The sequence below is a fragment of the Bos javanicus genome, chromosome 9 (genome assembly GCF_032452875.1).
Source record: "Bos javanicus breed banteng chromosome 9, ARS-OSU_banteng_1.0, whole genome shotgun sequence".
In the NCBI taxonomy this organism is placed as follows: domain Eukaryota; kingdom Metazoa; phylum Chordata; class Mammalia; order Artiodactyla; family Bovidae; genus Bos; species Bos javanicus.
In genome coordinates, this window is record NC_083876.1 from 23,464,744 (window position 1) to 23,753,101 (window position 288,358).

The 288,358-nt window shown below is 39.4% G+C and overlaps 3 protein-coding genes across 21 annotated transcripts; 1 reads left to right on the forward strand and 2 right to left on the reverse strand.

The window, feature by feature from the left end:
* The first annotated feature begins 9,606 nt into the window (after positions 1-9,606).
* PRSS35 (serine protease 35) lies at positions 9,607-28,508 on the forward strand. 4 transcript variants are annotated; one of them, XM_061427317.1, is made up of 4 exons: positions 9,607-9,800; positions 17,805-17,838; positions 18,692-18,775; positions 25,524-28,508. In XM_061427317.1, the coding sequence occupies exon 4, from the start codon at positions 25,543-25,545 to the stop codon at positions 26,779-26,781; it is 1,239 nt and encodes a 412-aa protein (XP_061283301.1). In that variant the 5' UTR covers positions 9,607-9,800; positions 17,805-17,838; positions 18,692-18,775; positions 25,524-25,542; the 3' UTR covers positions 26,782-28,508. The 4 variants fall into 4 exon arrangements, with proteins under 4 accessions (XP_061283301.1, XP_061283298.1, XP_061283297.1 ...); XM_061427314.1 differs by lacking the exon at positions 18,692-18,775 and having other exon boundaries at positions 9,608-9,800; XM_061427313.1 differs by lacking the exons at positions 17,805-17,838; positions 18,692-18,775 and having other exon boundaries at positions 9,608-9,800.
* A 15,224-nt stretch (positions 28,509-43,732) lies between these two features.
* SNAP91 (synaptosome associated protein 91) lies at positions 43,733-213,009 on the reverse strand. 16 transcript variants are annotated; one of them, XM_061427323.1, is made up of 28 exons: positions 212,656-212,807; positions 211,551-211,710; positions 153,029-153,171; positions 152,326-152,401; positions 151,479-151,581; positions 149,411-149,504; positions 146,757-146,868; positions 137,278-137,384; positions 133,151-133,192; positions 127,374-127,444; positions 121,809-121,836; positions 116,063-116,172; positions 113,587-113,702; positions 95,111-95,125; positions 94,797-94,964; positions 88,586-88,693; positions 87,394-87,654; positions 87,067-87,144; positions 86,836-86,907; positions 86,311-86,394; positions 84,993-85,076; positions 74,913-75,047; positions 73,217-73,366; positions 69,796-69,826; positions 68,831-68,942; positions 52,811-52,894; positions 51,672-51,776; positions 43,733-45,146 (listed from the first exon to the last, which is right to left on the reverse strand). In XM_061427323.1, exons 2-28 carry the CDS (start codon positions 211,678-211,680, stop codon positions 45,132-45,134), a joined length of 2,634 nt encoding a protein of 877 aa, XP_061283307.1. In that variant the 5' UTR covers positions 211,681-211,710; positions 212,656-212,807; the 3' UTR covers positions 43,733-45,131. The 16 variants fall into 16 exon arrangements, with proteins under 16 accessions (XP_061283307.1, XP_061283303.1, XP_061283306.1 ...); XM_061427319.1 differs by lacking the exons at positions 43,733-45,146; positions 212,656-212,807 and adding exons at positions 47,087-47,183; positions 212,909-213,009; XM_061427322.1 differs by lacking the exon at positions 43,733-45,146 and adding an exon at positions 47,087-47,183 and having other exon boundaries at positions 73,217-73,351.
* On the reverse strand, positions 82,536-84,924 carry LOC133253736 (tRNA (cytidine(32)/guanosine(34)-2'-O)-methyltransferase-like). Its single transcript, XM_061427335.1, has one exon. The coding sequence runs from the start codon at positions 83,980-83,982 to the stop codon at positions 83,068-83,070; it is 915 nt and encodes a 304-aa protein (XP_061283319.1). The 5' UTR covers positions 83,983-84,924; the 3' UTR covers positions 82,536-83,067.
* Positions 213,010-288,358: the final 75,349 nt, after the last annotated feature.

Genomic DNA, 288,358 nt, shown 5'->3' on the forward strand with positions numbered 1-288,358 from the left:
AATTAGCTGATCATAGGTGGCTTCTATCTGCCTAAATCTTCACCTGAGGGTAAATGTCACCTTATCTTTTAATTTTTCTTATCATCACATTTGCTTCATTTTCTCCATCTGTATTAGTGAAGAGGCTCTGGGGTTTTAAACACGAAGATCCATATGCATACTACCCAGTAAGTAAAAGGTTTTGGTCAAACCTTGGGTTTAAAAGTTAACAAGGAAGATTCCAGTCACATCCAAGTCATGCCCCTTCTACAAGGTTGAGTCATCACTTAGACTTAACCATAGACCATGAAATATCTCCTCTTCCTGTCTTTCCTTGGCTAAAACTTTCCAAGTACATTTTCATGACAAGAAAGATTTAGCCTTGGAAAGGGAGCTCTTCTATTTTGGTCTGAGTCCCTTGGGAAATAATGTTTCAGTTTAGTTCATTCACTCAGTCGTATCTGACTCTTTGCGACCCCATGAATCACAGCACGCCAGGCCTCCCTGTCCATCACCAACTCCTGAAGTTCACTCAGACTCATGTCCATCGAGTCAGTGATGCCATCCAGCCATCTCATCCTCTGTCATCCCCTTCTCCTCCTGCCCCCAATCCCTCCCAGCATCAGAGTCTTTTCCAAGGAGTCAACTCTTCACATGAGGTGGCCAAAGTACTGGAGTTTCAGCTTTAGCATCATTCCTTCCAGAGAAATCCCAGGGCTGATCTCCTTCAGAATGGACTGGTTGGATCTCCTTGCAGTCCAAGGGACTCTCAAGAGTCTATTCCAACACCACAGTTCAAAAGCATCAATTCTTCAGCGCTCAGCCTTCTTCACAGTCCAACTCTCACATCCATACATGACCACAGGAAAAACCATAGCCTTGACTAGATGAACCTTTGTTGGCAAAGTAATGTCTCTGCTTTTGAATATGCTATCTAGGTTGGTCATAACTTTCCTTCCAAGGAGTAAGCGTCTTTTAATTTCATGGCTGCAGTCACCATCTGTAGTGATTTTGGAGCCCAGAAAAATAAAGTCTGACACTGTTTCCACTGTTTCCCCAACTATTTCCCATGAAGTGATGGGACCGGATGCCGTGATCTTTATTTTCTGAATGTTGAGCTTTAAGCCAACTTTTTCACTCTCCACTTTCACTTTCATCAAGAGGCTTTTTAGTTCCTATTCACTTTCTGCCAGAAGAGTGGTGGCATCTGCATATCTGAGGTTATTGATAATTCTCCCGGCAATCTTGATTCCAGCTTGTGCTTCTTCCAGTCCCATGTTTCTCATGATGTACTCTGCATATAAGTTAAATAAGCAGGGTGACAATATACAGCCTTGACGTACTCCTTTTCCTATTTGGAACCAGTCTGTTATTCCATGTCCAGTTCTAACTGTTGCTTCCTGATCTGCATACAAATTTATCAAGAGGCAGATCAGGTGGTCTGGTATTCCCATCTCTTTCAGAATTTTCCACAGTTTCTTGTGATCCACACAGTCAAAGGCTTTGGTATAGTCAATAAAGCAGAAATAGACGTTTTTCTGGAACTCTCTTGCCTTTTCCATGACCAGCGGATGTTGGCAATTTGATCTCTGGTTCCTCTGTCTTTTCTAAAATCAGCTTGAACATCTGGAAGTTCACGGTTTACGTATTGCTGAAGCCTGGCTTGGAGAATTTTGAGCATTACTTTACTAGCGTGTGCTGCTGCTGCTGCTGCTGCTAAGTTGCTTCAGTCGTGTCTGACTCTGTGCGATCCCGTAGACGGCAGCCCACCAGGCTCCTCTGTCCATGGGATTCTCCAGGCAAGAACACTGGAGTGGGTTGCCATTTCCTCCTCCAATGCATTAAAGTGAAAAGTCAAAGTGAAGTCGCTTAGTCATGTCCGACTCTTAGCGACCCCATGGACTGCAGCCTACCAGGCTCCTCCATCCATGGGATTTTCCAGGCAAGAGTACTGGAGTGGGGTGCTGTGAGATGAGTGCAATTGTGCGGTAGTTTGAGCATTCTTTGGCATTGCCTTTATTTGGGATTGGAATGAAAACTGACCTTTTCCAGTCCTGTGGCCACTGCTGAGTTTTCCAAATTTGCTGGCATAGTGAGTGCAGCACTTTCACAGCATCATCTTTCAGGATTTGAAATAGCTCAACTGGAATTCTATCACCTCCACTAGCTTTGTTTGTAGTGATGCTTTCTAAGTCCCACTTAACTTCACATTCCAGGATGTCTGGCTCTAGGTGAGTGATCACACCATCATGATTATCTGGGTCATGAAGATCTTTTTTGTACAGTTCGTCTGTGTTTTCTTGCCATTTCTTCTTAATATCTTCTGCTTCTCTTAGGTCCATACCATTTCTGTCCTTTATCGAGCCCATCTTTGCATGAAATGTTCCCTTGGTATCTCTAATTTTCTTGAAGAGATCTCTAGTCTTTCCCATTCTGTTGTTCTCTATTTCTTTGCATTGATCACTGAAGAAGGCTTTCTTATCTCTTCTTGGTATTCTTTGGAACTCTGCATTCAGATGCTTTTATCTTTCCTTTTCTCTTTTGCTTTTTGCTTCTCTTCCTTTCACAGCTATTTGTAAGGCCTCCCCAGACAGCCATTTTGCTTTTTTGCATTTCTTTTCCATGGGGATGGTCTTGATCCCTGTCTCCTCTACAATGTCACGAACCTCATTCCATAGTGCATCAGGCACTCTGTCTATCAGATCTAGGCCCTGAAATCTATTTCTCACTTCTACTGTATAATCATAAGGGATTTGATTTAGGTCATACCTGAATGGTCTAGTGGTTTTCCCTACTTTCTTCAGTTTAAGTCTGACTTTGGGTTTAGTTTGCTCTTATATTTAAAAATAAGAGCAAACTACCCCCAAAGTTAGTAGAAGGAAGAAAATAACAAAGATCAGAGTAAAAATAAATGAAATAGAGAATAGAAAAAAAAAGAAAGAAAATTTTAATGAAACAGTTATTTTTTGAAAAGATAAACAAAATTGACAAATCTTTAGCTAGACTTATGAAGAGAAAAAGAGAGAAGATGCAAGTAAAATCAGAAATGAAAAAAGAAGACATTACAACTGATACTATAGAAATGCAAAGGATCATTAGAGAGTACTATGATAGTTATATGCCAACAAATTGGACAATCTAGAAGAAATGGATAAGTTCCTAGAAATATACAACCTTGTTGTAGTAAACATGTTGTTATATACTTTACAAATCATCATGTTGTACATCTTAAGTTTACGCAATGCTGCATGTCAGTTATATCTCAGCAAAGCTGGGGAAGAAATATGGTTTGGGGCAAAAGGCTCAGGAGGGGCCCTGAAAATGTAAGAACAATGAATTTAGCTTTATATAATATCAATGAGGGGTGCTGATAGAATTAAAGTCATGAAGAAGTAAAAACTGAATGGACCAATAACAAGTAAGGAGATTGAATCAGGAATCAAAACCCTCCCAACAATGAAAAGCTCACGACCAGATGGCTTCACAAGTGAATTTTGCCAAACATGTAAAGGCATTGGCAGGTGAATTCTTTACCAATGCAGCACCTGGGAAGCTCAGCATATAAAGAATTAATGTCAATTCTTCTCAAACTCTTAAAAAAAAAAAAAAACTGAAGAGGAGAGAATACTCTTAAACTCATTTTTACAAGTCTAGCATTACCTTGAAACCAAAGATAAAGATATAAGAAAACTAAAGGCCAATATCCTTAATGAATATAGATACAAAAATTCTCAATAAAATACTTGTAAACTGAGTTCAAGAGCACATCAAAAGGATCATACATCATGATCAAGTGAGATGTATCTCTGGAAGGCAAGGATGGTTCAACATATGCAAGTCAAGAAATATGATGCTCTACATTAACAGAAAGACAATAATCAGAGGATCATGTCCATAGATGTGGAAAAAGCATTTAACAAAATTAAACCTCCTTTCATGATTAAAAAAAAAAAAAAACTCTCAAGAAATTGGGTATAGAAGGAACATACTCAACATGATGAAGGCCATATATGACAAGCTCACAGCAAGCATCGTGCTCAGTGGTGAAAGGTTGAAAACTTCCCCTCTAAGATCAGAGAAAAATGAGAGTGACTATTGTCCTTCATAATAGTACTGAAGTCTTAGCTAGAGTAAGGGCTAGGCACCAGGGCGGGAAAAAAGACATCAGGAAGAAGAAATAAAATTGTCTTTGTTTGCTGATAACATTGTCTTGTATAGACTGGTACAGAGCAAATTCCAGACTCCAAAAAGACTCCTAGACCTAAGAAGCAAATTCAGTCAAGTTTCAGGATACAAAATCAATCTATATAAATCTGTTGTTTCTAAACACACTCAATTAACTATCTGAAAACAAATTTAAAAAAAAAAATCCTATTTACAGTAACATCAAAAATAATAGAATACTGATAAAATACTTAGGAATAAATCTAACCAATCTAATTAAATATCTATACATCAAAAAGACATGTAAATACCAGTGGAACAGAACTGAGTGCCCAGAAATAAACCCAAACATATATAGGCAACCTATATTTGAAAAGAGAGCCAAGAATGCTCAATGGGCTGAAAAGTGAAAGTTGCTCAGTGATGCCTGACTTTTTGTGACCCCAGGGACTGTAGCCCACCAAGCTCCTCTATCCATGGGATTCTCCAGGCAAGAATATTGGAGTGGGTTGACATTCCTTTCTCCAGGGGATCTTCCCAACCCAGGGAGCAAACCCTGGTCTTCTGCACTGTAGGCAGATTCTTTATCATCTGAGACACCAGGGAAGCAGGGGAAGGGTGGAGGAGTGGGTGGGAGGGTAGAAATGGGGAGAAGATGGTCAAAGGGTTCAGTTCAGTTCAGTTGCTCAGTCATGTCCGACTCTTTGCGACCCCATGAACTGCAGCAAGCCAGGCTTCCCTGTCCATCACCAACTCCCAGAGTTTATTCAAACTCATGTCCATTGAGTCGGTGATGCCATCCAACCATCTCATCCTCTGTTGTCCCCTTCTCCTCCTGCCCCCAATCCCTCCCAGCATCAGAGTCTTTTCCAATGAGCCAACTCTTCGCATGAGGTGGCCAAAGTATTGGAGTTTCAGCTTTAGCATCATTCCTTCCAAAGAACTCCAAGGACTGATCTCCTTTAGAATGGGCTGGTTGGATCTCCTTGCAGTCCAAGGGACTCTCAAGAGTCTTCTCCAACACCACAGTTCAAAAGCATCAATTCTTTGGCGCTCAGCTTTCTTCACAGTCCAACTCTCACATCCATACATGACCACTGGAAAAACCATAGCCTTGACTAGATGGACCTTTGTTGGCAAAGTAATATCTCTGCTTTTGAATATGCTATCTAGGTTGGTCATAACTTTCCTTCCAAGGAGTAAGCGTCTTTTAATTTCATGGCTGCAATCACCATCTGCAGTGATTTTGGAGCCCCCAAAATAAAGTCTGACACTGTTTCCACTGTCTTTGCCATGAAGTGATGGGACCAGATGCCATGATCTTCGTTTTCTGAATGTTGAGCTTTAAGCCAACTTTTTCACTCTCCTCTTTCACTTTCATCAACAGGCTTTTTAGTTCCTCTTCACTTTCTGCCATAAGCGTGGTGTCATCTGCATATCTGAGGTTATTGATATTTCTCCTGGCAATCTTGATTCCAGCTTGTGCTTCTTCCAGCCCAGCGTTTCTCATGATGTACTCTGCATGTAAGTTAAATAAGCAGGGTGACAATATACAACCTTGATGTACTCCTTTTCCTATTTGGAACCAGTCTGTTGTTCCATGTCCAGTTCTAACTGTTGCTTCCTGACCTGCATATTTCAAGAGGCAGGTCAGGTGGTCTGGTATTCCCATCTCTTTCAGAATTTTCCACAGTTTATTGTGATCCACACAGTCAAAGGCTTTGGTATAGTAGATAATATAGTAATAAAGCAGAAATTGATGGTTTTGTGGAACTCTCTTGCTTTTTCGATGATCCAGCGGATGTTGGCAATTTGATCTCTGGTTCCTCTGCCTTTTCTAAAACCAGCTTGAACATCTGGAAGTTCACGGTTCATGTATTGCTGAAGCCTGGCTTGGAGAATTTTGAGCATTACTTTACTAGCGTGTGAGATGAGCGCAATTGTGCGGTAGTTTGAGCATTCTTTGGCATTGCCTTTATTCGGGATTGGAATGAAAACTGACCTTTTCCAGTCCTGTGGCCACTGCTGAGTTTTCCATTTTGCTGGCATATTGAGTGCAGCACTTTCACAGCATCATCTTTCAGGATTTGAAATAGCTCAACTGGAATTTCATCACCTCCACTAGCTTTGTTCATAATGATGCTTTCTAAGGCCCACTTGACTTCACATTCCAGGATGTCTGGCTCTAGGTGAATGATCACACCATCACGATCATCTGGGTCATGAAGATCTTTTTTGTACAGTTCTTCTGTGTACTCTTGCCACCTCTTCTTAGTATCTTCTGCTTCTGTTAGGTCCATACCATTTCTCCTTTATTGAGCCCATCTTTACATGAAATGTTCTCTTGGTATCACTAATTTTCTTGAAGAGATCTCTAGTCTTTCCCATTCTGTTGTTTTCCTCTATTTCTTTGCATTGATTGCTGAGGAAGCCTTTCTTATCTTTTCTTGCTATTCTTTGGAACTCTGCATTCAGATGCTTATATCTTTCCTTTTCTCCTTTGCTTTTCTCTTCTCTTCCTTTCACAGCTATTTGTTGTGGCCTCCTCAGACAGCCAGTTTCCTTTTTTCATCTCTTTTTCTTGGGGATAGTCTTGCTCCCTGTCTCTTGTACAATGTCACGAACCTCCATCCATAGTTTTCATGCACTCTGTCTATCAGATCTAGTCCCTGAAATCTATTTCTCACTTCCCCTGTATAATAATAAGGGATTTGATTTAGGTCATGCCTGAATGGTCTAATGGTTTTCCCTACTTTCTTCAATTTAAGTCTAAATTTGGCAATAAGGAGTTCATGATCTGAGCCACAGTCAGCTCCTGGTCTTGTTTTTGCTGACTGTAGAGGGCTTCTCCATCTTTGGCTGCAAAGAATATAATCAATCTGATTTCGGTGTTGACCATCTGGTGATGTCCATGTGTAGAGTCTTCTCTTGTGTTGTTGGAAAAGGGTGTTTGCTATGACCAGTGTGTTCTCTTGGCAAAACTCTATTAGTCTTTGCCCTGCTTCATTTCGTACTCCAAGGCCAAATTTGCCTGTTACTCCAGGTGTTTCTTGACTTCCTACTTTTGCATTCCAGTCCCCTATAATGAAAAGGACATATTTTTTGGGTGTTAGTTCTAAAAAGCCTTGTATGTCTTCACAGAACTGTTCAAGTTTAGTTTCTTCAGTGTTACTGGTTGGGGCATAGACTTGGATTACTGTGATATTGAATGGTTTGCCTTGGAAACAAACAGAGATCATTCTGTCATTTTTGAGATTGCATCCAAGTACTGCATTTCAGACCGTTTGTTGACCATGATGGCTACTCCATTTCTTCTCAGGGATTCCTGCCCACAGTAGTAGATATAATGGTCATCTGAGTTAAATTCACCCATTCCAGTCCATTTTAGCTCACTGATTCCTAGAATGTTGATATTCACTCTTGCCATCTCCTGTTTGACCACTTCCAATTTGCCTTGATTCATGGATCTAACATTCCAGGTTCAAAGGGTATAATCTTTCAATTATAAGATGAATAAGTTCCCAGGATCTAATGCACAGGGTGGTGACTATAGTTAACAATACTATATTGTATCTTGAAAGTTACTCTGAGCACAAAGCTTTAATGTTTTCACCTTAACAATTTTAAAATGGTCATTATGTGAAGTAAAGGATGTGTTAACTAACCTTATTTTGGCAAACATATTGCTATATGTTTCAGAAATCATCATATTGTACATCTTAAGTTTACACAATGCTACATGTCTGTTATATCTCAGTAAAGCTGGGGAAGAAATATGGTTTGGGGCAAAAGGCTCAGGAAGGGGCCCCTGAAAATTTAAGCACGATGAGTTTAGCTTTATGTGATGTCAATGAGGGGTGCTGACAGAATTAAAGGAATCAGACCCACGCCCACACTACATGCAGTGTTAGAATCCCAAAAATATTTGAGAAGTACAGACTGCAGAAGTCCTCCAGTGCAACCTTCTTAATTTACTGATGAAGAGACTGAGGCCCAGGGCACATCTATTTAGTGTCATAGGAGACTCCCATTCTGAATGCTGGACTTTATATTTTTCCCCACACTCTATTTCAGGCTTCCTAGGTGGAGCAGTGGTAAAGAATTCGCCTGCCAATGCAGGAGATGCAGGAGACTTGAGGTGGATCCCTGGGTCGGGAATACCCCCTGGAGAAGGGAATGGCAATCCACTCCAGTACTCTTGAAAAATTCATGGACAGAGGAGCCTGGTGGGTTCCAGACCATGGGGTCCCAAATAGTTGGACATGACTGAGCATGCACACACACTCCATTTTACTAGGAAACATTTTTAAGCTCGACACTATCAGCACATTATAAGCCAACCCTTGTGGTAGAGGGTGGTGATTCAAGAATGCATTTGAAGATTATGATCTGACTGGTGAGACAGAGAGCTTCAGAACTAGTTATTTTATACCAGATAAAATTATTAATAGATATAAATTATATGACTAAGTGCATAAATGAAAACACTAAGTGGAAAACAGGAAATTAAATTGTATATATGTTCTGATTTCATTGCTAAAAAAATACATAGAAATTCGAGAAATGAAATTAACCACTAATGAGCTAAGCATTATGGGACATGCTAAGACCGTGTGTTATAAATACTGGTGCACTTACTTGATCTCCCTTCCTTGAGGGCCAGCAGCAAATTTCTGTACTTATTTTTCTACTAGTGCATTTTGCTCCAGACCTCCCACCCAGAAGATCAACAGATGTTGAATAATTAGAGTCCCCGACCTTGTGCAGCACCCACCCCAAAGGAGCACCTCTGCTAAGGAGGAGAATAAAAGATTAAGAAAGGATGCGGTTAGAATTTTGGTGGGACAGGGGCGGGCAAATATCTTAAAGGATGCTCTTCCCAAGTAGAAAAAGCCTTCCAGCCTGGAGACAGACGGAAACTGACGCGCGCCCCCTGGAGGCCTCAAGGGATGCTTGCAAGGTGACCCACGTCGCAGCCCACGAGGGTCGCGTGTTCTCAGGTCGCCTGTGGATGCCTGCAGGAGCCTGAGACTCAGGATTTGGCTGGTGGAGAGCCTGTCCCGGGTGGCGAGGTCCCAGATGGAGACGGGCTTAGGATGGGGTTGGGGAAATGGCCCTGGGTCTTCTAGACAGCTGGCGTCTAAACTCGAGCTGGGGGACTAGGACACAAAGACACAGTCCTGATCACACCCAGTTCCTCCAAGCACACACTCGGGAGTATCTTCTGGACACTATTTAAGGGAGGAAGACGATCAGAGCGACAGACAGTCCTTGTGAACTCAGTCGTGAATTTTTCCTAATGTTGGGGGGCAGAGATTCTGGAGTGAGAGGCCCAACTCTTAGTAAACCCTCCCCAGGCCTGCGTCTCTCCTGCTTCCTAGCCCTCCCGCCGCCTCCTCTCCCCTCACCTCTCCCAGCGTCCGCCCGCATCCACGCCCCCTTTCCCCTCCCATCTCGCGGCCGTGGCGCTCAGCTCGCCGCCCACCTCCCCACAGTCTCCAGGCGGTGCTGGCGGACGGTGGCCTGGAGCCCCGGCTCCGGCTCGCGCTGTCCCGGAGCCCCACCCCTCTCTCCTGCCTCGCCAGCGGTGGTGACCGCCTTAGGGATATTTTGACTCGAGCTGGGCAGCGCCCCTGAGGACTGAGGAAGCTTCGCAGGTAAGGATGGAGACACCCCCAACCCTTTTTCCCCCCAGGAAAGGGCAAGACCCCAGAACCTAGAAGTGTTCCTGAGAAACACAGGACCCACCCCAGGGAGAGCTCCTTTGAAGTGCGCTAAAGGTAGAGATCAAACTTAGCACTTTTAAGCCATCAAAGAAACGGCTCTTGCAAGTAAGCAATTCTTTGTGCTGGCCTCTGCACCGTTAATATTTAACAGTAAAAGTGTTTGCATTGGAATATAAATGGAATTCTTTTTACTTAAGCACTACCAGAGGGGACCCTCTTTATTTTTATGATTATTAACAGATGCCATCGAAAAAGGTGTAAAATGCATTCCTGGAAGGTCTACTCTGGTTGAAAGCCTCTTTGGCAGGATTACTATGAAAGCTAGGAATCTCTTGCTTTCTCATCAACTTGGCTGCATAGGTCAGCGAAAGGAGCAGTGAAAAACATTTTAAAGTGAGAAGATGAAATGAAATTGAAAAGTCCTGGATTTGCTCTAAAAAACTAGCAAAAAAAAAGGGGGGGGGGCAGGGGAGACCACTGGAACAAGATTGGCAAAATATTGGTAGTTGTTGCCTCAGGGTGATGGGCACGTAGGGGTTATAATTTTATGTTTCATTCTATTTCATAGTTTTCCCTCTACTTTTGATATTTTCTACCATAATTTTTTTTTTTTTGAAAAGTTGTAGAAACACTTCCTGCCTGATTCCTCTGACCTTTTCACACTATCATTGATTTGAAAGAAGCTGCATATCCTGGCGAGGTGGTTTTTCTCCCCTATTAACCTTTCTCACTTCTGAAATTAGTTCTCATTCTATCCCAAGTGCGTCTGTCCCCACAGAGAATTATAAAAGTCATGTGCTGTTGCCTGGAGAACTATGCTTAGAATCTGGTTTATAATTTAGAAGAGAGAAGGTTAAGATTCCAGCCAAATAAGACATCTCAGCCTGAAAGTAGTGCCCGAGCATCATATGGAATTTTATTTTTATTAGGAAATACTAGAAGAGCTCGTTTAATGTGAGAAGAAGTTGGTCATGGATACTCTTTCTTATTTTTTCTCCAGACAGCTCAGAAACTGTTGTGCTTTTAAGAATCTTCTCTGTATTTTCAAATGTGAGATTGTTTAATCTAGTGCTTGGCACATAGAATGTGCTCATCGTGTTAAAATAATCAATTGCTGCTGCTAAGTAGCTTCCGTCGTGTCCGACTCTGTGCGACCCCATAGACGGCAGCCCACCAGGCTCCCCCGTCCCTGGGATTCTCCAGGCAAGAACACTGGAGTGGGTTGCCATTTCCTTCTCCAATCAATTGCTAATGTGAGTTAATTATTTATCTTTGCCCAATGCTCAACTGTCCACGGCAAGCATATTGCATTTTAACAGTGGGATGAGATTCAGAATTTCGGAAACTGAAGCTACCTCACTGGGTTAACTTTGCACATGAGAAATCTGAGATGAGAGGTTGGAAATAGCAAAGTATGAAAGTTATTATTTTATGACTTTGCTTAACTAGAATATTTTCAAAAGCTTTAGAAACTTTAACAGATGTTTGCTTAGCTAAAAATACAGTGATCATAAGATGCTTTAAAGCCTGAAGAGTAGCAAACCTAATGCAGTCACAGATAGGCTTTGCTTTCAAAGGCCAACTTGCAAGATAGAAAACAAGTCAGGAGCCATATGCTGTGCGTTTCCTATGTCAGTGGGTGAGAGAGTCAGCAGAGGGTTCCCTTTGGGGCTTCCTAAGTGCCTTTCACCCCAAATTCAATTTACACATAGCGTATCCTTTGCACAAATTGAAGTGTACAGGTCCTGGAAAAATAACTTAAAAAACAAAGAGGTTTTTCTTTTTTTTTTATTGTGATGAGAAACAGAAGTTGTGAGTAACTGTAAAATAATCAACTGTGTAACTTTACCATCTTCCTTTCCCTCCACTACTGCCAAACATTTTAAGCACACATTAATTATTCTGTCTCATTCCTGAAACTAAACTTGACGATAGTGCTATCATATTTTGAATAGAAACTGGCACATTGTCAGTGAACTTCCTTGCCATTTATTTTTAGCATAGAATCAGTGGCAAGCTTACCCTTTAGAAATGGCTTATGAAGTCTTTGGTAGACATGTGAAATATTTGGCAGGCTGAAGATTTTTCATGCTGCAGTGAACTGCCGCACCTTTGGGGGATTGTTTAGCGGCCCTGGAGATCATACTGGAAATGTGCTGGCACCACAGAGGTTCTGGAAAACCACCTGCCAGAAGGTTGTCTGGCTGTGGACAACATCATCAGCCCACAGCTCGTCAGGATGGGCTCTGTGGCCTAGAGGTGGGTTTTCTAAATGTGATCAATTCCACATGTGACAACAATGTGGAATATTATTATTCCACATTGTATATTATTAACCAGTTAGACTTCTCCCCATCCCATGAATCCTACATGTTTTTTTTAAACTAAATTTGATTTTGTAGCTTAATGAATGTAAACCTTTTAAATGTGAGATCTACTTAGACAGCAGGCTAGCTTCGCCTCCTAGTGGTAGCAATAGGGATAGCAGTCAAGTTCCTACCCTAAGGAGTCAAGGAATTTAAACTGCTTGAGGCTCACTGATGAGTAAGTGACTCGTATGTTTTCCTTTGTGATTTAAGCTAGAACTTTAATGTTGAAAGATATCTTAGAAGGTTTTTAGTTCAACTTAAAGACTAAAGAGGATTTATCGCAGAGATTCTTAAGCAAGGAAAGAGGCTTTGAAACGATGCATAGGATTGTAAACACTGTATGCTTTTGTTGAAAAACAAATTTATCCACCCGGTTCCAGCTCTCCAGTCAGCCTAGAAATACTACTCCACATCACTATAGTGTTTTATCATAATATTCAAGGTTTAGTTCTAAAATTGCGTGTTGTATAATTTTTCTAAAAATGAAAATTTTCATTTATGTTTAGGTCTCTGACCCAGACAGTGTTCCCCCCTACTATTTCTTCCTTTCTAAACCTCCGAGGCAGGCAATCCAAACATTTTTTTACCTGAGTGTATTCATTTCCTACTGCTGCTGTAACAAAATACTACAAATTCAGTGACATAAAACAACACCTTATCTTATAGTTCTGGAGGCCAGAAGTCCAGAGAGGGTCTGCATGGTTGCAGTTTTTCCCTGGAAGTTCCAGGAGAGAATGTCTCCTTACCGTTTGTAAGATCTAGCCGCCACCCGTGTTTTGTAGCTTATGATTCGGCCTCACCCTGACCTCTGCCTCCAACTTCACAGCTCCTTCGAGTTCGTGACCCTCCTGCCCACCTCTTATAAAAGGAGCCCTGTGATTACATTGTGCTCACCTGGGTAACCCAAGCTAATCTCATCACACAATCCTTAACTAAATCACATTTGCAGAGTCTCCTTTACCAATTAAGAACATAGGCACAGGTTCTGGGGATTAAGATGTGGCTCTCCTTGGGAGCTGTGACAGGCACAACTTGGAGATACTGTGGCTTTAGTTCTAGATCACTGCAAAGAAGCAGATTTTGCAATAAAGCAAGGTGTCCCAGAACATGTAAGTTACTGTAGTCTACTGTGTGGTAGCATTATGTCTAAAAAACAGTGCATGTTACAGTTGAAGAATACTTTATTGCTAAAAATGCTAACCATCATCTGAGCTTAAGCAAGTCCATCTTTTTGAGGGTGGAGGCTCCTGCCTTGATGCTGATGGCTGCTGACTGAGCAGGGTGGTGGTTGCTGAAGGCTGGGGCAGCTGTAGCAGTTTCTTAAAATAAGACAACAATGAAGTTTGCTGCATTGATTGACTCTTCCTTTGGGAACAATTTCTCTGCAGTATGCAATGCTGTTTGATAGCATTTTACCTACTTACTACTACTACCACTATGTCACTTCAGTCGTGTCTGACTCTGTGCAACCCCATAGACTGCAGCCCAGCAGGCTCCCCCATCCCTGGGATTCTCCAGGCAAGAACACTGGAGTGGGTTGCCATTTCCTTCTCCAATGCATGAAAGTGAAAAGTGAAAGTGAAGTCGCTCAGTTGTGTCCGACCCTCAGGGACCCCATGGACTGCAGCCTTCCAGGCTCCTCCATCCATGGGATTTTCCAGGCAAGAGTACTGGAGTGGGATGCCATTGCCTTCTCCATTTACCCACCTAGAGAACTTTCAAAACTGGGGTCAGTCCTCTCAAAGGCTGCTGCTGCCTTATCAACTAAGTTCCTGTAATATTCTAAATCCATTATTGTCATTTCAACAGTCTTCAGAGCATCTTCACCATCTCAAGAAACTACGTTCTTTGCTCAGCCATAAGAAGCAACTCTTCCATCTATTAAAGTTGTTCACGAGATCGCAGTAATTCAGTCACATTTTCAGGCTCCACCTCTCCTTCTGTGCTGTTTCCAGCACACCCGCCACCGCTTCCTCTACTGAAGACCTGAACCCCTCAAATTTGGCTATGAGAACCAGTCTCTTTCAAACTGTGTTGTTAGTATGTTGACTTCTTTCCATGAATCATGAATGTTCTTAATGGTACCCACAATAGTGTCTCCTTTCCAGAAGTGTTCAACTGACTTTGCCCATATTCATCAGAGGAATTACTATCTGTGGCAGCTGTAGCTTTATGAAATATATTTCTTAAATAATAAGACTTGAAAGTCACAATGACTCCTTGATCTTTGGGCTGCAAGATGGATGTTGTGTTAGCAGGCATGAAAACAATATGCATTTTATGTTCATCTCTCTCAGAGCTCTTGGGTGATCAGGTACATCAATGAGCAGTAATTTTTTTTTTCTGGGTTAAGATTCCATTTTAATTAGATTCAGTTACTTAGAATCAGTTCATCTCCTATAAACATTTGTGAGTTATCAAGGAAAACATAACTTACGGTTCTCAAAATTCAAAATCAATGAGCAGTAATATTTTGAAAGGAATCTTTTTTCTGAGAGTATGTCTCAACAGTGGGCTTAAAATACTCAGCAAACCGTGTCGTAGAGAAATGAACCATCATCCAGGTTTTGCTGTTCCACTGATAGAGCCCAGGCAGAGTAAATTTAGCCTAATTTTTAAGGGCTATAAGATTTTCAGGGTGGTAAATGAGCATTGGCTTCAGCTGAAAGTCACCAGCTGGATTAGCACCTAACAAGAGGGTCAGCTTGTCCTTCGAAGTTTTGAAGCCAAGCATTGATTGCTGCATCGAATATCTGTCTCTCAGGGTAGCTGCCTTCATGAATTATCTTAGCTAGATCTTCTGTATAACTTGCTGCAGCTCCTGCATCGGTATTTGCTGTGTAAGTTTGCACTTTTAGGCTGTAGAGATCGCCTCTTTCTTTAAACCTCGTGAAACAGCCTGTGCTAGCTTCAGAGTTTTTTCTGCATCCTCTTCACTTCTCTCAACCTTCACAGAATTGAAGAGAGTTAGTACCCTGCTCCTGATTTAGGTTTTGGCCTAAAAGTATGTGGTAGCTGGCCTGCTTTTCTAGCCAGGCCGTTAAAACTTTCTTCCTATCAGTAGCAAGGCTGTTTTGCTTTCTTATCATTCGCGTGTGCACTGGAGTAGTTCTTTTAATTTCCTTCAAGAACTTTTCCCTTGCGTTCCCCACTTGGCTAACTGGCCCAGAAGCCTAGCTTTCAGCCGATGATATCAGCTCTCCACATGCCTTGCTCATGAAGCTTAATTATTTCTAGCTTTTGATTTAAAGTGCAACATGCAACTCTTCTTTCTTCACTTGAACGCTTCGAGGCCATGGTAGGGTTATGAATTGGCCTAATTTAAAATTGTGTCTCAGGGAACAGGGAGGCCTGAGGAGAGGGAGAGAGCTGGGGGAGAGGGCAGTAAGTGGAGCAGTCGGAACACACGCAGGACTTGCTAAGTTCACCGTCTTATGTGGATGTGGTCTGTGGTGCCCCCAACACAATGACAATAACAACCTCAAAAGATCACCAATCACAGATCACCATAACAAATAATAAAGACAAAGGATTATCGAAACGTGACACAGAGTGAGCAAATGCTGTTGGAAAAATGGCTCCTAGAGAGTTGGTCAATGTGGGGTTGCCATGTGGCAATTTGTAAAAAATCATAGCATCTGTGAATTGCAGTGAAGGACAATGAAACAAGGTCGGCTTGTACTTGGCGTACTGCGGTGAGGTCCACAGCAGTCAGAGATGCATGAAATCCTTTATAAATATTTACCAGTGTTTTGACTCTTAGTGTTTGATCCTAATAATAATAATTGCTGCCATTTGCTGAGGGCTTACTGTTCTCTGGGCATCGTGTTTATGTACAGGTTGGTACAAAAGTACTTGCAGTTTCAGACCGTGAATTTTAAATCATTATAGCTAGGCTCAAATGCATCTTTATTAATCACAATAGGAACCATTACAATCGACACATTTTTGCCAACAAGAAGTAAGTTTGCTAATCCCTGTAGCATAAAAATCTGTGCTTTGGGTTTTGATAAACTCCTAGAAAGTATTTTCTGCCTCCCGCTGGTTGTGGAAATGTTTTCCCTGCAAAAAGTTGTTGAGATGCTTGAAAAAGTGGTAGTTGGTTGGTGAGAGGTCAAGTGAATATGGCAGACATGACATTTTAGACATCATCTCTATAGTCTAAAATAAATATAAACAGCAAGTAATGTCACTAGCAAAAAACAAAACAAAACAAAGCAAGAAATGCACATTAAAAAGATACATAACATAACCACATTTAAGAATGCATTCCAATATCAACGGGCAAGTTCAATGATGCAAAACCGCAATTACTTTTGCACCAACTTAATGATATTCGTGTCTCACAAAAATACTCCAAAGTATTATTCCCTGTTGAACAAATGTAGAAAATAAGGCTTGGGGAAATTAAGTGATCTTCACAAATCATAGTGCTAAGAAGTCACAAGTGGACTTAAATTGGTTTGACTTCAAAACCCACTGCCTCCACCACCCTGGAAACACCCTAGTTCCTCCTGTCCCTCTTGGTCACACATCGAGCACTATTCCTTTTCTGGTCATCCTGATCGCACACTTTTTAGCTTAAATGTTGCATCCATTTCAGTGCTCTAGTTAGTGTCTAGTTAGAAGCCCCCCTTCTCTGGGGGCTTCACTGCACCGGGAGTTGAACTTAATAAAATACCTAGTCTCCTGTGCATACGCAAAAGTGACTTATGAAAGTTTTACAAGTATTCTCCAAAACCTAACACAGTTAATGCTCACTCTCCAGCTGTCTGCTATCACTAGTAAAGCCCCTCCTCTCCTGCCCCGGCCTTTTGCCTAAGCCAGCATTCTGTCTGCAGATCCAGACCATGATGTCTATCCCTCGTGTGTCAGTGTTGACTGAACAGGGGGAGAATGAAAGTGGAGGAGGAGAGATGGCTGGAGTGTGTTTTCACACTTATGCATGTGTGTGAGTGTAGGTAGTGATGCTGGGAGGGGCAGGTGGCTTGGATCACGAATGGCCAGATAAAAGACAGGGAAGTTGTCAAAAGTGGTTATGCAGTGATTGCTATGTCCAAATATGCATGAAGGTAAAAGCTGATGTTGGTCCTACAAGGCCATTGATCTGACTGAGCCCCCACAAAGTGTTTGACACATTAATGCAAAATTATGTCCCATGGCAGCAAACTATACACATGAACTTGGACAACTACCTCCCTGTCTGTTACAAGGGACCAGGTGAAAAGAAAGGACCAAGTTAGTGACTCTATGACCTGGTACAGATCTTTGATGGTAAATCAGCTCTTGTTCGTATACAGGAAAAAAAAACTCATTCAAAATATTTAATATGGTGAGCAAGCATCTAATCTTTCCTTCATCTGCCTGCCCTATTTAAGTTAAAATGTAAACTTTAAAGGGTAACAAACCAAAAAATAAAAGAGAAACTGAGCCTGAGAATATTATTATGTCATGCTATGCTATATACTTTAGAATAGATTCACTTAAAAAGTTGTTTTTTTTTTTTTTTCTCATTGTAAATTGCTCCCTCAGAGTAATTATTTTGACATTGACTGTTTCTTTTTAGGTTGAAGACCTGTTGCAGTTCCAGAATTCTTAGGGTAGGTCCAGGCTTAAAATAATACATTGGAAATGCAATTCAAATGTTCTGTGGCTGGGTAATGTTTAATTACACTTATTTAATAGCAATGAGAAAAATATATTACAAACCCACAGATCTTCATAGAAATGAGTAGTTAGGAAAGCATTCATTTGGGACGTCTCTAAAATGAAGCTGTCCTTGAACAAAAACCAAAACAAAGAAAAAGGGTGTTTTCAGAGTGTGTCAGAAACTACCCTGAAATAAAAATATTTGAGTATAAAATTGACTGTTTAGAAAACTAAAAGTGCTATAACTTTGCCTTATATAATTAACTGTTTTAAAGTGATATTAATTTACCTACTGCTGCTGCTGCTGCTGCTAAGTCGCTTCAGTTGTGTCCGACTCTGTGCAACCCCATAGACGGCAGCCCACCAGTCTCCCCCATCCCTGGGATTCTCCAGGCAAGAATACTGGAGTGGGTTGCCATTTCCTTCCCCAATGCATGAAAGTGAAAAAGTGAAAGTGAAGTCGTTCAGTCGTGTCCGACTCTTAGCGACCCCATGGACTGCAGCCTACCAGGCTCCTCCGTCCATGGGATTTTCCAGCCAATCGTACTGGAGTGGGGTGCCATTGCTTCTCCGAATTTACCTACTAAGGTAGAATAATAACTATCAGGTTGGCCAAAAAGTTTGTTTGCTTTCTCCATAACCATGTATGGAAATACCTGAAAGAACTTTTAGGCCAACCCAATATAAAAGAACTTATAATTGAATGTGTCCATGCTCTGGGCTCAATGGTAATTCTTTGCATATATCAATGTATTTAATTCTCAGAATTATGAAGTTGAAATTACTATTATCTTCACTTTGCAGATGAGGAAACAGAAACTTCATTGATGTGAATGAACTGCCCAAATTCAGATGCCTAATAAGTGGTGAAGATGAGACTTAGCCCAGGTCTTCTTACTCCTTGGTCTGCCCTGATAACTACCATGCTGGTAGAGAAATCCAAATATTCTAAATACTTGTCAGCATTCACATTTCTAAGAAAGCATAAGCAAGCAAACAAACAAAAGCAAGAGCAAGTAATCCCTTGTAGTTACAGGTGGTTATTTCTGTTAATAGTATGGACCAGGTACAAATGTGGAATACTATCTGCTCCATCAGTAAGAGTTTGTCTACAGATGCTGGTATTCCTTGCTTCCTCTCTAACTCCCTTCTGCTCCGTCCATCTCCATGGTCCAACCCATAATCAACTATGTGTACACTGACTCATGGTGAGAACCATAACTGCAACCTCACTTTCATTAACCAAAACTGGACTTTGAAGCCCCAAATCCAAGCCATCTGGAAAGTGACAGGGAAGGTCACAATTACAATGGAAGACAGGAAAAAGGAGGAGGTTGAGGGAAAACAAGAGACATTAAAGCTTTCAAAATACTATAGCTGCTCCACAGCCGGGGCCATGTCTCTTTAGTTAGTGCTTTGGGGATGACAGGCGTCTGTACATGTATCCACTGAACCGTGGCTTGCTCTATCAGTAAGAGCTATCATTTACACTACACTGACATTTTACCATGAGACAAACTTAGATTTTCCAAAAGAAAGTGTCCCAAGACATTTGTCCAATTTGAAATTACAGGCCAAATTAGACTAAACCCATGTCCTTTATTACTGTGATTCTGAGGTCATATGACAAGGTTCTGCCCTTCCCATGCCCAAGGATAGATGTGGGCATGGCTTTTATTCCTGTGCTACACTGCAGCTGAGTCCCTCAAAAGGCCCTGGCCAGGGCTGGCCAACTGGTGCTCTTGCATCATCCGTAGTATTGGATGCTGGAGGCATCACAGACAAGCCTACTGTATTTGAATCTTTTCAGATGTACTGTTAAATCACTTATATGAAAGTATGTTTTTTTTCTATCAAAGGCTGAGTCTTCCAATATTATTGTTGTTGTTTAGTTGCTAAGTCATGTCCAACTCTGAGACCCCATGGACTGTAGCCTGCCAGGCTCCTCTGACCATGGAATTTCCCTGACAAGAATAATGGAGTGGGATGCCATTTCCTACTCCACGGGATCTTTCTGTAATAGCTGTTGCTAACACAGGAAAAGCATGAAGTTCAGAATAAATTTACTTTGTACACAAAGAGGAAGCAGGGGTCATGTGAAACCTGGTTAAGCAGTCATCCCTGGAAAAACCTTCTGAGGAGGGTCTCAAGCTGCTGCACCAGGGCTTTGGCTGCTGTGGTTCTGAAACCGTACTGAGTATCAGAGTTGCCTGGAGGGCTGGTTAAAACATACACAGCTGGGAACCCATATCCCTCCTGGAGAATTTTGAACAGTAGGTCTGGGTTGGGTCCTGAGAATGAGTATTTTTAACAGGTTCCTAGGGGATGCTGACACTGCTTGTTTGAGGACTACAACCTGGGAATTCCTTGATGTGACAGTTTATTCTGCAACATGCAAGTATAGAATCCTACTAACAAACTAAAAATATTCTTTTGAGTGGTGTTTCATTTTGAAGCCAAAGGCAGGGGAAAAAAACAAAAAACAATGTCCCTGCTCAGAGCAGTCAGGAAGGAGGAGTTCCCGATTATTCACAGGAGGTTCTGCCTTTTTGTTCTATTTAGGCCTTCAACTGATTGGATGAGGCCCACCCACATTAGGGAGGGCAATCTGCTCACCTTAGTCTACTGATTCAAATGTTAATTTTATCCAGAGACACCCTCTCAAACATACCCAGGATAATATTAGACAAAACATCTGGGCACCTTCTGGCCCAGTCAAGTTGGCACATAAAATTAACCATTACGTGTGGCTCTTAAAAGTCTGCCTACAGAATTAATGCACAGGGCACATGTTTTATTTGGTAAAGAACAGGGAAACTTGATTCATATTCCAGTTCAGTGATTTGCACAGTAAAAAAAACCATCTTGTCAATTATAATTCAGTATTTGCATTATGCCTATCCAAGCCCTCAGAGAAGGAGATGGCACCCCACTCCAGTACTCTTGCCTGGAAAATCCCATGGACGGAGGAGCCTTGTGGGCTGCAGTCCATGGGGTCTCTAAAAGTCGGACACGACTGAGTGACTTCACTTTAACTTTTCACTTTCATGCACTGGAGAAGGAAATGGCAACCCACTCCAGTGTTCTTGCCTGGAGAATCCCAGGGATGGGGGAGCCTGCTGGGCTGCCGTCTATGGGGTCGCACAGAGTCAGACATGACTGAAGTGACTTAGCAGTAGCAGCAGTAGCAGTATCCAAGCCCTAAGTAGCTGAAAACTTGCAAGGCTAAATGACAGAGTACTGAAAACAAAAACAGAAACGTGTGAGCAATACCACAGTACCTAGATTTAGATGCTCTTTCTTTTGCTTGGGAATGCCTTTGACACATTTATTACTTCACAGATCACTATTATCAAATGTTAAAATGTACAATATGATTCTTTGTAGTTTTTAATGAAGATAATTGTCTGACTCAGTCTTTAATGTACTCATATATTAAGTACATAATGAATGGCTGTTATCATGCATGTAGGGCTAACTTAAAATAATTAAAAAAATATTTCCTATACCAAAAAATTTGTTTGACATTTTTCTAAGGATCAAATAGATTAAAAACAATATATGTATCTTTTAAAAAATCATCTACTTTGGTCTATTGATAAACTGCTGCTGCTGCTGCTAAGTCGCTTCAGTCGTGTCCGACTCTGTGCGACCCCAGGGACTGCAGCCTACCAGGCTTCTCCGTCCATGGGATTCTCCAGGCAAGAACACTGGAGTGGGTTGCCATTTCCTTCTCCAATACATGAAAGTGGAAAGTGAAAGTGAAGTCGCTCAGTCGTGTCTGACTCTTAGCGACCCCATGGACTGCAGCCTACCAGGCTCCTCCATCCATGGGATTTTTGAGGCAACAGTACTGGAGTGGGGTGCCATTGCCTTCTCCCGTTGATAAACTAAGAGGCAGCAAATAACTGATTTTAGCATTTCGTTTTAAGGGAAAGACAACTTTTCATCTTGGGAACTACCCAATAAAACATATAATTTCAAGATCTCAGTAGTTACTGAGCAGTTAGCCTTATTCATTCCAATCCAATTAAATAAAATGGATGAAATACTCATTATGAAAACTGCATGCTGCTGCTGCTAAGTCGCTTCAGTCATGTCCGACTCTGTGCGACCCCATAGACGGCAGCCTACCAGGCTCCCCGTCCCTGGGATTCTCAAGGCAAGAACACTGGAGTGGGTTGCCATTTCCTTCTCCAATGCATGAAAGTGAAGAGTGAAAGTGAAGTCACTCAGTCGTGTCCGACTCTTAGTGACCCCATGGACTGCAGCCTACCAGGCTCCTGCATCCATGGGATTTTCCAGGCAAGAGTACTTGAGTGGGGTGCCATTGCCATCTCCAGAAAACTGCATAGAAGGTACAAAATACTAAGTGGTTCAACAAAATCATTACCAATATAATTACTGTTTTGTGTAAAATCAAATTTGCCATGGTAATGATTAGAAAATATTGTACATGAGTGTGGATTTTTCCTGAAATGTATTTAATGATTTAGGGGACAATATCCATCAGTCTACAGAAGAATGGCCTGTCTCCAAAATAAAGTACAAGCTATTAGGCAAACAATACAGTTTAATATTCACCAAAATCACCATTACTTAGCATTCAAGTGTGAGCAAATAGAAAAAAATGGTAAAGATTATTCTAAAGTAGAAGTAAAGATTATTCTAAACTTGCTTAACATGTTTTAATATACAATGATTCAAAATAATTATATTTTAATGAACAGATCATGTTTAAACAACAAAGAGATTAATATAGTATATGATTTGTTTTATCAGAAGAATGTTATTAGTTTGTTAATAAAGTTCCATACTTGGATATGGCAAGATGAACTCTGTTGTGTCACGAGATGCCCATGTTTGGCTCTGCATCAGAGGCAACTTTTGCTTTTCCTGCCAGTGCTTAGGATCTTAGGGGTGTACCCTGGTTTGTGGGCCATTCCTGACATCCTGTATTAACTTTCTTTTCCATGCAAAGGCTTATCAGAAAGCCGTGAGAGTGAAGGTATTATAGGCATAAACTAACCTTGAACTGACTCTGCTTTATACAAAGTGCAAAGCATTTGGTAAGCCTGGATATGTTAACTATTAGTTAAAAACAACTTGGAACATAGCTCACAAATTTCCAAATTGCTGCTCCAAAGAATGTTACACTCCCCCTTACTCTCACAAAGCAATAACTGACAAACAGCAGTTCTAGGAAGAGATTTACATACCAGCAAACCCAGGGAAGCAGGAAAAGAAGGCAAGAAGATGTAAATAATAGATGAGATATTATATAATTCACCAAGTACTGGCAACTTTCAATGGCTCTCAGGTGATGAGACCCATGATGAAAGGGTCCCATTAAACCTATGATTTAATCATGATTGTGCTCCCCCAAGTGGTAAATCCATGACAATTGCTTGTGCTCCATAAATTCTTACAAGTTTAATATCCAGTAAAATGTCACTGTAACACATTTTTGTATATTGCTTTGCTTGGTTGGTAGTTCCAAGCACAACTTCGTTTTTAAAAAGAACAGGGTATATTTTTCTTATTTTTGAATAAAACAGCCCGTGCTGTGTATTCTTTATGATAAGGGGTTCTGCTTGTTAAAAAAATCAAAGCAGGTCAATAGTAGAGGAGCTCCTTTATTTCTAAAACTTCTACTGAATATTATATTTTAGAATATTATCTGATGATTAAAAAAATTTTTTTAATGTAGACCATTTTTGAAGTTTAATTTATGATGTTTGTTATATTAAACTTTTTAAAAATTTATTTTTAATTGGAGGATAATTGTTTTACAATGTTGTGTTGGCTTCTTCCATACAACGTGAATCAGCCATAATTATGTCCCCTCCCTCTTGAACATCCTCCCAACCCCATCCCACTTTTCCAGGCTATTAAAGCACTGTGTTGAGCTCCTTGTGTTATACAGCAACTTCCCATTTTTTCTTTTTCTTTTTTTCCACTCAGTCGTGTCCGACTCTTTGCCACCTCATGGACTATACAGTCCGTGGAAGTCTCTAGGCCAGAACACTGGAGTGGGTAGCCTTTCCCTTCTCCAGGGGATCTTCCCGACCCAGGGATCGAACCCAGGTCTCGCGCATCACAGGCAGACTCTTTACCAGCTGAGCCACAAGGGAAGCCCAAGAACACTGGAGTGGGTAGCCTTTCCCTTCTCCAGTGGCCCTTCCAGACCTAGGAAGTGAACGGGGGTCTCCTGCATTGCAGGCATATTCTATACCAACTGAGCTATATATGATAATGTATGTTTCAATGTTACTCGTAATTCGTCCCACCCTCTCGTTTGCTCGCTGTGTCCAAAGTCTGTTCTCTATGTCTGCGTCTCTATTTCTGTCCTGCAAATAGTTTCATCAGTACCCTTTTTCTATATTCCATATAGATGCATTAATATACGATAGTTCATCTCTGACTTACTTCACTCTGTATGACAGGCTCATTTCTGTTTTACATTTTGTTGTCTGTGAGGCATGTGGGATCTTAGCTCTTTGACCAATCTCCTGCATCCGGGGTTGGGGACGGGGCAGGGAGTGGGGTGGTGGTGAAGTCTTAACCACTGAGCCAGGGAAGGGTCTATTATTTAATGATTTTATTTATTTATTTTTAAATTTTATTTTTTAACTTTACAATATTGTATTGGTTTTGCCATATATCAAAATGAATCCGCCACAGGTATACATGTGTTCCCCATCCTGAACCCTCCTCCCTCCTCCCTCCTATTTAATGATTTTAATTGCACCATCAATCAGCTTGGTCTGCAAGCCGTGATTCAGGGAAGTAGTGCATTCTAGTGAAGGACTTTTTAAAAAAAATTTTTTTCCAGTGAATGCTTTTTTGAGCTCTGTGCTAGTCGTTTACATTCTAGAGATGAGGAATTTATGGTCCGTGCCTTTATTAAGACGCTAAGTTCAGGGATAGTGTCAGACATCTGTCGTTATCTTTATTTCTAAATCATCTGGAGATAAGGTTGCAGGAGACCTTGGAAGGTGTGGCTTAGACACCAGAGGACCCCACTTGCCCCTCTTCTTATTCTCCCATGCGTTGGGCTGTCTGGAGAGGAAGAGGGGAAGATGGTAGGTGGGGGTGGGATGTGTGGGGATTAGTGCAGGTGGAGGGAAGTTTGAGTGAAATCAAATTTACTGATTTTGGATATCTGTAGGAGCCTGCTTAGTATGGTGTTTATCTAATCTCAGTAAAATCTAAGTACAGTGAAAATAGGGACTCCTCTTAGTGGTGAAGCTACATTTAGGACTCAAGATCTAAATGAATGGTAATTAACGTTTAAACAGAAAGCAGTATAGGTTCATCTGTACCATTTTTCTAGATTCCACATCTCTGCATTAATATATGGTACTTATTTTTCTTTCTGACTAATGTATGTGCACTGCCAGGTGTAAAACAGATAGCTAGTGAGAACCTGCTGTACAGCACAGCAAGCTCAGCTCAGTGCTCTGGGGGGACCTAGGTGGCTGGGATTGGGGGGTGAGGGTCTAAGAGGGAGGAGATACATGTATACCTATAGCTGATTCACTTTGTTGTACAGCAGAAACTAACACAATATTGTAAAGCAACTATACCCCAATAAGACAAAAAGCATAAAGCTTCTTTTTTTCCTGTTTTAAAGGACAAGATAGAAGAACAAAATGGGAGCTATGTTCTTCGGGTTGATGCTTTTCACCCTTGGGTGGACCCTCATCGATGGATCTGAAAGCGAACAGGATTTTATGTGGCACGTGAGAAAAATACCCCGACTTGTCAGTGAAAGGACCTTCCATCTCACCAGCCCCGCCTTTGAGGCAGATGCTAAGATGGTGTTAAATCGAGTGTGTGGCATTGAATGCCAGAAAGATCTCCCAGCCCCCAGCCTTTCTGACCTGGAAGACTCTCTCTCCTACGAGACTGTCTTTGAGAATGGGAGCCGAACCTTGACCAGAGTGAAAGTTCAAGGTTGGGTCCCTGAGCCAACTCAAAACCTTACCTCTCAAGGAGCACCCGTGAGGAGAAAGAGACAGGTGTACGGCACCGACAGCAGGTTCAGCATCCTGGATAAGAAGTTCTTGACCAATTTCCCTTTCAATACGGCGGTGAAGCTCTCCACAGGCTGCAGCGGCATTCTCATCTCTCCCAACCACGTCCTAACCGCTGCCCACTGTGTCCACGATGGAAACGGCTACATCAAAGGCAGCAAAAAGCTAAGAGTAGGCTTGCTGAAGATGAGAAATAAAGGTGGTGGCAAGAGACATCGGGCGTCTAGGAGGAACAGGAGGGAAGTGAGTGGTGCTGGAAGAGAGGGGAGCCAAGACAGCCTGAAGGAGACAGCCAAGGCTGGAAGGAGGAGAAAGGGATCTGCTCGGCGTCAGAGAGCTGCTGACGGGAGGCCCTCCTTCCAGTGGACCCGGGTCAAGAACACCCACATCCCCAAGGGCTGGGCTAGAGGAGAGAGCGGAGACCCGGCCCTGGACTATGACTACGCCCTTCTGGAGCTGAAGCGCCCTCACAAGAAGAAATACATGGAGCTGGGAGTCAGCCCCACCATCAAGAAGCTGCCCGGTGGGATGATCCACTTCTCAGGCTTCGATCAGGACAGGGCAGATCAGTTAGTCTACCGGTTTTGCAGTGTGTCTGATGAGTCCAATGACCTCCTCTATCAATACTGCGATGCCGAATCAGGCTCCACTGGCTCCGGGGTCTATCTGCGTTTGAAAGAGCCAGACAAAAAGAGGTGGAAACGCAAAATCATCGCCATTTATTCTGGCCACCAGTGGGTGGACGTGCACGGTGTTCAGAAGGACTACAATGTGGCCGTGCGCATCACACCCCTCAAGTATGCCCAGATCTGCCTCTGGATGCACGGGGATGATGCCAATTGTACCCAAGGCTAACAGATACCTGAAACGAGGCTGTCGATGATCTGGACATGGCACAGAAAAGCAGTTTTGATTTATTGTAGCAAAGATCACTTCATAGGTTTTGCCCAGACTTGAACCCTACCAGTAGCATTTCAACATTTTTAATGTTTCCTTTTTTCAAAATTAGGAGCTATTCATACATTTAAAAAAATGTGTAGGTATACATCTTGAAACTAGATGGGTACTTTAATGCCAAGTGTATATTCTTCTTTACATGGTGATAAGTTTCATTTGTGGGAAAGGCTTTGCTTCTTTCTGCCTTTTTAAAGATTGGACACTTTAAAATTTCAAGCATAAATACTATGTGATTTCTCAATGGACTAACTCTCAGGGTCCTACTCTAAAAAGAGGCTTATAGGGTGTTGGTTGCGTATTAAATGTGAAACTGCATATCCAGAAGTGGACAGTCCCATGGCTACAATCAAATTTGAGGCAGTAATTTACAACACACTCTGTACTGCTCTGAGACAGACCCCTTCAGCCTATGCTATCCCTCTTTGTTAATATTGTGTTTTCCATTGGGTCTAAGAAGCTTTTAGGTTTGTTTTATTTTTAAGAATTACAAGGAACAGAAAACTTTATAAATAAAACAATTAACTATTTTGCTGCCTGAAAAATACCAACTGCAGTGTTCTTATTTATGGGAGAAATACTTTGTTCTATGAAATAAATTTAGTTTAAAAACAGGGAAGTTGAAACATTTTACGATTTCAAGTCTTTAACTCATATTCAAAATATGGACTTTTCAGGTATGCACAGGGAAGACTGTTGCAAAGTTATAAACCATCAGGTATTGAAAGCCTGCATCATTTTACGCCACGCAATCTCCTATGAATGAAGTGTTACAGTTTTAGACAAGGAAATCTATGTCTTTTTCAAGGAAAAGCCCTTTCATCCCCTTGACACAGTTATTTTCTTAATAGGGCCATAGATATATTATTGGTGATTTCTCTGATTAGGGGATTTTTATATATGTCCTTTTAACAAGATGAGTATAATTTATGAATATAATTTTTTAAAAACAATTCTGATTGTTTTTACTAGGGACCAAGGCTCTATCCTCACTTGGGCAGTCTCAGAAGACAAGAGTCCAGTGACCACCCTGGGGCAAAACTCAGAGTAGGCACTGAATACTATTTCTTCAATGAACAGATATTTGCTGAATGACTTGTAAGAAGGTTGTGGTGTGCTCAGTTGCTTGGTCATGTCCGACTCTTTGCAACCCCATGGATTGTAGCCCACCAGGCTCTTCTATCCATGGAATTTTCCCAGCATGAATACTGCAGTGGGTTGCTATTTCCTCCTCCAGGGGATCTTCCTGACACATAAGTGCGTTAGTATAGGCCACTGTGTTTAAAGGGTTTTAGTGATCTGTAAGTGAGTGCACTATAAAACTTAGGAGCTGTAGCTAGCCCTGATTTCTGGGCTGTTCTTCCTGGCAGTTTCAAGGATACATACTCTTCTTTTGGAATAAACCCAAGTCATTGATTCTGCCTGAGTTCAAAGTTATTTTACTTGTTATTATTTTCCATAGTAAGAAGTTATACCCTTGTCTAGTATGCAAAGGGAATACATGACTAGATTATTATAAAAAGTGATTTTGTAAATGGTGTTGAAAATAGCTGAAATTTCATACAAGTTATATTCCTTTATAATATGAATCTGTTAGAAATCATTCAATAAATCAACTGTAACTCTTACTATGTTTGTATATATGTTTTATATACAGGGTTTTAGCAAGTATTCAATTAAACTGCTTATTAAAAAAATTCTATTTAATTCTAAGCACTTTTTGCTGGGAAGTATTTAACTACCAGTAGTAGTGGAATAGGGCTGTTGTCTCAAAAGTTTTGATCAGATCCTTTCTAGGGAAACATCTATATGATCACTGTGACTCAAATATTTGCACACTTGCAAACACACACACACACACATTCCTCATCTTAGATTCTTAGAAAATAAGTCCTGGGTTTGAGTCAGTTTGGAGGAATTTAGAATGCTCAGCATCAGCAGTTTGGGTCTTAAGGTTAAGTTCTGAATGTACATGATTTCCTTAAAATCACTGTACAATATACTTTCCAAAAATATAAAAGTTTAGCTCAGTTTATTTGCAGAGATTTGATTCTCTCATTTTCTTCTCTTTCCCAAGAGAATCATGAATCTTACATGACTCATCTGGGACCACTAAAATGTACTATTTACATTACTCAATTTAACTTCACATACTTTTTCTGTTACACTTATCAGATTTAAAATAGAAAATTAATTTGAATTCTCTTAGCCAAACACACATACCCACATACACAGGCACTGTCTACTGTGTGCCAAGGATACTGACTTACTGCTTAGAGAGACTTATCAAGGGGTGAATTCAAGTAAGTATTTATAAAACAACTGAAACTTAGAATTGTGAGTTTTTTCTTTACTCAAATAAAATATTTCATTTCATTTATGTTTTTTTCTTGCTCATAAGTGTATGGGCAGAAGAGACTTAACAGTTTTTCCTTTTTTGAAATGCTTCTTAGTTAAATCCCAAATGTTCATTTTGAATAAGATTTAAATATATGTATAATCAAGATCAGAGTTTTGGACAAATCATTACCCTTTTTATTTGTAGGTCAAAGAATTCTTTGAAATTCTTATTTCTTAGAATCCCAGGATTAAAAGAGAACATAAAGATCATCTATTTTAATTCCACATTTTAGATTTTAATTTCCCTCCATAGCATTCCACTGAAGGGTCTGTCTAGTAATAACAAAAATCTTTCACCACTTAAAGATTGTTAGTTATTAAAACTAATTCAGGAATATAATTTATTGCTTTAAATCAGTTCATTTTGCTATGTATTGCAAAAATTGTACAGTGTTTATCTTGCATTTTTACCCAATCTTGACAATTTTAATTACTCATAATTCTTTGGCCTTATACTAGTAAATCAAATATTTACTCTCACCAAAAATGAACTGTGATTATTAACTAAGAATATTGGATTAATGCAATTGAACCACTGTACCACCAATAGAAAATCCACTTAAAATGAAGAAAGTAGGGAAAACCACTAGACCATTCAGGTATGACCTAAAGCATATCCCTTACGATTATACAGTGGAAGTGACAAATAGATTCAAAGGATTAGATCTGACAGACAGAGTGCTTGAAGAACTATGGATGGAATTCGTGACATTGTACAGGAGGTGGTGATCAAGACCATCCCCAAGAAAAAGAAATGCAAAAAGGCAAAATGGTTGTCTGAGGAGGCCTCACAAATAGCAGAGAAAAGAAGAAAGCTAAAGGAAAAGGATAAAAGAAAAGAATAACCATTTGAATGCAGAGTTCCAAAGAATAGCAAGGAGAGATTAGAAAGCCTTCCTCAGCAATCAATGCAAAGAAATAGAGGAAAATAACAGAATGGGAAAGACTAGAGATCTCTTCAAGAAAATTCGATACCAAGGGAACATTTCATGCAAAGATGGGCACAATAAAGGACAGAAATGGTATGGACCTAACAGAAGCAGAAGATACTAAGAGGTGGCAAGAATAAACAAAAGAACTATAAAAAAAAGATCTCCATGACCCAGATAATCAAAATAGTATGATCACTCATCTAGAGTCAGACATCCTAGAAATGTGAAGTCAAGTGGGCCTTGGGAAACATTGTTACGAACAAAGTTAATGGAGTTGATGGAATTCCAGTTGAGCTGTTTCAAATCCTAAAAGATGATGCTGTGAAAGTGCTGCACTCAATATGCCAGCAAATTGGGAAAACTCAGCAGTGGCCACAGGACTGGAAAAGGTCAGTTTTCATTCCAATCCCAAAGAAAGGCAATGCTAAAGAATGTTAAAACTACCACACAAATGTACTCATCTCACACACTAGCAAAGTAATTGTCAAAATTCTCCAAGCCAGGCTTCAATAGTATGTGAACCACGTACTTCCAGATATTCAAGTTGGATTTAGAAAAGGCAGAGGAACCACAGATCAAATTGCCAACATCCATTGGATCATAGAAAAATCGAGAGAGTTCAGAAAAACATCTACTGCTTTAATTGACTACGCCAAAGCCTTTGACTGTGTGGATCATAACAAATTGTGGGAAATTCTTCAAAAGACGGGAATATCATCAACTGATCTGCCTCCTGAGAAATCTACATGCAAGTCAAGAAGCAACAGTTAGAACCGGACAACTGCTTCCAAATTGGGAAAGGAGTACGTTAAGGCTGTTTGTTGTCACCCTGCTTATTTAACTTAGATGCAGAGTACATCTTGCAGAACGCTGGGCTGGATGAAGCACAAGTTGGAATCAAGATTGCCGGGAGAAATATCAATAACTTCAAATATGCAAATGACACCACCCTTATGGCAGAAAGCAAAGAAGAACTAAAGAGCCTCTTGATGAAAGTGAAAGAGGAGAATGAAAAAGTTGGCTTAAAACTCAACATTCAGAAAACAAAGATCATGGCATCTGATCCTATCACTTCATGGCAAGTAGATGGGGAAACAATGGAAACAGTGAGAGACTATTTTTTTTTTTTTGGCTCCAAAATCACTGTATATGGTGACTGCAGCTATGAAATTTCATAGACGCCTGCTCCTTGGAGGAAAAGCTATGACCAACCTAGACAGCGTATTAAAAAGCAGACATTACTTTGCCAACAAAGGTCCTTCTAGTCAAAGCTATGGTTTTATCCAGTAGTCACATATGGATATCAGAATTGGACTATAAAGAAAGCTGAGCACTGAAGAATTGATGCTTTTGAACTGTGGTGTTGGAGAAGACTCTTGAGAGTCTCTTGGACTGCAAGGAGATCCAACCAGTCAATCCTAAAGAAATCAGTCCAGAATATCACTGGAAGGACTGATGCTGAAGCTGAAACTCCGATACTTTGACCACCTGATGCAAAGAACTGACTCACTGGAAAAAACCCTGATGCTGGGAAAGACTGAAGAAGGGGATGACAGAGGATGAGATGGTTGGATGGTCTCACCAACTTGATGGACATGAGTCTGAACAAGCTCCAGGAGTAGGTGATGCACAGGGAAGCCTGGTATGCTGCAGTCCATGGGGTCACAAATAGCTGGACACAACTGAGCGACTGAACTGAACTGAACCAAGCACTGGGCATTATAAGGAAGTGGCTCTATAGGTATAAAGAGCCTGAAAATATCTTCATTATTCACTAATGTGGTTTTCCTATAATGTTTATTTTGGTTACTGATTTTTAAAAGTACCTGTCAAGGCTTAAAAATATTTTTATTGAAAATGAGTTTTATAAACATTGGAGATGTTACTTGTCCAGTTTTTTGAAGCTCCAATTGATTAACAGGAGAATCTTTTTAATAAAGTGATTTTTCTTTCTTCAATGGTCAAATCATAAAGTTCAGAGATATTTAGGATATTTGGTCTAATTGGTGGTGAAATCATGTTCTCATCATTTGGAGTCAGTGTATAGGCAGATACACAATTCTTTACTGATTCGCCATTCAACTAAGGGGGAAAATCACACTTTGATAGTTTTCTTTTCTAAATAAAGTCTAGTAGGGCATGCGTGAATGCTGTTGCTTCACTTGTGTCTAACTCTGTGTGACCCTATAGACTGCAGCCTGCCAGGCTCCTCTGTCCATGGGATTTTCCAGGCAAGAACGCTGGAGTGGGTTGCCATGCCCTCCTCCAGGGAATCTTCCCAACTTGGGGATGGAAGCTGCATCTCTCATGTCTAAACTGCACTGGCAGGTGGGTTCTTTACCACTAGTGCCACCTAGGAAGTGCAGTTTGATCCAGTTAGTGAACCTGTCTAGAGCAGGATGGCCGAAGTAACTTGTGATCCCAGTTTGGGCTAGTCTGCTTTACCCACAGGCAAGGTTAATTGTCTTAATCAACTAGGGCTGCCATAACAAAATAGCACAGACTGGGTGGTAAAAACAACAAAAAAATTATTTGTCAGTTCTGGAGGTTGGGAAGTCTGGCAAGGTAGGTTTCATTCTGAGGCCTCTTAACTTGGCTTGTGATTACATGACCTCTTCTTTGTGTATTCTCAGAGAGAGGAAGCGAACACACTCTTTGGTGTCTCTTCTTACAAGGGCACTATTCCCAGCATGAGGGCCCAACTTTCACGACCTCATCTAATGGATGTGAGAGCTGGACAATAAGAAAGGCTGAGTGCTGAAGAATTGATGCCTTTTAACTGTGGTGCTGGAGAAGACTCTTGAGAGTCCCTTAGACAGGAAGAAGATCAAACCAGTCAATCCTAAAAGAAATCAACCCTGAATATTCATTGGAAGGACTGATGCTGAACCTGAAACTCCAATAATTTGGCCACCTGATGCGAAGAGCTGACTCACTGGAAAAGACCCTGATGCTGGGAAAGACTGAAGGCGGGAGGAGAAGGGGACGACAGAGGATGAGATGGTTGGATGGCATCACCGACTCAATGGACACGAATTTGAGCAAACTCCGGGAGATGATGAAGATGGGAAGCCTGGGGTGCTGCAGTCCATGGGATCGTAAAGGGTCGGACACAAGTGAGCGACTGAACAACAACAACAAAGCCCCGTTGCCAAATACTATTGTATTGCGGGTAGGGCTTCAACCTATGGATTTTGGGGGGACACAAACATTCAGCCTATAACAAGTATCTATTTCAAACCCACAAGTTGAAACTTGTATCAGGCCAAGGGAACTCATAAACAAAGCAAACAACAGAGGAACTAGGCAATGGGGTAGAATGGCAGCCCAGGCTAACCAACCCCCTTTTCCTCACTTTCATGATCATTATCTCAAGTGTTTATACCTGGCACAGAGGATGTGCTAAATATATGCTTAAAAATATCAGCCAGTATACCTTGAAGCTTACTCTTTCAGGGCACCTACTCTGTACTATATGATAAGGCTCCAAATACTAAAGGTATTATCGTAACTGCATATTGTGTATGTTCAAGTAATGGAGATGTTTATTTGCAATGAGAATTTTAATATAAGAATATTGTAGTATGCTATAGGAGTCAGACACATGCCACATTCCTTTAGTGGCTATGGTATTTCTGATAAATGTATCTTCAAACCAAAGGGTGCCAGGCTCCTGTAGTCACACCTCATCCCCTGCTCTGCCCTGTAAACATTTCATCAGATAATCTCTGCTTCAAAACTTGCCTTCTAAGTCTTTCCTTTAAGCAACATTTTAAAATTTCCAATAACATGTTAAAATGCATCTCTTTTTCTCAAGCCTGGGGACAAGTAGTCTACATAGAATATCTACTTTAATCCACATTGCAGTGACTGTGACCATGTGATCCATTATTCCCTTCCAGTGTAGTTTTACCAAACTGAGACAATATGATATTTTTATCTGTATTTGTAAATGTTTTACTAGTACTAAAACTTGCATTTATGTTCTTGAAATCGCTGCATATGCATTTATACACTGAAATGTGTGTGATACATACTCTAATGCACATGGCATAGGTAAGAGCAGAACTCTGAAAACTGTTCACACAACTGAATACAGATGAGTTTGGTAAGTTCCTCTCACCTTTTGCTCAGCATAACTACCATTCAATTTCATCAGTGATTTGTAACATACCATACAGTGAATATCTCACTTATCCAGAATTTCCTTTGCTGGTAATTTCAAGTATCCAAAATATAACAAAAATATTAAGTTCTAAATGTTATTCTCTGCTGACCAAAATGGATGACATGAAGTTACTTTTACTCTGGAAATGATATTAATAAGTTCGGTCATCTCATTTCCCAAAACATAATTGATGACAGCTGTCAAGACAAGTCGAGAACAATGCCCCAAAATGACAGCCTGACAAAGACGGATGCAGACAAACTGCATCTAAACTACTGCACATGCAAACTAAACTACTAAAACAACAACAAGAACACGTATTAAAAGCCACAAAATTATAGGAGTTTGAAGCAATTGATTTTGGTGCTAGTAGCTAAGCAAATGATATTAGCTTATGAAAGTATACCAATGTATGTTATGTTCCAGTGTTGACTGAACAACTGATATAAAATTTAGTTCTGTTCAGTATGAGTTTTAGAAGATATCATAGAATGTTTTTCATAAAAGAGTTTAACATATATTTTTAAAGCTTTGTTTAAAAGAAGAGAAACACGTGTGATCTACAGAATTGACTTGCTTTTGTACCAAGTGAAATCCTAAGATCAAAAATTAAGAAAGAAAAAAAAAATCTTTCCTAAATATTTTATTATACCCTCCAAATCCTTAACCATTTAAATACTTGTGAATTTTGACTGTTAAAGCGGTATGAAAAGTTTAGAAGTAGCCATACAGCTGAGTCCAATTTATGCATACCCAGCACTAAGGCATACAAACAGTGACTCTTGTGTACTGGAAAAAATTCAGGATGTGAAATACAGTACTTTTAATTGTCTAACCCTAGTAGACTGCCCTGTATACAGTAAATGGCCACCAGATATAATATGCTGATAACTGTAATACTAAGTACAATATATAATTAGAATTATATAACTACTAATTAATTACAATTATAATACTAATTATAGAAATTATCCACTATGATGGAAAGGAGGAAACACTGGAATTTCCTAAGGGCAGAGATCATCCATCAGTCAACCCTTAAAGAACTGGTGTGAGTGTGAATGAGTGTGTATGCTGGCATGTTTTGGGAGCATTGGGGTAATGCAACCAGAAACTCTGGTTTCTGAAACTAGTCAACTTCCCCTCCCCATCAAGTCACTCCTAAGCTTCCAGCTTCCTGGGGTTTCGCCAACAACACAATATTTTGCTAAGAACTGCCTATTAAGGAACTACTCTTGTCTCAGCTAGATAAGGCCCTTAAGGGGCTTCCCAAGAGTAATCCTTAGACTACAGAGGTTTCTGGAAGATAAGAAGTCCCTTTCCATTCCAAGCATGCTCTGTTCTTCTCCTTTTAACTGACAGGAGTAAAAACTGCAACTTTTCCTTTACTTAGGATTGAAACTACAGTTACTGATCCCGACACCAGATCACAAAACAACATACACCTCAGGGTATAGGAGAAAAAAAATACTAGTGAACAGTAGAGAGATCTAAAAGAACACATTCATTTTCCCCCCCTCAAAATGCCTTTAAATGGATCAGTTGTTAGAAAACTTTGCAGCAAATAATCTTAGAAGATGCACCTTTTAAACTTTTCAGTAGTTTTTCTTTACAATATCTACAAAGTACCATTTAGTTTTTTGTGTTTTTTTTTTCTTTTAAAAAATCAGAATGGGCTTGGGGCCAAAATTCTACTGCCAAACAAAAGTACCACTTTATCAAGCAACTGCCTAAAAATAAAAGCGTATTATTTTTGAGACAGAACCAAATTTAGTATTCTGCCACTGTACTTGGAACATGTACTTTAAAAGGCTCTCTTTGTGGCCTGGGAAAATAAGCAACACCATTGTACCCACCCAATGGGCAGCAGCCTCACTTCACGTAGATGGTACGTGGCTGATGTGGCGCATGGAAGATCTGCTGGGCACTCATCGGTCAAGCATCTTTCCTGCACACAGCCACCAAATGAAAGCTTGGGTTTTGGTGCAAGCTAATGTATCATAATGTCTTAGGGACCATCTTTTTATGACCAGGAGCTACATGTCTCAATTTTAAAGCTAAAGGCAAAAAAACACACAAAACTTTCTGTGGATTTTTCTATTTTGGAATATCTAGAAATTCCCTCTTTTGTTGGAATCACCTATAACTTTCAAATAGAGCTAAACCCTGTGAGTCTACCCGATTTGTGACATTTTAGTGGTTTCCAAATTTGGTTGCAGTTCATGGGGTCGCAAAGACTCAGACACAACTGAGCGACTGAACAACGACGAGGACAAATTTGGTTGCTCATTGAAAGGACCCGGGGAATTATTTTAGAAAGCTTGTTCTCAGGGTCTCACTGAGATCTATCTCCAGAAATCTATATTTGATAAGGCTCTCCAAGTACTTATGATGAACATAATTCAGTTTGATTTGGGAACCACTGTCACAACCCATCTTTCCTAAATTAATTGTCCTTCCAGTTTTCCCTCTGTGCACAATGATGTTTGTCTTTTTCTCCCCAATCAAGTGTTTTCTCAGATTTATCTACTTTTCTATTTTTTCCCTGTAAACTGCCTTAAGTACTTTGGTAAGATAAGTGATGATAAAACTATCAAAATACATAGATGGTATTCTTTTTGATACTTCTGTAAGTGGAAACACATTTTAGCAATAACATTGTCAAGTTCTGTTTCATGATGGTAAAGTGTTAGTCATACAGTCGTGTTCAACTCTTTGTGACCCCATGGACTTGTAGTCCACCAGGTTCCTCTGTCTGTGGATTTCTCCAGGCAAGAATACTGGAGAGGGTTGCCATTCTCTTTTCCTGGGGATCTTCCTGACCCAGGGATCAAACCCAGGTCTCCTAGTTTGCAGGCAGATTCTTTATCATCTGAGCCACAGGGAAGTCCTTATGATGGTAAGAAAAGAATCAAAGTTATAAAACTCCTGAAATAGGCAATCATTTTACAGTCAGTGACAAAGTCCAATTTTTACTTATTTCCTGGAAATTACATACTATGTTCTTTTAATTCACAATCCATTTTACACTATCAATTAGATCAAATATTAATACAGCTCAACAAACTTTTATTGAGTCCAATCTTAGGCACATGGGATACAGAATTAAGTCCTAGATTCTACCGTTCTTCAAAGAATTCACGATAGGGTAAGAAAGACATTTTAAAAATAGTGGGAAAAAGGTGAAGCGAGTACAAGTTGTTGAAGGAACACATCTGAGAAGGATCAACTCTATCAGGGTGGACAGATGTTTTGAAAAGAAAGGTTTATCATCACCTAGAGGAAGTGATACTCCAACTGGGGATGCGTTGAAGTTTGCCAGCCTATCAGTGAGGGGCTTGAGGGCGTGGAGGGCATCTAAAGGGAGATGAAACCGCCCATGGAACGTATGAACGTGAGACAGTTTCCCCTGCGTTTAGGGCGCAGTGTCTGGGGATTGCTGCTATGGGAGGTTAACGCCTCCTAGTGGCAAGGAATGAGGCTCCAAACTAGATTTCTACCCTCGAGTAGACTTTTTAAGACTTGAATGCCCCAGTAGAGAGCTTGGACTTCAACTTTAGATGAAGGCTTTGAAGTCAAGGAAAAGTCATGTGATCACATGGGAATTTTGAGAGAGAAAACCTGGCCGACCGTGTAGGCTGGAATGGGGTGGGTTTGGGTGGGGATTAGACTAGAGACAAAGAAACCAGTAGAAGGCTGCTGTTCCAAGGAAGTGGTATCAGGAATGGCAGGAGGGGGCAACTTACAAGACATTCTAAGAGCAGAATGTTCAGTACACTTAGTGGCCCACTGAATGTGGGAGAGAAGAACTAAGGGTGTCATTTCAGCCCAGGTTTCTGGTTTGGGAGTCTAGGGAGACAGAGACCACCAACCTAGACAGGAAAATCAGACTTGAGAGAAATAGAGTTCACTCTTAGACATGTTAAATATTTTTTAGAATATTTGTTAATAAGTTTGGTAACACCCATATATAAAGTAACAAAAAAGTTAAATTATAAATATGATGTGGTTTACAGCAAACTAACCCATTAGTTAACACATCACCAACACGTCACTTATGTAACTATATATTGTTCTGAACCCAATCAAATAGGAATCACACCTTTGTCTCTGTTCTTAACGAAATGTTCCTTTTAATGTAGTTTGAAGCCATATATATATTTTCCTATGAGAAGAGTTAGGTTGTTTTAAAAATCTGGCCCCAAATTTACATATAAAATATTACACACATGGTCACAACTCCATGCCCTGTTTTCAACAGAGTACCCAAAGCCATGTGATCCCAAACAGCAGATTTTAAAAATAACTCCAAATTTTCTTGACAAAGATTTGTGAGTCACATCAGGTTATATGTTCTTAACTTCCTGTTTAGGTTTTACAAAGACAGTTATTAATAACAAAATTAGTTGACTTACCCCAAAGATGTTCCCTAGTCTGAAGCAGAGAGATGATCCACGGGCTGTTTGGGTATCTGGAGATGAATTTAGCATTGAAGAGTGGCTTAACAGCAGAGAACATGATTACTCAGAGAGGACTATTTCTCTCCCAGCTCCTTGTTGGAAGAGGACCCTTCGAGCTCCTACCCACCTGTGGGCGGTTGTCTACAGACGTGGGTTTTGTCCCAGGCTATAGTCTTTTGCTGCTATAGGCTTCTGTTCAAAATTATCTCCTTACTCCAGTCCTCAGTATCGCAACCTGCACATACTACATCCATTCTGGATATTTTTAACTTCCATCTCAGTCAAATAATCACTAAATATTTTTCTAGTTTTTAAAAAAATCACCATCAAACCAAGTATATTTGTTGAATATATCTGATCTCCAAGTGGAAACACTTTGGCCAATGGAAACAATTCTATTATCGGCCCAAAGCATCTATCATATCAGCATCTTTCATGGAGGCCCTTTAACAGCGTCGTTAGATACTGGAAAGTGTGCTCAGGAGGCAGCTCTAGGGAATCAAGAGTAATTCTGTGCTGGATGCTGGGTTGTACCATGTCCAGGTACCTCATCCTCCAGCTCTGAGTTGAATTTTGAGTTGTATTTATATGTGTAACAGGCACTTAATGTTGACCAAATTTTAAAACACATTTAGAACTTCTGGTGATTGTATTTTACTAAAGAATATTCCTAGGACTATTTTTTATACTACCATAGCCATCCTTTTGTGTTCTTAAAAGTTGTAGACAAATGACAAAATCTATAGCAAAAATAACAGTAATAATGCTTAAAAATAACAACAGTCATATTTATAGAGCACTGCCTTTGTGTCAAGCATTTTCCAGGTATTATTTCATGGAAGAGTAAGTACATAGATTAAATTTTCTCCCTTCCAGACAAGAAAACAAAACCTAGAGAACTTATGTAACTTGGCTAAGGTGAAAGCGGGTGCCTGAGCAGGGATTCTGTGGAGTTTGATGCAGAATTTTCATTCCTGTACATGCCTCAGCATCCCTTAAGAAGTAACGTAGGGGCAGTGGAGGAGGGCATTTGGAAAGACATTGAACAGAAGACAGTGGTGGTGGTGGGGTTATTCTGTTCACACATGTAGAAAACGATACAATTTGTCAACTAGCCAATTTTCTCTCTTTCAAAGAACATGAGGACAATATTCTTGTATGTGTGGCTATGCTGTGCATCATGTGGAATCTTAGTTCCCCAACCAGGGATGGAACCCACGCCCTCTAAAGTGGAAGCGTGGAGTCTTAACCACTAGACCACCAGGGAAGTCCCAGAAACAGTTCTTTGAGATCTGAAGAAGCGGTTTTCCAAGCATGGTCTGGGGACTCCTGCGGAACCCACGGATGCTTTTAGAGGGTCTGTGAGGTCAAAATAATTTTTATAGCCATATTGTATGGTAAAAACTGTTTTCATAATAATACTAAGATGCTCATTTTTTCCACAAGTGTGCTCACAGTAAAATATTCCATGACTACATGACATATTGCAACAGACTGAATGAAGAAGTACATATAAAAAGGTAGCTGTCTTCTGTTAAGTCTACCATTAAAGAGGTTAAAGATAGCAAAACAATGTCACTCTAATTTTTTAAATTGGGACTTTTCATAAAAATATTTCACTAATGTTACTATCGGAGAAGGCGATGGCACCCCACTCCAGTACTCTTGCCTGGAAAATCCCATGGATGGAGGAGCCTGGAAGGCTGCAGTCCATGGGGTCGCTGAGGGTTGGACACGACCGAGCGACTTTACGTTCACTTTTCACTTTCATGCATTGGAGAAGGAAATGGCAACCCACTCCTGTGTTCTTGCCTGGGGAATCCCAGGGACGGGGCATCCTGGTGGGCTGCCGTCTATGGGGTCGCACAGAGTCGGACATGCCTGAAGTGACTCAGCAGCAATGTTACTATAGAATAGTTTTAATATTTTTTAAAATGAATTAAAAATTTTAAAATATTCTCAGTTTTAATTTCTAACATAGTAAGTATTGACAGACATAAGCCATACAAACAAATACATTTCAGGGAATTCCCTGGCAGTTCAGTGGTTAGACTCCACGTGTCCATGGCAAGGGGCCTGGGTTTGATCCCTGGTTGGGGAACTAAGATCCCACAAGGCGGTGTGGCCAAAACAAAAAAAATTTTTTTTTTCAAATTTTAGTTCTGAAAATACAGAGTTTGAACACCTCTGTTCTGTGATCGGATATAGAATATTTAATTATAGAATCAATGATAGCATGGTTTCCTATTTCAGAATCACTTGAAGAGACATGTTGTAAATGGTGCATGATTTAGTGTTGTAGCTCTGAGAGTTTAGTGACCATTATCACTAAATCACACAATCTTGCTCCCTCACACATTTCACTCATACGGGAGACCTGAATAGTGTATACAGCAGTGAAAGGTGCTGTCAGCAAGGCTATGAGAAACAGAAGTTTTCTTACAGTCCAAGAGGATGAGTAACAAACTACCGCAAAGCCTGCTGCCTCAGAAGTATAGACCAACATGACTTTTAAACCAAGACAACACACATTTAATCAACCACTTCCACACATGAAAACACTGTCATTACTGCTCCAAGACCATGCTCTTTTTCCACTTCAAAATCTAGGGACCTATTGTTAAAGGTGTGTCTATTTAAGAGGCAGAAAGAGGACTTTACACATTTTATCTTTCTGTGATTCAAACTTTTCATGTATTTTTTCATGTCCACTCCTTTCTTCCTCTTCTGAACCCCATGATTCCTCCCTCAAAGTTTCTATTCCTTTTTTTTAAAAGCACAATAAATAACATGAAAGAGAACAGCGGAGACACTTTCGTACTAAGAGAACCACTAGTAATTACTTCACCATATATGAAGTAATTCAAACCTTCAACTCAAGATGGGTTTTCAATTGGTGTTAATTTTTCCATTGCAATGAGCTGAGAGAGAGCTATTCAAATTCTAGTAACATTTGACAATAAATGCACTACAAGAATTATTCTTCAGTCATCAGAAATATGGTAACAGCTGAGCAGTATCCAGCCAAGTGGTAAGGCCTCTAAGAACTAACATTATGTTTATCCTTCAGACACACGCCTACTGAAGTGCTAGTTGCTAAAGGTTTGAACAAGAGAAAACGTTTCCCGCCTTTCATGCTCCCAAATGGCCAGGGCAGAAGCCACCTTCTCAGACAATGATAACACAGTATGTCAAGTGCTGTCAAGGCTAATGAAAGTTGGGCCCTGAGAAGAGGATGGTAGGGAGCCATGATGGACTGAGGAGTGAGTCACACCGTGGGGTTGGAGAGGGGATTTAGGCAGAAGGCCATGTGTTGGCTGGCAAACTGATGCCTTGTGTGAGCAGTGGTGTGGTCACAACCCAAATAGGGTACTTGTGCTCAGGTGTGCATGCATGCAGAGCCCAGGTGAGGTAGCACAGACACCCTTACCACGTAGAAGAACACATGGGTAAAACGGACTTGTGTTGAAGGTTCTCCAGAAAGATGAGTTGTTTGAGCAGAGGCCCTTATCCAGCATCTCTTCTATGAGATAATTCTCCCAACAAGGACATGAAGAATCTTAGCACAGTAAGGTTTCAGCGTCCAATTTAAAAATAATGCTCTTATATCTTTGTCTATTAAGAATTTATACCACATGGGCCAATGAACAGACAAAGCATATTAAAAATGCAATACTAAAAGCTTAAAATTATTTATAATCTGAAATACATTTTATTACAATATGCTCACAAAGTAACATATGATCATACTATAATCTATAAAAATCATATATAATCAGATAGTAGTTTCTGAAAGCTAGTTCTCAAGACAGAAATCCTAGGTAACTCAGAGAAAAACAATTTAGAAATAGAAATATGCTTCTATTTGAGGAAAAATGGCTTCCCTGATAGCTCAGTTGGTGAAGAATCCACCTGCAATGCAGGAGACCCTGGTTTGATTCCTGGGTCAGAAAGATCTGCTGGATAAGGGACAGGCTACCCACTCCAGTTTTCTTGGGCTTCCCTTGTGGCTCAGCTGATAAAGAATCCACCTGCAATGAGGAAGACCTGGGTTTGATCCTTGGGTTGGGGAGATCCCCTGGAGAAGGGAAAGGCTACCCACTCCAGTATTCTGGCCTGGAGAATTCCATGGACGGTATAGTCCATGCGGTCACAAAGAGTCGGACTTGACTGAGAGACTTTCACTTTCACTTTCTATTTGAGGAACACTTCTATTTGAGATTAGACTACTTTTTGAGACATTGTAACAATCTAGTTATAAGCATCAAGTCATGCAATTTTACTAAAACTGGCTAATCTCGATTTTGTGTCTGAGTATCTGTGCATGCCAGTGTGTGAGTATGGAAGTGAAGTGAAAGTTGCTCAGTTGTGTCCAACTCTTTGTAGCCCCATGGATATACAGTCCATGGAATTCTCCAGGCCAGAATACTAGAGTGGGTAGCCTTTCCCTTCTCCAGGGGATCTTCCCAACCCAGGGATCAAACCCAGGTCTCCCGCATTGCAGGTGGATTCTTTATCAGCTGAGCCACAAGGGAAGCCCATGAGTAAGGAAACTATGACCCAAAATAATTAACTCTTCAACTTCCACAGAAAATTCAGGCAAATATAAGAATTTAATTGCATATTTTAAAAGAAAGTTCATCCTTTTCTTTTTTGAAATATGGGGTTTAAATTTATTTGGCAGCAGCCATGGAGTCCCAAGTTTAATGACAGCTGATTAAAATGGTTTTTTTTTCCCCTTACTTTGACTTTATTGAAAAAGAATCAAAACTATGTTGGCACAGACTGTATTTCTCATCCTAAATGGTTTAACATTTGCAATATTTTGTATATGATATGTGTGTCATCTGAAACAGGCTTTTTCCCATTAAAAATAATCAAAGAGAAAAAGATGATGTTTGCATTTTCTTTGTTTGAGGTGTTTATTGCATCTCAGAGGGCGTACATGCACTGGATTTTTGAACTGAAATACAAAGAAAAGCCATGTTGAAATTGGTTTTAGGTAATTTTCCCCATTACAGTGTATGTTATCCCCACAGTAAATTCAGATACAACCACTTTTAAATGGTACCATACATCTATTGAGTAATTTGAAAAAAAGGCAAACACCTTTCCAACCCAATATGCTTTAACAAAGAGCGGCCAAGCCACTAGCAACACTGATCAACAGTGACCTCATGTATGCATCAAAATCTTAAGCCAAGCCATCAGCACAGACAATGTGACGACAACTTAAAAATTAAAGAATACAGTATGTACAGTAAAGAATACAATTCTCTGATTTAGTTTAAATTCTAATCACAATGGTACAACAAAACCTACTTTGCGCTCAATTGAGGAATGGAAGAACACTAGTCTACAGAACACACAAAGAAATACTAAATTAACAGATGTACAGAAACCCCACAAGAAAATAAACAGATCTGCAGTAAACTTTAAATTACAGCTATACCTTGGGGTGCCTTCATAATCACTTGAATAGCACACTTCTAATTGCATTTTCACAGACAAGATGGAAACAGACCCTTTACTTTCAGTGCACTGAATCAAGAATGAACAAGTAGGTCAATTTAGATGCAAAACCTGTCAAACATAATTAAAATAGATAATTTAATACAGCAGTGATTAAATATGGAATTCTTCCCATATGGTTTTTCATTCTTGATTAAGGTAGCTTTGAGGGGAAATATTTGTTATGGACATTAACCTTTATATTTTCTTTAAAATAAAATTTCTTAACATATACAGTGCCACAAAAATAAACATTTCCCACCACAGCTGAAGTTCCTGTGATTGGAAAAGTGTACTCCACACCGAAAAAAGTTCTGTATATTTAAGAGTGTTTTCCTTACTATCCAATATTATCACACTATATTTGTAACGCAGATACAGAAGAAAAGAGAATTTATGGGGAGAGTTCAGGTGTGTCCAAAAGTTATATATACATTGAAACCTTCAAAAACACAGACACGTCTTTCCCAGTGGCTCACCACACAACAGCTGCGTCATCCGTCCATGGGCGAGGTCCAGAGAGCACTGAAGGCATCAGAAACATCCATTCATTGTTTACGTCACGCAACACACGAAGGACCCACATACACTACAGCTTTGAGAGTAGGGATAACAGCTAAGGTAGTACACATTCCTAATGTTCACTTTCACAGCTGTGCTACACATTTTGGAAGAGAAGTTATGAATAAGCATTGGGATTGGTACTGGTGGCTCCCTTTGAAACTCTGAGCATCAATTTTATTTGAAGTCTCCAAAGTCATTATTTTTTTTCCTATTCAGTCACAAAAATTGCAGCTGTAAAGATAAAAAAGCACTTGAATTAGAAAACGGAATTATGTAGTTCTCAAACATTTTACCTTCCTTGCAATTTTACTTTGCTGTTTTACACAGCAGGTCTTCATATTACCAACGTCACATTTAAACACTTTACACAATTCTTTAAGACAAGCTTAAAATTTCATCCAGGAAAATTAAAAACAATTTTTTTTCAATGTATAGCTTCATTTTAAGTAAGCAAATTCTATTGGCAAAATTTGGAAACTGGATACTTAGAAAGTATCCAATTTCCAATTTCTAAGTATACTTAGAAAAAATCTTAGCAAGACATTCAGTATCAATTAAATACAGTTAACCTTAAAAAAGGGCAGTGATAAAGAGGGGGGAGGGCAAGGACTCCGTTTAAGGTTTTCAAGGAGCCACTAAGTACTTGTACAAGTGACAGAACAGAGTGGGGAGACATCCCCAGGGATGCAAAGCCTTCATTTACACGCCCTCTCCCCTCGCTGCTATCTCCCATGCTGTGTCATCTCTGCAGGAAACCCTTCCTGGGGTCTTCAGGCTTAGGCATGGGCGTAACTCTCCTTTGTAACATAGTCTGTGTCTGTCCCTCTTTTGACTGAATCTGAGAGCAGAGGGTGTCTCAGGCACTTCTGTTTCAGGCACTTCTCAGAATTTCAGCACATGCCGACAGCAACATTTCTGAATAACAAGTGCTGCTTCCTGCTGCACTCCTGATCATTTCTGAAACTTCAGCTGCTAAGAAATAAGTGCTTGTTGTCTTATTTATGCATCTACATCTTCATGATGCCTACCTCAGCCCAATCCAGCCCAAAGTAGAACAGAAAAGTTGGGCTCAAGGAGAATTACTTGGCTGAGATGTCAAGGCCTTAAAATGATAAATCATTAATGTTGTATGAAGAAAAAAAATCACAAGGCAGAAATGCACGAAATTCATCATAGGCATCAGAAGAAGTTTAAAAAAATATATATAGTAGACGTATGATAAAAAGAACACCAGACAGGGGTTCAAAAACTTCAACACTCATCCTTCTTTTCCAGTGTGACCCTGGGCAAATCACTTACTGCCAAGGGACAGTTTCTTTAGCTGTGAAATGGAGGCCAGAGTATCTGGCTAGCTTATCCTGCAGGGTTTGATCTCCAACAGAGGTGATCAAAGAGTTAATTATTGGGAAGAATGAAAAATACTGTGTAAATGAAAAGCATCACTACTAGCGTTCACCCACATTCAGCAAGTATTGGGTTGGCCAAAAAGGTCGCTCTGGTTTTTCTGTAACATGAAAAATTTGAATGAACTTTTTGGCCAACTTAATATTTGTTGAGAAGCTATCCACTGTGTCAGGTTCTGGGGTTAACAGCAAATTGTCTTCATTAGTTTCCTTCTATAAGTCCACTATTAGCCATAACGTACTTTCACAAATTATATTAGAAATTTAAAACTAGAATGTTAGAAATGAAAATTTTGCCTCAATGCAGACATACAAAGGGTAATCTAAGTTTTACTTGATGAGGCCAAAAAGAATAAGCAAATTAAAATTACAATTGTCACCAAATATATTCTTAGTTTCTAAATGATGTATTATAAATGTTACCTTCCTATAAATTCTAGTCATCATAGAATGCAGTAGTAATTTTCTAATTTATGAAGTAGCTTGGGCAAACTTTTGCTTTATTAGTATAATCTATGTGCTTTCCAGGGTAAGGACAGTTTGGAGGTTTCTCTCCCTCTTAATTTTGCAAATTAAGTAAGATTAAAAAATCACTGACAAAGATAGCTTTCAATATGGATTTCAAAAGCATACACATTCAAACAATTATTATTATATATATGTATTAAAGACACAGAAGTACAAATATTATACCTAATAAAATAGCTAAGCATAGCATAGGTCACTATTACAAGCCCACAGGAAAAGCTCAATATTAGATACCTTAAATTGTTTACAAGAAATCCTTGATGTTAAGATCCGCTAATGGGTCCTTTGCTGGAGGTTTCTTGGGACTCTGAGAGGCAGGTGTAGGGCTTGGAGAAAGCTAACGAGGAAAAGCCAGCCCAAGACAGTGGAAACAGAAAGCAAACAGAGATAGATAAGCATTAGGCCAAGCACATACCATAGAAAACAAACATGCAGGAGATTAGATGGCTAAAAGTTTACACAATCTACTTTGTTCTACTTAAGTCATAGGGTTGTTTTGGATTTTAGATTTAAAAAACACACTTCAAAGGATATTGGCTTTCTTGAAATTATTTGACATCAAATTTAGCCAAAGTAAAATTTGAGGACTCTTGTAGAACAATATGGATATTAGTTAGGGAAGATGTGAAAAACTAGTCACATTAAAGCTATTATGAATACATAGTGAAAAAAACAACTTCTCTATTCAAAGCATTGTGACTTTGAGTTATTAGTACCTCTAAACTAATAAAGGAATATAAATGACTTTTCTCAGAGTGAGAGTGAGTTTGAAGGAAAAATGGAAAGAAAACAGCTTGCAGAAAGTCACTTAAGAAATTACTTAAAAATATTAGCTAAATAGACTAGAATTTCATATAAAGTATTTTAAGTGAACACCTGTCAAATCTGGGGGCACTGTTTGCTTTCAGATGAGCAAATAATCTAGTTGTGAATGTCACCAAATTCTAATTTTGCCTATCCAGCTTGTAGAGAAGATTAATTACTAGATACTACAGAGAAGAATTATACTAAACCTGAAGCAAAAGCAACCAAAAATTTACTTACCTTGTTTCTGTTTAATGAATACCTGAATTATTTCATTGTGTGACAAACATAAGATTTGGGAACAGGCTTTTGCAGGAATGTTAGGGTTCAAGGCCTTGAAAAAGGTCACGGAGTCTACATAGAACAATAACTAACATATATCCTTTGAGCTAATTAATCTTCTATGGCTGTAACAAGATGGAAACTCAGGAACCTGGGACTGAAGGGCAGGGATGTATGTTTTCTTTTTTGGTTCTGTAAACAAAGCTCCAGAAATAAGGAGTTTTAGATTTGTTCCTTTGTCCAGAAACTATTAACTGTAGTATGTTTCAGTCAAATTTCCATTTTTAAAACTGGGATCCTATCTCATGGAAGGGCCAGGAAAAAATAAACATAAAGGGTCAAAGTTGTTTGGAAGGTAAGAAACTCAAGGACTGGTCCATAATTAATAATTAGGTGATATAACATTGAGACACCAACCAACTGACCTACAGAGCAAGAGTCCACACACCAGTAATGAAAAATTTCTATGTCTTCCAAAGCTACTAACTCATGTTTGCTTTCTTATCTAGTATCTAATCAGCTATGATTCTTCTCTGATGTAGGAATACAGCTTAAAGATTGTATAACTATGGCATACCGTTTCCCAAATTACCATAAATTCAATTAAATGATTAAAACACTGTTTTCATTGTATCATCTATTTTTCATTTTCATCCTTTGAATTAAGTAAACAAATTGATGCTATGCAACACTGGTAACAAGCAGGAAAACTACCTTATATAATAAAACTGTGTTATTTCTAAAGCATTCAGCACACCAAATACAATAAGACTTTAAAAAAATCTCAGTAACATCCTTTCAATTTTTATTTTTCAAAAAGGCAGCAGATGGTCATGGATATATTTAACCATCAAGGAAATATTCATAAGTGAGAGTTTGTCTTGGAATTTAAATATATCTAGATTGATTGTAATCCCAACTATGAAACCCAAAACCTCCCTTCATATCCACTCCCCGCCCACCACCCTCCCCAACCCCAAACAACATTCATTATCTCAGAGCAGAGGAGAAAATTTCTCAGGAAACCAGTGCTTTGGTGATGGCCTTGAAGGCTGGAGTCTCTTACCTTTTAAATTTATCTTTTTGGACACCCACTACCACTCTCCTGGTCATTATGGCTTTTGAAGGGTTAAAGTAAAGAAACTGAAGCCAATTTTGGGAACAGGCAGAGAAAGAATTTAGAGATGATTCAAGGAAGAAAAGGGGATTAAAGTACATTCAGAAGGTTCACAACAGGATTCCTATTGTGAGGCTGAGACAATATAAACACACGTGATAAATTAAAAATTATACACTAGAAGTGAAACCATTTACTGATATCCTTAAAATATCTTAGAGCCACGTGTTTTGAGTGCTCAGCACGGTGCTAGCAGTTATAATGTTCTTCCTCCATCCTAAATCAATTTCTCATGGTGAAAACTTCTTTGGTTCTACATATCCCTTCCCTTGGGCCAGGCATTTATGAGAGGAATAAACAAAGGGTGATTTATCAGCATGAACATCATTATTAGCAGCAAAACAGTTCAACAAGGTGCATATATTTTAGCATCTTTGCAAATAAAGGTAGCACGCTGTATAGTAAGAAACTTGGCCTCATCTAAAGAGAGGTTTGCCCTTTGTCCTGGACCCTGGTCGATGACTTCTAAACCTTTGGAATTTACCTAGCATCTGGAATGTCTTTGTTATTCAGAGTGGATTTGTGGCACCACACCTGATAATTTATGCTAATTAGGTAACTCAGGGTTGGGGGCTGGCCATGCCAGAAAATCAACCATATGATTACAGTTCAGTCTTTGGGCCCACAGGATATGAACCTGACCTTCAGGGAGGGAGGGAGGGAGGCTGGAGATGGAGTTCAACCACGTGAGACATAATTCAGTTAGTCATTCCTGTATCAGATCAGATCAGTCGCTCAGTTGTGTCCGACTCTTTGAGACCCCATGAATCGCAGCACGCCAGGCCTCCCTGTCCATCACCAACTCCCGGAGTTCACTCAGACTCACGTCCATTGAGTCAGTGATGCCATCCAGCCATCTCATCCTCTGTCGTCCCCTTCTCCTCCTGCCCCCAATCCCTCCCAGCATCAGAGTCTTTTCCAGAGTCAACTCTTCGTATGATGTGGCCAAAGTACCAGAGTTTCAGCTTTAGCATCATTCCTTCCAAAGAAATCCCAGGGCTGATCTCCTTCAGAATGGACTGGTTGGATCTCCTTGCAGTCCAAGGGACTCTCAAGAGTCTCCTCCAACACCACAGTTCAAAAGCATCAAATTTTCGGCGCATATAATGAGAGCTTAATAAAAACTCTGTGTACTGAAGCTCAGGAAAGCTTCCTGGGTTAGCAGTACTACATGTGTATCCTCACACAGTGAAGCCGGGTGGGTAACGCATCCCTGAGGACAAAGAAGCCGCATGTGGGATCCTCTCAGACTCTGCCCAGTGCATCTCTTCTTTTGGCTGTATCTGTTTGTATCTTTTCACTATAATAAAACTGTCATTGTAAATAAAGTTAGTGCTTCCCTGAGTTCTATGAGTCCTTCTAGAAAACTGCCTAATCTGAGGGTGGTCCTGGGAAACCTTAAATCTGCAGGCAGCTGGTCTGAAGTTGAGGGTGGCCTTTGGGACCTGAAGCGTCTGATGAGGGTAGTCTTGTGGGAACTGCTCCCTCAGGCTTTGTTGTTGTTGAGCCACTCAGTTGGGTCTGACTCTTTGTGACCCCATGGACTGCAGCACACTAGACTTCCCTGTCCTTCACCATCTCCTGCAGTTTGCTCAAACTCAATGTCCACTGAGTCGGTGATGCCATCCAACCATCTCATGCTCTGTTGCCCGCTTATCCTCCTGCCCTCAATCTTTCCCAGCAACAGGGTCTTTTCCAATGAGTTAGCTCTTTGCATCAGGTGACCAAATGATCATTCAGCATCAGCCCTTCCAATGAATATTCAGGGTTGATTTCCTTCAGGATGGACCAGTTTGATCTCTTTGCTGTTCAAGGGACTCTGAAGAGTCCTCCAGCACCACAGATAGAAAACATCAGTTCTTCAGCACTCAGCCTTCTTTATGGTTCAGCTCTCACATCCGTTCATGACTACTGGAAAAACCATAGCTTTGACTAGACAGACGTTTGTCAGTAAAGTGATGTCTCTGTTTTTTAATATGCTGTCTAGGTTGGTCATAGCTTTTCTTCCAAGGAGCAAGTGTCTTTTAATTTCATGGTTGCAGTCACCATCTGCAGTGAATTTGGAGCCCAAGGAAATACACTGTTTCCATTTTTCCCCCATACATTTGCCATGAAGTGATGGGACCAGATGCCAAAGATCTAGGCTTCACAGTTTGGCAGACTCACTGCAGTTAGTGTCACTAGTCTTGGGCAAACTTAGCAGCAAGGAGTATGGTGTCCCTAACCTTAATTTTGGCTAACTCTAGGAACTCGTAGTAAGACGATGGATTAGAGCTACTCATTTTTTCCTGGAATAAATGCCTAGATATTTTAAATACCTGGTAGTTCTCAGGAAACATTCCAAATTAAGGGAAGGAATGGAGGGACCTTAGGACAGTTAGTTTTTCTATCATTTTCCTTTAAATGTCACCACTGTTCATCTGTCTTCCTTGTTCCCTTTACCTCTTCCCAAGCAGCAACCATGAAGATGGCATCAGGTAAAAACATTTTTAAATTGTTGGTCACATGACAGCTTACACTTATAAATTAACGTCATTCTTTTGTGGACGTTTAAAAACTGACCTGTGTGCCAGGTACAGCTGCAACTCCAAAGGGTGGCCTCATCATGGGCTGTGCAAACATGACAGGCTGCTGCGGCATCATGGGCATGCCTGTCCCCGCCGGAGGCTGAAAAAAGCAGAGGGGTTCCCAGTGTGAGTGGAGTCCACTCTGGCAATGCCCTGACGTTTATGTCTTTAATATGTTAAAGAAAATTGCTGAGGAATCCAGGTTTGTGAAAAAGTATCACTTGTAATTTTTTACAAAGATGCTTACTTACATTTATTTTTATTTATGTTTTTGGCTGTGCTGTGTGGCATGTGGGGATCTTAGTTCCCCGACAAGGGACTGAACCTGTGCACCCTTACAATGAAAGCATGGATTCTTAACCACTGGACCACTGGGGTGCACACTCAACTGTGTCTGACTCTTTGCGACTCCATGGACTGTAGCCCGCCAGGCTCCTCTATCCATGGGATTTCTGAGGAAAGAATACTGGAGTGGGTTGCCATTTCTTCCTCTAGGGGATCTTCCCAACCCAAGGATTGAACCTGTGTCTCCTTCATAGGCAGGCAGATTCTCTGCCACTGAGCCCACCTTGGAAACTCCAGACCACCAGAAAAGTTCCTACAACTGGTAACTTAGAATGATGGGTGTTGTGAGGCTGGCAGATGGCAGGGAACCCTGAGGTGCCTGACGAGCCTGGCTGGCCAGACAGCATCCTTACCCCAACAAGGCTTTGCTGTTGTTTATCTATCTTCTGTATGTATAGTTCTTAAAGAGGTAAAGACTTATTTCTTTATGGGAAATGGCCCTAAAATTTGCTAGTGATAAAGTGGTAAGTGAAAAGTCAGTATACTGATGAAAAGTTGATTTCTGATGATTGAGCTAAGAGCCCAGGTCACTGGTTTGGCAAACAGAACTCCAAAAATGACATTATCAGTGCACTACAAAAATTATTTTGATGATGGAAAATTATTTTAAGTGTCTTATAACTGACTTGATCATGTCCTGTGTAGACTACTTAATGTCTAAAGCAGATGACTTAATTTTTAAATTTTACTCTTCTGGGTTATGGGGAGAATTATACTCTATAGTTAATCTGGGATTGGCAAAGTCCTTAGAAGTATTAATTACAATTTTTAAAACAGGTCATCACTCACCATTCCAAACCCTGCTCCAGGTTGTCCGACAGATGGGGCCCCGGCAACAGGAGGAACTGAACTGGTTGGAGGTACAGCTCCTTGCTATCAAAAAAACCCACAAAACACACAGAGACACGTACATACACACACACACAAACAACAAACAAAAAGAACCAATACAATATGGCTTTAAAAGGACAGAATATAACTTTTAAATGCATGCTCCTAAGTATGTGTCAAGATATAAAGAAACCTCAAATTTCAGTTTTCACTTTTAAAAATAGGCACTAGTACCACGCCTGTGATACAAAGGTGACTAACGTGACGTTCACCATTGTGGGGCTATTAGGGCTCAGCTTATGCCCTCTACCTACTTATGCCCCCTTCAATGTAAGGAAGTCAAATTTTTCTAAACTGTTTTTTGTCTAATCATTATATTCTCCAATAGGCATTGAATTAGAAATTTGAGGAATGCTTTCATTTACATGTTTAAAACTTGGTTTCCATTTCCCCTCACTTAAAAAAATTTATTTATTTTTTAATTGAAGGATAATTGCTTCATAGAATATTGTTGCTTTCTGCCAAATATCAACATGAATTAGCTATAGGTATACATATGTCCCCTTCCTCTTGAACCTCCCCTCATCTCCCTCCCCATCCCACTCCTCTAGGTTGTTACAGAGCCCCTATTTGAGTTCCCTGAGGCATACAGCAAATTCCCATTGGCTATCTATTTTACATATGGTAATATAAGTTTCCACGTTACTCTCTCCATACATCTCATCCTCTCTTTCCTCCCCTTGAGTCCATAAGTCTGTTTTTTATGTCTGTTTCTCCATTGCTTCCCTGCAAATAAATTCATTGGTACCATCTTTCTAGATTCCATATATGCATTAGTATACAATATTTACAGTCCATGGGGTCGCATAGAGTCGGACACGACTGAACGACTAAACCACCACCAACCAACCATACAATGGTTCCCTGGTGGCTCAGTGATAAAGAATCTGCCTGCCAATGCAAGAGACACAGGTTCGATCCCTGGATTGGGAAGATCCCCTGGAGAAGGAAACGGCACCCCACTCCAGTATCCTTGCCTGGGAAATCCCATGGACAGAGAAGCCAGGTGGGCTACAGTCCATGGGGTGGCATAGAGTTGGACACGACTGAGCGACTAAACCACCACCAACCAACCATACAATATTTATCTTTCTCTTTCTGACTTCACTCTGTCTAACAGGCTCTAGGTTCATCCGCCTCATTAGAACTTACTCAAAGGCATTATATTATATGGCTGAGTAATATTCCATTATATATATGTACCACAGCTTCTTCATCCATTCATCTGTCCATGGACATCTAGATTGCTTCTATGTTCTAGCTATTTTAAGTAGAGATGCAATGAACATTAGAGTACGTGTATCTTTTTCAGTTTTGATTTTCTCAGGATATATGCCTAGTAGTGGGACTGCTGGGTCATATGGTGATTTTATTCCCAGTTTTTTATTATTCTTTTTTGTGTTATATTTGCTTCTCTCTGACTGTTGTACGTTTGTACAAAGACCAAAATTAATTCCAAGTTTTAGGAAGCATTTAGAAGACTACACATGATACTGTTCACATATCCCATTTCAGGCTCACGTTTGAGAGTTTTCAGTCATATACCAAAACCCCTAATACTTCCCTTAAGCATAAAATTAACCCTACTGCAATCCCTTGAAATTTACACTGTCCTCCAGTTCAGCTGTAGCCTTGAAAATAACAGCACACATTCCCAGGAATAGTATCACAAGGAGCAGAAAATATTTTAATTATTTGCTTTGTCGTGTCTCTTGTCTAGGTAGCTTCCTAGAAACACTGGCTCAAAAGGCTTGTTGTTATCTTGCCAAACCAGGAACACATCTAATGCTAAAGCTGTTATCTGAAGACATTTATGGAAAATACTTAAAGGCAAATTTTTCAGTTGTTGCTGTATCAGGTAATGGATATCAGTCACGGCAAATAGCAGCCTAAACAAGAAGCTCAGAGGAAAGGCTGGAGAATGAGATGCTTTGAGGATTAAGGGTTTGAAAAATCCAGACATCCTCCTGGGAAATTAGAGAGCCCTGCACATGCCCAGGGCTATGTACATACTCCGGAAAGACTTGAGATGCCTCTGGGCTGACTTGGAGGCTGTAAGCAAGCAGTAGTAATTGCTAAGGTAGAGTTACAACCTGCCTGTTTGAGTCTCAAGTCATGCCTAACACACACGCAGAGCCCCTCTGCAAATACCAGGAGATATTTTTGGTTCCAGGAGTTTAAGTAGTATCTGTCTAATTCTCAGCTGACGTACCTAAAGGACAAAACAAACAAGCAAATAACTCAATCTACCAAAGTAGCAAAACAACAATAACAAAAAAAGTAGCAACAACAAACCTTGGGGAAGGGTAGAACATGATTTTCAGTGCTGCCTTATTACAATATTCAACGTATCCAGGTTCCAATAAAAAAATTATGAGATATAAAAAGAAACAAGAACATATAGCTTATATGCAGGAGAAAGATCTCAACTCAATAATCTAAACTTCTACCATAAGAAACTACAAAAAAGAAGAACTAATTCTAAAGTGAGCAGAGAAAGCAAATAAAAACAATTAGAGCAGAGAAAAATGAAAAAAAAAAAAGATCAGAAAAACAAAAGAGGAAAGAAAAGATCTTTGAAAAGATCAATAAAATGAATAAAATTTTAAGTAGACAAGAAAAAAAGAGAAACCTAAATGACCAAAATCAGGAAAGGAAGTGAAGATATTACTACCAATCTTACAGAAATAAAAAGAATTAAAAGGATATATTATAAGAAATTATATGCTAAAACATTAGATAATCTAGATGTAACAGTCAAACTCCAAGAAAGACACAAACTACCAAACCTGACTCAAGAAGAAATAAAAAAATCTAAATAGATGTATAGCAAGTAAAGAGACTGAGTTAGTAATCAAAAACTTTTGATCACAGAGAAGCCCGGAAACAGATGGCTTCACTGGTCCATTCTATTAAAGGTATAAAGAAGAATTAATATAAACCCTTCTCAAGCTCTCAAAAAAACAGAAAAGGAACACTTTCCAATCATTCTTTGATGCTGGTATTACTGTGATGCCAAATACAGACAAGGACATCATAAGAAAACTACAGCCAAATTCTTTATACATATAAATATAAAAATTCTCAACAAAATACTAGCATACCACATCTAGCAGCATATTAAAAGAATTACACACCATGACCAAGTGAGATTTATTCCAGAAATGTAAGGCTGGATCAATTAATGTAATATAATAATATAAGAAATAAAAGAAAAACTTATCTCAGTACATGCAGAAAAAGCATTTGACAAAATCCACAATCTATTCATGACACAACAACACTAAATAAACTAGAAATAGAACGGGAATTCCTACACCTGATAAAGGGCATTTACAAATGAGGTCAGGGGCGGTGGCCAGGAGGAGCTACCCCATGTCCAAGGTAAGGAGCAGTGGCTGTGCTTTGCTGGAGCAGCCATGAAGAGATAACTCCATGTCCAAGGTAAGAGAAACCCAAGTAAGACGGTAGGCACTAAGAGAGGACATCAGTGGGCAGACAGACGGAAACCACAATCACAGACAACTGGCCAATCTGATCACATGGACCACGACCTTGTCTAACTCAATGAAACTAAGCCATGCCATGTGGGGCCACCCAAGACGGACAGGTCACGGTGGAGAGGTCTGACAGAATGTGGTCCACTGGAGAAGGGAATGTCAAACCACTTCAGTATTCTTGCCTTGAGAACCCCATGAACAGTATGAAAAGGCAAAATGATAGGACACTGAAAAATGAACTCCCCAGGTTGGTAGGTGCCCAATATGTTACTGGAGATCAGTGGAGAAATAACTCCAGAAAGAATAAAGGGATGGAGCCAAAGCAAAAACACCACCCAGTTGTGGATGTGACTGGTGATAGAAGCAAGGTTTGATGCTGTAAAAAGCAATATTGCAGAGGAACCTGGAATGTTAGGTCCATGAATCAAGGCAAATTGGAAGTGGTCAAACAGGAGATGGCAAGAGTGAACGTTGACATTCTAGGAATCAGCGAACTACAATGGACTGGAATGGGTGAATTTAACTCAGATGACCATTATATCTACTACTGTGGGTAGGAATCCCTTAGAAGAAATGGAGTAGCCATCATAGTCAACAAGAGAGTCGGAAATGCAGTACTTGGATGCAATCTCAAAACGACAGAATGATCTCTGTTCGTTTCCAAGGCAAACCATTCAATATCACAGTAATCCAAGTCTATGCCCTGACCAGTAACGCTGAAGAAGCTGAAGTTGAACAGTTCCATGAAGACCTACAAGACCTTCTAGAACTAACACCAAAAAAGATGTCCTTTTCATTATATGGGACTGGAATGCAAAAGTAGGAAGTCAAGAAACACCTGGAGTAACAGGCAAATTTGGCCTTGGAGTACAAAATGAAGCAGGGCAAAGGCTAATCGAGTTCTGCCAAGAGAATGCACTGGTCATAGCAAACACCCTCTTGCAACAACACAAGAGAAGACTCTACACATGGACATCACCAGATGGTCAACACCGAAATCAGACTGATTATATTATATTATTATTATTATATTATTATTATATTATATATATATAATATGTAATAATTATAATATAATATAATATATAATAATATATATTATATTATTATTATTATTATTATATTATATTATATATTATACTGATTATATTCTTTGCAGCCAAAGATACAGTCAGCAAAAACAAGACCAGGAACTGACTATGGCTCAGATCATGAACTCCTTGTTGCCAAATTCAGACTGAAACTGACGAAAGTGGAGAAAACCACTAGAACATTCAAGTATGACCTAAATCAAATCCCTTATACAGTAGAAGTGAGAAATAGATTTAAGGGACTAGATCTGATAAGACAGAGTGCCTGATGAACTATGGATGGAGGTTCGTGACATTTTATAGGAGACAAGAATCAAGACCATCTCCAAGAAAAAGAAATGCAAAAAAGCAAAATGGCTATCTGAGGAAGCCTTACAAATAGCTGTGAAAAGAAGGGAAGCAAAAAGCAAAGGGGAAAAGGAAACATATGCCCATCTGAATGCAGACTTCCAAAGAATAGCAAGGAGAGATAACAAAGTCTTCCTCAGTGATCAATTCAAAGAAATAGAGGAAAACAAAAGAATGGGAAAGACTAGAGATTGCTTCAAGAAAATTACAGATACCAAGGGAACATTTTCTGCAAATATGGGCTCGACAAAGGACGGAAATGGTAGGGACCTAATAGAAGAGAAGATATTAAGAAGAGGTGGCAAGAATACACAGAAGAACTGTACAAAAAGATCTTCACAACCCAGATCATCATAATGGTGTGATCACTCATCTAGAGCCAGATATCCTGGAATGTGAAGCTAAGTGGGCTTTAGGAAGCATCACTACGAACAAAGCTAGTGGAGGGGATGAAATTCCAGTTGAGCTATTTCAAATCCTGAAAGATGATGCTGTGAAAGCGCTACACTCAATATGCCAGCAAATTTGGAAAACTCAGCAGTGGCCACAGGACTGGAAAAGGTCAGTTTTCATTCCAATCCCAAAGAAAGGCAATGCCAAAGAATGCTCAAACTACTGCACAATTGCACTCATCTCACACGCTAGTAAAGTAATGCTCCAAATTCTCCAAGCCAGGCTTTAGCAATATGTGAACCATGAACTTCCAGATGTTCAAGCTGGTTTTAGAAAAGGCAGAGGAACCAGAGATCAAATTGCCAACATCCGATGAATCATGGAAACAGCAAGAGAGTTTCAGAAAAACATCTACTTCTGCTTTATTGACTATGCCAAAGCTTTTGACTGTGTGGATCACAAGAAACTGTGGAAAATTCTGAAACAGATGAGAATACCAGACCACCTGACCTACCTCTTTTTTGTTGTTGTTGTTGTTCCTAGTAACTTTATTCATAATTGCCAAAATTGGGAAGAACTAAATGAATGGATAAATATACTGCAGTATACCCAAACAATAAAATATTCAGTTCAGTTCAGTTCAGTTGCTCATTCGTGTCCGACTCTTTGTGACCCCATGAATCACAGCACGTCAGGCCTCCCTGTCTATCACCAACTCCCGGAGTTCACTCAAACTCACTCCATCGAGTCAGTGATGCCATCCAGCCATCTCATCCTCTGTTGTCCCCTTCTCCTCCTGCCCCCAATCCCTCCCAGCATCAGAGTCTTTTCCAATGAGTCAACTCTTCGCATGAGGTGGCCAAAGTACTGGAGTTTCAGCTGTAGCATCATTCCTTCCAAAGAAATCCCAGGGCTGATCTCCTTCAGAATGGACTGACTGGATCTCCTTGCAGTCCAGGGGATTCTCAAGAGTCTTCTCCAACACCACAGTTCAAAAGCATCAATGCTTCGCGCTCAGCTTTCTTCACAGTCCAACTCTCACATCCATACATGACCACTGAAAAAACCGTAGCCTTGACTAGACAGACCTTTGTTGGTAAAGTAATGTCTCTGCTTTTGAATATGCTATCTAGGTTGGTCATAACTTTCCTTCCAAGGAGTATCTTTTAATTTCATGGCTGCATTCACCATCTGTAGTGATTTTGTTCAGCACTAAAAAGAAGTGAGCTATCAAAGCCATGGAATGATATTGAACAAACTTGAATACAAGTGAAATAATCTGAAAAAACTATATTCTCTGTGATTCCAACTATATGGCAGTAAGGTCACTGGCCCTATTCCATAAAGTTGATTTAAGAATCTGGACGACCCAGAGGGATGGCACGGGGAGGGAGGAGGGAGGAGGGCTCAGGATGGGGAACACGTGCACACCTGCGGCGGATTCATGTCGACACATGGCAAAACCAACACAATATTGTAAAGGTAAAAAAACAAAAAAAAGAATCTGTTACTATATCAAAGAAATAAAAAGTGCTTATTTTTGCCTACTCTGTGACCTTTATATGCAATCTCTCATTCTTACAATAATTCTTTAAAGCAGATGATACTGACTTCCATTTTACATATGAGTGATCCATTGCTCAGAGAAGTTAGGTTAATTGCTTGAGGAACACAACTGATATCTGCAAACTATATGATATTCTGCATAATGTAAAACTATGGGGACAATAAAAAGTTAAGTGGTTGCCAGTGTTGGGTTGCCAGAATATGAATTGATGAATTTGGTAATCACAGAGGATTTTTAGGATCGAAAAAAATCTCTGTGTGAAGGATTCATATCATCATATATGTGTTCGAACCTATTTAACATACAACATCAAGAGTGAAGACTCATGTAAATTATGGTTTTTGAGTATGTTGTGTCATTGTAGGTTCATTAATTGTAAAAAAATTAATTATGCTGTTCAGTGATTTGATGATGGATGAATCTATGGCCGCTGCTGCTGCTAAGTCGCTTCAGTAGTGTCCGACTCTGTGCGACCCCATAGACGGCAGCCCACCAGGCTCCCCCGTCCCTGTGATTCTCCAGGCAAGAACACTGGAGTGGGTTGCCATTTCCTTCTCCAATGCATGAAAGTGAAGAGTGAAAGTGAAGTCGCTCAGTCGTGTCCAACTCTTAGCGACCCCAAGGTCTGCAGCCTACCAGGCTCTTCCGTCCATGGGGTTTTCCAGGCAAGAGTACTGGAGTGGGGTGCCATTGCCTTCTCCGACGACCTACCTCTTGAGAAGCCTGCATGCAGGTCAGGAAGCAACAGTTAGAACTGGACATGGAACAACAGACTGGTTCCAAATAGGAAAAGGAGTACGTCAAGGTTATATATTGTCACCCGGCTTATTTAACTTATATGCAGAGTACATCATGAGAAACGCTGGGCTGGAAGAAACACAATTGGAATCAAGATTTCCGGGAGAAATATCAATAACCTCAGATATGCAGATGACACCACCCTTATGGCAGAAAGTGAAGAGGAACTAAAGAGCCTCTTGATGGAAGTGAAAGAGGAGAGTGAAAAAGTTGGCTTAAAGCTCAACATTCAGAAAACTAAGATCATGGCATCTGGTCCCATTGCTTCATGGCAAATAGATGGGGAAACAGTGGAAACAGTGTCAGACTTTATTTTTGGGGCTCCAAAGTCACTGCAGATGCTGATTTCAGCCATGAAATTAAAAGATGCTTACTCCTTGGAAGAAAAGGTATTACCAACCTAGAGAGCATATTGAAAAGCAGAGACATTACTTTTCTGACAAAGGTCCATCTAGTCAAGGCTATGGTTTTTCCAGTGGTCATGTATGGATGTGAGAGTTGGACTATAAAGAAAGCTGAGTGCAGAAGAACTGATGCTTCTGAACTGTGGTTTTGGAGAAGACGCTTGAGAGTCCTTTGGACTGCAAGGAGATACAACCAGTCCATCCTAAACGAGATCAGTCCTGGGTGTTCACTGGAAGGACTGATGTTGAAGCTGAAACTCCAGTATTTTGGCCACCTGATGCAAAGAGGTGACTCACTGGAAAAAACCCTGATGCTGGGAAAGATTGAGGGCAGGAGGAGAAGGGGACGACAGAGGATGAGATGGTCGGATGGCATCACCGACTCCATGGACATGGGTTTGGCTGGACTCCAGGAGTTTGTGATAGACAGGGAGGCCTGGCATGCTGCAATTCATGGGGTCACAAAGAGTCAGACACGACTGAGGGACTGAACTGAACTGAATATCATATTTAATATTGAATGACTGAAAGTTCTCTCCCTAAGAACAAGATAAAGAGGTACTGGGAGATCTTGTCAGTGCAGTTAGGTAAGAAAAAGAAACAGCATTCAAATAAAAAAGGAAGAAACAAATCTATCTCTACTTGCAGATGACATTATCTTATATAGAGAAAATCAAAGAATTTACACACAAAAAACCATCAGAGTTAATAAACAAGTTCAGCAAAGTTGCAAGATAAAAAATAAATATACAAAAATCAATGTGGTGTTCAGACTAGCAATGAACAATAAAAAATGCAATTACAAAAAATTTAATCTATAACAGCATTAAAAATAACACACTTAGAAATAAATTTAACAAGACAGTAGAACACTTATACACTAACAGCTATAAAACATTGTTGAAGAAATTAAAGACAACTTGCAAAATAGACATCGTCTAATCTATTAAGGACTGCTGCTGCTGCTGCTAAGTCGCTTCAGTCGTGTCCGACCCCGTGTGACCCCATAGACGGCAGCTCACCAGGCTCCCCCGTCCCTGGGATTCTCCAGGCAAGAACACTCGAGTGGGTTGCCATTTCCTTCTCCAACACATGAAAGTGAAAAGTCAAAGTGAAGTTGCTCAGTTGTGTCCGACTCTTTATCGACCCCACGGACTGCAGCCCACCAGGCTCCTCCATCCATGGGATTTTCCAGGCAAAAGTACTGGAGTGGGGTGCCATTGCCTTCTCCGACTAAAAGACTATTATTGTTAAGATGACAATACTTCCCAATTCACTTTATAGATTCAGTGTGATTCCTATCAAAATTTCAATCCCTATCAACTTTAACTACTTCTCTTAGAAAAACGGACAATCTGAACCTGAAATTTATATGGAAATCCAATGACCCAGAATAGACAAAACAATCTTGAAAAACAAGAACGAATTTGGTTCGTTCACACTTTCTGGTTTCAAAACTTACAACTAAGCTACATTGATGAAAACACTGTGGTACTGGCATGAGGACAGACACATAGATCCATACAGCAGAATAGAGAGTCTGGAAATAATTTACACATCTACGGTCAGCTGATATTTGAGAAGACTGTGAAGAATATTGTTGAAAAAACAGTATTTTCAACAAATGGTTCTCAGATTAACTGGGTTTGTGCATGCAACACAAACAATTTGGACCCCTACCTCATACCACATATGAAAATGAGCCTAAAAAATAGGTCAAAGACCTAATGTAACAGATAAAATTATAAACTCTTAGAAAGAAGTCTAGGTATAAATCTTTAAGACCTTGGACAAGGCAACAGTTTCTTGAACATGACACCAAAAGCACAAGCAACAGCAACAAAAATAGATAAAATTGGAGTTTATCAGAATTTAAAACTTGTGCATTAAAATATACTATCAAGAAAATGAAGGTGACTCACAGAATGGGAGAAAATATTTGCAAATCCTATGTCTCATAAGCATCTAGTATCCAGAATAATGCTGGGAGGGACTGGGGGCAAGAGGAGAAGGGGACGACAGAGGATGGGATGGCTGGATGGCATCACTGACTCGATGGACGTGAGTCTCAGTGAACTCTGGGAGCTGGTGATGGACAGGGAGGCCTGGCGTGCTGCGATTCATGGGGTCACAAAGAGTCGGACACGACTGAGCAACTGATCTGATCTGATCTGATCCAGAATAATAAAGATCCCTTAGAACTCACCACATTCCTCAAAAAAAAAAAAAGATATACAAATGACCATTAGGCACATAAAAAGATTCTCAAGATCTTTAGTCATTAAGGAAATTCATATGAAAGTCACAATTGAAACCCTATGCACTGATGGTATAAATATATAAGATAATGCAGCTGCTTGGTAAAGTGCATCAGTTCCTCAAAAAGCTCAACAGAGTCACACAAGTCCTGACAGTTACATTCCTAGGTATATTCCCAAGGAAACTGAGGATATATATCCTTACCAAAACTTGTATACAAATAATAGAAGTATCTTTCATAATAGCCAAAACGTGGAAACACAAATGTCCATTCATTAATGAATGAACAAACAAAATGTGGTATATCCAAACAACAGAACTGTCGGCCATAAAATAATGAAGTACTGTTACATGCTACAACACAGATCAACCTTGAAAACATTAGGCTAAGTGGAAGAAGTCATGCACATAAGACTCCCTAGGGTAGGATTCTGTTTATATTAAAAATCTAGAAGAGGCAAATCCACAGAAACAGTAAGTTTTTGGATGTCATGGAATAGGGAAGCAGAAAATTGGGAAAGACCATGTTCCTCTTTGGGGTGATGGAAATATTCTGGAATTATAGAGAATGTAAGTTTTACAACTTCAAAAAAATACTAAAAATCACCGAATTACACACTTTTAAAGTTGTAACTTAATGTTATACAAATTTATCTAAAACATTTTTTAAAAGAAAGAAAATACTGAAGGGTAGCAAAATATCCCCCCAATATGTTTTTTGGAACCAGGATTCTTATGAGCTGATTATTCTGAAGAACAGCAGATGCAGGAGGAGCCCTGACAACAGTAGACATTAAACTTTTGTAAGGTGTGTTTAGATTTACAAAGGAGATCCCACTTAAGGGTCTCCCCCTTTCTGTACCAGGAAGAGTAGGATGACTAAATCACAAGAGAATCTCTTATCAATAGAGAAGTCATTGACTTAAACGTAAAGAATGAATTTTAAAAATAATTCTATTTATTTACTTATTTCTGGTGGGTGCTGCACGGGCTTTTCTCTAGCTGCGGCAAGCGTGGGCTCCTTTCTAGTTGCAGTGCGCAGGCTTCTCATTGCAGTGGCTTCTCTTATTGCAGAGCACAGGTTTTAGGGCATGCGGGCTTCAGTATGCAATTCCCAGGCTCTAGAGCACAGACGCAGTGGTTGTGATGCTCAGTTGCTCTGCGGCACGTGAGACCTTCTTGGGTCAGGGATCAAACTTCTGTCTCCTGCACTGGCAGTCGGATTCTACACCGCTGAGCCATCAGGGAAGCCCTGTATAACAAATCTTACCTTTGTTGACCTGCTCTTCCTGGTAACCTCTCCATTAACTGCCCACCCTATATTTTTCTTTCTTTTGTTTTTTAGCTGAAGATGGTTATTTAAGCCAGTGGCTCAGACCACCTCAGGGAGTTACTCATTTTTTCCCTTTGGTATCTCCCGTGTATATATGAAGCATACATGTTAACAAGTTTCTGTTTTTCTCTTGTTAATATGTGTTACTACAGGAGTCTCCACTAAGAACTTAGAAGGATAGAGGGAAAGTTATTTTTCTTTCTCTATAAGACAAATATTATATTTCAGATTCACTCTACTCATTATTTCAACAGTCTAGGGGTAGGCTACTCATCAGACTAAGAATTGTATCACTGATTGGAATTGCTTTATCAGAATTGTACCTTACAATAACAATTGTATTTTTTACAAGAATTGTATCATTAGGATTTAGTGATGTGAAAGCAAAAAGGTTTTTAACTAGTTATCAAAACAAAGTGAATCTGCAGATATTCCTGATCAAATAAATGGGTCAAAAATTTAAAGAGAGTCTAAGTTTGTCATTTTGTTCAAATGGTAGATTAACTCAGTAATTTATCCCCTCAATATTATTTATCCTAAGGTTTAAAAAATTATTTTCTTTTTTAATCCTCGACAAAATGTTTCACCTACAGATGTATAAAGGTTAGCTGGTTTTAGGGGCAGAACTATGGCCTTCTACAAAATGCACATATTTCTGAGTTGCAAGTACCTTCCTAGTTTGTCTGATGGAAACTGAGCAGGTCTGTTGTGCTCAAAACTAGGAATGAATAACCCTATTGATGGCCATGATAGTATGCCAGTCCTGTTAAAAGTTTTTACATCTAATTTGGGTTGTACCTTTAAGCAGCATGTAAGGGGAATTTAAAACAAACTGAGAAAAGTAACCTAGCTCTTGTCTCTTAATAAAATCTATAAAAGGCAGCAGAAGGGTCTTCACCCTGACATCCAACCTTTCATTTCCTACTCAAAAACAAAGGCCTGCAGATTAATGGGAAAACCTGCAAACCCTCCCTCATTGCTTCTGAAGCACACATCTCAGCTCTCTCTTCTTTTTCTTGACTGTCCTTAGAAAAAGAGACTCAAACGTATTTAAGGAATAGAAAAATGCAAGAGACATTTTATGAGAGAACTGGGGTGGATGGAAGCCAGAGAAACTCAGAATGATTAAAGTGAAAGCAAACCAGAATTTTGATCGGGAAGTACAGTTCTGCTTTAAATGGAGCAAATGGTAGTAAAATTTTGTGACAAAGTGAGGGTTAACAATGAAAAAATAACTGCCTTCATATTGCTGCCTAGAACGTTAAGGAAAATAAACAAAAGAAACAGAACTACAACTCTGTTTAGGCAACTCTGCCCTCCTAAAAGATTACTTTTGTTGTTCTAATTTCTCTTTCCACAGCTGCTGTGGACATTTTATGCTAAAGTCTACTGTCTTTAACTTTCTTGAGTTTCATTATTAACAGTGTAAAGTTTTCTGCCCCATAAACAAAAATAAGGTGTTTGGGGGTTTAAAAGGAATGAGAATGTTAATCTCAGTCTCTAGGATGCTGCCTGCCAATCAGATAACTGGTGGCCTTGTGGCCTCAGAGAAGCAAAAGAGTTGTTTGTTAAGTATCTGATGAATTCTTGACTGTGTATGGTTAAAATCTTCATCTTAGGGGAGGTGATGGTCAAGGAAGGTCTCCAGCTCAACACTGTCTTTAAAATACTTTTCCCTTGTTCCCCTTTGGGGATAATGGCCTCATTACTCAGCAAACTGCCCCATATAGAAACCTGGCAGCCAGTGTCTTGCTGAGTTTGTTCACAATAATCCCCAGTTGAGTGGATTCTGCCTGAGACTTTTCTTTCTTATCTTACTCTCCACCTCTGGCTCCAAATCTTTTTTTTTTTTTTTTTTTTTAACCTATGGTTGATCTGCCAGATATCAGTATTCTCACCACCTTTCCCTCCACTCCCCTATCCTCTTCTTTGACTTTGCTATCACCATGACTGTTTTTTAACTAACCAGTTAAAAAAACACTGAATGGGGGTGGGTAGGTGGGAAAGAGGTCCAAGAAGGAGGGATATATACACACACACACACACACAAAGCTAATTCACTTTGTTGTACAGTAGAAACTAACACAACATTGTAAATCAACTATACCCTAACTGAAAAAAAAACCCAAACCAAAACACTGAACAGCTTTATCTTGCTGATAAGAGCAACGCTAGATCCTCAGCATCCCAGTCGTGTCTGACTCTTTGTGACCCCATGGACTGTAGCCTAACCAGGTTCCTCCGTCCATGGGATTTTCCAGGCAAGAATACTGGAGTGGGTTGCCATTTCCTTCTCCAGGAGATCTTCCCGACCCAGGGATTGAACCCAGGTCTCCCACATTGTAGGCAGACGCTTTACCATCTAAGCCACCAGGGAAGAGTATAAACTACTTAGGACTGCGTATAACATCTCTTTAATTTTGCATAGAAGAGAATAGAAAAATGAGTTCTTTTAATTTGGTGATAATATAAATTATGAGATTTCTTGACAATGTGCAGTATTAACAGATGTATAAGATGCGTTCTGAAGAAGCTTTTTCTTTCTTTAGGGATTTTATTCAGAGTTATCGAGTCTCTCTCCCTCTACCGCCAACACTGTTTTTGTATTTAAGAATGCAGTGCAGTTGAGGGATGGGGTGGGAGCTTGGGGTTAGCAGAAGCAAGCTCTTATACAGAGAATGGATAAACAACAAAGTCCTACTGTACAGTACAGGGGACTATACGCAACATCCTGTGATAAACCATAATGGAAAAGAGTATGAAAAAGAATATATACATATATATGTACAGCTGAATCACTTTGCTGCACAGCAGAAATTAACACAACATTGTAAATCAACTATATTTCAAAAAAATAGACTAAGAAAATAAAGAATGGAATGCAGCTGCCTAGGCCCAGAGTGCTACCTGCCTATGGTCTCAGCATCTATGTGGGCCACCAGACACATGCTTGGGGCCCCAGAGTAACAATTATGCTTCCTTTCGCCCTCAAAGAGCACTAGTTTGCACAATAAATTATATGGCTATCCTGGGCATGGTGGTGGTGGTTTAGTCACTAAGTTGGGTCCGACTCTTGCGACCCCATGGACTGCAGCCTGCCAGGCTCCTCTGTCCATGGGATTCTCCAGGCAAAAATACTGGAGTGGGTTGCCATTTCCTTCTCTAGGGGATCTTCCAGACCTATAGGTCAGTTTAAAAGAGATGGGTAGTTTTCTACTAAGTATCCTTTACAAAAATTAAAATGGAACTTTATTTATAGATAAATACAAAAATGGCCCTCTTAAGCATTGTTTTATGCAAAGAAAGATTTTAAAAGGTAAACATCCAGATATAATAGGCAATCTTCTCATTGTTATCTTTTAGAAATCACTTCTTAAAATGAAGTTCTTTCAGACTTTGAACTCACCAAAGGCAGAAAGCATTAGTCCTTGAGTTTCCTGCTCTCTTACAAACACCAGCAGGTGGAGTGGGGAGACCAAAGGAAGTGGGTTTTGGAAACCAAGTCTGAGAAGATATTTTCCTATAGAAACTACCACTTAAGTTGTAGTTCAATTAATAATAATAGTATTGAAAACAAAAGTGTTATTGAAAACAAAAACAATCGGGTCTAACTCCTTGTAACCCCATAGACTACAGCCTGCCAGGCTCCTTTGTCCATGGGATTCTCCAGAGAAGAATACTGGAATGGGTTGCTATTTTCTACTCCAGGGGATACAGAAACGAGACCTATCTAAATTTCATAGGAAAGGCGGTGATAGTAGTTTCAAATTTAAAAAACAGTGAGAAGACTTCATAGGGTTTTAAAATGAAAGTTCAGGTACACAACAGAAAACAGCTCACTCTTTCTGCCAAGAATAAAAGTATTCATTATTTATTACCATCAGGAAATGTGGGCAAGAGATGTGGTAAAAACACAGATAAATATCAATGGTATTACATGTTTCAAAATATCGAAATATCATTTCTATAATTGTAGAAATAAAAAACTAATGTCTGAAGTAGTATAAATACTATTTTGAAATACTTAAAAAGCTAGGTCATAATCTTTAGTAAATATAAAGTCAATGAAATGTGCCTTTTGGTAAATATTGCATCTTGCTCCATTTCTTCAACACGGATCAAGAAGTACAACATCAGTAGCAAAATTCAGCAACATGCTCCCTGCTCCATACACCTGGAAACTGGCACAGTGCCTGCACCACTCTGGCCTCTGGGAGCTACGTACCAAGGGTGCGCTGGGTGGAACGCCTGCTGACCAGGTGGCAGGGGCTACTTTCGGCTGCCAGTTGGCACCCCCAGTCAACTTCTTCTCTCCAGCATTCCACTGAAGATCTCCCCTAAAATCAACCATGCAAAACACACACACACAATCAGAAAAGAATAGTATGTGGCTCCTTAAATGTTTATTTGTATTTGGGGTCAAGAAGTAATAAAGAGAATGGATGAAACAGACAGAAGAGCCTTACCATATCGTATCTAAGAGAGCTTAAGGACATTTGACAAAAACATCAAGAGAGTTTTGACCTCAGTGACAACAGGAATTTCCTGTCACTGCTCATGGAAAAATGTGCCACAAAATTCAACTGAATTCATCACTGGTTACAAAAACTTCCAAGTAAGTCATAAATACTGTCTACCCTTCGCTGAACTGATAATGAATCCATGATGGCACTTTCTGGATCTTTGTGGCTTCAACAGAAGGTTTCACACAATTGAATCATGACTACCAACTGCCTTCCAGTGATTATAAGATTATATCTATTGCTAAATGCATCCCAATTTCAGAGATATTGAAATACGCATCTAAAAAACATATACATTGTCATTTTTACTATTCTTCCTTAGAACTGATTCCATGAGACACTTTTTAAAATCAATGTTAGCGAGGAATATTACAATGCATCTAGAATTTAAAGCTATTAAAGTATTCAAACCACAATTCCCAAGTATTTCTAGATATAATTTAGTGTGAATCTGGAGACTGAAACAGATTATTCCTTTTCATTGCCGAGTCAATAGTGGAATAGAGATTCCAGTAGAATAACAACAAAACAAAAACTGACAATGAAATAAAAACCAATTTACCTAGTCTGAGAATGAGTAATACTCCATTAAGTACAAGGTTTGATAGTCTCAAACAAGTACAAATACACTGTCATAAGAAAACCAGACAGTTTCAAAAATACTTACTTTTTGGATGTGGTACCAGAAATTCCAAGATCTATAAATGGATAAGAGAAAAAAGAATTTAAATCTCTATACTCAGTTTAAATGATATGACATTTAAAAGATCAAAGAATCAGAGGTCTAAAAAAAGTCCATATTGTGCATACAAATGACTGCATTTAGTTTTACAGAAGAGAAACCACTTTAGGAAACATATTCACAAGTCCAGCATTTTCTTTCACTTCACGTTATTCTTAAGGATCAAACTTTAAAGTCAATCTGTATTCAGAAATGTGTGAACTTAGGAGGCTTGAGATTGCTATCTTAGGCCTGTGTGGGTGGGAACTTGGCTAATATAAACTGTTCTCTGTGGCTCAGTGGCTAGGTCGTGTCCCACTCTTTGAGACTCCATGAGATTTCCCAGGCAACAATACTGGAGTGGCTTGCCATTTCCTTCTCCAGGGGATCTTCCTGACCCAGGGATGATTGGCCGGCAGGTTCTTTATCACTGAGCTACCTGGGAAGCCAAATTGTTCTCTACAGTTGTTCTCCTAATGATAAGCATGGCTCACTTGTCTGAACTGTACAAGCAACTAGGTTTATGCTGAAAATCTGCTTTCCTTTCAGGAGACTGGCTGGTATTTTGGTACATGTTAGGCAGAGTGCCTACAGGATGAGGATCCAATAAAAACCTTGGATGCTGAATCTTTATAAAGGGCTTTCCTGGGCAGAAACCTTTGTGTGTTGTTGCATGTTTGTGTGTTCTTCCCCTCTTAGGGAGGAGAGAGCATAAGGAAGTCCATGTGTGGATTCTTCTGGACTTTTCCCTTGATGATCCAGCTGTGTATCCTTACGATTCTGCTATAATCTCAGCTGTGAGTACAACCATGTGCTGACTCCCTTGGGTCCTTCTAGTGAATCTACGAATTATGTGAGTTGTCTTGGCAACTCCTGACCCAATGGGTTAAATCATTCTGCTCTAATCTCAAATCATTGACTACTACAGCAAATATTTATTGAGCCCCCATATGCCAGGCACTGTTCTAAGTATATGAGATAAGCCAGTGATGCAAATAAAGATCCCAGTCACAGAGGAATTTGCATTCTCTTGGGGTGAGATGGATGATAAAACAACAAAATAATAGAAGAGTATATAAGCTACTAGAGGCAATACAGCAAGCCTATGGAAAAGTGAATATGAAGAACAGGGTAAGAGAGAGCTGGTGGGTTAGGTTGAGAGTGGGAGCAGGCAGGATAAATAGGGTGCTCAAGGAAGCCTCATGGGATGAAGCTTGTGCAAAGCTGCACAGAGATCTAGGGAAGAGCTTTCTAGGCGAGTCACCTGGTACCCCCTCTGGTGAATGGTAACTGTATGTTTAACATTTCCAGAAACTGCCAAATCACTTTTCATGGCAGCTGCTCAATGTTATCAATACATTCTCCCCAGTAATGTTCAGTTCAGTTCAGTTCAGTCGCGTCCGATTCTTTGCAACCTCATGAATTGCAGCACGTCAGGCCTCCCTGTCCATCACAAACTCCCGGAGTTCACTTAGACTCACGTCCATCGAGTCAGTGATGCCATGCAGCCATCTCATCCTCTGTCGTCCCCTTCTCCTCCTGCCCCCAATCCCTCCCAGCATCAGAGTCTTTTTCAATGAGTCAACTCTTCACATGAGGTGGCCAAAGTACTGGAGTTTCAGCTTCAGCATCATTCCCTCCAAAGAAATCCCAGGGCTGAAATGGACTGGCTGGATCTCCTTGCAGTCCAAGGGACTCTCAAGAGTATTCTCCAACACCACAGTTCAAAAGCATCAATTCTTTAGCACTCAGCCTTCTTCACAGTCCAACTCTCACATCCATACATGACCACAGGAAAAACCATAGCCTTGACTAGACGGACCTTTGTTGGCAAAGTAATGTCTCTGCTTTTGAATATGCTATCTAGGTTGGTCATAACTTTCCTTCCAAGGAGTAAGCGTCCTTTAATTTCATGGCTGCAGTCACCATCTGCAGTGATTTTGGAGCCCCCCAAAATAAAGTCTGACACTATTTCCACTGTTCCCCATCTATTTCCCATGAAGTGAGGGTTTTAATTTTTCCACGTCTTCATCAAGACTAGTTATGATCTTTTTTATTACAGCCATCCTAATGCGCGTGAACTAGCTTCCTTGGTGGCTCAGTGGTAAAGAATCCGCCTGCAGTGCAGCAGACTTGGGTTCGATCCCTGGGTTGGGAAGACCCCTGGAGGAAATGGCAACCCAATCCAGTTTTCTGGCCTGGAGAATTTCACAGCAGGGAAGCCTGGCGGGTTACGGTACATGGGGTCGCAAAAGAGTTGGACATGATATAGCAACTAAATGGCAAAAAATGGTTGTGAAGTAATATTTCACTGTGGTTTGGATAGACATTTCACAGATGACTGATGTTGAGCCCCTTTTCATGTGGCCATATGTATATATTCTTTGGAGAAATGTATTCTTTAAATCATGGGAATGGGAAACAAAAATATGTCTGCAGGAATACTACATAGGAAAAAAGTTGTCTCAGGGATCTGATAAACTTTTGACATAGCCTTGAGTGAAACAAAATGTATTGGTGATGGTAAGCCCATTCACCTTAACAAAATAATTGAATTCAGAGTTAAAACAAGGCCAATCTTTGTAATAGCTCCCTCATCTCCTAGGATTCTCTCCTTCACTTACCCAGCTCCAGTCACTAATGTCCATGGAACTCCTTGAGTATACCAGGCAATCATCTGCCCCAGTGCCTTTGCACTGGCCATCTCCTTTGCCTGCAAATTTTTTCCTTCAGATATCCATATGATTCATTCCTTTACCTTCAAATCTTTGCACAAATTTTACCTTCTCAGTGAGGGCTATTCTGTAGTACTTACAGACCCTCTTTGGATGTCCTGGTTTTTCTCCATGGCATTTACAACCTAACATATTAGAGAATTTATTTATTTGAAAATATTTAATGTTGTCTCTGCCCTGCTAAGCACTGTAAGAACAGAAATTTCTATCTGCTTTGTTCACTGATTTATCTCTAGAGCTTGGAAGACTGCCTGGTGCTCAATAAATATTTGTTCAATGAATAACTGAAACTAATTTGGATACTCAATTGGTAAATATGTTATTTTCAAATGAAATAAAAAATTAAATACTTTATTTAAGATAATACACTTAGATTTTACTCTACATGCTCTCTAATTACACCTTTGGCAATTCAGATTAAAAGTGGCCTCCATGTTGCTTGTGAGACAATGGCACAGGGACTGTATATCTTCCAAGGAATTGTACTGGGTAAAACACTAAGAATTTCTGTCTACTCCTTGACATACTCACCTGTAAGTGAATTCAGAAACAATTCATACAAAAAAAAAAAAAAAAAAGAGAGAAAAAAATTCACATATGATTCTGCTAAAGAAAACTATTCTATTACTCACTGCCTACTAAGCTGGCAAGAGATGAGTCAAGGTCACTCCCAAGGGCTTTGCTTGCCGCCATTGCAGGACTTGGTGGTACCAGTGAGATGGGTGCAGGCTGCCCAGCTGGTGCCATGGTTGGCATCAGAAGATCACCTAGACCATCAAACACTGGAAATCAAATAGAACAGGTTCAGAATAATTGCAAAAGAAATATGCAAAATCAAAGGGAAACTCTTTTGAAAAAGAATGAAACAAATACATTTACAATTTTACCAAAGAAGGGACTTAATCCATACTTTCAATGACGATAACAACAAAAAAACATCTCTACATATGGCTACTCATAAAGTACGGAAATACTAATGAACATGAAAGTGGAAAAAAGAAATTGTGTAACGTTCAGGAAAGAACACAGACTTGGGAATCAGAATTGGGCTCATGTCAGCTGCCTCACTAGTGTGTGACTTTGAGAAAGTGACTATCTGAGTTTTTATTACCTGTAAGTGGGAAGAGTACAACTACAACATGGATTTGTTGTGGAGATTAAACTAGATGATATACGTCATGCCTTTACTATAATGCTCACTCAAAATAGGCATTCAATATGTGGTAGTTACAATGCCTACTTTTATAAAAATTCTTAAATGAGAAAGAAAGTCTGAATCTCCCAATTCCTATGAAATCAGTGGTGGGGTAAAATCTGATCTGATGATTAGTACCTATTAACAAATATCTGAAAAACATACTGTAGAAGCAAGAATTTTGATTTTTGTTTCTTTCATTGTAGTATGAAAGTTAGAACCACTTCTGGTTCTAACTTTAAGGGCATAGCTACAATATATGCTATTTTCAGTATTAAGAATCATGCTATTATTGATGGTTCCTGATCAGCATGTAACAAATGACCATTTGTTTAGTTCCCGGAATACAGAGAGACTATTCAAAAATGCTGTCTCATAGAATTTGTAGAAAAGCTTCTGGTGATACCTACATCAAAAGTTTTATGGTTGCTAATTTTTTTAATATATAAAAAACAATGCATATTTACCATACACACACCACTCTACAATAATTCTAAATTAAAAGAAGGACAGCATTCAACTCAGCACTGGCAATGGAAGCAACCAAATTGTCAGGCAGAGGATATAGTTGGGGTGTTTCTGAAACACAATTACCAAAAACTCACCAATTGAAAATTTGTAGTAGGGACCCAGCATGAGAAGAGTAGAATGGAAGAAAATACAAACAAAATGACAGCAGGATGAAAGGTTAAAGGCAGGCAAAGAATACTATTCGTGTCAACTTCATCAAACGGAGGGCCAGGCAAACTTCAGAGAGTGTAAGCAACAGCAGTGGGAGTGTCTACACATTGAGATACTGCACAAAGATTTAGCACAAAGTATTTGTTTTCCCTTAACTTTCTCCAAACCATGTGCACATAAGCTCATGCAAACAGATGGTGTGCATGTTAAGTTAAATTTCTGCTAAAAAATAAAAACAAAAACAGAAAGAGACTGCAGGTTATTCTTAAAGCCACCAAAAATGTATGGAAAATATTTACTTAGGTTACAGAAGGAGAGATTTATTGAACAGTTTTAAAACCAGGTCTTCATTCAATATTTGCTTATAAATTTCCTGATATCACACGAACCTGAGGCGGTGTATTTTAGAAACAGAACAAATAAAAAGAATATTTGAAAAATCACTGCCTCACCTGAAGGATCAAAGGAGCTGCTGCTAGAAGTTGAAGGCGTTGTTCCAAAAGCTGCCTCAAAGTTGGGCTGTAGCAGGTTATTCTGAGCTGGAGTCACTGGCGATGGAGAAGGAGCCATGAAAGAACCCCCAAATCCTGGGAAAAAGTAGTTCCAGAAAAATATAAGCAGAAACAACTAAAGACAGGTAAAGGCCAATAAAACAGAATCAGCAGAAGTAACAGAAGACCAAAAAGGTATTGAGTGCATATGGATGAGAAGGCAATGAAACCCAGGAAGTTATGCTTTTGGAATAGTTTTTCAAGTATCTTAAAATCTGACACATAATGAGAGATTTAATTTAACTGCAAATCAGAGAGCACATAAGACTTTATGTCCCTGTTAAGAGAACCTGCAGCAATCCAATCTACTGTTATGATGAAGTACATAAAGCTGAGGTGGTTTCACTATGGTTAAACTTCAGATAGTTATTTTTGTATTTAAATTTTATTTCTTCAAATCACAATACCAGGTACCTCGAAAATGCTTAGTTTACACATTGGCTCAGCATAATAATAAAATGCAAATCAGAAAAATATGCATGTATCCTGCCATCAACTCCTCCTTAATATATTTCTTATATGTTCCAGTCTAATTGCTGCCATTGAGAAATTTAGGCTCACCCAATACAACACAAAGCGACTTTCTGTCTCTAATCTGTAGCTCCTCCAACCTAGCCTTTACAGTGCAGCCAGAGTGATCTTTCTGAGTAGACAATGCTGACAAAGTTACTTCTCTAATATCCTTCATGGGCTCCCCAGAACTTTCAGATTCATATAATGTGGGTTCCTTTATATAGCAAACAAGCGCACCTGTCTCTGGACCTCCTTCTCCCCTCCCTGCAAACTCAGTTGCGGCCATAATACATCACAATGAGTCAAATACCAGCCCCAGGAGGGCTTCTTTGCCTCCTATTGCCACCCACAGCTACCAGCCACAAGGACCCTGCCCCTCCCACACCTGGTACACATGGGTGACGTGTCCTGCCTCTGTGCTCTCAGCACTGGTACATCTCCCACCCTACCCATACACCATCCTTTATTTCCACCCCAAGTCCCCACCCTGGGGGTGGCTTTTTGGTGTCAGGAACTGTCTTTTTTCATCTTTTCCACGAATACTCAGTCAAATATCTAAAACACTGAATTAACACTTATTGAAAGAAGGATACTTTTGAATTTAAAAGGTGAGGAGAAAGCAAAGACCTCAAATTAAGTGTTTCTCTTTTGAAGCCTGGAAGTAAATTATTGCTCTCAATCAACAGACAGAAGCAGAGCTCACTGTATTGCTTCTGTACAAAAAGATATAAGGATTCCCTGGTGGCTCAGATGGTAAAGCATCTGCCTGCAATGAGGGAGACCTGGGTTTTGTAAAGCATCTGCCTGCAATGAGGGAGACCCAGGTTTGATCCCTGGGTCGGGAAGATCCCCTGGAGAAGGAAATGGCAACCCACTCCAGTATTCTTGCCTAGAAAATCCCACGGATGGAGGAGCCTGGTGGGCTACAGTCCATGGGTTCACAAAGAGTTGGACACGACTGAGCGACTTCACTTTCACTTTCATGAAGAAAGTGACTCCTTAAGAAGACATTAGATGATGTCCTATTATCAAACACGTATCAAAATTAAAGAAGTCTTTTTTATACTCAAGTTTGGGTATATATATTATATATATAAATGTATTCTTTTCTCATCTAGCTATATTTTTTCTTCACAAAATGCTTGCCAAAAAACATAAAGAATGCTTACAAAAAACCTTCAGCTTACACTTTGTAACAGTCAATTTATAATTTTGGAAATGACTTCCACTGAAATTCTCCAGTTACTATTTCTAACCAGAAAATCATGCTGTCCCTGGAAATGGATAGTGACACTGGCTTAGGTTTCCTTGTTTATGTATGAAAAAATGAAACATGGAGAACTGTTACCTATTAGAAGATGCTCTCTAAAATTCATGGGGACTACCTGAAGTGATTTTAGCAGTATTCAAGTGACTTAAGGATCATGTAGCCTTCCTAAATGAAGACATCCTGTAGATATTTAAAAATTAACATCATAATGAAGCGAAGATGGGATCAGTTCAGTTCAGTCGCTCAGTCGTGTCCGACTTTTGCGACCCATGAACTGCAGCATGCCAGGCCTCCCTGTCCATCACCAACTCCCAGAGTTTACTCAAATTCATGTCCATTGTGTCAGTGATGCCATCCAACCATCTCATCCTCTGTCGTCCCCTTTTCCTCCTGCCTTCAATCTTTCCTATCATCAAGGTCTCTTCCAATGAGTCAGTTCTTCGCATCAGGTGGCCAAAGTATTGGAGTTTCAGCCTCAACATCAGTCCTTCCAGTGAACACCCAGGACTGATCTCGTTTAGAATGGACTGGTTGGATCTCCTTGCAGCCCAAGGGACTCTCAAGAGTCCTCTCCAACACCACAGCTCAAAAGCATCAATTCTTCGGCACTCAGCTTTCTTTACAGTCCAACTCTCACATCCATACTTGACTACTGGAAAAACCATAGCCTTGACTAGATGGACCTTTGTTGGCAAAGTAATGTCTCTGCTTTTGAATATGCTATCTAGATTGGTCATAACTTTCCTTCCAAGGAGCAAGCGTCTTTTAATTTCATGGCTGCAATCACAATCTGCAGCAATGTTGGAGCCCAGAAAAATAAAGTCAGCCACTGTTTCCCCATCTATTTGCCATGAAGTGATGGGACCAGATGCCATGATCTTAGTTTTCTGAATGTTGAGCTTTAAGCCAACTTTTTCACTCTCCTCTTTCACTTTCATCAAGAGGTTCTTTAGTTCCTGTTCACTTTCTGCCATAAGGGTGGTGTCATCTGCATATCTGAGGTTATTGATATTTCTCCCAGCAATCTTGATTCCAGCTTGAGCATCCTCCAGCCCAGCGTTTCTCATGATATACTCTGCATATAAGTTAAATAAGCAGGGTGACAATATACAGCCTTGACATACTCCTTTTCCTATTTGGAACCAGTCTGTTGTTCCATGTCCAGTTCTAACTGTTGCTTCCTGACCTGCATATAGGTTTCTCAAGAGGCAGGTCAGGTGGTCTGGTATTCCCATCTCTTTTAGAATTTTCCACAATTTATTGTGATCCACACAGTCAAAGGTTTTGACATAGTCAATAAAGCAGAAATAGATGTTTTTCTGGAGCTCTCTTGCTTTTTCGATGATCCAGTGGATGTTGGCAATTTGATCTCTGGTTCCTCTGCCTTTTCTAAAACCAGCTTGAGCATCTGGAAGTTCACGGTTCACATATTGCTGAAGCCTGGCTTGGAGAAATTTGAGCATTACTTTACTAGAAGATGGGATAAATGCAATTATTTTTGAGGATATGACCAGTTTGGTTTTAGGGAGGTTGGTTGCTGCGTTAAGGTTGACTTCTTGGAAACATCCCCCACAAGTTGGAATACGGCAGTCGGAAATCTAGGCAAAGGGTGTGTTTCTCTTTGTTACAGTTGAACATGGAAACAACTGTACCTGATGCTCAGTTTCTTAAAATTTGGTCAAGAAAGGACAATGTATTCTAAGGTCACAGCATATCAGTGTTCGAAAGGACATTAAAATCAGCTGATTCAATCCTATCTTTTCACAGCTAGAAAAGATGCAAAGGGAAGTTAATACACCACCCGTGACTCAGTAATAAAAAGAGAAAACCATGTGCATTTACCCAGGGCTCACCTGCTTAGTGCTGGTGAGTTTCATAAGGTAAGGGGCTCATTCCCATAGATGAATAAATAACACTATTTAATGAAAAAAAAAGATCACTGTTTTCTCTATGAAAGTGAAGGTTTAGCCAAAATTGGCATGAGGCTCACCAAAAGACAGGCACATTCTGAGCAATTTTTTTAGGTTGAACTATCTGAGCCACATACACTGCCAATATTCGACCATTTTGATCCTACAAAAATACCAATTTTACATCATTCAACCTAAGACATATATTAGCTTATTTAAGCCTCACAATCACTCCAGGAATTTTTATGAATGAGGAAACTGGGGCCAGAGAGGTTAAATAATTTGATTCAGGTGACCTGATGGCAAGTGCGGAGCCAGGATTTCAGAAAGGAATCTTCCAGAACCCTGGTTTTTCCCAATACTACTTGACCTCTTTCCTACAGCCAGGTGTGAGGCCAGAGTTATCTCCTTCTGATAGGTTTATAAAGTCAACAGAGATCTGGAAAGATGGCTTTTCCCCATTATACTCAGTTCTTATGAAGCAGGCACCTTCACAAACCTAGACTAATTACAAAGCTATAAAGTGATATAAAATAACCAACCGATTATTATGTTAAGGAAGAAAAATCTGTCGCTTTACTCTAAAGGAAGAGTTAAGCAGGAAAATGATAGGCATTAATAAGGAGTTTGGAGAACTCCTGTTAAGTGAAAAGTTTTAGAGACTTGGAATAGAGGTAAGGAGTAAGAGAATACTCCTTTCTCTTTGTTTTGGAATTTATATTAAGAAAGTCTGTGCAATTGAAAATAAAGTAATAACTGCTCAGCTTCCTGCCTATATATATATATATGTCTCAGATGTCCTACAGACATGTTTGAGCTGTCCTACATGAATCACCAGCTGCAGACATACTGCCTTTTATCACAGATGATCAGTCTTATGAATGTATCTCTCTACAGGGGAATGGCCTACACACTTAATGAAGTTCTATTAATAGAGACATATCAAAACTGCCAGTCATTGTCTACACACATCACTTGGGTTGAGGGAGTACCATGTTAAAATTACTGGTAGATAAATACATTCCCACACACATTTTCCCACACTCACATGAGCTCTATTATGTTAAAGATGCTGTAATTTCCTTTATTCTCACTGGTACAGTTATTAAGTCCATTTACTAAAATCAATTTGAGAGAGTCAATATTTCTAATAACAACAGCCTGAGAACCTTCTGTCTGTTCTGTTTCTGACCCCTAGAGATGAAATGATTGGTCCTCTATAGACCATACCAGTTAGTGGGAACTGTTATTAATTGCACACTGAAAGTTTTTATATTTTAAATCATTTCAAGGACTTCCATGGCCCTGCTAAAGCTACCTGTGCCATGTGGTTAACAGAAAATGAGAAACTATGAACGGTCTCCCTCCTACTGCAGGACGTAGGTCTCCCTCCCACTACAGGCACAGACCTATGCTAGTACAGATTATGGTGCCGTCATCCCAGAATTGTCTCTTATGGAAGAAAATGGTTTCTCTGTTTGATATCAACCTCACAAATTAAGCATATCCCTCAACATACCTAACCTCCCTTAATAGTCCATTTTTACAGGGCCATCCAGGAAACTGTCTCCATCTTTCAAACATCTATATCTTCAGTTGATATCTCATGAGAGGAATTTGACGGTTTTACTCTTCACTGGGTGAAATAATTTCATTTGTTATAATAACTCTCAAGTTTCCAGCCAGACTCTGTCTGAGATGTGGGTGATGCCTATATCCCACCAGCAACCTCAATGACTTGGAGAGATTTTTTCTGTTAGCCTGTCCTCCTTGGACACAGAAGTTGCCTCTTCTAGAATGTTCTCTAGTTTCACCACACTAGGTACACCAAATAGAACCTGAAATTTCTACTCAAGGAGAAGACTAAGGTGATATTTTATTCACAGTTCAATTCTGGAATTGCAATTATGTCATAGCTCTAACAGTAAATTAAATGAAGAATAACTAGTTTTTCTGGGATATGTGTCCTTTCAAGAGATTATGCATTTAGTCTTTGAGTTTTAATTACACACTTAAATTTTTTTTGGGGGGGTGCTACAATATATGAACTTTTTTTTTTAGTACATCAAGTTAGTACTTTAGTTATGTTATTCACTAAAAACAATGTGAAAAGACAACCCTCAGAATGGGACAAGAAAAGCTATGACCAACCTAGACAGCATATTAAAAGCAGAGACATTACTTTGCCGACAAAGGCCCGTCTAGTCAAAGCTATGATCTTTCCAGTAGTCATGTATGGATGTGAGGGTTGGGCTACAAAGAAAGCTGAGTGCTGAAGAATTGATGCTTTGGTGTTGGAGAAGATGCTTGAGAATCCTTTGGACTGTAAGGAGATCAAACCAGTCAGTCCTAAAGGAAATCAGTACTAAATATTCATTGGAAGGACTAATGCTGAAGCTGAAACTCCAATACTTTGGCCACCTGATGCAAAGAGCTGACTCATTTGAAAAGACCCTGATGGTGGGAAAGATTGGGGGCAGGAGGAGAAGGGGACAACAGAGGATAAGATGGTTGGATGGCATCACCAAGTGGATGGACATGAGTTTGAGCAAGCTCCAGGAGTTGGTGATGGGCAGGGAAGCCTGGCATGCTTCCATGGGGTCTCAAAGAGTTGGACACAATTGAGCAACTTAACTGAACAGGATGGGAGAAAACAATAGTAAATGAAACAACTGACAAAGAATTAATTTTCAAAATATACAAGCAGTTCATACAACTCAAAACCAGAAAAACAAACAGCTCAATCAAAGAGTGGGAAAAAGAACTAAAAATGCATTTCTCCAAAGAAGACACACAGATGACAAAGAAACACATGAAAAGATGCTCAACATCACTCACCATTAGAGAAATGCAAATGAAAACTACAATGAGATACCACCTCACACCAGTCAGAATGGCGATCATCAAAAAGTCTACAAACAATGCATGCCAGAGAGCATGTGGAGCAAAGGGAACCGTCTTGCACTGCTGGTAGGAATGGAAACTGATACAGCCACTACGGAAGATGGTATGGAGATCCCTTAAAAAGCTAGGAATAAAACCACCATATGACTCAGCAATCCCACTCCTTAGCATATACCCTGGGGAAACTAAAACTGAAAAAGACACGTGTACCCCAATGTTCACTGCAGCACTATTTACAATAGCTAGAACATGGAAGCACCCTAGATGTCCATTCACAGATGAACCGAAAAAGAGGCTGTGGTACATATATACAATGGAATACCATCAGCCATAAAAAGAAATGCATTTGAGTCAGTTCCAATGAGCTGGACGAACCTAGAGCCCAAAGCAGAGAGTAAAGTAAGCCAGAAACAGAAATACAAACATCATATGGATACAAACATATATGGAATCCAAAAAGATGGTACTGATGAATTCACTTTCAGGGAAGCAATGGAGAAACAGACACAAAGAACAGACCCATGGACATGGGGGAGGGGGAAGGGACAGGGTGAGACGTATGCAGAGAGCAATATGGAAACCTACAATACCACATGTGAAATAGACAGCCAATGGGAACCTGCTGTACGACCCAGGGAACTCAAACAGGGGCCCTGTGACAATTCCTGTGACAAGGGTGCGATGTGGAGGGAGCTGGGAGGGAGGTCTGGAGGGAGGGGACCTGAGCACACCTATGGCTGATCCCACCTATGGCTGACCCCTGTTGATATGTCAGAAAATCACAAAATTCTGCAAAGCAATTATCTTTTAATCAAAAAGACAAATTTAAAAAAAAGATCTTATTCAAAGTAGTGACCAATGTGAACAGTATTTCAAGATGTCCAAAACAACTATAACATAACATTAAATAAGTGACTGTGACCTCTATTGGTGGAAAGTTGCAGACACTGCTTTTACTATTGTAAAAGTAATTTTACAATTCTGATTTGCTGCCAGCATTCAGATTCTGGAGTAAAGCTAAAATTTCAGTTAGTGAAAATAAAAATGTAATGTTTCCCTCCATCAAGTTCATAGATACCCCTGACTTCTACCCAGGGTTAAGAACCCTGCTTTCAGGGTGAGTTCTGGACATATTCGGGACCCATGGCTGCAAAGATTTATAGAAGAAGCAAGACCCCACTCAAGACTCCCCTCTGTAGTGAAGATGGACATTCTGGGATGTTTCTTTCCTTCTATTTGTGGTAGTTGCTGGAGGTTCCCACTTGGAGTTTGTATGTTTAGACTGGTTGAGGAGATATTTGAAAACAAGATCAACTCAAATTCTGGTTTTCCTAACAGCAAACAGCTTCCCAGTCCTTATCAGATTGTTGGCTAACTTAACATGTTAAGACGAATAATTCACTCCACTGTCTTCGACCTCAGAGGGCTGCAGGGTGTGGCGCTGTGGAACAGTCAGGGACTAGGGCATCCTGTCCACTGTGCTCCTGGGGCAGTCCTGAGGGCGGATCTCCTTGTCCTTGGCCAGCTGCCCTTTCTCCTTCAATGTGCTCGCCTCCTGGTAGGGTGGTGAGATGGGGGCCTGCCTGGGTGGAGTGCACTTGTATTCTGAGCCGTCCTCTAGGTCCAGTGGGTAACTGCAGTCTGAATCATAGGCGCTCAGGTCCCCAGAGATCACAAATGGCACAATGATGCGGCTGAGGCCATCCAATTGGTTGAAATCGTAAGAGTGATCCAGCAAGGGTTTGGTCAAGTCGGGCAGGAAGCCCTCAGGAGGGTTGTAACCCTTACAGACAGCAAAGGCCTCGATGCTGGAATTTCGGCTGCTCCTGGGCTTGGCACATAGCACCCTGGAGAGGAAGACACGCAGCTGGCTGTAGATCAGTGTCACATCCCGGCCTCGGAAGATCTTGCCCACAAAGCAGCCCCCTGGCTTCAAGACGTGCATGGCAAGGTTCAGAGCAGCTAGGAGGAGCTGGGCCTGCATATACTCATCAACATCACGGAGGCCGGTTACATCAGGAGCCCCGTCACACACCACTAGGTCCGCGGGGCAGTCTTCAAAGTGCTGGATGATCTCCTTGGCAGTGGACAGCTGGGTGATATCCCCCTGGATCTGTAACACACCTGGTAGTGGAGCCATTGCCTGAAGGTCCACAGCCACCACATGGCCAGAACCCTGGCCCCCTATCTTCTGGCTCAGCACTTGGCTCCAGCTGCCTGGGGCCGCACACAGGTCAATCGCCCACGTCACGCCTTGGAAGAGCTGGAATTCTTCGTCAAGTTGTAACAGCTTGAAGGCACTACAGGCGCGCCAGCCTTTCTCCTTGGCTAGACGGTAGTAGACATCTCGCTTGTCCTTTGATGACCGTCCCATCTCACACACCGTTTGCCCAGGGGCCTGCCAACAGTAAGCTCAAACTTTCGGAGCGGGGAGAAGAGGAACGAAGACAGCCGGTCCGTGAGGAGCACGAGCTTCAGCGAGACCGCAAGCCCATAAGAAGTCGTAGGTTTTTGGCTTGTTTCCTTAGTTGCTCTGAAAGCCTGTCGCGCATACCTAACGGTGACCACAGCGTGCCACGCCTGTCATCGTGAAACGCAGTGGCTCGTGCGAAGCCAGACTGGACCTGAACTTACCACGAGTGCCGGCATCTCACAGCGACATAGCCAGTCTGACGAACTGCCGTTCCCAACATGCAATGGACGCGAAGAAAGCCACCGGTCTTAAACGGCGAGGCAGAAACATCGCGAGGAACGAGAACTCACATACTAATTTTTGATAGCGCTTTCTCCCCAATTTTGAGATGCTCCTTAATTTTTGGTTTAAAATCTCTAAAAATCATTTTTAACATTTAGTTATGCTATATCTTTATTGCATTTCCTTTTGTATTTACATATAATGTTATTCACTCAAAAAGCACTGTAAAGCAATTATATTCCAATAAAAAAAAGAGGGGAAAAAAAATCTAACCAATGGTGGAAATGTAGAAAAGCTTCTCTTAGAGTATTCACTTATTATAGAACTAACTGTCAAATATCGTGGTACATTTCCCCACAAATTCCTTTAAAAAGGAGGGGGGCAAGATAAAAATTGCTGAATTAAGCATATTATTTCTTTAATAAAAAACATGCTAACTGAAAGTAAGGCATATTAAGAGCATCTAATGAGCTGCAGGGGTGGCTTGCATACAACTGATTTTAAGACCAATTTCATCAACTCCTGGGAAATAATCAACTTTCTATTACACAATGTCTTATTTTTCAATTTCATGTCTAAAAGGAAAAGAAGACATGCACCTTGAAATTTATATATTATCTGTTACTTATAAAAATATATCCAAACTTAACTTTCATAAAATACTATTTTATTTTAATGCAATTAATTACCAGCTAGTAGGTCTGCCGATGCTGACGAGCTAGAAGCAGCCTGAGGTGCAGGTTGGGGTTCAGAAGCACTACTTCCGAATGCATCTACCCATTATCCATTATGCAGCAAAAAAGTAAAAGAGTGTAAACAGTAAGTAAGGGAAGTGATTTGCTGAGAAATGCACAGACATGACACTCTGTGGTAAGCTTGTCTCCTGTGGATATGTGAAATGACTGAATGGATTGAATTACGCTCTGACCAGTTCACTCTCTCAAAAGAAGAGTTCTAGGATACTTAAAAATTAACACCTCTTTGTAAGAGTAAGAAAATTATTTTTCTTCTTTTTTTTAAGGGCTGAATCCTATAATCTATCAAAACAGGATCAAAGTTTTAAAGCTTTTTGCTCAAAGCAAAGAATCCCCTCCCATTAGAACTCTATTAAACAAAATTTAACAAACAATTCAAGCAGCAGCTGCCCTACCTGTATCAAAGTTTAATGATTTTGCCACAGGTTTTGAGCCTCTGAATGTCACAAACTGCGACACCTTTGTACCTCTCATATTCCTTTCATGGCACTCGCCATAATGCATCAATATATCCTAACTACTCAATGTGGGTTTCACTTGCTAAGGATGGTATTTTAGCCCACAGCATACGCACTTATGGAAATTCATAAAGAAATCACTCCAAACTTGGACTTTCCCCAATAAATTTACTGCTAACAGAAGACACTGAATGTATCATCCAAATGAGTAGTTCTAGAGTTAATTCAGTACATGTGCCTTTCTTCCAATAGCATACAGGAAAAGAAAAATGCATTTAAGTCAGTGAAACATCTTCTAGTTCTCTGGGAGGATTTAGGAACATTAAACTCAACATAAATAAACCCTATGAAATAATGCATGACATCTAGAGCTTATGCTTTCAATTCTAACTGGCTTATCTTTTTTCATTTCCAAATAATCTATGTTTATATTGCTTTAAAGAACTTGGAAACGTTGATTTAGCTGACAGATCAGGATCACCAAGGAAGAGCAGTAGCAGGAAATTCCAATCAGTTGATTCTACATGAGGATGAATGAAAAGTTAAAAACACAAGACTGCAAATGAAAAATCATCTGGTTTTGTTAGGGCATGCACTAAAAAATAGGATGAGCCAATGAGGATGAAGATGATGATGACAAAGAAATGGAAAGATCTTAAAAATGTAAGTTCACATTTAAAAGATGAAAATAATTTCACATAGTCAAAAGAAAAAAAATAATGAACTACAAGATCTCAAAACTATTCTGGGGGGGGGGAGGATTTTGTGAGTGTTGAAGGTGGAGAGATACGCACCCCCAAAAAGGTCTATCACCCCTGAAGAATCCACTTTTGCTGGCGAGGCAGTGGTTGCAGGAGATGGTGCTACAAACGTATCCACTGGAGCAAAGCACAGAACAGGACAAAGGGCACGTCACCCAAAGGAAAACGAAACCCTGAGCCTTGACAAATAGCTCCCAGAGATTTCATGTTGAATAGCAGGAAGAGCTAACCTCTTAAGTTAGACAGGCTTAAAAGTTGAGTAAAAGCCAACAGTTTTAAAAATACATATTTCACAGAAGAAAATAAAACTTTACTCCCTGAGGTCACAGGATGTAGTATGAAAAAGAGTTTTTCTCTTTCCAGTTGGTAGCAGATTTGAAATATAGGGGGTCAGCAATTGTGGATGGACCAAAAATGAGATTTTTTTTTTTAAAGTGAATTTTGAGCGTAAAAGAACTCAAGACAACCCTCATATTTTTGCATCTGTCTCTCCACACATACCCTCCACCCCCACCACTAAAACATCTAGGAAGGCTTGACCTTGGCAGAAACACTCACCGGATAGGAGGTCAGCAGTGAGAGAGCTCTCAGGCACAGGAGAGGCCCCTTGTGGTGGAGAGGAGAAAGCATCTTCCCAAAGTGAAACAAACCAAAACCAAGCATAAGTGAGTAGAGAGCTGAAATCAAAGTCAGAAACCTAACAAGTGCATTATCACAGGGGTAGACAAAGGGCTTTTTCATGAAAACATCGAGGCAAACTCACGTAAAGAAAGGGAGCTTTGGCTTTACCTGTCCCAAACAGGTCTATGCTAGGAGCAGCCTCTGGCTTAGGCGCGGGAGCAACTTCAGGAGCAGACTCAAACAAATCTAAGACCAAGAACACACATGCCTTTACTCAACGGGATGGACCCGCCAGAAACCGCCTCACTTTCCAGTTGCGGGTGAGCATTTTTGGAAGAGTTCTGAAACGAGCTGCAAATGGTTGCTGGAGAACCATTTCATGACACAGACATCATGCAGTCTAGAGTTGCGTATGCAGGACACCGCAAGGACCGGAATACAATCCACCGGGTGGCAAGAGTTCAATGACATCGACAATGACAACAAAAAAATTACCACCAAAGATATCTAGAGCAGGAGGAGCGGAGGTGGTGGTGGCGGAGGTGGTGGCAGTGGCGGCGGCGGCGGTGGTGGCAGCGGTAGTGGCAGCAGTGGCAGCTGCGACGGCGGGAGCAGGAGAAGGAGCAGTGGCGGGAACCGGAGGGGCTGTGCTAGCTGTAGGGGTAACTACAGGAACACTGGTCTCAGGTGGCTTCATTGCAAAGAGGTCCAGCTCGGGTGCAGCCTCTGCACTACCTTCAGACGGGGCAAAGGGGTCTTGGGGAAAGGAAAGTGGAGACACACACACAGCATCAGTAAGGAAACAGGCAAGAGAGCAGCGTTATAACTATGGGGACCAAGACACCTGGCACGGATATTCACACGCTAGCTAGGCTTTAGGCTGCTGGCTAGGCTTTAGGCTGCTGGCTACACATTAGCGGCTGGCTAGGCATTAGGCTGCTTGCTTTGAGCTAGGACCCTACTAGTGGGGGATCAGTGATTAGCATGTTCTTCTAAAGAGAAAAGAAAATCTAGCAGGTACCACAAATTCAGAAATTGAAACACTTAACAAGTATTTGTCAGATTAGACTACGGTCTAGGATTGGAGACTGTTATTTTTTAAATGCTCACTTAATCTGGTCAACCTGGTAGCTTGGAAGATTCATGAAAACATGCCTATATATTGGAATTCAGTGTTACAAAAAGAGTATGATACACTGATAGCATTTATGGTTGTTGTTGAGTTGCTAAGTCGTGTCGGACTCTTTTACAACTCCATGGATTATAGCCCATCAGGCTCCTCTTTCCATGGGGTTTCCCAGGCAAGAATACTAGAGTGGGTTGCCATTTCCTTCTCCAAGGGATCTTCTCAACCCAGGAATCGAACCCACGTCTCCTGCATTTCAGGCAGATTCTTTACCACTAAGCCAACAGGGAAGTCCATCAGTAGCATTAGAGGGGAACAAAAACATTAAGGCAGCATACTTGCAGTGACAAAAATTGTCAATCTTGAGAAATTGTCAATTTTGATAAGTATGCCCTTCGTTTTCTTAATGTTTTAAGTGTCAGCATTCTTCATTCTGTTAGAAGGAGTGATATTTTATGCTCAGAAGAAAGTAAAATTAGAAACACAGAGGGCCATGTCTAGCTACGGGGGTTTCACATCAGGACAAAACGACAACAGACGGGCTCAGGATTGGAAACCCACCGTTTCCTGAACAAGCATCAAGTGCCGCTGCTACGGGGGTTGGGGGGGCCGGCGCGGTGGCCCCTTCGGATGCTGTAGGGGCCTCCCCGGGAGAAGCTGCAAAGGCATCTTGGGTGCAGGTTTTAAAACAAAAGAAATGAAAGGGATAAAAAGAGAAGAAAAATATAGTAAAAGAACCAAGTTAAATTGCAAAGAAGGCTCCCTTATACAACATGAATTCTTAAAATGCATTTTTACAGCCCATGCACTATTGGCAGTCACAGAACAGTGACTCCTGGCGCCCCTTCATGTTGGCTACATGCAAAGTGGTGCAGTGTGGGGCCTGCTGAGACCTGTGAGGATCCAAAGGGTGACAGGATTCTCATTGTATAAGGGCTCTAAGAAGCATGTTTTATGCATCACTAGAAAGTAATGAATGTGAAAATTAAAACACAAAAATTACTTTCTTAGGCAGTTTGAGACATTGAGCTTTCATTATTTATATACTATGTTACTATGATGTCTCTGACTCATGGTTTCTAGCAAGCATGGATGTCCTCTTTAATGCCAATAAAATTAAATATACAATGACATAAACCATCTAAATTCAATTTTCTTTTATAGTCTAGGCAAAATTGCACTGTTAACATGACATATATAAATATTCATAAGTTAAACTTTCATTATCCCTGAGAAACATTTCAGACACAACCAAGGATTTGCTTTAAAGAACTAGAGAAAAAAAATTAGGAGATGATGCCATAATGCCTTTATTTTGACTTAAATTTATGGCTATTTTCAAATAATGCATTGCTCTAGTTATGTTGAAAATTACCTGTTTTCAATGAACTAAAGATATAGTTTCATGTTTTGAAACTACAAGTATGTAACTGTATATAGTAAATTATAATAATATACAGTAGATCCCTTAACATACAAGCAGCCTCCATTTATAAATGCCCAATTTATAAATGGCTGATGTGTGCAAAGGATCCCAAATGTGTTTCTGTCAACACACCATGTTAATTATGGTAAAATTAGTTTTACCTGGAGTTTTCAAAGAAACCCTTTCATTCCAAAGTACAAAAGGAATGAAATTATCATAAATACGACCTGCCTAGAAGAAATTCCTGGAAAGTGGGGACCAAAAAGTACCTGCCACTTACCTGCTAGACTTATATCCTAAACTGCTGCCTTCTGCAATACTTACCAGCATTCCCTGGAATACTGCTCCTCCAGCCATTAAAAAGAATTTGTCAAACAAAATGCTACCCAGTATTTCCCCTTTCTCAGAGATTTACCTGGTCTAAGTGGTAGGAAATCCTACAGTCAGGACACTTGTTTCTCAGTTTAACCCAGAGTGTTTCAAATGGATCTGAGTATGAGACACACTATGGTAACATCCTGAAACCCAGCATTAACAAACATTAAACATTAGAGACCCACGTGGGTTAAAAGGTTCTTTACAAAAACACCGATATCGCTGGAATAGACAATAGGACAATCATATGTTACAGCTTGATTTGATTTGATTGCTTCTCACAGCTACACTGAGGGAACACGTTCAGGTAAAGGTCAGTCAAGGGAGATGGTGAATAATAGTAATGGCATAGGCAAAAAAACAGTCGGGGATAGGACAGACAGCCTCCCCAGATGCCATGTTATCACAGAAGACAGGGCAACGTGAAAGCACTAAGAACTGGGGCCAACAGTCTAAGAGGTTTGTTATTGTTCAGTCACTAAGTCATGCCGACTCTGCAATCCCATGGACTGTTGGAAATATTTTGCCATGAGTCAGGTCTGTTTTCTTTCTAGTCTTATAAAATCTGGAACTGAGGGTAGTGTGATTAGAAGCAATAGAAACAGTAATAGCAGTCACTATTTGTGTGCCAGTCACTAGGTAAATATTTCACTGGCATTATTACATTTAATTTCTACAACTCTCTTGGGATGTAAGTTCTATCATCTCTACTTTGTAGATAAGAGAATGGAAACTTGTAAACTCTGAGGACTTGCCCAAGGTTTGGCAAATGGTGGAGTCAGGATTTGGCTGTAAGCTGTCTGACTGAAGTTTGTGTGGTTAACCACTCTACTGTGATGAACTGTGCCACTTTCTACTATATTGTTCCCTCCTTGTAGGACTGAATTAAGTACCAGTTACATCAGTGCTATTGGATTCCCTCGTGGCTCAGACGGTAAAGTGTCTGCCTACAATGCAGGAGAGACCCGGGTTCGATCCCTGGGTCAGGAAGATCCCCTGGAGAAGGAAACGGCAACCCACTCCAGTATTCTTGCCTGGAAAATCCCATGGACAGAGGAGCCTGGTAGGCTACAGCCCACAGGATCACAAAGAGTCGGACATGACTGAGCGACTTCACTTTCCTTCTTTCTACATCAGTGCTGAGTTCAAACAAGTATTCACGGGTGTGCCTCTTTAATGATCACTTCTGTGTAAGCAGATGAAACCCATATTTGTAGCTATATTTTCAGGAAAGGTGGTTTTTTATTTTTCCCCTGTCAGCAAGACATCTCCTTTTAATGCTTCTCTGAAACTAAACATAAACTTAACTCATCTACTACTGTCAAAACTGCTCTTAAACAAAGGACCCCCAGCTGCTCCAGCTTTTAAGTCCTCTCAGCATAGGAGACGGAGATGTGAATGAATGAGTCTGGATGATCCCAACCCCACAGCCACTGTATGAATATAGCCATGCAAGGAACCCTGAGAGAGAACTGTCCAGCTGAGCTCAGCAGACCCCCAAGACTGTAAGACTGTGAGAGACAATAAAGCAATTATGATGTTGTTTTCTAAAAAACAATAAAACTTCTTAGCTATCCAGCTTTCTATCATAATCAATGGCAGCATTATCCTTCCAGCATTGAAAGCTAAAACCACCTCCAATCTAGTTCTCTTTCCGTTGTTACCCACTCACAGTTCATGTCTACATTCTGCCAATTACCAACCCCTGCTATTTCTAGGAAATGTGTGTTCCTGCTTTTCTACAGTTATGGACTTGCTCCAGTCTTACCCAGAAAACCAGTGTCTCAGACATTGTGCAGACTAGCCTTCTCTTCCTTCTGGCAACATAGGAAGAATTTTCCCCCTAAATTTTTATCATGTGTCTGACTTCCTATGTGAAAATTTCTTACTGCTCTTGTCCTCCCCAGGGTGAACTATCCCTCCTTGTCTTCTCCAGCCACATAAGCCATCTTTAAATCACCTACATGGCTCTAAGGTCTCAATCATTCTGAACATCTTGAGCCCAAACGTCACCAGCATTTCATTTTCTTTCCCAGGTCTCAGATTATAACGTTCTTCCATTAAGTCTAGTTGTAAGGGCTTATACTTAAGTACTGATTTTAAGGAAGGTTAATTAGTTTGTTAAGCAGCCTGTACAAATGAAGTCAGGCTTGGGAAGCAAGTCCTTTGGTTTTCCAGCCACTTGGTTCTGTGCTCGCAGCCTACCATCTTCATGCAGGATGCTCACAAATTAACACAGCTGACTGAAAGGGTATCCTGGCAAATGCAAGAGGAATTAGCATAAATTTAGCATTGCACTGCTTAGAAAAACACTATGTTGTTTTTAAAAAAAAAACACTAATATGCTATTGTTACATCAATGAAAAACAGAATGTTTTAAAAAATTTTGTGTTTTCTCTTATTATCTATTTTATTTTTTAAAGCACAACACTGCCTTGCAGTCCTATTCTGCCTGACCAGAGATTTTATTTTTCTTAAAGTTCCTTTTAAAAAATAAAGCATTTAGCAAATATAATGTTTCTTTAAAAATGCTTTTAATGAATTACACTGAAATAACTAAAACATTATGTAGGTATCAATCTGAGTATTTTAAAATAACAGTCCCTATTTTTTAAATCTGTAATGAAAATATAAGACTAAAATGCACAGAAAATTTTAATGTTTAATATTTCATATTCCTGAAAATTTAAAAATTAGCCATTTAAAAATGCATTAATCCTATTTCTAAAGTCTATTTAATCCTGCTAGCCATGTTACATAAAACCTCATAGGGGCATATTTTACAGTCATATATGTGAAATAACTGATGCTCTTATTAATCAAAAGTTCTACCACTTGCCCATTTTAAAGATACATTTATTTTAAATGGCCACACAACATGACCAGAGAGATTTTAGTTTGAATTTTAATTTAAAGTCCTACCTCTAGATGATTTCTTATAAATCCATAAAGAACATGAAAGAAACCAGGGAATATCACTGAAAAGTACTAACATAAAACATACGGTGAAACACATACATTTATGAACATAAAGGTTAGAGATTTTACAGCTACCAGTGGCCAGGAGACAGTTTACAGAATTAGAAAGATTAGTAAAAATAATTGTAATGAGATTTGCAGATATACTCATCTCCTCAGCCTCCAGCCAGATGACTAGAAAGGATATTGGTGAAATTAGAGAAGAGCTTCCATTCTTTGGCATTAAGTAATATGATTTGCTACAGTACTGACCTTTTAAACTTACATTGCAGGGAGAAAGAATGACATCATAAAAATATTTCCAAACATACAGATTCTTCTGCTTGATGGATGTCATCAAAGCAGTAATGATCAACACGAACAGCATAATGGCACAAAGAATATTTCCAAGAAATATCTTAGGCTTTAGAGGACCATGAGAGAAGCAAGATGGAGTTGATTGATTTCTTACAGGCAATTAAGCTCCTTCAAATGGACTGAAAACCAAAAATCTAAATAGCTAAAGGAACAGAAATGTTTACATACAAAATTGTTACCATCCTGCTCATATTTTTTTCTTGAATTTTCCTGTTAACATAAGCCTATGAGAAACCATCCATACTCAAGACCAATCATGGGGGAAGAAGGAGGGGATGAAGAAGTTGATTTTATAAATGTAAACTAAAACTCTAATTTCTGGTCTCAAAAGTTATAGAGGCATAATGAAAAACTAACTTTCTCTGGCAAATAATTCTTTATAATAAATTATTTAAGAGTCTGAAAATCCCTTCTACTTTAATAAAAGCAGATTTTTTTCTGTAATAGCATGGCAGTGCAGCAAGGCAGCAGCAAATTGCCTCACATGAAACAGAGGCAACAATGCAGTGTCAAGCTGAAGACTCTTTGTCTTAGACACTGTTGGTGAGCTTCAGAGAATGTGGCACGTAGCAGTGTTACGTGATGGTGTGTAAGTATATGTTCCCAGGGGAATTTATGAACTCTACTAGAACTTGCAGAAACTCTCTTGCCCCCACCACATTGTTTGCATCCTCTGACTTCTTTTTTTTTTGCATCCTCTGATTTCTTTACCATGTTCTTAAAATGCCCTGGGCAAGATGTTATGTTGAAATGAAGAAACAAAACTATGATGATTATAACACTATTCAATGTACACATCTAAAATGAGCACTTCTCCAGGTTTGGACATAAGCACCACTCAAGATGGGAAGATGTAAATAAAGTGGCTTCAGATGGTTCATTGCGTCCAGGCATGTTATACTGGCAGAGCCTAGGATATTTGATTCAGGCTTACAGCTGTAAATCAACTCTGTCAGAACTTACATTTACATGGAAAAAAATATTTTCAGACTATCATTTCAAAGTCTGATATAAACCTGTTTTCAATCAGTGTTGCAAGTACTGACTCCAGTGATTTCTCAAAGTTCTGAAGCCAAAGACAATCCAAATCTTTGCTTGCAAAGAACAAGCCTAAGGTTGCAAAAATGGATGTCCTTAAACTCTTTTCAGAGACCTCTAGATCTGAACTTCTAGAGGACTTTTTGTCTTAAAACTTAAAAAATAACTTAGACCAGAATTTCTCCTCTCATATTCCCCAAATATTTTTTTCCTTCTAGCTAGTTCAAATCTAAAAAGAAATTCCAAAAACCCAATCCTAAATATGGGAGGATAGAAGGATCTGAGACCACCCTTATAGATACTGCAGGGCTGGATCCCATATATGGGACAAGAGTCCTAGTAGTGACTTAAATCCTAACTTTGCAAAAAAACAGAAAATAAAACAGGTCCAAAGCATTGCAACCTGTCTTCTAAAACCACTAAAACTAAATGAAGTTGACAAACTGAGCAAAGATATATATGAATAAACATTTAAAAAGTACTTAAAAAGTTGTGTCATACTGTTCTATCGTGTACAATATTTTAAACATCTTCATACTATGGTAATTTTAGTAATCCTGGAAGGAAAATGAAAGAAGAGGGATGTGACTGACTAACCTCCAAAGAGATCGACGTCAGCAGTGACAGCAGTGACAGTTGTGGTAGTTGAGGCAGAGGCTGCAGCAGCTGAAGTTTCAGCAGATGTAGCAGGAGGAGTAGGTTCTGGTGCAAACGGATCTGAGATCTGCGCTTCAGAGGGAACAGAGGAAAGTGCAGCCAGAGAATCTACGTCGCACCAGACACAGAACAAATGGAAGAGAAGAAAAGGAAAGCACAAAAGATATACCAGGCTCCAAATGATCAAAGTGAGGACAATTATTAAGATATGGAAGTCTCTCAAAACAGAGGTTTACAGATAAAGCTTTACTCACCCTCTCCCAAAAGGTCTATTGATGTCCATGGGGGTGAGCATATGAAGAAATAAGAGATAAAGCTGAAACTTTCAACCACACCAATGTCCAAGCAGGGTGAGGCACTAACTGAAGACATTTTAGCTTTATGTACCTTTCTGGACCATTTGTAATTAAAAAATAAATGTTACCTATTATTATCATGGAACTTTAGAGCCGGAAGTGACGTTAGGGATCCTCTAGATCAAATTTCCAATTTCATAATGGGAAAACTGAGAGCAAGGGAGGTCGTGAGACTTACCTTAAGTTAGGTCTAAATGGTTTTGATGAACTCAATTGATTTCTTATCAGAGTTACCATTTCATTTGCTTTGGTTGATTTCATTATACTATAATTGTCAATTCTGAAGAAACCATAGTTAATTGAACTTTGTTGATCCTCTTTATTTGATGTGTCACTTCAGTGTAGAATACCAGAGCATGAATAGAAGCTTTAAAATGGCTATAGTTTGACTGTGCAACATATTAACTTGAATGAAAGTTTAAGGGTTAGAGAAAAGAAACTCAAACCTATTTTCTTCTTCATAAGTTTCACATTACCAGATGTTTTTCAGTTTAATATATGACTTTTACAATTATAAACATTATGTGACAACATTGAAAATTATTTTCAAGATGAATGTGAGAGATTCTGTAGTATCAAAACTTTTCAGCCCTTCTGAGGTCAGCATTCCATTGAGAGGTTCATACTTTCTTAGTGATCAACAGTGGGATTACAGATGGCATCCTAAATAATAAGCCTAAGAGGGATTGTTTTTAACTATACTATGACTTTAAGTTAAACATTTAGAGTGTCCAATGCATTCCTCTAGTATCAGTCACGTGATACATCTCAGGCATCACATTTGAATTCATGAATGTTACTGGAAATCTATTTTAAACATGAAACTTTATCAAAACTCATTTGGAAGCTATTTTTTTCAGAGCTTTAAAAACGATATGAGAACTCAGTAAACCAAAAGTCCCAGAAGACATTTAAAAGGCTGAGAAACATAAATTTGACATTAATAATAATTACTTTAGACATAAAGATACACAGACTGAAAGTGAGGGGATGGAAAAATGTATTCTATGTAAATAGAAATGATAAGCCAGGGTAGCAATGCTTCTGTGAGACAAAACACACTTGAAAATAAACACTGTTATAAGAGACAAAGAAAAATATTACATACTAATCAAGGGATTGATTAATGAAGAAAATATGACAATTGTAAACATATATGTATCCAACATGTATGTGTATGTGTGTGTGTGCTCAGTCATTCAGTCATGTCCAACTCTTTGCGAGCCCATGGATTATAGCCCTCTAGGCTTTCTTGTCCATGGCATTTTTCAGGTAAGAATATTGGAGTAGGTTGCCATTTCCTACTCCAGAGCATCTTCCTGACACAGGGATCAAATCCGAGTCTCCTGCGTCTCCTACATTGGCAGGCAGATTCTTTACCAATGCACCACCTGGGCAGCCCCATGCAACCAATGTAGGAGCACCTAAATAAAGTAAATCTAAACAGACATAAGAGGAGTAACTGACAGTAACACAAAAGGCATAGGGGACTTACATCAATGGATAGATGATCAAAACAGAAAATCAATATAGAGATACTGGCCTTAAACTCGGAGAAGGCAATGGCACCCCACTCCAGTACTCTTGCCTGGAAAATCCCATGGATGCATGAGCCTGTTAGGCTGCAGTCCATGGGGTCGCTAAGAGTCGGACACGACTGAGCGACTTCACTTTCACTTTTCACTTTCATGCACTGGAGAAGGAAATGGCAACCCACTCCAGTGTTCTTGCCTGGAGAATCCTAGGGACGGGGGAGCCTGGTGGGCTGCCATCTATGGGGTCGCACAGAGTTGGACACGACTGAAGCGACTTAGCAGCAGCAGCAGCAGGCCTTAAACTACATTATTAGATCAGATAGACTTTATATGTATTTTTTTATTTTATATAAATTTAAATGTTTATGCACACACATATATAAACATTACATCCAAAAGTAGTAGAAAACACATTCTTTTCAAGAGCACATGGAACAATCTCTAGGATAGATCATATGCTAGGCAACAAAAGAAGTCTCAGTAAATTTAAGAAGACTAAAATCATATCAAGGACCTTTTCCAAACACAATGTTGAGACTAGAAATCAACTACATGAAAAAACTTCAAAAAACACAAATCCATGGAGGCTGAACAACACATTACTAAATAAAGGATCACTGAAGAAATAAAAAAGGAAATAAAAAATACCCAGAGATAAGTGAAAATTAAATACAGTGACTCAAAATCTATGGCAAGCAGAAAAAACAATTCTAAGAGGAAGCTTTATAGCAACACAAGCCTATCTCAGGAAATGAGAAAAATCTAAAATACAACATAACCTTACACATAAAAGAACTATAAAAAGGAGATCAAACAAAAGTTAGAATAAGGAAAGAAATCATAAAGATCAGAGCAGAAATAAATGAAATAGAGATTCAAAAACAATACAAAAGAGCAATGAAACTGAGAGCTGTCTCTTTGAAAAAATAAATAAACCTTTAGCCAGATTCATCACGGAAAAAAAAGAGAGGCTCCAAATCAATAAAATCAGAAATGAAAAAGGAGAAGTTATAACCAACACCACAAAGGACCATAAGAGATTCCTACACACAATTAAACAACAAAAAATGAACAATCTAGAATAAATGGATAATTTCCCAATACTGAATCAAGAAAAAATAAAAAATACAAAACAGATCAGTTACCAGTAGTGAAACTGAATCAGTAATTAGAAAAACTCCCAACAAACAGAAGTCCAGGACCAGATATATGGGTTCACAGGTGAATTCTACCAAATATTTATCAAAGAGTTAACACCTATCCTTCTGAAACTATTTCAAAAACCTACAGAAGAAGGGACACTTCCCAACTCATTCTACAAGGCCAGCATCACCCTGATCCAAAATCAGACAAAGATACCACAAAAAAGAAAACTGCAGGCCAATATCACTGATGAACGCAGATGCAAAAATCCTCAAGAAGATATTAGCAAACAAAATCCAGCAATACATTAGTGATCATGATCAGGTGGGATTTACCCCAGGAATAGTTACAAATAGTTACAAATAGTTACAATTTGAAGAATAAAAATCATATGATCATCTCAATGGATGTGAAAAAAACTTGTGACAGATTTCAACATTATTTACGATAAAAACTCTCAACAAAAGGGACATAGAGGGAATATACCTTAATGTAATAAAGGCTACATATGACAAACCCACAGCTAACACAATACTCAACAGTGAAAATCTGAAAGCTTTTCCTCTAAGATCAGGAATAGGAAAAGATTACCATTCTTGCCACATTTCTTCAGTTTAATATTGGAACTCCTAGCCACAACAATCATACAAAAACAATCAGGAAAGAAAGGAAAGGAATCCAAATTGGAAAGGAAGTACTAAAACTGTCACTCTTTGCAGAAGACATGATACCATACACAGAAAATCCTAAAGATGCCACCAAAATAAAACTACTAAACTACTAAAATCGTATCAGTTCAGTCAAGTTGCAGGATACAGAATTAATATACAGAAATCTGTTGAGTTTCTATACACTAAGAGTGAACTACCAAAGAGTGAATCCACACTTATATGGCCATTAATTTACAACGAAGGAGGTAACAGTAAAGGGTGAAAAAGACGGCCTCTTCAAACAATGGGGTTAGGAAAACTGAACTGCTACATGTAAAAGAATCAAACTAGACTTTCCCACATTATGTATAATAATAAATTCAAAATGGATTAAAGACTTAAATGTAAGACCTGAAACCATAAAACTTCTTGAAGAAAATACAGGCAGTATACTCTTTGACATTGGCCTTAATAATATTTGGGGGAGTATGTTTCCTCAGACAAGGGAAACAAAAACAAATGGGACTATGTCAAACCAGAAAGCTTTTGCACAGTAAAGGAAATTATCAACAAAATGAAAAGGCTACCTACTGAACAGGAGAAGACATTGGAAAATGAGAAATCCAATTAGGGGTTAATAACCAAAATACATGAATAACTCATACAGTTCAACCACAAAAAAAGCAAACACCTTGATTATAAAAGAGAGGACTTGAGTAGACATTTTTTTTCAAAGAAGACATACAGACAGCTATCAGACACATGAAAAGATGCTCCACATCACTAACTGTCAGGGAAATTAAAATCAAAACCACAATGAGATATTGCCTCACACCTGCAAGACTGTCTATTATCAAAAAGACAACAAATAACAAGTGTTGGTGAGAATGTGATGAAAAGGGAATCCTCATGCACTGTTAGGGAAGGTAAACTGGTGCAGCCACTACGGAGAACAGTATAGAGATTCTTCAGAAAATTAAAAACAGGTTACCATGTGACCCAGCAATTCCACTCCTCCAGGTTATTTATCCAAAGAAAATGAAAACACTAATTAGAAAAGATGCATGCATCCCTGTGTTCATTGCAGCAGAGCTAAGATATGGAAGCAACGTAACTGCCAATCACTAGATGAATAAAGATGTGTGTGTGTGTGTGTGTGTGTGTGTTTGTGTCTAGCTATCTGCCTATAATGGAATATTAGTCATAAGAAAGAGTGAATTTTTGTCATCGGTGACAATGTGAATAGTCCTAGGGGTTTGTTATGTAAGTGAAAAAAGTCAGAGAAAGACCAATACTATACGATTATATAGAATAGTATAATTCTATTCTATTCTATTTAGTAGAATCTAAAAAACAAGCCAAATGAACAAACGTAACAAAATAGAAACAGAGCACAGATATGGAGAATAAACAGGTGGTTGCCAGAGAGGAAGGGTTCTAGGGTAGGAGAGAAATAGGTGAGAGGGATTGAGAGGAACAAACTTTCAGTTGCAAAATAAATGAGTCGGGATGAAATGTATTGTGCGGAATATAGTTATTAACACATAAAATCTTTGTATGGGGATGGATTATAACAAGACTTAAGGTGCTGACTTCTTTGAAATGTATAGAAATACTGAATCACTATATTGTATAATGGGAACTAACAGTGTTTTAGGTCAAATATGCTTCAAAACAAATGAACACAGAGAAACAGAGATCAGATTTGTGGTTACCAGAGGCAGGGGAAGAGTGAAGGGGAGTTTGATGAACGCAGTCAAAATATACCAACTTCCAGTTATAAGATAAATAAGTACTATGGATATAATATACAACAAGATAAACATAATCAGTGCCACTGTATGTTACATATGAAAGTTGTGAAGACAGTATATGCTAATAGTTCTCATTACAAGCAAAAAAACCTTTATTCTACTTCTTTAATTATGTATCTATATGAAAAGATGGATGTTCACTAAATTTATTGTGGTAATCATTTCTTGATGTATGCAAGTCAAATCATTACACAATACACCTTAAAGTGATGTATATCAATTATACCTAAAACTGGAAGAAAAACATAATCACATTCATTTAACTATGCAATTTGCAAACCCAATAAATGTCAGGTAAAGCACTCTACAGGTCCACTAAGATAATCAAGGCTCTTCCTAAACAAATCTTACATATTTCATAGCAACATTAGAATATTATACCACATGGAGTTCTTGACTTTAGAAATAGTTTTTAAATTTCAGAATGCACATCTAATAAAGAGCTGGAAAAAAGGACCTATGCTGACTTGAGTCTAGGGTATTTTTTGCTGTTAGGTGTCCAGGTCCCAAATCCTGAGAAGGAGAACATCTTTCAAATAATTGCTCAAACCAAATGGACCTGGCCCAACGCAATTGTTACTCTACAGTCACACATCCTAAAAATGTAAATTAGAAACCAACATGGTTCATCAGAAGGCAGAGGGACTTGGTTTCTCTCTTTTCCTGGCATTGGTGGGGCTTTCCCTACCCCTGCCCTTATCAATGGCTATCTTAAGCTGTGATGTGATTTAGCAGAAGAGCTAAGAACCATGTGATTTAAGTTTTCAGACCTCCCACTGCCTATGACAGGGGATGGTAATTTATTTCATACATTTGGTAACTGAGAAAGGAGAAGACTGTTTATGTATAATAGAAGGAACAAAAATGAAAGGATTTAAAACAAAAAGTATGAAAAATTAAAACATTAATTCCTTGCTCCTAACCAATGTTTTGTTAGGATAGAGGGCGACAAAAATGATATAAAAAGATGGAAAGTAAAATTTCCTAGGAAAATGTACAGTGATTAAGCTTGTTGGTGGATAACTGATGCTGAAAACCTTTTTCTACTCTTGGAAACCACAGGGTTTACTCTCCAAAATCTTAATTTTCCACATGAAGCATAATTTATCTTAGGTATTTCTTGGTTTGTGCAAAATTTTCTCTACTATAAAAGCAAGTTTCTATTATAGGACGATGGGAACAGTTATCAAATATTCTCAAAACTGCTACTTTTTATAGAGGATTAAACTTAAAAAAAAAAAACCCGCTACAGCATAAGCGTTCCAATTCATTTGCAAGCAGTACTTAATCAGAGCAATTTTTTTGTATTACAGAAATTGCTAGAAAACATTCCCTGTAACCAAGGAAACAGAACTACAACTAAATTAACAAGGAGATCTATATGGTGCAGTGAGATGGAGTCACATTTTAGATTAAGTGTGTTAATATATTTAAGTGCTCACCCATATCCAGAACGTATCAAATGCTTGATAATGAAAGTTAATAATAGCAATGACTTAGATGGTAGCTAGCCTTATTGTGCTGATCATTTCAGAATGTATAGAAATGCTGAATGTAGTATACTTGAAACTAATATAATTGGTGTATGCCAATTACACTTCAATAAAAAAGAGCAACAGCTAACATTTAAGTTGACATAGGACTATGAATTTCAAAGTTTCTATAAATCTTTCACAGACAGAAAGTATGTGTGTGTGTATTCATGAATGTGCGTGAAAACAACCTACAGACGTGCCCCACCTAGATTAACTAACAAGCAAAAGGTAATATGGGTCACAAATACTGCTTATAGTATGCTGCTGCTGCTACTAAGTTGCTTCAGTCGTGTCCGACTCTATGCGACCCCATAGACGGCAGCCCACCAGGCTCCCCCGTCCCTGCGATTCTCCAGGCAAGAACACTGGAGTGGGTTGCCATTTCCTTCTCCAATGCATGAAAGTGAAAAGTGAAAGTGAAGTCGCTCAGCCGTGTCCGACTCTCAACGACCCCATGGACTGCAGCCCACCAGGCTCCTCCATCCATGGGATTTTCCAGGCAAGAGTACTGGAGTGGGGTGCTATCACCTTCTCCAGCTGATAGTATAGCTATTAATAATATTCACATGGAAACAAAGTCATGTGGTCACATAATATTGATGAGCCTTCAAGAGTGTGTTAATAAATTTCTATTAAGTCTATTAATTCTAAGAAAACCCTAGGAGTAATTCTGTATTTCTCAAAAAGTAGGAATTTTACTTCAAGCATTTACAATAAGAAATTAGCCATTTCCCACTTCTAGGATGCACAGAAATACAACACACACACTCAGTTGTTTGTACAGAGGGATGCATTTATTATGAAGAAAAAAACACTCTCCCTATTATGAGGAGAAAGATAGGGATTTTAAAAACACTCTGTATTCTTTCAGTCAAAGACGATCATTATTGGCCAGCAGAATGCCACATGTAATATGCACTATTTAAATTAAATTTATAAAATATGAATGTGCTAAATTTGGTTCACACCAACAAAAGTACTATCCTTTACAATATGTCCCATAAATTGGCAATATTTATCAGTACTCAGAACCCTTAACGAGAAATTTGTAAACACTTCGTGTGGACACATCATTAGAAAATGAAATTCTCTTACTATCATTATGGCCAAATAAGAACATACAGATTTCTCAAGAGGCAGGTCAGGTGGTCTAGTATTCCCATTTCTTTAAGAATTTTCCAGACTTTGTTGTGGTCCACACAGTCAAAGGCTTTGGCATAGTCAATAAAGCAGAACAAAACATATTTGTTATAATTTAGAATCCTCTTCAAATATCACTGTGTATCTATGGAACAAATGCAAATTCAAGGTAACTATGGGGCCTTTCAGGTAAGCTCAGTGGTAATGAATCTGCCTACTAAGCAGGAGATGCAGGTTCAATCCCTGGGTTGGGAAGATCCCCTGGAGAAGGAAATGGCAACCCACATCAGTATTCTTGCCTGGGAAATCCCATGGACAGAGGAACCTAGTGGGCCACAGTGCACAGGATCACAGAAGAGTTGGACACAACTTGGCAACTAAACAGTAGCAGCAAAGGTGACTATTATCTCTCAATTTCATATTATACTAGTTTACTTGAATTTATTAAGACTTAGGAATTTTACTATTTGCTTAAGAACTAGAGAATTTACTTATTAGTATTTTCCTCACCAGCTGACTTTTCTATTGCTATGAAAATAGCTATAGATATTTTGTTGAGACAAAAGACTAATGCTGTCTAACTATCAGGTCCCAAGCCAACACTATGATATACTATAATGTGCTTTGTATTAATTATGAAAAACTGTTTCTGCTGAGCCAGCAAGTTGGAAAAGGTTTTCCTTATTCCTCAAGGATGAAAAAAGCCCACAGCCTGGCCAACAGAAACAGGCTGAATTTCAGACCTCTTGCCCTGCCTTTGAGAAAGACAGACTGCAGATCCACACTGCACAGCCCTAGCTAAACCATACTCATCTGCTTTCTTCTATATCCACTGATACCTCAACGTTTCAATCATCAATAGCTATTCATTCCTAACAAGCAAGAAATGAAGTGTGTTATAATAAAATTGGCTATTATAACTTATTTCTCATAGTATTGTGGGTCTTAGCAAAAAGTACTGAGAGATGAATATGAATAAAAATGTTGGGAATTCCCTGGTGGTCCAGTATTTAGGACTCTGTGCTTCCACTGCAGAGGACAGGGGTTCAGTCCTTGGTTGGGGAATAAAGGTCCCACATGCAGTGTGGTGTGGCCAAATGTTTTTAAAATGTTACAGTACAATTTAAAAATATCTCACCTAGAGTTATTCTTTTTATTATTCCTTTGGTGTAAAACAAACAAACCAAACAAAAAGGACACAATTTCTCTTCAGTTTGACACTGGAGAATATGGTGAAAGGAGACAGTTAACAATATCACTATTTACTTACTAAAGTTTCTAAATCACTAAACCACTATGCTTAATAAGCTCTAAAAATTACAAAGTCTCAAATATCTACTGATTTAATTAGTTGAGAAAATTAGAGTTAATACATTCATATAATACTGAAAAAAATTTTGTATAACCCCACGAATTTATAATTAACACTAAATTTTAAATTATAAAAGTTCTATAAAAGCCATTCATATGAATTTTATGACAGAGAAAGTCTGATTTAAGGATACAGATTTGAAGCATTCTTTAATACATAAGAAAACATAATATGTTGTATAAGATACTGGGGCAACGAAAATAAGATATAAGTTGAAATAAACATTTCAAAAAGATGAAGGTCAGAATGAGAAAGCGTAAGGACCAGAAGGCCCTTATAGTACTTATCGCTGATTCATGTTGTGTAGCAGCAACTAACAGCAATGTAAAGCAATTATACTACAATTAAAAAAAAAATACCATGAACACTTGAATACGGTTCTTAAAAAAGAAGGCCCTTTATAAAACTAATTCAACAATATTTTCCTTTACAAACAGAGATTTAATAAAGTTAAGTGATGTTGAGACTTTTTATTTTAAAAAATGACAGCTGTCGGCTTAGGAGTTGAACATTTTAACAAGGGAGAAGTTTGAAGCATTTAAATGGAAAAGCACCAATATTTTAAATGCTCATCTACATAGTCAGCAACTTTATTTCACAACTAGTTACTTTCATCTTGTTACCAAAAAACTTGGAAATAAAATATAATATTAAATAAATATATAATTTAATAATATATAATATTTAATTTAATTATTAAATTATTATAATTTAATAATATATTATATTATATAAATATAATATTTAATAAATAATTTATTAAATAAAATAAAATATAGCAGGTACTTCTGATATCACTCTGCCAATGTTTACCAAGCTCACCCAAGGATTATTTAATTACCTATGGAATGAAGCTTCATTTCATGTTGCAATTTAACATTAATTAAGGACTCTGATTCTGAAATGATGTATCGAATTATAGTTCTTGTCTGCTAGTGATATAATACTATGTTTGGGAGAAAAGATAACCTCAAGACATGATTTTTATTGCCTTATTTTTGAACCCAACCTAGCCATCTTATTTTAACATTCCTTTTCTATAAATCCCAATTCCTCAAAATGCTCTTTTAACTAGCTTTATCATCTTACTGGTTTCCTCATCAGCCACTTAATGTCTTTTACCAGTGTTGTTTCTCAACCCCCACAGCTTTACTGAGGTATAACTGATGTACAAAAATTGTACATATTTAAGATGCACAGTGTAATAATTTGTTATACATATACATTATGAGAAGATGACCACAATCAAACTAACACATCCATCATCTCACATAGTTCCTGTGTTTTTGTAGTTGGAATACTTAAGGTTACTCTTTTAGCAAGTTTCAAATATACAACACAGTATTATTAACTATAGTAACCGTACTGTACACTAGATCTCCAGAACTTCTTTAGCTTACAACTGACCTTTTGTACCCTTTGACCAACATCTTCCCATTCCATGCCCTGCCCTCCATTGCTCAACAACAACTCTACTTTCTGCATCTATGAGTTTGACTTTTTTAAGATTCCACATATAAGTGAGATTATACATATTTGCCTTTCTGTGTCTGGCATATTTATTCACTTGGCACAATGTCCTTTATGTCATCCATATTGTCACACATAGGAGGATTTCCTTCTTTTTAAAAGGCTGAATAATATTCCACTGAATGTATACAACATGTTTTCCTTACCCTTTCATCTGCTGACAAACACAAGTTATTTTTTTATCTTGGCTATTGTGGCTAATGCTGCAATGAACATGGGAGTGCAGATATCCATCCATCTAGAAGTGAGATTGGTGAATAATGTAATAGTTCTATTTACATTGTTTTGAGGAACTTCTACTCCACTGTTTTCCACAATGGGTGTACCAATTTACATTCCCACCAATAGTGTATAATGATTCCCTTTCTCCACACCCTCAACAAACACTTCTCTCTTCTCTTACTAATAATAGTCATGCTAACAAGTGTGGGGTGTTATTTCTGGTTCTGATTTCCATTTTCCTGATGATTAATGACATTTAACACCTTCTCATATACCTGTTAACTATCTGCACATCTTCTATGGAAATGTCCATTTATGTCCTTTGCCCATTTTAAAATCAAGGTATTTGGGTTCTTTTTTTATTTCTAGCAAATATTTTCTCCCATTCCATAGGTTGCACTTTCATTCTGTTGATTGTTTCCTTTGCTGTGTAGAGGCTTTCTAGCTTGAATGTAGTCTCACTTGCTTATTTTTGCTTTTGTTGCCTGTGTTTTTGGTGGCAAACTAAAAAATTCATTGCTAAGATCAATGTCGAGGAGGTTTTTCCCTATGTTTTCTCCTAGGATTTATGGTTTCAGGTTTTATATTTGTTTTAATCCATTTGAGTTAATTTTTGTGTATGATGTAAGATAAGCTTCCAATTTTATTATTTTGCACATGGATATCTAGCCTTGTCAATGCCATGTATTACAGAGACTATCTGTTTCCTGCTGTGTGTTCTTGGCAACCCGGTGAAAGGTGAGCTAACTGACTACGCATGAGTTTATTTCTGGGCTAGGCTCTCTACTCTCTTGTTCCTGTTTTGTTCTGGTCGAGATGTCTGCTTTCATTCCAGTACCATTCTGTTTTGGTTACTATAGCTTTGTAATTTAGGTTGATTTCAGGAAGTTTGATGTAGCCAGCCTTGTTTTTCCTTCTCAAGAGTTCCTGGCTATGTGGGGTCTTTTTTGGTCTATATGAATGACAGATTTTTTTTTTTTCTATTTACAGGAAAATGCCATTACAGTTTTTCTACAGACTGCAGTGATTCTGTAGATCACTTTGGGTAGTATGGACATTTTAACAGTATTAATTCTTCTAGTCCATGAACAAAGGATATATCTCCATTTATTTGGAGATATTTATTATATCTCCATTTATTATATCTTCAATTTCTTTCATCAATGGTTTATAGTTTTCAGTGTAGAGGCTTTTCATCTCCTTGGTTAAGTCTATTGCTAAGTATTGGGTTGGCCAAAAAGTTCATTTGGGTTGTTAGAGAAAAATCCAATCAAACTTTTTGGCCAATTCAATATTTTATTCTTCTTGATGCTACTATAAATGGAATTATTTTCTTCATTTCTTTTTCAGATAGTTTATTGTTAGTGTATAGAAATGCAGTTGATTTTTATACATAAATTTTGATTCCCAAACTTTACTGAATTCATTTATTAGTTCTAACAGTTTTTTGGTGGCATCTTTTGGGTTTCTACATGTAAGATCATGTCATCTGCAGAGACAATTTTATTTCTTCCTTTCCTATTTGGATGCAGAGACAATTTTATTTCTTCCTTTCCGATTTGGATGCTTTTTATTTCTTTTTCTTCACTAATTGCTCTGGCTTAGATTTACAGTACTATGTTGGATAGAACTCAAGAGAGTAGGCATCCTTGTCTTAATCTTAGAGGAAAATGTTACAGCTTTTCATCATTTAGAATCATGTTAGCTGTGGACATGTCATGCTATGCTATGCTAAGTCACTTCAGTCGTGTCCGACTCTGTGTGACCTCAGAGATGGCAGCACACCAGGCTCCCCCGTCCCTGGGATTCTCCAGGCAAGAACACTGGAGTGGGTTGCCATTTCCTTCTCCAATGCATGAAAGTGAAAAGAGAAAGTGAAGTCGCTCAGTCGTGTCCGACTCCTAGCGACCCCATGGACTGCAGCCCACTAGGCTCCTCCATCCATGGGATTTTCCAGGCAAGTGTACTGGAGTGGGGTGCCATTGCCTTCTCTGGACATGTCATATATACCCTTTATTATGTTGAGATACATTCCTTCTCTACCTAATTTGTTGACAGTTTTATCATGAAAGGTTGTTGAACTCTGTTAAAGTACTTTTTCTGCAACTATTGAGATCATCATATGATTTTCATCTTTTATTCTACCACGTGGTGTGTATCACTAGCAACTGTCAAACCATCCTTGCATTCCAAGGAGAAACTCACTTGATCATAGTGTATGATCCTTTTAATGGCTGTTGAATTCAGTTTGTAATATTTTGTGAAGGATTTTTGTAGTTTTATGTTCATCAGGAATGATGGCCTGTTATTTTCTTTTCTTATAGTGTGTGTATCTGGCTTTGGTATGAGTGTAAAACTAGCTTCAAAAAAGTAAAGGTTGGAAGTATTCCCTCTTTTCAATTTTTTGGGAAGAATTTGAGTAGGACTGGCATTAATTTCTGTTTAAATGTTTGGTAGAATTCACTCATGAAGCTATATGATCAAGGGTTTTTCTTTGTTGGGAGGTTTTTGATTTCTGCTTCAATTTCCTTATTCAGGTAAGTCTGTTCAGATTTTCTATTTCTTCTTGACTGTCAGTTGTATGTTTGTTGGTCAGTTGTATCTTGGTCAGCTGTATGTTTCTAGGAATTTATCCATTTCTTTTATGTTATCCAATCATGGCATATAATTGCTCACAACAATCTCTTATGACTCTTTGCATTTTTATGGTATCAGCTATGATGTTTCCTCTTTCATTTATAATTTTAGTTTGGGTCACTGCCCTTTTTTCTTATTTAGTCTAGCCCAAGGTAATTTTGGGCTGCCCAGGTGACTCAGTGGTAAAGAATCCACCTGGTAGTGAAGGAGAAACAGGAGATGTTGGTTTGATCTCTGGGTCAAGATTCCCTGGAGTAGGAAATGGCAACCCATTCCAGTATTCTCACCTGGAAAATTCCACTGACAGAGAAGCCTGGTGGGCTACAGTCCTTGGGGTTGCAAAGAGTCAAATACAACTGAGCGTGCACACGCGCAAAAGTAATTTTATCTTTTCAAAAAACCAACTCAGTTTTGTTGATCTTTTCTAACGTCTTTCTGGTCTCTATTTCATTTATTTCTGCTCTAATCTTTATTATTTCCTTCCTTCTGCCATCTTTGGGCTAAGTTTGTTCTTTACCTAATTCCATGAGATGTAAAGCTAGATTGTTTGAGATCTTTTTTTTCTTAGTGGAGGCATTTAGCACTATAAACTTCCCTCTTAGTATTGCTTTTGCAGCATCAGGTAAGTTTTGATATACTGTGTTTCCATTTTCTTTTGTTTCAAGGTTCTTTAAAATTTCTTTTTAATTTCTTCTTTGACCCATTGGTTGGCCATATGTTATAAAATCTCCATGTATTTGTGAATTTTCAAAGTTTTGTTATGTTACTGATTTCTAGTTTTATACCACTGAAGATCAGGAATAATACTTGATATGACTTCAATTTTCTTCATCAAAATTTTTTTCTTGTCCCAACATTCTCCACCCTGAAGAATTTTCTATGTGCAATTGAGGAGAAAGTATATTTGGCTCCGTTGAAAGAAATTTTCTGTATATGTCTGTAGGTTCATTTGGGGTAAGCTGTTATTCAAATTTTCTATTTCATAACTGACTTTCCATCTGGATGACCTATCTATTGCTGTTGAAAGTGGCATACTGAAGCCCCCTACTATTATTGTATGGCTGTCTATTTCCTCCTTCAGTTCTGTTAATATTTGCTTCACATATTTAGGTATTTTGATGTTTATATCCTCTTAGCTGCAATTCACGGGGTCGCAAAGAATCGGACGCGACTGAACTGAACTGAATGAATTATTGTTGTTAAGTTGCTCAGTTGTATTCGACTCTTTGTGACCCCATGGACTGCAGCACGCCAGGCCTCCCTGTCCATCACCAACTCTCGGAGCCTACCCAAACTCATGTCCATTGAGTCAGTGATGCCATCCAACCATCTCATCCTCTGTCGTCCCCTTCTCCTCCCGCCTTCAATCTTTCCCAGCATCAGGGTCTTTTCTAATGAGTCAGGTCTTCCCATCCGGTGGCCAAAGTACTGGAGCTTCAGCTTCAGCATCAGTCCTTTCAATGAATATTTAGGAATGATTTCCTTTACAATTGACCAGTTTGGTCTCCTTGCAATCCAAGGGACTCTCAAGAGTTTCTCCAACACCACAGTTCAAGAGCATCAATTCTTTGGCACTCAGCTTTCTTTATGGTCTAACTCTCTCATCCATACATGACTATGGGAAAAACCATAGCTTGACTATATGGACCATTGTAGGCAAAGGTCTCTGCTTTTTAATATGCTGTCTAGGTTTGTCAGAGCTTTTCTTCCAAGGAGCAAGTGTCTTAATGAATTGATTTTATCATTATATGCTGATAGCCTTACCAGGATTCCCTTGTATAGGAGAAACTGCTTTTCTTTTGTTGTTTTCAAATTTTTCTCTTTGTCTTTGACTTATGACAATTGGATTATATACTGTGTCTTAGGTAATATTCTTTGGGTTGATGTTGCTTGGAGACTTTGGAATTTCATGAATTTAAATGTCCATATCTCTCTCATGATTTAGGAAGTTTTCAGCCACTATTTTGGGCTTCCCTGGTAGCTCAGTTGGTAAAGAATCTGCGTGCAATGCAGAAGACCTTGATTCGATTCCTGGGTTGGGAAAATACCCTGGAGATGGGAATGGCAACCCACTCTTGCCTGAAGAATTCCATGGAGAGAAGAGCCTGGCAGGCTACTGTCCATGGGGTTGCAAGAGTCCGACACAACTTAGCAATTAAACCATCACCACCACCAGCCACTATTTCTTTAAATAAGCGTTCCTTCTGAAATGGCAACCCACTCCAATACTCTTGCCTGGAAAATACCATGAACAGAAGAGCCTGGTAGGCTACAGTCCATGGGGTCACAAAGAGTCAGACATGACTGAGTGACTTCACTTTCTTTCTCTCTTCCTTTCTGAGACTTCTACAATGCATATCTTCATTCATTTTACAATGTCCCATAGGTCCTGTATGCATCCTCTTTTTTCTCTTTTTATTCCTTTAATTGGCTATTTTCTAATGACCTATCTTTGAGTTTGTGGATTTTTACTCTGTCTGATTCAGTCTTCTGTTGAAGCTCTCTACAGAGTTTTTCTTTTCAGTTCAGTCACTGTATTCTATTTCATTCAGAATTTGCTTTGTTCTCTTTTATAGTTTCTATTTTCTTATTTCATGTATCGTTTTCCTGATTTTGTTTTCTTGCCTGCTGTGTTTCCTTGAATCTCACTGAGCTACTTTAGGATGATTATTTTGAATTCATTAGCAGACAATCTAGATTTCTTTAGGGTAAGTTACTGAGCTTTATTAGTTTCCTTTGGCAGTGTCATGGAGTTTTTCTTTGCCTGATACTTTGTATTTCATGTAGCCTTGTGATGGTGCCTGTGCATTTGAAGGAAAAACACCTCTTCCTGTTTTTAAACACTAGTTTTGGCAGGTGAAGATCTTCTCCTGTGAGGTCCCTGGGGTGATGATATTGCCTCTGGGACTGCAGTTGAATGGGGTTGGGGCAAGTTCATGTGGCTACTCCTGGGTCTGCTGTAGTGCCCATGTTGCTGGGCCTGTTACCAGGGTCTTAGGTGGGTGCGGATCCTGCCTCCTGGTCCCTGAGTGGACAGGACTGCCTTCACAACCTTGGTTAGTAGGGCTGGAACTAGAACAAGGGTCCACTTTAGGGTCTTCAGTAGAGTTCAGGGGTGGTGGGCTTGTTACCAAGTGCATGTTTGGGTGTAGCTCCTACTAGGTCTCTGGGCTGGGAAGGACTAGCCCTGGACTGTAGCTAAGTGGGGCTGAATCAAGTCTGATATTTGCTTGAAGGTCCAAAGTTGGGACCAGGGTCTGTAGGCCTGCCCTTATGGGTATGGATAAGTCTGTCTCCCACAGAGTCCCCAGGTGGGCAGGACAGCTTCCTGACTGCAGCTGGAAGGGGCTGAGCCTAGTCACAAGGCTTCTTTAGGGTCTGAGGTTGGACTAAGGTCACTGGGCCTGTCTCTAAGTGCACAGACAGGTATGTCTCCTGGTAGATCTCTGGGCAGGCGAGACTGCTCCTGGACCAAGACTGAGAGAGGCTGGAGCTCGGTCACAGGCAGTTTCAGGGTCCACAGCTGAGACCAAGGTCAGCAGGCCTGTTACCTAATGCATGGGTGTGTATGGTTCCGGTCTCTTAGCAGATGTTGCTTGTGGCAGGATCATGGCCAAAGAGGACTGTAACAAGTCCACAGGGACATGGCAGTGTTTCTAGGTCTGTTGCCAGGACCAAGGTTGATGAGCCTCCTACATGGACCTGCCTTCTCAAATCAAGCCTTCTTGATCTTGGGCTTTGCAACCTCTTTCCTGGATCCCAAAGCACCCACAAAGGCATTTTTGTCTGTGGATGGCTGTCAAATGATTACTTCTGTGGGGAGGTATGATGGGACACCTACTATTTGACCATCTTGCTTACGTCATTCCCTCAGTGTTATTTCTATAGTTGTATGAGCCATTTTCAAACTTAAAAAAAATTTTTACTTTGATAGTTTGATGTGGTAGAGTAAGGTATTTAATACCAACTCTGTGAAACTTTAAGAATGAAGCAATAACCAACTTAATTTTATATTAGCATGAAGTATCCTTTTAAATCAAATATGTATAGAAGTGTAATTTTTTCCGAGATCCATGCCATACTTACATGTGATTGCTCTTAACAAGTTTAGTATAGATCTTTTCTGGCACAAATAAGAATCTATCCCAGATTTCCAATTGCATGAAATCAAATTCAATATGAATAAAACCAATTCAGATCTAAAGAAATCAACTAGGGAGACTGCACTTGAACCAAATTTAAAAAGCTACCTTTCAATTACTAAAAATAATCAGGATTTGAAAATAGCTAAGAAAAAATACTCCCACTGTTTCAACTTGAATAATAAAACTATGTGATTACTTGAATATTTTAATTGTATTATGGGTACTTTGGGGGCTTCCTAGGTGGCTCAGTGGTAAAGACTTCGCCTTTCAATGAAGGAGACACAGGAGACATGGGTTCCATTCCTGGGTTGAGAAGATCCTCTGGAGGAGGAAATGGCAACCCACTCCAGTATTCTTGCCTGGAGAATCCCATGGACAGAGGAGCCTGGAGGGCTATACTCCATGAGGCTGGGAAGAGTCGGACATGACTGAGCAACAGAGCACATGCACATAACACATACGGGTACCCTTTGTCTCTCAATTTTTTTGGTCTCTCTTCCAACGTATATTTTAATCAATCAATGCCATTTTCAGCATTTTCTCCCCCAGTTTCTAGCACCATTTTGGATAATCAGAAGGAAAGAAGAACAACTATAACCTGAATGGCAACAGCTAAATAGAAAAATGGCACAGCTGTCTGATTCCACTCACCTCCCCACGCAGTGGCGCCTCCTGAAGGTGGTGCTGGTGCTGGTGCTGCTGCTGCTGCCCCTGCAGGGGAGAAGTCTGGCTGGAGGTCCAGGAGATCGCTAGACGGTTTTGAAGTGCTGAAAGGCAAATATCATTTTACAATCAGATTTTTGAATTTTAAATATAAAGATGTTTTTTAAATAAAGACTTAGGCAGAAAACATCACAGATTTTGGATATTTTAAATCCAGCAAGAGAATAATATTTGTGAAAGTACAGCAGTAAAACATATGTTCCTCTATACCAAGAGTTGGCCAACTACCTCTGTCAAGGGCCAGATGCTAAGCATCTTAGTTTTGTGGGCTAGACAGCCTCTGTCACTACTTGACTCTGCCAGTGCAGCATGAAAAAGACACAGTGTGTAAACAAACAAACATGCCCTGTTGCAATAAAAATTATTTACAAAGACAGTGGGCTAGATCTGATCTATGGGTCATTGTCTGCCAACTCCTGCTCCACAAATAACAAAGTTAAATCATACCTCAAGCAATGGCTTACTCAGCGAATCACAGAGCAGAAAGAAAAAGGGAAAATCTAAATGCCTCAAAGTAAGGGAGAATTTTAAACATGTTATGTCTACTGAGTAGTATCTGAAATGCTGATTATGAGGACTCTGACAAAAGGAAACATGCTCTAAATATTAAAGAGAATTATTGGTAATTTTTTCCTTTTCTCTATTTCCTAAAATTTTTTGTATTTTTTTTTGTGTCATGGTAAATAATTCTCATCTTGAAAAGAAGAATTTATTTATAAACCAAAGAACACTAAAATGAATAATCACTGCTGCTGCTGCTGCTGCTAAATCACTTCAGTCATGTCCGACTCTGTGCGACCCCATAGATGGCAGCCCACCAGGCTCCCCCGTCCCTGCGATTCTCCAGGCAAGAACACTGGAGTGGGTTGCCACTTCCTTCTCCAACGCATGAAAGTGAAAAGTGAAAGTGAAGTCACTCAGTCGTGTCCTACTCTTAGCGACCCCATGGACAGCAGCCCACCAGGCTCCTCCGTCCCTGAGATTTTCCAGGCAAGAGTACTGGAGTGGGGTGCCATTGCCTTCTCCAGAATAATCACTATTGTATCTTTTTTCTACATTAAACTGCAACATATTAAGTTGGTCTGTAAGAGGCCTCATCCATAAATAATTCCATATTTTTTCACTCTTACTCAGATGGGGCTGTGCTTTCCAAAGCTCTTTCATCTACAGAAGTTCCAAGGAAGAGCCTAGAGCTTTGCTATTCAAAGTACACTCTCCAAGCTAACAGCATCTTGGGACCTTGTTAGAAATGCAAAGTCCCAGGCTTACCCCATATCTACTATATCAGAGTCTTCATTGTACTGTGACCCCAGGTGTTCACTGTCCATTCAGGTTTAAGGAGCACTGGCTTAAAGGCTGCAAGATCAGGTACTAAGCCATCAGGGTCCAGGTTCCCCAACCCTCTTTATAAATAGCAGTTCAATCCCTATCTTTTTTACATATTAGATTTGCAAGTAATATTCTTTGAAACTTGCCTAGTTTTGATATCTATTTTATAAGTACAACTGGTTTAAGAGCCAGAATAGGGAAACATTTATTATTAAGACCTGAATCAAAGCTTTTATAAGAAGCAATTTATCTTGGTATAGAGGCAGAAAGGACTTGGCCTTTCCAAGCCTGTGATTATAAAACTAGAATTAAGTGAGTGGAGACCAACAGGCATAGTTTACATGGATACGTTATGTGGATTTATTGCTCAGTTCAAAATTCAAGTCTCCACAAGTACAGAGCATTCATAATCAGAGTCACAGATACTATAAGATGGGACCAGAATCTTCTCAAGGCAAAAGAACCAAAACAAAGAGTTGACCTAAAATTAATACCTGAGGAAGCCTCTCTTAGTTGGGGCTTCCTTTTAGGCACCTCAGAGATTTCATACAACACACAGTCATCCCCATCTTTCTCACCAGTATTCTGACTTTTAGGTGCTATATAAGCAATTAGGAGCATCCTGACAGTTTCTTCCTACAAGTGGAGTTTGAGTTCCTATATGTACCACCTACTCGACCTACAACTGCATTTCACTTCACTTCATTTCATTTTATAGCACTTCAAGACAGCCTTTAAATTTCACAAAAGAAGAAATGAATTTCAGAAAACACTGTCCATATCATCCACTTCAGAAGAACCTGAAATGTGTGCATCTTTCTTCCACTTTCTTTCCCAAATATCTGAACAAGGCAATTCCCAGAGCTTTGGTCTTACTTACACCTTGAGAGGTACAAACTTATATAACTGTATAAGGTTAGAACTAACTCTATGTACCTGAAAACAACCCAAAATAGCATACATTCACTAGAATAACATTTCATTTTGTGAAGTCATTTGGGTTCAATACATAAAAATAAAATGAAAACCTAGCCAAAATATTAATAAACAGTTTGCTGCATTCTCATGAACTAACCTGACTGGTACAGCTGCCGATGCAGTTGCAAACAAATCAACCGGAGGCGATGTGTCAATAGTTTTAGCTGGTGTAGAATTAGGCGATGTAACAGTTGTGGCTGGAGAAGACTGAAAGGGAAGAGGCACAGCACGCTCTGGTCAAATCTGAATCTACATGACACAAGGCGACAGGCCCCCCACTCTGCAGACCTATGCCATTTGGTAGGTCCTCACGGGAGGAAAAAACTCAAGAAAATTTCAAATTGAGAATTATAATAAATAATCAATAGTGGACAAAACATGTTTCAAATATTACAAGTTATATGTAATTTATATAGAATTATGACAAAGTATTTGTCCTTACCCAGCAATGACTTCTACGCATATATTTCTAATCGAAGCCAAATTATAAATTAGGAGCTTGGGATTAACAAATATACACTACTATATGTAAAACAGACAAACAAGGTCCTACTGAATATGTATAGCACAGTGAACTACATTTAACATCTGGTAATAACCTATAATGGAAAAGGAAACTGAAAAAGAATTAACACACATATATAAAACTGAATCACTTTGCTGACAATCATAAACTACTACCACATTGTAAATCAACTATACTTCAATTTAAAAAAATAAAATGAAGGCCAAACATATTTCCTAAACAAAAAATTGGTGGGAAAGATCTTGCTACCTGCAAAAATGGAAAAAAAAAAAATCAATTGCAATGATTGCTTTAAAACCCAGGTCATTCTTTTCTGCATCTTAAACAGACTTCATGCAAAGTCTTCTCAGATGCCTGTAACATCTAGAAATCTAACTTAAAAAATAGTTCAAAAACAGCAGAGAACTATCCCCAAACAAGATTCAAGTCACTGACAACTTGAGAACAGACCTTCACTAATATGAAAAGATAAAATTTAAAAAGTGAAATAAAACCCAACATTTATTGTCCTATGCTGGTTTAAGAAGAGGACCTAATAATCAGCTAATTATTAAAAAAAATAAGATTCTTGTATAGTGTGGATCACAATAAACTGTGGAAAATTCTGAAAGAGATGGGAATACCAGACCACCTGACCTGCCTCTTGAGAAACCTATATGCAGGTCAGGAAGCAACAGTTAGAACTGGACATGAAACAACAGACTGGTTCCAAATAGGAAAAGGAGTACGTCAAGGCTGTATATTGTCACCCTGCTTATTTAACTTCTATGCAGAGTACATCATGAGAAACACTGGGCTGGAAGAAGCACAAGCTGGAATCAAGATTGCCGGGAGAAATATCAATAACCTCAGATATGCAGATGACACCACCCTTATGGCAGAAAGTGAAGAGGAACTAAAGAGCCTCTTGATGAAGGTTAAAGAGGAGAGTGAAAAAGTTGGCTTAAAGCTCAACATTCAGAAAACTAAGATCATGGCATTTGGTCCCATTGCTTCATGGGAAATAGATGGGGAAACAGTGGAACAGTGTCAGACTTTATTTTTCTGGGCTCCAAAATCGCTGCAGATGGTGACTGCAGCCATGAAATTAAAAGACGCTTACTCCTTGGAAGGAAAGTTATGACCAATCTAGATAGCATATTAAAAAGCAGAGACATTACTTTGCCAACAAAGGTCCATCTAGTCAAGGCTATGGTTTTTCCAGTGGTCATGTATGCATATGAGAGTTGGACTGTGAAGAAAGCTGAGCACCGAAGAATTGATGCTTTTGAACTGTGGTGTTGGAGAAGACTCTTGAGAGTCCCTTGGACTGCAAGGAGATCCAACCAGTCCATTCTGAAGGAGATTAGTCCTGGGTGTTCATTGGAAGGACTGATGCTGAAGCTGAAACTCCAATACTTTGGCCACCTCATGTGAAGAGTTGACTCATTGGAAAAGACCCTGATGCTGGGAGGGATTGGAGGCAAAAGGAGTACGGGATGACAGAGGATTAAGTGGCTGGATGGCATCACTGACTTGATGGACATGAGTCTGAGTGAACTCCAGGAGCTGGTGATGGACAGGAAGGCCTGGCGTGCTGTGATTCATGGGGTCGCAAAGAGCTGGACACGACTGAGCAACTGAACTGAGCTGAACTGTATAGTAACTATCCTAATTCTATTTTCTTTTACTTGGTATATTTAATTTGCCTGTATTCACGAGAGAAAGAAAAATGGATCATCTCAAAACAGTCCACTGATACTCAGTTCTGTAAGTGGAAATGAGACATAACAGCAAGCAAAATGCACAAAGACCAAGATCAAGCAAGGGCCATCAGCCACTGCTAAAACAGGACACCTAATTTCAAGCAGACCAAATGTAGGGGAAATTTGAAAAAGAGTAAATTAAGAAAAAGGACTGAGGAGATAAGCAATGTATAGGAGTTTCCAGACTTAAATAGTATCTGTTTAATAGGTCCATATAGTCAAAGCTATGGTTTTTCCAGGAATCATGTACAGATGTTAAGAGTTGGACCATAAAGAAGGCTGTGTGCCAAAGAATTGATGCTTTCAAACTGTGGTGTTGGAGAAGACTCTTGAGAGTCCCTTGGACAGCAAGGAGATCAAACCAGTCATTCATAAAGGAAATCAATCCTGTATATTCATAGGGAGGACTGATGCTGAAGCTGAAGTTTCAATACTTTGGCCACCTGATGCAAAGAACTGACTCATTGGGAAAGACCCAGATGAGGAGAAAGATTGAGGTCAGGAGGAAAAGGGGAGAACAGAGGATGAAATGGTTGGATGGCATCACCAACTCAATGGACATAAGTTTGAGCAAACTCTGGGAGATAGTGAAGGACAGGGAAGCCTGGCATGCTGCAGTCCATGGCGTCGCAAAGATTGGGACACCACTTAGCAACTGAACAACATATAGCTATTTGCCTAAGAATATGCTTCCCAGGTGACTCAGTGGTAAAGAACTGGCCTGCAAATGCAGGAGGCCACAGGAGACAGGTTTGATCCCTGGACCAGGAAGATCCCCTGGAGGACAAAATTGCAACCTGATCCAGTATTCTTACTTGGGCTTCCCAGGTGGCTCAGTAAAGAATCCACCTGCCAACGCAGGAGACATAAGAGATGCAGGTTCAATCCCTGGGTCAGGAAGATCCCCTGGAGGAGGACATGGCAACCCACTCCAGTATTCTTGCCAGGATAATCTGTGGACAGGGAAGCCTGGCACTGTCCATAGGGTTGCAAAGAGTCAGAAACAACTGAGTGACTGAGTATGGGCACAGGCACTAAGAATATAGCTAATAATTCAAAATCCAAAGATATACAAGTGCCAAGCACTCAGCACTTCCAAATAAGATAAAAGATAAACCCAAGAGCAGTATGAATACTATTGCTCAGAAAGGGTCAACTCAAGCTTTGTTCTTCACCAAAAATTCAAAGTTTCCAAATGGAATGTGAAAGAGTTACAAGGGAATAGAAACAACTGACAAAAATGAAGTTGCATGCTGTCCCCTGTGGATACTGACAACTCTGAAATAAATTTGTGGTTTTTGTTTTAACAGACACATGTAAATAAGCTTAGAAAGTGATGTTTAGGAAATACCAAGGAGAATGTACTGACAGCAATGAATCTACCAACAAAAATGCAGAAATGAAGGTCTCCAAAGGCTTATTAAAAACTGCCTTGTAATAATAAGCTCTGAAGGGATGAGGAAGGGAGGAAAACAGAACCAAAATAATCCTGTTATTACAAAAAGAAAACAGTCAAAATTTGATTTGGCCAAAATGCCAAAACAGACCATCCTAAAGGATTCCAGAATTTTACCTCACTCTACTCAGCAGTCCTGTGGCAGAATTCTTTCACAGACATGATTTTAAATCCAGCTGTGTAGCGGGATCACCAGGGAGCTTCAGTTGTTTGTTTGACTGATGGCACTCCCTGAGGAACTCTTAGGCAGATGGCCATGTATTGACAGAGTACAGGGTGTCTGGGGTACCCTGTGCCGTCATAATGCCATCTTTCTTGTCTGTAATAACATTAGTTACATGACAGAAATTCGGCAAAGAGGAAAGAGCACATTTATCACATTTTTGCCTGAAAAATACAATGGCAAATCTACACTACAGACCTATAGAACTAAATCACTCTTGTCACTGACAATCCTAATCTTGTCCTCACAAGACGCTAAAGGAGAAAGGGAGTTGAAGGAGCTATGACCGTTATTACAATACTGTCTAAAAGACATGTTTGGAAGGATACCCAATGACGATTGGTTTCTTTACCATCCCAGGTGGTGCTAGTGGTAAAGAACCCACGTATCAGTGCAGATAGACGTTAAGAGACTCAGGTTCAATTCCTGGGTCAGGAAAATCCCCTGAAGGAGGGCATGGTAACCCACTCCAGTAGTCTTGCCTGGAGAATCCCATGGACAGAGAAGCCTGGTGGGCTATCGTCCATAATATCGTAAAGAGTTGGACACAACTGAAGAGACTTAACATGCATGCACCATCAAGGCAGGCACAACATCACGTGCTTTATTTATCTCACCAGGCTATGATTCAGAGTTCTTGAAAGTCCTTTGAAACTAGTAAGATGTTACACTGATATATTTGTTCTCAGTTGTAATATAAATGTATGAACATTTCTCCTACTCAAAAAAAATTTTAGCCCAGATAGAGGGCTAAGTACACATTGCTATATGATACTGGACTGAGAAACTAATGTAAGAGGAAATACAAAAAAAAAAAATTACCTTACCTTTCCTCAAAAAATTCAAAATAAAATTACCACGAAAGTGAAGGTGTTAGTCACTCAGTCAGCCCAACTTTTTGCGACCCAATGGACTGTAGCCCACCAGGCTCCACCGTCCATGGGATTCTCCAGGCAAGAATACTGGAGTGGGTTGCCATGCCCTCCTCCAAAATTATCATATGATTCAGCAATTTCACTTCTGGGTGCAGACTCTAAAGAACTGCAAACAGGGACTTGAACAGATATACAAATACCACGTTCACGGCACCATTATTTACAATAACCAAAAGGTGGAAGTGACCTAAGCGATCACCTATGGAGGGATGGATGAACAATATGTGGTCTATACATAGAATGGAATAGTATTCAGACTTCAAAAGAAAGGAAATTTCTGACATATGCTAAGATCTGAAGGGAAAATCCAAACGAACTTTTTGGCCAACCCAATACAACATGGATGAACATGGAAGATACTGTGCTAAGTAAAATAAGCCAGTCACAAAAGAACAGGTACTGAGAGGTTCAACTTATTTGAGGCACCTAGAGTTGTCAAACGGAGAAGGCAATGGCACCCCACTCCGGTACTCTTGCCTGGAGAATCCCGTGGACGGAGGAGCCTGGTAGGCTGCAGTCCATGGGGTCCCTCAGAGTCGGACACGACTGAGCGACTTCACTTTCCATTTTCACTTTCATGCATTGGAGAAGGAAATGGCAACCCACTCCAGTGTTCTTGCCTGGAGAATCCCAGGGATGGCGGAGCCTGGTGGGCTGCCGTCTATGGGGTTGTACAGAGTCGGACACGACTGAAGCAACTTAGCAGCAGCAGCAGAGTTGTCAAAATCATAGCAACAAAAAGTAGAATGGTGCCTTGCCAGGAGCTGGGGGTGTCGGGGATGAGGGTGGGCAATGAGGAGGAAGTATTTAAAGGGTAATGGGTTTCAGCTTGGGAAGAAAATGTTCTCCAAGTGGATAATAGTGATCGCTGCCCAACAATGTGAATGTACTTACTGCCACTGAACTCTAGAATCGAAAGTTGTTAAAAAGGTCAAAACAAAACACAAGACAAACTTACCTTACTTAATGGAGAGGGAGCACCAGATCTAAAAGGAAACCAAAAAGAATAAACACTAAATAAACCTGAATACATTTGTAGAAGCATTTAAGTCTGATGCTTGGTCAAGCATTAACTTGTTTATACACAGACTTTTTTTTTAGTAATGCATAAACTATTTTCTAAAAACAATTTTTATCTGACATCTGCTTCTAATATTTTCCATCCACTTAATTTCTAGTGCTAAAAATTCTTAAATTCAAAATCTTTTTTTTGGTATCTCTAGCAACTCAGTTAACTACTGGAGTTGATCTGTATTGCCTATGTCCATCAAAAATAAACTGCTCAACTTGCAATTTTAAAAAATTTGCCCAAGAAGACCTGGGAAAAATAATGCTTTATAGATTTTTCTAAAAACTATCTGGTTTAATATTTTTAAAAGGCAGAAAACCCATGAAGGTTAAAGTACATTGTGATTCATTTAATCAAATTGTGATACATTAAAGGAACACTAGAATAAAAAGAAATCCCTACACACGCCTGATATGTGTCTCAACTTTCATGTCCCAGGGCTTGTCTTTTTTTTTTTTCATGGCTGTAATGAAAACTATCTATGAGAAATGTTCTTGTTATCCTGTGAAAACTTGAGAGCTTGAAAAGAATGGTAAGCTCAATGCTTGTTTCTAAAGGAATGAGGGAAAATCAGGATGAAATACATTTCTGTTTTCAGTTAGATTACTGGTGGCACTGATTATTGTATACCATTTCCAGCAAAATGCTTCAGAAACAACTGCCTAAACAGCTTAGATTTTACTACCCCGAATTGGCAGAAAATAAATTAGTAAGGAAACATCATGAAGGAAAAAAAAAGATTTCAGTAAGAAGACTATCATCAGGGTCTTAGAGGATAGTTTTCTATTTATTTACAGAGATAATAGCACACGTGGCAGGAGTAAAATAAAATTAGCAGAAATTTAGTAACTGGAGTTTGGTACAGTATCATGAATTTTTTGTGTTACTGGATATAGCAAAAGAAATGTTAACCATCTTAGATGCATTTTAATATCTCTTATGTTCAATTTCATCTGCAAACACATGCCTGCCATTTCCTGTTTAGTTTTTACTGAAAATGAACATGAAATAAAGAGATCTCTCACGGAGATCTCTGTGATATAATGAAGATAGAAGCCTACGGGTAATGCTTGATTAGGTTGTTTAGTTTGGCTGGTATCTTCAGTGTAACATACCCTATGGAGAAAAGGATATATGTTTATCTATGCTGCTCATTAAGGGTCTACTGAAATAAATGGAATAAATAAATAAATCACAGTGTTCTCTGTATCTCAGAAACTTAGGAACCTACAAATCTAGTACTAAGGTTGAAAATTCCCTAATGAGTTTTTGGTTAATAATTTCTCCAATCCCACCATTTCTTCTCTTTAAATATGTGGAAAAGCAAAGGAGTTAGGTCTAAATAAAAATTCAAGAAAGTAATAGTCTTAACCTTGCAAAGCCAAAACAGAAACATAGAAGCCACCTGATATGGTCACTTTCTAAGAATGAGTTAATTGAAATTAATTTGTTTCTCTCTCAAGAGCTTTTCATGAATCAATTCTTAGTGGTATGACACAATGAGAAATATTAATGCAGAAAAGAGAACTGAGAAGGAACAAGAACTTTTTGAACTATAGGCCCAAACTAATATATAAAAGTTTCTGACATATGCTATGCTCTAGCAAAATAAAGATATAGTAAAAATGACAGAATTTCTCTACCTACAGTTAAAGAATATCATGCTCAAACCTAAGTACAAAATAGCATCACTGGCACAAGAATCAGTTTGCCAAGTTCTTTCATGAATGCTATTACTAAATGATACTTGTAGTTACCCTGTGGATTAAGCAAAAATCTACTGTATGTCTCCTCCAATCATTCCACTTATTGCACTGTATCTTATTTGCCTGTCTTCGCCACTAGATGCCAAATTTTTGGAAGGAAGCGAATCTATCGCATTGTTTCATATCAGATAAATACATTGCAGAATAAATTAGTCAAACATCTTAACAGTTATTTTGTTATGAAACTAAACTGTCAGGATGTACGATCTCTGTTTCCATGGACCAGATTCAGGTTTCGTCATGATTTCCTCAAAAAGGGAGAACCAGAGGTGTTCCCACTGGGGCCACTGCTTTAAGAAGCATCATTTATCACTGATTAAAGTCTGAGGGCTCTGAGGCTCAAAGAGGTAAATAACTTGCCCAAGCCTCATCATTCTTTAATGGTGGATTTCAGGCTCCGGTCCAAGTCTGTCTGTGCGCGTTTCACATTCCAGCCTGTCCTGATGAAAAACACAGGGGAGCCTAGCACATTTGTTCCTCTCTTACGTAATACACGGACTGCTTCTTTTAACCTGTTCTTTGGCGGATGCCCTACCCTACCACTGGCTGTTAGCTCTTTATAAAAGAAAATGCTATTATCTTTAGATATAAAATATGACATTACTTAAAGCCTGGTACTTATTTCAGTACTTATTTCAATTACTTCCGCTAGAGAAATTTAGTACACAGTGAATCACGTGGGGGAAAAATAAGGCATGAATGTAATTTAAGACAAGAATGAATGACCTATAGTAATGTACCCTAAATCCTGTAAAACATTACAAACAAACCATGGGTTTTTATGACGAACACATAAAAATGCCAATGTTTGCTACCAATGTGTTAATGGTAAGCTATCAAAAGAAGAAATTTTATTTCTTATTCATAACACTAATCCCTACACAGTTTTGGTCATAAATGCTAGCCAGAAAGATAGACAAAATGCATATGAGAAAAACCTGTCTCTTCCAAATAATTTTAATTACACTAAACTTGAGGTTTCTTGCACCCTCAATAGCTAGTAAATCCACGTATAAAACAAGATCAAGTTCTCTCTTTTGTTCTGTGGAATTACAGAAACAGATAATGTACAAATGCGTATCACACAGTATTGCAGAAATTTTAAAAAATGAGTTATCAATGGATATAAGGCACTAAATAGAAAAGGCCTACATATTTTTTAGCAGACATTTGAAAATGCTTCTTTTAAGTATCTACTTAGAATAATTTTATACTGCTTCTAGAAGACAAAGAAAACCTCTTTAATTTTCTCTGTAACATTGTATTTTGGCAGTTCTGCCATGAGCCACAGGGAAATCTTTTGTTTACTAAACAAGTGAAGAAGTCTTTGATTTCTAAAATCTCAGAGGAATATCTGTACAGCTACCTAAGAGAGTTCATTAGTCTTGATTTAACACCAAAATAAAGTAAAACCATTTATGCCAGTCACCTTGAGAGACAAATTTCAAAAGTATAATGGAAAAAACACACATATGTAAAATGGGCAGAAATCAGTTTTAAATGTTCGAAATACCAAATGTGGAATCTTAAGAGTGTTTTTTGCATTTTTAGTAATAACTAAATGCAAAAAAGTCACTCAATACAGTACTCACCCTTCACTTAAGTTCCCAGGTAAGCACAAACACACAAAGAAATAAACAGTTAACTACTATAGTTCATTTATTTTAAAAATAGGGAATAAGCAAAGACAAGTTCAGAGGTGGTCTTAGCCAATTCAGAAAAGAAATCTGACAAGCATTTAACGATTTTAAAGGAGAGAGGAAAACTATGCTCAGTCAAAGGTAATTTAAAACAGAAGACCATTAAGTTTTTATTTCACTTCTCTAAATGTCCATAGCTAAATAGCCCAAAAGTAGTTTGTAGCAGCCACAAGGGGGCAGCTTCAGATCTGAAGTTAGGCTGATGAAATTCACTCTGGGAGATGGCTTTTCACATGAACGCTGCCCTGGCCGATTTAAGCAGGGAAAAGGGTAGACCTGTGCGAGGTGTAAGGACATGAAGGGGAAAGACGGCAGATAAGCCAGTTTATCCGCCTTGCGCCCATGCACATCCTGCACTGCCCAGGGAGAGGCTCTCACTCTGGGATGTGCATATTTCCTCATCTAAACGGATCCACTGGCCAGAGGAGCAGGGACACTGCCCAGGCTTCCTGTGTCCTTTGGTTTACATCCTAGGTAACTCATCTGGCTTCCTACACACCCTAATATGGTGTGGGGGAAGGGGCTGCAATTACTGGAAGTGGCCACCTTCTTTTGTGACTTTCTACTCTCGTGCCTTTTTAGTTGACGTCAATCTACCTGCAAAAGTGTGATCATCCTTGGCCAACAGTGAAGTGGGGACAGATCTGGGACAATAGTACAACCCTGACAGAGCCCTTGAGAGGTCCTGCCATTCGTCACTCCAAACAGCTCTGCCATCACTGCCTGAGACAGTCCCACGTCATTGTTTACTATTGAAAATTTAAGACACGCAATAATTTTTATACTAACTTGTAATAGATGACAAATAACCCTTAGCTAATGAAACAGCAAGCAAAAAAGTGACTTTGAGACACAACAATCTGGATTCTAGGAGAATGCCCAGAGAGAAACAAGCAGAAAGGAGATGCATTTTAATAGCTGTATCACAGGTAAAATCCATGGTCAGCCGACAGCCCTGTAATGAGCAGTTCATGGGTTGTCTCTGCCAATTTCTGCTGTCAGTCTAAACAGAATCAACATACAGCTGGGAACACCAACAAAAACAGATTTCAAACTGGCTCTGTAGAGAGAGCTACATTAAGTTTTTAGATGAAGATAATGAAGTACAAAATAGTCTCTGACCTTAGGAAACAGAAAATCCATTTAAACCACATATGAGGGTGGGGGGAAGAGGAGAAGGGAAGTCATAACACAGTGCAGTGCATGATTAAGGAAGGCTTCATGAGATGGCCCTCCTGGGATGTATAAGATGCCTGCACACAGAGACAAGGAGAGGCAGGCATCCAAGATGAACAGAATTACGGTCTAAGCAAGGCGCTAAAACTGAAAAGGATCAGGTCTTGTGAACAGACAAGTATGACCCTGGCTGGACAGAACAAAAATGGAACCTGGACATTTTGGGCATGTGATCGGGAAAAATGTATATAAATCTAAGTGTCCAAACACAAAGGTGGGAAATATACTAGAAGTGCACTTCTTGCTGCTCGATTGCTACTCTGTCTAGAGAAAGATCTCTGAGTCAAGTGTCAGCAGCATGCCACGCCCAAGGGTCCACGTGGGGAGAGTCTAGAGTGCAGAAAGTGATGCCAGAGGGCTTTGCTTTGTCCACAGTGGGGCTGGTAACATAACAGTGTTCAAAGGCTGCTTGGGAAATTGGAGTCATTCTTAGTTGTGCCTATTGACAGCCTCAACTTTTAGACAGGAGCAAACCTTTATCTGAGGACTGTGAATCCCTTCTGAGGGCAAATAAATAATTCAGCAAGTTCCGCCAACACAGGTAAAACCTACTAATCTGCTGCATTAGCCCACAGATCGGCTATATATGGGGTCACGCTATCATCAGTTAATGGGAAGGGTGGGGAGTTTTGACGGAACTGAGAATTACAATAAAGCATACCATGAAACTGCAGTACCATGATAAATCTCATTGCATAAAGAACAACTCTAGTATTTTTCTGTCTTATTCAGAATATACAACTAATGCGTACTTGTTTCCAGGTTTCTTTCCTTCTAATGTATTTAGATGCTGTTCAAGGGTCTCCATAAGACTGCTGGGAGCCTACAATAAGAAAGTACAAAATAAATGTCTGCACTGCTTTCTTTCAAAATAAACACACTGGAACATCACTGTAACTTTGTATGGTGGAGGTCTGTGTACCCCAATACATATGGGAGATAATTTCATTCCAGGTGCTTTTGGTACTTAAGTATTTAAATTTCACACAGTCTCAAACAGGCCCATCTTACATATACATAACTTCATTGCATAACAAATAGTGTTACAGTGTGGTTTCAGTGTATAAATTACATTGGATAGACTTTTTTAAAAGATATTATTTAAATGTAGTAAACAATTAAATTCACAATGTACTTCCGTAAGAACACAGTGAAAAAGTAAAGATATTTACATGCAAATCAAAAATATAAGTGCCCAAATACAAATGTACAGAAATATGAAAATACAGTAAAATCTCACTTATCCACACTTGACTGAAAGTCATTACTTTATTAAAAAAGGGAGAGTGAAAGTTGTGGGGGGGAAATATAATTTTAATAGTTGACCACAATTAAGATTTCTTATTGTTGAGCTATTTATATACATAATATAGGGACTTTAGAAATTATTAATGTTTTAATAAGACTATTGCATTTTGACAAATTTAATACATATTTTCAACTTTTAGTAAGAAGTACCTGAATGTTTGTTTTCATAATTTTTAGGCAATATAAAGTGATGGCATTTTACTGTATATTAAAAAGAGAAATAATAGGTTCATATAAATATTCTACCCCATCTATTCTTCAAGTATTAGAAATCTAATTTCACCTTTCTTGAAAAATCTTAACTCAAATTAGACCTTGACAGCAGCATAGGCATTCAAAGACTATCATAACATTTATAAATTAATTTTGATAACTGTTTTTTAATTAATATAAAATTAATTTTGAAGCATTTTAAAGTAACTATGCTAAATGCTGAAATAGCTCACAGAATTCAAGGCAATTGTACATTTTACATTGTACCTATAATGACAAATGAAAATAAAATTCTTACTGAAATATTTTAATTCTGAAAGTTCAGATATTTAATATTCATTTTCATTTTACTAACATGCTCATAAGCTGTTTTAACAATAATGACTATTATATATGTAATTACATGATTATTTTAAGTGTAAACTACTAAGTGAGCCAAACATAAATTTACAAATTAGTAAGTGAATAAAAATATTAAATTGACCAAAGTGCTGAAGGTAGGGTACAAAGAGATAGCTAGCTCTATGAGCATTATATAAAAAGTTAATGTCTATAGAATAAATGATTACCAGGGGATATAATAAATTTTGAAAACTATAAAATTAGAATTTTTATATACAGCTCAGGTAAAAGTGGACCTAGCAAATTACAGTAAACTAAAACTAAGGGTATACTTCTAAGCTTTAAAAATTGAATTTTCAAGAGATAAAGAAAATTTTGCTCTACAGCAAAACTATAAACTACTAAGATGTGATCACTTAATAAACAGAATGTGCACTGTAACCTTGAAAAGAAGACAGAAATGGCTTCACAATTTTTAGATGAATCCACACTTGATAACTTCGAAACTGCCATATTGTCATAATTGTAATCATTACAATTGTCAAAATAATGGAACCTAGGAGGCCTGGGCATAGAACTTTAAAAGATTTAGGTCCTCTGAATATTAAATGCAATATAAAAGAAATGTGATTCTGTGCTAAATCTGTTTAAAAAATACTATTTATAGTTACAAAATAGAGAACACTACATTAAATTGACATCAAATTGATAACAAAAGAAGTAGTTATTTTTTCCTATATAATTTCTTAATTATCTAAAACAAAATGTAAAAAACTAGGATGATAGTTTGCAGTTTCATTTTTTTCATTTAATAATTTAAGAAAAAAATTAAAAACAAAGTAGCAGTTAAAAAATCACAATAGTTGAGACAAACACAGACGGCAAAACTGACTCTGAGGTGTCACTCTGCAATGCACTGCACATAAAATTAAGTTTGCAGCACTCTACCTTAGAGGTTCAAAGATGTTTTATTATTTATATCTCTTATTAGCACATTTAAAATCTAACAGAAATAAACACAAATATTTTCAGAGGGAAAGGAACTACTGTGATAATAAAATTCGTGAGTGTAGGAATGCTGACCTTCTCAAGTGCATCTATGGCACTGAGCGCATCCTCCCATGCAGCAGACAAAAATGAAAACTGTCTCAAATTTCCAAAGGGGCAAAATTTTGACAATGCCTCTGCTGTTGTAAAAGGAACTTCAGAATAATTAGCAGTACCCTTAGTGGCTTATTTTAAATAATGCTGAAGTCAATAGACCAATCAGATGAAAACACCAACCCAAAGAATAACAGGCAGCTTGTGAAAGCGAATAAATAACAGTGATATATCACGGTTACTGATTCAATGGTACAGTCTTTAAAAGAAGACATTTCTTTACCAGTAGTTTTTAGATCAACCAGAATTCCTGACATTAAAACCTAAGATGTTTTTCATGAATGGAGATATATTAAATTTGGAACATGCATGCACACACACCAAACAGGAAATAATATTTTGAAAATCCTTTTCTTGGAAAAAAATTCATAGCTGATTTTGAAAGGAACCATCCATCTACAACTCAGATGCTCTAGATTCTAAAGCATCATTAAAACCAAATGAAAAAAAAAAGGCAACAAAAAGAGCATTCTAATTTTTGATCATTAGCTCTAAGAAACCACTGGAAAGAGCTGAGGAGGAAATATTTCAGTTCTGATATCACATTCACTTCTTATCTAGTACTGAACTTTTGAGTATTAAAAATATTTTTCTTCAATATTTATAAAGCATTTAAAATGCTATTATGATGATATTATATGCACAACTTAAGAAGGGCTACAGATGTACACCGTGGCAGATTCATGTTGATGTATGACAAAACCAATACAATATTGTAAAGTAATTAACCTCCAATTAAAATAAATAAATTTAAATTAAAAAAAAAGAAGGGCTACAGATGCCACACTGGTGTTTATTGTGCATTTTCTAAGTTAAAAGATATCCATTCAATTCTTCTGTGTCATCTTGCTGCAAAAGGAATTCTAATCCTTTCTCAGTTAGGAACAGCCTTTTCCTACTGCCAGTCGATAGGGAGCCCTTCTGCTCCCCCCTCTTTAATCCTCTTCCTTGGTGGGTATTTTTGTTCATTGCCATGGCTAGATTCAGTAGTCATGGCTGCCACAGAGAAGGCTGGCAGAGAGCAGAATCTAATCTCAGAGATCTTAGACTTTACACAGGTTGGCATTTCTGACCCATTTCCAGATTAGTCTTGGTTTACCCCTACCTGAAGGACTAACCCTAGAATAGCTCACCTTTCAGCTTGTATCAGACCATATTGTCACAACGGGTCTAAACCCCCATCCAATGATGAGCCTCCAATAAGACCGATGGAGACCTCTAAATAAAAATTAGGGAGTGTGTTTAGTTTTGCTGCTCATGATCCCAACAAAAACCACCATTAGGTTACTTGTTAAGGAATTTCAGAAGCACACAATACTTTTGAATTGAGATTTAAATATCTATTGGAGAAATGAAGTAGAGGATTTTTTTTAATAAGGAGGTAATTTTAAAATAAATGCTAATATTAAAGTTTATGTGACTCTTAAGGTCATAACAAAAGCAGAGGAGAGAGCGTTACCAGTGTCTAATGAATCTCTGCATCAGAACAGCTTTCTACTAATACCAGATCCAGAGCAAGATTTATCTTCTTTAAGGATGAGGGTGGGGCTCTGTTCCTCAAATTATGACAATACAGACATCATTAAATAAAATATTATGTCTCTAGACTTGAGAGATTATATAAATTATAATGAATATTACATATCATTAAAATTAAACCCAAGTTTATAAATCTTCTTTTAATAATTTTCTAATTTTACAAACAAAAAGGTATTTAAATATTCTTCTAAACCTTTCTTTGTCTCCCTTCAGACTCTGCCCAAACTAAGTGAGACAATTGAGGACCTATTTTCTTCTTACCTGCCAGCCTATTAAACAATATATCTAGTTTTACTTCTGTTCCATGGCAAGAACAGTCTATATAGTTGAAATAAAGATGATTCAACATTTCTAAAAGCTAATCTTTGAGTTAAATATCCATCTTTTTTGGGGGGTTAACATATAATTTATCTAGGTTAGTTTTAATGTTTATTGTATTTATATTGTATTGTATTATATTGTATTGTATAATGAAAATGTTTATTGTAATTAATTTTAAATGAAAGCACACTGATTTTTTTGCTTTTTATTATAGTGATACAAAATTCATAAATTTTTATCTAATAAAGATATTTTTAATAGTATTTTATGCACACTTAATCTTTAACCATAACCAAGATGATACCAATATCTTATTTAGGTATGTAACTGATTAAAGAACACTATCTTCTCATAGTAGCAGAACTACTTTATGCTATTGGAAGTAGAAAATAACTTCCATAATAGAGTATAACATACTCTAATAGAAGGTGTTATCTCCCAAATTTTATTGTTTTTAACTTTATGTTTTGGCTGTACCACACAATATATGGTATCTTAAATCCCCAAGCTGGGATCGAACCCACACCCCCTGCATTGGTAGTGTGAAGTCTTAACCACTGGACTGTCAGGGGAGTTTGCTATTGCCCAACTTTTAAATCAAAAAACATAATGCCCTCATGTTCTGAATTGGTTTTTGAGTTTTATTTATAAAGAATCCTTGGTATTTAATTGATATTTTAATACTGTAAATACAGAGATCATTACTTTGGGTTTCTCTGATTTTTAACAAAAATTTAAGGCTAACATTATTTAAATATAGAGACACTTAAAGGGATAATAACTTTTTTTTTTTTAATTTACAATGATAGGAAACTCAGATATTCATTACTGGTATATATGATGACAGTTCTATATTTTCTCCTATCATCTGTTCTGAGCTAAAGAACATGTTTGGGACCGAAATTTACTATAACAGGCCAACAAGCTGATTCAACAAAAACAGTTCCAGCCAATTAGGAGAAAGGTCCTACAATAACTCTGTGCATGTGTGAATGGGCTCAGTTCTCCATCAGAGGAGCTGTACACTGTACTCTCTTGACAGATAAAAGGATTCATAAGGAAGCACTACTACTGCTTTTGCTTTCTAGAAAGTCTCCAGAAAAAAATCACTATCTACCACTACTACTTTTTTTAAAAAAAGGTTCTTTTGTATATAGACATTCCTCCCATTCATAGGGGAGAAAAGAATTAGTGTAGTAGAACTATGACATCAGTGTTCTCCTCATTCGTGCCCCCTTCTCCATTCCTGGGACACAATGAAAACTAGAACAAGCAGAATAATAGTTCAAATGTTCTGATTACATGCCTACGAATAGTCATGTTTCATGAATAAAGTACCTTTTAAACATTATTTAAAGCTTCCTTTTGGTTCAAATTTAAGAATGAAAAAATGAGCTCAATAATTATATTCAGTTGTCTTTCAAAAAGAAATTTTTTAAGAGTAGGAAAATCTCCATATCTCTAGAAATATATTCAATAGCTAGAAAAAATAAGCAAGTTAGAATGATTTCCAAGAAAGGTGGTTGGCCTACATTCAAAATGCATCAAATGCTTACAAGACTCTGCCCGCAGTAAGACCATTTATGGTAAAATATGGATTAGTAATTTCATGCATACTAAGTTTTTCACTTAGACAATCACTCACCTGAGTGAGGTCAGGAATGTCACCTTTATCAATGCCAACTTGCTGTGGATTAAAAAAAAAAAGTTACTTAACAGGATTTAAAAAATTAATTTCTTAGATCACCTAGAGTATTAGTTAAAAGCACAGCTCAATCTTGCTAAAAAATAGTTGTTATTATGTACATTAATCTCAGTCTGAATATGTGCTTTTTGTGTAGTTTTCCCATCAACAAAAGAGCAATGATTTTGGCAACAGAGTTAGAAATAACAAATGAACAGAATTTTGCTGAACCTAAAAAAAAGAACTTAAGAAACTGAAATGTAAAAAATTTCCTCCATGGTTAATGGCAACTAGAAGGAAGCTGCTTCAAAAAATGAGGAAACTCTGTATATTAATATGGATATGGCTGTAAGATACATTGTCAAGTTAAAAGCATAATCCCAGTGTATATGGTATACTGTTATTGTATAGTAATGTGGGAAATAATTATGTATTTATTTTGAAGCAGCTTCCTCATCCTATAATTTATTTAACAAGTCACTTATTAATGAACATTTAAGTTGCTTCCCATCTCTTGTCATTGCAAGCAATGCTGCAGGCATCATTTTCCACTTGTGTGGATACATCTGTAGGGCACATTTGTGGAAGTAGAATTACTAGATAAAAGCACATGTGAATTTTTAATCTTGGTAGCTTGGGTAAGGAAGAGAAGGGAGTGAGGGATAGAAAAAGAAAGAGCTAGTAAGAATGCAAATATGGGAATAGATTCACTTTTTTAAGGTCAATCAATGAAGAGGGTATACAGGAGTTCACTATACAACTCTATCAACTCTTTTTATAGGTTTGAAAATTATTCAAAATAAAAAGTTGGGATTAAAATACAAATCGTAACTTTAATTCTCTCATGCTGTATAAATGAGGAAATTGAGGCTTACAGAAAAACGTATCTCTCTGAGAATCGAAGTGTTTTGTTAAGCTGCTGGAAATGTAGAAGCACATGCAGGAAGTGTAAGTGTCAGGCTTCTGCAAAGACAGTATGTCAAACTGGAGAGTGGAAAATCCACATGAGTGACACATATGAGCTAACTTCTCCCTTTTGCCTTCTCTGTATCTCCAAGAAGGTCTTTCAACTTGGCGGTATCGACATTTTGGGATGGTAATTCTTTGTTGGGAGCTATCTGTGTCATCCTTATACTCATATTCTTTCAAATTATGGAATTATAAATTAAGGCAACTTCACACTTCTGTATATCAATACCTCTTGAGATGATCTATTAAAATACTAATATGAATGAAGTCAGCATGTTTGAAATTAAAGCATTATGTGTGTGTATTAGATGCTCACTCGTGTCCGACTCTTTACCACTCCATGAACTGTAACCCACCAGGTTCCTCTGTCCATGGAGTTCTCCAGGCAAGAATACTAGAGTGGGAAGCTGTTCCCTTCTCCAGAGGATCTTCCCGACCCAGGGATTGAACTTGGGTCATCCACATTGCAGGCAGATTCTTTACCGTTTGTCCACCAGGGAAACCAAAAGCATTATAGATTCTTAATAATGGAATCACGTAGGTAAAAGGTGATGTGATTCTATTAAATGGGTAACTCTGTTAAAGACATAGTTTAGGAATTCTTTCTTTATTTGCTATTTTTACTGCCCTGAACACTTAACTAAGGGGACAGAGCTTAAGTGTGACTGTATTACAGAAATTTCATCACTTTCTGTCTGTAAGTATTCTGGGAGACATAACTCCTACGAGTTGGTATTTACCTTGGAATCACAAACTAAGAATAACTTAGTTCTATAAAAGGGAAGTGCGTTTAGCAGACATGCCTATTACCTGTTAAATAACCATTTTACAAAGTTTGAGCTGTCTGCTTTAGAAGCTTCAGCATAAGAATTCAAAACATGGCAAGTTTTCTGTACTTCAAGCAATTCCCCTGCAAAATGTGGATATGGCCATAGGAACTATGGATATTTCTTTTAATATGATAGACAAATCTAATGTTAACATTTGCCAAACAGCCTATAATAAAGTCATATTTCATAAACAACATTGTGGAAGTCTCCCACACATCCTTCAGACAAATGGTGTTAACTACAGGGCAGCTTACCAGGCAGAAGTCCGTACAAGGTACCCACACAATCACTTTTCGTAGAAAGAGAAGGGTTGTACATTTGTTGAAAATTCTCTGTATTTAACATTCATAACCAAACCACTAAATATTGGTATTCAGTTAGTGTTTAAATTATGGACAATGTAATTTAAATATGAAAGAGAACACAGCCCCTTGCGATTAATATTTATTCTACTAAAAACAACTTTGTCAATTAGTATCCATTCTGGGCTTTCTTGATGGCTCAGATGGTAAAGAATCTGCCTGTAATGCAGGAGCTGCAGGAGACATGGGCTCGATATGTGGGTCAGGAAGATAACTGGAGAAGGGCATGCAACCCATTCCAGTATTTTTGCCCGGGAAACCCCATAGAGGAGCTTGGTGGACTACAGTGCATGAGACTGCAGAGTTGGGCATGACTGAGCAACTCACTTTCACTTTTTTTTCATCCAATCTACAAAAAGTCTTAGTCATAAAGTTCGAATAAAACAAAAATACTTAAAACTCTCAAAATGACATCTAATTTCTGTATATCTCCTTCTCAGCAGCTTAAAATGGGTCTGAGATAACATGAGGTTATCGAGACACAAAATAAAATTTTACATGTAAGAATGGAATGAATTGATAATAAGTACTCCTTTTCTCATGAAGACCTTGATCCCAGCCTTTTCATGTTGATTAGAGAAATATATACCTCAAACTGTAACATGTCCAATGCTTTATTTTTCTGATATACACAATATCAGATGATAACACTGGAAAGAATGTGTACCAGGAATTAATTGAACCGTGAAATAATCTTCTGCCCTGGGTGCTTAGGTATCTTTTCACAGGAAAAAAGTAGGCAAATTTTACTAGATTATACTGATACTTATGGTTAAATCATGGGAAAATCATATCAAATACAAAAAACTTGTGTAGCAGCAAAAGTTTCAAGCAGTTCTATTTTTCTTAAAGGCCACCAACTTCAATAAACCCATGGAAGTACACATGAATGCTTTAAAGCATTAATTTATACAGCTAATCTTTACCTTTTGTTTTCCATATTATATAATTTTTTTTAAAAAATTCTGATTATAAACCGAACAGGTCTAAGCTCAAAAGATAGCATTCTGCAAGATTATTCTGAACTTGGAATTTGAATGTGACGATTACCATTCCCGTGAATAAATGAAATTTGAAAAATAACACAGGCTAGAGTACTTCTGAAATTACATGTATAAAACTCCTATTATTCCTGTGTTATAGCCTGAAAATGGTGAAAACAGCAAAAACACGGGATAAATGTCCCACGTCCACACCATTTTATTCTTTGCGGATGAGCTTCAGAACCCCTCTCACAAAGTTGAGGGGTTAGCAATCAGTTAGCTGACACGCCAGGGAACCCTTAATTCATCCTGACAAAGGACTGTAGTAAAATGTCATAATCTCCACTATCAGTATGAGTCGATCATTGGATTTCGTAGGAGAAAACACCAATTTATGGATAACTCCAGGAAGAGGACTGTATAGCTACACAGTTACTGTGATTACTTATAAAGAGACATCATTAAGAAACAATTTATAAACTTTATAAAATTAATTATACTTTGTTTCCTTTTTTTCTTGTGTTTAAATCATTTTGACAAAATAATAAAGTAAGAAAGTAAAGAAAAGTATTACATTATTAAAATAATGAAGTAAGAAAGAGTTTATGATTTGTCATTTACATACTGAGAACAATGGACAGACTTTTTATGGGCTTTTTTCTAGGATTCAATACAAAGGAATAACTTTCTTACAATCAAGAAGAGTCATAGGGTGGGATGGAGGAATGAACCACCTTGCAAAGCTGTGAGTGAGCTCAGCATCCACGAAACTTTTATTTGGACACAGAATGATCTGACTGAAATGCAGAAGTATGGAGCACAGATCTGGGTGAGAACCTGGATGAGATGACTTCTGCCCCTAATACGTTGTGACTCTGGCAGAATGTCTTTCCAGATTATGAATTCTACTGTTTATTTCAGATATATGAGTTAATATTACTTACCTCTGCAACTTTTAGAAATTCAGACACGCGTGTCATCCTAGTTAGAAATCGTTTGTAGATTTCCAGAGCATCTTTACATTGTCCTTTCTTCATTTCAAAAAACTTTTCTAGAAGAGGCAGATAAGCATTTCAAAAAGAGTATTATATTCAATCTTCTTCTAAGCTTACCCTGATACTATTACTTACAACTTTAATGTCTGAATTAAAACAACTGGCACTAAAATGTATGCCAAGTATGAAAACACCTGAACAAGGGAGGTTCCAGTAGTTCAAGAAAGGTATTATGTTCTACAGTGTCTCACACAAAACAATTTAAATAATGAAAATACAGTTAAAGTAGAAGAATATATCCATTGTAAGTTTACTTCACGATCTATATACCCTGGTACTCAGTTTCAGAAAACTACCCCAAATTCTTGCTGATAACAATCTCAGAAGTTATGACTGCATCTTACAGCATCTTTATTTTCTTACTAGTTCATTATAAAGCAATAATCTATTTATTATAATCATTTATAAACTTCCCTGAATTAAAGAATTCTTTAAATTGTCTACATTTCATATAAATAACACTTGCTTTTACCGCTCATCAACTAATTCTTTCAAACATTATTCTTTTAGTTATAAAACAGTGGAGTTTCATATTTTCTGGTCTATAATCATATTCTCTTTCTCAATCTTTAACTTTCTAGAGAGAATTACAGAATCCTTTTGCTGCCCTTTTCTGCCTCCCAAGACTAGAATTCAGCCATGAATAATAATTACAGTATGAGACTGTATTTTCTCCATACATGTTTTGAAGAAAACTAGTATGTTAGCAGTGGTTTCCCTAGCCAATCATTCCTCCATTCATTCAGGGAAAAATTATTGTCATTGCAGACAGAGACACAGTCAGCTGATGTCTACAATAGCTCCCGGGCAACCTTAGATTGTAACTGATGGCTCAGTATATTCATCATTTTATATTTGCAAAACGTATGCTATTTTTATGCTTTCTCACATCTGAAAGTTCTAGATTTCATTCAGCATGTTATTTTACTACCTCAAAAGTATTTTTAATTTTCTTAAGTTGAATAATATATAATTACACAAAGAACTAATTATCAAGGGTAGCTACTCATTACCTTCAGTTGTCAGTCTTTTGGTAATTTTACTTTTTAACATGGATCTCCCCTGTAGGGCATTCAAGAGAAGCAAAAAGACCAAGAAAACAAACGCATAGTGTTTTCTACTTGTTAAGATTTGAGAGGAAAGTGGATCTTTTAAAAAATGACCAAATTTTAGGATACCTTCTTTATCCACCCTACCCTGTGTTCTCAACTAGAGACAGAATTATGTATGGTGCTATACGGGAACAAATCTTTCCAGTTTAAACCTTTGAAAATTAGGACCTATTCTGTAAAACACTTTTTTTCTTTTAAAACAATCTTCCCCAAAACAATTTCTTCTAAGTGTCTTACTTTTTTCTTTAAACTATAATCTGAGTTTATGTCTTTGAATCAGATCTTCAGCGATAACACAAAAAGAGAAATCAAGCTGAATAATCCCAATTTCCTCTTAGAACCAATGCACCAAAATTTTAAGAAATTTTTGTCTCCTCTGTACGCTTTTTAAATTGTTTATATTGTATTATTGTATTTTATTTTTCTTGGTAATTTAGGATTAAGGAACAAAAGAGATTCAATGATGATGGTTTTAGGTTATAATCTCATAAATGTTTCTGTAATAGTGGTAATGACACAGAAAGGCAACAGGTACTGATCAGTGCAAAGCTGAAGTCCTCTTATCCCTTTAGAAACCAGAGAAATTGACACTTTTAACAGAGGGGATGGGCCTAGAAATGCATGTTTTTCTTTCATATTAAAGGTAACACGTTGATTTTCAGTATTTGAAATGATCAAATTCTGACATTTGTAACATGAATCTTTACAAAGTGCTAATAAAGTCCTTTGTCATATTAGTACTGACTTTCACAGAATAACTGTCCTAAGAAAAGGACCAGATGAAAAGGTATCTCATTCCAGTGAAACAAACTGAGACTTTGCATGTGGACTCTTACTAATGACCATTAGTCAGTAAGGGAAGGATCTGCTTATTCACAGGCCAGAGCGATAAAATGCTTACAAATATCCACACCGCTATAGATTCCAATTTAGATACAGAGAATTGGTCATGAAGTCCTGGACTGAAACTCACCTATAATATAAAGTTAATTGCCAACACCATTTAGTAAACAAATACAAACAGACGGGTCTCAAAACACTCAGGATACTGAGTGTAGTTTTTATCTTCTAGAGTGTTACTTTTACAAGACCAAGTTGACAACAATGATGAACGAAGACCATTCAATGCCAGAGTGTACAACTACCACTTTTGAGAACTCAGGTCTCTAATTTTAAAAGGTACAAATCTTCTTTTCTGCTCCTAATCACAGCCAAGAGACCTCCTTTTTCTAATTAAATAAAAATATTTATTGAAGTGTTATTATTTTAAGGAGAAAATGTATGTTTAGTATAATCTTTGAAAAAAGTCAACATAAAGCTAAGCGGCATTGAAGGAAGGAACTGTTCAAGACAAAAACAGAATAGAGTCATGTGACTTAATATCTTTAATCGCTAAATCAATCATAAAGGCAGAAACAGAAGCGGGGATGAAAGGGGGTACCCTGGGGAGAGAGGATGAGAATGAATCATTTCTGACTGGCATGGATTTTAGTAAATGGGCAACTCAAACAGAGTTTCAAACTGAGGTTTCAGGTTTAGAAGACTAATTATTATAACTAATTATAATTATTAGAAACAGAAACAGGGAGGTTAAGAAGGACAAATTTGAGAGCTGTTTCAGAGACTGCCAAGTTTTAGGTAAGAACATAGTATCTGGGACTTCCCTGATGGTCTAATGGTTAAGAATCTGCCTTGCAACGCAGAGGACGTGGGTTCAATCCCTGGTTGGGGAACTAAGATGCCATATGCCACAGCACAACTAAGCCCACGTGCCATAATTACTGAGTTCCTGCACCACAACTACTGAGCTCGTGCGCCACAACTAGAGAATCTGTGCGCCGCAATGACATCGTGTGTGCCACAACGAAGACCCAACAGAGCCAGATTTTTAAAAATTCCATAAAAAAGAACATGCTTCAGTTCAGTTCAGGCGCTCAGTCGTGTCCGACTCTTTGCGACCCCATGAACTGCAGCACGCCAGGCCTCCCTGTCCATCACCAACTCCCAGAGTTCACCCAGACTCACGTCCATCGAGTCGGTGATGCCATCCAGCCATCTCATCCTCTGTCGTCCCCTTTTCCTCCTGCCCCCAATCCCTCCCAGCATCAGAGTCTTTTCCAATGAGTCAACTCTTTGCATGAGGTGGCCAAACTAATGGAGTTTCAGCTTTAGTATCATTCCTTCCAAAGAAATCCCAGGGCTGATCTCCTTCAGAATGGACTGGTTGGATCTCCTTGTAGTCCAAAGGACTCTCAAGAGTCTTCTCCAACACCACAGTTCAAAAACATCAAATCTTCAGCGCTCAGCTTTCTTCACAGTCCAACTCTCACATCCATATATGACTACTGGAAAAACCATAGCCTTGACTAGATAGACATTTGTTGGCAAAGTAATGTCTCTCTACTTTTTAATATGCTATCTAGATTGGTCATAACTTTCCTTCCAAGGAGTAGTGAATAGTGAGTGAAGTCACTCAGTCGTGTCTGACCCTTTGCGACCCCATGGACAGTAGCCTACCAGGCTCTGCCGTCCATGGGATTTTCCAGGCAAGAATACTGGAGTGGGCTGCCATTTCCTTCTCCAGGGGATCTTCCCAACCAAGGGATCGAACCTGGGTCTCCTGCATTGCAGACAAACGCTTTACCATCTGAGCCACCAGGGACATATTACTCCAAGGAGTAAGGGTCTTTTAATTTCATGGCTGCAATCACCATCTGCAGTGATTTTGGAGCCCCCAAAAATAAAGTCTGACACTGTTTCCATTGTTTCCCCATCTATTTGCCATGAAGTGATGGGATTAGATGCCATGATCTTAGTTTTCTGAATGTTAAGCTTTAAGCCAATTTTTTCACTCTCCTCTTTCACTTTCATCAAGAGGCTTTTTAGTTCCTCTTCACTTTCTGCCATAAGGGTGGTATCATCTGCATATCTGAGATTATTGATATTTCTTCCTGCAATTTTGATTCTAGCTTGTACTTCTTCCAGCCCAGCATTTCTCATAATACTCTGCATGTAAGTTAAATAAGCAGGGTGACAATATACAGCCTTGACATACTCCTTTTCCTATTTGGAACCAGTCTGTTGTTCCATGTCCAGTTCTAACTGTTGCTTCCTGACCTGCATATAGGTTTCTCAAGAAGTAGGTCAGGTGGTCTGGTATTCCCATCTCTTTCAGAATTTTCCACAGTTTCTTGTGATCCGCACAGTCAAAGGCTTTGGCATAGTCAAGAAAGCAGAAATAGATGTTTTTCTGGAACTCTCTAGCTTTTTTGGTCATCCAGCAGATGATGGCAATTTGATTTCTGGTTCCTATGCCTTTTCTAAAACCAGCTTGAACATCTGGAAGTTCACGGTTCACATATTGCTGAAGCCTGGCTTGGAGAATTTTGAGCATTACTTTACTAGCGTATCTAAATTTAAATGTCAACATATCGGTAGACATGCAAAACTGAAGCTCAGGAGGAAGGGAAGAACTGAAAGAATAGATGTAAGACTCATCATAATGAAGATAAACATTTTTCCATGAAGAGCATACAGAAAAAGCCAAATAGTACATGGCTGAAAATGAACTTCAGCAAAAGCTCACATTTATGAGCCATAAAGAAGAGAATTAAGATCAGTCAGAAAAAGTGGCTGGCAAAAATCTTACTTGGCTTGCTGACAAACTCTCCCACCTGAAATAAAAGTGATGTGATTTTGAACGGCAAACCACAGGTAGGAATTTTTCCCCACAAAAGGCAAAGCCTCCCAGGGCCCTGTATTCGACAGTCACTGGTACGCCCGAGTCCATTCTTTTTCTATCCTCATGAGAAGCCAGGATGGCAAATTCAGCTCTACACATTAGACAGACTTTGGGGCAATCTGGAAGGGGAAACTGAGGCAGCAGCAGGCTTCCTGTACCCATCCAGTTTTCTCTTACAGCAAGTGATAAGCTCCTGGGAGGGTAGACATCTTCCTCAGCACTCCACTGCCATCCTCCAGCTTCCTGGGCTTTGAGGGTAATGATCGCAGTCACAGCCACTGGCTCTGACTCCCTAAATCCCTGGATTACAGCACCCAGGGTCACTTCTCCAGCTTTCCAGTTTGCAAGGCAGCCGAGGCAGTTTCAGCACACCTTAAAGGAGTGACCCAGAAGCAGCAGCTTCCCTAGGGCACAGGAACTTATTACTTCAGAAGCATCTCCCGAGGCTGAGCCCAGAACCAGTTCCTGCAGGCTTCCAGCAATTACATGAGGATCCAACCCCTTGTTTGGAATCCTCTTCTGTTTAGAATACATAGAGTGGTTTCTGTTTCTGGCATAGACACAATATTCCGCACTGAACTGGCTTTAGAACTCAGACCCTCAAAAACAAAGGGGGGAGTCTGGGATCAGATATGCAACCTGACTGAATTTGAAGGCAGAGATGACCACCTGCAACTAGAGGAGAAATGGATTAGTGGAATCCGTGCTGCAGAGGAGCAAAATAATTATTTAAATTATGGCCTGTGGTTTTATGAAATGAGCACCTTAGAATGAAGCTTATCAGAACAAGCAGCGGCTGGGAGAGAACCATGATGAGAATGAGGCAGATGGAACGGTGGGGAGGGCGCCTGCTTCTGACTCCACCCGAGAGCTTAAAAAGGAAAATGACAACACAGGATTTAAAATGATTGGCTCAAGGCTCCAGTCAGACTATGGTACTCCATGCTGCCCTGCAATAATCTTATCCTTGCAGTCACAGGGCTGTCATCGCTAAAGTCAGAGTCTAATCTTGTGAGTTGCTGAATTATAACATGTGTGGCTAAATTAAATTTCTAGCCTCAGTGTGGTCTCCTTTGTGAACGTTAGGGCTCTTATTGAGAAAGAAAAGCACTTGGTAGATTCAAACCAAAATGAGCTACCTTTGCTGGAAAAATCTTTTCCTTCTCATTCTGAAGATGTTGGTCCTGCCTTGCTTGGAGATTCTATAATCACCTTCCACATGCCTGCTAAGGCACTTTAGTCGTGTCCAACTCTTTGTGACCCTATGGACTGTAGCCCACCAGGTTCCTCTGTCCATGGGATTCTTCAGGCAATAATACTGGAGTGGGTTGCCATTTCCTCCTCCAGGGGATCTTCCTGACCCAGGGATCAAACCTGCATCTGTCTCCTGCATTGGCAGTCGAGTTCTTTACCACCAGTGCCACCTGGGAAGCCCACCTGCCACAGGGAAATAAAAATTCTCCTTATGCCCCATCCCTCTACTTCTTACTCTTTTCCCCTCGCCAACTGCTTCGATTCAGAGAATGAGGTGTAGAACCCAGCAATCCAGCCTGCCCTCGGGAGACAAGTACAAAGTCTGCCTCAAGAGGAAAAAACCATACATACTAAAAGCAGTGCAAGACTGTCCACGATCATGTTGGCAGTAGGGTTGCCAGATAAGATACATGACCCTGAGTTAAATTTAAATTGTAAAAAAATAATTTTTAACATAAGTAGCTCCCAGATATTCTAGGGGACTTACTTATAGATGCTGGATGCTTGGGGCTGGTGCACTGGGATGACCCAGAGGGATGGTACGGGCAGGGAGGAGGGAGGAGGGTTCAGGATGGGGAACACGTGTAAACCTGTGGCGGATTCATGTTGATATATGGCAAAACCAATACAATATTGTAAAGTTAAAAAAAAAAAAAAAAAGCTTACTCATGCTGATCTGAAAACAAACTGAACTAGATGTCTTGTATTCTTTTTCCTCCTGAATTGGACAATAATAATTGATATAAGTCTAGAAAAACCAAACAAATTCTCAAGTTCTGAGCAGGAAAGAAGGACCACTACATTTTCTTTTGTGTTGTCACTGATAACTCATCAATGTGAGTGAACAGGCCAAAAATCACCGATTCAAAATACTGGCCTGAGCATTCGTGAGTAGCTCTAACGCAGAGGTTCCCAAATGGAATTCCCAGAGATCAGTGGTAACGGTACCTTTCAAGCCCTTCCTAGACACGCAAATTCTCAGGCCCTACCCTACACCTACTGAATTAGATGTGTATACATGAGTGCTCTGCTGCTGCTGCTGCATGCATGCTCAGTCATGTCCAAAGCTGTGGCCTCATGGACTGTAGCCTGTCAGGTTTCTCTCTCCAACAGACTCTCCAGGCAAGAATACTGGAGTAGGGTTGCCATCTCCTTCTCCAGATCTACTGAATTACAAACTCTGGGTTAATGTCCAGCAATCTCAATTTTAATAAGCCCTCCAGATATTCTTGAGTCAAAGCCTTGAAAGACAGCCCCAGGTATCTATTCCTACCCTACGGCAAAGGGACATTTACCAGAGTGACTACACACATGGGAAAGGGACATACCCAGTTTTCAGGGACACAGACTCTAAGTCGATGCTATTCTCTAGGGATCCCAAAAATGTTGCTATTATTTTCTACCAATCTGAGTGAAGGCTTTCTGGGGATTAGGAGATAAAAAAAAATTATTATCAGTGGATGCACAAAACTAACATTGGTTATTTTCCCAGTTTTCTGAATATGTAGATGGAACAGAAATACACTGAATCTAGCAGAATCCTCACATCAGCTTCCTGATCTCTGCAAACATACAGGGTAGCAGTTCCATCATATTCCCAGTTGAACTTTCATATCTGGCTTGTGCAAAAGTTAAGTGGATTTTAGAGATGAACCACAGGTTACTGGAAACTTGATCAGGTGATGATTCTTACTTGCAGACATCCAGATGTGTTGTCCTTTCTAGCATAAAATCAGCACAGTTCCTGCCATGGGATAAGCATCTAACAAACTAGCAAGTTCTTTTGTACTTAGTCCAGCAAGCAGAGCCCATTAGAAGTAGTTTGCTTTCATCTGGCAAGGATGCCGGTACATGCTCACTGTCTTAAGTATATTAATTTCTCTGGCTGTGCTAACGTCAATGGATACTATTTGATGACATCAGGCTGGCTGTAGCTGGTGGGCAAGAATTTCGTATATGGTAGGTGCCTTAATAAGTCACATGCAGGTCAAAGGGAAGGACAGAGAGTCTATGAAAGCCTAGGGATCTGCTACTTCAATGCAGTTTCTGTGGGTCCAAAGGTCCCCTCCACAGGAAAAACACACTGCTTCACCTTGCACTTCCAAAATGCAGGTGTTTTGCTGAGTTTTTTTCAGTTTTGAGGTAACACACACAACACGTGTATGTGCCGCTCTAAACAGAGCATCCAGTGTGGTGTCACATGGAAGCAGGGCCCAGATCAAGGATGACTCTGCAACTGCTCCAACCTGGAGCACCATGGGGCTTTAGATTCTGCAGATGGAAAGGCACTCAGAGTGCCTGCAGCAGATCCAAATGCTGCAGGACGGCTCTGGCACACACCAGTAGGAAAATACAGTAGACACTTCTAGTGCTTTGAAGCAGGGCCATATCTTTCTTAGACAGTAACTAATTTCCTTTGGAAAAATTGCTCTTGGCTTGCTTCTAGAGACTGAGGGTTCTGACCTCAGAGAATGCCAAGTGATCGTAAGACCAAGCAATATCTAATACACCAAACCATAAAGCTGAACAAGTGCAAGAATATAATCCATCACCAAATGGAGGTGGTAATATAAGAGATCAGCCTGGAGTAGCTCCTGAACACCCAGGTAAGGTTGTATGAACAGGTGGCTCAACTCCCACTGCACCTATGTCTTCTGGATAACTATTTCTCCCCATCCAATGATGCCTATGGTCGCTGGGGAGTTTTCTACGACCAGTTGACAGAAAAGAGAATTCAAGCTTGACTTAGAGATGTTTTTTCCAACTGGCACCAGCTGGAAGAGGTTTGCTGAATCATTACATCCCAGGAAGGGGTGACTTGTCAGTAGAAAGAAATCTTTTATTGTAGGCCAATCGTCAAGCAGTATCTCCATCTCATTTTCACTTTATGTGGAAGGAAAGATGGTGAGACGTATGGAATTACTTCAAAATAGGAGCATGTCAGGGGTGGTTTCAGAGGTGGTTGTCAGCACAGTGGAAGTTATTAATCATTATGAGTCTTAATCCAAGAGGCAAAGCCCAGAATCTGTTCCTTCAGTCAATCCAAAATTTTCTAAGCACCAAAACTCCTGTATGGAATCCCTTTCTGCTGAAAATACCTAGAGTGCTTTCCATTCCCTGCACTTAACCTTGATGTAAGAAAACACAAAGAAGTGTGACCTGAGTCATGTCTTTAGATTTTTTATGAAGTCTGTGGTATCTAAATCTCTGCATTCTGATACAGTCTCTCTTCATAGACACCATTCAGTAATTCTACCTACCAAGTAAATTAATCACTCCATCGTTGTAACAAGCAAAAAGTTTGATAAGGTCTTTGAAAAGAAGCATAAATGCAGCATTTATGACACCATTTGTTAGTTCATTTGGATGCACCTAGAAAAAAGATGAAAATTTCATCTGTTAACTGCAAGTCATCAAATGACAATTTTTCTCAGAGTGTGTTAAAATGTCTCAAATTATTACCAAGAAATTGACTCATATTCAACAGATGCTATATAACTCTTTTCGTAATCCTTCTAATATATAAAAAAGGATTGCCAATTCTTCGCTTCAATTTAAGTCAATGAAGTTGGCCTATCAAGTGTAAGAAAAATACACATTTGATTAATGAGCCACAGATAAACCAAACCCAACTTCTGAACACCTGTCCTCTTGCTGCTTCCACTGTGTTATAGTACATTCTTTCCCTCCCCATATGAAGTGGTCTCTTTGGAAAAGTTCAGACACCAGGGGCCTGCAGTGACTCAGGGAGGAAGCCTAGCATAGGGAATAGACACCTTAGCCAACTACCCCTAAAGTAATTCTTGAGACTCATAGCATTTCCCCACCACCCACCAAACACTCTAATCACCAGCACAAAGAAGAATAATTTCTCCCCATTTCCCAATCCCTGCTCTGCTCTTTCTCATTCTACGACTTCTTTTCTCTTTTAATTAAGACAATACCATCATTAAAGGTAAGGAAAGCTAAGAAAAATCAGTGAATAAAGACAAAAAAAAAAGTTAAGGGAAGTAGTTCCACATATAGCTAAGGGAACTCCTTACTGTAAAATCTTTCATAAGACAGTAACATGGTTTGCTGCTTTTTCTGAAATTTCACAGGAGTTGGGTGCTGTGACTAGGACTTGGTGACAGACTAACCCAAATAATCTTAACAGAGATTTCCAATAATAGTATTTGAGGAAAATCTTTGTTTTAGTCAACCACCAAAATAGAGGAAAGCTAACAACGTGAGTTATAACTCTCCCTGCTGCTACTGCTGCTAAGTCGCTTGTCATGTCCGACTCTGTGCAACCCCATAGACGGCAGCCCACCAGGCTCCCCCGTCCCTGGGATTCTCCAGGCAAGAACACTGGAGTGGGTTGCCATTTCCTTCTCCAATGCATCAAAGTGAAAAGTGAAAGTGAAGTCACTCAGTTGTGTCTGACTCCTATCGACCCCATGGACTGCAGCCTACCAGGCTCCTCCGTCCATAGGATTTTCCAGGCAAGAGTACTGGAGTGGGGTGCCATTGCCTTCTCCATAACTCTCCCTATATGTCAGAATATTTTATTTTCATGCATCAGATATGTTTCTTTAATTGAACTTTTATTTTGAAATTACTGCAAGTCCACATTCAATTATAAAAACAAACAAACAAAAAAAAAAACCCAGAGATTCCACATACTATTTACAAAATTATAGTACAATCTCACAATCAGGATATGGATACTGATACAATATACCAATCTTATTCAGATTTCTCCAATTTTACTTGCTGCAAATGTGTTTAGTTCTATATAATCTTATCACATGTATAAACTAGTGTAGTTACACCAGAGTCATGACACAGGTATGGTTTTAACAAAGAAGTCATGTTGGTATCATCCAAAAGAAGGACCATGACAGAAGAAAAATAATTCTCTTCTGCGGATGGTGTCACACAAGCAGACTCTATAAAATGGCTTTTAATAGCAGGCTGGGGTATTTACCTGCCAGATGTCCCTTCTGCAGCCACTTGATCCTGTCAAACACAACAGGAGGCCACCATCCTGCTCTGAACATACAGATCCAAGAATGCACTGCTTGTGGTTTTCCAGGACTGAAGTTATTTAACACCTGTAAACTGCTCTGACAATCTGGGCAACCAAAATCATCTCCACCACACTGACAGCCTAAACTAATTGTTCATCCAGTTCACTGATATGAAAATGAAAGTGTTAGTCGCCCAGTCGTGTCCAACTCTTTGCAACCCCATGGATTGTACCTCTGTCCGTGAAATTCTCCAGGCAAGAACACTGGAGTGGGTTGCCATTGCCTTCTCCCGGGGGATCTTCCCAACCCAGGGATCGAACCCAGGTTTCCCACATGGCAGACAGATTCTTTACCAGCTGAGCCACCAGGGAAGCCCAAGAATACCGGAGTGGGTAGCCCATCTCTTCTCCAAGGGAATCTTCCCAACCCAGGAATTGAACCAGGGTCTCCTGCATTGCATGTGGATTCTTTACCAACTGAGCTACCCAGGAAGCCCCTCACTGATATGTTATTGTTGCTGCTGCTAAGTCACATCAGTCGTGTCTGACTCTGTGCGATCCCATAAACGGCAGCCCACAAGGCTCCCCCATCCCTGGGATTCTCCAAGCAAGAACACTGGAGTGGGTTGCCATTTCCTTCTCCAATGCATGCAAGTGAAAAGTGAAAGTGAAGTTGCTCAGTCGTGTCCGACTCTTAGCGACCCCATGGACTGTAGCCTACAAGGCTCCTCCATCCAAGGGATTTTCCAGGCAAGAGTACTGGAGTGGGTCGCCAGTGCCTTCTCCCTCACTGACATGAGGGGAATCTAAATCTACTTCCTAAGGGAATTCTTTATCTGCAGCCCACTTTCCAATAAAAGGCAACATAACTGTGTAAGATGCATTTTCTGGTGAGATACGCACATCAAATTCCAGCAGTGCATCAATTTGTCCCTGCAGTATGGGCATGCTCTTCAGCAGCTTCTCAGGAGCCATTGTCCTCATGACACCATCAGCCCTACAATTAAGAAAGGAAAAGGCAAAACTTACTTGTATGTGGAAAACTTGAGACCATGCACGTTGTTCTAAGCTATTTTCCTTCTGTGCTGTGCGTGCTCAGTCGCTCAGTCGTGTCCAACTCTTTGTGACCCCACGGACTATAGCCCTTCAGGCTCCTCTGTCCACGGGGATTCTCCAGGTAAGAATACTGGAGTGGGCTGCTGTTTCCTCTTCCAGGGGAACCCCACCCAGGGATCAAACCCAGGTCTCCCACACTGCAGGCGGATTCTTTACCATATGAGCCCTGCAGGTTGATTTTGAGATAGGAAGAGGCCGTGTTGGTTCTCCTCTCTGTACTCACAATCCTCAAATACACAGGCAATGCTTTCTATGCACCACCCTCAGTGTGGTCTGGATGAAACAGGCCACTTGAATTTATGAATGGACTTTTCTAAGTCTACAACAAAAATATTAATACTAGTATTAACACTCTAGGTTCCCTAAACCCCAGCTTGTTTGTTTTTGAGAGAGAGAGAAATAAAACATGTCTTGGAAGACTTCAAAACCTGTAGACTAGGATAACCATCAAGTGATGAAAAGGACATTCTGATTTGCAGGTTGGTCAAAGAGAGCTGAGTGCAAATAACCAGCTGAAGAGAATGAGACTGCACGGAGCACTGCAGGGAGCACTCACTGCAGGCCTCCCAAGGAGCCCCTGTATCCAAAGAGTCAAGGGGCAGCAGGACCAAAACAGTGCAGGAAAATGCCCAGGTGATGTGAACGGGTTGATAACGGCAGCTTTTGGGGTCTCTCCCACTTCTGGGGCAGGAAGAGCATCGCCAAGTGCCCTTATTTGCCTATTCAGGGTTCAGAAGTTTCTATGAAGGCTGTGGCTCTATTGTGGAGAGGTCATGATCGAGTTAGAACATCAGCTAAGGCTGCCCAGGGCCACATAAGAAGCCAGAGGAAGGCATATGAACCAGAATCATCTCTAATATAAGGGGATAAAGCCAAAATCTTAATTTTATAAAATGTTCACCCATAAGAAACAAATCTGTTTTGAACAGGCAAGATTATATTTTTCAGCTAAATTTAGGTCAGCTATCAGAAAATAGAGCTATATCTTTTGGGGGGTGATTCCTGAGACTAAAATATTAACTTTTCTATATGTTGCCATTATTTCAAATTATGAATGGATATAGGATTTGCAGAGGAAGAGATGGTTAGATAGCATCATCAACTCAATGGACATGAGTATTATCAGTTCAATTATGGTGTGTTTGTATGTGTGCTTATGTGTGTGCATGTATAATAGTACGGGCTTCCCTGGTTGCTCAGTAGTGAATAATCTGCCTGCCAATGCAGGAGACACAGGTTTGGTCCCTGGGTCAGGAAGATCCCCTGGAGGAGGAAAATGGCAACCCACTCCAGTAGTCCTGCTTGGGAAATCCCATGGACAGAGAAGACTGCTGGGCTACATCCATGGGGTTGCAAAAGAGTGGGACAAGACTTAGTAGGTCAACAGGAACAACAATGTATAATAGTAGAACAGTATTACCTGTCAAAAACAGATCTCCATGCATACACACAGTTCAGTTTCACCTCAAACAAAACATACTGAAATAATTATTGTCAGCTACAGCCACATTCTGTTAAATGAAACTTGTTTAAATTCTCTCCACTTAAAATTATTTAAAAGTATGTAAGTATTCAAGAATTTTGAGTTGATTTTAACAAAATAAACTGTTGTACCATGTCAACTTTGAGCAGCAAATCAAATTTTCTGCATGAAAATAAAAGCACAGTAATATTGCAACCTCAAGGCTAACTTTCGTAATATTACTAGTTGAGTTTCTTTTTTTTTTTTTAAGGTGATTGTAAACTGGGCCTCCATGACCAAAATTAGTTGGTATTTAACTTAGTGAAGATATATCACGTATGTCTCAAAGACTTACTCTGTGCAAACAAATATGAGAAAAAAAAAACAACATACCCTTTCTTCACTCTGGCAAAATCAAATGCCATCTGTCTGTAAGAGAAAGCCTTTTCATTCAAATATCTACTATAGCGCCTTATGAAGGTAGACATGTCATAACCTGGAGGAAGGGCAGAGGAAATAAAACTAATTAATAAAATATGTTCAACTGTGCTTTGCTTAGTTCCAATTTTTTTAAACTCCTCAAATGTAAATAATTCTAAGATGAGGTGAATAAGTGTACCAGAAAGGCCTCATTTAAAATCCTACTTCAGGCAAAAATACTTTTGGCATGAGACATTCCAAGACTATTCCATTTAGTTATGCTACCGTCTTTGTACAGAATGTCTTTTCTGATTTTTCCTCGCATTTTTGTTCATTATTTCAGACTTAATACATGTAGTTATCTGAGAACTATTCATGCTTAGTGTGCTTGCCTATACATAATACACAAGCAGAAAATATGGTGAATGAACACATGATTGTAGTACAAATCCTATTAATTTAGAAAAACATTTAAAACTGAGTACTTTTAAGTTGGGAATGTATTTTTAACTTCACTGCCTCCTATACCTTCATAAACAAACAACTGTGGGTCTAGCATACCCACTGTTATTTTTTAAGGTAAATACTGAAAGACAAAAAATAAAATTAATATATAATTCATATGCTGAGTTGCCTAACAATTAAATATTTTAAAGCTACTATAAAGTAACTATATATAGTTATATTTATATTTTATTCTTAGATATCCAGTGGAGCTATCGGTTATAATGATTTTCAATGAATTTTGAATAATTAAAAAAATCAAAAGATTCTGTACCAAAAGGATTAGCAAGAAAATTATAAAACATAATATTCTTACCATGGGATCCACTTTTGTCCAAAAAATTGCTGAGATTGAAGAGTGTATTTCTAGAAGCCAAATACTGAATAAATCTCTGAAAAACAAAAATCAGAATCAAATATCAATATTCTCAAAGCATTAATTTCAACAACTTCTGATATTAAAGGGAATTTTTAGGGAATTTCTAAAAATACGCATTCTCATTGTGATTTTTTTTTCCCACTCAGTATAGTTTCCTAGTCTCCTGGTTTTCTCTAATGGGGAATAAAAACTAAATCATATTCACTGAATCAGAATTAAGTTTTATGATCTTGCATTTCTGTGTATAACAGAAACATTTGAATTTAATAGGATTCAGTAGGCATCCCATATAAAATGGCTAATTTTTAGTTTGTGAGTATTTTCCAAAATGAAACACTGTTATGTAAGCAATTTTCACACAGAGGCACAAAGGAATACTTCCAATGGGAAAAACAATTTTGCTGTTTCTTTCTCCTAACATTTTTATCCATTAATATGTTTACATGGTATATACATATTTAACACATGTCTAACAGCATTTTTCTGAAAAACAGGTAAACAGAAGAGCAAGACTGTACTCCAGATGACTTTTCTATATACTTCCTCTTATTTTTCTAACTAGTAAAAGTGGAGAGGGCCTTAAGGCTTATCAGTCCCCCTCCCCTGCCAAAAAAAGAACACTTGGGTCTACGAGCTTTACCTCATTTCCGTGCACCATGAGATGATGTGTAGTGACTAAAGCTTTGAATACAACCACCCAGCTACTGTTCGTTGCCCGCTCAAAGAGCGTGTCTGCCATCTGAGGAATATTAACATTGGTCTCATTGGTAGCCTGGATCAAATCTATGAGAACAGAAGATTTTGGTCAATAACACAAATGATTGCGTAAAAAAAATTCATTTCAAATTTTAAACATTTAAACCTGTTTACAAAAGTATGAGCCAAAACTGCATTGACAACAGCTAAACAAATGTTCAAAAATTGTATGTAATATTTTCACACATGGACACATATTAATAAATACATTTACCCAATGTATTTACTTTTTCTTGGGCTTTTTTTTCCCTACTGAATTCTCTTCTGTATCCTCTTCTGAATTTACCCCATTTTCTGGGCCCAGTGTCATTTTTTAGAAATAACAAACTCCAGGAATGCTAAGCTTCATGTTAATCTTTTTTGTTATCACTTTTAGAACAATGTCTTAAACATGAAGATGTTTATTCTATACACCATCTGAAGGCAACAGAATATTTTTTGAAACATTATATCAAAAAGCCTACTTCATCTGGATTTTAATTTTGATGGGTGCTAATGAACATGGGGTCGCTAAGAGTCGGGCATGACTGAGCGACTTCAGTGTCACTTTTCACTTTCATACATTGGAGAAGGAAATGGCAACCCACTCCAGTATTCTTGCCTGGAGAATCCCAGGGACAGAGGAGCTTAGTGGGCTGCCGTCTATGGGGTTGCACAGAGTCGGACACGACTGAAGCGACTTAGCAGCAGCAGCAGCCATGAACACACTTGTCATGTAAGTGACAGAGGAGAGTAAACACTAAAAGAGGGAAGAATTCCTCTAAACCCATCTAAAGGTTTTACAGAACATCATACAGGCATTAAACTACTATGATTTGACCTGAGTTTATAAGAGAGCGAATCTTTGTAACACATTGACTGTCCACATCTACATATTAGCTGTGATTCTAGCTGTACCTCAGGGGAAAAAAAGGTCTATAGCCCCAAAAGAGGCTGCCCAGAATCCAGAAAATAGACCACTGCCAAAAAGTTAGCTGATGCAGCCAAAGATTATGTGCTAAGGAACAGAAGCGAAGCCACTCTGGGGCAGTGTGGTCTTAAGAAGACTACTGCAACAGCACAAGGTAACCTCTTTAGCAAAACAAAACTGCAGGAATTCTACCAGAGGTCATCCCCACCCTACAGAGGACTATATGTGATACCCAGGGCCTAGGATATTCCATGCAACAAACGCAATGACAAACCCATCCTGTTTCTCACTTAAAATCCACACTTAGTACTCATTAAGCTCCACATTTGTCTTATGCATCTATTTTACAAAAAAATAAATTTTTTAAAATTGATACTCCATCACTGAAATAGCTCTTATCTAAGATTAAAGGGTGTCAATCATTGATATGAATTATAAATGGACCAAACCAGATTTCTTTCTTACATTTATTTTAAACTTCTAGTCCCTGAACAGCCATCCCATAAAGTCTCCTTTTACTGGAATTCTACTCATTCTTCAGGAAATCTTTCCTGGTCCTATTTGAATGTAGTCACATGTTCCTCTGCTTAAAAACCTGAGGCATTTTATTCTTAGTGCCTAAAAGCTGGTGGTCTATTGTCCATGGTGTTGCAAAGAGTCGGACACAACTGAACGCACACACACACACACACACACCCACACACCCACATCAGATGTCTGTCTGTCATAAGTTCCTATAGTTCCCTGAGGACAGAAACAATCATACCAATGTCTGTTTCCTGGCAGGGCTTGGAAGAACACAGCATGCAGTAAACATGTGTTGAACAAAATGTATAATAACCAAAATACTTTCCCCTAAATCTAAATAAACAGTTCTTTGAAAAAGACAAATTGCTATGCTCTAACATGATTTTCCAAGATTATATCATAGGACTGCTTTATACCTGAAACTCATTATCAGCTACAAGCTCTTCTATTCCTTTACTTATTGAACTGGTAATGTGGAAATGTACTGCTGATCAGAGTAGATGAATACATGCTCAGACAATAAAGAAGTCCCTGGAAGAATACAGATATGCAGGACGACAGAGCAGGAAAGAACCCAGGTCCAGAGCCCAGCTCAGCAACCATTTAGATGTACAACTTCAGAGAAATCACTTAATATACCTGTGGTTTGGTACTTTAACTTTAAAATGGCAGTAATAATTACTACCTTTCAGAGTTATCACAAGGGTTCCCTGGGGGCTCAGCAGTAAAACTTCAGCCTGCACTGCAGGAGCTGCAGGAGACTTAGGTTTGATCTCTGAGTCAGGAAGATCCCCTGGAGGAGGGCATGGCAACTCACTCCAGTATTCCTAGCTGGAAAATCCCATGGACAGAGGAACCTGGGCGACTACAGTCCATAGGGTCGTAAAGAGTCGTACAGGACGTGACCGAAGCGACTGAGCACAGGGTTATTACAGAGATTACAAATGGTCTGAAGAAAGTAGGTACCCAAAGTAAATGCTTGTAAATGCTGTGATCCATACACAGCACTGAGAATATGGTGGGGCATTAGCAAAGATGCCATGGAATGGAGAGTTGAGTGGGACCCTAAAGTCAGCTGTGACGTGGGAGGGGAGTGAGGACACTTTTAGCAAATGTGCAAAGAGTAAAGCTGTAAAAAAAAAAAAAAATGACGACTGTGACAGAGCACTGGGTTTGAATCTAGAGGGGTGGGATGGGGTGGGAGGAAGGCTCAAGAGGGAGGGGATATACATATACCTATGGCTGATTCATGTTGATGTATGGCAGAAATGAATACAATATTGTAAAGCAATTATCCCCCAATTAAAAAATAAATCAAAGAGGTACCATCTCACACCAGTCAGAATGGCTGCTATCAGAAAGTCTGCAAACAATAAATGCTGGAGAGACTGTAGAGAAAAGGGAACCCTCTTACACTGTTGGTGGGAATGCAAACTAGTACAGCTACTATGGAGAACAGTGTGGAGATTCTTTAAAAAACTGGAAATAGAATTGCCATACAACCCAGAAATTCCACTGCTGGGCATATCCACCAAGGAAACCAGAACTGAAAGAGACACATGTACCCCAATGTTCATCACAGCACTGCTTACAATAGCTAGGACATGGAAGCAACCTAGATGTCCACTGGTAGATGAATGGATAAAAAGTTGTGGTACATATACATAATGGAATATTACTCAGTTATTAAAAAGAACGCACTTGAGTCAGTTCTAATGAGGTGGATGAAATTGGAGCCTATTATACAGAGTGAAGTCAGAAAGAAAAACACCAATACAGTATATTAACACATCTATATGGAATTTAGAAAGATGGTAATGACGACCCTATATTTGAGACAGAAGAAGAGACACAGATATAAAGAACATACTGTTGGACTCTGTGGGAGAAGGTGAGGGTGGGATGATTTGAGAGAGTAGCATTGAAACATGTATATTATCATATGTGAAACAGATGACCAGTCCAAGTTTGATGCATGAAACAGGGCACTCAAAACTGGTGCACTGGGACAAACCAGATGGATGGGATGCAGAGGGAGGTGGGAGGGGGTTTCGGGATGGGAGACACATGTACTCCCGTGGCTGATTCATGTCAACGTATGGCAAAAACCACCACAATATTGTAAAGTAATTAGCCTCCAATTTAAATAAATTTTAAAAATAAATAAAATTTAAAAAAATGAGTGCCTCCTAGGAGAACTGTGGTGGTCTGGGGCTGTGCATATGTGGGCAGATGGAGGGGAGAGTTTAATTAGAGAGCCAAGGAAAGGCCAGTGAGAAATCTCACACCTCACATTAAAGAGTTTCAACTTTAACCTATGGAGCAAGGGGAACCCCAGGGAGTATTTCAGCAGAAGAGTACCAGTAAAACTTTTCTTTTACAGGCAACCACTTGGCCGATTACTAAATAATATCTGCAAGATAAAAAGATACACAAGATAAGAAATAATTACCTTTGTCTGAAAAGATACAACAGAGATGAGGGCAAGTTAGAAAGCCCAGCTGAGAGCCAGAGGAGATGAACCTGAACTCATGAAAAGGCAGTGGAGACAGAGAGAAATGGTGAAAGTAGCAGAAAAATATTTAGGAGGTAAAGCTGATGGGCATTTGCAAGTGAGCACACAGATATTGTAAGTAAAAGGAATCTTAAATTTAATTACAGATTTCTAGTTTAAGGCCCAGTGAATGCTTTTTTACTGACACAGGAGGAAAGCTGGTTCCAAAGGAGATATAAACTATTTTTGACATGATATATATGAAGTAGCTGTTGGAAGTCAAGTTGAGATGCCTGACAGGGGACTGGAAAGAAATGAAAAGTTAGTCACTCAGTTGTGTGCAACTCTTGGCGACCCCCACGGGCTGGGTCTTACCAGGCTCTTCTTCCATGGGATTCTTCATGCAAGGATACTGGAGTGGGTTGCCATTTCTTTCTCCAGGAGATCTATCTGACCCAGCAAACCAGGTCTCCAGTATGGCAGGCAGACTGTTTACCAACTGAGCCACCAGGGAAGCTCAGGGGACTGGAAGCTGGTTCTAAAGCTTAGGAAAAATGCACGGCCTGGACACAACCTTGGGAGTCACCAGCAACAATAAACAACAGTTAGAACCAGACATGGAACAACAGACTGGTTCCAAATTGGGAAAGGAGCACATCAAGACTCTATATTGTCACTCTGCTTATTTAATTTATATACAAATTACATTATGTGAAATGTCGGGCTGGATGAAGCCCAAGCTGGAATCAAGACTGCAGGGAGAAATATCAATAACCTCAGACGTGCAGATGATTGACACCACCCTAATGGCAGAAAGCAAAGAGGAATTAAAGAGCTTCTTGATGAGACTGAAAGAGGAGAGAGAAAAATATGGTTTAAAACTCAATATTCAAAAAACTAAGATCATGGCATCTGGTCCCATCACTTCATGGCAAACAGATGGGGAAAAATGGAAACAGTGACAGAGTTTTTATTTTCTTGGGCTCCAAAATCACTGTGGGTGGTGACTGCAGCCACGAAATTATAAGACACTGGCTCCTTGGAAGAAAAGTTGTGACTAACCTAGATAGCATATTAAAAAGCAGAGACATTACTTTGCCAACAAAGGTCTGTATAGTCAAAGCTATGGTTTTTCCAGTAGTCATGTACAGATGTGAGAGTTGAACCGTAAAGAAGGCTGAGCACTGATGAACTGATGCTTTCAAACTGTGGTGCTAGAGAAGACTCTTGGAAGTCCCCTGGATAGCAAGGAGATCAAACCAGTCATTCTTAAAGGAAATCAACTCTGACTATTCATTGGAAGGACTGATGCTAAAGCTGAGGCTGCAATACTTAGGCTACCTGATACAAAGAGCCAACTCACTGGAAAATACCCTGATGCTGGGAAAAGTTGAGGGCAGGAGGAGAAGGGGGTGACAAAGGATGAGATGGTTGGATGGCATCATACACACAATGGATATGCATTTGAGCAAACTCCTAGAGATAATGAAGGACAGGGAAGCCTGGCGTGCTGCAGTCCATGGGCTCACAAAGAGTTGGACACAACTAAGCGACTGAACAACAGCAGCAACGATACAGGAGATGAGATCATGCGTGCAGAGGAGATAAGCCATGGATCATACACAGAACAATGAAAAGTATTCATTATAAATAAGGAAATAAGAAGCAAAATTAGGGAAGACCAATATTTAAGAGAGCTTCCCTGGTAGCTCAGATGATAAAGAATCCGCCTGCAAGGAAGGACACCCAGGTTTGACCCCTGGGTCAGGAAAATCCCATGGAGAAGGGAACAGCAACCTACTCCAGTATCCTTGCTTGGAGAATTCCATGGACAGACCACAGGATTGCAAAGAGTCAGACACAACTAAGTGACTAATGCTAATATTTAAGAGATGACTGGAAAAGAACTGAGTAAAACAGCAGACAGAATGGTGAAGAGAAGCCCAGGAAAATTAAATTTTGGAGCCAATTAATAAGAGAGCTTCAAATATTTCAAGTAGCTATTAGGGATAACTGGTATCAAACTCTACAGAAAGTCCGAGCAACTAGAACCCTAAGAATAGAAGGTGTGACACGGAGACTGCTGCCATGTAAAAGAAATAATTATAAAGCCTAAGCACAGCCTGGATGTGACATTTTTAAAGCTAGGAGGCACTTAAGCTTGTTTGAGACCAAGAAGGAAAAATCAAAAAGAGCTGAGTTTGAAAAGAGAGAAGAGGTAATTTATGGGATGTTCTCCAGGCAGGATAAGGTCTAGAACCCAGGGCTCAGATGTTGGGATTAGCCTCAGAGAGGTTTACACAATGAAGAGAGTAAAGACGGGTGCTCTTGAATGGAAATGGGAGAAGGATGACAGAAAGAAGGCCTCTGAGAAGCAAGTTCCTGGTGAAGCAGTAAGTTATTAATTTTATTAAATCATAATTTTAGTATACTCATCTTTGTAATACTCTATGTCAGGAATGGCAAACTACAGCTTGCTGGGCAAACCAGGTCTGCTTGATTTTTTTTTTTTTTTTGGTTTTCAAATCATCCTTTATTTATTGCTTTTTCATGCTGCTTTATTTTTTTATTACTGAAGGACAATTGCTTTACAGAATTTTGTTGTTTTCTGTCAAACCTCACCCTGAATCAGCCATAGGTGTACATATATCCCCACCATTTGGAACTTCCCTCCCATCTCCCTCCACATCCCACCCCTCTAGAATGGGAGAAAATAATAGCATCAATCAATCTAGGTTGATGCAGAGCCCCTGTTTGACTTTCTTGGCCATACAGCAAATTCCTGTTGGCTGTCTATCTTGCATATGGTGATTTAAGTTTCCATGTTACTCTTTCCATGCATCTCACCCTCTCCTCCCCTCTCCCCATGTCCATAAGTCTGTTCTCTATGTCTGTTTCTCCACTGCTGCCCTGTAAGTGAATTCTTCAGTATCATTTTTCTAGATTCCGTATATATGCATTAGAATACAATATTTATCTTTCTCTGACTTACTTCACTCTGTTTAATAGGTTCTAGGATCATCCACCTCATTAGGACAGATTCAAAGGCATTCCTTTTAATGCCTGAATAATATTCCATTGTGTATATGTACCACAACTTCTTTATCCATTCATCTGTTGATGGACATCTAGGTTGCTTCCATGTTCTACCTGTTGTAAATAGTGCTGCAGTGAACAATAGGATACATGTGTCTTTTTCAATTTTGGTTTCCTCAGGGTATATGCCTAGGAGTGGGATTGCTGGGTCATATGGTGGTTTTAGTCTTAGTTTTTAAAGGAATCTCCATACCATCTTCCATAGTGGCTGTATCATTTTACATTCCCACCAACAGTACAAGAGCGTTCCCTTTTCTCCACACCTTCTGCAGCATTTATTGTTGGTAGACTTTTTGATGATGGCCATTCTGACCAGTGTGAGGTGATTATCTCGTTGTAGCTTTGATTTGCATTTCTCTAACACTGAGCAAGGTTGAGCATTTTTTCATGTGTTTGTTAGCCAGCTGTATGTCTTCTTTGGAAAAATGTCTGTTTAGGTCTTTTCCCACTTTTTGATTGGGTTCTTTGTTTTTCTGGTCTTGAGCTGTATGAGCTGCTTGTATATTTTGGAAATGAATCCTTTGTCAGTTGTTCCATCTGCTATTATTTTCTCCTATTCTGAGGGTTGTCTTTTCACCCTGCTTATAGTTTCCTTTGCTGTGCAAAAGCTTTTACGTTTAATCAGGTCCCACTTGTTTACTTTTGTTTTTATTTTTGTTACTCTAGGAAGTAGGTCATAGAGGATCTGGCTTTGTCATCGAGGGTCCTGCCTATGTTTTCCTCTAAGAGTTTTATAGTTTCTGGTCTTAACATTTAGGTCTTTAATTGATTTTGAGTTTATCTTTGTGTATGGTGTTAGGAAGTATTCTAATTTCATTCATTTACATGTAGCTGTCCAGTCTTCCCAGCACCATTTATTGAAGAGGCTGTCTTTGCCCCATTGTATCTTCTTGCCTCCTATGTCATATACAAGGTACCCATAAGTGCATGGGTTTCTTTATGAGCTTTTTATATTATTCCATTGGTCTATATTTCTGTTTTTGTGCCAGTACCATACTGTCTTGATGATTGTAGCTTTGTAGTATAACCTGAAGTCAGGAAGATTGGTTCCTCCAGCTCCACTCTTCTTTCTCAAGACTGCTTTGGCTATTCAGGCTCTGTTGTGTTTCCATATGAATTGTGAACTTTTTTTTTCCTAGTTATGTGAAAAATGTCATTGGTAATTTGATACTGTTCATGTTGAATCTATAGATTGCATTTGGTAGTATAGTCATTTTCACAATATTGATTCTTCCTACCCAGGTACATGGAATAGCTCTCCATTTATGTCATCCTTGATTTCTTTCATTACTGTCTTGTAATTTTCTGTGTAGAGTTCTTTTGTTTCCTTCAGTTCGGTTCACTCACTCAGTTGTGTCCGACTCTTTGTGACCCCATGAATCACAGCACGCCAGGCCTCCCTGTCCATCACCAACTCCCAGAGTTCACTCAGACTCACATCCATTGAGTCAGTGATGCCATCCAGCCATCTCATCCTCTGTCGTCCCCTTCTCCTCCTGCCCCCAATCCCTCCCAGCATCAGAGTCTTTCCCAATGAGTCAACTCTTTGCATGAGGTGGCCAAAGTACTGCAGTTTCAGCTTTAGCATCATTCCTTCCAAAGAAATCCCAGGGCTGATCTCTTTCAGAATGGACTGGTTGGATCTCCTTGCAGTCCAAAGGACTCTCAAGAGTCTTCTCCAACACCACAGTTCAAAAGCATCCATTCTTTGGCGCTCAGCCTTCTTCACAGTCCAACTCTCACATCCATACATGACCACAGGAAAAACCATAGCCTTAACTAGATGGACCTTTGTTGGCAAAGTAATGTCTCTGCTTTTGAATATGCTGTCGAGGTTGGACATAACTTTCCTTCCAAGGAGTAAGCGTCTTTTAATTTCATGGCTGCAGTCACCATCTGCAGTGATTTTGGAGCCCAAAAAATAAAGTCTGACACTGTTTCCACTGTTTCCCTATCTATTTCCCATGAAGTGATGGGACCAGATGCCATGATCTTTGTTTTCTGAATGTTGAGCTTTAAGCCAACTTTTTCACTCTCTTCTTTCACTTTCATCAAGAGGCTTTTGAGTTTCTCTTCACTTTCTGCCATAAGGGTAGTGTCATCTGCATATCTGAGGTTATTGATATTTCTCCCAGCAATCTTGATTCCAGCTTGTGCTTCTTCCAGTCCAGCGTTTCCCATGATGTACTCTGCATATAAGTTAAATAAGCAGGGTGACAATATACAGCCTCGACGTACTCCTTTTCCTATTTGGAACCAGTCTGTTGTTCCATGTCCAGTTCTAACTGTTGCTTCCTGACCTGCATACAGATTTCTCAAGAGGCAGGTCAGGTGGTGTGGTATTCCCATCTCTTTCAGAATTTCCCACAGTTTATTGTGATCCACACAGTCAAAGGCTTTGGCATAGTCAATAAAGCAGAAATAGATGTTTTTCTGGAACTCTCTTGCTTTTTCCATGATCCAGAGGATGTTGGTAATTTAATCTCTGGTTCCTCTGTCTTTTCTAAAACCAGCTTGAACATCAGCTGTTTCCTTAGGTAAGTTTATTTCTAGATAGTTAATTCTTTTTGTTGCAATGGTGAATAGGATTGATTCCTTAATTTCTCTGATTTTTCACTGTTAGTACATAGAAATGCAAGTGATTTCTGTTTATTGATTTTGTATTCTGCAACTTTGCTAAATTCACTGATTAGCCAGAGTAATTTTCTGATACTATCTTTAGGGTTTACTATGTACGGTATCATGTCATCTGCAAACAGTGAGAGCTTTACTTCTTCATTTTTTTTAAAATATAAATTTATTTATTATTTTAATTGGAGGCTAATTACTTTACAATATTGTATTGGTTTTGCCATACATCAACATGAATCCACCATGGGTACACACATGTTCCCCATCCTGAACCCCCCTCCCACCTCCCTCCCTGTACCATCCCTCTGGGTCATCCCAGTGCACCAGCTCCAAGCATCCTGTATCCTGCATCGAACCTGGACTGGATATTCGTTTCACATATGATATTATACATGTTTCAATGCCATTCTCCCAAATCATCCCACCCTCTCCATCTCCCACAGAGTCCAAAAGACTGTTCTATACATCTGTGTCTCTTTTGCTGTCTCGCATACAGGGTTATCGTTACCATCTTCCTAAATTCCATATATATGCGTTAGTATACTGTATTGGGGTTTTTCTTTCTGGCTTACTTCACTCTGTATAATAGGCTCCAGTTTCATCCACCTCATTAGAACTGATTCAAATGTATTCTTTTTAATGGCTGAGTAATACTCCATTGTGTATATGTACCACAGCTTTCTTATCCATTCATCTGATGATGGGCATCTAGGTTGCTTCCATGTCCTGGCTATTATAAACAGTGCTGCGATGAACATTGGGGTACACGTGTCTCCTTCAATTCTGGTTTCCTCAGTGTGGATGCTCGGCAGTGAGATTGCTGGGTCACGTGGCAGTTCTATTTCCAGTTTTTTAAGGAATCTCCACACTGTTCTCCATAGTGGCTGTACTAGTTTGCATTCCCACCAACAGTGTAAGAGGGTTCCCTTTTCTCCACACCCTGTCCAGCATTTATTGTTTGTAGACTTTTGGTTAGCAGCCATTCTGACTGGTGTCAGATGGTATCTCATTGTGGTTTTGATTTGCATTTCTCTGATAATGAGTGATGTTGAACATCTTTTCATGTGTTTGTTAGCCATCTGTATGTCTTCTTTGGAGAAATGTCTGTTTAGTCCTTTGGCCCATTTTTTGATTGGGTCATTTATTTTTCTGGAATTGAGCTGCAGGAGTTGCTTGTATATTTTTGAGATTAGTTCTTTGTTAGTTGCCTCATTTGCTACTATTTTCTCCCATTCTGAAAGCTGTCTTTTCACCTTGCTTAGAGTTTCCTTTGTTGTTCAGAAGCTTTTAATTTTAATTAGGTCCCATTTGTTTATTTTTGCTTTTATTTCCAATATTCTGGGAGGTGGGTCATAGATTTATGTCGGAGAGTGTTTTGCCTGTGTTCTCCTCTAGGAGCTTTATAGTTTCTGGTCTTACGTTTAGATCTTTAATCCATTTTGAGTTTATTTTTGTGTATGGTGTTATACTTCTTCTTTTCTGATCTGGATTTCTTCTATTTCTTTTTCTTCTCTGACTGCTCTAGCTAGGACTTTCAGAACTATATTGAACAACAGTGGAGAAATTGGGCATCCTTGTCTTGTTCCTGATCTTAGGGGGAATGCTTTCAGTTTTTCACTATTGAGAGTAATGTTTGCTGTAGGCTTATCATATATGGCCTTTACTATGTTGAGGTAGTTTTCTTCTATGCCCATTTTTTGAAGAGTTTTAATCATAAATGGATGCTGAATTTTGTCAAAGGCTTTTTCTGTATCTATTGAGATGTTCATATGGTTTTTATCTTTCAATTTATTAACATGGTGTATCACATTGATTGATTTGCATATATTGAAGAATCCTTGCATCCCTGGAAGAAACCCAACTTGACCATGGTGTATGAGGTTTTTGATGTGCTGCTGAATCTGTTTGGTGAAATTTTGTTGAGGATTTTTGCATCTATGTTCATTAGTGATATTAGCCTGTAGTTTTCTTTTTTCGTGTTTTATTTGTCTGGTTTTGGTATCAGCGTGATGGTGGCCTTGTAGAATGAGTTTGGAAGTGTTCCTTCCTCTGCCATTTTTTGAAAGAGTTTTAGAAGGATAGGCATTAGCTCTTCTCTGAATGTTTGACAGAATTCTCCTGTGAAGCCATCTGGTCCTGGGCTTTTGTTTTTTGGGAGTGATTCCTGTTTTTGTAAATAAAGTTTTATTGGTACACAATCATACTCATTTGTTTACATATTGTCTAAGACTGCTTTCACACTGCAGTGATGTAGGTGAATCATTATAACACAACTCAAACTCAATTCTGTGGTTCACAAAGCCTAATATATTACTCATTAAATCTTTATAGAAAATGTTAGGTGACCCTGTTTTGTCTCTAAGGCACTTCTGATGTCTAACAAACAGCAATGTCTATTTCAAGAAAAAGCAATTGTGTGTTTGAATTATGAGCTGAACTAACCACTTTTGTCACAGACTACTGTTTTCACTTAAAAGTATGACTGACAGATTTCAAACCATCATGATTCAGACTTGGTATTCAACAGTTATTTCTCAAAAATAAAATGAACCTGTCACTTCAAAGAAATGAATGGCAGCACTAGTTGCCATTGATAAATTTCAGTCTTTCAGTAAAAATTAGAATTTCAGAAAAATCATCTCTGCCATGGCAAGCCTGGGAACTCTCTAGTACTTCGAGACTTTTCTGATAAAATTGTTGGTGATATTAATGAGCATCATTTGTTGATACTATTCAAATTAAATGTGTCAACATTTAGAAGATGTGAATAACTCACCTGAGCCAGTATTTTCCAAATGACTAGTGCAAATTACAAAATAATGCAATCAATTCATTCAAAGTACAGATCAACAAATGCCAAAGGATTTTAATACAACAGAGTATAAAAAGTTCACTGATGTGATTTCAGATTCAATACTGCCACTTAAATTTAAGAAATCACCGCTTAGAGAGCAGGCTGGCTGCTTGGTCTAGGGGGATAGTTCTTGCCTCAGGCGCGAGAGGTCCAGGGTTCAGGTCCCAGATGAGCCCTTGTATTTTTGGGTTTCCCTGGTGGCTCAGACGGTAAAGAATCCTACAGTGCAGAAGACTTGGGTTTGATCCCTGGTTTGGGAAGATCCCCTGGAGAAGAGCACGGCAACCCACTCCAGTGTTCTTGCCTGGAGAATCCCCATGGACAAAGGAGCCTGACGGCTACTGTCCATTGCGTCGCAAAGAGTCGGACACGACTGAGCAACTAAACAGCACAGCTCACATCAAAGAAGAATACCCACAATTATCTGAAAAGGTCCTCCCTTTTCCAACTGTTTATCTGTGTGAGGCCAGATTTTCCTCATACACTTCAACTAAGACAACATATTCTAACAGACTGAGTATAGAAACAGATACAAGTCTCCATCTTCTACTGAGCAAGATATTAAAGAGATTTATAGAAACATAAAACAATACCACCCTTATTTGTTTCTTGTTTTGGAAAATGATTATTCTCCCTAAAAGTATTGTGTTAACCTGCTAGTATGTTTACTATGATTATTTAAAAATGAAAAATATTCTTAACTTTTCTCAGCTTTGATTTCTAACACAAGTAAATATCTAAAGATATAACTCACATAAACAAAAGCTCTTTGAATTCCTCAAAAATTAAAGGGTACAAAAATGACCTGAAGACCAGTTTAAGAGCTGCTATTTTTTGATCCATACCTAGAAAGAGAACTGCTAGGTTGTAGAGGGCATGCATATTTTACACTAGGAATGTTTTAACACAGCGATTTCACCAATGTGAAGAAGGCTGAGCGCTGAAGAATTGATGCTTTTGAACTGTGGTGTTGGAGAAGACTCTTGAGAGTCCCTTGGACTGCAAGGAGATCCAACCAGTCCATTCTGAAGGAGATCAGCCCTGGGATTTCTTTGGAAGGAATGATACTAAAGCTGAAACTGCAGTACTTTGGCCACCTCATGCAAAGAGTTGACTCATTGGAAAAGACTCTGATGCTGGGAGGGATTGGGGGCAGGAGGAGAAGGGGATGACAGAGGATGAGATGGCTGGATGGCATTACCGACTCGATGGACGTGAGTCTGAGTGAACTCTGGGAGTTGGTGATGGACAGGGAGGCCTGGCGTGCTGCAATTCATTGGGTCGCAAAGAGTCGGACACAACTGAGCAACTGATCCGATCCGATATTCCCTGGTGGCTCAGTAGTAAAGGACATGCCTGCCAATGTAGGAGAGGTGAGTTGGATCCCTGGGTTGGGAAGATCCCCTGGAGGAGGAAATGGCAACCCACTCCAGCATTTTTGTCTGGGAAATCCCATGGACAGAGTAGACTGGCCTGGCAGGCCACAGTCCATAGGGTCGCAAAGAGTCGAACAGGACTTAGCGACTTAAGCATGAGCACATATTCTCACCAGCAGTTGGTATGCATTTATACTGCTCTACTTCTTCATGAAATGAAGAGTTTCCAGGCAAAGAAAGTAAAAAAAATTGAACAAAGACATAAAACATGCAGAAAAAAATTCTTGAAAATCATGAGAATCTAAATGCTAAATATCTATCACATTTGAATTCCTTAGAATTCAAAGTCTTAGGAGAACTTGGGGAAACAAATCTGGTGTCATTCTGGTAATTTAAAAAATAGTTTTATTGAAGTAAAACTGAGATACACAAAACTGCATGTATTTAAAGTACATTATTTGATGATGATGAGTGTATCCATCACCCTGAAGGTTTCCTCGATCGATCTCGTTTATAATCCTCTTTCCTACCCTTCCTCAATTGCCTCCCCTGCTGTCCCTTAGCCACCACCAATTCATTTTCAGTAAATATACATTAGCTTGTATTTTCTAAATTTTCTGTAAAGAAAATCATACTTTTTTCTTTGGGTGCGGATGGGGGCAGGAAAGGATTCTTTCATTCACATAATCATTTTGAGACTCATCATATTGTTGTATGTATCATTCCTTTTGATAACTGAGGTGTACTGCCTTATATGGACATGCCAAAACTGTCTATCCATTCATCTATGGATGGACATCTGAGGTGACTCCAGTTTTTGGTTATTACAAGTAAAGCTGCTACAAACATTAGTATACAAGTATTTGTAAGGACATATGCTTTAATTTCCCTTGGGTAACTGCCCAGGAGTGGAGTGTTCAAGTCATTTGGAAATAAATATTTAAGAAATCAGCAAATTACTTCCAAAATGATTGTATCATGTTATATTCCTACCAGAAGTACATGTGTATTTCAGTTTGTTTATTCTTTACCATTCTAACAGGTGTAGTATGGTATCTTATGGTGGTTTTTCTTTGCACTTCCCTGATGACTGAAGATGTTGAACATGTTTTTCATGGACTTTTCATTAGTTTACTTGCCATTGGTATATATTCTTTGCACATTTTTATTGACTAGTTTTTACTACTGAGTGATTCTAGATAAAAGTCCTTGATCAGACACATGATTTGCAAATACTTTCTCTAGTGTACAGATTTCTTTTTCCTTCTCTTAACAGTGTCTTTCAAAGAACAGAAATTATGATGAAATCCTACTGATCAAGTTTGCCTTTCATGGATTATGCTTTTTGGTGTCATATTTAAGAAATCTTTGTTTAAGTTACGGTCACAAATATTTTCTCCTATATATCTTCTAGAGGCTTTATAATTTTAGGGTTGCATGTTTAGGTCTATAATACATTGTCAGTTTTCACAAAGGGTGTGAGCTATGGTTATATGATCTTTTCTTTTTTTACAGATGGACATCAGATTGTTCTAGCACTATTTGCTGGAAAAAACTGTTCTTTCCCCACTTTACTGCCTTTGTTAAAAATAAATTTTAAGCACATATCTTTGGTTCTATTAAACAATTCTTTATTTTGTTCCGTTAATCTATCTGCCCAACTTTATACTAACATCACACTATCTTTACTGTAAATTTATATTAACTGAAATCAGATAAAGTTACTTTTCCAACTTTATTCTTTTCCAAAGTTGTTTTAACTTTTTAATCCTTTGTACTTCCTTTTGAGTTTTAGACAGAGCCGATCAACTTTGACAAAAAATGTCTGTTGGGATACTGATTTAGATTATATTGTCTATTGATCAGTTGGGAGTGAACTGACATCTTAACAATATAGAGTTTTCCAATCCATGTATATATAGCCTGTCTCTCAATTTATTTAGATCTGCTTTAACTTCTCTCAGCAATATTTTGTAGTTTTCAGTATGCAAGTCTCACACATATTTTATCAGATGCATTTCAAAGTATTTCACATTTTTGATATGGTAAATGATATTACTTTCCATTTCAATTCCTAATTGTTCAGTGCCAATATTGAGAAATAACAACTTATTTTGTATTATTGGCGATGTATCCTATAAGTTTGTTAAAGTCACTTAATAGTTCTTTTTGGTAAATTCCATCACATTTTATGCATAGGTGAACATTTGGTCTGTAATAAAAGTCAGTTTTTACTTCTTTGCAATCTCAATACCTTTCCTTCTCTTTCTAACTTGATGGCAATGGCTAGAATCTCCAGTGTAATCTGAATAGAAATGGTAAGAGAAGATATTCCTGTCTTTTTTTTCCTGGCTTCAGAGTGAAATCATTCAGTCTTTCACTAGTAAGCACAATGTTAGCTGTAGGTTTTTCATAAATGTCCTATGTCAGGTTGAGAAAGCTCCCTTCTATTCCTAGGTTGCTGAGATTTTTTTCTTATGAATGAATATTGAACTTTGTCAAATACTGATCATAATCAATTTTCTTTTTCAGACCATTATTATGGTGAATTATATTGACAAATTTTCAAATGTCAAACCAACTTTGCATTCCTGGGATAAACACCTTTCTTTGGTAATGATATTTTATCTAAATGTTGTTGGATTTGATTTGCTAAAATTTTGAAGAATTTTTACATCTATGTTCATGGGGAATATTGATCTATAGTTTTTCTTTCTTGTAATGTCTCTGGCAAGCTGTCTTCATAGAATAAGAAGTGTTCTCTTGTTTTCAATTTTCTGGAAGAGTCTGTGTATTCTTCTTGAAAGGGTTTGGGATTATTGCTTTTATAAATGTTTGACAGAATACAACAATTAAGTCATCTTCACCTGGAGTTTTCTTTGTTAGAAGGTTTTTAATCATGATCTCAATTTCTTTAATAGACACAAGGTTTTTCAGGTTTTAAACTTATTTTTGAATGAGCCTGGTAGTTTGTGCTTTTTAACAAATTTCTCATCTTCATATAAGTTGCTGAATTTATTGGCATCAGGTCACAGCAGCATTCCCTTATTTTCCTGTTAACACCTACAGAATCAGTAGTAATGTCACCCCCCTCTCTTAATTACCTGGTATTAATAATTTACATCTTTTCTGATCAGCCTGGGTAAAGGCATTTAAATTGTGTCCATGTTCTCAAAAAACTAGCTCCATCTCCACCATTCAGGATCCAGCTGGGTCACAGCATCCTGTGCTATGGCATGGAGACCTTCTCGTGGCTGTGAACTTGGACAATCCTACAGCTAACCGTGTTTATTCCCCATCTCTCAGGTATTACTGTCTTTTACTGCCAAATATGCAACATATTGAAAAGAGTTATTTCATATGCTTTGTCCAGTTTCTCAGCTGTTTCAGGCAGGATGGAAGATACCCTGCTACTCTACCTTGACACTAAGTATCAGTGTCTCTTTTTGGTAGTCTTAACTGCAACTAAAAATGTCTTAGAAAAATCTCTCTGAGGCAAGATTATATCACAAGAGAATAAAGAAAATAGATGGGATGGGGGGGGGCGGAAATCTTGAATTTTTAGAAATTGTAAATGATTGTTCACTAAAAGAAGAAAATAGGAACAAACCCAGATGGCTCTCAATTTTGGGATCACCTGCTTCTTGTTCCATGACTACCTGAGCCTCTCATCCACCTGAGCCACATGGAAAGTTAGCACATGACAGGGTCCTTGTTACCTCTTACTTGGACCTCTAGCTTGTTCTCTGGATCACCTCCAGCCCAGCTAGATATGTCTGTGGAAAAATAACTGCCTAAGTGCATCCTTCTGCTTACAGAAGTCACCTGCTCAAAAGCCCCTGGGTCCTCTTGCTATTCATTCAATTCAATATGTCAACTCAGAAGGTCTTTCATTAGAAGGCTCAGTTCCCTCCCTAATTTTTTCTCTGCTACAAATCATGCACCAACAATATAGCACTGAAGCCTTCCATGCTCTTCTGATGGGAAGAGTATCTCTGCCCTCACCCTTCTGATGTCTCAGCTCTCAGAGCCAATCAATACTGTGGCCTCCAGGAGGTTTTTTTTCTGACATCACCCTCAAATTAAAGAAAGGCTAGATTTTTCATGCCATGCAGAGCGGGACGAAGGACACGGGACTTGAAGCCAGTGATCCAGTTCACAACCTGACTCTGCTATTGATGGACAAGTTACTTTGACTACACTGTGGCTCTGTTTTTTGACCTAGAGATGAGGATAATATTAATTAGCTTCCAGGACAGACACTGTCCGTTGTGCTAATCCTTTCTTTACACATCTCTGTTGTAGTCCTTAGTTCCTAGAACTGTAATTGTGTGTTGACATAGGGATCTGCCCCACTGAAGCTCAAGAGATCCAATAGGTAGGAATGAGGCCATATCTATGTCTTTGTATCCCTGGTACCTAACACAGTCCCTAACATATAAAAGAAACTTAGTAAACAAAATGGCAGTGACTGGCTTGGCATTATCTGCCTTTAAAATACTTTCATGATAAAATTGATAGGTATTAGAAGCTATTTCTTTCCATAAACCCCTACTGGACATAACTGAATCATCCAATCAGACAAGAAGAATTACTTTCTATTCCATTGTTACACATACTTTTATCAGCAGCCTACATTTAGAAAAGCATATTTATTTCCATTTAAAAATCTCACACTAAAAGCTAGACAGCTACATATAAATCAATGGAGTTATAACACTCCCTCACATTATAAACCCCCCCCCAAAAAAAACCTCAAAATGGTTTAAAGACCTAAATATAACACATGATAACATAAAACTCTTAGAAAAGAACATAAGCAAAACATAGTCAAATACAAATCACAACAATATTTTCCTAGGTCAGGCTCCCAAGGCAAATGAAATAAAAGCAAAAAGAAACAAATGAGACCTAATCAAATGTAAAAGCTTTTGCAAAGCAAAGGAAACCATTGACAAAATGAAGGCAACCTGCAGAATGGGAGAAAATATTTGCAAATGAAAAAACTGAAAAAGGATTAATCTACAAAATATACAAGCAATTCATGCAGCTCAGTATTGGGAAAAAAAACAAAGAAAAACTGGCCAAGGACCTAAATAGACATTTTCCCAAAGAAGACATACAGATGACCAAAAGGCACAGGAAAAGATGCCCAAAATCTTTTATTATCAGAGAAATGCAAATCAAAACCACAATGAGGTATCACCTCACACTGGCCACCATCAAAAAGTCTACAATTAAATGTTGGAGAGGTAGTAAAGGAAAGGGAACCCTTGGACACAGTGGGAATGTAAGTTGGTACAACCACTATGGAAAACAGAATGCCGGTTCCTTAAAGAAACTAAAAATAGAGCTACCATATAATCTAGCAATCCCACTCCTGGGTATATAATATACCTAGAAAAAACAAAAACTCTAATTAAAAAAGATACATGAACGCCAATGTTCATAGCAGCATCCCAAGTTCCTGTCAACAGACGACTGGCTTAAGAATATGTGGGGGGTGTGTGTGTGTGTGTGTGTGTGTGTGTGTGTGTGTGTATATATATATATATATGAATATTATTCAAAAAAAAAAGAATGAAATATTTCCATTTTGCAGCAACATGGATGGGCCTAGAGAATATTTTACTGAGTGAAGACAGACAGAAAAAGACAAATATATATTACTTATATGGGAAGTCTAAAAACAATACTAAAGAATCTGTATACACAATAGAAATGGATTCACAGACACAGAAAACAAACTTATGGTTACCAAAGGGGAGAGGGAGGGAAAGCACAAGAAACAAATTAGAGAAGTATGGGATTAACAGATACAGACTACTATAGATATTCGGTTGGTGCAATCATATTGTGGTTTTTTGCAATGTTGAACTTCACTGTTTGATAATGGAATACATTCTTAATAAATGTGGTTATGTTGTACATCATTTTAATGCACATTTCTCATTTTATGTTTTTTGCTAATGACTTATTACTTGCAGTTTATTTTATATTTACAGAAATTATGTTAGACAAAAAGCAAATTCAAGTGATTTTCTTATTTCAGTGCAAAATGGGTAATAAAGCAGCAGACACACCTCATAACATCAACAATGCATCTGGCCCAGGAATTGCTAATGAATGTGCAGTGCAGTGGTGGTTCAAGAAGTTTTGCAAAGGAGATGAGCACCTTGAAGATGAAGAGTACAGTAGCCAGCCATCAGAAGCTGACAAAGACCAGTGAAGGGCATCTTCGAAGCTGATCCTCTTACAACGACACAAGAAGTTACTGAAGAACTCAACATTGACCATTCTACAGTCATTTGGCATTTGAGGCAAATTGGAAAGATGAAAAAGCTTGACAAGTGGGTGGCCTCAGGAGATGATTGCAAATAAAAAAAAAAATCACCATTTTGAAATGTCTTCTCTTATTCTAAGCAACAGCGAACCATTTCTTGATTGGATTGTGACATGGGACAAAAAGTAGATTTTATGTGACAAAGTTCATCTAGTCAAGGCTATGGTTTTTCCAGTGGTCATGTATGGATGTGAGAGTTGGACTGTGAAGAAGGCTGAGTGCCGAAGAATGGATGCTTTTGAACTGTGGTGTTGGAGAAGACTTTTGAGAGTCCCTTGGTCTGCAAGGAGATTCAACCAGTCCATTCTGAAGGAGATCAGCCCTGGGATTTCTTTGGAAGGAATGATGCTAAAGCTGAAACTGCAGTACTTTGGCCACCTCATGCGAAGAGTTGACTCAACGGAAAAGACTCTGATGCTGGGAGGGATTGGGGGCAGGAGGAGAAGGGGATGACAGAGGATGAGATGGCTGGATGGCATCACTGACTCGATGGACGTGAGTCTCAGTGAACTCCGGGAGTTAGTGATGGACAGGGAGGCCTGGCGTGCTGTGATTCATGGGGTCGCAAAGAGTTGGACACGACTGAGCGACTGATCTGATCTGAGTGACAACCTCAGTGATTGGACTGATATGAAGCTCCTAAGCACTTCCCAAAGCCAAATGTCCACCAAAAAAGTGTCATGGTCACTGTTGGGTGGTCTACTGCCCATCTGATCCACTACAGTTTTCTGAATCCTGGCAAAACCATTATTTTGGTATTGAGAAGTATGAGAAATATGCTCAGCATCTGAGAAGTATGCTCAGCAAACTGATGAGATGCCTGCAGCTGGCACTGTTCAACAAAAAGGGCCCATGTTCTCCATGACAACGCCAGACCATACATCCCACAATCAATGCTTCAGTGTGTTGATCATAATGGTTCCTATTTTGATCCATAAAGATGTGTTTGAGCCTAGTTACAATGATTTAAAATTCAAGATCTAAAACCTCAATTACTTTTGCACCAACCTAAGAAAATAGATAAGCAACAAGGATTTACTGTATAGCACAGCCTGAGATAACCTATAATGGAATATAATCTGAAAAAAATAATTGCACTGATTCCCTATACACCTGAAACTAATATATCAACAAGCTGAAGACAACGGGGGAACCATGGGAAGCACCTGGTTCAGTGTTGATGATGAGCTTCTAATCAAACGTAGGAACTGCCCCTTCTCCAGGCATCTTGTTAAGGAAGACAGTAGGTAATCTTGTTAATTCTTTATTTGCGGTATTCTGCTATTTGCAGCCAAAAGCATCCGAAGTGATACAACCTATGCAAAACACACCACCACAACAGGAACCAGGCCTGTGACCTCCACAGTGCTTTCCAGCTGTAACATCCTTTGAGGATCTCACTGGTCCCAAAATCACACTGCTTCTGGACTTTGACAGAGTGTTCAACATCCCCTTAATGCTTTCTCTTGAGATAAGCACCCACTGCACAGAAGTTCTGTTTCAGGTGAAGTAGTTCAAAGAATTATATTTGGGGAAGGAGAGTGTCTGTATCCTACAGAAAGACCCTAACAATGTGAAATAATTTTATAAAATATACATTTTGCATATAGAAGCTCTGAGGTAACATGGTGGAGACTAGACAATAATCAAAACAAAAATATAAAGGAGTTGTTCAGATATTGCATGGCCATCCCTGAAAGAAGTTGAGGGGGAAGTACCAGGAGAACCTTGGGAAGTCTGGGTAGGGCTAGCATGTTAAATGAAACAGAAACAGTGACAGACTTTATATTTGGGGCTCCAAAATCACTGTGGATGGTGACTGCAGCCATGAAATTAAAAGACACTTGCTTCATGTAAGAAAAGCTGTGACGAAACTAGACAGTGTGTTAAAAAGCAGAGACATCACCTTGCCAACTAAGGTCTGTATAGTCCAAGCTATGGTTTTTCCAGTAGTCATGTTTGGATGTCAGAGTTGGACCATAAAGAAGGCTGAGTGATGAAGAATTGATGGTTGTGAACTGTGGTGCTGAAGAAGACTCTTGAGAGTCCCTTGGACAGCAAGGAAATCAAACCAGTCAATCCTAAAGGAACCCTGAATATTCACTGGAAGGACTGATGCTAAAAACTCCAATACTCTGGCCACCTGATGCAAAGAGCCAACTCACTGGAAAAGACCCTGGTGTTGGGAAAGACTGAGGGCAGGAAGAGAAGGAGGTGACAAAGATGAGATGGTTGGCTGACTCAATGGACATGAGTTTGAGCAAACTTGGGGAGACAGTGAAGGACAGGGAATTCTGGTGTGCCTCAATTCATGGGGTCACAAGGAGTCGACATGACAGAACAACAACAGTAAGGGCTTAGAGGGGAAGTCCCTGTGCTCTGAGCTACATGAATGACAGCAAAGATAGAGACAGCAAGAGCAAGAAACGATGCCCTTCAAGTGTTAAGTGTAGATAACAAGGATGAATGGAGGAGGAAATAGGAGAATAAACATCTTCCAGTTTACAGAGATCAAGAGAAAGGTGACTGTCACCATTCAGCCACCAGTAATGTCCAACCCTGCGACCCCATGGACTGCAGCACACAAGGCCTCTCTGTCCCCCACCATCTCCCTAAGTTTGCCCAAGTTCATGTCCATTGCATCTGTGATAGCGTCCAGCCATCTCATCCTCTAACTCCCTCTTCTCCTTCCGTCCACAATCTTTCCCAGCATCAGGGACTTTTCCAAAGTGTCAGCTACTCACATCAGAGGACCAAAATACTGGAGCTTCAGCATCAGTCCTTCCAGTGAATATTCAGGATTGATCTCCCTTAAGATTGACTGATTTGATCTCCATGCAGTCCAAGGGACTCTCAGGAGTCTTCTCCAGCACCACAGTTTGAAGGCATCAATTCTTTGGTGCTCTGCTTTCTTTACGGTCCGGCTCCCACAACTGTACATGAACACTGGGAAGACCATAGCCTTGATTTTATGGATCTCTGTCAGCAGAGTAATGTCTCTGTTTTTCAACACACTGTCTATGTTTGTCATAGCTTTCCTGCTAAGAAACAATTATCCTCTGATTTCATGGCTGCAGTCACCATCTGCAGTGATTGTGGAGCCCAAGAAGAGAAAATTTGTCACTGTTTCTACCTATTCCCCTCCTATTTGCCATGAAGTAATGGGGCGAGACAGAGAAGGCAATGGCACCCCACTCCAGTACTCTTGCCTGGAGAATCCCAGGGACAGAGGAGCCTAGTGGGCTGCCGTCTATAGGGCTGCACAGAGTCGGACACGACTGAAATGACTTAGCAGTAGCAACAGTAGCAATGGGGCCAGATGCCATGATCTTAGTTTTTTTAATATTTAGTTTTAGCCAGCTCGTGAACTCCTCTTCTTCACCCTCATCAAGAGGCTTTTTAGTTCCTCTTCTTGTCTGCCCTTAACAGCTGGTATCATCCACATGTCTGAGGTTGTTGATATTTCCTCTCCCTATCTTGATTCCAGCTTGTAACTCATTTCTCATGATGTGCTCAGCATATAGGTTAAATAAATAGGATGACAGCAGACACTGCCTTTCTCAATCCTGAACCAATCAGTTGTTCCATGCTGCTGCTGCTGCTGCTAAGTCACTTCAGTCGTGTCTGACTGTGTGTGACCCCATAGACGGCAGCCCATCAGGCTCCCCTGTCCCTGGGATTCTCCAGGCAAGAACACTGGAGTAGGTTGCCATTTCCTTCTCCAACGCATGAAAGTGAAAATGAAAAGTGAAGTCACTCAGTCGTGTGCAACTCTTAGCGACCCAATGGACTGCAGCCTACCAGGCTCCTCTGTCCATGGGATTTTCCAGGCAAGAGTACTAGTGGGGTGCCACTGCCTTCTCTGCAGTTGTTCCATACAGGGCTCTAATTGTTGCTTCTTGACCCGCATATAAGTTTCTCAAGAGACAGGTAAGATGATCTGGTATTCCCATATCTTTAAGAGCTTTCCACAGTTTGTTATGATCCACACAAAGGCTTTATTTAGCATAGTTGATGAAACAGAGATAGATGTTTTTCTGGAATTCCCTTGCTTTCTCTATGATCCTGCTAAAGTTGGCAATTTGATTTCTGGTTCCTCTTTCTAAACTCAACTTGGACATCTGGAAGTTCTTGGTTCACACAGTGCTGAAGCCTAGCATGCAAGATTTTAAGCATGACCTGACTAGCATGAGAGATGAGTGCAATTATCCAAAGGTTAGAACATTCTTTAGTACTAACTTTCCTGGGAATTGGGATGAAGACTGACTTCTTCCAGTCCTGGGCCACTGCTGGATCTTCCAGATTCGCTGACATATTGAATGCAACACTTGATAGCATCACCCTTAGGATTGTGAACAGCTCTACTGGAGTTATATCACATCCACTAGCTTTATTAACAGCAGTGCTTCCTAAGGCCCACTGAGCTACATGCATGAAAGCAAAGGAGCAGACAGCAAAAATAAGAAGTGATGCCCTTCAAGTGTTAAGTGTAGATAACAAGGATGAACGCAGGAGGAAATAAAAGAACAAATACCTTCCAGTTTACAGAGAAGAAGGGGGAGAAGTTTGTAAATGTGCCCAATACGATGAACACATGATGCAGAATAACAGGTATCCCCCAAATTCTTCTTTATATAGGAAGGTATGAAATGTAATCTTTAAAATTTTGTCTCTTAATTTAGTCAACTAAGCTGAATAAAATCTTTACTGGGGCACTGGTGGCCCAGTGATAAAAGACTGTGCACTTTCAATGCTGGGGACATGGGTTCGATCCCTATTTGAGGAACTAAGATTCCACGTGCCATTGGTGTGGACAAGAAATAAAAACTTTCTTTGTATTTTCATATTACTACAGGTGAACTTTAATGTCATCTAATTTCTAAACTACTATAGGAACTTCTTTCATCTCAAAGAAAACTATGTATACCCTGCAACTTTTTGTAGTCCTTTGCCGAAACACATACTATAAAATTCTCCTTCTTATCCTATTTGTTCCCCTATAGGATTCTAGCAAATTCCAAATCAGGAGACACAGCATACAGAGAGTACAGTCAAGTCACTCACTCAAAGTTTTGGGGCCAGACCACATCCTGTTCACTACCATCTGTTATTTAAAACCTGTGTGACCTTGAGCCAAGGTGCCTCTCTTAAACACCATTTCTGCATTACTGTGATGAGGATAATAATTGCACCTATCTGAGAGCTGTTTCATTACAGCAGGTAATGCAAGCTAAATATCTTGCACAATGTGGAATCTAGAAAAATGGTATAGATGATCTTATTTGCAAAGCGGAAACAGAGACACAGATAGAACAAACTTCTGGGTACCCAGGGGGAAAGGGTAGAGTGGGATGAGTTGGGAGATTGGAATTGGCATACATACCTACTGATACTATGTATAAAATAGATGACTAATGAGAACCTACAGTACAGCTCAGGGAACTCTACTCAATGTTCTGTGGTGACCTAAATGAGAAAGAAATCCAAAAAAGAGAGGATATATGTGAACATATAGCTAATTCACTTTGCTGTACAACAGAAACACAACATCATAAAGCAACTATACTCCAATAAAAATTAATAAATAAAAACCAAAAATATCAGAAAAAAAATCTAACACAGAGCCTGATCATGCTATAAGGGATGGATACTTTGATAATATTTCAGGCTGTGTGCTAGATACTTTGCTTGAGATGTGTATATGTATATACACATGATTTTATATATATATATACACACACACATATATACACTATTTATATATACATATACACATGTATATGTTTACACACACACACACATATATATACACATACTTTACTGTATACGTATCACAGTATACACTAAAGGGATGAATATACACATACAATGATAATTAGATTCATCCTTCTGCTATCCTGATCAAAAAGGACTTTGCATACTTTAATTCATTCAACTGATTCATTCATTAACAAATATTTACTAAACGCTTATCATGTGCCAGGTAGAGCTAAATAATGTGATGAGAAATAAGGGGACAGAGTAACAGTGGGTACTGTTTCTGAAAGGATGGCCAGAAAAAGCTGCTCCACAGAAATCACATTAGCAACCTAGATGCAGTGAAGAAGCAATGTTCTGTGCAGAACAGAGCAGACGCAAAGGCCCTGAGGTGAAAGCATGCCTGATGGATTCAAGAAACAGCAAGAAAGCCAGGGTGCCTGGGGAACAACGAGCAAGTGGCAGAGCATCGATCAGGACCAGGCAACAAAGCATCACAGGTCACAGGAAGGACTTGGCATTTCATTGGGATGCAGTGTGAAGTTGCTGGAGGGTTCTCATCAGGAGAATGGCATTATCTAACATATTTTAAAGAATTACTTTGGTGGCAAGGTGGAGCCTATGTTGGGTAGAGGGAGTGGAGTTAGGGAGACACAGAAAGGAGGCTATTTTAGTAGTTCAGGTGAGAGGTGATAATGAGTGTGATAATGGGCTAGAAGCAGCAAAACAAAAGATAGCATTCTGGATAATTCAAAGGTAGAGCCACAAATATTAACAGGTGGATTTGATGGGAGGCAGGAGATACAGAGAAGAATCAAGAACGATAAGCTTATAGCGCCTAAAGAACTGGAAGAATTGCCTCTTGTACTCTCTGGGACAGAGAAGGTCAACCAGCATATTCTTGGATCTGTGTTTATGTTTCTCTTTCTATTCACTTTCACCCACTTTATCACTCTCCTATGGGACTTTACTCCCATCCGAATGGCACCCTATGCCCTGTGCACTGTTTGAGCTACATCCAACGGAAGGTCTGTTGTTTGTGGAATACATGAAAGGATGTCCCAAGTATTATGCTAATCATTTAAGCATCACGGAACCTATACCCAAAAGAGTTGTAAACATGGGCTGATTTGAGATGCAGGCACAGACGACTTTTAAAATGAACATTTAAATGACTGTGATTCCTCTGACCAACTGGAGTAGAGGAGGTATCAACCATGCTGCCTCCTGAATGCAGGATCGTGACTGACAGAGCTGCAAGGAGCAGGACAAGTGTTCAACTGCCAGACTGCATGACTGTGGATCCAGGGCCAAAGACCACTATTGCTTGGGACTGGGGGTGGGGAGCAGGTAAGCAGTCCATGTACCAAATACTGCACCCTCAGTTAACGCCTGTGTATGTTAGGCACTCAGTTGTGTCTGACTCTTAGCAACCCCATGGACTGTATGTAGCTCACCAGGCTCCTCTGTCCATGGGATTTTCCAGGCAAGGAGACTGGAATGGGTTGCCATTTCCTTCTCCCGAGGGATCAAACCCAGAGATCAAACCCAAGCCTCCTGTGGCTCCTGAACTGCAGGCAGATTCTTTACCATCTGAGCCACCAGGGAAGCCCTAGAGTAGTAGAAAATTATTAGGACAAAAATTGGAAGGTTATATTTTTTCCTTTTAAGAATCTGTACACAGCTAGTTCTGGCATTAACAATGTAACCTTGAGGTAGAAGTAATCACATATATCCACCAGCCAAAACACTACATTGTTTTTTTATATGTTATCCTCTTCCAATTTTTTTCTTATAAATTATCATGGGGTTCTCAAAAGAACTCTGTGCCTTAAGAATCAAATAACAATTTATATAAACAGAATTTTAAAAGCATACAAAAAAAGATGACAGTAATACAAAGGTAGGAGGTGACATTTGTAACAGAACCACTGAAACAGAAGATCATGGTGTTCTGGGCAATCCACAAAGAATCTCAAGCCAGTTCTCTAAGCTGGCAGTAAATTGCTGGAAGGACGGCCTTTGCTGACTTTGTTGCCAGGGAGATTTTGGAAGATATGTGCAGCTTGGGTTTCTGATTTCCTGTGACGGCCACACGACGAGCTACCTATGTCTAATCTTTAAGTGCGTCAGGTAAACTAACTCATGCCCTAGTTACATGGCAACCTTCAGTTTTGTTTTCCACAGAGCCTTGAACTAAAATTAAGCTTAAGGGGCTTATATTTTAAGTTATCCCCACACAACATTTTAAGGGTGTCTGGAGAAGAATTTGCCATGTTAGTAAATTACCGTGTTTCAAACACTGATCAGCTCTACATGTCTTTTTAAATGTCTAGCCTGAGTCCTTCATGCACTAACTACAGCCCGTCGCTTTTTAATCCATCCTCAGAAAAGAAGAGCTGTTCCAACCTCAGTTAACTCTTCATATTCAACACCTTCTTTTGGAGCCTTCTCAAGCTATAGAGAATAGCAGCCTTGCATAGTGAGGACTCGAGCAGAAATGAGGCATCAGTTTTCTGATTTCAATCAAGCTCCCCACCCACATATGTGAAGCTTATGTTTCCTAAAAATAAGTAGTATCCAGAAAAGACAGCTCCTGCTGTAGACATTTAGAACTTTCCTCCTTTGCTATGTCTACAGTCTCGTCTCAGGGTTTCTCCCAAACGCTTAGCCATTTTTCATTCCAAGGCTAGTACAGGACTGGATCTTATCTACCTACAACTCCTATGCCTCTTCTAGGCAAAGATCCTTGACAACACTTCTCAGCACTATTGCATCTCCTTGTTGTTGTTATTTAGTATGGCTGGATGGCATCACTGACTCGATGGACGTGAGTCTGAGTGAACTCCCGGAGTTGGTGATGGACAGGGAGGCCTGGCGTGCTGCGATTCATGGGGTTGCAAAGAGTCGGACATGACTGAGCAACTGAACTGAACTGAACTCGTGTCCGACTCTTAACAACCCTTTTGGCTGTAGCCTACCACGCTCCTCTGTCCATGGGATTTCCCAGGCAAGAATACCAGAGTGGGTAGCCATTTCCTTCTCCTTGGCCTTACCCAAAGTCTTAATGTTTTTTATTCTTCACAACCCTCTACAGAAATTCCTAGAAAGAAATGCCTCCAAAAGATTTGTCTATTTTCTTTCAAAAATACCAAGGAATAAAGTTGCAAATACATATTTAGTATTATTGAATACATAAATAGTATATATATTATTTAACACATAAATAATATATATTATACAAATATATATTGCTTTACCTTTACTGCAGTAAGAGAGAAGAAAAATATTTAAGTGAAATGAAGGGAATATTTAGATCTCTCCTTCATATATATATATATATATATATATATTTTTTTTTTTTTTTTTTAATCCCTAGGGGATAAAGGGAAGTGAAAGTGAAGTCACTCAGTCTTGTCTGACTCTTTGCAACCCCATGGACTGCAGCCTACCAGGCTTCTCCGTCCATGGGATTTTCCAGGCAAGAGTACTGGAGTGGGGTGCCATTGCCTTCTCCAGGAGATCTTCCCGACCCAGGGACTGAACCCAGGTCTCCCACATTGTAGGCAGACACTTTACCGTCTGAGCCACCAGGGAACTCCAAAGATAAGGGAAAAGCTAAAAAAAGGTTTTATTATTGCTCTAAAGACACAGAAGAGAAGCTGTTGAGACTACAGGTACAGATGAGTAACTATGGGAAGATGAAAGATGGTCAGAAACTCAGACATAACAGATGGCAGCAGCAGAAAGGTAAACCAGTTCGTCAACTCCTGATACTCCAGATCTACAAACTCCTACAAACTACAAACTCCTCTTTAGAGCTGTCCATGTGTAGCATTTTGAGTGCACTCTGCAGACAAGCAACCTCAGAAATCTAGGATATTGAAGCCCTTGGTTTCGCTCTGTTACATTTTCCAAACTTTATTCTTCCAAGTCTGCCCGTCTCCTTTCCCACTTTTCAGGCTCACCACTAAGAACTATGATTTGTGTGTTTTCTTAAGTTCCCTGATGTCTCAGTCTAGAAGAAGTGTCTTAGTCTTGGCACTCCTGGCATTTGGGGCCAGAACCATTCTTGGTTAGGAGCCATCGTGTGCACTGGAGAATGTTTAGCATTCTCCTCCCCACCCCACCCCCCCACCAAGCCAAGACAGTCAAACACATCTCCAGACATTATTAAGTATCCCCATGGGGCATTTCCCCCAAGTAAGAACTGCTTGTCTGGAGTAAGAATCTGGAGATCTTGAGAGCTGAAGTTAAGCTAGATGAGGTCCCCAGGGAAGCAGTCCCAGCCCGTGACCAGTATCTTCTGCAGCTATAGTCATGAACAAAGGACAACACAGCATAAACAACAGGTTGTAAGAACTGAACATACACCGAGAACATGTGCTTTTGTAACCAAAGATTTACACGACAGGAACTCTCACACATAATCGAAAGCAACTCCAAGCTTTCAAAAGTGTATGACTGTAATGATTTTAAAGTTTACAATTGTACTTAGAATCAGGAACATATGCAGTTGAGCTACTGAAATTACCATTTTCATCAATCAAAAAAATGGTTTAACAACATGTGCAATTTCACATCATTCAACCTAACCATTTCCTTCTGTAGGAACAGTGAGTCCCCACACAAACCTATATAATGATTCTACTCCTGCTACCCCTTCATCTCAAGGTCCTCAGGCACTACTGACTCGTATTTTCATTTTCACCAAGCACGGTCTCCACCTCTGATGAGGTTTTCCACCTTTCCAGACCCTGTGGAAAAATGCACTGCCTCTCAGCTCTTCTAAGACCCAGCAGTCCAGGGACTGAGAGATATGTCAGTTTCCTCTGTTTCTCTTCAGCTCTTTCCTCCCATTGATCTAGATCCCCAAGATAAACACAAATCATACACCTTGGTATTGACAGAAGTCCACTTCAGAATTGATCTACAGTTGACAAAATGACAAAGATGACTAGCCAGCTCAGAGGCAAAAGCAAAAGCTGGAAAATGTCAAAGAACAGATAAGGAAAGAGAGAGAACTGAACTTGTTGCAAGTTAAGAACACTAGAGAACACAGGTAACTGAAGCTGAGTACGGTGAGGAGCAATTCTGCCTCGTGGATGAGAGCAAGGGTTGACATGTAGGCCAGAGGGTTAGTCATTAAGCAGCAATCAACTCTGCACATGATAATTTGTACTGAAGATGACTCATCGTGCTCTGCCATTCCTACCGAGCGTTCTGAAATGGGGAGTGATGCCAGTAATCCTGACTCAAAACCAGTGTGCAGAAACGCAGGAGTCAACCTTCCAGCTCTCTGGGACAGAGCTTCCATGATCAAGTCACAGAAGTGGGGGAGCAACCCGCACTTGGGAATGTTCTTTGGACTCACAGGATAATGAAAGCTCCATCAAATTCTGCTGAACCCCTCTGAAGCTCCCTTCCACTGGTGGCCTGACAGTCTCTGCATTCTCTCCTCCACCTGTGAGAACTGATGAGTCCCTCCCTCCTTCCTACAGCCACGCCTCAGTCTGGGCTCTCATGCCCCCAGGCCTCTCTGCTCACTCCATCTCTCTACTCTTTCCATCAGATCCCCTCCTCTGTGTCTTCTAAATACAAGGTCAACATAACCCCTCTCGGAGGATAAACAAACAAGCAATCCCTCTCTTGACCCTGGGTTATACTCTAGATTTCCTGAACTCGCACCTTCTCTCTCACCATTTCTTCAGTCAAGCCTCTGGAATCCACTAGAACCCAATCACAGGAGCCTCTACATGACAATCGTCATGACAATCGTCCCCTATCATGCTACTCAATCTGCTCTGGGGTCAGCAGTGGCTCCTAATCTGCCAAAACCAATGCACATCCTCTGGTTCCCATTCTATTCCATTCCATGTGCCACTGAATAACTTTTTTCCAAAATTTTGTTTTTAAAGTCATTATGTGGGATTTAGGGAAACCACCCATTTTGGTCCTTTTCTTTTCCTTTTTTAAATTTTTCTTAAATTAGAGGATAATTATTATACAATATTGTAATGGGTTTTGTCATACATCAACATGAATCAGCATTAGATATGCATGTGTCCCCTCCCTCTTGAACCCTCCTCCAACTTCCCTCCCCATCGTCACCCCTCTAGGTTGTCACACAGCACCAGCTTTGGGTTCCCTGCATTGTACAGTAAATTCCCACTGGCTATCTATTTTTCATATGGTAATATATATGTTTCAAAGCTATTTTCTTATATCATCCCACTCTCTCCTTTCCCTAAGTCCAAAATGTCTGTGTCTCCTTTGCTGCCCTGCAAGTAGGGTCGTCAGTACTGTCCTTCCAGATTCCATATATATGCGTTAATATACGAAATTTGTCTTTCTCTTTCTGACTTACTCCACTCTGTATAACAGGCTCTAGGTTCATCCACATCACCAGAACTGACTCAAATGCATTCCTTTTTATAGCGGCTACTCAGCTGTTACTCAGCTATTTCTGGCCCTTTTCATTTTTTAAAAAACAAGTAATTAATTTATTTTAATTGGAGGCAAATTACTTCACAATATTGTGGTGGCTTTTGCTGTACATTGACATCAATCAGCTACGGGTGTACATGTGTCCCCCATCCCAAAACCCCCTCCCACCTCCCTCCCCACCACATCCCTCTTGGTTGTCCCAGTACACTGGCTTTGAGTGGCCTGTTTCATGAACCGAACTAGGACTGGCAATTTCACATTTGGTAATCTACATGCTTCAATGCTACTCTCTCAAATCATCCCACCCTCGTCTTCTCCCACAGAGTCCAACAGTCTGTTCTTTATATCTGTGTCTCTTCTGCTGTCTGGCATATAGGGTCATCATTACCATCTTTCTAAATTCCATACAAATGTGTTATTATACTGTATTGGTGTTTTCCTTTCTGACTTATTTCACTCTGTATGCTGCTGCTCAGTTTCTTCAGTCGTGTCCAACTCTGTGCGACCCCATAGACGGCAGCCCATCAGGCTCCCCCGTCCCTGGGATTCTCCAGGCAAGAACACTGGAGTGGGTTGCCATTTCCTTCTCCAATGCATGAAAGTGAAAAGTGAAAGTGAAGTCGCTCAGTCGTGTCTGACTCTTAGTGACCCCATGGACTGCAGCCTACCAGGCTCCTCCATCCATGGGATTTTCCAGGCAAGAGTACTGGAGTGGGGTGCCACTAGTAGGCTCCAATTTCAGCCACCTCATTACAACTGACTCAAATGCGTTCTTTTAAATAGCTGAGTAATACTCCATTGTGTATATGTACCACAGCTTTCTTATCCATTCATCTGCTGATGGACATCTAGGTTGCTTCCATGTCCTGGCTATTATAAACAGTGCCGCGATGAACATTGGGGTACACGTATCTCTTTCAATTCTGGTTTCCTCGGTGTGTATGCCCAGCAGTGGGATTGCTGGGTCATAAGGCAGTTCTATTTCCAGTTTTTTAAGGAATCTCCACACTGTTCTCCATAGTGGCTGTACTAGTTTGAAAGAGGGTTCCCTTTTCTCCACACCCTCTCCAGCATTTATCGTTTGTAGACTTTTGGATAGCAGCCACTCTGACCGGCATGAGATGGTACCTCAATGTGGTTCTGATTTGCATTTCTCTGATAATGAGTGATGGTGAGCATCTTTTCATGTGTTTGTTAGCCATCTGTATGTCTTCTTTGGAGAAATCTGGCCCTTTTCTTATCTCTACCTTTCCTTCTCAGTCTCCATTACTTCTTCCTCCAACCCCTTAAATACTAGATATTCCTAAGATTACCTTTCTTTTCACAGTCAAGACTCTCTTTTAAACTCTCTCTTCCATTCCTGGACTTCTACTAGACCTGGATAATCTAAAATGGACCAACATGACACAAATCATTACCTTTTCTTCAAACCTACTTTGCCTCACCCAGACCATTATGGGGCCACCAGCCACAAGGCACCTCACTTTCTAGCTCGGCATCCTCTTTGTCTTCTCTCTTGTCTTTTGTATTTAATTACCAAGTCATACAGATCCTCCCGCCTACATATCTCTGAAACTGTTTTTCTGCTCTGCTTAATCATCTTATTATCTTCTACTAAGATCACTCTCACAATTACCTCCTAACTTGTTCCCCTCTCCTTTTCTTGTTTGATTTTTAACCAGCTCTCAAAAGTGTATTTCTAAATACGAATGTGATCATGTTATCCTACTGATGAATATCTTCATATAATACTGTCCTTTTCAACCTGAGTTCCCCAATACCCTAGGGTAGCCAGTGTATGTAACAAATTAACAGCTCTTGCGGGGATCTGGAACACTGTGAGCTATAAACCACCACTGGGAGAACTGAGGAAAGAAGTCACTTAAATCATGTTCTCTGTTCTGTGGTTCAGATGAGTCACTCCAGTTGAGAAAGACTAACACAGACCTCCCCCTGCCTGACTTCCATCATGTCCTGCTACTTCTTCACACACACCTGCCTCCAAACAGGACCCCCACGATCCTGCACGCCCGTGTGCACTGCACATGTGGTTCCCTGGCCTAACATTCTCTTCTTGTACTTGAACACTCAAGGGCTCCAATGCATCCTGGGTGTTCACGTAATGCTTTCTCTATCAGCTTCCTTGGACTTTGCAAAATAGTCCTTTCAACTCTGGACACATATTTCGAGCTCATCTCACAATACTATGTAGGTAATTCATCTATCTGTAGGCTTTATGAGGATGTGAACTCTGTTTCACCAGCAAAATCCCTGAAACAGTAGATATGCCATAAAATTTTTTGGAGAAAATGATAGTAACTTTTCTTCTTCCATAATCCTGCAGTAGTAACTCCAATTCTTGGGGCTCTATCCACTCATTAACAAAATCAGAAACTATGTGACATCACATGGACATTAATCACAAGAAACCCTCAAGCCAAGATGTAAAGACTCCTCTTTCTTAAAGGACAAGAATGTGGGGGAAGCCATGATGACTAATGACACAACGAGCTACGCTAAGATCTATAACCCTACCCCTGAAGATAACCAACATGTGACCAAAAAAAAAAAAAAACCAGAAGGACAATTAGAAGTATCCATGAAGACCTTGTTAAAATTCTTTTTAAACACCATACTTGTTTGCTGCTCTAAGTTTCTGGTAGAAAAAGGAACCAAATTTGTGCCTCAATGTGTAAACAAGGCAAAAAATGATTGGGTGTCTCAGACCCAACATTTACGCATCAGAGAAAGATGTATTAATAATAAGGGCTGGAACACACCCCACATGGACACAGGTGCCTGGTTGTGCCCTTAGAACATGACTGGTGAAACCCTTCTGCGCCTTCCACAAGCACAGTGGGTGTACCAGCTTGGAAGTTCAGGTGTCCTTCCACGTAAGGAGACGTCTTTTTTCTGGCAAAGGGCAGGAGGGGGAAGAGCAATGCCTAATGTGTTGTTTGGCACAGACCAAGAAAGAATCGAGGAAATCATAATTACTTTGATTTTCCCTATCCAAAACATTCACCTCATTGTGATTCAAGAGAATTAAAGTGAGGTTCAACACCAAGAGGGATCATCCCTAACTTTGTTAACTGCTCAACTTCTTATTCAACCATTCTGGGACTAAACTAGAATTGGGAGCCCTGGCATCTCTCTTCCCTGATTACAGCATTAAGTGCTGCAAACGTCCTCAAACCTTTTATTCTATCCACTCTTCCCAATTTCCTTGTAAACACCGCCTACCAACCCTTCAGAACCTGGTCTTCTGAGACAATTCTACCAAAGAGATTCCCATTCCTCCCACCCTCTCTACATTCAACAAGACTGAGGTTCTCAAAATCATCTCTTTGAGCTGATTCTTCTCTTACAAGAAACCTCTGAGCCATGATATAATCATTCATCTTTCTTAAAGGAAGAAGAGATGGAGGGGGAAAACCATGATGATTATTGTTACAATAAACATCAATTTCAAGGGTCTATCACATAAAATCCAGTCATTTTTATCTCACATTCAAGGTCTCACCGAATGAATTTCTACATCTGTGCTTTCATCTCTTTTTTTTTCTATCCCACTTTTTTGCCTTCAACATCTAACTCAATTTAGTTATGCTTATTGCTTATTGACGGTCTTACCCACCTTTAAGGTAAACTCTACCAGGGAAGTATTTTCATCTATTTGGTTCACTGATGCACCCCCAAGTATCCAGAACAGGACCTGATGAACAGGAGACCTATTCACTGATATTTACTGTTAAAGTGGCATGCACCCTGCCTTTATCTCAACTGCCCAAGTCTAGCCTTCCTTCATATCATATAGTCAGCCCTGATTTTTTTCCTCAAAATTTTATCTAGGTTCTTCCTGTACCAGGCCTGCAAAACAGATAAAATTAGATGAAGTCTCTCAGGGGTAAGTTGGCCCCTTAGTTAAGCCCTATTTTTATTACATCGATTATTCTTCAGAATAGGTTGGTCATATTTACCTAATAAAATTCACCATTTTGTTTTTTTAAGAGTTACTGGCCACAGAGGTATTTAACAACAAGCAGGGAGTAGACTGTAATGAATTTTCTGAAATTTAAATATTAAAGAATCTCTCTTGACAAATTCAGCAGATTACTTAAATTGAGAGCTCAGTTTTGGCCCAGGCCACTATATGGGGGTAAAATCACTTTCATACTTTACTTTTTTATACTCCAGTTATTATCTAGGCAACCTAGAGGAATTTCAAGTATAATATATTAGAGCTTAAATATACTTGAGGCCAATGGCTACATCCACTTGGATTAATGGAATCATACAACAACTGGCACTAAATTTATCAATTCTAATTTCGATTAGTACAACTTAAATTTTTCTTCAATGCTGTTTCATACAAAGGTACAACTGAGTAAAGAAGGGATGAGAGTAAAGAAGTTGATGTCAACTCCTAACACGTTTGTTAAAAAAAAAAAAAAACACGGTTTGAGAGTCTATTGATAATTGCACAGTTTTGCTAACTAACAGTAATGATGGAGGACTTTCCCTAGTGGTCCTGGGCTAAGACTCTGAACTTCCCAAGCAGGGGGCCTGGGTCTGGTCCCTCGTTGGGACACTAGATCCCACATGCTGCAACTAAGAGTTTGCGTGCTGCAACTAAAGATCCCACGTGCTGCAGCTAACAGCTGGCACAGCAAATAAATAAATATTAAAAAAAAAAAAACAATAATAATGGGCTTCAAGTCCATTTAGACCCTTTTGGTCTTTGCTTTAAGAAAAAGTTATATCCACTAGGGTTTGGCTGTCTTAGAAAATAATTTTTATACAAAAATTAGTCCTTATGATAAAGGTCCAGTTTATCAAGTTTTTGTAGTTAGAAATGGACATGATACAAAATTTAACATGATTGGGTGAACTGCAGTTAGCCAGGAATTCTATGCCTCACTGAAGCTCTTCAAGCTCATGCTAGGGTTTGACAAACTCTAACAATGTAGGCAGAGTAAGGGGTGTGGGGGATTTGGGGTTAATCACTCATTTGCTATGTAAATGTTTACTTCATGGATTTAGTTGTTCTTACCTAGCACTGTGACAATGAAAACCCCTGTTTTAAGAACAAAAATAGCAAATTATTCCATGCCCTTCAGGAAACTAATCCTACATGGGTCCCATGTTTGTGATGAAGTTCACCTGAAGTTCAGCTAACATACAACTGTGGCTAGAACTTCCAAACTATCCCTGCATCACAATTCACCTGAGAACTTAAATAAAATTAATAATGTGATTAATAAATAAAATCTTCTTTCTACATACATTTCATTCTCTCCTACTATATTGTAGGAGATAGAGGCCATTTCACTTGCAGGAAAGGGCATTTGAGGCAGAAGAAACAGCTGGTACCAGGGTGGAGGCCAGCCCGACTCGCTCAGAAACAGTAAGAGGCCAAGGTGTCTGCAGCCAGGGGTGGCGGGGAGGAGATCCTACAGACCTTGGAGGTCATTATAAAGCCTTTCCATCTGAGGATGAGTGGAGTGGAGGTTTTGAGCAGAGCAGAGCCACAGACTAGAAGGATACTAAAAAGGATCACTCAAGCTGCAGAGTTATGCAGCTACTGCAGTGATCCTGGTAAGAGATGGTGGTGGCTGGGATTGGCAGAGGAGGTGGTGACAAGTGGCTGGATCACTACATGCTTGCAGATAAGCAGAGCCAACAGATTTTCCTGACTGACAGAATAAAGAAGACGACAGAAAGAAAGGAGAAAGAGGAAGACCTTGACGACAAGCTATGGGATGGATGAAGCTGCTATCTTTGACATTCAGATGACTGACATGAGATAAAATGGGTATGAGGGGAAAATAGATGGTTCAGTTTTGGATGTTCCAAGAGAGTAAGAGTTTAGATGTTTTCAAACTCATTAATTCTGCTTCCATAGTTGACCAAATTAAAAGCTTAGGTTTCTCTGGTCTCTAACCTTTCCCCCTTACCCTTCAAACACAGTCCCACCGCTTCTGTGGCAGAATATCCTTGCAAATCTAGCCTCTTCACTTGGTCTCCTTGGCAATTTTCTTGTTCAGACCCTCATTCTCACTTGACTCACTCCAGTATCCCTATTCAGTCTCCATTCTCCCTAAATGTAGACATCTACTATGTAACCAGATATATTAACATATTCCTAAAAATTAAATCTCATAATGGAACTCCCCTGCTTAAAACTCTGCATTGGCTTCTCACTGCCAATGTTATAAAATGAAACTTAGCAGTGGCCCTATCATCCTTTACTATGCAGTCCCACTCTACCTCTCCTTCCTTTTCACTACACACTAAGTATGTTGTGCCTAGTCACACCTCTTTACCTGGGAAACTCCTATTAGTCTCCCTATGTGCAGCCAAACATTGCCAGCTCAGTAAACCTTTCCTGACTCGCTTCTGGCAAAACTGACCATCCCTCCTCTGTGCTCTCCCAGTATATTGGTTATACCTGCTCCACATCACCTATAATGGCATATTATTATTGGTCTATTTACACATCCACCCTATGAGGACTCAATAGAAGCTGCTCTGTCTTACCTGCATTTTCACAGCATCTCACAAAGCAGTAGGTTCATGGAAAAGTCTCTGCTAAACTGAGTCCCCACCCCACCCTTCAGTGAAACTATGTGTCACTCAGAGGTAGTAAAGGTACCTGTGATTCAAAATCTTTCATCCTTCAGATGAGCCACCCATCAAGATTCAGAGTAGGTCTTAGAACAGCCTCCCCTATCCCATCTGCAACATTAGGGACAAGGACATTTAGAACCACCCAGAAAAAGGGAAGTGGGTGAGGGGCCAAGACAGTTTGATGACAGAACAGCCTTTAGGGTAACTGAACTGTCAGGCATCCTGTGTATTTGAATATACTGAAGTCTTTATAACATGCCTATGGAACAACATAGCACAGCTTTCAAACAAGCATCCAATTAATTTCTTGGAATTTAAAGCTCTATTTTGGCTCTCTTACCAAATTATAAAACCATAAGAGCAAGAAACCCAACACCTAGCAGAATATGGTCCTCAATAGACACATGTTGAACATATCAATGGCAAATGAACCCAAATACATTTTGATCATACAAGGAATGGTTAAAAAAAGGTAGATTATAAGTAAAATTATACAGAAAACAAGTGCTAAAAAATGGAAACTTTGGGATAAATATTTTTAAAATGGGAAACATTAACCCAATTTCACTATGATGGTACTCTATCATTTAAGTACTCATTTATCATCTAAAGATCAAGAAAGAGGACCAAAAAGAATGAGACTCCTGATTTTGAAAAAAACTTTTATTCATCTTAACTTCTTTCTACTCCACCCTATCTCTGAACAATTAATTAAAATTTCCTTTGCATTCATTTTAATATAAAAAAACACTCAGGTAAATTTTCTTGAACATAAGGATTAAAGGGAACATCATATATTGAAGGTTTTCCTAATGATAATGAACCTAGAGCAATAATTGAACTTGAGTATTTATATTTTTTCCAGGAATTACCTAATACTACTATGATAAACAAACCTCTCCTTGAGGAATATGCTATGATATGGAACACATTTCTGAAGTATCCCTCCTTCAGCATAGCTTTTGAAAAAACTGTGGTCTCATTAACCTTCTTTTGCTGAATAAATCATATTTTAAGATGTCAAAATTAGTTACAAAGCACTTGTTGGAAGAAGGTTTGTAGGTCTAGGAAAACACAATTCAGCTCAGTTACACATTAATAATAAAATACTCAATTCTCTGTTAAAGCAACAGATAAACTGAACAAGTTGTTTTGATTGGTTGGTTGTAACGAAACTGACATGGCCTGCAAGGAAAGAGAAGGCTGACAGTACAAAACCTTGTGCATTTTCATAGGAGTAAGTCTAGAAACAGGAATGGTGAATCTTTAGCTCAAGAGTAACAGGTTAAGTCTTACAACTATGGCAATTTCTGCTTTTCCATCTCATTCCCTAATACCCTTCAATTTTATCTCTTCTGCTATGCACTATAAGAAATGAGACGGGCAGGATTAGTTTGGCTCCTACATTAACTAAGAGTCCAAAAATAATTATTATATTAGAATGGGAAAGGTATTAATTTTTCTAAGAACCATGATATAATATAAAGAAAATTATTTAAACTACCATATAACTCGATTTTATAGAAAATATCCAAGATCTGATATACATGGTGCAAACATTGCTAATATACCATTTCTTATGCACTTCAACTCCAATGCTCTACTACCAATAATTAATTCCTGGGTTTTTTAATTAAAATTTTAACTCAAAAAATGGTACTCCCACATCAAGACAAATGCTTCCCTTTTTCACACTGTTAACAGAGGTCAGCCAAGTTTAGACATTTTTAGAAATACATAACAAAAAAACACACAATGTTTGAAAATGAAACAGTTCATAATTATGAGCTAATTATGATTTTGACAAGCCCTACATACTGTAACCTTCCTAATGTTATAGGGGCTTTCCAGGTGGCACCAGTGGTAAAGAACCCATCCCCCAATGCAAGAGATGTTAAGAGACTCGGGTTTGATCCCTGGGTCGGGAAGACTTTTTGGAGCAAGGCATGGCAACCCACTCCAGCATTCTTGCCTGGGATATCCCATGGACAGAGGAGCCTGGCAGGCTACAGTCCATAGGGTCGCAAAGAGTCAGTCAAGACTGAAGAAACTTAGCATGCTCGCAAAGTTATGTTGCATCTGGCCAACCAGTTTATTAAATGTTATGAACTCTTAACCACAACTACAAAACTTACTGTTAGCTCTAAGGACTAAATTTTCACATGTAAAATTTTTAAGGATTCAATTATTCTGTCAATAGTTTTTTTAAATGTTTTCAACACAAACAATGAACATCAGTATCCTTAACATTACTTATCGGCTGCATTTTGTTATGTAGTTCTACAAAGCCTTGTTTACCTTTCTATTAGCCCTAAAAATCATTAAATCCTTCAAATATATTTCACTGTTAGTATACAAAATATAAATTGAGATTCATCATGAAACTGACTTAACTTTAAAATCAATTTTACTCCACTTCAAAAATTTTTTGTAAATATTTTAAGAATCTTTCAATTCAATAATGCTTAATGCAAATCAGTATATTTAGTGTCTCTCCATTTCTATTCATGTGTTCAAATATAAACCGACAATAGTGCAAAATGCTAACCATGAAGTATCTAGATCCAACAATAAAGTCACTCCATATGTTTCAGTTTTATCACTGCCTACGTGTCTTGTCAAACATTTCAGTGAACTACCATTATTTTTCTTAAAGAAGCAACAATCTTCTTTTACTAAAAGCCTCTACGTTTGAAAAGCTTAATACTTAAAATGCAAAGCTTAAGCCTATACATCAAGTCTCAACAATTTTAGTAGCTGATTTTAATCAAACACAAGATACACTTGTATTTTGATAATTAGTACTAACATCTGTCAACAGAATAAAAACAAGATCATGAAAACCACAGAGTGAGGGTTTAATTGCCCAATTCTCTTATCTTCCAGGAATAAACTATCATCTCTCCAGCAGATGCCAAAGATAAGTGGAAAGCAGCTGAAGTTATGTATATTTTTTATGTATATTTAGTGCCACACAGCGTACCTGAAAGATTTCCTAGGATGATAACTGTTGGGGCTTGGAAGGCCTATTCTTCCAAGGCTTTTTTTCTCTATTAACAATCATTTGTAGAGTCATTTAGGGTTGGGGCTTCCCTCATAGCTCTCAGTCAGTAAAGAATCTGCCTGCAATGCAGGAGACCCAGGTTCGATTCCTAGGTCAGGACGGTCCCCTGGAGAAGGACATATAACCCACTCCAGTATTCTTGCCTGGAGAATCCCATGGGCAGTTGAGCCTGGCAAGCTATAGTCCATGGGGTCAAGAGTCGGACACAACTTAGCGACTAACTCACCCTTTAGGATTGAAATTTATTGTTTTTAACAAATCTATTCATTAAATGTTACATAACCCCATGATGCCTCGGAAAAAAAGGAGACTGACGTGCAAAGAAATGAAGTTCATCTGGCCGACATCACAGCCAGAGAGCAAAAGAGCCTGGAATTACCATAGGGCCACTTACCACAGGGCTTCCTGGGGGCTCAGTAGTAAAGAATCTGCCTGCCAATGCAGGAGACACCAGAGACGCAGGTTCGATCTCTGGGTCAGGGAGAGCCGCTGAATAAGGAAATGGCAACCCATTCTGGTATTATAACCTGGGAAATTTCTCATGGACAGAGGAGCCTGGGGAGCTATAGTTCATGGGGCCGCAAAGAGTCAGACACAACTAAGCATGCCCGTATGCCTCTGCTCACAAATCAGTTCTCCTGTTGCACCTCCCAGCACTGCCCAAACTCCTTAATTAACAAATATGTTCAAATCAAGGCTTCGGTAGCAAATCATCAAGAGACGTAACTGTTGAGAGGAGTGAGACTGGGTTAAGGATAGTCATTTGAAACTACCCCCATCCACCTTTTTTTCCCCTTAGCCAGAAGAGAACAGTCACAGGGGTTTTGCCCATCAAGCTAATTAGCTAGTGGACTGGCATTAGAGCTCACCCTACAACAATCACATGGCATTTTAATTGGCTTTGTTTCCTTTGGATTATTGCGACCTGTGATACTAGAGACTCAGACAACAAGCAAAAAACACAATACAAGGGGAAAAAAAAATCTTTTGTCTTGCAGTTAGAACCCCTGGCTCCTTCCTGCAATAGACGTTGGACTTTAGGTAAGTGTCCCCACCTCCCTAGGATAAGAGAATTTACTTCACAGGGGTTTGTGGAGATAACAGCAACTAATCCTATACACACGCCAAGTACAATGCTCACCCCCTTCAGCCCTGGGTGCGAGCGGAGGAGGTTCCTTTCTTTTTCTTCACTTAAATCTTACAGGGAAAAAGAGACTGCTAATATATTAGACATCGAATAAGTAAATCAAGAATCATCTCATATTAAAAAAAAATCATATCACTGTAGACACTTAAGTAGCAGCTCAAAGAAAATTCCTTGTTACAAAAATTCTACTATGCTTTGTAAAACTTAAAGGCAATTGATTAATACCAGACTCCATGCCTAGAGAAAGTCTAGATTTTGAAGTGTAAAAATTCAAAGCATCCTTTCCCTGTCTCACAATTGCTGTAACTGTCTCTGTTAACACAAAACAAAAAATCTTTTTGTTTTGCTATTAAATGTTATTAAATGGAGCAAGGAAGAACCTCCCTCTGCACCCCCAAGGCCTAACCATACAAATTACTCTATTATTAGCTTTTAAAGACAAGACCACTGGCATATGAACCTCAGGCTTGGAACCAATCAAGATCAATGTCAATTCTGGATAAATAAATAAATCCAGATAAATAAATCTAGTGGGCAGTATGCCTCAGTAGCCAGCATAGATAAATTGCCTAGACAAGTGACAGCAAATTTGTTTCATCTTAAATGTCAACTATGATTGACAGTAGAAATCTAAAACATTGTATATGGGTGCTCTCTGAGGCCAAATCAATGGCTCTAAAGAAAGAGTGCCAGAATCTATCTGCAATGTCTGCCAAGGAGGAGGAATATGCAGTGAGGCTACTGACCAGCCGTTTGTCATCCATTTCCAGAATTATCTGGCTTCACAGGAAAAAAAAAAAAAAAACCCAGCAACTAGCATGGCTTCCCAGGTGGCGCTAGTGGTAAAGAACCCGCCTGCTGATGCAGGAGACATGAGATGCAGGTTGAACCCCTGGGTTGGGAAGATCTCCTGGAGAAGGAAATGGTAACCCACTCCAGTATTCTTGCCTGGAGAATCCCATGGACAGAGGAACCTGACAGGCTATAGTCCATGGGGTTGCAAACACTCGGTCCTGACTGATGTGACTTAGCACACATGCAGCTTATTGCTAGATATTAATGACATTAGTATAGCAATGAAATCTCTGGAGATTTCAGTGGCATAAAATAAGTGTTTTTAAGATACAGGTGACAAGCTATAATCCAATTTCTTTTTCCATGGGCATGGTGGAACCAACAATTGTGTGTTTATATCCCATTTCCTTCTCCTCTTGGATTCATATCTAGACTTCATTTCCTACTTTCTCTTACACTTTGGTGAGGCCATTGAAATCTTGCCAATGGAAAACAGGTGGAAATGACGCCCAGGCATCATCACCTCAATATTTCCTGGAATACTTACTCCCCTTTCTGTCTTCCTTCCTCCATCAGACAGATGCATAGAATCCTGGAGGGCTCTGAAACACTAGGTGATGAATTTGCCAAGATGGGATGAACTATCTGTAGCAAACTGTGATGTGATCAAGAAACAAAACTTGTATCAAGCCACAAGCTCTTAGGGCTCCCCACTAAGTAGCTCTGGTTGGACTAGAAACTGTTAGCATCATGCCACATATTCACACAGGTCAACCAGGCCCTGGGCAAAGTAAATGAGTGTTTTTCCTTAAGCTTGTCTAAAACTTCAGCTCTAAGAAGACTGTCCCTTTCTTTTGGTGAAATTGTTTGCCAAAATAGTTTAATCTATATTCTTGTAACTCACATTCAAAACAGTCATGATTAATATGAGTATGAAGCAGAAAGTAAACATCCTTCCATCCACAGGTAACATTTTTGCATATATTCTACCAAAATAAATACTATGGGCATACACATACTTTCTTTAAAAATGAAAACTGAATTATATCTCATCACCTGCCTTTCCATGTCAGCTATAAGAAACTCATTTTTAAAGGTTGCTCAGTTGCTTATTGGCACACACCATCAAGTATTTAGGTGTATTATCTTGTATTCCTATAGACTGCTGCAACAAATACCCTTAAATGCAAACTTTTCTTTATTTTTCCAATTATTTATCTGAGACAAATTTATAACAAATTCCTGGGCCAAAGGATTTTCAAGAGTTTTGACTAGTACTGCCAATCTGTCCTCCCAAAGTCTGTATCAATTTACACCCCTGCCAACTGAGTACCCAACTTACACTCTTATTTTTCCACCTGAAAAAGTAATACTGAACTCAATTAAAGAAGCATCTTTTGATGAATTCACAGTGTAACTGCATGAAATGATTAGTATGACCCACAAGAAAAACCAAAGTCAAATCTTTGCTCTGCCACTCCATATATACACACACACATACATACACAGAACCAACTCTTGACATAGTAATGTTACTACAATGCACTTTTCTTCAAAAAAAAACAAAAGCAAAGTATAACTAAAAATTAAATGACTCCTTTGGAACCATGATGAGAATTCTTGGGCGGGGGAAGAACAGAGAAACACAAAGCAAAGAGGAGATGCAGGTGTTAAAAATGGTGCAGCCTGTCCATTAGCACAGGCTCAAATCACTCTTCCATGTACCTTAAATGACTACACTCATGCTCAGTCAAGGGTAGCCAAAACCAGAGTGCTAAGTGTTAAAATACTTAATGAAGAAACCAGAAAAACATGAACACACTGCAATTCTACTGGGATAGGAAGACCACAAAAAACAAAACTTCATTACGCCATGGTCTAACTGAAGTGTTTAGCTAGATGACAGATCTGTAAGCTGTACAATTTGATGCTAATTAAGTTGATAATGAGATTATATGAAATTTCAAAAATTTCTATTAGGGAAGAATCCATAGGATATTTTCTGATATCTTTTTAATATTTACCTCAGGAAAAATTACAAAGGACGGTGATATGAGAGCAACTGGCTTTGGAAAGAATAGGAGAAAGGAAATATTCTTCATGTGGATATTTTCTTAACCTAAATTTTAACAACCTTTGTATTTTTTCTTTGGTGTTAACAGGGTAACAGACCAACCCAATGAAGTATGGTGCAAACATACTTAGACATATTTAATATACATGGTGATTTGGGGTGGGCTTGGGGGGGTTTATATTTTGGGGTTTTTATTTTAGATTTTTAATAGTTGGGAACATGATTTTACAAAATTCTGTTATTTCAGTCATAATAGTTAAGGAATGTTATAAATTATGTCACCACAAGAAGAAGATCAAACTAAGAGACCTTAAAAGTTTAACACGTCATTTTTAGAAGACTTTCAACTAAATGACACATGTCTGTAATCTTTACAGTCTTGTCACCAATGGCACAGGGAGCATTCTCTGGTGTCAGCACCAGGACCCAAGAACCAAGCAAAAGACAAGAAGAGGCAAAAGGTAAGTAGGGGTCAGACTGGCAGGAACGGTCAGCAGGGGCAGCTGCACGGTAATCCCTGTGTCACAAGTGCCCAGGGTTATGTTTGCATTTATGCAAACTGAATTTGAATTCACACTCTTAAACACTTGTGCACGTATGTTACATTTCCCACATGACCCCACACAGAGATTATTACCTGGCAAAGGCACAGCAATCAGAATTAGGTGAACAAAGCAATGACCCATTAGGGCAACTGCTCAAGGCAGACAGATAAAGAAGTATTCAGTATTAACACACAAAGAATGTGTGATTTTCACCTCTTTGGGACTCATCCGTAAAAATGAAAAGCTTGGACAACTTCTAATATTCTCTGGATCCTAGAAGACCCTCCAGATCTGGCCCTACCCACAACTCAGGTCTTGTCTCATAGCCTTCTCAGTCTTCTTAACCTCAGTCTTCCAGCAGCCCTTATTTAACTTCTTTCAATTCCCAAAATGTGTCTCGCTTGCCCCACGCCTCTTCTAAGATAATAGTCTGCGAAAGCCCTGGTCCACCCCTCACCCAGGTCAGTCACGCTTAATCTTTAAAGCTGGACTTCAACATCACCTCCGCTGCATGCACCTCCATGGAGGACTTCACCTCCTTTGTTAAAACTTCTTTTAGAACAACATGCAATTCGCTTTTTTCATTTTCTGTCTACCCAAGTAACCTGCAAGCTCTCTGATGCCAAGAGTTGCGCATCTTGCTCACTCTAGCATCCCACGCCTTCTGGAACAATTATTGGTGGTGCTGTGTGTGTGCTCAGTAATGTCCGACTGTTTGCGAGCACATGGACTGTAGCCCACCAGGCTCCTCTGTCCACGGGATTTCCCAGGCTTGAATACTGGAGGGGGTTGCCGTTTCCTTCTCCAGGGATCTTCCTGAACCAGGGATTGAACCTGTGTCTCTATCATCTCCTGCACTGGCAGGTGGATTCTTTATACTGCGCCACCTGGGAAGCCCGGAACAATTCCTGGCATTTAGTAAATACTCAAATATTTGTTAAATGAATAAATGATGGGATTGTGTTTAATAAAGCTACTAAAAGACTCAATACTAAAAGTAACTTCTAGTTTCTCCAAACAGGTCATGAAAAGCCAAATCAAATACGCTGATATTCACTGTTCTCTTTACAAAGGTAAAAGAATCCAAAGCTTTCAGTTAAGCTGTCTCCTTTCCTCACTGTTTCCCTAAAACCCTCAAGTTGTTAATGGTAATATTATATCACTATACACATAGTGAATAATAATCATTTCAGTGAAAATTAACAGTATGTAGCTATTTTTGAAATACCATTTTTCTTTTATAACTATCCTTACCATTAATAATGTAGGTAGTTATAAATTATAAAATGGCTAGTGAAAAACAATGCTACCCAACTGTATCCAACTCAAAACAAACCAAGCAAATGGTACACACATCTACACCCACATGATGCTAAGTGAAGAGTTTTCTTGATATTAACATCCAGTCATCCACTACCTCATCAATAATGATATACACCAAGAGAAGCACACATATGCTTTAAATCCATAACCAAAACACTTTTCCTATCAAGGCTATAATTTTAACCAAATTTAAAATCTCACTTCTGAAACCTAGCTTCACTCATACCTTTTCAGTAGGTTTCAGAAATGAGATTTTAAAATATATAAAGACACAGAAGCAGCACGTACAAAGGCCCCCAAATAATGCAGAGTATAACGAACCTGATGAATGTCAGAGTTGCTCTGGAATGAACTATGGAGTTGTGTAAAGAGGATGGGTGGAGAAGGCAATGGCACCCCACTCCAGTACTCTTGCCTGGGATCCCATGGACAGAGGAGCCTGGTAGGGTGCAGTCCATGAGGTAGCTAAGAGTCAGACACAACTGAGCAACTTCATTTTGACTTTTCACTTTCATGCATTGGAGAAGGAAATGGCAACCCACTCCAGTGTTCTTGCCTGGAGAATCCCAGGAACGGGGGAGCCTGGTGGGCTGCCGTCTATTGGGTCACACAAAGTCGGACACGACTGAAGCAACTTAGCAGCAGCAGCAAAGAGGATGGGGGGCAGAGGATGGGAAAACAGGTGGATTGCATTTCTAGCATACAGGTAAACTAACAAGAAGGAAAACACCTGATAATTTAGATAAATATTACAGGCACCTTTCACTTATTTGGCTGTATTCATGAAGAGGTAAAAGCAATCCCTAAGGCCAGAAACGAAAGAAGATGCAGAAAACCACATGGTAGGTAAACTGATACTTGAGAGAAGGCTGAGCTGAGGCCGTGTGCTAGTCTGAGTGGCCAGAAGCTTAGATTTTAACAGCTCTTTGAAGAACAAAAGACCAGGCGGTGGGGACTAAGCAAGACGGCTAATTGGAACCAAGACCTCCTCACAGAGCTGGGACCCTCAAGTTACTTCCTTACTAAAATTAGGAGAAAACAAAACAAAACAAAACAAAGAACACCTTCAAGCAAAGGAAGATCATAGGAAAACAATTCACTCGACCTAGGTCTTTGGTAGTTATGGTAGGGGAAAAATCTTTGGGGCATTTGTAAACATAGCTTGTCACCTTGCTGGAGTTTGTGATTCAAATTTTTATTACAGATTCACACTCCTCTATCCAAGACCCTTGAGCCATATATGTTTCAGAATTTAGGATTTTCCACATTTTCCAAAAGTAGTATGAGGCACACACCCATAAACTAAGTAACCTAGTATAATCTGGGCAACATACATACAACGGTCTTTCTGTAGCTCAATATATGAACCTTCAAGGTAGGTAGTAAAATGGCTATGACTGATCACATTTTGTCAACAAATGATTTCCAAAAGAATTTTGTTCTTCTGAGCTTTTTGGATTTTCAAATTATGAATAAGAATTATGGACCTGGACCTGCATTAGATGGGAAGCTCCTAGAACAGAAATTAACTTAAGGTACTCCCAGGATGGTAGTGCATGTGGGACCTTATAGAAGCAAACACAAATCCTCTCGAAATACAGTTAGGCTTTCTAGGATTCCCACAGATGAAGTCCTAAACAACATGATCTCAGAGTCCAAAATTACAAAACATGTAAGGAAACAAATCATTATGGAAGGTCAGGCAAAAACAATAGCAGAGGCAGAGCTTCATGTAGTTGATCTGTGAGATACAGAATATAAAATGAGTTGTGTTGAAAATGTTAAAGAAATAAAAGAGAAACTCAAAATGTGAGCAAGAAATGTATATTATCTCAATGCAAGGTAATACTGAAAAACTTAAAAAATGAAAAGTATAAATGAATAAAATTAAAAACTAAAGATGAGTAAAAGCAGACAAGATATAGCTAAAAAGAGAATTAATGAACTGGAAGATATCTGAAAAAGAAAGCACAGTAAAGAAAGTATTAGAAACTATGAAAGGTATATTTAGAGATGGATATAATGAGAAGGTCCAGAACATACATAATCATGTTTGAAGGAGATAAGAAAGAGAATGGATGTAGGGAACAATCAAAGATAACAGAAAGGCAGGGAATTTTCCAGAACTGATGATAGACATAAATTCTCAAATTCAGGAAACCCATCAAGTTCCAAATAGGATAAAAAAAAGAAAACTACATCCACACAGACATACAGTACAGATGGAGGAGACAAGATTTATAAAGCAGCCAGAGAGAGAGATTACCTGAAGGTAGGCAGACTAATAGATGACTGCTTAAAAGCAACAGTGGAAGCCAAATGTTACCTTTATCAAGAAAATAACTCAATCTAAAACTGTATATCCAGATAAACTATCCTTCAAAAAATGTGGGTAGAATAAAGATGTTTTTTAGACAAAAACAGAGTTTACCACTGAAGAACCTTACTTGAAGGAGATTCAAAAGGATATAGTTCAAGAAAACCTAAGGAATAATGAAGGAATGGTTAGCAAAAAAGTAAAGGTGGATATAGCTACATAAACACTGCCTATATGAAATAATAATGTCTGGCTTTGGAGGTTAAAGACTTCCCTGGTGGCTAAGATGGTAAAGCGTCTGCCTACAATGCAGGAGACCTGGGTTCAATCCCTGGGTCGGGAAGATCTCCTGGGGAAGGAAATGGCAACCCACTCCAGTATTCTTGCCTGGAAAATCCCATGGATGGAGGAGCCTGGTAGACTACAGCCCATGGGGTCGCAAAGAGTTGGACACGACTGAGCGACTTCACTCACTTTGGAGGTTAAAACAACAGTGGACTAAAACCCTGGACAATAATAGGATGTAAGAAGTGGATGACTGGAATGGAAAGCTTCTAAATTTCTCTTTTGGGGGGAGGAATAAAAAGAGATAGTGGTCTAGGCAGCCTCTAAGTACACATATTAAATTTTTAAGGGCAACCACTAAAAGGACTGAAATAGTATATATATAGTTTCCAAACTATAGGGGAGGGAAGTGGAATTAAAGTAAAAACCAAAGCAATCGAAAGACGACAAAAAAAAGCCCAGTAAAGGGAAATCAGAAAGGATCACATATCAATTGTTATGTTGGCAGTAGCAGTAATGGCACTAGCAATGCTAACTACAGCAGTGGTAGTAATAACTGATGCTCATTGCATGTTTATGTGTCAAGTTCTGGGCTAGTATCTTAGATGCATTCTCTTATTTCTCACCAAAATTGAGGTAGATACTAATATTAATCATTTTATAGATTAAGACTAATTATTGATCAAACCAAGTAGAAGACAGCTAAAGAAGGAGAGGTCAGTTCTAAAAGAACTGATCACCCACTGTATTTGAGTGGAAGAGAACACTTGTGGGAGTGGTCTGGGCAATTTAGTGGACAATGTCTGACACCCTACAAGGATTCTAACGTTTCATGTGTGAATTAGGCCAAAGAGACAGAATATACAAAGAAGGCTTGAGTTGTGTTTTTTGTCTTTGGAATTATGAGTGTCTGTTTCAAGAAGCTTGGTTGTGAAAGAAAAGCAAGGGGATGACAGGTTGGTTGCTGGAAAAGGTCATAGAATTCAAGGAGAGTTGTGTGTAGGAGGTTCTGTTTGTTTGTTTTCAAGGGAGATACTTGAAAATTTCATGAGAGAGCCAGAGAGAGAAGTTTAAGATACAGATGACACAAAATAACTGATGCAGAAAGGAGAAGAGTTATACCTTAAAATAAAAGTGCTAATCCTAGGGAAAAAAACAAATGATCAGGCCCCAAGGCAAAACCACACAAAGCAAAGATCTAGCTTCTAGCTTCTCTCTGCTGGGAATGGCACATCACAAGATCTCTTAGAAGACATCGGAGCCTTCTTAAAGATGCATAATAGAGAAATCTTAAGGACATATGGGAGAACAGGGGAGGGGGACAGGAGGATCCTCACACACTTGGCACAAATGGAAGAGAAAGCAGGAAAAAGAGCTATGCTGCAGGCTTCAGGTTATAACTCTCTCTGGTTTGCACTTTCATCCAACTGCTCCAAGGAAGATTCCATCATTTTTCACTTATAGGTCATCACGTAATTGACACTGAGTACGCCATTCAACTCTTCTCCCCTTTACGAAAAGCACAAGATAGAGAAACTTCCACATTAGCACCAAAGAAAATCAGATAGCCAACATGTCCCTTACAAGCAAGCAAAGTATTCCTCGTAAAGAGAAATAAATTTACAAACAAAGTGAAACTTGAGAATAAACATTTTTTAATGGCAAGAAATGCGGCTTTTCAAATTATTTAACTGCATTCAGATTATATGCAAGGTTCTCTGGGGAGCTGCTGGCTCAGGAGTTGAATCATCTAAAATACAACTCTGTAAGGAAAGCATTCTCTGCCCTCAGGGAACATGGTTACCTGTCACATTTGACCTTCTTTACCAAGTTATTAAAACCAAGGTAAGCTCCAAAGAACACCCTCTCCCAACATCAACCAATTTGAAGAGAGGAGGTAAGATATTTAAAAGGATATTTACTTGTGAAGGGCTTCTCTCATAGCTCAGTTGGTAAAGAATCTGCCTGCAATGCAGGAGATCCTGGTTCAATTCCTGGGTTGGGAAGATCCCCCAGAGAAAGGAAAGGCGGCCCACTCCAGTATTCTGGCCTGGAGAATTCCATGGACTGTAGAAGGGATAGTATATCCATTCCAGTATTCATGGGCTTCCCCTGTGGCTCAGCTGGTAAAGTATCTGCCTGCAGTGTGGGAGACCTGGGTTGAATCCCTGGGTTGGGAAGATCCCCTGGAGAAGGGAAAGGGTACCCACTCCAGTATTCTGGCCTGGAGAATTCCAAGGACTGTGTAGTCCATGGGGTCCCAAAGAGTTGGACATGACTGAGTGACTTATTTCACTTCACCTCACTTACTTGTGAAAAGCTAAGGGAAAGACCCATGACAACTAAGTGCACAGATTAAATTTCAAATTAAGACTTCAACAACCATTTATTAAACATTGAAACTAATATGGCAATGAACCAAACATCTAGATTTTAATCTAAAATGCAGGAAGCTAATTTTGCAATTACAATATGACTGTACCTACTGCATACATAGTTTTACATATTTTTTCATATACACAATCTCTTAAATCACTAGAGTAACTTCTAAAAAAATGATTTATCAGTTTTATACTGGTTCTAAGAAAGTATCTGCTAACCACACTGATCTCAAAAGGGAAAGAAAAAACTAAAGTGACCCAAAGATATTGAACATTATACCATAAAAAATATTTCTCTGAAAATGTGGGAAGTAAAAAGATCCAGGAAAAGATCTTTATTGTTCCGATAACTGATATAAAGCCTACTTAATTATTGGGTTGGCCAAAAAGTTCATTTGGGTTTTCCCAGACCACCTTCCTGAGAGGTATGAATGAACTTTTTGGCCAACCCAATATTTTAAATCATTTCTAGGGCAAGCTCCCTGATATGACCTAAGACTCTTTGCCACTCTTCTTCTGCTCCTGCTAACCTCTCCACCTCGCAAGAGCTCTTCTCCCCTCCTGGGATGCTGATCATCGTCTGAGAATGTCACAGGGCCACACAATTGGACCCTTTCAGATTTAAGGTATGAATGATAATGGTGTCGAATGTCTTTAGAAGTCTATTTCCCTCATCTCTTCCTGCTGCTGCTGCTGCTGCTGCTGCTAAGTCGCTTCAGTCATGTCTGACTGTGTGACCCCACAGACAGCAGCCCACGAGGCTCCCCAGTCCCTGGGATTCTCCAGGCAAGAACACTGGAGTGGGTTGCCATTTCCATCTCTTCCTGACTATCTAACTAATAACATAGACTGTTCTAAACCACTTCCACGCGGGCTTGGGCTTCTGTTGAAATCAAGGAGGAGGAACAAAATATGCCTTGGTCTAAAAAATTAGAGGGTTTCTTTGGACAATAACAAATAGTTAAATGAGAACTGAAATCAAAATAAAATTCATTTACAGCAAGTTAGCACACTTCTCATATAGCAAGTTACCCTAGTATTCAGTAAGCTTTTATACACTGCTGCACATTAATTTTACTCAGTAAGCTTAGCTTACACTTTTGATATTAGCACTATAGAAATCTTTTAAGTTATCACAAATACAGATACGATGAGCAACTGAAAACTGAACTGATCAACTGAATCAGTATACAAATAGCACTTCTATAAATGAAAATATATTTTAGATGTTATATCCTAAAGAAGCCTATGTAAAGCAAATACATTTTTTATTTAATTGTTCATTCTGTTCACTCATAAAATTTCTTACGTATTAGCAAATATTTTATAAATGAAGTTAAAGTGGCAGGACTTCTGTGGTCATTTGCCAATATCTGCCTTGAATCAAAATATACTCTATATCTCTTATTACCTTTACCTGATATTCTTGTAAGAAATACAATCTTATTTTTTTCTTATTTTTGGAGGGAAAGAATCATTTATAAATGTCAATATCTCTCAAACATAAGCTTTAGAACTTGAATTACTTATTAGTAGAATAAGCTCATTATTAAAAACTCTCAAGAGGTTTAAAATGGAAAAAAAATAGGATTACTGATAAGCGATTTGGCTTTTCATACGGTTTGGCTTTATGTTGATAATAATCTCTAAGATTGAAATTTTCACAACCTTAAGCAGGGTATTTTAACAATATAGTAGTATATACATAGAAATTGTTCATAAGAGCAGTTAACCAAAAGTAATCTTATACCAGGGCTGTAAAACTTCCCAAATTCTCCCTGCGGGTGTTACTCTGGGTCAACCCTTATTTTGTTGTTGTTCTTTAACCCTGACACAGAATTTGGGTAAGTAAGCACTGGATGTTACACTGGATCATGTTGCTGTATTATTTGACCTGGGTTATCCCTTAGGCCATCAACTACAAAACAGAACCAGAAAAACAATGGAAATGTAAAATAGTTTACATTTTGTAATGTAATGTAACCAAGTAGGTGAATGCTTGCCAAGTCCTGGATATTCTATGTGCAATCAAATAGGTACACAATGTTACAGGGAAAGGATGTACAAAAAAACTAATGTCAAAGTAACACTGACTGCAGGTTCAGTCAGTTGTGTCCAACTCTTTGCGACCCCCCAGATTGTAGCCCATCCTCTGTCCATGGGATTCTCCAGGCAAGAATACTGGAGTGGGTTGCCATTTCCTTCTCCAAACGTTGATTAGGTGTTTAATTTTCATGTGCAAAGGGCAACATTATTCTAGTAGAGTGTGGAATAAAAGCTTTACATAATCTAAAAGAACCTGAAAACACAGAATCCTTATTTAGATTATTAAGGATTCTATCCTTAATCATATCCTTTAAATTTCATATATAACTTCTGATTATGGAGAAACTTTTCTGAACATATTTTTCCCCCAAGAAACATACTATTATTGAAAACAAGGGGAAAAAATTGAGAATATTTGTCCAGTTTCCTTATTTCTCTGCCTTCTTATTATATGAAATTCTGTCTCCAGATGTTAACAAATCATTCCTCCAAAAGCATAAATCATGTATCATTAAGCCTTATTTTATAGATTACCATAGTTAACAATAATTTTTGTGGCCTATCAACCCAAACAGAAAAAATTATCTTTTAAACCAGTATTTTAAATAATATTAAGTACACATTTCATAAAGATTCTGAGCCCAAATTAACCCAAGGTTTGTTTTTTTTTTAAATCACAGAACCATTAACTCTGTTCTTACAACCTTCTAATCTGAACTCCAAACTGCAAAATTACATACAAATCCAACTAGCAAAAACTTTTTTGGGTCATTGCCTCAACTCTGTATTTTGTGCTCTTTTCCTCCTAACTAGTATTTAATATTTTCATGACCAAATAATCTTAAGATTATTTCAGTGCCCACAGAAAAACTTAGCTATATGTTTGCATGTTTTAATAACTGCCGTGACTCACTTTTAAAACTCGTGTGTTACTGGAAACCTGTGAATAAATTACTAAGGTCATCTACTGTTACTGAAAGGAACATTACAAAGAATTCTGTACAAAGATGCCTTCCTACAATGCATATACATATAACATTATTCATTTATATGTTGAGATTTTCCATATCACGTTTAATTAAAATAGGTCATATCAGTAACTTGATACATATCTTTCCAAATTCCACCCTAAGGTTGACTTTAAATGAAGATAACCTATTTTATGCCTTATTGGAAAAGTAAAATGTTAAAGAGAAAGACCAATACTCCTCAGTTCTTGGCTTTTGCTCATTTTTTAAAATGAAAGAATAAAAATTTTTCATGCCTATCATAAAAATTACAATAAGTATGTGGAGTTGTGATGCTCAATTTCACACAAAGCCATGCAAACAGGATGGGTATTCTAAAGATTAGACCATTCCAGTTCATATGGTTCCTTTCCCCCCTCTCACTAGAGAATATTACTAAAAAAAAACCACACATGGTAGTTAAGTGCAGTGGTTAAAAGCTATGAATATTAGTTACCTTCTCTGAACCTATTATGCAAAGATAAATTAGAAATGTAAAGCTCAGTGCCTGGCACATAGTAACTGCTCAATAAATGTTTAGCTCTTATGATTCCTCATCTTAATAATCTGATACAAGTTCCTCCTTCAGCTGAGTTCTCTAAATATGGAAGCTTCCCCCTATATTCCACATCTTCAGAATCACCTCACTCACTAACATATGAGGGCGATACTGAAAAACCTGCCACCTGGAAAATTTATAAAAGGTTTTCCAAGATCAAAAGATTAAGGTGACTATGAAGAGTCAATCTTTCTCTGAAACATATTTAAGGAAAGTCTCAAACCTTGGAATGTTCTCTGAAAGGTATCAATATATGGATCTATCATTTTCAAACCATTTAGCAAATCCACAACCTATAGCTTTTTCTATTATGAGGATTGGCTACACTGACACCTACCTTTCAGACATGAGTCATCCTTTCAGAGTTGGGGAAACTGATGGAAACATGGCTAAATGATTCAGCACACTGCAGCAAAACGAGCTGGTCATGAATTTATAATTTCCACTTGTGTTAGGGGTCCTGGCCCAGCTGACCTCTTACCCCACACTGCATGGATAACATACAATACCATAATCACGTTTTGTAAAAGATTCTCTCTGGAAGAGAGTAATAGTGTGTCCCCCTCAGACAAGCTTCTAGAAGCAAAATTATTCATTTTTATGAGACAACAGGTTTGCAAGCCTGGAGAATCCTTACATCATCCAGCTACAAGCTTCATCAAGCTTTGCTTGTAGCAGGACCAGAGTCAATTCTTACAGTGCTTTCATTTTCTCAGTTGCACAAGGCAGACACTGGGGAAGGCCTAAAGCATAAGAAAATCTGAAAATGGGCAAAGGAAGCCAGATGGGAAGTGGGTACAGCTAGACCGTGCCTCTCATGCCAACACTGACCTTTACCAACAAACAACACAGGAGGATAGATTCTAAGCAGGTCCAAAAGACCGAACAGTAACTACAGAATATATTATTACTTGTAAGGAGCCTCACTACTCAAAGCAGGTGAAAGCCTTTTTCTAAGGGTCCCTATTAGCCCTTCAATAACAAAACATTTACTACGTTAATCCAATGAAATCTTTACTTTAGAAACAGATTCCAAACTAGATTAAAGCCTTTCCCATCAAATAACCAAGTTTTTTTAAAACAAAATATGAACTGAATGTTTTCATTTAAAATTGCACCATCTCAAATGCTGGCAAAGCACAACCATTTTGTGCCACAGCATGGCCATTCCGCCCAGCAGTTCCTGAGAATGGGACAAAGAAGTGTGCCAGGATGTGGAAAATGAAATCTCCATTATCTGTGAAGTGCAATTTCCTCATTCAGGACCTTAACTTTATTTCAGTTTGCTGTGGTGACATACAACACACACGCACTGAACCTCAGCAGCAGCACTGAAAGAGATGACACTATTTTTAAAACTACCCCAAATGTAAGAAACAACTACGGTGATAGATTTGACCTTCGAGTGTGCAACCCCTGGTTTCTTCTAATGTGGACTGGAGAAGGGGGGCGGGGTGAAAAGGGGGTTTAAAAAAAAAAGAGGTGAAAAGCGCCTTAACCATAATACACAATTTCTTGGTATCTTAAAGTGTGTTTGTAAATATATACACGTATTTCTTTCTTTTCTCCACTAAAACCTTGGAGATCAGTAGGAGAAAAAAAAAATGGCTCAAAGACAAGGTTTCAGGGCTGACCCACGGCGACACCTCGACAGTGGGAGATTCTGAGCTTAGTGAGGGACAGCCCGGCTCCGAGGTCGCATGGATGCAGCATAAGCCGCCAGCGAGCCCAGGCCGCGCCGCACGCGTCCAGAGCGCCTCGGCCGTGCGCATGTCCCACTTATATAAAGAGGCTTACAGTCCAGGTGCTTTTTCTTGGGGCCCATCACTTCATGAGTAGTGGCTTTGCAGACCGCTCTGGCTACAGCGGAGCCTGTCACGCTGTACTGAGCCGCGGCGATCCGATCCGTGAGCGTTTGGCCCGACATCTTCTCCGGCCGCGTCTACCGCCTCCTCTTCTGCGGGGAAAGAGGGGGGAGCGGGGGGAGGGGGAAGATGGTCCTGCTTTAAGCCGCAGACTTGACCCTTCGAGCACCCAGGCCTTGCCTCCTCCAGCCGCACGGAGGCTCTGTTCTCCGTCCCCGCCCTGGTACCACCTTGCCGGAGCCAGCAGCAAGCTAAGCCCCGCACCGGCGACGCGGTCTGGCGGGGGCTGGGGGAGGGGGAAGGCCTTGAGCGAGACAAGGTCCCCTCCAGGAACCTCAGCGCGGATCCGGCGCCAGCATCACGACAATGTCCCCGAACGACCCTCCACTTCCCTCCCCTACCCGACCCCCATGCTGCCCGCCTCACCCCTCCGCGCCCCTCTGTCCAACAGCACTTTCCCCGCAACCTGATCTCCGGTGCCAGACCAGCCACCGTGTGCGTGCGGGTTATTCCCTAGGCGCCGCGCCCGCCCTGCGCCCACCTCTCGCCTCCCCGCCGCAGCGTCCCTTCCGAGCAGCCCGCCGGCTTCGGAGAATGGACCGGATACCCTAGCTGTGGCCGCCTCCCTCCTCCTCCCCGCGCCGCTGCAGCAACCGGCTCGGCCCCGCTCGGTAGCAGCGGAGATTATCCTATCGTTGCGCCATGTTACGCGTCCGCCTCCCCTTCCCTCCTCGCCGCCGTCTCCGGGGCCCCGCCGAGGCCCTCAGCCCGGAGCCCCCTCCCCTCGTTCCCAAAGCCCCACCGCAAGGGCCGCCCCGGGGCTCTGCGGAGGCGCCCGAGTCTCGGAGCGCCTCGCCCCTCCTGACAGCGGAGTACAGAAGGGCTGACAGCCCCAGCCCAGCCCCCCGGCCGCCCTCGAGCGCGCCGCGGAGCTGTCACCCGGCCGCTGCCCTTCCTCGCGCCCTAGGATTATCCCCTCCCGCTCCCCGCGCGGCCCGAGCGCGCAGAGAGGCCCGAGCCGGCGCCCCGGTACTCACCCCGCCCCAGGAGCGGCGCTGCCCGCCGCAGGATGAGCGGAGCCCGGGTCGCCGAAGGAAGTCGCGCCGGGTGGGTGTGTGCGGCCGCGCGCGGACCCGGTGCCCCGGGGCGCGATGCCTCCAGCCCCGGCCCAGCCCCCGCCCTCGGCTCCGCGGTCCCTGCGCCCGCCGCCGTGGCCCCAGGAGCCAGCCGCACCCGCCCGCTGCCGCGTCTCCCCAGCCCTCCGCGCTGCGGCCCCATCCCCGCCCCCACCTCAGCTGTGGTTGCTCCGACGAGTCAGGTGACGGCGGCGGACAAACCGGGGCGAGCTCTCCACGCAGCGCCTCGCGGCCCCCTCCCAGCTACTCACACACGCCGCCCCCCCGGGGCCGCGAGCTTCCAGGCAAGGGGGCCGCGCGCGAGCATCCCCGGCAGGCGCGAGCAGAGAGGAGGGAGGCGGGGAGGCCGACACCCGCCCAGCCAACCACCCTCCGCGAGGCGCCCGGCAGCCCGTCTGCTCCCTGGACCCGCACCCGGCACGCAATGCGCGCGCGCGCACCGCGCACACCTGCCGGCCGTCTGCAGGATACGCCCGGGCGGCGGGGGCGTTGGCGCAGCCCGGCTAGTGAGGTCCGCGAGTTCTGCTCGGTGCACGCCGGGGCTGGGCGTCGTCGCGCACTGCCTGGAAGAACCCAGCCCTTCCTCCCCTACATCTGATTCTCCCGCCGGCCAAAGACAGCAGAGGCCTCGATGGGCAGGACGATTTGAAAATGTCAAATTCTGTTGGCCGACAGGGCCGTTACCTGTGTGTCCCCAACTCCTTGGAGCGCCTCCACTTGTCTGTTTTAGTTGGGAGCTCGCGTGGGTAGTTAATTCTCTCGCCACTTTGGTCTTAAACGCATACTGAAGTCTACTACAAGGACGCATAGTTAACAAGACTATCGATCCCGTTCCAGATCATATGCAGAGTAGTATTTTAGGTGCGTAAGGAAAACTCTTTTGCACTTTTAATTTTTCCCACTTGAATATAGTCTTTGACTATGTTAAGTGTATTTGAATTCTATACATGGATTTCTAAACAGGGATTTGGCTACGTTAATGGTTTCACGTGCTGACAGTTTCTGAGATTGTTGTTTACCTTAAACTAAAAAATCTTTTAAATTCTCGCGGTAGAATCGAGATCAGAACTTCACTTGTGAATTTTCTTGCCATTGTTCCTGGCTTTGTTTATGCTTTCTTTCATTTGGTAAAGGGTTGAGTACGCAAAGGCATGATTTTGTAACGGTTGGGACTGATTCTAGCATTAATTGTAAGCGTGAAGACTGAAGAAAGACAACTCAAGACTACCTTTGTCAGGTTCTAAATGCTGGTCTTCCCATACCTAGCAGTACCACACCTAGATATTTAAATAAGAAAAAAAAAAAAACTTCGATTCAAAACCTTGTCCTCAAATTTTGTAACAGCTTTATATGGCGGCACCAAACTGGAAGAATGTCATTCTAGTGGTAAGAGGATAAACAAAGTGTGTATATAACCACACGTGAAATATTATTAAGCAATAACAGGGAACAAAGAACATAAATGAGTCTCAGGTGTACTATGCTACATCAAAGAAGCCCAACCCCACACGCTGCTTATGTTGTGACTATATAACATTCTGAAAAAGGCAAAATTATAGAGACAGAGCATGTCAGATGCCAGGGGTAGGGGAAGAAATAGACTGCAAAGGGGCAGAAGTTAACATTTTTGAAGTGATGAAAATGCTCTATATCATGATTGAGATAATAGTTACACAACTGCATATATTACTCAAAGCTTACCAGTTTGTACTCCAACAATTGGTGAGTTTATTGTATGTAAATTATACCTCAATAAGTCTGATAAAAAGAACTAGAATGGCAATATCATCAGACAGCAGACTGCATAATAAGAAATATTAGTAATATTTAAAATGCACATTTCATGAAAAAGGAAAGGTTACAACAGACAATGCAGAAATACAAAAGATTCCAAGAGACTATTATGAACAACTATATGGCAATAAAATAGATAACCTGAAAGAAATGGACAAATTCTTAGAAAAGTTCAATCTTCCAAGACTGAAGCAAGAAGAAATAGAAATTATATACAACCCAATTACAAGCACTGAAATTGGAGCTGTGATAAAAAAAAAAAAATCTCCCAAAAACAAAAGCCCAGGACCAGATGTGGAGAAGGCAATGGCAACTCACTCCAGTACTCTTGCCTGGAAAATCCCATGGACAGAGGAGCCTGGTAGGCTGCAGTTCATGGGGATCACAAAGAGTTAGACACAACTGAGCGACTTCACTTTCACTTTTCACTTTGATGCATTGGAGAAGGAAATGGTAACACACTCCAGTGTTCTTGCCTGGAGAATCCCAGAAACGGTGGAGCCTGGTGGGTTGCCGTCTATGGGGTCGCACAGTCGGACTCGACTGAAGCGACTTAGCAGCAGCAGCAGCAGGACCAGGTGGCTTCACATGAGAATTCTATCAAACATTTAGAGAAGAGCTAATGCCAAGCCTTCTAAAACTCTTTCAAAAAATTACAGAGGAAGGAACACTTCCAAACTCATTCTACCAGGCCACCATCACCTTGATACCAAAACCAGACAAAGAAAACTACAGGCCAAAATCACTGATGAACATAGATGGAAAACTCCTAGACAAAATTTTAGCAAACAGAATTCAGCAACACATCAGAAAGCTCATATACCATGATCAACTTGGATTTCTTCCAGGGATGCAAGCATTCTTTAATATATGCAAATCAATGTGATACACCATGTTAACAAATTAAAAGATAAAAACTATATGATCATCTCAATAGATGCAGAAAAAGCCTTTGACAAATTTCAGCACCCATTTATGATTAAAACTCTTGAAAAAATGGGCATAGAAGGAACCTACCTCAACATAGTAAAGGCCATATATGATAAGCCTACAGAAAACATTATTCTCAATGGTGAAAAACCAAAGGCATTCCCCCTAAGATCAGGAACAAGACAAGAGTGTCCACTTTCCCCACTGTTGTTTAACAGAGTTCTGGAAGTCCTAGCTACAGCAATCAGAGAAGAAAAAGAAATACAAGAAATCCAGATCAGAAAAGAAGTAAAGCTCTTTTGTAGCTGTTTACAGATGACATGATAATCTACATAGAAAACCCTAAAGATAGTATCAGGAAATTACTAATCAGTGAATTTAGCAAAGTTGCAGGATACAAAATTAATACACAGAAATCACTTGCGTTTCTATACACTAACAATGAAAAATCAGAACAATTAAGGAATCAATTCCATTCACCATTGCAACAAAAAGAATTAAATATCTAGGAATAAACTTACCTAAGGAGACAAAAGAACTGTACACAGAAAATTATAAGACACTAATGAAAGAAATCAAAGATGACATAAACAGATGGAGAGATATTCCATGCTCCTGGGTAGGAAGAATCAATATTGTGAAAATGACTATACTACCAAATGCAATCTACAGGTTTAATGCAATCCATATCAAATTACTAATGACATTTTTCACAGAACTAGAACAAAAAATTTCACAATTCATATAGAAACACAAAAGACCCTGAATAGCCAAAGCAGTCTTGAGAAAGAAGAATGGAGCTGGAGGAGCCAACCTTCCTGATGTCAGGTTATACTACAAAGCTACAGTCACCAAGACAGTATGGTACTGGCACAAAAACAGAAACATAGACCAGTGGAACAAGATAAAAAGCCCAGAAATAAACTCATGCACCTATGGGTACTTTATATTTGACATAAGAGGCAAGAATATACAATGGGGCAAAGACAGCCTCTTCAATAAATGGTGCTGGGAAAACTGGTCAGCTACATGTAAAAAAATGAAATTAAATCACTTCCTAACACCACACACACAAATAAACTAAAAATGGATTAAAGACCTAAATGTAAGACCAGAAACTATAAAACTCTTAGAGGAAAACATAGGCAGAACCCTTGATGACATAAAGCAAGATCCTCTATGACCCACCTCCTAGAGTAATGAAAAAAATAAAAACAAAAGTAAACAAGTGTGACCTGATTAAACTTAAAAGCTTTTGCACAGCAAAGGAAACTATAAGCAAGGTGAAAAGACAACCCTCAGAATGGGAGAAAATAATAGCAAATGAAACAACTGACAAAGGACTAATTTCCAAAATATACAAACAGCTCATACAACTCAAGACCAGAAAAACAAACAACCCAATCAAAAAGTGGGAAAAAGACCTAAACAGACATTTCTCCAAAGAAGACATACAGATGGCTAACAAACACATGAAAAGACGCTCAACCTTGCTCAATGTTAGAGAAATGCAAATCAAAGCTATAGTGAGATATCACCTCACACTTATCAGAATGGCCATAATCAAAAAGTCTACCAATAATAAATGCTGGAGAGGGTGTGGAGAAAAGGGAATGCTCTTGAACTGCTGTTGAGAATGTAAACTGATACAACCACCATGGAAGACAGTATGGAGATTCCTTAAAAACTAGAAATAAAACCACCATATGACCAATAAATCCCACTCCTAGGCACATGCCCTAAGGAAACCATAATTTTTGCAGCATTATTTACAATAGCTAAAGCATGGCGTCTGAAGTGAAATAGACGGGGAAACAGTAGAAACAGTGTCAGACTATATTTTTGGGGGACTACAAAAATCACTGCAGATGGTGATTGCAGCCATGAAATTAAAAGACACTTACTCCTTGGAAGGCAAGTTATGACCAACCTAGATAGCATATTAAACAGCAGAGACATTACTTTGCCAACAAAGATCCATCGAGTCAAGGCTATGGTTTCTCCAGTGGTCATGTATGGATGTGAGAGTTGGACTGTGAAGAAAACTGAAAGCTGAGCACTGAAGAATTGATGCTTTTGAACTGTGGTGTTGAAGAAGCCTCTTGAGAGTCCCTTGGACTGCAAGGAGATCCAACCAGTCCATCCTAAAGGAGATCGGTCCTGGGTGTTCATTGGAAGGACTGATGCTGAAGCTGAAACTCCAATACTTTGGCCACTTCATATGAAGAGTTGACTCACTGGAAAAGACTCTGATGCTGGGAGGGATTGGGGGCAGGAGGAGAAGGGGACGACAGAGGGTGAGATGGCTGGATGGCATCACCGACTCGATGGACATGAGTTTGAGTAAATTCAGGGTGTTGGTGATGGACAGGGAGGCCTGGCGTGCTGCAATTCATGGGGTCACAAAGAGTCGGACTCTACTGAACGACTGAACTGAACTGAGAGCATGGAAGCAATCTAGATGTCCATCAAGAGGTGAATGGATAAAGAAGTTGTGGTGTATATACACAATGGACTATTGCTGCTGCTGCTGCTGCTGCTAAGTCGCTTCAGTCGTGTCCGACTCTGCGCGACCCCATAGAGGGCAGCCTACCAGGCTCCCCCGTCCCTGGGATTCTCCAGGCAAGAACACTGGAGTGGGTTGCCATTTCCTTCTCCAATAGATGAAAGTGAAAAGTGAAAGTTAGGTCGCTCAGTCGTGTCTGACCTTCAGCAACCCCATGGACTGCAGCCCACCAGGCTCCTCTGTCCATGGGATTTTCCAGGCAAGAGTACTGGAGTGGGGTGCCATTGCCTTCTCTTCAGTGGACTATTACTCAGTCCTAAATAGAAACGCTTTTGAGTCAGTTCTAATGAGGTGGATGAACCTAGAACCTATTATACAGTGAGTCAGAAAGAGAAAGATAAATACTGTACTATAACACATATATGCGGAATCTAGAAAAATGATACTGAAGAATTTATTTACAGGACAACAGTGGAAAAACAGACATAAAGAATAGACTTATGGACATGGGGAGAGGGGAGGAAAGGGTGAGACGCATGGAAAGGGTAACATAGAAACTTACATCACCATATGTAAAATAGATAGCCAACAGGAATTTGCTGTCTTGCTCAGGAAACTCAAACAGGGGCTCTGTATCAACCTAGAGGGGTGGGATGGGGAAGGAGATGGGAGGGAGCTTCAAAAGGGAGGGGATATATGTATACCTATGATTGATTCATGTTGAGGTTTGACAGAAAACAGCAAAATTATGTAAAGCAATTATCCTTCAATAAAAAATAAATTAATTTTAAAAAAGCACATTTCATAAAGATAAAATTCCTTGAGCCTATGTAACAATCTTACATATTTATATATTAAAAAGAAGAGCTTCAAAATGGGCTGAAGCAAAAACTAATATCACTGTAAAGAGAAATAGGCAAATCCACCATTATATTTCAGGATTTCAACACTATTCTATTGATAAGATAGGTAGAAAACCAGTAAGATTTTAGATGACTTGAAATAACCATGTCAGTCAATTTGACTTAATTGACAATTACAAAGAGCTACACTCAAACATTCTTTCTAAGTGCTCATAGAATAGTTACCACATTCTGAGACTTGTCTCATAAATTTAAAAGGATTTTAATTATACAAACTGCATTCTCTTACAACTGTTGAATTTAACTAAAAATCAATTACAGAGATATCTAGAAATCCCTGCATGTTTGTTAATTAATACATTCTAAATAACCCATGGATCTGATTTTCCTACAGGAAATTTGGATTACTTTGAATTAAATGATAATGAAAATACTACATATCAAAATTTGTTGGATGTAGGTAAAAGCAGAAATCAGAGGGAAATTTATACATGAACATCTCTCTGTCACGGGTCGTAGCAGAAAAATGTCTGAAAATCTAACTACGGAAATGTAGTGAAAATTAGTGAATCATGTTAATGGTAGAACCAATTTTTGAATGTTATTGGTTGTTCTGGAAGAACATCTTACTAAACTTTGAAAATAGCAGCATATTTCCAGTGGTAAAGATTAAGAAATGCCAAATTCTATATGCACCCCAGTGTTCAGTGCAGCATTATTTGCAAGAACCAGGGCATGGAACCAGTCTAGATGTCCAATGACAGATGAATGGATAAAGAAGAAGTGGTACATATATGTGATGGAATATTACTCAGCCATTAAAAGGAATGAAATTGAGTCAGTTGTAGTGAGGTGGATGAACCTAGAGTCTGTCATACAGAATGAAGTAAGTCAGAAAGAGAAAAACAAATATTGGATATTGACACATATATATACAGAATCTAGAAAAATGATGAGAAAGGACTTGTGGACACAGTGGGGTAGGAGATGGTGGGACAAATTGAGAGGGTAGCATTGACATATTTAAACTATCATGTGCAAAATAGATAGCTAGTGGGAAGCTGCTGTGTGATACAGGAAACTCAGCTCAGTGCTCTGGAATAACTTAAAGGAGTGGGATGAGGGGCTGGAAGGGAGGGTCAAGAGGGAAGAGTTACATGTATGCTTACAGCTGATTCACACTGTTGTACAACAGAAACTAACACAGCATGGTAAAGCAGTTATCTTCCAATTTAAAATAATAATAATAAAGAAATGCCAGGTTCTTATCTCCAGGAAAACCTAGAAATTTCAACCATGAAAGTTGAAAGAGAAAATTGACTAAAAGATACACATTGAGAGAAAGAAAAAGGATTGCTTACCAAAATATTCCCTCTGCAGGCCCAAGGACATAATAAATAATATTCAGCAATCTGAGGCAAGAATAAGCATTGACATTCAATATTTTTACAAACTGATAGAGTCTTTGATCTCTCTCAGTGGTCAGAAAAGAAGTGGAATACAGTAGATATGCAAAACATGTTTTTAGAAAGTAAACTGAACTCAGATTTTCTGAGCCTATATGTATATACATGTCACCCTGTAAATTTTTTCTGCATCTCTGATTTAGTACACATTTTCATATAAGAATCATATTTAATAAAGGAAAACCAAACCAACAATAATTACGTGTAGACAGACAATGTTTGCCAGCATGTGAGGGCAAATGTCTTCAAAATACAAGAGTAGATACAACAAGAGGACAAGAAACTAAAGCTAAATCTGATGGCCGCAAGTAACAATCTGCGGTGGAAGTGGAATTTATATTTTTCTCTAAAAACTTAATGTCTTTCTGCAGGTAAAACTATAGGGATATTTTATTCCAAGGATGCTTTTCTGTCAAGGTATAAAAAAAATCTGAGGTGCAAATGTAACTATATTGGGATATATCCACCCCCACCCTCAAATGTGACATGTTTATCCAACCTCAAAAATAACTGGCAACAAAAAGCAAATTTTTATATCCTGAACGCATTTGTATGGAGACAAAAAGATTGCTTCTCTTTTATGAGATGGCAAGTGAAAGAGACCATGAAAATGATGAGCATCCTAAGGTAGCAAGAAAATAGTAGGTTGCACAAAATATCAGTGAGACTGAGATTCAAACAACTGGATCATCTTAGGAAGTGTAACGTTTTATCTGTGAAGGCATTCAAGTTATTTAAGAATGAAAGTAAACGAACAGAAAGTGTATTCCAAGACAGGACAAACATATTTATTAAGTTTTGTTCTGCTTCTCCTTCAGGCTAGAAATGAATTCCATGACAATTGGCATATTTGAAGGAATATGTACATTTTAATGCATGATAACAATTAGAACAATCTTTAAATGGTCTTTCCATTTTGCTTCCCTGATTTAAATCTCATGTGGCTATTCTGGTACACATTCTGGTTATTGTTGTACAACCATCCTTGGCTTAAAAAGCAACTTCTTATTCTCTCTTACAGTTCTGTAAATGAACAGGGCTCTGCTGGGTCATTCTCCTTTGAAGTCTTTCATGTGGTTGCAATCAGATGACAGCCAGGGCTGCGGTCATCGGAAGTCCCCGCTGGGCTGCCCGAGATGGGTTATTCACTCACATGCCTGGCACTTGATGCTGGCCGCTCACTGAGAGCTCAGCTGAGGTTTCTGCCAGATACCAACACAGGGCATCTTTATGTGGCTTGGGCTCCTAATGGGAAAGTGGTCCAGGGCAGTCACATTTCTTACATGCAGCCTGGCTTCCAAGAGGGAGCATCCCAAGATGAGTATTCCAAGAAACCTAGGTGGAAGCTATAAATTTTCTTGTAACCTGAATCCAAGGTCATGTAGCATCAGTTCCCTTGCGTTCTATTGATCAAAAGCAACCTACGCAGACAGCCCAGGTTTAAAGGGGAGGAGACTATTACTGGGAGCACAGTGACACATAAAAATAAACCCTTGTGAAGAATCTATAAGAGAAATCTATACTCTCAGAAGTATGAGGTTAAGTGATTCACTTGACTCATTGAGAACTACCCCAAATATAATCAAAAAAATACTTGGGCCTAAATTAAAATAACACAGTGAAGCATTTTCTCTGGTTGGAATATTCTTTCTCACATACCAGGTAAACTCCTACTCATCCTTCAAGACCCAGGTTGAGTTGTACATGATCTGCAAATCTTTCCCAAATCCTGTATGTGAGCCTTTTCTTTTCACACATAAGGAGATTTAATACTGGAGAGTTTAAGTGACTTTCCTGCTATCACACAGGGAGATCTTGGCATAACCAATCCTAAATGCTACATGTCCAACTCCCAATCCAATGTTTTTTCCATTTTGTTCACTGCTCTTTTTTTTTTTTTTTTCCCTTCCTGGCTGTGCTGGGTCTTCACTGTGGTGTGAGAGCTTTCTCCAGTTGCTCTGCTGGGGCTTAGTTGACCCATGGCATGTGGGATCTTAGTTCCCTGACAAGAGAGTGAACCCACATGCCCTGCATTGAAGCTGGATTCTTAACCACTAGGCAACCATCCTCTGATAAAAGATATAATTAGTATTGTGATAGACTCTCATGTCAGAATATTCATAAGCTCTTTAGTCAGCAAAGTCCTTTTTGGAAGTTTATGGGCTGGAAAGTGTGGTAGCTGATATCTTAGGTGGTAGAACTGCTTTGGATCCCTAGCATTGGCCCTTATTCGCTGTATGATTTGGGGCAAATTCTGTAGTCTTTAAGCCTTAGTCTCCTCATTTGTAAAATGAGTATGATCATAACATCCACATCAAAAAATTGTTATTACGATCAAATCAGACAATGGCATGTAAAGGCATATAAATGGCATTAAAAGCCCAATAAATGTGATTAATAGTACTCAGAATCGTTCATGGAGTAATGGATTTCATTATTTCATAATATATGATTATGTTACAGTATATTTTTATTATCTTGTTTTAATAATTTGGAACTAAAATTCAAATCCATACAGTTCTCTGGGAAATACTCTCTTCTACTATTACTTGTACCTAGTTCCTGAGATGTGAAAGCAGATTACTTCAAATCATAGGTCAGACTGAGCTCCCAGTAAACTAGAGTAGAAAACACATGCGTACGCAGTCATTGTAGAATAATGGTGTTCCAAACAGCAGTTTTTTCCCCCATTTTTTTCCAATCTAAAGAGATGATTTCAAGGGAATTCTTGGAAGTGAGGAGATTTTTCTTTGGGAAAACAAGAGGATTAAGCAGAAAAATTTGTCTGGAGAAGGAAGTTTCCCAAATAAACTTGTAACTTAAAAGCAAGTGAGGGCTGAGCCAGTGGACTTCACCTTCCAGTGTGTATTCCTCTAAGTTTTCTTCTTGTTATTTTGTTGTTGTTCAGTTGCTAAGTTGTTGCCCACTCTTTGCAACCCCATGGACTGCAGCACGCCAGGCCTCCCTGTCCTTCACTATCTCCTGGAGCTTGCTCAAACTCATGTCCGTTGAGTCAGTGACGCCATTCAACCATCTCGTCCTCTGTCGCCCCCTTCTCCTCCTGCCTTCGATCTTTCCCAGTGTCATGTCTTTTCCAATGAGTCAGCTCTTCACGTCAGGTGGCCAAAGTATTGAAGCTTCAGCTTCAGCATCAGTCCTTCCAATGAACACTCAGGACTGACTTCCTTTAGGATGGACTGCTTGGATCTCCTTGCAGTCCAAGGGATTCTCAAGAGTCTTCTCCAGCACCACAGTTCAAAAGGATCAGTTCTTTGGTGCTCAGCCTTCTTTATGGTCCAACTCATATCTGTACACGAATGTGAAAGTCACTTAGTCATGTCCAACTCTTTGTGTCTCCATGGACTGAGGCCCACCAGGCTCCTCTGTCCATGGGATTCTCCAGGCAAGAATATGGGGGTGGGTTGCCATTTCCTTCTCCAGGAGGTCTTCCTGACCCAGGGATTGAACCTGGGTCTCCTGCACTGCAGGCAGATTCTTTATCCTTTGAGCCACCATGGAAGCCCCTGTACATGACTACCGGAAAAAACCAAAGTTTTGACTCTACAGACCTTTGTCAGCAAAGTGATGTCTCTGCTTTTTAATACACTGTCTAGGTTTGTCATAGCTTTCCTTCTAAGCAGCAAGTGTCTTTTAATTTCATGGCTACAGTCATTATCCACAGTGATTTTTGGAGCCCAAGAAAATAAAATCTGTCATGGTTTCCACTTTTTCCCTATTTGCCATGAAGTGACGGGCCCGGATGCCGTGATCGTAAGTTTTTTGAATGTTGGGTTTTAAGTCAGTTTTTTCACTCTCCTCTTTCACCTCCATCAAGTTATTTTTCCTCTCTGTATTTTCAGTTGTTGTTTGTATTTGTGTGCAGTTTATATTCTGAACTGCTTAGGGCAGGTGACTCAGGCTGCCCTTGATAACGGGTATTATAGAAGGCTGTACATTTGTCTTTTTCCAGCTGCTGGACCACGACAGTGCACTAGGAGAAGACCTGAGGTTTTTCACCCTCTCTAATTGTGCAACTGGAGCCCACACACATTGCTGGGCCATTTCAAAAGTTCTCGTGCAAAAATAATTACATATATCAGCTATAATTATATAATTATTATATCAGTCTACCACTTCTGTTTCTCCAGTCAGGAGAACATTAAAGAGAAATGGAAAGTTTAGGCTATTTGATGTTCAGTATAACCAGAAAAGAATGAACTGCTCTGTTAATGTTTAAACTAATTTTGGCTGGAACAAGTAAGGCCTTACTCTTTATAGCACATAATGCATTTAACAATATCGAATTTCATTTCTACTTGCCTCAGGTGCTTTCCTTTGTCTAAGGGCTTATGCTTCAGGCATTTAGGTGTCCTTACATAGGAGAGAGGATTGTCATGCGAGCTTTAGAAAATTAGAAGTCTCTACATTTATACTTTATTCAAATACTTACATTAGCCTCATGTTAGAAAGTTCCCAAATTAATACAAAGATAATGAAACAAAATAGATAATTTCCTTTTTAAGAAAATGTTGGTTTGGACAAATGAATTTTCAATGGAGGATCACATTTTCACGTCTAAAGAGGAAAATAGATAAAAAAAACAAATAATAATAATGCCAAAGTGCCTGCTCTTCCCTATGGAAAGAGTGGGCCATTATTGACTTGATCAGTGGATGTCTTGCCCTTAAAATTTTGTCTTATTCAACCTAAAACTGGATTGATTCTATTGTCATTGTGAATGATTTTAGATGTAGTTATAAAAGCAAACTTGAAATTCTCTGGCATCATCACTCATCACTCACTCACATGGAGACTTGTTATGGTTCTATATCAGATGCTTCTAGAAGGGTACCATCAGAGATGTGGTTTAATGACACCTGAGTCAGTGTCACTGGAGCATCTTTTATATTTGCTAGATGCGGAAAGACAGCCAATTCATTTCCATTGTTACTCAGTTTATTCTACAGCCCTTGTCAAGTTCACTCAGGGTGTTGCTGATAAGAAAGAATGAATGTTGGCATTACAAGAAAACCCTAAAGCTTCCATTTCATGGGCAAAAGCAATTAAATACGAATCAAATAAGTAAGTCAATAAACTTAGTATTTATGTAGTTTTGTTTCTTGGGACATCAAAATGTTTCTCACTAGTCAGCCACAAAATTTTGAAGATGTACATATCTCCCAGGTAACACATACTATTATTTGGCTTTTGAAGTTTTGTTGGGGGCTTTAACCCCTAGCCTGGTGCTATCCAGCGAGGGACATTATTTGGCAGCTGCGTGGTTTATTGCTGGATGCTGTTCTTTGCATTTGGAGATATTATTGATTGTCATTACCACCCAGCCTTTATTAGGGAGCCAGAGCCCTTTCTGAACTGTGTATATAAATATTGTTGATTGATTTCCAACTATACTCATAGTTGGTGTGGCTGTTTCTATTTGAGACCTGTCTCAGATGCACTATCTTTTGCTTATAAACCCTTAATGGTGATTATATTCACTTAAGTACATCATCCTTCATGGGCTATAATCCCCTCAGGGCTACAGCCTTGCCACTTACTAGGCACTGTTGTTCAGTTGCTCAGTCGTGTACAACTCTTTTGCGCCACAGACTGTAGCCCACCAGGCTCCTCTGTCCATGGGATTCTCCACGCAACAACACTGAAATGGGTTGCCATTTCCTCCTCTAGGAAATCTTCCCAACCCAGGGATCAAACCTGTATCTCCTGAAATGGCATGCAAGATCTTTACCACTAAGCCACCAGGGAAGACCTTACTTGGCATAATAAATAAGTGCTAAAAACCTGGCACTTTCTCTAGTTGCGATTGTCTGAGCTTCAGCTGGCCATCATGGAGGCATTTCTAAGTCCTCATCCCCATCTACTTTCAATTCATACAGTTGTGTGTATCAGAATCATTTAATGTCAGGGGTCTGCCCACAGTCAAGGTACTCATTGCTGTGGAGTCTCTGTTGCCCTCTTTTTTCTCCCTAGTGACTATCTCAAAGACTGGATGACTTTTAAGATAGGTTTAAATGTCATCTGGAAGTTTAGACCTATACATCTGGAGTTTGATACCTCACTGATTCTTCACTTGGCCTGCTTCATCTTGGCCTTCTTGATTCACGAAACCAAAGCATCTATTGTTAAACAATGCCCTATGGCCTCTGGCTCCACAGAGTAGATGAAAGATCCTGATTGCGGTTTTGGCCTCACAGAGGCTCTACTGAGATCAGGTCAGTAGAGATGTGTTCACTCCATGGCCAGCAAATTCCTTCCTATTTGCATGGAAACTTCAAGAAGAATAGCAATTAGCAGGATTATCTGAGAAATAAAATAACACAAGCTACTTTCATAATTATGTGAAATATTTGGGCTAATGGAACGAATGGTTTTTTTACATGCGTGAAAGAATGTTCTGACGCAAGTGATGTCTATTTTTATCAATTGTGAACAAGTTTATGCAGAATAGACTATTTTAATTGTTTGTTTAATTTTGTCTATTAACAAATCTAAACAATTTGTTTAATTTTAATCTATTAATAATAATAGATTATTTAATTTAATGAAAACATGTACTTGCATGCTTTCTTCAGGTGGATGTAAGTACTGCTGCTGCTGCTGCTAAGTCGCTTCAGTCGTGTCCGACTCTGTGCGACCCCATAGATGGCAGCCCACTAGGCTCCCCTGCCCCTGGGATTCTCCAGGCAAGAAGACTGGAGTGGGTTGCCATTACAGAAGTATGAAAAAATAGGATCTGAACTTCAGCTCAACTCTAGGGTTTGAAGTGTAAGTGCCTAAGCCTAAATTGTACATATTAGGGTAACATTCAACATGCCAGAAAACGCTTGGTGTTCATTACCCCTGGTGAACTGAGGATGAAGCAAGCAATACCTTGGCAAGCAAGGAAGGCAAGTAAGGAAGAAGAGCCCAGTTAGCGGGTCAAGGGCAGGGTCAGAGTTCCAACACAGTTGGAGTGATTGTAAGAGAAATTCTAGAACAGGGATTAAAAGTTATTCTTTAATATTACCTGGCTCTATATGACCCAGCAATCCCAGTGCTGGGCATACACACCAAAAAAACCAGAATTGAAAGAGACACATGCACCCGATGTTCATCACAGCACTGTTTACAATAGCCAGGTCATGGAAGCAGCCTAGATGTCTATCGGCAAAATAATGGATAAGAAACTTGTGGTCCATATACACAATGGAATATTCAGTTCAGTTGCTCAGTCTGTCTGACTCTTTGTGACCCCATGAATTGCAGCACACCAGGCCTCCCTGTCCATCACCAACTCCCAGAGATCACCCAAACTCTTGTCCATCGAATCAGTGATGCCATCCAGCCATCTCATCCTCTGTCGTCCCCTTCTCATCCTGCCCCCAATCTCTCCCAGCATCAAAGTCTTTTCCAATGAGTCAACTCTTCGCATGAGGTGGCCAAAGTATTGGAGTTTCAGCTTCAACATCAGTCCTTCCAATGAACACCCAGGACTGATCTCCTTTAGAATGGACTGGTTGGATCTCCTTGCAGTCCAAGGAACTCTCAAGAGTCTTCTCCAACACCACAGTTCAAAAGCATCAATTCTTCAGCACTCAGCTTTCTTCACAGTCCAACTCTCACATCCATACATGACCACTGGAAAAGCCATAGCCTTGACTAGACGGACCTTTGTTGGCAAAGTAATGTCTCTGCTTTTGAATATGCTGTCTAGGTTGGTCATAGCTTTTCTTCCAAGGAGTAAGCGTCTTTTAATATCATGGCTGCAGTCACCAACTGCAGTGATTTTGGAGCCCCCCAAAATAAAGTCTGACACTGTTTCCATTGTTTCCCCATCTATTTCCCATGAAGTGATGGGACCAGATGCCATGATCTTCATTTTCTGAATGTTGAGCTTTAAGCCAACTTTTTCACTCTCCTCTTTCACTTTCATCAAGAGACTTTTTAATTCCTCTTCACTTTCTGCCATAAGGGTAGTGTCATCTGCATATCTGAGGTTATTGTCATTTCTCCCGGCAATCTTGATTCCAGCTTGTGCTTCTTCCAGCCCAGTGTTTCTCATGATGTACTCTGCATATATGTTAAATAAGCAGGGTGACAATATACAGCCTCGACATACTCCTTTTCCTATTTGGAACCAGTCTGTTGTTCCATGTCCAGTTCTAACTGTTGCTTCCTGACCTGCATATAGATTTCTCAAGAGGCAGGTCAGGTGGTGTGGTATTCCCATCTCTTTCAGAACTTTCCACACTTTATTGTGATCCACACAGTCAAAGGCTTTGGCGTAGTCAATAAAGCAGAAATAGATGTTTTTCTGGAACTCTCTTGCTTTTTCCATGATCCAGCAAATATTGGCAATTTGATCTCTGGTTCCTCTGCCTTTTCTAAAACCAGCTTGAACATCTGGAAGTTCACGGTTCACATATTGCTGAAGCCTGACTTGGAGAATTTTGAGCATTACTTTACTAGCATGTGAGATGACTGCAATTGTGCGGTAGTTTGAGCATTCTTTGTCATTGCCTTTCTTTGGGATTGGAATGAAAACTGACCTTTTCCAGTCCTGTGGCCACTGCTGAGTTTTCCAAATTTGCTGGCATATTGAGTGCAGCACTTTCACAGCATCATCTTTCAGGATTTGAAATAGCTCAACTGGAATTCCATCACCTCCACTAGCTTTGTTCATAGTGATGCTTTCTAAGGCCCACTTGACTTCACATTCCGGGATGTCTGGCTCTAGGTGAGTGATCACACCATCGTGATTATCTGGGTCGTGAAGATCTTTTTTGTACAGTTCTTCTGTGTATTCTTGCCACCTCTTCTTAGTATCTTCTGCTTCTGTTAGGTCCATACCACTTCTGTCCTTTATCGAGCCCATCTTTGCATGAAAGTTTCCCTTGGTATCTCTAATATTCTTGAAGAGATCTCTAGTTTTTTCCATTCTGTTGTTTTCCTCTATTTCTTTGCATTGATCGCTGAGGAAGGCTTTCTTATCTCTCCTTGCTATTCTTTGGAACTCTGCATTCAGATGCTTATATCTTTCCTTTTCTCCTTTGCTTTTGGCTTCTCTTCTTTTCACAGCTATTTGTAAGGCCTCCTCAGACAGCCATTTTGCTTTTTTGCATTTCTTTTCTATGCGGATGGTCTTGATCCCTGTCTCCTGTACAATGTCATGAACCTCATTCCATAGTTCATCAGGCACTCTATCTATCAGATCTAGTCCCTTAAATCTATTTCTCACTTCCACTGTATAATCATAAAGGATTTAATTTAGGTCATACTTGAATGGTCTAGTGGTTTTCCCTACTTTCTTCAATTTAAATCTGAATTTAGCAATAAGGAGTTCATGATCTGAGCCACAGTTAGCTCCTGGTCTTGTTTTTGCTGACTGTATAGAGCTTCTCCATCTTTGGCTGCAAAGAATATAATCAATCTGATTTCGGTGTTAACCATCTGGTGATGTCCATGTGTAGAGTCTTCTCTTGTGTTGTTGGAAGATGGTGTTTGCTATGACCAGTGCATTTTCTTGGCAAAACTCTATTAGTCTTTGCCCTGCTTCATTCCGTATTCCAAGGCCAAATTTGCCTGTTACTCCAGGTGTTTCTTGACTTCCTATTTTTGCATTCCACTCCCCTATAATGAAAAGGACATCTTTTTTGGGTGTTAGTTCTAAAAGGTCTTGTAGGTCTTCATAGAACCATTCAGCTTCAGCTTCTTCAGCATTACTGGTCGGGGCGTAGACTTGGATTACTGTGATATTGAATGGTTTGCCTTGGAAACAAACAGAGATCATTCTGTCATTTTTGAGATTGCTTCCAAGTACTGCATTTCAGACTCTTTTGTTGACCATGATGGCTACTCCATTTCTTCTAAGGGATTCCTGCCCACAGTAGTAGATATAATGGTCATCTGAGTTAAATTCACCCATTCCAGTCCATTGTAGTTCGCTGATTCCTAGAATGTCAACGTTCACTCTTGCCATCTCCTGTTTGACCACTTCCAATTTGCCTTGATTCGTGGACCTAACATTCCAGGTTCCTATCAATATTGCTCTTTACAGCATCAGACCTTGCTTCTATCACCAGTCACATCTACAACTGGATATTGTTTTGCTTTGGCTCCATCCCTTCATTCTTTCTGGAGTTATTTCTCCACTGATCTCCAATAACATATTGGGCACCTACCGACCTGGGGAGTTTCTCTTTCAGTATCCTATCATTTTGCCTTTTCATACCATTCATGGGGTTCTCAAGGCAAGAATACTGAAGTGGTTTAACATTCCCTTCTCCAGTGGACCACATTCTGTCAGACCTCTCCACCATGACCCGCCCATCTTGGGTGGCCCCACACAGCATGGTTTAGTTTCATTGAGTTAGAGAAGGCTGTGGTCCTAATGTGATTAGATTGACTAGTTTTCTGTGATTATGGTGTTGATGTGTCTGCCCTATGATGCCCTGTCGCAACACCTACCATCTTACCTTGGACGTGGGGTATCTCTTCACGGCTGCTCCAGCAAAGCACAGCCGCTGCTCTTTACCTTGGAAGAGGAGTATCTCCTCACAGCTGCCCCTCCTGACCTTGAACATGGAGGACTCAGCTATTAAAAAGAATGCATTTGAGCAGGAATAGAAGAAGCATACCTCAACATAATAAAAGCTATATATGACAAACCCACAGCAAACATTATCCTCAATGGTGAAAAATTGAAAGCATTTCCTCTAAAGTCAGGAACAAGACAAGGGTGCCCACGAAAAAAAATAAAAATAAAAAGAATGCATTTGAATCAGTTCTAATGAGGTGGATGAAACTGGAGCCTATTATACAGAGCGAATTAAGTCAGAAAGAAGAACACCAATACAGTATATTAATGCATATATATGGAATTTAGAAAGATGGTAATGATGACCCTATATGCGAGACAGCAAAAGAGACACAGATGTAAAGAACAGACTGTTGGAGTCTGTGGGAGAAAGCGAGGGTGGGATGATTTGAGAGAATAGCATTGAAACATGTATATCATCATATGTGAAATAGGTCACCAGTCCAAGTTCAATGCATGAGGCAGGGTGCTCTGGGCTGATGCACTGGGACGACCCTGAGGGATGGGATGGGGAGGGAGGTGGGAGGGGGATTCAGGATGGGGAACACATGTACACCCATGTCTGATTCATGTTAATGTATGGCAAAAACCAACACAATATTGTAAAGTAATTAGCCTCCAATTAAAATTAAAAAAAATATATTACCTGGCTAGTTCATACTTGGAATAGCTCTGATTCTGCAAGGATGAATAAAAGAGCCCCGCTTCCAAAAATGGGACTTCCCTAGTGGCTCAGGGGGTAAATAATCTGCCTGCAGTGAAGGAGAGCTGGGTTCGATCCCTGGGTCGGGAAGATCCCCTGGAGAAGAGCATGGCAACCCACCCCAGTATTCTTGCCTGGAGAACTCCACAGACAGAGGAAACTAATGGACTACAGTCTATGGGGTTGCAAAGCGTCAGACATGACTGATCAACTAACTCCTCTTCCTTTCACAAAATAGGCACGGAGGCAAGAAACAAAGCTCGGCAAGAACTCTGCCTTGTTTCAGTCATTATTGTGCACTACAGTTTCATGTGAAAGCTGCTTCAAGTGGTTTAGAAAGTAGACATGTATAATCATATTTCTTTATAGCGCTAGACATAGAAATGAAGTAACGGTTATTTTGGTGTTTGTATTTGGTTTACTAGCACTACATATGCTTAAATATAAAGATTTTCAATTATAATCTCATTGTCCTACTTTCAGCCAAAGTAACTTAAAACTGGAGCTAATTGAATGTGTTTTCCTTTCATAAAATGAAACATATCATCCTCTATTTATATAAGCCTTCTTATTGTTTCTACAGATAAATTTCCTGACTATGTAATTATCCCATTTTACCTCATAAAATCTGTGTCTCTCCTCAGTACAGATAAATAAATGTTCGATGCATGAGCTAATAAACGAAGGGAGGGATACCTGCCATGGTACTGAAAACAATAAATGAGTTTAATAAAAAAAATGAATGGGAAATCATGGGTAGTAACGACATTGACAGTAGAAATGATTTTTTTTCTGGAAATTTTTTTATGAAATAAACTTGGAAACTTTTCAGATCCCTCTGATTATATGAGGTCAGATACACAGGAAAATTAAAGGGAGACTTTTCAGCACTTTTTGCAGTTCAACTGGATTTTCTCCAAAGAATTCTAGACATTGTCACAAGCTATAATTTGCCAACTGCATATTAGTCCTTCAAACACCTTCAAGTAAGCCTTCAGTAGTTCTTCAAAAGTAGGTTTAAAAGGTTAATCATTGCAGTGTTGTGAAAATACTATAATTTTGTTAGCACAGCAGAACATTTTGACTGGTATATGTACCAACACTGTGAAATAGCTAAGGTGTCATGGTGACTCATGATTCCTGACCACGTTTCATACTCTTTCCTTTTCTAAAATTTACTCAGTGTTTTGATACTTTATCAACTAAAAACATCTGTCCATGAACTTGAATAAGGAGACAATGAATTTCTGCTGCAGCAGGAATTTTCATTTTTAAGAATTAAATCACCATATATGCTTTGCCTAGTTATGAAAGTTTGTATAAACACTGATGGGGCTTCCCAGGTGGTGCTAGAGGTAAAGACCCTACCTGCCAACAGGAGACATAAGACACTCGAGTTCAGTCCCTGGGTCAGGAAGATACCCCGGAGGAAGGCTGGAAATCCACTCCACCAATCTTGCCTGGAGAATCCCATTGACAGAGGCACTTGGAGCGCTACAGTCCACAGGGCCACAGAGAGTCAGACACGACCAAAGCAACTTATCACGCACATGTAAACAGCCATCTTGTGTTATAACTTTAAATAATAATGTGATATGCCATTAATTCAACAAATATCTGTTGAGAATCCATATGGCAGGCACTTTCTAGGAAAACAAAAAAAAAGTCCTTTCCCCAGTGGAGCTTACACTTTAGCAAGAGGACACAGAAAGTAAGTTAACAGATAAGCAAACTATCAAAATGTTAGTCAAAGAAAAGTTCTATGGAAGAGTGAAGAGTGCATGGGGTCTGGAGGTTAATGAGTGAGGAGTGGTGGTGTAACCTGAGAAAGGGTGCCAAAGGTCAGGGTTCACGGAAGAGGGACACTTGAGTAGAGACTCAAAGGATGGAACTTCCCTGGCACTAGAGTGATTAAGACTCTGTGCTTTCAATGCAGGGTGTATGTTTGAGCCCTGGTTGGGTAGCTAAGATCCCACATGGCACATACTGAAACAAACAAACAAAAAAACCCTTGAAGATGAATGAGCCACTATTGTGTCCAATACATTGATAATTCCTCTTATAAGTTTCCCTTTGGGCAGCCCTCATATGTCTGTATATCTATATGGATGAGATCATTTTCCCGCCTAAAACTTCAATCACTCCTTAGGCTGTTTTGAGCATAATGAACAATCTCCTTAATTTGTTCTGTGACAGCACCTGTGATCTATTCCAGTCTCAACCTCCAGTCCTCTGCCTCCTTCTGTTGCTTACAATGCCTGAGCCTCTCTGGATTTATCTCAGTTCTCTCTCTAGTACCAGTGGTTTTCCCACAAGCATTCCTCTCTTCCTGTAACCATTTCCCAAACTGGACTTTTGTTTGACCCACTTTCCAAGCAGCTGACCGTGCCCACCCCTCCACCGTCCAAAGTATCCCCTGTTCTTAGATTCTTAATGCACATTATATTTGCCTTCCCAGTACTTTTTGCAATAGTAAGTAAATAACTGTTTGTGTAAGTATTTAATTTCTGTTTCCCTTTATAGACCTTAAGCCATATGACTGGCATGTTGTCTAACGTCTGCCTTGTTCATTCCTACATCCCTAGAGCCTGGCATGGGGTAGAAGGTCATTATTTGAGGGGTTACAGGAGGGCAGCCAGTGGTTGGGGGCTCAGGGTCTGGGGACACCAGAGTAGGGCTTATGAGGTCAGTGTTTATGAGGTGAGGGGGTTCACCAGTGTTTTTGGTGGGGGCTGAAGGCACCACTGCTGGGGATGGAGGCAGCATGGGAGTCTAAACAGAAATAAGGCAAGGAGGTAGGGAGGGGACCCCAGATCCTAGGAAGCCAGGAGCTGAGTGTAGATGACATAGAGCAGCAGCATCAGGACCACATAGAAGAGGATGAAGCCACCCAGACCAGAGGGGGGCCAGAGGGGAGGGGTGGGAGCTGCCCCCCACCAACTTCACAGCCTCCAGGGTGGCTCACAGCCCCTGGCCCTCGCCATTTCTCTCCTCTAGAGCCTCCTAACTCATCTCCCTCTTTCTACCTTCACTCCTCTCGAATCCATCCTCTGCATGGTTGCCTAAGTGATTTTTCTAGAAGAGAGCTCTGATCAGACTCTTCTATTTAAAACTCTCCACAGAATTCTCTGTACCATTAGGATTAAGTTCAAGTTCTCAGCAGGGCGTATTCAAGTAGGACATTTGAGACCCCGGGCCCTGCCCCTTTGCCTTCACAAACTGATTGGATGCCCAGTTTCCATAATATCCTACACATACTTCTTTTTTCTATTAAAATTTTTTTGTTTGTTTTGGCTGTGCCTCACAACAGATTCAGAGAAGGCAATGGCAGCCCACTCCAGTACTCCTGCCTGGAAAATCCCATGGATGGAGGAGCCTGGTAGGCTGCAGTCCATGGGGTCGCTGAGGGTCAGACATGACTCAGCGACTTCGCTTTCACTTTTCACTTTCATGCATTGGAGAGGGAAATGGCAACCCACTCCAGTGTTCTTGCCTGGAGAATCCCAGGGACGGGGGAGCCTGGGGGGCTGCTGTCTATGGGGTCGCACAGAGTCGGACACGACTGAAGTGACTTAGCAGCACAACAGATTAGGTCTTAGTTCCCTGACCCGAGATCTAACCTGTGCCCCCTGCAGTGGAAACATGGAGTCTTAACCACTGGAGCACCAGGAAAGTCCCCACATACTTCTGCATTAGTGCTTTTTATAATTCATTGCCTTCGCACTGAAATGCTTCGTGGGGAACGTTGTGTGACAAGGAGACAAAGATTGCAGTGCTTTTCCCGGGTAGCCCAACTGCTGCCCTTGAAAATCTTTTCTTTTCTGAGCTGGGCTAGTGAATAGAAGAGACTGTACACCATGCTTGTCATGGAAACAGTCAAGTGTATATTTCTGCTCTCCAATTTATTTTCTTTTTTCTTCAACGAAATAAAAGATACGTACCTTTCATTTGTATTGGACATATTCAGCCTTGAATGATGTGTATGTTTCCTATATGTGAACCAGGAGTCCATTTTTCTAGTCTTTTTGTTATTGAGTGTTGACTGCTTCTTAGGAGTTATCTCTATCAGTATCAGTTCAGTCGTGTCCAACTCTTTGTGACCCCATGAACTGCAGCACACCAGGCCTCCCTGTCCATCACCAACTCCCGGAGTCCACCCAAACCCATGTCCATCGAGTCGGTGATGCCATCCAACCATCTTATCCTCTGTCGTCCCCTTCTCCTCCTGCCCTCAATCTTTCCCAGCATCAGGGTCTTTTCAAATGAGTCAGCTTTTTGCATGAGGTGGCCAAAGTATTGGAGTTTCAGCTTCAATATCAGTCCTTCCAATGAACACCCAGGACTGATCTCCTTTAGGATGGACTGCTTGGATCTCCTTGCAGTCCAAGGGACTCTCAAGAGTCTTCTCCAACACCACAGTTCAATTCTTCAGCACTCAGCTTTCTTCATAGTCCAACTCTCACATCCATACATGACCACTGGAAAAACCATAGCCTTGTCTAGACAGACCTTTGTTGGCAAAGTAATGTCTCTGCTTTTTAATATGCTGTCTAGGTTGGTCATAGCTTTTCTTCCAAGGAGTGTCTTTTAATTTCATGGCTGCAGTCACCATCTGCAGTGATTTTGGACCCCAGAAAAATAAAGTCAGCCACTGTTTCCACTGTTTCCCCATCTATTTGCCATGAAGTGATGGGACTGGATGCCATGATCTTCGTTTTCTGAATGTTGAGCTTTAAGCCAACTTCTTTACTCTTCTCTTTCACTTTCATCAAGAGGCTCTTTAGTTCTTCTTCGCTTTCTGCTATAAGGGTTAGGAGCTGGAAAAAAAATTACAGATTATTTTGTTCAATGTAGTTCCATTACATTTCATTCCTACTGGGTTGAAAAGAAAGAAGAAAACAAACCAGTGTCCACCAACACTGTCACATGGTCAGAAACCAAACCCCTCAAACCATGCTCAGAAAAACCAAGCATCATGTGGTCCTATTCCAAGTAAAATACATTATTGATTTAAATTTAGTTGAAAATCACCAAAGCTTAGAAACTACATTTAAATGTATGTTTTTATATTACAGAAAAAATCAAGTTTGAAAGACCAGGACCATATGAATAGGAAGATTGGAGCAGAAGAAAGGACCATTGGACCAAAGGTAATTGAATGTTTATCTAGAATATCCTCCTGCCTTCTGGCAACAACCCATGTAAGTCATTCCACACTACAGTAAATCTCTTCTTTCTATGAAGACTTGAGAAATGAATTCCGTAAGCTCTCTCGTTTTTGTTGAGGTATATTTGTTGTGCAATGTTATATAAGGTTCAGGTGTATGACAGTGATTTTCAAAGGTTATATACATTTATAGTTAGTAGAAAATATTTGCTCATGTTGTACAGTATGTCCTTGTAGCTTATTGATTTTATACATAGTATTGATATTTTATATGTCTTAATCTCCTACCCTATATTACGCCTCCCCACTTCTGTCTCCTCACTAGTAACCACTAGTTTGCTCTTTATACCTGTGAGTCTGTTTTTCTTTTGTTATAGTCACCAGTTTGTTGTGTTTAGATTCTACATATAAGTGATATCATACAGTATTTCTTTTTGTCTGACTTATTTCACTTAGCATAATACCCTTCATTTCCTTCCATGTTGTTGCCAATGGAAAAATCTCATTCTTTTTTATGGCTGAGTTGTATTCCATATATGGTAGTACTCCACAACTTCTTTATCCATTTATCTGTTGATGGACATATAGGCTGCTTCCATATCTTGGCAACTGTAAATAGTGCTGCTATTAACATTGGGATATATGTATCTTTTCAAATTAGTGTTTCTGGGGGGGGTGTGTGTATATATATATATATATATATATATATATATATATATATATATCTATCTAGGAGTGAATTGAGTATCATATGGTTTGGTGACTCAGATGGTAAAGAAACTGCCTGTACTGCAGGAGACACAGTTTCAGTCCCTGGGTCGGGAAGATCCCCTGGAGAAGGGCATAGCTACCCACTCTAGTATTCATGCCTGGAGAATTCCATGGACAGAGGAGGCTGGTGGGCTACAGCCCATGGGGTTGCAAAGAGTTGGACACAACTGAGTGACTGACACTTCATGCTAGTTCTATTTTTAGTTTTTTGAGAGCTCTCCATACTGTTTTCCATAGTGGCTGCACCAATTTACATTCCCACCAACAATGTAGGAGGGTTTCCTTTTCTCCACACCCTCACCAGCATTTGTCATTTATGTTTTTAATGATAGCCATTCCGACATGTGAGGACAATATCTCACTGTGGTTTTGATTTGCATTTCCCTGATGATGAATGATGTTGAGCATCTTTTCATGACCATAAGCTCTCTTGGTTGTTTATTCCACTGGGATCCACTCGTAATCCCAGACTTCTGTCTCAGCATGTTGTTGTTCAGTCGCCCAGTCGTGTCCAACTCTTTATGACCCCGTGGATTGCAGCATCCAGGCCTCAATATGTTATCGGCTTTCTAATTTCCTTACTATCTTATTTTTCAGCCTACCTTTTGAATTTTGAATTTCAGTAATCTAAAATTAAAAAAAAAGATCTGGCTCACTTATTTCACAGTGATTTTTGTCAAGGATAAATTTTAGTTTATATTTATTTAAATGGGTTCATGTTTTTTAAAAACACATTTTTTGTCCTGTTGGTAAAAGTGGTGTAATATTCAGGCCTATGTAAAATATCAGATATTTGTAGAATTTAAAAATTATAAGTCATATTGAAAATCTTTTGATGGCTAAAATAAAAGATTAAAAATTTACTTCATAATTAATAAGATTTTAATAGTTGTTTTTTCAAAATTAAAAGATTTTTCTTTCTGGCTTAAAATTTATTTTATAAACCATAATGTGAAAGTATGCTTAGTTTTAAATATAAAATATTTAAGGAAATATAGAGAATAACTAGTATCTTATTTAAAAAACAACAATAGCAGAAGATGCAAAGGCTAGTTTCTTATTATAGCAGGTGCTACAGATAAAATGCTTTATTTTATCCAATAAATTTTCCCAATGCTTTTCTGCTAAGGTTTCCTCCCTGGAAGCCTGCAGCCTTTGTTATGTGGGTTTCACCTGGAGATCAGGACAAAGATATTGGATATTCACGTTTTCTGAAGCAACTGTACAAATTAATCCATAAGACATAAAAGGAGAGGGAGAATGCTCCTAGGAAACTCTTTTACCCATTTACAATTACCAAATGCACATATTTATTTATCATATTAGGGAGCTGTCATCATAAAAGGATGAAGATAAAATAAGCAAGTAAGTTTTAGTAAAATTTAACCTTTTATTAGGATCACTGAAGTCAAAGGTATAATAAAAGATGGTGTTTTGGGTGTGGTGGTGGTTTAGTTGCTAAATTGCGTCTCACTCTTGGGACCCCATAGACTGTAGTCCACCTGGCTTCTCTGTCGATGGGATTCCCCAGGCAAGAATACAGAGTGGGCTACATATTTCCTTCTCCAGGGGGTCTCCCAGACCCAGGGACCAAATCTGTGTCTCCTGCATTACAAGTGGATTCTTTACTGCTGAGTTACCAGGGATGCTGTGGGAAGTCAGAAAAAATTTGATAAACATGATAAGGCTGAAAAGCTAAATATATTTTTACTGTTTTGCCCAGGGCTGGTACTTCATTATTTATTCAGTTTGGCCATGAGTTTAGTTCTTCATGAGTTTAGTTCTTCATTCAACAAGAAGTTACTGAGTACCTACTTTTCTTTAAACACTATTCTACCAAGTGACAAAGATGAAAAGAACAGAGCCCCTGCTCTAGAAGGAGGCAGTGTTGATGCAAGGGTTTCATAAGACTCACCTAGTGGTTTTGCTTCCAAGGAAATGCCTCAATCCCATCCCCAGAGACTGGGGTTCAGGAAGCATGGAGCCACAGAGGAGAGGGTACAGGTATCCTCTGCGCATGGGGTTTGGGTCTGAATTTTTGCTCTAAATTCAGACTAGCATCCATCCATTTATTAGAAGGAATAAAATGCATCTTGACAAGATGAAAGGAACAGACCAAGAAGGAAAGCATATAAGATAGAGAAAAAATGATCAGGAAGTGAAGGTGAGGGGCAGAGGGAAAGGAAAATGAATGTGAAGTAACTGAGGGGTCTCGAAAGAGTGAAGAAAGTGTACCATTGGGGTGACACACAAACACCAGGCTCTTTCCACACAGGAAGTCTCCTTACACCTGAAGAAGTGGAGTCCCAGACTTCACAGAGCAGAAACCGTGACAGTCCCTAACTATGCGGCACCAGCGCTCGTCCCTGCTCCTAGAAGGAGGTGCATCCTTGGGCTATGAATTGCTGTGGCAGCCACCCTTGTATTCTGGGGAAGAGGGGTTCCAGCAGTGTGCACTTGAGGGACTTTAGAAAGCCTTAGAGGTTCACACATTCAATCACTACCCCCTATTTTGGATAAGTCATGTCAGGTAGAGTCATGCATTTTCAAGACTTGTGGGTGCAATGGTCCAAGCCAAGGGGGCTCATAGTTGCACTCCTACCGTGCACTCTGCCCATCAGGCTCCCTCTCACCTGTTCTCTTCCCTGTCACCTTTCAGCCATTCTGCCCAACGTGGCTCCTGGTTCTCAGTTCACCTGCCTTGGTCCTCAGCTTGGACTTGAATTTCTCCTCACCTTGGGCTACTAAGAGGTCACTGATCTCTGTGTCCCTTGGCCCAGTCCCAGACTCCCATTGGTGAACAGCACTCTGACAATTTGGAGCCATACTCGGGCCTTAAGAGGATGGACTAGATGTTGTGAGGAAAGCCATAGTCTCTGGAGCCACAAGGCAAGGGCAGGACAGAGGGCTCCTACAGACCCCTGACTGCTCCTGTCTCATCCATAATGCCCCAAAAGAGAAAGCTGCTTCCCTGTATGCCTCCCATACCCAAATAATAGCAGCACACCAGACTCTCCTACCTGCCTAGTCTGAGGATAAGGAGGAGAAATGGAGACTGTTCCTGGTCCGCACCTGACAGATGATGCAAAGAAATAGCTCCTAGCCGCTGGTCGATAATAGTGAAAGAGCCTGCCTCTGCTCTTCAAGAAGTAGGAGAAGCCAGCCTAGCCAAACATAAACAGGCAGTCCCCATGCTTCCTCTGGCTCAGTGGTTCTTGATCACTTGCCGCTGTTTGCCTTGGCTCCACGTCAGGGCTATACTCTCCTGGAGGTGGTAAACAAGATCATTTTCATGAAAACCACGTGGTAGGAGCCTGAGAAGTGATTCAGGCTGCTTTCCTCGGAAGTGTACTATCTTTTAATAGGATTTTGATCATTTATGAACTCCTCCGACAGCCCATCAAGAATGTAAGGCTGGCTTATTCCATCTTATTTTCTGAAGCAATTTGTTGTGTTCTTTGCAGTAGAGGGCACAATTCTCTACTTATAGATAGGAGAGGAATGTTAGCCCGGCAGAGAGGAAGGTATCGAAAGAACTTTCTAACGATAAGAGACTTACAAGAATGGAATGACAATTTCTTAGGTAAACCACAGAGGAAAGGATCAGGAATTAGGTAAAATTGAAAGCATAATACGGAACACTTTTTTTTTTTTTGAGAAGCATTTCCTAGACACATTTTAACAGGTGAAACTGAGAAATCAAAATGGGTCATTGAATTGACCAAACATCTCAAGCTCTGTAATTTGATACACTATAAAGACTAGATTATTTATGCATAAGCAAGACACCTCTTTTCCCTAGCTTGGAGTCACATTTATCTTACTATTCTAGCCATAACAATTGATGACTGCTTGCCCAGACCGTTGAAGTCTGCAGTCTCTTTCCTAGGACTCCTCTCCTCACATATTCCTGCTAAGGCACTGGGAACAAACAGGATGCATTCCATAGAGACTACATTTATGGTGACTTCCCAAAACTCTCCAGGAACAATGGGAGATAATTTTATGTAAATAAAGGTTCCATCCTGGTGAATTTCCAGGAACAAAGGGAATTTGTTACCACACTTATCTGATATATTCAACTCTAGGAACTGAAACTTTAAGCAACCTCAGTTGGAAATTCCTTTTCTAAAAATGATAATAAAAGCAATTCTTATGATTCTCCCTTAAATACCACACAGTAAGTTACAGTTACTGTCCACTGTGAATTCAGGTTAGCGTGGAGAAACAGAACACAGATGAGATACCTATATGCCTTTCTTTTAAAAAGAAATAACAAAAAGAGATTGACATTTCGAAGTGTTCATTCATTCATTTAAAGAATATTTGCTTATGTATTTATTTGGCTTCTTCGGGTCTTAGCTGCAGTGTGTGGGATCTTTAGTTACGGCATGTGAACTCGTAGTTGTGGCATGTAGGGTCTAGTTCTCTGACCAGGGGTTGAACCCACATCCCCTGCATTGGGTGCACAGTCTTAGCCACTGGGCCTCCAAGGAAGTTCCTCTAAGTGTACATTATCTTTCTGTGTGTGATGACAAGTTCCAGCTCAGGCTTTCTATTTTCAGAAAAACATTGACACACATTCATTCAAATAAAATTATGTTCTTATCCTAGACATTTGTGAAAATACAGATCTTAATTAAGCTGCAGAGGTCCTCTGAACAATTATCTAGAAATGAAATAAATGAAACTTGAATACTGAGTTGGTAAGATTTTAAACATAAAAGTTTTAGAATTATACATATAGTATCTGTTTATTGTAGAAAAACTGGAATATATGGGAAAATAGAAATAAGAAAATACCAATAATTCTATCACCCAGAGATAAGCACTTGTTATTTTGGTGTCTTTCCTTCCAGTTTATTTTTCTAATAATTAAAAAAAAAATACTGTGATTGTATGATATCTTAATTTTCCTATGTTACTTGAGCATATTTTCCTATAAATCATTAACAAAGGTTTGTAAATATCGTTTTGATGGTCACAAATAGTATTATTGTTGAGCTGGTAGAGACCTTTTTCTTTCTGAGCTTGGTAACAAGCCAGTTTAGTACAGGTTGATGTAGAAGTAGTTTTCTCAGAACTGAGGGTTCTCCTATAATCTGATCTGACTTACCATATCATTAGTAGGTGACTGGACCATTCAGAAAACAGTTAAAGGCATGAATAAATTATACAGTTTCCCTTCTATCTGAGGTGGAATGTCAGGTGGAACCCTTGGTTCTTGCCTTCTTTAGGCCAGTGAAGATTCTCATTAGTCTTGGGAAAACCTCTAATGATGGGGTTGCTGAGTGGTTCAGTCATAACTACAACTGGCCAGTGCATCAACTTCACCTAGTGGACAGCCAAATGCCTTTCCTGACATCGCCAGACTCTAGCCCAGATGTTGCATGTGCAGTAAGCAAATAGTTCAGACCCTGCTCTTGTGGCATTAGCAACCTAGCTGAGATTGTTAGTCAAAATTCACTTGGAAGTTTCTGTGCAGGGTTACATCTTTGAAGTGTCTCATCAATTAGTAAGCATGTGGTATAACAGAACAGATTATAAAGTGATATTCCAGTTTTTCAAAATGAAACAAATGAAGGAAAGTCTATTCAAAGGTTATTTAGCCTATGTGCATGGAGCAAACATTTTGTAAGCCCTTGGCTTGTGTATTTGGCTGAATTCTGCAATCAGGAAAGAGGTCACTACCTAGAATATATGTCAATTATAGTCAAGATGAGTCATGTCCCTTATAGAACTGAAGAAGTCCAAGGGTAAAAACTTGCCCCTAAATGCCTGGTAAATTACCCTGAAACATAGTGTAATATCAGGGACTTAAAGTTAGTCTTGGAAGCTAGAAGATTGGACATTTGACTAAATAAATGTCATTTCTCCAACCTTGGAAAAATCTCTCATTTAGGAGCAGATGATGACCCTCCGGCAAGTAACAATAAGTAATTTTGTTAAAAGTATACTGAACACAACATATTTTTCTCAGAGCTTTTAATCAGAAGATTGTATACTAGGCATTAATTCTATATTTAGCATAATCAAATAATGGAGCTCTTATAGCTTAAAAAAACCCATTTATTTCAGAATAAACAATTCATCCATCTTAAAAGAGGTACTTTAAATGAATTTCATGATAGCACAAAATAATACACATTTTGTTATCCTAATCTGAAGAACATGACAATCACTTCTGGTGAGTTATTCTTGAATGAGCAATAAGGTCAGTGGCTTAACAAAGAAAAGAAACAGAGAAGGGGGAACAGAGAGAGGCCAGATGTACCATTCAGGATGTATATTTATATACCAACACCTGCTACTGAGAAATTCCGAAGACCTCATTCCATGCATGCTGTACTAAAAGCAACCGTTTTATCACATGCACATTTGAATTGTTGGTGCATTAGATAATACTCTTTTTCCATTTGCTTTCCACACTTTAAGATTTCTGAGAGTGTGGAGTGTCACTAATTATGGTGCCTGAACACGTGGTAATTGCGTCAGCCACAGAAAAGGGCAAATTTGCTTTATTCAGTTATTGGTATTGCCACAGGGCAAAACTGACTCATCACTACACAGGAATTTAACACTTTCCATTGCATTCATTACCCTGTATTATATATAAATAAAGACATGAATGTTTTCTAAGTATCCACAAATATCTTTTTGACTATAGATTCTCGTTTTATTTCTTTGCTTGATGCCTACATTAAAATGAAACAGATCAAGACAAAAGGTAGATACTTAACATCACAATTAAACTAGCTCTTTAACTAAATATGCAAAGGTGCTAATTGCCCATTTACAAAACCTTACTAAACTGAGCTCAAATGTATGTGACTACAGACGGAGCCATATATATATTGCCTGTTAATTTTTGATTGGATTTTGAAGGAAAAGTTAGGATTCCACATATTAGGTACACAAAACACACAAACGAAATAGTGCTTGATAGTTAAAGCTGAACTCAGAGTAGGTTTTGAACCTGTTTCTTTGGATGACACGTTACAGGAAAAGGATGCCTTTCATAGTGGGAAACAGTTGCTCAGTTAGTGTTGCCAATGAGTCATTGAAAAAGAAACCCAATACTGTGTTTAAGAAATCAACACTAATACTAGCTTTTGCATTTTATACTTTGTAGTATTCACTGGTGGAGAAGGAAATGGCAATGCACTCCAGTGTTCTTGCCTGGAGAATCCTGGGGACAGAGGAGCCTGGTGGGCTGCCGTCTATGGGTTCGCACAGAGTCGGACACGACTGAAGTGACTTAGCAGCAGCCCCAGCAGCAGTATTCATTGGGGTATTCATTCATTTCTTAATTACAAAATGTATGAAAGGCCTTGTTCTCTGGAATGAGAGATTACCAAAAGTCAGGACCAGTAATGTAAATTTGCTCTAAAACCATAAGCCTAAAAACAGAAATTTCTATGAGACTCTCTTTTCAGAATGGTGAGGAATTGAACTAACAGTTCTAGCTCTGGGACACTAGAGAAAAGTATAAGAATTCGCCAAGGGAAAGCACTAATTTAAAAGCATGTATGTATATGCATTCAGCTAAGATGATCCATGGGCTTCCCTGGTGGCTCAGTGGTAAATAATCCACCTGCAATGCAGGAGATGTGTGTTCAACCCGGGTTGGGAAGATCTGGAGTAGGAAATGGCAACCCGCTCCAGTATTTTGCCTGGAAAATCCCATGGACGGAGGAGCCGGGCAGGCTACAGTCCATAGGGTTGAAAAGAGTCAGGCACAACTGAGCATACACACACACAAGAAAATCCCTAGAACAATAAAAAATGTTAAGATTTTCATAAGGATTTCATTTCTGTTATGCTTGCCCTGTTGCTAGAGTTAACATTGGCTAGGATGGACATCTTTTACATGCAATCATTTTAGGACTTTCATTCCAAATTTTAAGATTGTGGCTGTAAAACAACTTTTATATAAATGAGACATTTATTGAAAAATAAATGTCATTGAAAAATCATTTTGTAATACAAAATAACATCTGAGGCAGAAGTTGAATTTTGTAAGTGTTTACAACACTGAATTGTTAGTTAAGTGTACCTGGAACTTTGTGCTTCCAGTTTTACTTGAAATCAACTTTAAAAAGGTTAATGAAATGATGGACTAGAAGTGGTGAGGGCTTTTTGTATGAAGATATAAGCCACCTGGGATAAAATGGGAAGAATTCTATCTTTATAAATAATGGCAATAGCTGAATTGTGAAAACAAAATGATTTTTTATGAAAAAAAAGGATCCATACTATTCTGCTCAAAAAATTTTTATTTCTTGACGACTATAATAAATCAGCTGTCTAGATATTAATATACTACTACTGGAAAACTATTTTATTCAAATCTAGTGATCAAGAAATATCTGATGAACCCAATAAAGTAACTTTAAATTCCACTTTCTGAAGTTTTTAATGTCTCCTCCTGAGAAAAGTTATCAGACTTAGGGAAACTTCGGGAAAATATAACGTGAGGGACCTTAGGAGTAGATAGCCTCACTTCTGAAACCTGCAGGAACTTCTTGTCGTTGTTGTTGTTGATAAGTCGCTTCAGTCGTGTCCGACTCCGTGTGACCCCATAGACGGCAGCACACCAGGCTCCCCCATCCCTGGGATTCTCCAGGCAAGAACACTGGAGTGGGTTGTCATTTCCTTCTCCAATGCATGAAAGTGAAAAGTGAAAGTGAAGTCGCTCAGTCGTGTCTGACTCTAAGCAACCTCATGGACTGCAGCCCACCAGGCTCCTCCATCCATGGGATTTTCCAGGCAAGAGTACTGGAGTGGGCTGCCATTTCCTTCTCCAATGCATGAAAGCGAAAAGTGGAAATGAAGTCGCTCAGTTGTGTCCGACTCCTAGCGACCCCATGGACTGCAGCCTACCAGGCTCCTCCATCCATGGGATTTTCCAGGCAAGAATACTGGAGTGGGGTGCCATTGCCTACTCCGGCAGGAACTACAAGGATGGAACAAAGTTCATAGCCACTTAGGGATATCCCATATCAGCTTTACCTTGTGAATACGGAAGAGAAATATAATTAAGAAAAAAAATCAAACACATATCATAAAATCCCTAGGGACATCTTATCCTTCCTTAACACAAATACTTTGTTTTATCAGGCAAATCTGTGTAAACAATCTACCTGGATTTTGGCATGGTATTTTGCAAAGTCTCTTATAGCAACATAATGGACAGAAGAGAGGAATGTAGACTGCATTATAGTACAGCTGTGTGGATGCTTAGGTGGTCCAGTGAGAAGGGAGACCCTGAGTGTATGTGAGGGGTCATGCATAGGACAACAGGAAATGGAATGAAAACACAGGAGACATTTTTGATCAAATTTTAGATAATCAATTTGCTGGTGTGAACATATTAGAAACAGAATTCATATTCAGAAGAATGCTGAAAGGTAGATTAATGGATCAAATTAATGAGACTGAACTTTGAAGGAAGAAAAAAATATAATACAAAGTATAATACCCCTTTCTGATCTTTAGTGAAACACTTCAAGTGTTTTTCCCCCCCTCACATTATTGTTTTACCTCAAGGGATAATCTTATCTAATTAGTGTTCATTTAGTACCTAGAACTCAATAATTGGAATTAAAAGAATCCCTAGATTCATTTCCAGAGTATATGATCAAAGAAAACTAAGAGGGGAATTTGAGAATTACCCCTCCCGGCAAATGAAGTTTTATCACAGGTAACTCATCCACCACAAGTTCATATCCTTGAGCCCTTGACAGATTAAATGTTTATTGCCTAAAACTGAAAAAAAACAAAAACTTTAAAGGAAGAGCATGACACTCGCCTTTCAGTCCCAACATTTTCCAAGGTTTGGCAACTTTCTAAGCTTTGAAATATGAACAAAATGTAAAGACTAACAGATTCTCTCAGTATGATGAGGCTAGCTGGAATCCCTACAGAGGGGCAGTGGCTAATGGATATAAGTCAAGAAGTGGCAGAGGAAGCTCAGGTGGGTGGAGGGTGGGAAGATGACTTGCACTCTGCTCTGTGCTGTGCTTTGAGGGTAGGGGTCTGAATTCACACTCTAAGAAACTCTATGGTTTCTGTGGGTATAAACAGCAGCCTAAGATCATGATACCCAAAAGGGGAGATGGCCTTAGTCTCACAGAAAACACCTTACTGTCTGACATAGGCTTCTGTCTGATAGTTGGGACAAGCCAGCAGAGGCATTTTCAGTGGAAAGTACAATCTGCCTTCTACTGTTTGTGCAGGAGAAGCTGGGCAATCTGTGGGGAAAGTCAGTTCGATGTATAAAAGAGTCTCAGTCTCAGCAGGGAGAGTGAATTACATTCCAGAAACAAAGGAAACATCTCCACAATCAGGATTGCACGTGGAGCAGGGGAGGGAAGTGGGCGTCAGGCTCCTGGGGACCACAATAGTGTGTCAAATGCCAGGCCAGGCAAATCAGCATTAAAAACAACCAACCTATTTGAAGGAGAGGGTCCCTGGATCATAATCCAGCTTTGGTCTGGATAGTGCTGGACACAAATTATTTTTGAAATGTGAGTACAACTGAAAATAAAGTAACTAAAATAAATAGCACAACCACCAACTAGCTTTTTATTATAGCAATATTATAAAAATAAATATTAAAATATAATTAGGGATAGCATAAAATAGGGATAGCATAAAATTAGGGATTAGGAGCCTGGACTCTGAAGTCCCTAGGTTCAAATCCTGGGTCTACCTAGCTGTGTGACTTTGGGTGAGTGAGTTAATTTCTCTGTGCCTCTAATAGCATCTATCTCCAAGTGTTTTTTGCAACTATTAAATGGGTTGATACTTGTCAAGCACTTAGAGCCACACCTGGAAAGCCATGAATGCTATCTAAGCTTTTGCGAAGTGAAAATGAACATTCAGATTGATGATAGCAATATAGAAGCCTACCCCAACATATATATGGGCAAAGACTATCAACAATCACACAACTGATGATTCAGTGATTAACTACAGGAAAATATTCAACATTAGCAGTAATCAATGAAACGCATCTTAGAAAAAACAAGGTACCACTATAGCAGTATCACCCTTGCAGAAAAGATGGACCGGGTGTCTTTCTCTATTTCTTCACAAAACATTTACTCTATGTCAGGTACACTTGTAGGTACTGGTAACAGAAAAATGAAGACCTCATCCTCATCCTTCTCTTGAAAATCTCACAGTCTAGGTGAGAGACAAAGATGTAGATAGACTTCCATTTATGAAACAATGTGACGAATTATATATCTTACACCGACACTGGCTACTGGAATGCACAGGTTAAGGTTATTAACTGCACCTGGAGGAAAAGGCGAGGGTTGGAAAGGTAAGGTGGAGTCAGGTTATAAAAGATGCTTGCATGGTACTGCTAGGGAATTTGGCGTAAGGTATAAAAGGATAGTCGCTGCTCTTCATTTTCTAATTAAGAGGGTAAACCTAATACTTATAATGCATGTGTACATGCTCAGTCACTCAGTCGTGTCCAACTCTTTGAGACCCCATGGACTGTAGTCTGCCGGGCTCCTCTGTCTATAGGATTATCCCAAGCAAGAACACTGGAGTGGGTTGCCATATCCTCCTCAGGGGATCTTCTGGACCCAAGGATGTCTCCTGCATTGTCAGGCAGACTTTTTTTTTTTACTACTGAGCCACGTGGGAAGCCCCAATATCTATAATTTACATCCATTAATTTGAAGGAAACAAAGATATCCTTATATGCTTAGAGGGCAGTCCTTGGGATTGTCATTCCTGCAGAGTCAGGGGATGCCTACCATATCCATCTCCTTTTTGTTTTTGGCTACATTGCTTGGCGTGCAGAACTTCCCCAACCAGAGATCAAACCCTCTGCCCCTGCAGTAGAAGTGCAGAGTCTTAACCACTGGACTGCCAGAGAAGTCCTAACCTTCCATTTAGAAAGCAGTTTGGCAGTAGTACTATAGATTCATAGAGGAAGTTCATCTAACCTTATAATCTTGGGAAATAGGTACGATTATTTATAACAGTAATACTGGAAATGTTTAATGACATCACGGTGTATTAATTTGATGGAAAATTTGCAGAAGATTTAAATAGGATGAAAAATTTGGAATTTATGTAGAAATATGGAAATGTACTTATGACATAATGTAAAATGAATTAACAAAGTGGTACATATAATTGGAGTATTACTAAGTGTAAGGAAAGACATAAGGGAAAATTTTAAATGATTGATTTGATATGCTTAGATTAGTGGAATTGTGGCTATGTAAGTATTTTTCTGATTCTATTTTTCTTTTTTATTTTCTTTTGGCCACACTGTAAACCCTGTGGAATCTTAGTTCCCCAACCAGAGGTGAGCCTGCGCTCGCTATAGTGGAAGTGAAGAATCTTAACTGCTGGACAGTCAAGGATGTTAATTTTAGTGCAAAAGAAAACAAGGAGAATTGCTTCATACAGGTCTAAAAAGGAGACCAGCTTGGCAACTTATCAAATAAAAAAGTCCAGAGATTTTAGCTATAAATTGAAAATAAAATAAGAATTTGATATCCCTCCCCTCTCCCCCAAACAAATTCCATGTTAAGGAGTAAAACCACAAGAATAGGATTTATACTTAGTTTTCACTGATTAGACTGTCTGAAACTTACTCTGTTCTGGAAGCCTCACTGTAAGAGGGACATAAGCAAATTGGACTACACCCAGATAAGAAAGGGTGAGAGAATGGAATTGAAGAATGTGCCAAAACCCTAATGCAGAAAAAGGAAGGCAATGTGGGCATAGGTAGATGTCACAGTTTTGTTCAAAAATGTTAAGTGCTGTCTCAAAAAAGACAGAATAGACTTCTTTATGTACGTCCAGGCATTCCTTTGAATAGTCACTTTCAAAGGCTTCTTCTTGGGCTTCCCTGGTGGCTCAGGTGGTAAAGAATCTGCCTACCATGAGGAAGAACCGGTTCCATCTTTGGGTCGGAAAGATCCCCTGGAGAAGGAAATGGCCACCCATTCCAGTGTTATTGCCTGGAGAATTCCATGGACAGAGGAGCCTGGTGGGCTACAGTCCTTGGGGTCGCAAAGAGTAGGACACAAATGAGTCACGTTAATACTATTCAGAACAAAATGGTCAGCCATGAAAGATGATAAATGCTTTGGAATTAGATTGATTAGCTAGATGATGTATACAGTCTGATGGGGATATTACCAAGGAGGTGAGAGTTTGGATTGTTATTCCAATCCTGGAAGTTAATAACTCAAATTGTCCTCTGAAGAAATCCACAACTTGGCACACTTGCCTGAACATGGAGAACGTGCTTGTTACTTTTTTTTTAACTGGGCTGCTAAGGTTAGAAACAAGAAAGGGCTGGGAACGATGTTAGAATGACAGTTGAAATAAAGTTAATATTTAAGGATGAAAGGGGTGGCTTGAAAAAAGTACTACAATCAAATCCATTAGTAATGAAAAGTTGGATGAAAAGTAGAAAGCTTGTGTTATAGTAGCTATTCCAATCACTGGTGTTTTGCAACGAGGGACAGTTTTATTAAATTTCATTCCATTAAAAATTAAATCCATTTAAATCCCCAGAAGGAATGTTGAAGGAACATTGCAGAACCTAGAGCAATAGCTATGGACTCACATATTTTCTGGTTTTTGAGAATGAAAGATGCACTTAAAATGTATTTTAAAATGGATTCTTTTTATTCTTGAAAAACTGGTTTCTGAACTGGGAATTATTTGTGGTTGATTATTAAAGACTTAGTCTCTAGAATATTATAGCATATGTATTGCTCTTTCCTTCAACGATTTTCACAGGATAGCATTCATTTCTTTGAAGTAATAGCATAAAGAGAGTCAAAGATTCAGATTATTATTGTAATAATTCAAGGCTTTTTGTTTTAATTGAAGGATTTGTGGCAAATTACAAGGACATAATTCAGTCAAAGGAATGTTCTAAATCTTGGTTTGTCTTCTCATTACCCTTGAAAGTGTTGCACAGTGTAATCAACAAGCAACAACCGATATTTCAGAAGTTTCTTCTTATAATAACTCATGTTAATCTATTGGATCTTAGAATTCTTTTTTGTTTTAACGTGGAATTTTAAGTATAAATATTGATATCTATTTTTAAAGTTATCAAGCTGCTGCTGCTAAGTCGCTTCAGTCGTGTCTGACTCTGTGGGACCCTATAGACGGCAGCCCACCAGGCTCCCCCGTCCCTGGGATTCTCCAGGCAAGAACACTGGAGTGGGTTGCCATTTCCTTCTCCAATGCATGTAAGTGAAAAGTGAAAGTGAAGTCGCTCAGTCATTTCTGACTCTTTGTGACCCCATGGACTGCAGCCCACCAGGGTCCTCCGTCCATGGGATTTTCCAGGCAAGAGTACTGGAGTGGGGTGCTATGTTCAGTTCTTTAGAGTAATGAAATTATGTTGTAAACTAGTCTAACTAAAAATGCCTGATTCAAACTATTTTATCTTGTGAAAAACTGATCTTATGGTTCCAAAAGAGATGACCCATGTAGCAACCTTTCATTTCACAACAATTTGGCTTTGTCCTGACTATCTTACGAGACTTTGTTTTGATTTATTTTTTGTTGTTGTTATTGTTGTCATCAAGAATCTTGTAGATCTTGAAACTTTGATTCAGTTTACAATCATTATTTGGAGGAAAAATACTATATATGTATATATATATATATCAAATATATACATATAGTATTTATTGATAGTTTAGAAATTATTCCATTTTGTAAACACTTTATGGGCAAATTTCAGAACAAATGATTTATTTTTTTAAATCCACTTTTCCATGCTGAGTGGTAGACCAAATGACATTTCTTTTGAAGATAGCAGACATGATATAAGTAAATTAAAATGAAAAGAGTTAATTACATCTAAACATGACATGTTAGTACCCCAAAATATTTGGAAGCTCCCATTGTTAAATAAATAGTCAAATTTAAATGGATTAAATATGAGCATAATGGCATATTTATTTATTAGATTGCTACACTTCCCCCCACCCCATGCCAGATAATTATCATTCAGAACAAATATTTTATAATCAACAAAGTGCAACAGAGGGGAAGTAGAGCTTGACAATTATGACAAAAAATTCTTTTCTCCAGAGACTTATAAGCAGGTGTCCTTAATATGCACAAATACACACACACTCACACCCACACAGCCTTCCATCAGCAACAACTGCTGCTCTAGCCTATAGACTAATTCTGGTCTTGGCTTTTGGCCATGCATTTCTGGCCTTGGGCCTTGACATTGTGCTTGAAAAAGGAAACAGATGATTGTAGGAAGCTAGTCCAAGAAGATGTAGACCTAAATTATCAGAATAGCCAGCAATTCTAGGGAGAAAAATGGGCTCGTGTCCTTACAGACTGAAGCACTGCTCATAGCATCCTTTCACAGCAAAAAATAAGCACAAGTGACATTTATTGATGGAAGAGACCTTGTGGGGAATGAGGAGAAACATCACCTCAAGTCTGAATCTTCCTGCCTCCTGCATAGATTCTAGGAATCTGAAGTTAGCAATGTTCATCAAGAACTGAGTGGTATAGGGTTAACTATTCCAGAAGGCATTAGAATATGAACATTTAAAGAAAGATAGAAACAAATGAAAAAAGACCTGATCAAATGAAAACTCACACTCCTCCTGTTCTTGGTTGGAAAGTCTAATAAGGTATCAATACTTTCCAAATTAATTTAAAATTTTAGCATGTCTAAAGAATCTCAGTGGTATTGGAGGAATTTACCTCAACCATTAACATAGAAATCGAGCTGACATATGATCAGTTAATTCTATCATCATCGTGGTAGTGACTAGACTAGACGATGACAATGGTAGAATTAACTGATGAGGACATGTTTCCTTATCCCATCCATTTCAAACATAAAATTCTAGATAAACATGCAATGCAAAAAGCAAGAGTGAGAAGAAAATGAAAACTGAAGGACTTTGTATTCAAAATGAGTCTGCAAACCAAAATGCCACCGTACATGAGAAAATTTAATTTCAGAAATATGGCCAAACTTCTACTAAGTGTGTTAAGAAATTTGATCTCAGAAACCCATTGAACAAAATCAACAATGGGACATAGTTTGACCTCACATTAAAACAGCATTGCATATCAGTTGAAAAAAACTTTAAAATAAATACATGTAGAATGCTCTAAAAGCTAAATTCAGCAATCTGAATAACAACAAAAACCACCAATATATGAAAAGGCAAAAATTTTAAAATTAAATGGACATGAGAAAATAAACATTCAACAATTATGAAAATAAAGAATAGAGTCTTTCTAAATTATAAAAGTATTAATAACACTGAGTTAAGAACAGAGGCATGGAATCCAGGAAACAATTGTTAAGCTCAGAAAATTATAAAATGATGAAGTAATGAAAAAGTAGACTGTTAGAAATATTTACATATATAAACATTTAAGAGCAACCACCAAAAAGGTACAAATTCAACCTATAGCTTCCAAATCAGCAGAGGAGGAAAAAAGGGGCTTATCAGATCAGATCAGATCAGATCAGTCACTCAGTCGTGTCCGACTCTTTGTGACCCCATGAATCGCAGCACGCCAGGCCTCCCTGTCCATCAACAACTCCCGGAGTTCAGACTCACGTCCATCGAGTCAGTGATGCCAACCAGTCATCTCATCCTCTGTCGTCCTCTTCTCCTCCTGCCCCCAATCCCTCCCAGCATCAGAGTCTTTTCCAATGAGTCAACTCTTCACATGAGGTGGCCAAAGTACTGGAGTTTCAGCTTTAGCATCATTCCTTCCAAAGAAATCCCAGGGTTGATCTCCTTCAGAATGGACTGGTTGGATCTCCTTGCAGTCCAAGGGACTCTCTACAGTCTTCTCCAACATCACAGTTCAAAAGCATCAATTCTTCAGCGCTCAGCCTTCTTCACAGTCCAACTCTCACATCCATACATGACCATAGGAAAAACCATAGCCTTGACTAAAGGGCTTATGGGGAATATCAATTCAAAAAGAAAAAAAAAAGTAAATAAAAAGAATGATAAAAAGAAAACCCCAAATAAGATGTATAAATCCAAATATATCAACTGGGGCTTCCCTGGTGTCTCAGAGGGTAAAGCGTTTGTCTGCCCGCCTGCAATGTGGGAGACCTGGGTTCAATAGTTAAAAACAAATACCAAGAGATTAAGCTCATAAATGAAAAGAATTATCTAATTTGTTCTTAAATCCAGCAATATACTATATTCAATAGACATAATTTAAACAAAGCTATGTAGAAAAGTTGAAAATCAAAGGATAAAGAAAGATGCAAACACTATTGCTACTTTAATAGCAACATCAACACTACATATAGAATATGAACCAAAGTATTAATAGAACTCAAGAGGCATGGCATAACAATACAAAGAAAAACCCATCAAGAACACAGATCATAAACTTGTATTTAACCACATATCCATGAAATGCGTAAAAAGAAACTAAGAAATAATGAGCAAATTTCACAAGTCCACAATCAGAGTGGGTGATTTAACACAGCTTTCCAAAATTTATGTATCAAGCAGACATAAAATTAGTCAGAATATGGAAGATATTAATGAGGTGATAACATGTTTAATTTATTGGATGTATAGAGAGAATTCTGTACCTTCCAATCAAACAAACCCACGTTGAACCTTTACAAAAACTGACCCTTTACAAGGCAAAAAGGAATTCCAGTAAAGTACCAAACAATCACTGTAACATCCATCAAATCTTCTCACCGTAATAAAATATTCAGTTCAGTCACTTAGTTGTGTCCGACTCTTTGCGTTTCCATGGACTGCAGCACGCCAGGCCTCCCTGTCCATCACCAACTCCCGGAGTTTACTCAAACTCATGTCCATCGCGTCGGTGATGCCATCCAACCATCTCATACTCTGTCGTCCCCTTCTCTTCCCGCCTTCAATCTTTCCCAGCATCAGGGTCTTTTGTAGTGAGTCATTTCTTCACATCAGGTGGCCAAAGTATTGGAGTTTCAGCTACACCATCAGTCCTTCCAATGAACATTCCAGGACTGATTTCCTTTAGGATTGACTGGTTGGATCTCCTTGCAGTCCAAGGGACTCTCAAGAGTCTTCTCCAAAACCACAGTTCAAAAGTATTAGTTCTTCAGTACTCAGCTTTCTTTATAGTCCAACTCTCACATCCATGCACGACTACTGGAAAAACCATAGCATTGACTAGACAGAACTTTGTTGGCAAAGTAATGTCTGTGCTTTAATATGCTGTCGAGGTTGATTGTAGCTTTCCTTCCAAGGAGCAAGCGTCTTTTTATTTCATTGCTGCAGTCACCATCTGCAGTGATTTTGGAGCCCCCCCAAAATAAAGTCTTTGACTGTTTCCATTGTTTCCCCATCCATTTGCCATGAAGTGATGGGATCAGATGCCATGATCTTAGTTTTCTGAATGTTGAGTTTTAAGCCAGCTTTTTCACTCTCCTCTTTCACTTTCATCAAGAAGCCCTTTAGTTCTTCACTTTCTGCCATAAGGGCGGTGTCATCCGCATATCTGAGGTTATTGATATTTCTCCCAGCAATCTTGATTCCAGCTTGTGCTTCATCCAGCCCAGCATTTCACATGATGTACTCTGCATATAAGTTAAATAAGCAGGGTGACAATATGCAGCCTTGACATACTCCTTTCCCGATTTGGAAGCAGTCTGTTGTTCCATGTCCAGTTCTAACTGTTGTTTCTTGACCTGCATACAGATTTCTCAGGCGGCAGGACAGGTGCTCTGGTATTCCCATCTCTTTCAGAATTTTTTAGAGTTTGTATAGAATTTTAGAAATTAATAATTAAAAAGTTAAGATGTTGAAAATATAGGAAAATATATAGAAACACTTAGAAAAGCAGCAGCAAAAGTGTTGTCAGAAATGTATGTGAACCTACTGTAAAGTCACAATAATAAAAGGAGTGTTTATCACTTAAGAATGTATAGCTCAGATCTGATGACAGCACAATATTTGTTACGTTATATACATTATATATGTCATGTTTATATATGTTAATGTGTGTGTTTGTGTTGTATAACAATTGAGTAGAAAAGAAAAAGATTCAATAAATTGTATTGAAACAAGTGGTTTATAATTTGGAAAAATTCCTTTATTTTCTCATCTCATACTAACACCAAAATCAATCCCAGATGGACTAAACAGTTGAATTTAAAAGTCAAGATAGAAGATCACTAGACAATAATAGAAATAAAATTTCTGTCTCTGAGCAGGAGAATATTTTCTAAGCCTAGAAGCAAACAAAAGATATAGTAAAGATCAATTTGGCTATATAAAATTTTGCTTAAAAACATCTCTAAAAAAGTTTGTAACATAGATTCAAATAGAGACAATAGCTATAACTATCACATACAAACCCTATGAGAAAAATGCCATGAAATAGATAAATGAGCATTGAAAAAAATGAATTATCTCCTGGAGAAAACAATATAAATATAAAATTTTCTATTCACACAATGAAATATACTCTTCCCTAATACCTTAGGCATTTGTGAGGTTCTGATGAGATGGTCAGTCTTGTAAAGAATTGGTACCTAGTTTGGCAGTCTGTATCAAGGTTTTTGTAATGTTTCTATGCCAAAGTATGAATAAAATTTATTCATGATGATTTTCACCTCTGTATTTAAAAAGTAAAAATTGCCAATAATTTAAAGTGTTCTATAATGAAGGAATAGTTAGGTAAGTTATGGTGTCCAATAAAATATGATGCAATAGAGTATAATTATATGAAGTTTTTATTATATTCCAGATTATAACATAATAATATGCTTTGTCTTAATTTAAAATAAATCATCATACCAACCTATTAATACAGCATCATTTTAACTACTTTAAAAAGTTGGAAGAAAATATATAAATATGTTAACTGTATTTTTCTCAAGCTAGCACTGTGGGTAATTTCTAGTCTTTGAAATATTCTCCTGTATTCTCCAGGTAGGACATATATCACCTTTAATTAAAAAGCAATTTAAAAATAGGGATCCGCACATGGCTTGAGGTAAGATATTGTAATAGCCCAGGTAGAAATGTCAAGGATGAAAGGAGTAACAACTTTAGGAATCTTAGAAACTGCTAAAAAGTTTGCCTAATGATAAAGAACTGCCTTTTAGCATTTGTGTGACCTAGATCAGGCAAAACCAAAACAAAGCAACAAGCAAACAAATAAACACAAATAGTATTTTAATTTAATTTAATGCAAATATTTACTGAGTAGTCTTTATGATGGTGCTTTGAAATATTAATGAACTGCAGTGTTACACTCTGCAGTTTCTTATTCAATTTGTTAATAAATATTTTATTAGGCGGTAACACCATTCTCTTATTAATGTGTACATTTTGATGTTATTGTTTCTCCAGGATCAATGAATTAATTGATCTGCAAATCTTTTTTAAAATTGATATTTATTTAATTAATTTTCGCTACACTGAGTCTTCATTGCTGCCCACGGGCTGTCTCTAGTTGCAGTGAGCAGGTGGCTACTCTCTAGTTATAGAGTGCAAGCTTCTCATTGTGGCTTTTCTTGTTGCAAAGCATGGGCTCCAGGGTGCACTGGCTCAACAGGTGCATTGAGTGGGTTTAGGAGTTGTGTGGAATGGGCTTAGTTGCCCCTTGGCATGTGGGATCGTCCCCAACCAGGGATCAAACCCCATATTCCCTGCATTGGCAGGTGGAGTTCTTCACCACTGGACCACCAGAGAAGCCAGATCTGCAAATCTTTTCTGACACATTTTGTTTAGATACCTAGCTTCGCCCAGGATCACCTTTCTGGTACACATAGGGAAGAATGTTCTAGTGCTTCTCAGGCTTAACTGTGTATATGAATGACTTGGGGATCTTATTAAACCTCCACGATTTTGGTTCAGTAGGAAGAAAGTAGGGCCTGATAATCTGCATTTCTATCTGACACTTATTTTTGGTGCAGGCATCTAGGGCACTCAGAGGTGCCCAGCAGCTTCAGATGCCTGTGGGTTCATCCACTACTATTAAGATGATTCCTACAGAGGTGGGGGACCCAGAGTCAGTTATGCTGCAAAGGGCCTTTTCTTCGGTCTCTCTCCACTGACACTTTGATCAACTTGAGTCCTTTGGCTGGAGGACAGAGGTAGGAAGAGACAACCGCCAGATGGTGACCATCAGTGTGGAAAAGATGGCTGAACAGTGGAGGCGGAGGAGGGGGAATTACATGCTGACATGAGTCTCTTTGCTGACTGAGTTCTATTTTATTGATATTGCATCCTTCTCCTGACTTCTCACCGGAACTAATTACATACGCCTGTCAGGTGGATGCGTGACACAGCTTCAACCCCATGAAACTGTAAAATTACATTTAATAGTCCCACTCCTCCAGAGCCTGGAGACTGTTTTACCTACTGGATTTAAGCCAGGCAATGAAAGCTATAGAAAAAGAGGCTTCCAGCACCCCGGCCTTTGAAGGGGCTTATACTCTGGTTGGGGCTACTCTGGTGGCTCAGATGGTAAGAATCTGCCTGCCATGTGGGGACCGAGGATTGATCCCTACTTTGGGCAGATCCCCTGGATAAGTCAAGAGCAACCCACTCCAGTATTCTTGCCTGGAGAAATCCACAGATAGAGGAGCCTGGTGAGCTACAGTCTATGGGGTTGCAAAGAGTCGGACACGACTGAGTGACTAACACACATTCACACTCTGGTTGAGGAGGGCCGAAAAAAAAAAAAAAGAGGGAGAAAAAGCAATAGGAGAATAGGAGAAGAATTTGGATACTTACCATGAAGGACTGAGGACAAAATGTTAACCTTGCTTTGTTTGAAGAAAGTTTTGGGTTCAGTTCAGTTCAGTTCAGCCGCTCAGTTGTGTCTGACTCTGCGACCCCATGGACTGCAGCACACCAGGCCTCCCTGTCCATTGCCAACTCCCAGAGTTTACTCAAACTCATGTCCATTGAGTCGGTGATGCCATCCAGCCATCTCATCCTCTGTTGTCCCCTTCTCCTCCTGCCTTCAATGTTTCCCAGCATCAGGGTCTTTTCCAAGGAGTCAGTCCTTCCCATCAAGTGGCCAAAGTACTGGAGTTCCAGCTTCAGCATCAGTCCTTCCAATGACTATTCAGGACTGATTTCCTTTAGGATGGACTGGTTGGATCTCCTTGCAGTTCAAGGGACCCTCAAGAGTCTTCAACACCACAGTTCAAAAGCATCAATTCTTTGGCACTGAATCTGACAATAATGTGGATCTTCTATTTTTACATCGTTGATAGACTCAAATCATAGTATTTGGACTATTGATCAATGATACAAGCTCCAAATTTATAATACTAAACTACTTTTTGTTTTTACTTCAAGAGATATATTCAAGGAACAAACTTCCAGTTATGAAATAAATAAGCTACAGGGATATAATATACAGCATGGCAATCATAGTTGATAATACTGTATTGCATATTGAAAGCTGCTAAGAAAGAAAGTCTTAAAAAGTCTCATCCCAAGAAATAAACATTTCTGTAACTATGTCTGGTGATGGATGTTAACTAGACTTATTGTGATGATCATTTAAGACCATATACATATATTGAATCATTATGTTGTATAACTGAAACTAATATAGTGTTGTATGTCAATTATACCTCAATTTAAAAAATCACACAAAATAAATATATTTGATATAATTCTTATTGGCCACCACAGAAAAAAAAGAATTTGATATGATAGTTGGTAAGTCAATCAGGGATTCCCTGGTGGCTCAGCCAGTAAAGAATCTGCCTGCAATGCAGGATACATGGGTTTGATCCCTGGGTCAGGAAGATCCCCAGGAGAAGGAAATGGCTACCCACTCCAGTATTCTTGCCTGGGAAATCCCATGGACAGAAGGGCTTGGCAGACTACAGTCCATGAGATCACAAAGAGTCAGACACGACTGAACGACTAAACCATCTCAAGGCAATCGAAAACGATGGAATAGAACTTCCCTGGCAGCTCAGTGGTTATGACTTTGCTTCTATTGCAGCTGGTGTGAATTCGATCCCTGGTCAGAAAACACATACTGCGTAATGCAGTGAAAAAAATTAAAAATCAAACAAATCTAGATTTATTCTTAAACAAACAAACAATGGAATAGCATTCCTGTTCTTAAAACTGTTATTGCAAATACCCTTATTGGACATCAACCAGATATCAAAAGTGCACGGAGTGACCTTATAAGTGAAGTGAAGTCACTCAGTTGTGTCTGACTCTTTGCAACCCCATGGACTGTAGCCCACCAGGCTCCTCCATCCATGGAATTTTCCAGGCAACAGTACTGGAGTGGGTTGCCATTTCCTTCTCCAGGGTATCCTCCTGACCCAGGGATTGAACCCAGGTCTCCCACATTGCAGGCAGATGCTTTACTGTCTGAGCTACCAAGGGAAGACCTTATAAAGCCCAATGCATAGGAAACTGATTTCAAGTTAGCTCCCAGCAAAGTTCTCATGTCATTAGATAACATCCATGGTTCCAAATAGGAAAAGGAGTTCGTCAAGGCTGTATATTGTCACCCTGATTACTTAACTTATATGCAGAGTACGTCATGAGAAACACTGGACTGGAAGAAACACAAGCTGGAATCAAGATTGCCAGGAGAAATATCAATAACCTCAGATATGCAGATGACACCATCCTTATGGCAGAAAGTGAAGAGGAACTAAAAAGCCTCTTGATGAAAGTGAAAGTGGAGAGTGAAAAAGTTGGCTTAAAGCTCAACATTCAGAAAACAAAGATCATGGCATCCGGTCCCATCACTTCATGGGAAATAGATGGGGAAACAGTGGAAACAGTGTCAGACTTTATTTTTCTGGGCTCCCAAATCACTGCAGATGGTGACTGCAGCCATGAAATTAAAAGATGCTTACTCCTTAGAAGGAAAGTTATGACCAAACCTAGATAGCATGTTCAAAAGCAGAGACATTACTTTGCCAACAAAGGTTCATCTAGTCAAGGCTATGGTTTTTCCTGTGGTCATGTATGGATGTGAGAGTTGGACTGTGAAGAAGGCTGAGCGCTGAAGAATTGATGCTTTTGAACTGTGGTGTTGGAGAAGACTCTTGAGAGTCCTTTGGACTGCAAGGAGATCCAACCAGTCCATTCTGAAGGAGATCAGCCCTGGGATTTCTTTGGAAGGAATGATGCTAAAGCTGAAACTCCAATACTTTGGCCACCTCATGCGAAGAGTTGACTCATTGGAAAAGACTCTGATGCTGGGAGGGATTGGGGGCAGGAGGAGAAGGGGATGACAGAGGATGAGATGGCTGGATGGCATCCCTGACTCGATGGACGTGAGTCTGGGTGAACTCCGGGAGTTGTTGATGGACAGGGAGGCCTGGCTTGCTGCGATTCATGGGGTTGCAAAGAGTTGGACACGACTGAGTGACTGATCTGATCTGATCTGATGCTCTGCCTAGTGGACCTTTTTGTTCTTTATGCTGCTCTGCTGGTTAATGGGAGCTATTTCAAGAAGGAAAAGCTTGCAAGTAACAGGGTGCTCAGTTTTGGGATGCGGCCAAACATGGAATACTCTCAAAAGAGAAAGGGATTCATGACTCTAAACAAGGGTTTTTAAATTGTCTACTAGATGTAATGGTAGTGGTCAGACCTTTTAAATGACCAGGACAGAATTTGAATTACAGATTTATAGGATCCTGGTTTGGATTCAGGGAGAGAGGATAAGGCTAAAGAGGTTTCGGAACACTCTAGATCCCTAGAATTTAGCCAAACCTCATAAGCTCAGAAATTAATATCTAAATCAGAACCTGGGTCAAACATACTTCAGAGAGACGCCATGAGTTCCCTTTTCACTAGTCCCATTCCCCCTGCTGATGTTAAATCTCTTTTCAAGTTATATCATTTCCCTCCAAAACCTTATTTCATGCACAGTCTTTCTTGAAAACTGAACTAGAAATCTCTCTCAAAAGTATATTTTAAAAAGCCCTCTATGTGACCTTATAGTGTACCAAGTATTTAGATCCATGAAATTTGGGAGTATTTTCCAAATTAAATGGAGAAGTTGTGGCTTATACTCAGAGCTGCAAATTAAGATCAGACCTGAATGAAACCTCTAGTCTTTCAAGTAAAATCTGGGGTCATTTGAGACCAAGCGTAATCTGCATTTTCTCTTCCTGCATCTCTGTGATGGAAACAATCCCCCTTCTGGGAAGGACTCAATGCCCGAGCTTCTAGGTGTGCCTGGGCTGCAGATAACCCCCTCTTTCTGTGGAATGCCCTTCCCAGAGGCCCACATCCAGTGACTGATGGTGGTGAGGGTATAAGTGTTTAGTTGGTACCGTGATGATGGACAGTATGTGCTCTAGCTCCTGGGGGCATTGGCAGAGGCTTCGTCATCCTGTATCACAGCTTGACATTTCTCTATGCCCAATCTGTGCCAGTTCCTCCTTTAGCCATGTTTTAATAGTTGCATCCAGAGAAGCCAACCTGACACAATACAAGCACTGGTACAAGAACACAGGCAAGGGACTTCCCTAATGGTCCAGTGGGTAAAGAATCTGCCTTGCCAGGCAGGGAATGTGGGTTTGATCCCTGGTCAGAGAACTAAGATCTCATGTGCCAGCTACTGAGCCCATGGGCCCCCACAGAAGACCCCAAGTGCCACAACAAAGGATTGGCGCAACCAAATAAGTAAATAAATGTTAAAAAAAAAAAAAGAAAAAAGAACAGAGGCATATGATAGGACTTTAGAGATGGATGACTTGCTGCCCAGGTCTACTGGTGGTGGGTGGAACAGCGAATCCTTGGCTGTGGCCATGAGTTAGAATGGTTGACTGGTTCAGGGGAACTCCCTAGCAGGTGTGATTTTTCAGTTACACCTTTTGAGAAATAAATATAAAGAAAATGGCATTGGATGGCTATTATACCACTGATATATTTGATGATAAAGAAAAGCTGCAGGTTAAGAACCAGTGTTCACATCAATAGAAAAATCAGTTGAAATTCAGATAGACCAATAAGGAGACACATTTCTAGACCCACAGATCACAAAACTCTGGAAGACCAGGAAAAAAAAAAAAAAAAAGGAGGAAGGAGAACAAGAAGGAGTTGAGAAGGGAATAAAGATTTCAGGAAAAAAAAAAGAGGAGTTATCTCCAGTAACACAGCTTGTTTCTGGGTGGTCAGTCTCCTTACTAGTCTTTCATTCCTACCTTCCTTGTGGTTTTCCAGTGGTTGTCTGAATCCACGTTTGTGAATTTCATCCATGACTATTCAAATCCTTTCATACAGAAATGTGTCATTTGACTTCTTTCATTCAGCTATCTGTCATGATTGCTAATAATGAGATGTGCAAAGGGATAATACATCGCTTTCATTTATATTGGCAATGCTCTTGAATTTTATTAATCTGAATGCTTTCAATGCTGCTCATGCCAAAAGCAGAGAATATGAGCCTTTTTCTGCTTTTATCATTTTGTCATGTAGAATTAAGGCACCAAATGAACATAATAAGTATTTTTTAATGGACCAAAAATTGTTTCTCATTTCCCCTGAAAGACATTGAAATTCTTCTTTTCCTAAGCCTCTTTAGAATTTTTCTAAATGATTTTTTAAATGAACAGTGCATGCATACTCAGTTGCTTTAGTCGTGCCCGACTCTTGGAGACCCTATGGACTGTAGCTGGTCAGATTCCTCTGTCCATGGGGATTCTCCAGGCAAGAATACTGAAGTGGGTTGCCATGCCCTCCTCCAGGGGATCTTCCTGACCCAGTGATCGAACCACTGTCTATTGTGTCTCCTGCGTTGGCAGGTGGGTTCTTTACCACTAGCGCCACCTGGGAAGCCCAAATTGAACAGAAAGAGATACAAACCTCCAGTTACATAATAAATAAGTCACAAGGATGAAATGTACATCATAAACAATATGGTTAATGATATTGTAATAATTTTGTATGGAGACAGTTACTAAACTTATTATGGTGGCCATTTCATAATAAACACAAATGTCAAATCATTACATGGTACACCTACAACTAATTTGATATTGAACATCAACTATATTTCAACTTAAAAAAAAAAAAGAACAAAAACTTAAAGCCAAAAAAAAAAAGAAGCTGAATACTGATATCAGAACATTAGTTTAACTAGTATCAGGTAGGCATATTAAATGACACCTAAGAGAAATACATAGTACTTCCTTCACATTTATGGATTCTCTTTTGTGCTTGCCATTTTAAAGCAATAGAAATTAATAGATGGACAATAAGGCCCTATTGTATAGCACAGGGAACTATACTCAGTATTTGGTAACAACGGATGAGGGAAAAGTATCTGAAAAAGAACATATATATATATATATATATATATGTATATATGTATTCAGTTACATTTATATATATAAAACTGAGTCACTATGCTGTCTGAAACTAACACAACATTACAAATCAATCATGTTTCAATAAAAATCAAATCAAATCAAATAACAGAAATTATCTAAGAAGGTTTTCATGGGAAAATCAGAAATGTTCGCTCTTGAATGAAAGCAGTCTCTCAGGAAAGAATCTACGTTGAGTGGATTTGTTGGGGACAGTAAAAACAACTTTAGATCTGGGTTCCACGAGTTCCACATAGAAGCAAGTTCTGGTGGGGTCAATTTTCCCCAATGGAGAAGGCAGTATTGCTCACACACATTTAAAACAAAGCTGGGAATCAAGAAAACCTGGCCCAATCACATCACTTCCTGGGACCCCAATTAGCTCCTCATACATAAGTAGTTCTCAAACCTAGATGCATGTTAGAATGATTCAGGAGTTTTTAAAAATCGTAGATTAGTTTTGCCTTTCTTTGAGCTTTGCGAGATGGAAGAATACAGAGTGTCCTTTTATGTCAGCTGCTTGAGTTCAGCACTGTTTCTGTGAAATTATCCTTGGCATTGCATATGCCAGCAGTTCATCCTTCATCACTGCTGTACAGCATTCCATAGTATAAACGTGTCATAAATTAGTCATCCATTATCTGTTGATAGACATTTGGGTAGTTTCTAGTTGAGGGCTATTATATGTAATAGTGCTATAACAATTCTGATCTGATGCTTAGAGTATACATATGTTCTCATTTCTTTGGGGTAGATACTCAGAGGTAGATTGGGTGAGTCATGGGGGTTTTGCATGTTTCATTTTACTAGATACAATTTTCCAAAAGAGTTGTTCCAAACAGCAGTAGAGGAGAGTTCCAATTATCTCCCACCCTATCTGACCTAGGATATCATTAACATTTTTTTTACTCATTCTGGCAGCTGTGTCACCGTATTTCATTGTGGCTTTAACTTGTACTTTCCTATTGGCTATTGACTGAGTACTTTTTTCAAATTCTTATTGGACATTTAAGTGTCTTTTTTTTTTTTAGAATTGTTCACATAGTCTTATTTTTTGTTTTATATTTAATTTATTTTTGGCCACACCACAGGGCTTGTAAGATCTTAGTTCCCTGACCAGGGATTGAACCCAGGCCCTCAACAGTGGAAGCACAGCATTCTAACTGCTGAATCACCAGGGAATTCTCAGCTTTGTATCTTTTTATTAATCTTTTTTTTAATTGCAGTATAGTTAATTTATAGTGTGTTAGCTTTCAGGTGTACAGCAAAGTGATTCATATACTTTGCTGTATATGAATGGCATATACAAATGCTATTGGAAAAAGAACGGCATTTTCCCATTATTAGGTATCCTCTTTCATAAAGTGCCTGTTCAAGATTTTGCTCATTTAAAAATTAGGTTATTTTCCTTTCTCTTACTGAACTATAGTAGTTCTTTATATATTCTGGATGCAAGTCCTGTGTTCGATAGTTGTATTGAAAAACTATTTTATCTCTCTGAATTGTCACTTCCTTTTCTTTGTTGTCTTTCAGTAAAGAGAATTTCTTATTTTTTATTATTTTAAGATAAATTTTTTAATTTAATGAACTCTAATTTATCATTGTTCTTCTTTCTGATTAGTGATGTTTGTGTCCTGTTGAGGAAATCTTTGCCTGCCTACTCCATGGCCATTACATATTCCATGCTTTCTCCTTCCAGATTTATTATTTTTAAAGCTTTTACATGTAAATCTATAATCCATTTGAAATTAGTGTGAGTTAAGGGTCAAGATTAATTTTTCCCCATATGGATGTATAGCCCCTTATATAAAAGATTTCTTATATTTATGCAATAAGATAGACTGGGATAAAATTTACTCTTCTTAAGATGTCCTTGCCAGGTTTTATTATCTGGGTTATGCTGGCATCACAAACAAGTTGGGAAATATTTCCTGTTTCTCTACATTCTTACAAAGTTTGGGTAAGATTAGTACTATTTATTCCTTAAAATGTGAGAAGAATTCACCGATGAAGCCATCTGGACATTTCACAAATCAATGTCTTCCTAGGTTACCATTAAAGCTGTCTAGTTATTGTCTAGTTATTCTCTAGCCTGCCTATGCCCACATAATTTTTTTGCTTATTTGCTCAGTTATAAAGCCATTTTAAGGCATGAAAGAAGAACTGAATATAATTACAGAAGATTTTCAGCAGGTATTCACATACCCAAGAAGGAAGTTTTAGCTATGGTTTAAAAAGCTAGAAATCACATGTCATTTTTCCAGAAAACACACTTAAGTAGATGAAACTACCAGGAAAAAAACATTGGTGTGTAGGCGTGATAAGTGCTCGTTCCCTTTTGTACAAAACAACATTGGAGAGCTGTGTCTGTGATCTGAGGATGTATTTGCTTATTTGTTAGATTTCTAAAAATGTGCCTTCACTAACAGGCTCCTGGGTGTTGGTAAAAATAAGCATTGTAATTAAATGAAATGGCATGGCTGTTGAACTGTGAGAGTTCTGTTTCAGACAGAGAGGACTATTAGTCCTGTTTAGGGAAGGAGTAGAGGATAAATAAGTAGATTGTCCAGGTTTGTAAAAAGAAAAAAATATTATCAGTATCTGCTATAGGAAGAAAGGGGAAAACCACTGTCTCCTTTAACTTAGCAATATATTAAATGACTTGACAGGCATTTAATTCTACGGCAGGTGAGAATTTTCTACAGAGACTCTGTCTCTCCCTCCTTCTTCTTTCTTTCTCACTCTCTCTTTTTCTCTGAGAGCTTTGACCTTCTATACTTACACATTTCAGCTGCTTTGACCTCACTGACTCCTATCTCTTCTGTCAATACAGCCTAAGTGCCTGGTACAAAATAAAATTCCCACCTTCCAACAAAATCAAGGGAAGATTAGATGGTAAAAGAATTCAAATGGGCAGAGAGTAAACCAATGAAGTCAGTTTGTAGAGGTGCTTTGATGATGGTTCCTGTATGGTTGAGGGGAAAGCACAAACCAGATGCAGGATTTGGAGAGGAGGCTCCCTGGGGACCCTTCCTAGAAGATGGAAAAACATCATTGAAAAAACTGGAAGAAAACTCGGAAACATTCAGAGAAGGTTTTTAGAACGGAAGAAGTGGTCAAATCATGGGCCATATTGACTTTCTGACCCAGGGATATGTAATTACTGTAGTGATAATTTTATAAGCAAATTAAGTTATAGTTCAAGTGGGTTCAAGCAATTAAGGAGGTATGATTTGGAAACAGGGCTGAACCTGCAGCTCAAAGAGAAGGGATTTCACATTCTCATAAACCAAGGAAGCTGGGAAATGCAGCTCGGGCTTGCAAGGAAGGTAGTCCTACAAGTAAGTTAGGAGAGAGCTTTCAAAACTATACTGCAGTGCCATCACATGTGTCAATTTGTGTCAAAAGGAATGTAGTACTACCAATTCATGCAGCTGTCACCCACCTGTCTTATGTGGAGTAAACTGACTCTATATTTTCTCTAGTTCGCTGAACAATGGGGTGGGGGTGGGGGTGGAGGAAGCATGATGGGAGAGCCGGAGGAGGGCGGAGGGGCGGGGCTCATGGCCCAAGGGGCGTGGTCTCTTCAGGAAAAACATCCGGTCTTCTGGAAGTTGGAGGCTGAAGCAACCTAAGTGAAACTGTAGGAAGCCATTTTGTAACTGTGTTTGACCACCTAATATTGCCCTGACACAGCAGCCAAGACTGAGATTGCTTACCAAGCACACAGGGTAGTCCAGTGTGATTGGCTGCAAGAATTCCATGTGGAATTTCATGTCAGTGTCCTGACCTCTAGGGTAAGATTTGCAACTTTGCCTTCTTGGTAGCCTATGAATTGTTTCAGCCCAAACAGAAAGCCTGATATCACCCTCTGGAACTTTCTGTCAGATGCTGTGTTTCCCAGCAGCTAGCAACCACATTAAATTGTTCCCAACGGCACTTCAGTGGAATCTTGACGCTTTTCATCAGCCCCTTAGATGAAAGGTACCCTTCCCTGCCCTGCTAGCCAGTCACTGTGAAGCTGGTGTGTTTTGCCATTGATCTTCCTCCTGGGCCTTCCTCAGTGGATGACCTGAATTCAAACACAGCTTTGCTTCCTTTCCAGAAATAAACCAGACATACTTTGCTCAGACTTTTGAGGTATACTGCCTTAGGAGACAGAGGGCTATAGCTTGATCCCAGTGTCGCATGTGCCCTTGAGGCCATCTTAGGATAGAACTCAAACAAGACCCATGCCACAACTAAGGCCTGATGCTGCCACCTAAATCAATATTAAAAAAAATAAAAGACCCAACTCTCTCTCTCTCTCTGCACCCCCACCCCACCTCCCCTGTCCATACTGGAGACAGGAAGTCTGTTGGCAGGGATTCATGGCTGACTAGCAAGTCATTCTTGGAGAAAACAGTAACCAGTTTTCCTGGGTAGAGTGCGGGGGAGGTGAGACTGCTAATGATTCTAAGGAAGTTATATATTTATCAGCCCTGGATGGTAATTGTATTTATCACAGATCGAGGAGATTATGCAGGTGAGACAGGTCAGAGGGGTCTCCAAAAGAAGTAGTCTCAAATTATATATGTCCCTACCCTCGATGTTGACTATAGGTAATAAGATATGGAAACCTGTATCAACTCTCCTCTGGTTTCTAAAGCGTGAGATCCAGTAAAAGTCTGGGCTCACACTGAGTTCATTAAAGCTCTGCTGACATTCAATTTTTGCTCATTCCAGTGCACTCACAAACTCCTACCCTGATCTTTTGCTCTCTGATCGCTCTCTACTCTCTGACCACAGTGGGAAATGAGTAAATGTTAACTGCACAGATGAGTGAGGAATTTCTGGTCAATATCAGACAAAGGAGGTAGGGAGAGCAGAGCAGTCGAGGAAGGAAAATAGAGCATGGAAAACTGGATCGGAGGCAGAGAGTTCTGATGCAAAAGGGTTTGAGGCATCAAGTTGCTGTTATTGTGTTAGTCACTCAGTCGTGCCCAGCTCTTTGCAACCTCATGGACTGTAGCCTACCAGGCTTCTCTTTCCATGGAATTCTCCAGGCAAGAATACTGGAGTGGGTAGCCATTCCTTTCTCCAGGGGATCTTCTCAGCCCAGGGATCAAACCCGCGTCTCTTGCGTTGCAGGTGGATTCTTCACTGTCTGAGCCACCATGGAAGCCTGAGGAATAAGTAGATGAGGTTTTGTAAAGGGGGTTGGAGAGGTCTCAAAATAGTTCTCCTTGGATGTTAAATGGGAAGACTGTTCCCTCCCTGCTTCTTTCTCATTCACTGTGAGAACCAAAGGTCAGCCATGGAGGAAAAGAACTGGTATTTGACTAGGACATTTGTTAGTGGGTTTGGAGAATATTTAGAGGACGTAAAACTAACCAGGCCCCAACCCCTTTTTCTTTTCCGTCCTTTGTATGTGTGTGTTGATTCTCTTTTCTAAATCCTTCTCTTCTTTCCCACTCCAACAGTGTTCCTTAATTCTGGCCCTCACATTATTTCCTATCTAAAAGCCTGGAGTGAACTTCTGACTTGTTTCTCAGTCCCCAGGGGTGCCGACCCAATTCCCTGCCAATGTTGCTACCAGAGATCTTTATAAAGCACATATCTGATTATATTATTACTGAATTAAAAATTCTTCAATGGTCTATTGTCTTCCAAACCCAGGACCCATAAGATACTTCACGATCTAGTCCCTGCCTAATTTTTCAGTCTGTCTCCTGCCAGGTGCCCAGTACCGCCAAACCACTTGCAGCCCCAGGAGTCTACAGTGTGCCACTGACCACAGTGCCTTTGCACAAATAGCTCCCTCTGCCAGGGATCCCCTGTGTTCTTCTCTTCACCAGCCTCCCACCCATATCACTCCTGTTTATTCTTTTAGAATCAGCTCAGGCATCATCTTGCCCGAGGAACCTCCCTGGAATCCCCATCTGCTGGGGTGCCCTTTCTGAGCACTTCTTTAGCATCGTTTATTGTAGCTGTTAAGACAATACCTGCCAGCAGTTGCTAGCTTGCTTTTCTTTCCTCACAGACATATAACTTCTCAAAAAGCAGAGCCTCAGTCTTTCAAACCCTGTTGCCTGAAATAGTAATGGGCACATCCTGAGTATTCAGCAACTAATTGGAAAAAAAAAAAAAAGAGAGGAAGTTGAAAGAAGGTTAAGTAGAGAACTGAGCGTTGCATGCCTGGCTTACAGCCCCTCTGCACCATGTGATGCTGTTCCTCAGCACCAGTGGATTAGAACCATCAGTGGTATAGCTTGTAAAGATGGGCTGGGCCAGTCAGATTCATTTCTTGGGGTTTCAGAGTTGGGGAATGAGAAGCTGAGTGAATTAGGAAAGGAAACTGGAGCTAAAGGCATAATGTAGAGTCAAGACACAGGCATGGAGGAAGCAGAAATTAATAGTGATAAGTCAGTTAATAGAGAGGTACAACTAGAACAGATGCATAAAGAAACACAGGTGTCATGAGAAAGAAGACATACAACCAGCGAGAGGGAGAGATGGACAGACAGACTTCTGTGGTTCCTGTTACTTCCAGTGTCTTCTGTGTTTTAACATTAAATTCTTATGGGAATGAATCTGAATTCTGTTCCATATAAGTTAAAGGGTCTAAACTGAAACAGGGAGAGAGGAGAGAAGAGGTGTGATAGTGTGATCTTTAATATATATTTGCTCTTCATCCCATTTTTGGCAGAGTTCTTAAAATCCTTGGAATTTCCTAAGTGATGAGAACTACAAAGATGTCTTTTGTTGTGTTAATGAGGTGACTTCTGGACTGCACCTAAGGATGGGGCTGGTTGCCAGGAGAACCAGCCTGACCTCTAGGGAGGGGAAAGGGACTGCAGGTTGAATCAGTCAACGATGGTCAATGATTTAATCAGTCATGCCTATGTAATGAAGCCTCCACAAGAGCCCAAAGGAAGAGGTTTGAGAGTTCCAGTTTGGGGAACTTGTAGATTTAGGGAAAGAGGCATGCCTGGAGAAGGCACGGAATCTCTGTGCACTTTCCCCATATGTTGCCCTCTTCATCTGGCATTTCAACCGGTTGAGTCACTTCATCTGGCTCTTCCTGGATTGTATCCTTTTAATAATAAACCAGTAATCTAGTAGGTAAAACACTTCTCTGAGTTCTGTGAGCCACTCTAGCAGATTGACTGAAGGAGGGGTTGTTGAGACCTCGGATCCACAGCTGGTTGGTCAGAAGCACAGGGTGACAACCTGGACTGAAGGATGCAGCAGTTTTGAGGCACCTTACAGACTGGTTCCAAATAGGAAAAGGAGTTCGTCAAGGCTGTATATTGTCACCCTGATTACTTAACTTATATGCAGAGTACATCATGAGAAACACTGGACTGGAAAGAGCACAAGCTGGAATCAAGATTGCTGGGAGAAATATCAATAACCTCAGATATGCAGATGACACCATCCTTATGGCAGAAAGTGAAGAAGAACTAAAAAGCCTCTTGATGAAAGTGAAAGAGGAAAGTGAAAAAGTTGGCTTAAAACTCAACATTCAGAAAACGAAGATCATGGCATCTGGTCCCATCACTTCATGGGAAATAGATGGGGAAACAATGGAAACAGTGTCAGACTTTATTTTTCTGGGCTCCAAAATCACTGCAGATGGTGACTGCAGCCATGAAATTAAAAGACACTTACTCCTTGGAAGGAAAGTTATGACCAACCTAGATAGCATACTGAAAAGCAGAGACATTACTTTGCCAACAAAGGTCTGTCTAGTCAAGGCTATGGTTTTTCCAGTGGTCATGTATGGATGTGAGAGTTGGACTGTGAAGAAAGCTGAGCACCAAAGAATTGATGCTTTTGAACTGTGGTGTTGGAGAAGACTCTTGAGAGTCCCTTGGACTGCAAGGAGATCCAACCAGTCCATTCTGAAGATCAGCCCTGGGATTTCTTTGGAAGAAATGATGCTAAAGCTGAAACTCCAGTACTTTGGCCACCTCATGCGAAGAGTTGACTCATTGAAAAAGACTCTGATGTTGGGAGGGATTGGGGGCAGGAGAAAAAGGGGACAACAGAGGATGAGATGGCTGGATGGCATCACCGACTCGATAGATGTGAGTTTGAGTGAACTCCGGGAGTTGGTGATGGACAGTGAGGCCTGGTGTGCTGCAATTCCTGGGGTCGCAAAGAGTCGAACACGACTGAGCTACTGGACTGAGCTACTGAACTGGGCCCCGTGGGATCTGATTCTGTTTCCAGGTAGAAAGCGTCAGAATTGGATTACATTGTAGGACACCCTACAATCGCATCAGAGAATTGCTGGGTGGTATGGGAATGACTCCCATATAGTGAAGTTAGTGATGAGAATTATAGGAGAGAAAGAAAAGAAAAGAGCAAGTAAGATTTGTTTAGACTACTGACTTTCCTCTTTCCTAGACTTCTGTGCTTGCTTCAGGACTGACTCCATGCCAGAAAGAAACAAAGAAATCCATCCCCCATCCACTAGCCCAGACCCTAGGGGCTCTGACCCCTGAAATCTTCTTCCTCTGTGGGCTCACCCTGGTCACTGCTCTCTTGCATTGTCACTGTGAATCATATACAAATGAACAGAGGTCTGAGGAACACTGAATCCCTGGCGCTAACATGAAGAAATTAATTAAGGAAGTTAAAAATGTTTACTGGACTTCAGATGTAATTCATTAAAAGCCAAACTTCAATAGCAAAAAATAAATGCAGTCAAGATTTTTGACTTTAGAAAATTGATTACTAGTTGTTTTTAAAATAGACAAAAATTAAACATAAATGCTTTCAGAGAAAACTTGTAAAATAATAAATGAAAGATACAAAGTGTTTTTTTCATAATGCCGTATCTAAACAATTGTTTTACTGTTGCAAAATTGGAAGTAGAACTCTTACTTTACTGCTTTCTGGATTTATCAAAAAGAATATCTTGAAAAAAATGTCTTACAAGGACTTTCAAAATATTTTCAGATACTAGTTGATAGACAAGAATTTATATGATTATGTAAGACTCCAAACACTGATAGAAGGAAGTAAAATGACTTGCTTATACTGGCATAATGGCTTTTAATAATTTTTTAGGAAGTAAGAATTTATGATACAATATTAGATGCTGGCACAAATTCATTAACTATGTAATATCTGCCGTGGAGAAGTTATCTTGGAGGGAAAGGTCCCCAAAGCATGTTTGTATGCAGAGGACCAAAACTTCCAAGAAGGATAGTTTTGACTTAAGTGAGAGGAAGATTCACACTTTATTCTTGAATTATTTCCTTATAAAAAGGAGAAGCTGGGAAACTGCTAATTATAATGATGTGTGTGCCGTGCAAAATCTAACATATGTACTTTTTCAGCTCTATTGAGGTATAACTGACAGGTAAAATGATAAGATACTTAGAGTGTTCATCTTGGTGATTTGATATACATAGACATTGTGAAAGGATTTCCACCATCCAGTTAACTCACACTTTATCACCTCACATATTTATCTCTTTGTTTCTATTGGAGGGGTAAGAACATTTACATTTTACTTTCTTAGCAAATTTCAGTTATATAATACAGTGTTATCAACAATAGTCAGCACAGTTTATATTAGATTCTCAGAACTTATTCTTTTCATACCTGAAAGTTTGTGCTATTTTATTGACCTCTTCCTATTTCTTCCACCCCGCCAGCCCCCGACAACAAATTTCTACTTTCTGTTTCTATCAGTTTGACTTAAAAAAAACATTCCATAAATAAGTGATACCATGCAGTATTTTTCTTTCTCTAACTAGCTTATTTCACTTAGTATAAGGCCCTCAAGGCCCATCCATGTTGAGCCAAATGGCAGGATTTCCTTCTTTCTCATGGCTGAATGTGTGTGTGTGTATGTGTGTGTGTGTGTAAGATGTACTATATATATGATGCTTTATATATATATATGTATATATATGATGTTTTATATAGAGAGAAATGTTATATCTATGTAGAGAGAGATATAGATATTGATGGTGAAGATGGCTTTGGGGGGTATCATGCCTTATATATAAGTTATGAACCTCACAGTACATTGTTACCATTTTTGCTCAAATAGCCAGTTATCTTTTCAGAATTTTATATTTTAAAGAAAAAAAAAATCACATATGTTTATCCATACAACTGCCATTTATTGCGTTCTCTCCTTTCTGCAGATCCACGTTTCCATCAGATTTGTTTTTTCTTCTGCCTAGGCATCCTTTAACATTTTCAGCACTGTGGATCTGCAGGTGATCAATTCTTTCAGCTTGGGTATGTCTGAAGGATTCCTTATTTCTTTTAAAAATATTTTTTTTACTAGGTGTGTAATTTTAGATGATTATTTACTTATTCACTTAAAGGTGTTGCACTGTCTTCTAACTTGCATTTTGTGTGTGTGTGTGAGGAGAAATCAGCTTATATTTGTGTTTCTTTACATAATATATTTTTAAACTTCTCTGATATTAAGATTTTATCTTAATCATTGGTTTTGAATAATTTAATTATGATATACCTTGGTGTAGTTTTCTTTATGGTTATTATATATTGAGCTTATTCATCTTGTTTGATGTATGGGTTGTATTTTCCATCAAATTTGGAAAATGTTCAGCCACTATCACTTAAAATAGTTTTATCTTGCCCCTTCTTCTGGGACTACAATTACATATATTTTATGGTGATTAGAGTTAACCCACAGCTCACTGATGTCTTGTTTATTTTTTAAATTGTTTTTTCTTTGTTTCTTATAGGTACTTTTGTTGTTATTGTTATGTCTTCAAGTTTACTAATCTTTCAGCACTATCTAATTGGTTGTTAATATCACCAATTGTTTATCTAATTGGTTGTATATTTGTCATCTCATACATGGTAGTTTTTATCTGTAGGAGTTTGATTTGAATCTTTTTTATTTTTATTTTTTCTATGTTTGATGTCATGGTGTGATGTCATAGAAAGATACTTGTGCTTTGTCCTTGATTTCTGAAATAGAGATATTAAAAGCCTTGGAACTTCTTAAGTGATAGGGTGATAAGATTCTCTTTCATTCTAAGGCAATGTTTCTTGGAGACCTCCATAGCTTTAGGATGGGGATGATAACCAGAAAGACCAAGTTTTGATTTGAAACAGAATTTTCTGTTCAATCCTCAACTTCCAGAATCGCAGATTGAAATAACTGCTGCTGCTGCTGCTGCTAAGTCGCTTCAGTCGTGTCCGACTCTGTGCGACCCCATAGACGGAAGCCCACCAGGCTCCCCCGTCCCTGGGATTCTCCAGGCAAGAACACTGGAGTGGGTTGCCATTTCCTTCTCCAATGCATGAAAGTGAAAAGTGAAAGGGAAGTCGCTCAGTTGTGTCCGACTTGTAGCAAACCCATGGACTGCAGCCCACCAGGCTCCTCTGTCCATGGAATTTTCCAGGCAAGAGTACTGGAGTGGGGTGCCATTGCCTGCTAATGGCCAGTAATTTCATCAATGAGTTTATGCACTGAAATCCCCTCAAAAAGTCCTAAATGATGAGTCCCCAGGTTGGTAAATATATAGAAGTGCTGGGACAGGCATGTGCGCAGAAAGAACACGGAAGCTTTACTCCCTCTACCCCCTTTATCTTTCCTTTTTTGTTTCATTATAACAAACCTATAATGGTAAGTAAAGTGCCTTCCTAAATTCTGCAAGCCATCCTAACAAATTGTTAAGCTTGAAAGGAGGAGACTGTGGAAACACCTCCAACTCTGTAGCCAAGTCAAACAGAAGAATGAGTAACCTAAGGACCTGATCTTGTGACTGGTATCTGACATAAGGATGGTTTTGTGGGTCTGAACTCTTAAAATAGTGAGTCTTAAGCTAATTCTGGGTAGTTAGTGTCAAAATTAAATTACATTATAGAACACCCAGTTGAAAAATTGATTGGTATGAGGAAAGAAAGCAACATATTTGTATCAGAAGTGTTGTGAATAAAGACAGCTTACATAGCCAATAAATCATTGTCAAACACAATGTCATGAAGTTTTACCAAATGTTTTCTTCTAAGAATGTTATTTTAAGCTCTTACTTTTAGACCTTTGCTCTGTTTTGAGTTAATTGTGTAAGGATCCACCTTCATTCTTTTGCATGTGGGTATCCAATTTTCCATGTACCAAGGTTTGGAAAGACTGTCCTTTCCCACTGAATAATCTTGGAAACCTTGTTGAAGATCAGTTCAGTTCAGTTGCTCAGTCACATCCAACTCTTTGCGACCCCATGGACTGCAGCACACCAGGCTTCCCTGTCCATCACCAACTCCCAAAGCTTGCTTAAAGTCATGTCCATTGAGTCAGTAATGTTGAAGATCATTTGACCATAAATGTAAGGGCTTATTTTGGGGTTCCTTATTTTGTTCCATTGGTCTGCATGTCTTTTATATTAGTGTCATACTGTTTTGATTATTATTGCTTTATAAAATAAGGCTTGAAATCAGGAACAATAAGATCTCTACCTTTGTCCTTCTTTTTCAAAATTTTTGGATATTCAAGGTCCCTTGAGATTCCAAATAAGTTTTAGAATGGGTTTTTCTGTTTTTGCACTAAACACCATTGGGATTCTGTAGATCACTTTGCATAGTATTGACATCATAACAATAGTAAGTCTTCCAATCCATGAATACAGGTGTTTCCCCATTTTTTGTCTCCTCTTTAATTTATTTCAGCCACATTTTGTAGTTTTCAGTATACAAGTCTTTCACTTCTTTAAGTTTATTTAAGGTGGTGCTAGTCGTTCCAAAGCCTTTGACTATGTGGATCACAATAAACTGTGGAAAATTTTGAAAGAGATGGGAATACCAGACCACTTGACCTGTCTCTTGAGAAACCTGTATGCAGGTCAGGAAGCAACAGACTGGTTCCAAATAGGAAAAAGAGTACGTCAAGGCTGTATATGGTCACCCTGTTTATTTAACGTATATGCAGAGTACATCATGAGAAACACTGGGCTGGAAGAAGCACAAGCTGGAATCAAGACTGCTGGGAGAAATATCAATAACCTCAGATATGCAGATGACACCACCCTTATGGCAGAAAGTGAAGAGGAACTAAAAAGCCTCTTGATGAAAGTGAAAGAGGAGAGTGAAAAAGTTGGCTTACAGTTCAACATTCAGAAAACGAAGATCATGGCATCTGGTCCCATCCCTTCATGGCAAATAGATGGGGAAACAGTGGAAACAGTGTCAGACTTTATTTTTGGGGGCTCCAGAATCACTGCAGATGGTGATTGCACCCATGAAATTAAAATCCGCTTACTCCTTGGAAAGAAAGTTATGACAACCTAGATAGCATATTCAAAAGCAGAGACATTACTTTGGCAACAAAGGTCTGTCTAGTCAAGGCTATGGTTTCTCCAGTGGTCATGTATGGATGTGAGAGTTGGACTGTGAAGAAAGCTGAGCACCGAAGAATTGATGCTTCTGAACTGTGGTGTTGAAGAAGACTCTTGAGAGTCCCTTGGACTGCAAGGAGATCCAAGCAGTCCATCCTAAAGGAGATCAGTCCTGGGTGTTCATTGGAAGGACTGATGTTGAAGCTGAAACTCCAATACTTTGGCCACCTCATGCGAAGAGTTGACTCATTGGAAAAGACCCTAATGCTGTGAAGGATTGGGGGCAGGAGGAGAAAGGGACGACAGAGGATGAGATGGCTGGATGGCATCACCGACTCGATGGACATGGGTTTGGGTAGACTCTGGGAGTTGGTGATGGACAGGGGGCCTGGTGTGCTGCGATTCCTGGGGTCGCAAAGAGTCGGACATGACTGAGCGACTGAACTAAACTGAGTTCAGTCAAGAACCTGCTTGCCAATGCAGGAGATTTAAGAGACATCGGTTCAATCTGGGTTGGGAAGATCCCCTGGAAAAGGGAATGGCTACCCACTCCAATATTCTTATTCTTGCCTGGTGAATTCCATGGACAGCAGAGCCTGGCAGGCTACAGTCCATGGGGTCTCAAAGAGTCAGACACGCCTGAGCAACTAACACATACACACATACACAACATCCACTAACAATTTCTCCCAAAAAGTTTCGATTTGATTCTCCTCTCAAAGAACGTCTTTCTTCTATTTCCTCATATTATTCATTACCTGTCCTTTTGGGTAGCTGTGGAGCTTTATTTTACAACTGCTGAATCTAGATAACTGATTTTCTACCCTCTACTCTCAACCTCCCTTAAAAAGGCATGCACATAATTTGATCTTTCCTGACCCATTTCAGTGCTTTCAATAATCTGGCAAATGTAGAGACTTATCTCTGACTAATAAGCCAGTGTGGTAATTTCTACCATTTTGTACATAGTTTCAATATGGTTAGGAAAAAATAATTGGGGGTTAGGAATTTTGGGGAGCCAGTTGAATGGGAGGTGAAGGAAGCTAGTTTGTTTTCTTTCCACCAATGACAAGGCAATCTTAATAACTTTACTCCCAGGGGAGGATATCCCATTCTGAAAAGCACTTCACTCTAGGTGATAAGGCAGGAAGGAGGAAACATTACTCCACAGGAGAGGAAACAACTGTTTGATAAAGCGCGTAATATAAACCATCTCTGGCAATTGTCATTCTTCCTTCCCCATCAGATTTAGGAACGGTCCATAAACCACTTTCTCTAATATTTCACCAAAAGAAACTCTTGGACTTGAAAATAAACACTTCCTACTTCTAACCCTCCATCACCGTATGGTATCTAGAGCAAGGAACTTCAAATATTTTAAAAGTAAACTTCTATTGACATGTAATACACACAGAGAGAAGTATATAATTCTCTCCAAAACTTTCTGATCTCTCTCTAGTTAGTTAAAAAAAAAAAAGAGTATATACTCCTAATATGTTTTTCCATATATATGTAGCACTGTGCTAATATTATGTACATTAAAAACATAGAAGAAAAATATATCTTAAAGGTTCTCATCACAAGAAAAAAACTGTAACTGTATGTCAGTGATAGATGTTAACTAGACTTACTGTGGTTATCATTTCACAATATATACATATATTAAATCATTCTGTTGTATACCTACAGCTAATATGATGCTCTATGTCAACTATACTTCAATAAAAAGGTAGGAGATAAAAAGAATGAGAAAAAATAAAGAGAAATTACTTTGTATACCTCAAAGGACCAGCCTTGCACACTACTTGGAAACCACACTTGTGCAAACAGTGGGAGCGTGCTGTCTTAACAACCAGATCAAGCGCAGGCTCTCCAGCAGACTTGATAACTTCTGGTCTCAGTTGTATGGCACCAGCTTAATCTACAAATGTACACTGGACAGACATCCAGACAGTCCTAAACCTTCAGGACTGTGGCCACAGTATCTGTGATATTCAGGAACTGACTCCCCAGTAGCATGTGTTTATTCACAATGGCAGTCGTCTGGGATCAGGAATTTGAAGAAGGAATGTACAAGCGTGTTTTCTTTCTCCGTTGTGATAATTTAAAATTAAAATTATTTAACTGCCATTAACTGCAGAAAACACTAAGGGTTGGCTTTTAGTTCTTAACAGCTAAGTTATCTTGTCAAAGGAAAATAGAAATAGATTCTCTGTTTTAAATATGTTTCTAAGACTTAGATTTAAACTAAAATACCTTGTTTAGCTGACTGGATTCAACAATGGATTAGCTCTAGTTTTAGCTCTGCAGCTAATGAGTTAAGTGACCCTTAGGTTTATTCGTATGTATATGAAAGCACTAAACTGGATAAGCCTAAAGCAAGAGAGTTCCAGAAAAACATCTACTTCTGCTTTATTGTCTACACCAAAGCCTTTGACTGTGTGGATCATAACAAACTGTGGAAAATTCTTCAAGAGATGGGAATACCAGACCACCTGACCTGCCTCCTGAGAAATCTGTATGCAGGTCAAGAAGCAAAAGTTAGAACTGGACGTGGAACAACAGACTGCTTCCAAATCAGGAAAGGAGAATGTCAAGGCTGTATATTGTCACCCTGCTTATTTAACGTATATGCAGAGTACATCATGCGAAATGCCAGGCTGGATGAAGCACAAGCTAGACTCAGGATTGCTGGGAGAAATATCAATAACCTCAGATATGCCGATGACACCACCCTTATGGTGGAAAGTGAAAAAGAACTAAAGAGCCTCTTGATGAAAGTGAAAGAGGAGAGTGAAAATGTTGGCTTAAAACTCAACATTCAGAAAACGAAGATCATGGCATCTGGTCCCATCCCTTCATGGCAAATAGATGGGGAAACAATGGAAACAGTGAGAGACTTTATTTTGGGGGGCTCCAAAATCACTGCAGATGGTGACTGCAGCCTTGAAATTAAAAGATGCTTGCTCCTTGGAAGAAAAGCTATGACCAACCTAGACAGTATATTAAAAAGCAGAGACATTACTTTGCTGACAAAGGTCCATCTAGTCAAAGCTATGGTTTTTCCAGTGGTCACGTATGGATGTGAGAGTTGGACTGTGAAGAAACCTGAGCACCGAAGAATTGATGCTTTTGAACTGTGGTGTTGGAGAAGACTCTTGAGAGTCCCTTGGACTGCAAGGAGATCCAACCAGTCCATCCTAAAGGAGATCAGTCCTGAATATTCATTGAAAGGACTGATGCTGAAGCTGAAACTCCAACACTTTGGCCACCTGATGGGAAGAACTGACTGATTTGAAAAGACCCTGATTCTGGGAAAGATTGAAGGTGGGAGGATAAGGGGACAACAGAGGATGAGATGGTTGGATGGCATCACCAACTCAATGGATATGAGCTTGAGCAAGTTCTGAGAGTTGATGATGAGCAGGGAAGTCTGGCGTGCCGCAGTCCCTGGGATCGCAAAGTCAGACATGACTGAGTGACTGGACTAACTGAAAACATTCTGAGTATTGTGTGTGACTAGCACCACCTTGTGGATATTTATATAATAACATATGACCAGGGATGCCGTGTGGCCAGACGTCAGCCTCCACAATAATGGTTTAAGAACTTCAAAAGAAAATGAAAATTAGAATTTTTAATTATTCAGGTCCCTTTATCTTAACAATTGATAGACTTATATCCCCAGGGTGCTCTAGAAACAGCCAAAGATATCCTTACTGAATCCCTCATCACTGGTTTATTTGGGAAAGAAGGAAAACATTACAAAGAGAACAGAACTCTATCTCATGGAGTTTAGGAAGAAGAATTTCAAGCTACTAGAGCCAAAAGCGTTCTGGAAATCTTGCACTCCACTGACATTATCTTCAAGGCTAGCATAACAGGGAGGTGGGGTGGTGGGTGGAGGGTGGGGAGGGACGGCATTTCTGTTGAATGTGAATGGTGCGGCCTTGGAGTCGTTCCAGGAGGCTAGACTGGCTGAAGCAGGCAACTGACCTAGCTGAAACTAATAAAACTTAGGCCTTGAGGCTAAGAGGTATAAACTAACTGATGACTTAGGTATTTCAGCAGTTGTATGAATTTGGCTCCCCAGTACTGTTACAGCACAGCCAAATTTTACCCTTCAAAAATCATCCTGAGAGCTTATCTTGGCCATTCCCTGGACTTCAGCCCACTTTTGTACATTGTAATTATATTTGCCATCACTTTGCACCCTGTATACAATTTCCCAATCCTGGGCTTCATGTGTGGCCAAAACGTAATCATCTTACAGTGAATACACTTTCTCCTTTAACCACTGAGACTTAAGAAAGCTTTAAAGTTGTAGTTTTTTGTGGGGAGGTGGGGTGGTTTGTAGGAGGTAGGTGTCTTGATGTGAACTGCTGATGACCTTTTATGTGTTCACCATAACTACAGATAATAAAAAAGTTTTCACTCGTCCCGTATCCAAATAGATCTCAGTGCTAAAAAGAACGGGCTTCCCTCACAGCTCAGTTGGAAGGAATCTGCCCTCAATGTGGGAGACCTGGGTTTGATCCCTGGGTTGGGAAGATCTGCTGGAGAAGGGAAAGGCAACCCACACCAGTATTCTGGCCTAGAGAATTCCATGGACTGTATAGTCCATGTGGTCGCAAAGAGTTGGACAAAGGATGGCACAAACCTTCACTGTGCATCTACTCATTTATTATTACTGTAGCTTGGTTTGCTATTATTTCTTCCACTTTACAGAGAAGGAAATGAATTCAGAGATCATAAAGCCATTAAGCACCAAATCCAAGATTTGAATCCAAGCCTTCTAACTTTAATTCCACTGTTTATTCATCTATGCCCCAGTGATATTAACTTCAAGTTCAAGTGCCAAACATAGCCCCTACTCCCATCCACCATACCTTTACTTCTGAATGGGAACCAAAGGGAAATCAAGAAAATAAATGTCAGATGGCAAGAATAAGCAAAAGAATCTTAGCAAGCAAGGATTCTTAAAGGAATTAAGGATTGCATGATTTCTCAAGCATCAAAGGACTATTTAGAACACTTAGTAGGGACTTAAACATATGTGTTCAACGAACACTTGAATGAAAAGGTGTTTACAAAGCTTTACAGTGTCATCCCACAGATTATTCATTTACAAAAGGAAAAAACTGTACTTTTAAATGAAAAGGTCTAGCGGTCAGCATCTTAAGTGATCATCTTAGTGGTCACCAGCACTGGGGCAGCTTGACATTGTGGAACCCTATTGATGCACCAAGAAATGCCCTACACAGTTAGAAAGAGTAATCTAAATCTACTAAGAAAACAACCAGAAAAAATTCAAGATCAGAACATTATACACTGACTTGGATATTTGAAAAAGTTCAGTGTCGTGAAGAAAAAAAAAAAAGGCAGAAAGGATTATTTCTGACTAAATTAAAAGAGGAGAGACATAACTAAATAAACTTAGATCTTGGCTGAGGAAAAAAGTTTTAAAAGACATATTGGGACAATTTGGGCAATTACTGCATACAGATCTATCATATTAGATATTACTGAGCCTTTCATCTCAGGTTGTCAAAGGCACACCTAAGGATGTAGAAATACCCTTAATCCTAGGAGACGAATGCTTACATGTTCAGGGATGGAGTGTCATATGGTCTTAACTTACTTTCAGCAAAGCAAATAAAATAATTATGGTAAAATTTAAAAGTTGGTGAGTCTAGGGGGAGGTTATACTATTATCCTATCCCTTGAACTTTTCTGCATATTTAAAATTGTTCAAAGTCAAAATGTTTTTAAATTCCCGAAGCTCATCAAGACCATTACCATAAATTCAACTCTTCTATGATCATGACTTGTGAAAATACCAAGTTACAACCAATCAGTCAATTAATAAATCTTTATTATCCTCCTACTTACAAACTAATAACCACTGTACTAGATTCTGGAAACTATTGTGGTGAAAAATAAACATGGCTCCTGTTTTCATGGAACCCACATAGCATACAAGAAAAAAGTGTTGGTTTCCTCAAATATTCATTGCTCATATTTTCCAGACTCCCTGGAAATAGTTTTTCCATTTTTACTTGTAATTCATTCACGAGTCATGTATCAGTTATGTATCTTGAGTGTATCTTTTCTTAGTTCATGCTTGTCAGTCAACTCTTTCTTTATTTTTTTTATTCTTTCCATATAAATTTATTTATTTTAATTGGAGGCTAATTACTTTACAATATTGTGTTGGTTTTGCCATACATCAACATGAATCTGCCACAAGTGTACACGTGTTCTCCATCTTGAACCCCCCCTCCCAATACCCTCCCCATACCATCCCTCTGGGTCATCCCAGTGCACCAGCCCCGAGCATCCTGTATCATTCATTGAACCTGGTCTGGCGATTCGTTTCACATATGATATTATACATGTTTCAATGCCATTCTCCCAAATCATCCCACCCTCGCCCTCCCCCACAGAGTCCAACAGTCTGTTCTATACATCTGTGTCTCTTTTGCTGTCTCTCATATAGGATTATCGTTACCATCTTTCTAAATTCCATATATATGTATTAGTATACTGTATTGGTGTTTTTCTTTCTGGCTTACTTCACTCTGTATAAAAGGCTCCAGTTTCATCCACCTCTTTAGAACTGATTCAAATGTATTCTTTTTAATGGCTGAGTAATACTCCATTGTGTATATTAACCACAGCTTTCTTATCCATTCATCTGCTGATGGACATCTAGGTTGCTTCCATGTCCTGGCTATTATAAACAGTGCTGCGATGAACATTCGGGTACACGTGTCTCTTTCAATTCTGGTTTCCTCGGTGTGTATGCCCAGCAGTGGGATTACTGGGTCATAAGGCAGTTCTATTTCCAGTTTTTTAAGGAATCTGCACACTGTTCTCCATAGTGGCTGTACTAGTTTGCATTCCCACCAACAGTGTAAGAGGGTTCCCTTTTCTCCACACCCTCCCCAGCATTTATTGCTTGTAGACTTTTGGTTAGCAGCCATTCTGACTGGTGTGAGATGGTACCTCATTGTGGTTTTGATTTGCATTTCTCTGATAATGAGTGATGTTGAGCATCTTTTCATGTGTTTGTTAGCCATCTGTATGTCTTCTTTGGAGATATGTCTGTTTAGTTCTTTGGCCCATTTTTTGATTGGGTCATTTATTTTTCTGGAGTTGAGCTGCAGGAGTTGCTTGTATATTTCTGAGATTAATTCTTTGTCAGTTGCTTCATTTGCTATTATTTTCTCCCATTCTGAAGGCTGTCTTTTCACCTTGCTTATAGTTTCCTTTATTGTGCAGAAGCTTTTAATTTTAATTAGGTCCCATTTGTTTATTTTTGCTTTTATTTCCAATATTCTGGGAGGTGGGTCATAGAGGATCCTGCTGTGATGTATGTCGGAGAGTGTTTTACCTATGTTCTCCTCTAGGAGTTTTATAGTTTCTGGTCTTACATTTAGATCTTTAATCCATTTTGAGTTTATTTTTGTGTATGGTGTTAGAAAGTGTTCTAGTTTCATTCTTTTACAAGTGGTTGACCAGTTTTCCCAGCCACCACTTGTTAAAGAGATTGTCTTTTCTCCACTGTATATTCTTGCCTCCTTTGTCAAAGATAAGGTGTCCATAGGTGCATGGATTTATCTCTGGGCTTTCTATTTTGTTCCATTGATCTATATTTCTGTCTTTGTGCCAGTACTGTACTGTCTTGATGACTGTGGCTTTGTAGTAGAGCCTAAAGTCAAGCAGGTTGATTCCTCCAGTTTCATTCTTCTTTCTCAAGATTGCTTTGGCTATTCGAGGTTTTTTGTATTTCCATACAAATTGTGAAATTATTTGTTCTAGCTCTGTGAAAAATACCATTGGTAGCTTGATAGGGATTGCATTGAATCTATAGATTGCTTTGGGTAGAATACTCATTTTCACTATATTGATTCTTCCAATCCATGAACACGGTATATTTCTCCATCTATTAGTGTCCTCTTTGATTTCTTTCACCAGTGTTTTATAGTTTTATATATATAGGTCTTTTGTTTCTTTAGGTAGATATATTCCTAAGTATTTTATTCTTTTCGTTGCAATGGTAAATGGAATTGTTTCCTTAATTTCTCTTTCTATTTTCTCATTATTAGTGTATAGGAATGCAAGGGATTTCTGTATGTTGATTTTATATCCTGCAACTTTACTATATTCATTGATTAGCTCTAGTAATTTTCTGGTGGAGTCTTTAGGGTTTTCTATGTAGAGGATCATGTCATCTGCAAACAGTGAGAGTTTTACTTCTTATTTTCCAGTTTGGATTCCTTTTATTTCTTTTTCTGCTCTGATTGTTGTGGCCAAAACTTCCAAAACTATGTCAAATAGTAGTGGTGAAAGTGGGCACCCTTGTCTTGTTCCCGACTTTAGGAGAAATGCTTTCAATTTTTCACCATTGAGGATAATGTTTGCTGTGGGTTTGTCATATATAGCTTTTATTATGTTGAGGTATATTTCTTCTGTTCCTGCTTTCTGGAGAGTTTTTATCATAAATGGATGTTGAATTTTGTCAAAGGCTTCCTCTGCATCCATTGAGATAATCATATGGCTTTTATTTTTCAATTTGTTAATGTGATGTATTACATTGATTGATTTGCAGATATTGAAGAATCCTTGCATCCCTGGGATAAAGCCCACTTGGTCATGATGTATGATCTTTTTAATGTGTTGTTGGATTCTGATTGCTAGAATTTTGTTAAGGATTTTTGTATCTATGTTCATCAGTGATATTGGCCTGTAGTTTTCTTTTTTTGTGGCATCTTTGTCAGGTTTTGGTATTAGGGTGATGGTGGCCTCATAGAATGAGTTTGGAAGTTTACCTTCCTCTGCAATTTTCTGGAAGAATTTGAGTAGGATAGGTGTTGGCTCTTCTCTAAATTTTTGGTAGAATTCAGCTGTGAAGCCGTCTGGACCTGGGCTTTTGTTTGCTGGAAGATTTCTGATTACAGTTTCAATTTCCATGCTTGTGATGGGTCTGTTGAGATTTTCTATTTCTTCCTGGTCCAGTTTTGGAAAGTTGTACTTTTCTAAAAATTTGTCCATTTCTTCCATGTTGTCCATTTTATTGGCATTTAATTGCTGATAGTAGTCTCTTATGATCCTTTGTATTTTTGTGTTGTCTGTTGTGATCTCTCCATTTTCATTTCTAATTTTATTGATTTGATTTTTCTCCCTTTATTTCTTGATGAGTCTGGCTAATGGTTTGCCAATTTTATTTATCCCCTCAAAGAACCAGCTTTTGGCTTTGTTGATTTTTGCTATGGTCTCTTTTGTTTCTTTTGCATTTATTTCTGCCTTAATTTTTCAGATTTCTTCCCTTCTACTAACCCTGAGGTTCTTCATTTCTTCCTTTTCTAGTTGCTTTAGGTGTAGAGTTAAGTTATTTATTTGACTTTTTTCTTGTTTCTTGAGGCATGCCTGTATTGCTATGAACCTTCCCCTTAGCACTGCTTTTACAGTGTCCCACAGGTTTTGGGTTGTTGTGTTTTCATTTTCATTCGTTTCTATGCATATTTTGATTTCTTTTTTGATTTCTTCTGTGACTTGTTGGTAATTCAGCAGCGTGTTGTTCAGCCTCCATATGTTGGAATTTTTAATAGTTTTTCTCCTGTAATTGAGATCTAATCTTACTGCATTATGGTCAGAAAAGATGCTTGGAATGATTTCAAATTTTTTGAATTTACCAAGGCTAGATTTATGGCCCAGGATGTGATCTATCCTGGAGAAGGTTCTGTGTGCGCTTTAGAAAAAGGTGAAATTCATTGTTTTGGGGTGAAATACCCTATAGATATCAATTAGGTCTAACTGGTCTATTGCATAATTTAAAGTTTGTGTTTCCTTGTTAATTTTCTGTTTAGTTGATCTATCCATAGGTGTAAGTGGGCTATTATGGTGTTATTGTTAATTTCCCCTTTCATACTTGTTAGCATTTGTCTTACATATTGTGGTGCTCCTATGTTGGGTGCATCTATATTTATAATTGTTATATCTTCTTCTTGGATTGATCCTTTGATCATTATGTAGTGTCCTTCTTTGTTTCTTTTCACAGCCTTTGTTTTAAAGTCTAGTTTATCTGGTATGAGTATTGCTACTCATGCTTTCTTTTGGTCTCTATTTGTGTGGAA

Coding starts and splice junctions, on each gene's coding strand:
- PRSS35 (XM_061427317.1), top strand. CDS start 25,543: ATGGGAGCTATGTTCTTCGGGTTGATGCTTTTCACCCTTGGGTGGACC.
- LOC133253736 (XM_061427335.1), bottom strand. CDS start 83,982: ATGGGACGGTCATCAAAGGACAAGCGAGATGTCTACTACCGTCTAGCC.
- SNAP91 (XM_061427319.1), bottom strand. CDS start 211,680: ATGTCGGGCCAAACGCTCACGGATCGGATCGCCGCGGCTCAGTACAGC. Junction 151,582..152,325: donor GGACAAAAGTGGATCCCATG/GTAAGAATATTA, acceptor CCCTTCCTCCAG/GTTATGACATGTCTACCTTC. Junction 113,703..116,062: donor TCGGCAGCTGTACCAGTCAG/GTTAGTTCATGA, acceptor TTTGCCTTTCAG/CACTTCAAAACCGTCTAGCG.